A 288358-nucleotide genomic window follows, 5' to 3' on the forward strand; every position below is an offset into this window, starting at 1 on the left:
CCAACCCTGATGGGTCGTGGCCCAAGGCCAGGTGGGTCACAGGTTAAGCCCACCTGCCCTCCCTTACCTCCATCTGGCTCCAATTTGCAGCCAAACTGGAGTCCGTTTCTGAATTGCTACCCACCTCTGGAAGCAGTTTCTGCATTGCAACGGGCCCAGGACAGCCTCCAGAGGCCTCCATGGGCCAAACAAAGAAGTGACTTCTGGGTCACTTCTGGTTTCGTGAACACAACTTTGGGTTGCATCTGAAGGCGTTTCTGAGGCCTGTTTCAGTTTGCGACACCAGCACTGGAGGCCATCATGGCTCTGGTAAGTTTGAGAACTGCTGCACTAGAGAATGTAATAAAAGAATGCAAATAAAGCCAAAAGTCCATCTTTCCCACAGTGGCGCATCAGCTGCCTCTGGGAGGCCCACAAGCAGGAAAGAAAGGCATGCTCTTGCTGTTGCTCCCCTGAAACTAGTAGAAACCAAGCCCCTCTGAGACATGGGGTACAGTAGTGTGTCCCAGAGTGGCATCATCTTATCCCTTGGACTTGACTTGCAGCACATTTTAACCAAACAGGTTGGCAACAACTGGGTTGGGCCCATTCTCAGTCCCAAAATATGGTTCTGCATAAGTTTCATTTTAAATTGGACTCTTGGGGCTTCATTTGCACAGCTACCTGCAGGATATAGTTTCTAAAAATGCAGAACAGCAGTGATTCGACTCCGTTTCTTGTCTGCATTTTCAAACTATTGTCTCTGACATCCCTGAACGTTCACGTAATTTAGTCAGTGTGAGTAGGTGAGCCACAAGTGACATGCTATTTTCAGAGCACATTAATGTATGCAATTAATATGCAATCAGACATGGGTCACCCAACTGGGTCGCGCCTGATTTCTCAGTAACATGGTGGGTGGGAACATCTCTGCTTATAGATGTGTTATCTCTGACCTTTTCTTCTTCCTTTTGTAGTCATCTGAAGAAAATTAATGCTGCCCTTCTGGACCTGGGTGTGTTTTTTGCATTATTTGTCTACCTAAAAGCACAGTGCTCTGGGTCTTTTTTGAGAAGTGGGAAGAAATCTTTTGGGAGTTGTTTCTCTTGTGTGTGGGAGTAGTGCAAAATTCCATTTGTTTGGAGATTTCTTCTCCAGCCCAAGTTTGCACCTAAAAAATAATGGTGTTTCGAAACGGTTCATCCAAAACAAATGTGTCCTTTTGAGAGCCAGTGTGCTGGAACATTCGTTATTTATTTAGCACTTGCACATTATAAAGTGCTTCACTCATGTTTAATTGTGATCCTTAAAATGTCCCTGCAGGGTGGGTGAGTGTTATTCTTTCCATATTGCAGATGGGGGCAAGTGCTGAAATTTCGATACAGTGGTTTGTTTAAGACTCCATAATACTTTTGTGGATGAGGTGGGATTTGAACTAGGAAACCAGGATGGTATAGTGCAATGTTTCTCAAACTATGAGTCAGGACCCAGTCAGGTGGGTTGCAAGCCAATTTCAGGTGGGTCCCCATCATGTCAATATTTTATTTTTAATACATTAGACTTGATGCTACTGTGGTATGTGACTGCACTTGGGAAATGTTACAGACCTGTACTTTTAACAAGCTACTATGTATATTCTTTTAACAATGATAATGGGACTTACTCCTGGGTAAGTGTGGGTAGGATTGCAGCTTAGGATTGTTAAAAATTTTCCTGCTTGATGATGTCACTTCCAGTCATGACATCATTTCCTGACAGATTCTCATTCTAAAAAGTGGGTCTGGGTGCTAAATGTGTGAGAACAACTGGTATAGTGGTTTGGGAGTTGAATTTAGACTGAAAGATCCAGGTTCAAATTCTCACTCAGCCATGAAGCTTCCTGGGTGACCTTGGGCTAATCACTCTCTTTTAGCCTCACCTGGTTCACAGGGTTGTTGTGAGGATGAAACGAGGGAACAACATACACCACCCTTGGTGGAAGGGTGGTATTTAAATGTGACAAAAATGGAAACTCGTCATTTCTGAGTAGGGCAACTGCAGCCACTGGGGAAAGAGCGATTCAGATTGGGGCAACCACACTGTAGCAGGGTCCTCTCTGGGTGATCTGAGTCACTCCCCTTGATCTTCTGTCACTGTTTAGTTTTGCATACAGACGTGAAACACATAGTTCAGGTTCAGATCCTCATGACACTCACTGGCTGAATCTGAGCCTGTCTTTCAGCCTTATCTGCACGACAGGGCTATTGTGAGAATTAAGCAGGTGAACCCCAATCTTAACTGCTCTGGCATCACCAGAGGAATACATAGTCAGATAGAAATACTTTTTTGAAGATGCAATGTTCCAGAAAGGGATTCTGCACAGCACCCATTCCCATTCATTTCAGTGCAAAAAGACTTGCCAGCAGATTGGGTCATTTTCTCCTACCCACAACAAAATAGGCTTTTTATAGAAAAGTCCTTGCACCACTGAGGAATATAAAAGGGTCTGCAAAAAAGCGAGCTGAGAAAGCGGTGGTGCCACACCAGTTTTGTATTTAAATCACAGAGAGAATGATCTCTACATGTCTTTCTCTTGTTAAAATATTCTCTTTGGATGCATAAATTAGAATGTATGTAGCATTTGGAATGTTTTGGACTCTGCTTTATTAATCTTGCTAGCAAAGTAAAGTTCAGGTAATTGCTTGGCACATGAAATGAATTGTGTACAATTATTTAGAATTACCAGTGCTGTGGGAGCCCATGGGGAACCCCCAAAATCCACGTGGACTTGTGCAATTTTCATGTGCAAAAGCAGCCTTTGTAATTATAGCTGCTCATTGTGCAATTATAGATCCTCATTGTGCAAGCTGCATGTCAAGCTGCCAGTGAGCAAAATGGCATCCCTTCTTCAAAAAGTCTGCAGGATTCTCAGCAGCGTTGACTCAGGTCAACCACGTTGACTCCCTGTTATTTTCAAAAGAATACTGGAGCAGTATGCATTTAATTCTGCTCCTAGGTTTGTTAAAGTGAGCAGTTAACTTCTGCTTAAATAGCTCACAGATGGCACCACTGAGTTTGATTACTCTTTACCTTCAGAACCAGACTGTAACCCCCAAAGAGCTGGCTTAAGAGTGCATTCAGATAGTCAGGCTGTAGCCAGAACAACCAAATACATTCCTCTTTTGCGTTTCTGATTTATCTTTTGACAGATCCTAATCTGTGACAACCCAGCTCCAAGCTGCTGCTTTAACCCAGAGGTGCCCAAACCCCAGCCTGGGGACCATTTGCAGCCCTCAGGGACCCCCAATCTGGCCTGCAATGAGCCCCCAATCTCCAATGAGCCTCTGGTCCATTGAACACTTGCTGGAGCCCATGCTGGTCCGACATGACTGCTGTCAGTTCAGTTCAGTTCAGTTCAGTAGACCTTTATTGGCATAAAATACAGAGAAAGAACAAAACAAAACAAAAATATACAAAGACACCACAACATAGACATCAGTCTTATCCTCACATACTGCCCAGAGTTCCAGAGCTCTGCCTGGCAATTACCCCAGATAAAAAGGCAGCGACCCTATCAAGGGTCTCAGAGTCAGATGTGGAAAGGAGAGACTGAAGCATGATTGAGTCCTCCCAGCCCTGCATCCTAGTTAGCAAAGGGCCTAGATATTTCTTGCGTGAGACGTCATGAAGTGGGCAGTAGAAAAGGGTATGTGTTATGGTCTCAATACAATCCCTACCACACTTGCATTTCCTCTCCGAGTAGGGAATACCACTGAACCTGCCCGATAACACGGCTGATGGAAGAGCATTACATCTTGCAAGTGTGAATGCTCTCCGAGCCTGTGGGCACTCCAGGTGATAAAAGAAGGAGGCCAGTTTCCCAAAACTGATTGGAACATGGAGATAGAGTGGAGAGCATGTGGTTCTGGCGGCACTAAACAGCTCTTGTTGTTCGATGTCAAGAATTCTTTCTTTGACGATTCTGTAAGCAGCATCACACCCAATCATGCCTAGCTCTGCAGTGTCCAGCCCTATTGACTTGAGCTTGGTTAGAAGATCAGTGATCTCTAATGGCAGGACTGAATCCGACAATAATTGGAGCATTAGACCAGAGGAGGTAGGGTTAAATAAAGTCCTAAACCAAAATGAGCCCCCAATCTCCAATGAGCCTCTGGTCCATTGAACACTTGCTGGAGCCCATGCTGGTCCGACATGACTGCTGTCAGCATGAGGGTCAACATGAGGGCCAAGGGCTCCCTCCACTGCCTGCTGTTTTATGTCTGTGAAACAGCAGTGGCAGTGAAGGAAAGGCCAGTCTTGCTTTGCGCAAGACCTTCTATAGGCCTTGAGCTATCACGAGACCTTCATTCATTCATATAAGTTTCATCTCTAATATATTCATTTATGTAAATTTATTCAAATTTTAAATATAAATTAATTTTTCCTGGCCCCTGACAGTGTCAGAGAGATGATGTGGCCCCTCCTACCAAAAGGTTTGGACACCCCTGCTTTAACCCAAGATTGCATCACTTGCAACATCCTCCTCACAAGGCTCATATTGTGACCTTCCAGGTGCTTGACAAGCTCTCTGTTTTTGCAGTGCACCAAACTAGCAACACTTGAAAATCATGGGTGGGTTGTGTCTGGCTCAGTGAGTCAGTGAGGCAGGCTTGTAGCTTTTGATTCCCAGCTTATTTCAGCATAGTACGAGGCAAAATGAGCAGATGCTTGGGGTGAAGATCTTGAGGTGAACATCTATACTGGGTAAGATGGTGGAATGCCTCATCAAAGATAGAATCTCAAAACACAGAAGTGATTGTGAGGAGCTCCAGAAGGATCTCTCCAGACTGGCAGAATGGGCAGCAAAATGGCAGATATGCTTCAATGTTAGTAAGAGTAAGGTCATGCACATTGGGGCGAAAAATCAAAACTTTACATATAGGCTGATGGGTTCTGAGCTGTCTGTGACAGATCAGGAGAGAGATCTTGGGGTGGTGGTGGACAGGTTGATGAAAGTGTCGACCCAATGTGCAGCGGCAGTGAAGAAGGTCAATTCTATGTTTGGGATCATTAGAAAATGTATTGAGAACAAAACGGCTAATATTATAATGCCATTGTACAAATCGATGGTAAGGCCACACCTGGAGTATTGTGTCCAGTTCTGGTCGCCGCATCTCAAAAAAGACATAGTGGAAATGGTAAAGGTGCAAAAGAGAGCGACTGAGATGATTACGGGGCTGAGGCACCTTCCTTATGAGGAAAGGCTATGGCGTTTGGGCCTCTTCAGCCTAGAAAAGAAGCGCCTGAGGGGGGACATGATTGAGACATACAAAATTATGCAGGGGATGGACAGAGTGGATAGAGAGATGCTCTTTACACTCTCACATAACACCAGAACCAGGGGACATCCACTAAAATTGAGTGTTGGGAGAGTTAGAACAGACAAAAGAAAATATTTCTTTACTCAGCGTGTGGTTGGTCTGCGAAACTCCTTGCCACAGGATGTGGTGATGGCATCTGGCCTGGACGCCTTTAAAAGGGGATTGGACAAGTTTCTGGAAGAAAAATCCATTACGGGTTACAAGCCATGATGTGTATGTGCAACCTCCTGATTTTAGAAATGGGCTATGTCAGAATGCCAGATGCAAGGGAGGGCACCAGGATGCAGGATTCTTGTTATCAGGTGTGCTCCCTGGGGCATTTGGTGGGCTGCTATGAGATACAGGAAGCTGGACTAGATGGGCATATGGCTTGATCCAGTGGGGCTGTTTTTATGTTCTTAAGATACAGTAGAGAACCATCATAACTTTGCATGACTTAGGCTGCAATCCTATCTGTACTTTCATAGGAGTAAGCTCCATTGACTACAATGGGACTGACTTCTGAGTAGGCAGGCATAGGATTGGGCTCTTATTTCAATGTCTCCAGTCTGCAAAAAATGTCAGCAAAAGAAGCTTTGAAATGGTTTGTATTTCTGTTTTATGTCTTGGAAAAGAACAGTGTATATACCAGTTGGCTGGTTGGGTCTAATGAATATGTGAAATCCCCCCACTCTGTGTATGTGTACACATGCACATGTATACACTAGTGCCGCTACTTGTCTTTGCTGTCCTTTTAAGATTGTCATCATGCAGTGATAGAACAAGCTACTGCTGGTATGATCTCTCTTCTGGTTAGAGCAAATCCTTGGCTGGGCTCAAACCCATCTTGCCCAGCTTCCAGCCTGTATCTTTTTGCAGTGCGCTATGAGCACACTGCTTTGGCCAAGTGCCGATGAGACTCCCCTTATGACTCATCCCAGTCCCTCCCCTGGCAAAAGGGTTACTTACGCCTTAGTAGCAGCATTAGTAGAAGGGCTGCTCTGGTATGGACAGGCTTAGGACATGATAGACACTGCGCTAGTGTCTGTGCGATGCTAGTGTGATGTCCAAATGGGATTGAGCTGTAACAGTGCAGTCCTGCACATTTACTCAGACGTAAATTACACTAAGTTCAATGGGGTTTACTTCCAGGAAAGTGTGCATGGGAGTGCATCATAAAGCACTGAATTTTTCAGCCAATGCCTTTTTAATATATATTTTTTTCAGCACTTGCCTATATTCTAGCACAGATTCAGTCATAGTTACTGCTTCAAAATCTCCATAACTAGTATAGTAATGCACATTGTAATGTGTAAAATCAGCATTGTCTGGCAGACATAGTGGCATTTCCATGTATTCATATGACTGTTGGGGATTTAGCTTCTCCCCAAACGGTGCAATCAGAACTTGAATCCGGGATTCACATTTGATTTGTCAGTTCAATTCTTCCAGCTGTTTGGTTTACATAATCAGCACCCTGTAACTGCTCCCCCTCCAACCTCAAAAGCAGGTGAAATCCGCTCACCTTGCCCCCAGTCAACTTTAACAACAATTCCTACTTCTCATTAAGGAGTCTTTATCATAGAAATAAGGCTGCCTGATCAGAATGCAATTATAATCTCTGATTAAAACATTTAACCAGCTTGACAACCATGATATTTTGCAAAATGTATTTTCTCCAGCTGAGCTCCAAGGATGTCATCATGTCCTTTCAAACAAACAAAAAAAATTGTTCCTGACGTTAGCCTCTAATGGAAATGTTCAGAAAGTGCATGCACTCAGAATGAAAGAAGCACTTGAAGAAAACCTGGCTAGCAAGACTGTTGCCAAAAGAAGGGGGACGTAGGACATGGAAGTAGCTTGGACCTCTCTGCTGTGCTGGCACACACTTCCTCCTCCAAAGCTTTAGTTAAGACCTTGAGGCTGCAATCCTAACCACACTTTCCTGAGAGTAAGCCCCATTGAACCAAATAGGATTACTTCTGAGTTGACCTGGTTAGGCTTGTGCCCTGATTCACACATTAGCTCAATTACGTTAGGTGGTTTCCACTGAAAGCCAATTAGAAATGGTTTGCGCTGGCTTACAGAATATAAATCATTTGCAATGAGCACACACCTGAATGAAGTAAAGAATAGCATAGTGACATGCTTTCCACTTTCCTAAGGGGCAGGGACATGAGGTGGGTGGGGAGCTTGCATGGGCTGTGAGTGCTTGAGCACCTCACACGGTGGTGCTTTTTTAAAGAACTCCGGTGGGGAGGCATTGCCTCACCTGCCTCCCCACCCACTGCACACCCCTGCTTAGGAGTGAGCAGTTCCAGCTGCATGGGCTCAGGTTTCCTCTTGGATGAGAGAGAGTTGAGACAATGGCATTGTTGTTACATCTGTATGCTTGCACACATACACAGTGAACAGGCAGCGACCCAGATGAGCAGTACTAGTCCACCAGGAAATCATTAATTCCCCCAAAGCAAACAGCACCCAATTGGAGCCCCCCCAAGGCTCTTTCTGCCAGTTGCAAGACCCTTGACCTATCTCTCCTTTGCAGGCAATTTTGTAGCTCCTTTAGTAACCACGTATTTATTTTTTACTGCATTACAGTATTTATATACAGGTGGGGTCCCGGTATCTGCGAGGGACCCATTCTCAGGTGGATAAGCAAATCCATGGTTTTTGGCCCCTTAAACCCTTTGAAGGGGACCAGAGCTCTGCTCCAGCCACCTCCAGAGGACTTTCAGAAGCCCACAAAGGTGGCATGCGTCTGCCTGCGGCCTCTGAGAGCTTCAGAATGGCTGAAAAGGCAAAAAAAAAGCTACTTCTGGTTTCAGGAGGGAAACTGGAAGTGACATTTTTAATGCCCCATAATTACAGGAGCGCCCAGCTTGATGCCTCCAGAAAGCAGGGCATGAAGCTGTCCTGCCATAATTTGCTGCCGCACCAGGTATTCAGAGCCACATTGCTCCTAAACTTAGAAGTTCCAATAATCTACCATGGCTAATAGCCATTGATTGTATCAATGTATGTGTTGGATCCCACAACTTTCACAGGCCATTGGAGAAAGATCTTCCAATCATTAGTGCTCACTGAAGAAATATTAGCTGATCATCAACAAGTAATCAAGTAAAAAGATGGTTAGCAACTGTTCCTATTCCCCCCCCCCCCCCAAGCAGCATAGCATCTTTTCTTGTGGCTGTTTGCTGGGGCTTCTTAAAAAATTGTGGGTACAAGAACAATCTCTTGGTTTGTTTGTGGTGCTGGCGTCTAGCCTAGACGCCTTTAAAAGGGGATTGGACAAGTTTCTGGAGGAAAAATCCATTATGGGGTACAAGCCATGATGTGTATGCGCAACCTCCTGATTTTAGAAATGGGCTATGTCAGAATGCCAGATGCAAGGGAGGGCACTAGGATGAGGTCTGTTGTTATCTGGTGTGCTCCCTGGGGCATTTGGTGGGCCACTGTGAGATACAGGAAGCTGGACTAGATGGGCCTATGGCCTGATCCAGTGGGGCTGTTCTTATGTTCTTCCCTTATTTTGCATATATTCATTGGTAAATTCAAGCCCAAATATCTCAATATGTTCATACTATCTACTATTGCAATATATAGTTTTCTTTAACTGTTATTGCCTCTTTTTTCTATTAGGTTTTTCACTAGTAAATGTTGCTGTCACTTAATACTTTTCCTAGCTGTAGAGTAACAAAGCTATAACATTCCTTGCCACAGGCAAGTTGTGAGACATCTACCTATCTAGAGTGATATGGTAATAAAATATGATGCCTCTTCTATGCAAAATAAGGCCCCAAATGGGGTATATAGATCAGTGTTACGCCATTATGGTACTCAAAGCCGTAAAAATTCACATTGCCTATCCACAAGGACTCTGCTTTTCTTGAGAGTTAGTCAAGACTTTTATAGGATGAAGAAATGAAGACCAAAAATGAGCTAACTTTGACAGATAAAAAGTTGTCAACAGCTGGTATGTCAGTGTTGTATTGCTCCTATAGTACTAAATGGAAGATGTAGATGCCACATGATAGTAATGATAGCTTTCATTTGACTGGGGAGTGATAACTATGCTGGAAACAAGTATTTTGAATGGATTTGCCTGCATGGTTCTGGAATATAGGTGCTCACCACTGAGCATGGACCAATGGCTCCTATACCACTGAGGCTGTTTTCCCATTCCAAGCTTTACCTAGAAAACTTATGTCCCCTTTTAGCTAATTAGTTCCCTTTCTTTCCCCAACAATGGCCCTAGTTCTGCACTGCAGCACTGGATAGCTCACCATCCTGCAGAGATCCTTCTTTTTCCCCTCTCCCACCAGCAGCTCCTCCAGCCACCGCAGCACCACTTTGGTTCTCAGCAGCTCTTGGGCATGGCAGCCACATACCAGTCTTCAGCAGTCTCTGTTCCAGCAGTCTTCATTTGGTCAGCCAGCCCACCCTCTTTCCACCAAGCTCCTTCCTTCTGCTCAGTCTCTCCAAGCTCCTTCCTTCTACTAGACCCACACTCTTTTCCTTCCTTCAGGTGCTGCTTTTATCCCCAAGGACCCTGTTGCCTTCAAGTGACTGCAGCTGCGCAGCACACTCACTGCAATCTAACCTCACTGGTGTTAACCCCAGGGCCACTGTTGACACCACATCCTATCCCACCACAAGGAATCTTGTGCATTTCCATTACAAAGGCAATGTGAGAAGAGGACCTTGCATTCATAGTGAAAATGTGTCATTGAAGAGCAATGAAGTGTAGTCACACCAGATGTAACAGATCTTCATTCCCATTTAACCACATGCCAACAGCATCCCATATAGTCACCTGCCTTCCCAGGAAGCAGATCAGCTATACCTCTAGGCTTGCCAACACCATCTGAGGGAGGGAGTGTGTGAGACATTTTGTGTAGCTTTACAGCAAATGTGTCAATGCGCAATCTAAATACAGTCTAGGCTAGGACAAAAGGCAGTTTAGATGAGCTGATTTCTTGCTGTCTCCTCTCTGATAGAAGTTAATGAAAACCTGATTGTCACAGAGTATTCCCAAACTGATTTCCATTGAAACTAATATGTTAACAGGCTTTCAGATTTCCACAGTCCCTGTTCCTAGGTGCTCCCAACTCCATCGTTTGGCTTTGTAATGAATCCCAGTGAGACCATGGATTTGTAGTGGCACATAAGGAGAATTCCCCTGGGGGCTGGGGCTAAGAATAGGCCCTCGGTTTGGCTGTACTTGTCGTAAGAGGCGACTAAACAGCCACCGGGTAGATGGGACTCGTCAGCCTAGGAAGGCAGCTCATCTAAGAGAAGGAAACTCTGACCTCAAACCTCCACTGCCTTGTGGCTACATCCAGTTGTGGAAAAGGCTTCAGGAGTCAACCTCGAGGCAAAATCAGGAGCCGGAGTCCCTTAGGCAGTTCATGGCTGAACACAGTCACGTTCTGGCAACTCCTGCGACGCCGCTGGAACCAACCGTATTGGCTTCTGCCTTTCCATTGGACCATTCCAGCGACGTGGAGAGGGGGGATTTGCTGCATGGGTAACAGCCTATCCTCCATACCTTCTTTACCCAGGCTTCGCGCACTGGAGAGGACACTCCAACTTCGCCATACGGCGTCGGCACAACACGGGAAGCAGCAGTTTACCGGTTATAAGTCTTTGCTCGATTGGCGTAGAGCATGACGCCAGGGGCTGCTTCCGACGGTGGGAGAGATCATTGCATCTCATTGGGCAGCTACCGCCCGCCTTAAGCTGGGCAGTCCCCAGCCAGTAAGGTGTTGCCTCGCCACGGTCCGTTAACCTCATGGGGTGCGTGGGGTTTAGGGTGAAAACCGACAAGCGGATCGACAACTCTGCACCATGCAACAGAAAACAGAAAACTACTGCCCTAAAGCTGGGCACCTGGAACGTTAGGACGATGACACCTGGCTTCTCTGATGACCTGCAAGAAATAGACGACGCACGCAAAACAGCTGTCATCGACATGGAGCTGAGCAGACTGCAGATGGACATCGTCGCCCTTCAAGAGACTAGGCTGCCAGATTCAGGATCTGTCAAGGAGAGAAATTTCTCATTTTTCTGGCAGGGAAAACCACCAAACGAAACCAGGGAACATGGCGTTGGCTTTGCGGTCAGAAATACCCTGCTGAAATCCATCATCCCACCTACTGTGGGAAGTGAAAGAATTTTGTCCCTGCAGCTCCAGTCATCAGCAGGACCTATCACTCTCATCAGTGCTTATGCACCGACTCTGTCGTCTCCAGCAGAAGCCAAAGACAAATTCTATGATGACCTGGCCACCACTGTCAAGAAAATCCCTGTAAAAGAGCCATTGTTCATCCTCGGCGATTTCAATGCTAGAGTTGGTGCTGATAACAGTTCATGGCCCACTTGCTTAGGTCAGTTTGGCACTGGGAGGATGAACGAAAATGGCCAACGCCTGCTAGAGTTTTGCTGTCATCACGGTCTCTGTGTCAGCAACACGTTCTTCAACACAAAGCCCCAACATAGAGTCTCTTGGAGACATCCAAGATCAAAACACTGGCACCAGCTCGACCTGATCCTCACCAGACGCTCCAGCCTTCCCAGCATCAAGATCACACGCAGTTATCATGGTGCTGCCTGCGACACTGACCACTCCCTGGTGTGCAGCAGAGTGAAACTGCAAACAAAGCGACTGTATCACACGAAAAAGGAAGGAAGACCTCGCATTGATACCAGCAAGACCCGGGATCAGAGAAAAGTGGAGGAATTTGCACAAGCGCTTGAGGAATCTCTTCCAGGCCCGGCCGACGCAAACGCATCCAACAGATGGGAACATTTCAAGAATACCGTTTACAACACCGCCTTGTCCATATTCGGCAAGAAGACCAACAAGGCGGCAGACTGGTTTGAAGCCCACTCTGAGGAGTTGACACCAGTCATTGAGGAAAAGAGGAGAGCTCAAGCAGCATACAAGGTCTGTCCCAGTGAGCGCAACCTGCAGGTCCTCCGAACTGCTCGCAGCAAAGTCCAACAGACTGCCAGGAGATGTGCTAACGACTACTGGCTCCAGCTCTGTTCCGAGATACAGATAGCAGCTGACACGGGCAACATCAAGGGGATGTATGATGGTATCAAGCAGGCCCTAGGTCCAACACAGAAGAAAATTGCCCCTCTGAAGTCTGCCACAGGCGAGGTCATCCAGGATCGGGCGCAGCAGATGGAACGCTGGGTGCAGCACTACTCTGAGCTATATTCCAGAGAAAATGTAGTCACAGAAGAAGCACTGAACAACATTGAGTGCCTGCCTGTGCTGGAAGAGCTTGACAGTGAACCAACCCTAGAAGAACTTCACGTGGCCCTGGACTCCCTTGCCTTTGGCAAGGCACCTGGAAAAGACAGCATCCCTGCTGAAGTCCTAAAATGCTGCAAAGAGATCATCATCACTGAGCTGCATGAAATTCTCTGTCTCTGCTGGAGAGAAGGTGGAGTACCTCAAGACATGAGGGATGCAAACATCATCACGCTGTACAAGAACAAAGGTGACAGGGGTGACTGCAACAACTACCGCGGCATCTCTCTCCTTAGCGTTGTAGGAAAGCTGTTTGCCCGAGTTGTACTAAAGAGGCTCCAGGTACTTGCAGAGAGCGTCTATCCAGAATCGCAGTGTGGATTCCGAACCAACAGGTCCACCACTGATATGGTATTCTCCCTTAGACAACTGCAGGAGAAATGCAGGGAACAACGACAGCCACTCTTTATAGCCTTCATAGATCTCACAAAGGCTTTCGACCTGGTCAGCAGAGACGGCCTCTTCAAGATTCTCCCCAAGATTGGATGTCCACCCAGGCTCCTCAGCATCATCAGATCTTTCCACAAGGACATGAAGGGCACTGTTGTCTTCGATGGCTCCACATCAGACCCTTTTGACATCCGAAGCGGAGTGAAGCAGGGCTGTGTTCTTGCACCAACCTTGTTTGGGATTTTCGCTGTCCTGCTGAAGCAGGCCTTTGGAACTGCAACAGAAGGCATCTATCTCCGGACCAGATCAGACGGAAAGCTCTTCAACCTCTCCAGACTGCAAGCAAAATCCAAAGTCCAGCTGAAATGTCTGCGTGACTTCCTCTTTGCCGACGATGCAGCTGTCACTACCCACTCTGCCAAAGATCTCCAGCAGCTCATGGATCGTTTTAGCAAGGCCTGCCAAGATTTTGGACTGACAATCAGCCTGAAGAAAACACAGGTCATGGTTCAGGATGTGGACTCACCTCCCTGCATTACAATCTCTGAGCATGAACTGGAGGTTGTCCATGACTTTGTGTACCTTGGCTCAACGATCTCCGACACTCATTCTCTCGATACCGAGCTAAACAAGCGCATCGGTAAAGCAGCTACCACGTTTTCCAGACTCACAAAGAGAGTCTGGTCCAACAAGAAGCTGACGGAACATACCAAGATCCAGGTCTACAGAGCTTGCGTCCTGAGTACACTTCTGTACTGCAGTGAGTCATGGACTCTTCGCTCACAACAGGAGAGGAAACTGAGCGCTTTCCACATGCGCTGCCTCCGACGCATCCTCGGCATCACCTGGCAGGACAAAGTTCCAAACAACACAGTCCTGGAACGTGCTGGAATCCCTAGCATGTATCCACTGCTGAAACAGAGACGCCTGCGTTGGCTTGGTCATGTCGTGAGAATGGATGATGGCCGGATCCCAAAGGATCTCCTCTATGGAGAACTCGTGCAAGGAAAGCGCCCTACAGGTAGACCACAGCTGCGATACAAGGACATCTGCAAGAGGGATCTGAAGGCCTTAGGGATGGACCTCAACAAGTGGGAAACCCTGGCCTCTGAGCAGCCCGCTTGGAGGCAGGCTGTGCAGCATGGCCTTTCCCAGTTTGAAGAGACACTTTGCCAACAGTCTGAGGCAAAGAGGCAAAGAAGGAAGGCCCATAGCCAGGGAGACAGACCAGGGACAGACTGCACTTGCTCCCGGTGTGGAAGGGATTGTCACTCCCGGATTGGCCTTTTCAGCCACAATAGACGCTGTGCCAGAACCACCTTTCAGAGCGCGATACCATAGTCTTTCGAGACTGAAGGTTGCCAATACAATACTGATAAGGAGAATACCTGGAGGTGACATGGTGATAAAAAAGCTGCTACCTTTGGCAGCGCCAGCTCTTTGCCTATTATGACAAATGGGAAGAAGGGGGAATAAAAAGAGGGACTTCTCTGGCCCACAAGTTGCTACTTCTCACTCAATGTCCTCTCACCCTTTCCCCTCTCCTTGTTTTTTTTAAATGGCAGGACACAGAAACGTGACATCTTCTTGAAGAGGAGGAGGATGAGGAGGGGAGGATGGAGGCAACAGCAGCAGGCGGATAAGTGGATTTCCTGGGACAAGGTGAGGTTGATGGCACTTTGGGGGAAAAATTGCACTTTGTTAGGTGCTGGAAAGATGGCACCTGACCTTATGATCACTGAAGGAATTGGGCAGAGCCTGCCAATTTCTCACATGGTCCAATCCGCATTGGCCCTTGCACCACCTGAACACTCATTCAGGAACGGGAAGGCCCTTCACTGCTATTTCAAACGGCTACAAGCCAGTCAGTAAATTAGTGCAGGTGGGAGGTGGAAAGGGGGAAGAATGGGGAGGAGGGTGGATCAGGGCCAGGAAGGGGGCAGTATTGGAGGGAGTGTCAAATGCCAAGATTCTAACCCCCCCCCCCCCATGTAAGAGATTTTGAAATTCAGACCATTATTTGGTCCACAGTGGCATAATAAAATATCAAGACCCTCTTTCAGCTGATGGCAGCAGATAACTCCCCTTCTTTAACCCAAAAAGCTGCAATAGCCTTCAATGAATCTGCTGAACTAACCTAACTCCTAGTTCCTACACTGCTTGATTGGTTCCTCTGTTTCCTACTGTATTAATAACCAGCTTCTTTTTACCTTTCCCTCAATGAGTTATGAGGCCCTGCCAATGATACTACTATTGTAGTTCACAAACCACAAGTCTATACTGCCCACCTCAGCCTGCCTTAGGGTTTAATGCAGGGGTGCTCAATAGGTGGATCGCGATCTACCGGTAGATTGCGAGGCAAAATGAATAGATCGCAGAGTGCAGAAACCCCCCCCCCTTTCAGGTGCCTCTGGGAGGAAACGCCGGGAGTAAGGCCCATTGTACTCAATGGGGCTTACTCCCAGGTAAGTGTGGCTAGGATTGCAGCCTCACAGCCTAATCCTAGGCATGTCTACTCAGGAGTAAGTCCTGTTATACTCAGTGGGGCTCAAGGTACACCAACATACATTGTACACATAAATGTTATATATTATGATGGCGCGAACATTGTAAAAAAAACTCTGGTAGATCTCCGGGCCTTGCTGGGTTTCAAAGTAGCTCTCGAGCCAAAAAAGTGTGAGCACCCCTGGTTTACTGCATTGCTTTCATAAATAAGATAGCATAAAAGCTGGCCTTCAAGAATGCTCAGTACAATTCAGCCAAAAGGTGGTGCTAAAGAATCTCTAGGAAATCTGTTCAGTGACTATTGCATCGGTCTTGCTGGGACTGCTTATGTGGTGCAGAGACAGAGGTGGAGAGAGAGGAATTTTAAATAACAGATGAGTTTTATATTTACACTAAGGCCATATAAATATAAACAATTCAATTTTAGGAGATAAGTACAGCTTCTGTAAATTGATTAATTAGATATTAGCAGCTCGATGGGATCTCTTGGCGTTAAATGTGATAAACAGAAAGGACATTCTCCCAGATTTGCATTAAACGTTGCAATTACATTAGACTCTAGCACAACTCTTCCTTGTCCACTTAAGATGGATGCCAAACAGCAGGAACAAACAGGAGCAATTATGTAAATTGGAAAAAGCATACTTTCCATTCAGCATGAGAATATCCAGTGCAGTTACACTGGTGCACACTTGTGTAGAATTATTCTGACTTACACAGCTCATTTACAAACTACAGGAAGGGCCCATCTCTGGATGCTTGAGACAGAGAGTGTTTTACAGGCCTAATCAAGTCTCAGGCTCCATTCCTGGCATTTTCTGTTAAACGGCCTTTTGATAGCAGAATCCCGATCACCCAATTAAAGAGGTGTTCAGAGTTTGTTTTGCCTGGCCAGGACACGAGAGTCCAGCCCCTCCCCAAGGGGGAGGTGAAGGGGGCGGGGTCTGGCAGCCACAACAGACCTTTTGAAAGGGGACGAGACCCAGCCCTCTTCCTCCTTGGGCACCGTGGGAATAGAGTGGACCTGACCCCATCCAGCCACCTTAGGACCAGTGCAACTCCAGAGGAGGCCTCCTGTGATGGATCTCATGTGCAGCGTGTTTGATCTGTAAGGTGGGGATGGGGGTTTGGACAGGCTCTGCCCAAGGAAGGATCAGGTGCAGTCCAGGCACACTTTCCTGGGAGTAAGCCCGGGGAGTGCAGGGGGACTTGCTTTCTTGCAAGTAAGCCCTGGGGAGTTTCCCACTTTCCTGGGAGTAAGCCCCGGGAGTGCAGGGGGACTTGCTTTTGAGCAGACATGCTTGGAGTGTGCGCTCAGTCCCTGGCCTGGTGGGTGGAGAGGGCAGGCTGCCATCTTCTAGCTCAGAGCCAGGATCCCCTACTGGCCTTGCCCGGGTCTCCAGTGCACGTGGCGCTCCTGCTGCTGCTTCCTGGGAGGGTGCCCACATGGGTTGCTGGAGAGGGGCGCTGTGATCGCAGGGCTGCTCCAGGGCTCCCACCTGCCCAAGTAGCAGGTTGCAGTGCGCTCCACGTGGGAGCAGGCTCTGCATCGCAGGAGCCCTCCCGAAGAAGGCAGAGCCTTGAACTCTGGCCATAATCCTACACACTCTTTCTTGAGAGTAAGCCCCATAGGCTATAATGGGCCTTGCTTCTGAGGAGGCAGGCAGGGCCTTGGACTCTGGCTGCAATCCTAGACACACTTTGCTGAGAGTAAGCCCCATAGTTGAGCACTTCCTTTACTTTTCAGGTTTAGTGTCAGCTAAATATGTCAGTTTTGTCTAGTCACTAGATGAAACTGACATATTAACAGTTTGGAGAGACAGGGCTCCGCGATCTACTCATTTTGCCTCGCGATCTACCGGTAGCTCGCGATCCACCTATTGAGCACCCCTGGCTTACAGCATACACTCCATCTATGTGGGAGCCACTTTGAAAGCTGCCTGGCCAGGCTTCAGCACCCAAGGAATGGGGCAGAGTGGATGGGGCATTTAATATGTGAGTATAGCATTTAATATTATGATTTCCCTGGGTATCAGCAGGGCATTTAGTAACTCACTTGGTGGGCATGCCGCCCTTGCTCCTTGAGAGAGGAGATATGTATGCCGCCCCCTACGCCTTTAAGGGAAGAGTGGCATTCTATTACCAACCTGCTTAACAGGTATGCTACCCCTTCTCCTTAGGGGAGGATGATGATCTGTTACCAGGCTGCCTAATGGGTGTGCTTACCCGACTTCTGTGGGGGTGGTGGTGTTCTGTCAACAATGTGCTTACCAGGAGTACTGCCCCTACTCCTTTCAGAGAAGGGGGGTGTTCTGGTGCAGACCCACTTAGTGGGCATAATGCCACTAGGCCTTTGGAAGAGGGGAGGTTTCTGTTAACAACTCGCGTAGCCGTTTCTCCTTAGAGAGGGGTGATGTTTCGTTACCAGCCCACTTAATGGGTGCACTGCCCCGGCTCCTGGGGGAGGGGCAATGTTTGGTTACAACCTCCCTTACGGATTTGTGGCCCCTTCTTTGAGAGGGGGCATTCTATTAGCAACCGTTTAATGGGTGCTCTGCCCCCACCCAGGAAAGGGGTGATGTTCTGTCGACCAGTATTGCACGGTTCACTTCAGTGACTCTGGTGTTCCGGGCATTCCCCAATCTCTGGGGGAGCAGCATTGGAGGGGATGCCTTGCTATAACCTCTCTGCTTTCATCTTGCAGGACGCTGTGGTGGCCCAGGGTGCGTGTTAAGCTGCGGCAGCAGCAGCAGGGATACCTTGCATTAACATCTCTGCTTTCATTTTGCAGGACACGGTGGTAGCCCTGTATGTGTATTACTCTGCGGCCACTCCATGGTCTTTTTGGGCCCACAAGAGGGCGGCTGCAACCCCCCTCAGATCGCACTTGGGCCTCATCCCGGCAGTGCAGGTCGCTTGGTTAGCCAAGAAGGGGATGAGATGGGGCCAGCTGCTGCCCGCGTTGATGAAGTTACTGAATGTGAACCGCCCACCGGACGTTTTGGGTGCTCCACCTGGGCGAGAATGACCTTTGCAGGAGGTCTGGTCTGGCTCTGATGAGCAGAGCCCGTGAGGACATCAGCACCCTTATGCGTTGGCTGCCTGGTACTGCCTTGGTCTGGTCGGACCTCTTGCAGCGTTGTGGATGGCAAAGGGCCTTCTGCTGCACTAAGATTGAAAGGATGCGCAGGAAAATCACCAAGGGCATTGGTGGCTTGGTGTCTCGCGCTGGTGGCAGCGTGGTAATGCATCTTGCAATTGTGTTGTCGCTACCTTACCTGTACAGGGGCGATGTGTGTTCATTTGTCAGAGAAAGGTGCAGGCATCTTTCTTAAGGACCTGCAGGACGGCCTTAAGTCGCTTCTGCCCCTGTTTGGGAGCGGGGGGGTCAAGCGCTAGGCTGACCCCTCCTTGTGGCAGGTGGTGCGGGTTAGGAGGCGTGAATGGGACTTGGGCATGCACCTTCAGGTGGCATAGGCAGGGCAGAACCCTATTTCAGTCCTCAGGGGCTTGGCGGCACGAGGACGTAGACGGGGCCCTGGCCGGGACCGCGGGGCACACCTCAGAGGCTCAAGGTGGCGCAGTCTGCGGTCCAGCTGCCTTCCCCTTAAGGGATAGACATGGATGAGACATGCTGTCCCAGCAGCGGGGCGCGACTCGGAGTCGGGTGCATGCCCGCCTGGGGGCAGAGGTTTCTGGTACCGCCCAGAGGTCCCTCCCCGCACCACAGGGACTTTCGCTGCCTCGGATGCTGCAGGTCTCAGCCTCTGCTTCTCTTGGTAACATGAAATAAAGTTGCCCTTTCTCCCATATCTGTTGTCTCGAGTGTTCATTGGGCAGTGCGGAAACAATCAGGAACTGCCTGAGAACCTGCTGCCAGTTAGCAAGCAAGTCCTACACTTTGGTCACAGCCACAAAGTGAATTGAGTGGCTCTCATCAGCAGTGGGTAGTCAGGGGAGCGGCACATTTGGGGTGCCCTTCACCCTGAGTCTACCTCCACGTCCCTTTGGACTCCCACGGATAAGCTGCATCAATCTATTTCTCGTTTGCTAAAAGTAAGCAGGATGCAGATCCTTTCCTCCTCTCCCCTCTCGCAATGCTCTTTCCCCACACCGTCCCTTTAAACCAGGGGTCTCCAAACTCCAGTCCGGGGGACCAGATGTGGCCCGTGGCGAGCCCCTATCTGGCCCGCAGCCAGCCTCTGGTCCAGTTGACCAAACACAACCAGACTTGTGCTTGTGGGATGGGGGTCCATTTAAGTGTGTGCTTTATTTCTTGGGCTGTGTTGGTGCTTGGAGAAGTCCTGGGCATTTGAGCCCATTCATTTATTCATTAATCTAAGTTCCATCTCTAATGTATTTATTTCATATTTTATATTTATAAATATATAAAAAAATATTTTCTATTTAATTTTTTTTCCCGGCCCTCGACACTGCGCCAGATATTTGATGCGGCCCTTCGGTCAAAAAGTTTAGAGAACCCTTGCTTTAAACTCAAGGGGCCATGTGAGGAAGGAGCAAACTGAGGGGGTAGGGAAACCAGTTGCCACTGCCTCCAGGTAGTGATGCTGCTGTTCATTCTCTCTCTGGGGGAATTAGCAATACTTCTCAAGCAAGAGGTCAGATTTAGCAGTGTGTTACAATTTTGGGGAAAATGCACAATTGTGGGCAAACGTTTTGGCAGGAGGGACACATCATCTCTCTGACAATGTGTTGGGCGGGGCTGGGAAAATTAATTTACATTTCAAATTTGAATAAATAAACATAAATTTACATAAATGAATACATTAGAGATGACATTTATATGAATGAATGAATTTTACTGAGCTTATTTATAATACACATGAGAACTATAATACAGGCATGTAGAATCACATGAGAACTATGAACTGTTTGCCATACACCTCTTGAGCAGTGAAAACATACAGACCAAGCCAGAAACACATAGAGACACAAGTTGTGCAGAGACAACGGGGGTCGGTTAAAATGATGCCCAGGGGAAAACAGAATACACATAGAAACTCCGGCCGACAGGTCAGAGGCTCATTGGAGACTGGGAGCTCCCTGCGGGCTGGATTGGAGGTCCTTGAGAGCTGCAAATGGCTTGTGGGAAACAGCTGCTTACCTGACCTTCTCAGTCCTTTGACATCAAGGATGGACAACCTATGGCCCACAGGCTGGATCTGGCCTGCCACTCAAAATCTTTCAGTCCATAGTCCCCAAAAGGCATATCCACCTGGCCCATGTGTGGTCCTAAAAAAGAATTCAAGTATGAGATTCTGTTTCAAGGCTTACAGTGCAAGCAGATCAAGGGCAGAAGCTTCTTTGAGTGTTGTTCTCTGTCTGGGCACGTGTCTCTCCACTCCATGCCTATCTCTTTTTTCTTAGCTCTATGGCCTAATCAGGAGGTTCGCACATGCGTGTCAAATGAGAATGTTTTCTTATATTGATGAGTAATGTCTGGCCCCCTGTGGAAGAAGGTTGCTGACCCCTGCTTTAAATGAAACAGAAAGTGTGGGACATGCTGACACTTTCTGATTTGCCAAGAGGATTGCGAAGGACGGAGCAGGTAAGCAGCTCTCTCTTTGTGGGTATGGGGGGGGGGGAAACAGAGGCAATGACTGCTTCTGTTCAGCTGCCACTGCTTGGGGCATAGTTTTTTTGCATATTGTGCTCTACTGAAAACAAAATATAAATGTAAGTATTTCCCAGAATAGTGCACAAACATCTACCATGCAAGGGCAGGGCATTTCATATTCTTGGCCTCACCTTTGCCCAGGCAGTCAGGGCTCGGGGGGTGCAGGAGCAGTGATTTTTGGGCAATGGGGAAATTTCAGGTATGGGCTTACAGAAGGAAAACAAACGTCTGGACTGAAGGGCTCCATCCACAACCTGCAGCCCTGGCAAATGCCAACCATACCTGGGGAGTGGGCATTTTCAACAGACTCCTTCCACAACCTGCAGGTTCACAGCACCCTATTATTGGGACATTGGGGGTGTGGTTTCTTGTAAGTGAGCTGAGATGAAATGACCTGGACAGTCAGAGAGAAGCACTGGCAATAGTTCTGTGATCGCAGTCCTCCAGTGTTCAGATATCCCTGAGGTTTGCCAGAACTTGACTGCCTGCATTAGAGGTTAATGAAATGCATCAGTGAAGCATTGCAGGGGGAAAATGTTGGGATGTGCCTTGAGATATCTGGCACCTTTGAAGAGATTCGGCCCCCAAGTTGTCCTTTGAAGAATCCTCCCTTTGCTTTTAAATTTGCATGAGTGGAAGGTGATCTCAAAGGTGAGGTGTGATGGAAGTTACCATTCTTGGCTGGCGTCCAAAGAGGCCCATGGCTGTATATAAAATGCTCTCATGTTCACCAGGCACGGCAGTGAAGAGGACACCCTTCCAGGTGCAACGCAACCCCCTGGCCCTCCTGAGTGGTTTTGAGAAGCACCAGGAGCTGAGCTTGAAAGGAGGGGTTGGAACATCCTGCTGTGAGAACAGAGGAACACCCTTTGATCGCAGGGTGTTTGAAACCCTATGTGTGTGTGTTTTTTTTTTTTAAACTGTCACCCAGAAGAGGAAAGGCATTTTGGTTTAGCTTTTTCAACAGTTGATGCCTTTATAGATCAATATATTTGCACAGTAGACAAAACATAAATAACCATCTCTCCACTCGCTCTGCAATGCAGGAATGAAAAACAAGGTGTAAAAGGATTGTTTGCTGAAGCAGAAGCAAAAACATTCCAGTCCTGTGGCTTAAAGCAGAGATTTACATGATGTGCCTGGTATGCATTTCAATTCGGACAAGCAAGTGCAGTGGCCCCACTGTTTTACTTGGGCACAAATCCAGAAGAAACACAGTTTAACACATTTCCTTTGACCAACCAATATAGGATAACTTCAGAGTCTGAAATGGAAAAAGGATGCTACCAGAATGACTCACCTTCCTTACCAGGCGGCTGTTTAAGGACTCGGCTGTCAGGACGTCAATTGTTGGGTATATTAGGCACTGGTTTCCAATGTGTGGGTCCCAATCCACAACTAATGCACAGCCTGACCTGAGGCAGGTCTTACTAAAAGCGTGACCACCTCACATGTTGCACTGTCTACTCCAGTGATTCCCAGACTGTGCTGGAGTGTCGGGGTTGAAGTGCGTCTTGAAAAATTAAACCACCGTGTAGAATGCATCCCATCACTCCATGCCTCTCCGACTGGGAAAGCCCATGCAGCCTTGATCCTCCCATCTGACAACATGACATGACAACATGACAACAGACAAAAGAAAATATTTCTTTACTCAGCATGTGGTTGGTCTGCGGAACTCTTTGCCACAGGATGTGGTGATGGCGACTGGCCTGGACGCCAGTCCAGGGGATTGGAATCCCCTAAAAGGGGATTGGACAAGTTTCTGGAGGAAAAATCCATTACGGGGTACAAGCCATGATGTGCATGTACAACCTCCTGATTTTAGAAATGGGCCATGTCAGAATGCCAGATGTAAGGGAGGGCGCCAGAATGAGGTCTCTTGTTATCTGGTGTGCTCCCTGGGGCATTTGGTGGGCCGCTGTGAGATACAGGAAGCTGGACTAGGTGGGCCTATGGCCTGATCCAGTGGGGCTGTTCTTATGTTCTAACATAAGGGCAATGACATCATCCTGAGAGAGCCAAGACAGGTTGGATCCCCTGCTGTAGCCTGTACTACAGAGACACAGAGGAAGCCTTGATGCATCCACAATGCCCAGAACACACAGCTCCCCTTATTTCTGAGCCTTGCCTGTCTCAGGGCAGGCAAAACAAAAGGGAGGGCAGGGCACCAGGAAACAATATTGAATGGGGTGTCCTGCTCTTGCAAGAGTGATGCTTGCTCATTCTGGGAGCACTGTCTCTTTAAGGGCCACTGTCTACTGCAGTTAGTCAGCTCTTCTGTTGTGCATGATCTTTGAAGCTAAGCAGGGTCAGGCCTGGTTAGTACTTGGATGGGAGACCGCCTGGGAATACCAGGTGCTGTAGGCTTATACCATAGTCTTTTGAGACTGAAGGTTGCCAACCATTAGCTCTCAGTTCAGTTCAGTAAGACCTTTATTGGCATAAAATACAGAGAAAGAACAAAACAAAAATATACAAAGACAACACAACATAGACATCAGTCTTTTCCTCACATACTGCCCAGAGTTCCAGAGCTCTGCCTGGCAATTACCCCAGATAAAAAGGCAGCGACCCTATCAAGGGTCTCAGAGTCAGGTGTGGAAAGGAGTGACTGAAGCATGATTGAGTCTTCCCAGCCCTGCATCCTAGTTAGCAAAGGGCCTAGATATTTCTTGCGTGAGACGTCATGAAGTGGGCAGTAGAAAAGGGTATGTGTTATGGTCTCAATACAATCTCCACCACACTTGCATTTCCTCTCCGAGTAGGGAATACCACTGAACCTGCCCGATAACACGGCTGATGGAAGAGCATTACATCTTGCAAGTGTGAATGCTCTCCGAGCCTGTGGGCACTCCAGGTGATAAAAGAAGGAGGCCGGTTTCCCAAAACTGATTGGAACATGGAGATAGAGTGGAGAGCATGTGGTTCTGGCGGCGCTAAACAGCTCTTGTTGTTCAATGTCAAGAATTCTTTCTTTGACGATTCTGTAAGCAGCATCACAACCAATCATGCCTAGCTCTGCTGTGTCCAGCCCTATTGACTTGAGTTTGGTTAAAAGATCAGTGATCTCTAATGGCAGGACTGAATCCGACAGTAATTGGAGCATTAGGCCAGAGGAGGTAGGATTATATAAAATCCTAAACCAAAATTTCAGTAATCTTAGCCAAGCAGTCGTCTTTAGCCGAATTAACCCCACCTAGAGACACAGAACCGAGTAGGGAACGCACCTGGGTAAACCCAAAATCTTCCGCAGAAAGGAGGCCTGAATGCGTTCTAATGATTGGTTAATAGCCTTATACCAGATGGGAGAGCCATAAAGTACCAGGGAAAGAATCTTTCCCTTAAACGCCTCCAGAGCGGCAGGAACATAACCATTGCCGCAGGTAAAAAAGAAACGGAAAATAGCTGAGGACGCCGGTTTGGATGCGTTCTGCACTGCCTTATGATGAAAAGCCCAAGTGAGCCTGTAATGGAAGTTGATTCCCAGGTACTCTCATAAAGGAGGTTATACCAGCCAGGAGTCTATTCCGGCTTGGGCTGCTTGTTCCTTCTGCTCCCTGGGGGTGTGTCAGTATCCTGATGGGAGTCTCTAGTGGATCTTGTGCTGTGCACTGTCACCTTCATGGGCTACTGGCTCAGGTTCCCACTTCCAGACAGGTGCACCATGAAGTTGCTGCTTTGAGTTCCTGACAGTGCCACAAGGTTCAGTTTCATTCACAGGATCACCCCTCTGGAATCTGCCAAAGCAATTCAGTGGTTCAGGGATCAAGGGGTCAGCTCAGGACCCAGGTGCCCATCGCATTGTTGATGGCCCTGGCAACTGAGCCCTTATCTAAAGAAGTGGAAAAACAAAACAAGAGATGTTTACATGGAAAGAAATATAGAACGCATCTTGGGAGACTTCAAGTTATAAACAAATTATGTTCTTCTAGAAACAGCATATAATAATATTTCTGGAGCTGGAATTTCTAGCAGCAGTAAAACAAGCACACAACTCTGGGTAAAATATTGAGCAAAGTAGAGTGTTGTTACATTTTTCATTAAGATTACTCCTGCATGCTAATATTGCTGTAGTTCCACCTAAAGATTTTAATATACTTGATTGATTAGACATACTTAGGAAATGCTAAAAGCCCTGCTGCTGCTGCTGCATATGCTGATCATTTTTAAATTGCTGTGCATATCTGAGAAATTGCTAATTGATCTCCTTCAGGGCCCCTTCCATTAGGAGCGCAAAGGTTCTGTGAACTGATGCTGTTTTGCCCCCGAGAAGGACTTTCCTTCTGGTCGATTGAATAAAAGGAAACGCTCTTTCATTGTGCTGAAACTTCAGTGACTTGAAATTCATATGGAACGTGCAAACGTGAGTACTTTGACATCCATATTTATGAAAGATGGTGGTGGAATGAGTCTTTTGCCTCCCTTTTCATTGCAATCAGGCAAGAGGGGAGAGCTGAAGACATCTGCTATGTTGATATGGCTGGCCCAAGGACAGGGAAGGAAGTCACTTTATTTGCCACTGGAAATTTTAGTAGGGATTAATTTTACTCATGAGTTGCTATTCTGCTATTGTACAGATTGTGATGCTGAGGCAGGGATTCTGTGACTGGCCTTGTGACTGGCTAAGCTGACAAAGGCTGCAATCCTATGCATACTTTCCTGGGAGTGAGCCCCATTGGAACTTACTTCTGAGTAGACATGCCTAGGATTGTGCAGTATAATGGAAAAGAGATGGCTATCTGTGTGTGAAGAATTATTCTTCCCCATTGTCCCGCAGTTGAGGTCCAGGTATTCTGTCTTTGCATAAAGGATTCAGCCCCATCAAACATAGTGGAACTTACTTCTGAGACAATATGTATAGCAAGGATGTGAGGTGTGGGGGTGATGGGTGAGGCAGAACTGCCCCTTCATGGAAAAGCACCACAGCTACCCCCTCCTGCTTACACCGAAAGAGGCTCTCCTTACACCTGCTTTCTCAGGTATAAGGAGAGCCTCTTTGGATGTAAGAAGGCAGAGCAGCTGTGGTGTTTTTCCATGGACTATGATGGAGTGGTTCTGCCTCACCTGCTACTCCCACACCACATGCCCCTATTGTATAGGTGTGCTCCTTTAGTAATTTAATCAGGATAAGGTGTTACATTTCATCCCAAATCATAGAAAATACATAAACGCTTCTTCATACTTTTACGGCCTTCTACAAACCATGTTTGAATTCTTGATTGCCATGACATATCTTTCCCAGTTGATGGCTCTGGAAGAGCATCATAAGATTGTGAGCGTCATGGTTTTCCTTTTCAGTTACCTTGGACACCCAAAACAGCTTTGGCCCCTGACCAGAGCCAGCCCTTCCAACAGAAGTGGTTGCCTCAGGCAGCAGATTAGTGGGTGGTGCCTATCTCTGCACATTCACTTGACTCCACAGCTTCTTCTCCTCCCAGCCCCAAATTGGCAAAGGAGCATCTCCATATCTCTACACTCTCTCATCTGCTCTGACCAATCTTCCTTTTTCCATTTCCTGGAGCGGGAGGAACAGAGGCTTGGGCATCACCTGCAATTATTGATTTTTTTACAATTAGTCATTAGACATAGTGGCACATAGCAAGAGTTTGTATCTCCCATAAGCCTTGGAGATTATGCTCCATGCTTGATTCCCCTTCTCAGTTCACATAGAAAGAGCCTGGGAATAGGAAGGATCTTCCTTTTGGTAGGCTAACTAATCTTATCTGGGAAGGCCAAAAGGGTACTAGAATTCACACTAACTAGTTTGGCTTTCTTTTAATGTGTTGAGAACATGCAGATTTGTTGTCAAAGATACGTACACAGAAAGAGACAAAGGAATGTTGTCAAAGAAAGAGAGACAGGGATGTTTTTGGAACTGTTTGTCATTATACTGGAATGGTTTATGAAGATAGACACATATGTTTTTGCTTTTGCATCTCTTTGTTCTGTAAAAATATGAGAAGTAGCTGAAACTGGTCTTCTGGGTCAGACTCCTATGGAACTCCAGCAGGGATCTAACCTAGCACGTTGGTTTTATTCTAGTAAAACCTGATAATAATAATAATAATAATAAAACTTTATTTCTATCCCGCCCTTCTCCCCAAAGGGACCCAGGGCGGCTAACAACATATAAAACAGATTAAAACATAATTTCACACAGATAATTCACACTGATCATTTTCCTTTCTCTAGCCTGCATGTTTGTTTGGTTTATTAGGATTTTGTTGTAATGCCACGTAAAGGGGGCAGCATATTATATGCCTTAGGTACCAGGAGGTCTTTGGCGGGTCTTGCCCCCAGTAGTTGATTTCTTGAGCTTATCTTGTTACAAAAGACCCATCATGAGGGCTGTTTCACCCACATTTACTATCATGATTAGGGATTTGCAATCATTCTCCAAGGAGTGTTTCCAAACAGCTCCTTGTCACAGTCTTACTTTACGTTTTTAGACATTCTCCTAAATAACATGAATATGTGAAGAAGCCTGACATTCTCTTTTCTCTCAAAGTGTTTGTTTCCCCTTTTAAGTTCTTCCATTGCTTCTGGTCTCACCGTCTTCTGTAGAGAAACTCATGCTGCCTCGAGCCTGCTAGTTATCTTTAGGAAATATGCAGCTTGGCTGGTTATCTCCTGAATGTGGGCGTTCTGCGGGGCTTCAGAGAAAACAGCGCTGCATTTGTCACAATTAATTGGCAAGCATGTTGCCTGTTGACATGCTTCAGACAGAGCTGGAATAATAAATGTTCCAAAAGGACATGGCAGCCCACCTGTGTGTGCAATCAAGCTGGAAAGTGGAAAACAGCAAGAGAAGTAGAAAAGGAATAACTCTTTTCCCAATAAAACTTGTGGGGAGGAGGGGAAGAGAGGATTCCACAAAAGCTGAAGAAGATGGACATGGTTATTACATTAGAATGGATGGTGTGAGGAGTGAAGTGGGGAGCAAAGGACAGGACCAGCAGTAGTTACTGGCTTTGGTTCAACCTGGTTTCATTTCATTTGGTTTCATTTCAAGCTAATGAAAACACGCTCTCAACCACTTCAAGGAGGGTTGTTTTTAATGACGGAAGCATGCAAACTCCAGCCTGTCGTCTGAAGTGGCATCGCACAGGAAAAGCAATTCCAACTGCTTCTCCAGAATGCATAAGGTGAACTTAGGCCCAGTGTCCTCAGAAGGTTAGCTGGGGCTCTCAGCCCCAATGAAACCAATCAGACAAGTTTGCTGTTACTCATTGTGGTCGCATTAATTGAAACGGAACTTAGAAGCCCAAAGTTTTATAGGATACAATCTGCTGAAAACAGTTGGAGCTGGGTTGTGACCAACCTACTCCCTCGGTTACGCAATGACGCTCAGTCTTGAGTAATTTGAAGTGGATCAGGGCCACAGTTTGTAAGTCACTGCAGTTTAAGCCTGTGGTTCTCAAGAGTGCCCTGGCCTCTGCCCCCTTAAGGGGTGGGGAGGAGGAAGGTAGCGACGTGATCGCCAGTTTCGTGTCACTTTGGAGGGTTGCAGGGGCTTGGCAGGACTCACCACAGCCTTCCAGGGGTGTGGGGAGCCCCAGGCCAGCCTCTGCAGGGATCCCCAACATGCGGAAAATGTAAAACCAATGATTGCAACTAACTTCTGGTTTGTGGTCACAAAACCGGAAGTGGGTCATGATTGTTTTCACAGTCTCCACATGTTGGGGAGCCCTGCAGAGGCTGGCGTGGGGTTCCTTGCACCACAGGAAGGCTGCTGTAGGCTGTGGTAAGTCCGGTCAAGCCTCTGCGCCCCTCCAAAGTGACGTGATCCTGGCGATCAAGTTGCTACCTCCCCCTCCCCCGCAAGCACTTACTGCGGAGCCAAACTCCCTATGAGTTTGAGAACTGCTGGTTTAAGCCTGTGTTGTTTTTCTGGGAGAGGAGGGCATGGAAGATTTTTCCCTAGGACTCCAGTATGACCCTTCCTTGCCCCATTATGCTGCCCCTGCACTAGCTATGGGAGTAGAGAAAGCCTGTAGCTTAGTGACAGAGCATGTGGCCTACATGCAGAAGATCCAAGGTTCAATGCCTGGCATCACCAAGAAAAAGACCCCGTCTGAAACCCTGGAAAGCTGTTGCCAATCAGCATGGGCAAGAATTAAGAACCTACAATCTGACTCAGTATATGGCTGCTTTCTATTTGCAATACAGGTATAACAACATTGACAAAACCACATAAGGATGCATTCCATAGAATGTATCCCCATCATTAACTGACACCAGTTAATTCATATGTACTCAACCACTCGTCGTAAGCTGAGACATCACCTCAGAGCATCCAACAGTCCATTCTTTAGGCCTCCATGCACAGCACCACTCTGGCTGCAAGTAGCCCATGTGTCACAGGTCTGGGGAGGTTGGGACTGCTGGATGTTGCAAGATGTGGTACAGGAAGGTCTCTGCTTGATGTAAATGTCTTAGCGAAATGTTTTTTGAATGTCCCACAAGATGTTCTTCATTGACTTCCCCACCACAGTTCTCCTGCACATTGGTAGAGGACCTTTGGTCTGTTCTTTGGTGTATACAGTTCATAGGGACCTCACCACCACATCTTAATGGTGATCCAACACACCCAACACTTATTTCCTGTAGCTGCACGTTGCAAAAGGAGTTCAGTAGTTATGATCAAGCTGACTTTCATGGAACTTTGCTGTTACTGGTCTTCAGACTGGGAACTACCAAGAAATATCATGGGTCTCCGCAGGCCACAGTTTGAAAACCACAGTGCTTTGGGGCATGCAAAACAGTAAAACCAACTCAGAGATTGCATAGTGGGAGACAGAAAGATTATACCAAAACTCTCTGATGAGCATTAATCTGTAACTTTACCTGTTTTCTGTGCCAGGTTGTGACTCTAAGACAGGGGTGGGTAACCTTTCAACTTTAAGGATCCTGGACCTTTAACAATGGTATAGAATAGGGAATTTCAGCAGATGACAAGCTGCACCTGCTGAAATTCTCTCTCCTACACAATTGTTATAGGTACAGAATTCCTAAAGTTGAAAGTTTGCCCACCCCTGCTCTAAGGCACAAACAGGCCCATTTGTGATAGCCCAAATCCAAGTTTTTGCACCAAAAGAAAGTTCTCATATATCTGTCTTTCCATCCATATTTCTTCTTCCTCTTGCATATGTACTAAATCCAGAATTTCCTCTGACAACGTTAACTTGAACGGTGGGAAGCCCATAAATCTTTTAACAGCAGTGGGGCTTTATATACCTTAAGTACCATATGATTTTAAAATGTGGTTTTATCACAGTGTGATACTGACATTAAATAACAAGGCCTGCATTCAAAGCTTCAGGAATTCTCTAACTGAAAGTTGTCTGGTTCTCAATGGACTAACATCATGTTCTGATATTTAACTTGAGGAAAAGTTTGAGAAGGATAGCAAGTGTCCTTTGCTCTCACATTATTGTCTTCTTTAACCAGGATGCTTTAACATTCTTTCTCTCACTGATCTTCTCAACAATAATGATTTTTCCAGTTTATGTGGGGCAATAAGGAAGGGGCAATGTGCTTATGATAGCTAAGGTCCAATTGAGTTCATCTGGGATGTCACGGTTGCTTCAATGCTAGTAGGGATAACATCTACATTTTCCAATCAAATGATGAGGATGGATTGCTCCATGCTGGTGATACCCATTTCTTTAGGGGATGTGTCACCAGCAGTTATAAAAATACACCCTAAGAACATGAGTAAATACATGAGAGGCAGATGTTTGCTGAGGTGTTGTGGGAACAAACCATACTGCTTCAAGCACCAAGTAGAGTTTAGGTATGTGGTCTTGTGGTTGCGCACCTCCCTGCTGAGCTCCACGCAGTGCTGAGCTTGGCAACCTGGAAGTCTGCCAATGATATGATGATGTCATCACCAAATATCCAGAAGCGGCATTGAGACTTGTCTCAGTCCCACCCAATTGTGGGAGGGGTCTGCGCACAAGCATGGACCCCCTTAAAGGGAACACTGTCTAGGGCTAGAAGTGACCTTTGACTTGGCAAGGTGCAGAGTGGTAAGATGGGAGAATTAATTAATGACTTAACTGGAGGGTAAGGCATACAGGAGCTTTGCAGGAGAGGCATGTGAGATCAGATGGTAAAGTTTGCTGGGTAGTCAGAACAGGAGGTATGTGGGATTACTGCTGAGGGGAAACATATGCAGTAACATTAGCTGTTGGGAAGGTTTAATGCATGGTTACTTACTAGGGGCTTTCTCGGGGTGACACTCTCATTCTGGAACTCTGCCCAAGAAAGCTCTTGTCCAGCTGATTCTCTCATGGGCTTTAGGAGACTGGCTAAGAGATCTCTTTCTTTTTGGTGTATATTTGAAGGAGTTGACAGATATGATCAACGCTGCTGATGTATTTTTGGTTTGTTGTGTTTGATGTTTCAGTTTGACTGGATTTTAAACGTATTTTATATGAGCCACCTTGAGTGTGGAAGGGTGGGATACACATCTGAAAAATAAACAACACATTTATGGGCAAAATACCTACACATAACAAAAGCAGATCTATTCTGGTTAAAAGTCTCAGCAGAAGGGCCAAGGACTAACTTGACAGGAAGACAATCATTCCTACACAAAGAACTTCATTAACTTATATTGAAGGATGCTAAATGGAATACAAAACAAGACATACCATTACACACATCATTAAACAGCAATCAAGCTTTAAAACTATGGGAAACACTAGCTGATGGCACTTAAATAATTCTGACACTAAACTCAACATCTAATTCCCATCCTTTGGAAAATTCCTCACTGACCCTGACCCTGAATTCAACAAAGAAGAAATATTGATAAAACCCAAGCAAATGCCTTCATTTTTCAGATGGGGAAAAGTGAAGTCTTCTCCCTGCACTGCACTGTCCTTACAAAGGTAGCTTTTTTCAAAGTTGTCCTGGATAGAACCTTTTTCACATGGACTTGTCTGCTGAGAAACCCTTGAGCATTATGGGAGCAATCCTAACCTACTTTCCAGCGCTGGCATAGCAGTGCCACTGGGGCATGTGCTTCATCCTGCAGTTGGGGGGCAGTCACGGAGGCCTCCACAAGGTAAGGCAATGTTTGTTCCCTTGCCTCAGAGTTGCATTGCCCTTATGTCAGTGCTGGAAAGTGGGTTAGGATTGCGCCCTATGGGACATATTTTAGGGTGCACACTCAGTGCATATTGTCTGCCCTCACTTGCACCCTTTGTAAACTATAGGTGCAGTCTAGAAGACACCCAACTCGACTGCAACCATATAAAGGTCACAATCAAGTTCTCAATTCTTGCACTGGAATCAACTGTCTTTTAGCACTCCAAACTGCAGTCCGGACTGCAGGCAAAGATATTTTGTTCTGAACATTCATCTATACTCAGATCATTCTCTTGGCAAAGCTAGGCACATCACACGTATAGTTTCATTAGCTGCTCAAGGACCAGAATGTTGCTAACATTGAAGCTGGACTAGATGGGCCTTTGGCCTGATCCAGCAGGGCTATTCTTATGTTCTTCAGTCAGTGAAACTTACTTCTGAGTAGGCAAGCTGAGGATTGCGTTGTAACTGGCTGTGCACATCATGTCTTCTGATTAGTGAGTGGGAAGCCCAGATTAATGGCCTGTGCAAAGACACAGTGGGCAACCTGAGACTAATTCTGTTGTGTCTCTATATCAGGAGTCAATGAATAGCCCAATCAAACCTCATGCAGACATGTTAACAGAATTATTGGCTCCCTGTAGAGGCTGATTGGAAGGATGTGAGGCCAGAGCAATGCATTATCCTCTTCTGTGGGTGGGTTATTTGGGTTTATAGGTGCTTTTACTTATTTGATTTTTCAGTGTACATCAAACAATCTGCACAACGTTATGTCATGATGCACAGTTTAGAACCTCTGCTCTTGTGAACTAGACTGGAGTCACGTGTGGAGGCTATATTAGAGAGATACCAGATTGGGGTGCATTCTTTGCCTTTTGTTGATCTCGGAAGCTAAGCAGGGTCAGGCCTGGCTAGTACTTGGATGGGAGACCGCCTGGGAATACCGGGTGCTGTAGGCTTATACCATAGTCTTTCGAGACTGAAGGTTGCCAACCACCACCACCAGGACAAAACTGCATTTCCACAAACAGCTGCCGGTGCTGCTTTAGGGCATCCTTCACCTTCTTTTCTGAATACTGGAACTTCTGTGGAAAATCTTCCTCAAAAGAATGATCTTGGTTTAAAGTACATGTACAGATTTTTGGCTCAAACTACATTGTGCTGTTTATTCTTTCCTCCACATTGTTTTAACCCAAAAGCGACCTGGGGCACATGGACCTGAGGTGAGTGGGGAGAAGTTTAACTCTTTCTCCACCTGTGATGTTTTGCTCCAAGTTGTTTTTTCACCCTTGGAATAGATATACAGGGAATAGACAATGAAATGCAATTTGGAGAGGATGTTTAGAGCTAAGAAAGGACCAGAGATGAAAGGGTTAAGCTGCCTCTGAGCATGCATTTTTGCTACCCAGATCCACTCAGGTTCTTGAAGGAAAGAACCATAGGCCTCTACTTCACATGAAGTTTCAATCTCTGCTAATAAGATTCCTCAGCAAAGATGCTGATGGACTTCCTTTCTTTTAAAAAAAGACACTCTAATTATAAACAAATGGAATTAATGTGACTCGAAGCTGCTAAATGAGGCACAACTCCCGGTCACATCAATCGAAGCCTAGGCTGACCTTTAAGGGATACTTTAATTTGATAGATACTTTTGGGACTTTCTGAAAAGGAACTACCAATGAAAAGAAGGTGATAATTGGTTCTTGAGTCAAGAAAAACTAAGAAGTTAAAGGCACTTCCTCCACTGTAGCAAAATGAAAATACTTCCCCATCATGAAGAAAAAAAATCTGCAGAAAAACACAATGATTTCTTTCTAGTGCAGTGTCTCGATTGAATAGGGAGTATTTGCATCCATGTATCTCTGATAACACATGGGATCTGCACCTCAAAAGCAGATCATTAGCTTAAACAGTGCTATACCAGATTAGGCAGGAAACTGGTGCTGATGGATTAGAGTAAATTTTACATTTTACGTGGCTATCTGAATAGCTGCAGTTTTGCTTGGCCATATCAAAGGACAAATGGATTTAAGGACACATATATGCTCGCTCTTTGTGCACTTGTTTTGGGAAACACCCAGAGATGGGCAAATCTAGTGTGGCTTGACTGAAGTCAAATCACAAGTCTCTGCCCCATTAACTTGACTAAAAATCGAGTCCTAATGGGTGGACTTTCCAAGTCACCCAGAGCGTTTTGGGGACTCTAAAAGACTTAGTCCCAAGTGTTTTCCATAAAAAAACTCAGCCGAAGCTCTATGGAAAAAAACAGAGCTGTTGCCAGGGTGTGCATGTGGGGTGGGGCTGGGGGTGGGGGGGTGGGTGTTCTCTTTAAATACTCCTCTCATGTCCCCATCCTATCTGTAAACAAGGTGGGAGCGGGTGGGACGGACTGTGTGAGAACAGATATAAAAGCAGCAAGAGAGAGTAGGATCACACACAGCAGCTGGGAGTCTTACCAGTATGACCTAATCCTTTGCAGCTCTACCCAAATGCAGTCCCATTGCTGTCAATCATTCAATGAAGCTGCTAGAGCCATGCCATGAGCTTCTCCAGATGGCTAAGAACCATCTCCCCCTTGCCTTTTCCCCTCACTCGTCCAGGGAAAAAATCTTTGTCCAATGATAATTGGTTCCTCCACAGATGGACAAGACAGTCCACTCCCACCATCCCCCCACCTCCTGCTCAATGCAAAACCAAAACATTAACTTTTCCTGCCTCCTGGTTGGAACTTCCCTGCAGTTCACCCAGTCTGAATGATGGCCCCCCCCAAACATAAAAACATAAGAAGAGCCCCACTGGATCAGGCCAAGGGCCCATCTAGTCCAGCTTCCTGTATCTCACAGTGGCCCACCAAATGCCCCAGGGAGCACACACAACAACAGACGCAACCTGCGTCCCAGTGCCCTCCCCTACATCTGGCAATCAGAGGCAGCCTGCCCCTAAAACCAAGAGCTTGCACGTACCTACTATGACTTGTAACCTGTAATGAACCTGTAATGTTGGAAAGATTTCCAGATTCTAGTCACTGATGCAATGCTAAACAGTCAAAGACCTTTAAAAGGGGTTGGAAGCTTTATTTCTACATTAGTAAGTGAATTACACAAGCCAATTGATCCAGATTGGATACATATGTTCACCCCAGTCTTGTCTCCTGTACAACCACACCCAGAAATCATATTAAATAAAGTGGGATAAACAAGTTACTCATATGACACTATATGTCATTTCCACCTCCTTATTGGACCAATTATGACAGTTTTGGCTCTTGGTCCTAGACTTTCTATATTCTAATTAGAAGGTCACTTTGCCCCAGCAACATTACAAGTTCAGGAAACTTTGTCACATTAGTTAGACCTATGTTTACTCTACTTATGCAAGATTCCGGTTAGCTCCTTTTGGGAAAATTATGTTCTACATGTTCTGCCAATCATTATTTCTTTGGGTCATTGTGACATAATGACCCTCCTATCCTATTTTCGAGGGGAACAACAGTCATTCTCTTGGCTCCAATTTCAGTTATTTTTCTCAAATTAGAGAAGAGAATTTAACCATTTAAGATCTCTCCATCACTTTTCCTCCAGAAATTTGTCCAATCCCCTCTTAAAGGCATCCAGGCAAGATGCCATCACTACTTTCTGTGGTAAAGTATTTCATGCAGCAAAAAAAAGTAGGGCAGCACACCAGACACAGTCAGATTCGAGTCTGCACATGGTGGGGCTCCTTTTTGAGTCATTGGCCTAAGTCTCAAGTCAGTGCTGGAGTCATTGACATGCCTGACTCAAGTGTGCATGGGCCAGCAAAAAACACGTGCTTTTGCGACTTGGACTCAAGTCACCTGATTCGAGTTCCCATCCCTGGAAACACATCAGGGGAGTGCTTAAAGAGAACACCCAAACCCATGTTCAGTAATATGTGGAGGTTCTCGCATTCAGGATACAAGGAAAACATAGTGCTGCAAATTAGGGAATTGGGAAAAAGCTTGTGTAATCCACTGTTGACAAAAAGGCTGTCAGAAATGCAGAAACTATCAGAGATCTTAGATCTGTAATTGGGAAACAGAGTGAAAATTAGAGTAGGTGGAAGTGATCAAGTATTTAATGTGTTAAATTTGTGGGTGGCTGTCTAACTGTGTAATGGAAAAGAGATGGCTATCTGGATGTGAAGGATTATCTTACCCCATCCTCCTGTTGTAGAGGTTCAGGTATTCCGTCTTCTATACATAAAGGATTCAGCTCCTCTTTCACCTGCAGCCTCATTTGCTTGCCTTCTGGTGTGAGAAATGGTGAGAAAAGAAAATGCACTGGGAAAGAATAAGGGTTCTGGACCATTTCTCTGACCTCATACAGACATTACTTGGTATTTCCTTTTCTGACATTCCTGTTTAATAATAGCACTGAGTGTTCAAAATGCTTCACATACATTATTTCAGTTCTCTATACAACAGCTCTGTGAGGTAGGTCAATATTATTCCCATAGTGTTTAATACGGGGTTTAGGCCAGGAGAATAGTGGCTTGCCTAAGTCAAGGGATGCTGGAGAACAGCTCCAAGCTTGGTCACTGAGATAATCTTGAAGGGTTTGTAACAGCCTGACCCAATGGGAAGGTGAGCATATCAATTCCAAATTCCTCTTTGACCTGCATTTAAATCTGAAGCATGGAAAATGACCAATCACTGTCACCAAAAGGTCTTCCTCATCAGCTTCCTTCTGCTGTTTATTTACTGATGGTTGGTGGTGGAAACAGGAATGGCAATGTGTGCAGAAAGGGGAAGAGGAAGTTCTTGTTTTCTTTCCGCTTCCTCTCTGTTGCCCTTATGCCCTACAGCACATCAAGCAGGAGCCCAAATATAACTCCCAAGAGTGACTGTACTTTTCCTCCTGGTGCATTGCTTTACAGTATATCAGAGCAACAGAGAGGGAGTGAACAAAACCTCTCTTCCTTCATCTTGTGTGCTATTGCTGATACTCCCACTGTCACTGGACTATAAGGAAAGGGCAGGTGTGTGTGTATTGGGGGCTAGGAGACTAGCAGGGAGGTGTTTTGGTGACAGATGAGGAGGCAAGGTCACTTATTAAACCTCAGATTTGCTCAGAAACTGTAGCATGGCGGCTAAGAGACAGTTGCCAATCAGGACGTCTCTGGTTTGAAACTCACCTCTGTCATGAACTCACAAGGTTGCCTTAGGCAGGCTGCTCCCTCTCGACTTCAGCAGCAATGTGATAATAATACTTGCCTTACAGGATTGTTGTAAACACACTTCCTGATCATGAAGAGTTTTGTCCTCTCAGAAAGCACTATATAAATGTTTGTTAGTCTTATTTTCCAATTTTTTTTGGGGGGGGGAACTTGGATCATTTCACACTTACCGCTAACGTTTTGTGATGTCATGACAGAGGTGAGACTGAACACGTTTTAGCCCATTTCTGCTCAGTCTACAGGTGTATACGGGCACAATCCTAACCCCTTATGTCAGTGCTTTCCAGCACTGGCATAGCAGTGCCAATGGGACATGTCCTGCATCCTGCAGTTGGGTGTCACTCACGAAGCCCTCCTCAAAGTAAGGGAATGTTTGTTCCCTTACCTCAGAGCTGCATTGCCCTTATGTCAGTGTTGGAAGGCACTGACACAAGGGGTTAGGATTGTGCCCAACATTTGATCCCTGTTGTGTATATGCAATGTTGGGCAGAAATGGCTTAACCTGGCCATCTCGGACTAAAGATACGAGAACATTAAGGTAAGCATTATGATAAATGGTTGAAAGCATGCTTCCTCCTCTTAATGTCCCTCTGTCAATTTGCCTATCATGATGAATATGTTGGATGTGTGTTGTCTGGGTCTCCAAAAATGTTGGCCTTGGTAAGTGGGCTTTGCATTGATGTCCACCATTCTAACCAGGAATAAATAACCAGCAAAAATGTCCCCTGCCAAGCAAGTGAAGCCAGGTATATTCTGAGACAGCCTCATGGTTATAATGGTGGCCATAAAGTCCTGAGCTGCCACAGTTGAGGTGGCCTTGGCATGAACATTAAAGTCCCCCAAGAACATAATTCAATAGGAACCCAACACCACACCAAAAACCACTTCTGCCAGTTCAATCAAGGAGATCCCACCACTAGATGCACATGTCCAAAATTAGGTAGCCCCTGGACATTGCACCTTGACAGGGTCATATTAGCCTGATAGTCAACAGCAAGCTCACCTCCCCATCCTCCAGCCCTTGTTGCACCAAAAATCCAAGTGGAGCTGGGGTGTGTGTGTGTGTGTGAGAATATAATTCTTCCCACTTCATTCAACCAGGTCTCTGTTCCGCATGTCAGAAAACTTATCCAGGAACAAATATCAGGGGAGTTGTCCAGGTGGTTGACAGAAATAGAAGCAGGTTCATATAGTTGTAATGCCTGCATGTTCCAGGCCACAACTTAGGATGTTTGTAGTTCAGCCAGCTGCCCCACACCTCCAGGTAAACAAGGATGTCCTCATTCTGATTATATTTAAGATTATTCATCTTGAATAGAGCTCCAAATGCTAACAGGTATGCCTTGCACTGTCTTGTGTGAGTTTTGGCTCAGATTGTATACTCCTGAGGTTCTGGGGGCAATTTGGAGGGGATCAAAAGTGCAGAGTGTGAATCAAGGTAGGATGCATCAGGTCCTCTTGATTCTGCAGGTTTCTGGGTGGGGTGTTTTGGGGTTTCCTGGTTCTTCTGGTTTGTGCACATGGAGGTGGCAATGCTCATTTGATGAGAAAGTCTCATCCAGTCCTGACCCTGGGTGCAGGTATTCTTGAAAAAAGCATACTGGCAATGTATAGTAGCCCACCAAGACCCTCTAATATTCCTGCATTTTTCTCATTTCCTGGAACACCGAGAGGGTTGTCCAATGTCTGACAACCCACAATTCCTTCTTGATGGGCTGCCTTGAGTTTCACAGACAACTCACAAGTTGAATATAACTGCTGTGGGACCACTCATAAATTCTTAGCAACTTTCTTTTTCCTTGCTATGATTTGAAAATTAGTACCTTTATGTGACATACATTCTTAGTGTCAGGCAAAAAAGAGAGATGAATTAGAACCTTGCAATTCAGTGCCACATTTTAAATGCTAACGTAAAAGGTGTTTATGGCATTTAAATAGTGTTTTTATCATGCTGCTGTTGGAACATTACTACTATCTATAATGAATGCATAGGATGGATTTTCTGGAATTGAAGAGAACACATCTGTTTCCACAGGCAAATTCCCCAATGAAACCGAATCTGGTCTTTAACAGTGGTGTAGCTAGCGGGGGCGGGGGGCAGTACGCCCCGGGTACCGCCCTTGGGGGGGTGTAACACCACAAATACCCCAGCATCGCTAACATCGCGAAGGCTAGGTGTAACCCCATCATGCCATATACTGTTGGATGCAGAACGTCCAGCAGAATGCAATGCAAAAAGCCAGATTGAAATATCTCCTTTCCATCAAAAGTTATGGCTAAAAGACTGGAAACAAAAAAAAGCATGGAACCCTATGAAAAAAGAAACAGCCATATCGCGCGTTTACTCGTGAGTAGGCAAACTTGCCATAGTTCGTCGGAAAGGGCAGGCTGAGAGGAATCCAATGACACTAGAATGGTTCCTATCCAATGAAAGCAGCCTCCCAAAAACACCCAAGAAGGAAGTCTCTCCCTCCAAGCAGAATGTATTGAGCCCTAGGGAAAGCGAAAATAAGCCACACGGTTGCATTTACTCACAAGTAAGCAAATGTGCCTTGGCTCCTGGTCAAGTCAGGCAAAAAGGAATGCAAGGCTAGCTGCATAGTCCCCATCTGATGAAACTGGAGCTCAACAAATGCTCCAGAAGGCAGCCACCCCCCCCCCAAAGAATAAACCAGAGGCTTGAGCTGGTAAGGTGGGCACTGGGGAGGGCTGAAAATCTCACTGATTTTTTGTGGGGGGTGTTTTGTGAAACAGGGCTGTCTTCCCCTTATTTATCTGTTTTACTTTATTTATAATTATTTCATTTTGCTTGATGATGTCACTTCCAGTCATGACATCACTTCTGGTGGGTCCTGGACAGATTGTCATTCTAAAAAGTGGGTCCCAGTGTAGGGGGGGGGGGTGATACCCTAGTGACCAAAATTCTGGAAATTGTGGCTTTTAGGAATAATACATCATGTTATAATAATAACCAATAATAATAACTTGGTATATACCGCCTTTCTGGTCATTGAATTTCTCCTCTGACTTTATTCAAGGTGGTTTACATAGGCAGGCATTTCTAAGTCCCTCAAGGGGATTTTTACAATCATAAATGGTTCTCTCTTTCAAGAACAACACAACATTTCAGATGGATCTTCCGGGTCTGATCTCACTTCTGGCCTCCAGTGCCTCCCCTGCAGGCTGACAGCAGCTCCCACATGGAGGGCAGCCAAGACGCTTCTTCACTCAGAGCAGATGGAATAACTCGGCTCAGCTTGTCAGCTGCTTCAAGGTCTCGCCGTTCAGGGAACTACTGGTGTTCTCGAACTGGCAACCATCTGATGTTATCTTTGGGCTAACGGAGGCTCTACCCTCTAGACCAGGCCTCCTGCCCAAGGTATATATGTTATATACCATTTGATGCAGAATTTCATCCATTGCTTGTTGGGAAATATTCATTGGATATACTTTTCTGGCCATTATTATTATTCATTCCATGTCATGACTATTACTATCTCTGTCTCACCTACCTCACAGGGTTGTTGTGAGGACAAAATAAGGGGAGGAACCATGTACGCCACCCTGAGCTGCTTAGAGGAAGGGTGGTATAAAAAGTGAATTAATTAATTAATATGATTAATTAATGATTATTAATAATTGTTGTTGTTGGCAACCTTCAGTCTCAAAAGACTATGGTATAAGCCTACAGCACCTGGTATTCCCAGGCAGTCTCCCATCCAAGTACTAACCAGGCCTAGCCCTGCTTCGCTTCCGAGATCAGACGAGATCGGGCATGTGCAGGGTAACAGTTGCTGTTAATTAAGTCATATGGAGTAACAAAAATGTATGGGCCCCGGATGTCAAATGACCTAGCTACGCCTCTGGTCTTTAAAGTTGCAATGGAAATGACCTCTGCCACCTTCCACCACCTTCTTCCATATTAAAATATGCCTGAGAACATCTGACAGTGAAATGGCTGAATTCCCAAGCAATGAGTGGATACTATGTTTCAGGCTTTATTTAATATAAAAAATCCAATTCTGGTTCTTGAGAAAAAGTTTTTTAGATTATGATAATTGTGATAGGAATGCAAATAACAAAGTAATCCCAGCCTATTGAAGCAGAAAGGTTAATTAGGGTTTTTTTCCCCAGCAGTTCATGCCCTTCTATTAACAGTCCTTCATGTGCGTTGCTATGATTCATTTAAACCACTCTTAACAAAACGCAGCTTTGGCTTATTTTTTATCATTGTGGCTGTAGTATTTTCTTCATATTTTTAGGCACTGCAGAATAATTCACCAGAATGGTGAAAGTCACTCTCTTTTCAATAGGGATGTCTGCCTAGTAGACCTGAAAAATGTTATTATTACACTTATTCCATTTCCTCTCTTTGTCTTCCTACCTGAAGTAATTGATTTTTAGACTTGGCTGTTTCTCTTCTCAAGGGAGAGTAGTGGTGTCTGTTATGATGAGATGGGGGAGTAGTGGGGTAAGGGGGGGAAGAGAGAATCAACAATAGTATCAAATAAATCAAACTGAATTATTTAGCAAATCTGATCTTCCTTTTTTCCTCCCAGCTGATGTCTGCTCCAGAAAATTATCCCAATTTATTACCATGTCTTTGTTCACCGAGTAGAAGCTCCCTATCCTTTCTGCATGAGAATGATCTCTGCTTTACAAGTCTCTTTTTTTTCTTAATTAAGGAAATCGCTAGACACTTGTGTCAACTAATTTGCTTGGCTCTTTTTTTAGTGCGACTGCACATGGTCACAGGTAAAGACACAGTGGCAATTGGGGTGGCTGCGGGCTGTGAATTTGCATGTGTTGCTGCTGCATTGTGGGCAACTGAGCTTGGATACGGTGCTGGGATAGCTTCGTGGAAGAGGGCCATCTAAGGGCAGAGCTAATTTTAGGCTGGGGTTTGAACTGAGATGTGAGTCCAAAGGAGGGGGACTAGAATGAGGATATAGGCAGGTCACAGTGGATATGGAAGCTGACAGACTGGGAGGGGAAGAAGCAGACTGACAAACAGCATCATAAAGAAGAAACCCACAGCAAGGCCAGAACACAACTGTTGCTAAGGAAAGGAATGACCTACACCTACAGGTATTTATAATCAAGGAACCAATAGGCTGCCTGCTGGTGGGAGGGGGAAAAGCTATGCTCAGACCAAAGGGAACAATATGATCCCCTCTTCATCCACTCTTCTGCCTTGAGTACCTTTTGGGGACGGACATCAGCACACAGATAAGAAATAACCAGTTTGAATCCTGTTGGTTCTGATAATCTGCTTGCTCAACCTCATAACCAGAGTTTTCAGTGATGAGATCCTGCATAGGGAAATCTGCTTCAGGTTTTGCTTCTTCCATTGCATGGGCTGTGCATTTCGCCCCGCCGGCCTCCGTGTGTGAATGAAAAGTGTCTCTTCAGTGTGAGGACTGTCAAAATGTGTGAAGGAGGAAGTCCCATTTATGGTGTCCCATTTTCAGAAATCCTTCTGGTTGCCACTGCAAATGTCCCATCTTCAGGTTGAGCCTGGTTAGGAGCTTTCATAGCCCAACTTTCTGTTGTATCTTTGCAGAGGCAAGTTTTGTTATTTGTCCCATTGCAGCCGGTCATTCAATGAGCCCACTGGAGCCATGCCATGAGTTTCTCTTGGATGACTAGGAAACACCTCCCCCCACCTTCTCCCCTCACTTGTTCAGGGAAAAAACCTTCATCCAATGATAATCCGTTCTTTCAGAGATGGACAAGAGATCCCATTCCCTCCTCCCATCCTCTGACCTGCTTGATGCAAAACCAAAACATTAACCCTTCCCTGCCTCCTGGCTGAAACTTCTCTGCTACTCGCCTGGTCTGAATGATGGCCCCACAAGGTCTTTCACACCACAAAAAAGTAAGCAAGCACACCCAGACACGGACAGAGTCTGCATGTGTGGGGACTGATTTCAGAGTCAGTGGTCTCAGACTCGAGTCATTGACACACCCGACTCTAGTGTATGAGTCAGCAAAAAACATGTTTTTGCTGCTTGGACTCAAGTCACCTGACTCAAGTTCCCTTTCCTGATTCTTTCTTTCTTGTTTCTTTTTGGTTTCCGATGTTGATGAAATTCATTATAATTTTCTTTTCTTTTCCTTTGTAATGGTAAAAGTGACACCCAGGTTGTATAATATGTGTTTTTGTCTTCGAGATAATACCTTGATGGTCTTAATTGTTAGTACGTGCTGCCCATGTGTTCTTTAAAAATAGATGTCCCTTTCTGCCTGCAAAAGCTCTGTCTCTATTTTACATGGTAATGAAGTACAAGCAAAGGTTTTAGAAGGGGAATCAATAGGCTAATGAGATTTTATGCAAACATTCTAAGGTGGCACCCTCATCTCAAAGGATATGTGTGAAGTAGGGACAGTCATTCTATTAGATGCACCCAGGTCTTAGAATAGATGTAAAACTTGAAAAGAGAGTTTTAAAACCACAAGATGTCTTATTTTTTGAAAGAAGAATTTAAACTTCCATACTTGCAGGAGAAAACAGAATAATCAAATTGTAGCAATATGGGGAATATAGCCACTTGTGCTGACCTTTATAAATCTTTCTTTCACCAAAATGGCTTGAGTTAATATTTAGACTCTAAAAGAAATTTGTCCAACCATAACAACACAGGCTGAATAAACATTTTTTGTATCCATATCAAGACTTTGCAGGTGCTTTGCTTGCCCACATCCTTTGAAAGGGGAGGAAGGCAAACAGCTTCAAGTTAGGAAATGTCAGTGGCCTTCAGAAACAGCATGGACTTGAAGTTCCACAGCCAATGAAGTTCCCCAGCCAGTAGATTGGATTGGTGGAGAAAGAAGATGGAGGTGAGAAGGAGCAACAACATAACTTTACTGTGGGAATAACATGACGATTGCGGGAGAAGGGGAATCAAAAATTTTAAAATAGAGGTGCTAAGCGTGTCATCAGTCTGACCACACATGAGACAAGGAAAGAGAGACGGCTTCGTGGATTGATGCTGAGACTTCATCAAAAACCAAGCTTACCTTATAGTGTTCTCTTGACTTGTGTGCAAATTGTTGCAGGAACTTTGGGGTTAAGTTGCCAAGACCAAGCAAATCTGCTCAGTTGAAAATTGTGCAAAAGGGAGGAAGGCCTTAGAAAGCAAACCCAGAGGCTAGGCTATAGCTATAACTGATTTCAAGGAGGAAAGCAGGGCAAGGGAGCCAAAGCTGCTTTCCCAAGAGAAGGACGTGTTGTGAGGCAGCCCACAAAAGATAGCTGCCTAGCCCACACAGGCACAGTGGCTTTGGGTTGTGCTTGGGGAAGGGAAATGGAGAAAACAGAAGGCTGGGAAAAGAAGGGAAAGGTAGTTTACTAGTCCTGGGTGCCAGCTTGGTTGGAATGGGGTACTTCATTTAGCACCAGCAATCAACAAGCTCAGAACAAGAGGAGGGTTATGAAGATTGAAGTTTCAAGATACATGGCATCTTGTAACCCAGCTTTTTATATGTTTTTCTCCCATATAAATGTGTCAGACCTTTTGTGGGGTGAGCTCATCATGGTATCTTCTTTTTGGCTTGATGTTGTTGGTTGGTTGGCAACCTTCAGTCTCGAAAGACTATGGTATAAGCCTACAGCACCCGGTATTCCCAAGTGGTTTCCCATCCAAGTACTAACCAGGCCTGACCCTGCTTAGCTTCTGAGATCAGACGAGATCAGGCATGTGCAGGGTAACAGTTGGTCCTTGGTCATACATCCCAGGCACTAAATGGGTGCTGCAATTGTTTTACAACCTAACATGGGTGCAGCAGCTAAGCTGTAGAGTTCAGTTCCTTCATTATCATGGACTTCTTGATTGAGTTTAACCACGGAGTTGTTGAAGACAACTGGGGTTGGGGACCCTTCTTTTATGTAATTAACAACTTTGTTTACTCCAAGTTAGGATGTTCACAGGCTCAGATGTGCTGCATGAGGTATGACTGCTCATGAGGTATGACTGCTCGTTGAATTTTCCTTGAAATGAAAGTCAGAGATGGCTTCTCTCAAGCCAACCTGCTAGAATGGCAGAGGGAGTGTTTGGTCTGACAAAGTAAAAGTTTGGCCCTCCTCTTGGCTTCTGGGATCTGAGACCTCTTGACATCGGTTCAACTCTAAAGCCATGTTACTGGCCTGGATTGTGCTGTCCTGGCAGACACCAGTGCCACATATATGTTTATTCAAACATGTCAAGCTGCTGGGCCCACCCATAACTTGTAAGCTAAATGCAGTATCCATGATCAGAGTCAGTAGGGCTCTGACCACCAGCTGCGGAGTGGCGGGAAGCTATTGCCATCATGTCCTGCTGGTGGGGTTTCTTGAAAGGATCTAGCTGGCCACTACTGGAAACAAAATGCTGAATGAGACAGATCATCTGAATGAGACAGATCTGAACCAGCAGGGCTCTTCTTCTGGTTTTATGAAGGTGAATGTAGCCTGTGAGCAGCCAGTTATCCTAGCAGTTGCCTCATTTGTCCAACATTGTGTGGCAGAGCATAGGGTGAATCCCTGCCTGAGGTCCCTCATACCACCAGCTGAAGATCCGCTGTGACCTCAAGTCCTGACATGAGAGATAAAATCATCATCACTATAGTGCATGTCCTAGTCCAACTCTATAGAGTTTGTCACTGTCGCTTAATAATGAATGCTGGCTTCCAGAGGCGTATCCAGAGAAAGTGCCATTGTCCTGCCTCTGGTTTCTTGTCTGAAGAATGAACTGTAGTCCAGTCCTACCCTAACACCTGATATGGTAGGGTATGGCATTATAACATTTTGCTTCAGGCTGAACATGTTGTGGGCTGTCATGAGGGAAGAGGGACAAAGGAGAACAACCCCAAGATTTAGAATGAGGTGCAGTGCTCTTCTCATAAGGTAATTGTCATATAGTGGGTCCATGCGAATAAAGGAAGGCATAGAGATAACAGCTCAATATGTTTATTCCATCTTCAGAACAGAACCTGACAATGAAACACAAGGCAAACACCCCTGGCTTTTATAGCCTTTAGCTCTGCCCAAACTCCCCATGATTGGTGCAGTTGAAACCTTAACTAGAGGGGCAATCGGATGGTAGGATTTCGATCCATCACCCGGTTGGCCAGCCATAAGTCTGGGCCAATCAGTTATGCAGGATTTCAATCCTGCATAATTTGCATACATAACAGTAATATTAAGCGAATGTATTTTTAAAGTCCTTGATGAAGGTACTCATTTTATATGGCTTTGGTGTTTCCAGCCGTTGTCCCCCAAGAGCGAGCAGTATATTTTGCCACCATTTATGAGTCAATTTGTCTCTGTGATATAGATCTTTCCCCCACCGTGCTATCAAGGGCTCCTTTAGTTTCTTGTGTTGTGGAACCCGAGGGAACCACAAAATTAAAATCTTAAGACTGCAATCAGAATGAATTAAAGTTTTACTGTTTCCCATATGAAGAATTAATTTCTTCCATTTCTTATGCCTGTTACAACTTCTGTCATGAGAATGAGTTATCATCACATCTACTTGTTCCATATTGTACAGAGGAAGTCCATGAACACTTGACCTTCCTTTAGTACGTTGTTCTGTATAGGGGTCTGCTTACACTTCCATCTTTGTCAAGAGGTGTTCATAAAATCCCCAACAACAAAAGAGCAAAGAAAAAAATAAATGGGCTTTGGTTTATGAGGATTTCAGCAATTTGGAAAGGAAGATATAGAGATTTGGTTTAATGATTCTGTTCCGACAATCTGCTGCTGGCTCATACAAAAACCTGCTCTTGTGAACAGTGTGACATTGGACTCCTGAGAGGTCATGGTCCCTCTTCCATGAGTTTGAAAAATCACACATTGTGATTGTGAAGAGGAACTGTAATCCCACATGAGTGAGAGAGAAGGGATGCTGGTTAAACAAGTGAAAGCTGAGTATAAAACTAGATAAATAAGGACCAAATCCTATCCAATTTTTCAGCACCGGTGCAGCCCTGCCAATGGGACATGCACTGCATCCTGTGGTAGGGGTGCAATCATGGAGACTTCCTCCAAGTTAGGGGATGTCTGTTCCCTTTCCGCAAGGCTGCATTGCAGCTGCACTGGCACTGGAAAGTGGAATAGGATTGGGCCCGTAAGCACTTACATGCATTTAGCCAGTTTCCCCAAATATCTCAAGTAGACATGGACTGCCATAAAAGGAAAAGAAAATTATGATTTTTAAATTTCTTCCACAATGTTACTTTCCTGTGCTTTGGAGATTATGATTGATTCCAAAAGGGTATAAAATATGTACAACTTTTCCTCCTAACTTTTGTAACTTCCTTGGTCTATGGTGTGTTATACTGTAAAGAGATCCATTGTTTGGTCTGTTTCAAAGCCCCTTTCATTATGGATTGTTTTAGTTTCATTAATTATTAAAATTAAAAAAGGAATATTCTCCATTGTCTACAGACTGAAGCATAAAGGCATTCACCAGTGGCGTAGCAAGGTCATTTGACACCTGAGGCCCATAAATTTTTGTCACTCCCATTTGACATAATTAATTAATTTGCATTTTTATACCACCCTTCCTCTAAGGAGCTCAGGGTGGTATGCATGGTTCCTCCCCTTATTTTGTCCTCACAACAACCCTGTGAGGTAGGTGAGAGTGAGAGATAGTAATAGTCACGACATGAAATGAATAATAATAATGGCCAGAAAATTAAATAAGAGGAAGCCAGCCCTATTCCCCCAAGTGACTTTTCACTGTCGCCTGCCTGCAATAACACCCCCTCCCCACAAAAAAATTATATTTAAACCATATCACTATTAGGACCCACCTGGCATTACAAGTCTAAAAGAGAAAAAAAATTGATCTTACCAGCTCAAGCCTCTGTTTTATTCTTTTTATGATGGGGGGGGGAGGGGAGCTGTGTTCTGGAGCATTTGTTTAGCTACACTTTCATCAGATCATGCTGCTAGCTTTGCACTCCCCTTTGCCTGACTTGATCACCAGCCAAGGCACGTTTGCTTGCTCACAAGTTCATGGCAAAGGTAAGATATGAACTCATGAACTGGGACTTATTCTTTTCATGTTGAACTAGGCATGCATGTAAACATGTGCTAAAGAGGAAACGTGCTGTTTCCAACTGGAGGGGCCTTTTTGTTTACCATAATCAGCCACAAGAAGCTTGGCCTTGACCAGTGGCATAGCTAAGAGAAGGGTGGGGGGTACATTCTCCTGAGTACCATGCCTTGAGGGGAAGCCAACCTGCATCCCCAACAGTGGATTCCGAAGTGTTTGGGAGAAATTCTGAGGTTTGGTGGCTGTGCAGAACACCTTAAAAGGCCTCTTTAGAAAGGCACTTCCGGTTTTTGCAAAAACTTGATGAGGGGTGTAAACATGAGCAGGGAGTTGTGGGGAGGCTACACGTGGCACCTCATGTCACATCCCAGATGCCACGGGGGTTGTTCTAGGCTTCTGGCCCCTGGGGGTGTTAACATCGTAGAGGAGTTTTAAAACTTTTTTGTGCCCCCTGGCCCCCTGGCCCAAAAACTTGCACAAAAGAAACTTTTTTGTGCACCACTGCGGAGGTGCCAGATCCCTTAGCCATTGGCCTTGACTCAACTGAGGTGTGCAGGGAGTTCAGCTGTTTTCCCCCTAAGGACAGTTTCCCTCTGAAAATCATCCCCACCAAAGCACTAACTGTGCAATCCTATTCATGTCTTCTCAGAAGCAAATCTTACCAAGTTCAATGGGACTTACTTCTAGGGAAGTAGACTGTATATTAGATTGCAGGTAACAATCCTACGCACACTTCCCTGGAAGTAAGTCCCATAGAATTTAATGGAGACACGTCTAGGATTGCCCTGTAATTATGATATAGTCTATAATTGAGAATATTTTCCATCTTCTGGAGCCCCCTCTTGTTCCCCTTCACCATTTCCCTTTCATTCATAGTTTTGTTTGTTTTCCTGAATTGAGAATTAAAAACGGTCCAAGCCAGTGAGCACCATGTCTCCAAAACACAGCACAGATGTGAGTTGGTGTCTCAGTTTCTTCCCATCGCCATTTTCTTTGGCAGGTCCTTAATACAAGCCAAGTATCTGAGGCCGGAAAATTCCATCTCATCCTCCTTCGGTTGCCTCCGTCTTCGGTAATGCTTTTATAATGAGAGCTGCCACAATTCCGGTCTTTGTTCCACAGGCTAGCTGAGGAGGAGTGTTTAATAGCCACTTGAAAATAAAATATGACCCATAATATAGGGCAGCTATTGAATTTTTAATCATCACCAGGGGACAAGTAAATAATCCTTACCACAGGCATAGCTGTACAGTCTTATTAAAATACAGCACATTTATAGCCGGGTCCTGAGATGCTGAGAGCTGCACAAACTCCCAGCTTCAGCTCAGGCGTGCGGCAAGTGACTGGAGCTTCCCTGAAAATCTCAGTATGTCCATGTTAGTTATCTTCAGTTCACAATTTGTAAGTGAAATTTCTTAGCAGTGGACCAGGCAGAGTGAATTGCTCTAGGCAAAAGCCCCCAGTTTATTATGCCAAGGGATATTTGGGGAGGTATATCCCCCCCCTTGGAAATCTGTAGATTAACACTGGGAAAACACCCTATGTTCAGGTGAGTCAACTGGAATGAGTTCCCCCAACCCACCTGGACACCTGCCACTCTGCAAGCCAGGTTTGCCTGCCCCAAAAACCCTACTCGAGCTCCCCAACCAGGAAGTTACAGGCAGGCACCATGAGGATTTCTTGAATGGATGCTCTATTGCTGGGGCAATTAGCATGCTTCACACAGGATATAGACCCCCTACTTGGCATTAACAGAACAGGAACAACTCACCAACCTAGTCCCAAATGAACAGGTGTAAGCAGTAAGTCTTGTCCCAGCAGAGTATGGGCGAGGGACTCCTTTCCCTTAAAAGGCTCATTCCTGGGCTGTGGTGATGGAAAGGAAGAATGTGAAGCTAAGAGTTTAGGAAGGCTATTCTGTTAGGAGAAATTGCATGCCTGTGGCCCTGCCTGAGGCCTCATAATAGCACACCGGTGGAAATGTGTGCTCACTTTTACGGTAAGGCTATAGGCTCATCCTTTGTGACAGGGTGAGAGATGGAATGGCCCTGAACCCCACACATGCAACATCCAAACCTAGTAAGAATGTAACTTAGACTTGAGGCACAATCCTAACCCACTTTCCAGCACCGACATAAGGGCAATGCAGCTCCTAGGTAAGGAAACAAACATTCCCTTGCTTTGAGGAGGGATCCGTGAGTGACACCGAACTGCAGGATGCAGCACACCTCCCATTGGCACCGCTATGCCAGTGCTGGAAAGTAGGTTAGGATTTGGGCCTTAGATCCATTTGGTGAATTGGGCAGCAGGCATTCTCCGTCGTACTCGATCAATTGCAGCAGCCTCGGCTTCATCCCATGACAGGTTGATGACCATTTGATCTTCAATAAAGGTCTTTTTCCATGTGATCTTTGGATGTCCTGGTTTTAGCTTCCTCTTATCTGGAATTCAGTTCATGGCTGTCCTTGGGAGTCAGGTTAGTGGTCGGTGTAAGATATGACCTGAGAATCGGAAACGTGGTTTAGCCACGGTTTCCAACAGTGGGTGCATGCATGTTTGTTGATGGACTTCTTGGTTTGTGATATGTTCTTGATACAAGATGCCTAGGATTCAACAAAGACATCGTTGTTGAAGGACATTTATCCATTGGATGATGTTCTTTGTCATTTTCCATGTCTCACAGGCGTATATAGCTCTTGGGACAATGATGGCATGGAAAAGTCATATTTTGTTTGTTAACTGATTGTGCTGGTGCACCATATCGGTTTCAGGCATTGGAAGACTGCACTGGACATCATGCATCTCCATCTGTAGTCAGGACGCTCCCTAGGTATGAGAAGTTGTCAACCTCCTCGATTTGGTGTTGGTCCATAGTAACTGATATACTTGCTTGAGCATATCCAATCCGCATAACTTTGGTTTTGTTGCTGCTAATTTGAATTCCAGCCTGGGCTGCTGTTTGTTTTAGTAGTAAGGTTTGTGTCACCAGTTCTTTTTGTGTTGGGGCAAGAAGAGCAAAGTCATCAGCAAAGTCTAAATCAGCAAGTCATGTCTCCTGTCTCCATGGAAGCCCTAATATTTGGGTATCGATGGATCAATTGGGTACAATTACAAGTTAATTGTAATCAGGAATAGTAATTATGTAAGAGGAGCCTTTTCTGGATCAGGCCAAAGGCCCATCTAGTCCAGCTTCCTGTATCTCATAGTGGCCCACTGGGTGCCATGATCTGTTCTGCTCATTCACAGAAGGGGTCTGCTTGCTCTGGCAGCATAAACCATGAATCTGTGGTTCATATGGCTAGAAATATCCTTAAAAAAATATAAAAAGTGGGCTATTTGGGCATAAGAGGTAAAATTCCAAAATTTGGGACAAATCCACTGATCCAGATAACTTGGCAACTCCAGATGTGAGCATGATATAGGCCTACAATAAGAAATGTCTCTAAGGGTCTGATCTTATTTGGCTGCTGTTGCATTTAACTCTGGGAGCAGTAGGACTCAGAAGGTCCAGCTGCTGGATATCGTGCAGGTGCAGAAGCGGAATGATGAGACAAACAGGTTTCCAAGGGAACAAAGCAGGAGGAAGGCTGGAGCTGAAGAAGTCTCCTGCCCCGCCTCTAGCAAGTGTCTTTTTATGAAGTCTTAAACAGAACAGAATAAGCTGAGTTGCATTCAGTTAAAAGATAAACATTAGCCAGCTCTAGCCTGACTAAGGCACATTTCTTGATAAGAGGCGCATCTTCCAAGTACAGTCCCCCATCCTGTTTACATAAGTACAAGGTGGTGAGCCAAGGCTGTCTCAGAATGTGTTCTGATAACAAACTGCAAGTTTGCTCACAGTGTGGCAAAGGCTCACCAGCCTTTTTGTTACTCTACAATTTTTCCCACAGCTGCCACACTGACAGAACTCGTTTTCTGGTGCCACAGTGTGCTTTATGGCTGTTGCAAACTGCAAAACATCATAGAGTGCAGCTGGGCTACACCTGTATCAGTGGCTTGGCAGCCCTGGCAGTGGTAAGCACTGGGTGTAGGTGGGAAGTGGCATGGGGAAGGTAGAATGAGGAGGGGAGGAATGGGGTGGAATGGGGTAGACTGCATTTGCGCAATGCAATCATCTTCAGAGAGTCATTGTAAATATTACAAAGAGACAGCAGGTAAACTCAGATGTTTGGAACACTTGATGTTTGCTATAGAATGCTCTTTAATTTCTGTAGTAAGGGGAAAAAGTACCTTGTTGACACACAGACACCACATTACAACTATAGCTGCTGTTAACTTCACATGTTCCGAGAGCAAAACCAGCATCCTTTTATAAGCAAGTGATCAAGAATTCTGTTGTGTCATTTCATGTGGTAATCAGTGCAACAACATGCTTTGGTGTTTTAAAGTGGGGACGACCTTTTCCAAAGCTTTGCAATGATTTATTTAGTTAGGTTTTTTTTTTTATCACTCCCTGTCAGCAGTGAGCAGTAGCACCTTGGAGAAGCATTTTACATCAAAAACTGCAAGAAAACGTGAAGGGCAGATATTTTCAGGTGGGGAAAAATATGCGGATGCAGCCGATCAAAGTCTCTAATCTGCTGCCAATTCTAAGCAGCATTCTATTAATAATACATTAAATGCAATGATATGATCCTAGCAGTGTGTAGCGAAGCAAAGGTATTGACAAGATGTACTTGGGAGTCTGTAGAACAGTATCAGAGGCAAGCAGAGTAAAACCATTCTTTAACCGATCCAATGGAATCCCCTTAAAAATCTGAACAAAAAAGAGAGCAGTATGTGTAGCACTATTGATTACTGCCCTAGATAACATCTTGGAAGACAAAATCAGGAGTCAAAATGGTCATGACAGGCTTTGGTCTTTGGGACCAGACCAACAAGACAAAGTTCAACAGAGACCAATCTAAAAGTTCTGCAGTGAGGAATCCCCTGTTTCCCCCCTATTTTTTGTGTCTATTTATCTGTATTTTTTGACACTTTTAACCCACTAGAAACCCCATGAAGCTCTACTGAAAAAAATGCCTCTGTACATCCTCTTGCAGGCAGCCTTTGTCTGAAAAAACACCATTTCCAGACAGCCATATACTGCATATAGATCCAGGGTCAGTCTGAGGCAGCTGCTCTGCTTAGCAACAAAACCGCCTTGTTTCAGGAGGTCTAGCAACTGCAGAGCACCTTCTCCTTCGAAAATGGGAGTGAAATCAGGAGTCGACCACCACTCTGCTGTCTCACATTTGGTTTGTGGTCCACTGTGACACCTAGATCCTTTTCACACTTGCTACTACAAAGCCAAGCCTCCCTTATCCTGTATTTCCGCTTCTGCTTTTCTGCAAACCTGAGTGCAGGTGTCAGGGGAAGGAACTCTCAGGGGAAGGCCAGGTGATCAAGGGGAGTAGTATCTAGTGGTTACAGTGTGCACATCCTTTCTTGCTTCTCACTTTTCCTTTATTGGACCAGAAGCTGAAAGGGGAAAAACCTTGGTGGATTGTATCTACTGCCACCATCCTAGACTACAGAGACCAGGCAGAAGAGGATCACCTGGGTATATTACATTGAAAGTTTATAAACAACCATCACCGAGCCTCTTCTAGGAATAAAGTCAATTTTAGCATTTGCTATGAAGGAATTTTATTTCCTGTTTTCAATGCATCAGTAGCTTTTCATAATCAATGTGCAAGAAACAATAAAGCAAAGTAAAAACATGTAAACAAATGAATTGAAAATAATTTTAGGGATCTTCTGCCTTCCGCTAGAAAAGTGATCTTCAACCTTTTTCATCTTGCAGCACACTGGCAAGACGCTAAAATGGTCAAGGCACACCATCAGCTTTTTGACAATTGACAAGGCACACTGTGCTGTCAATGGGGGCTCACATATCCCAATGGTCCTATTGATAAATGACCCTCTCCAAAATTCCTGTGGCACACCTGGGGACCATTCGTGGCATACCAGTGTGCCATGGCACAGTGGTTGAAAATGGCTGTTCTAGAACTTCTGTCTTCTGTTCCTTCCTCTTGAGAGTTAGACCAGCAATAAGTAAATGGACCTCAACAAGTTGGAAACTCTGGCCTCTGAGCGGCCTGCTTGGAGGCAGGCTGTGCAGCATGGCCTTTCCCAGTTTGAAGAGACACTTGGCCAACTGTCTGAGGCTAAGAGGCAAAGAAGGAAGGCCCATAGCCAGGGAGACAGACCAGGGACAGACTGCACTTGCTCCCGGTGTGGAAGGGATTGTCACTCCCAAATTGGCCTTTTCAGCCACACTAGACGCTGTTCCAGAACCACCTTTCAGAGCGCGATACCATGGTCTTTCGAGACTGAAGGATGCCGACGACTCCCATGGATGAAGAATATATGTATTGAAAGGAGGTTTGATCTTCTGAATGGTGAAAGGAAAATGTAGTTTTCAATCTCAAAACACATAGACGAACAGGCCTTGCTGAGGGAGAGTCAGCATGGCTTCTGTAAGGGTAAGTCTTGCCTCACAAACCTTATAGAATTTTTTGAAAAGGTCAACAGGCATGTGGATGCGGGAGAACCCGTGGACATTATATATCTGGACTTTCAGAAGGCGTTTGACACGGTCCCTCACCAAAGGCTACTGAAAAAACTCCACAGTCAGGGAATTAGAGGACAGGTCCTCTCGTGGATTGAGAACTGGTTGGAGGCCAGGAAACAGAGAGTGGGTGTCAATGGGCAATTTTCACAATGGAGAGAGGTGAAAAGCGGTGTGCCCCAAGGATCTGTCCTGGGACCGGTGCTTTTCAACCTCTTCATAAATGACCTGGAGACAGGGTTGAGCAGTGAAGTGGCTAAGTTTGCAGACGACACCAAACTTTTCCGAGTGGTAAAGACCAGAAGTGATTGTGAGGAGCTCCAGAAGGATCTCTCCAGACTGGCAGAATGGGCAGCAAAATGGCAGATGCGCTTCAATGTCAGTAAGTGTAAAGTCATGCACATTGGGGCAAAAAATCAAAACTTTAGATATAGGCTGATGGGTTCTGAGCTGTCTGTGACAGATCAGGAGAGAGATCTTGGGGTGGTGGTGGACAGGTCAATGAAAGTGTCGACCCAATGTGCGGTGGCAGTGAAGAAGGCCAATTCTATGCTTGGGATCATTAGGAAGGGTATTGAGAACAAAACGGTTAGTATTATAATGCCGTTGTACAAATCGATGGTAAGGCCACACCTGGAGTATTGTGTCCAGTTCTGGTTGCCGCATCTCAAAAAAGACATAGTGGAAATGGAAAAGGTGCAAAAGAGAGCGACTAAGATGATTACGGGGCTGGGGCACCTTCCTTATGAGGAAAGGCTACGGCGTTTGGGCCTCTTCAGCCTAGAAAAGAGACGCTTGAGGGGGGACATGATTGAGACATACAAAATTATGCAGGGGATGGACAGAGTGGATAGGGAGATGCTCTTTACACTCTCACATAATACCAGAACCAGGGGACATTCACTAAAATTGAGTGTTGGGCGGGTTAGGACAGACAAAAGAAAATATTTCTTTACTCAGCGCGTGGTCGGTCTGTGGAACTCCTTGCCACAGGATGTGGTGCTGGCGTCTAGCCTAGACGCCTTTAAAAGGGGATTGGACGAGTTTCTGGAGGAAAAATCCATTATGGGGTACAAGCCATGATGTGTATGCGCAACCTCCTGATTTTAGGAATGGGTTAAGTCAGAATGCCAGATGTAGGGGAGAGCACCAGGATGAGGTCTCTTGTTATCTGGTGTGCTCCCTGGGGCATTTGGTGGGCCGCTGTGAGATACAGGAAGCTGGACTAGATGGGCCTATGGCCTGATCCAGTGGGGCTGTTCTTATGTTCTTATGTTCTTATGTAGTTGTTGGAAAAATGATGGTGCTTGTGAAGAAGTCTTTTTTTGTATAATATAAAAAGGCGGCTATTTAGGGACAAGAGAATCCAAAAAGCAACAAAGGAAGGTCAGGCATGATAGATGCATCCCACAGCAATGTCTGAGCAAAATGGACACTGAGCAAAAACTGTCTTCTTGGCAGAGATCCTAGATTCCCAGTGTCAATGGTCTTATTATCACATAACATAATGGACTAATGCTGACAGGAAGAAAAGCCACATTAAAAAGTGCAAAGAAACCTGATACTGAAGGACGCCAGCTGCTATTTTTTTCTTCTAATGTCTTTGCAAAGGCGACATAGGAATGGAAAAAAATATGACAAGTGGACAAGGACCAAGCAGGCAGAATAACCCACAGCCACTGAATGTCTGTGTATTTTGTGGCTGAGGGAAGGAGCCATCAACCAGGAAGCCCTTGTTAAAAATCTCACCTCTGCCATGAACTCATTAAATGTTCTCTGGCCAGAACTAGAAGTTATGCAATGAGGTGGCTCTTGCTGAAGGCAGTGGCCCAGCATCTCCTTCTCCAGTAAGATTTAATAAATCTGTGATGCTGTTGAGTTTTTCCCGCTGCTAATTTCTGATTGATCTACTATACTGGGTTCCCAAGTGGTTTTAGCATTAGGTTTTAGCATTAGGACCCACTTTTTGTAAAGATACTGTTATCTGGACCCACCTAGGTTTACAAGACTTTTTAAAAAATCTAGAAAAAAATATGTTTATGTATTTACTTACAAGTAATAATATTTTATTTGATCCTGTATTTAGAAAAAAACTTGATTCATTTCTCATCATGAAGCAGCCCTAATGAACTTTAATGAATGCTCTCCTTTCTTTCTCACACTTCTCCCCAGAAAAATAATTTAAAAAACATAAAATCTTCTGATTTAAAAAACAAAAAAATAAAAAAGACAAAATCTTCTGATTATTTTTAATTGTTTATCAACTAAGATACATTTATCTCCCTATATTGACACATACTTGCACACCCCAGGAGCTGAGCTCTTTGCAGGGCAATTAACAGCTATCTTGCAAACTCCAGGAACTGAGCTGTTTGCAGGGTAATTAGCAACTATCTGATTTTTTAATAGAATCAGGGCTTGAGGCAATTAGTTATCTGATCTTGCCATTGCCTCTGTTTACATTGGAGGCTCTACCCAGTCCTTTGCAACCCACCAAAAATTAGGTTGTGACCCAATAGTGGGTCCCAACCTACAATTTGAGAACCACTGATCTACTAGAATTTGAGGAATTTTACTTTCTTAAAATTGACTTTTCCTAAGCTGGTTTATGTGGAATCAACTTAGGTCCTACATATGATCTTGGAAGCTAAGCAGGGTCAGGCCTGGTTAGTCCTTGGATGGGAGACTGCCCGGTGCTGTAGGCTTATACCAGGGGTGCCCAAACCCCAGCCCGGGGGCCACTTGCGGCCCTTGAGGCCTCTCAATGCGGCCCTTAGGGAGCCCCCAGTCTCCAATGAGCCTCTGGCCCTCCTGAGATTTGTTGGAGCCCACACTGGCCCGATGCAACTGCTCTCAGCATGACGGCCAACTGTTCGACCCTTCACATGAGCTGTGGTATGAGGGCTCCCTCCATTGCTTGCTGTTTCACATCTGTGATGCGGCAGTGGCAGCAAAGGAAAGGCAAGCCTTGCTTTGTGCAAGGCCTTTTATATGCCTTGAGCTATTGCAAGACCATTCATTCATGTAAGTTCATCTTTAATAAATTCATTTATGTAAACTTATGTAAATTTATTCAAATTTTAAATGTAAATTAATTCTTTTTTCCCCCGGCCCCCGACACAGTGTCAGAGAGACGATGTGGCCCTCCTGCCAAAAACTTTGGACACCCCTGGCTTATACCATAGTCTTTCGAGACTGAAGGTTGCCAACTAAAATGGAAGAAGGAACAAATTTGTCCTCAACTACCTCTGAGAGTAGAACAAGATCCTATGGGGACAAACTGCAAGAGAGGAGATTCCGGTTGAACATCAGGAAGGAATTAATGATGGTCAGGGGCAGTTTGGTAATGGAACAGATTGCCAAGGGCAGGGGTGGATCCTTCCTCCCTAGAGTTCTTCAAGTGGATTCTGGATAGGCACAGAGGCATCTGCTGGAGATGATGATTTCCTGCTACAAGCAGGCATTTGGACTGGATGGCCTTGTGGGTCCCTTACAGTTCTATGATTCACTGTCTCAGGAAAGTATCTTCTTCATCTTATAGATTTTTGGTAAAAGCAGTCACAGGTTGCATAACGTAAGCTCCTTGGTTTATTCCAGTGGTCCCCAAACGATGTGCTGTGGAGCCCAAGGGTGCCAATGTGAAGTCACAGGAGTCTTGGCTTTCCCAGGCACTGTCTTGTGTGTGCTGTCACACAAAATCCCGCAAGATCTCAGGAGTTTTGGCAGCTGTTTTGTCCTCGAGTGGCGTGACATCGCTGTGACAGGGCACTGTGAAAGAATAGGGTGCTGTAAATTTGGAAACAGCTGGTTTAAATGTAGTCATTTTTGTTTTAAACAGTGATTTTCAGAAATGTTACCCTGTTCCTTGCACAGGGCCAGCCAGTTAGGTGGAACTGAGGGGCTTCAATATGTGAATAAGACAAACCAAATGGAACAAGGATGCTGGAGCTTAACATCAAAAGGTTGCTGAGCAGCTTTAAAACTGACTCTTGGGGAAGAGCTGTTTCAGATATTCTTGGTATTTCCTTTTCTTTGCTTCCTATTTAGTCCATAGGAACATATAATAATTGCATAAGTAAGCATTTCTCAAACTGTGGGTCAGGACCCACTAGTTAGGTCGTGAGCTAATTTCAGGTGGATCACGTAGCACCTAGCTTAGCCACCATGGAAAATACAGAGCTGCTGGGCAAGCTGCTGGGAAGATGGGATGCTGGAAAGGGGGGTGTTTTGGTTGGAGAAGGATCCAAGCCTGTGTTCTGCTTTGACTTCCATGCTGGAATGTTTGAATTCCGAGCTATGCAAAATAACAGCACAAGCACACTGTGTAATGGGACCTTTGGCTGATCACAGTTTACTATGAATACTCGGCTATAAGGTGAGAAATTTCTGCCAATAAATCAGGGACATTGCAGCAGCCAGGAGAAGCCCAGAGGAGAGCAAGAGGACAATGCAGAGATAATTACATGGTGATTAATCTCCATGGTGACCGACTCCAGGGCAAGCTGCAGCCAAAACCAACCTTTACACTCCTGGAGTATACCTGAATATAAGTGGATCTCACAAATAAGTCAAGGGCAGCTTTTGAACCAAAATCATGGAATTTTCTATGACTCTTGGATAAGTCAGGGTTACACTTAGGGGAGGGGTGTCTGATGATAATTTTCTGATGATAATTTTGTCTGATTTTACCCAAGGCCAGGTCCTGAAAAATAACCTACTAGTAATTGTTACCTAAGAACTGTTCAGTCTAATTTATTAAAAGTATAGTAAAAAATTGTAAGATGCATTTTTATTCATTAGCTTTTTAAATTTCAGTCTTGTAAGCACTATCAGAGTAAGTGCACTGTAAACAACACACCAGTAAAAACCATTAAAACAATTAAACCAGTAAAACCATTAATCAAATCCTTCTTTGAAGTGCCTGGTGTGTGAAGCCAGGGGCTCTGTGTATGACATACAACATGTAACACATAACTGGGAGTGTGCAATTCAATTCACATCACAGAGACACGCAACAAGGACTGAACGTGAGCAAGCACAGCTACACATAGTTGCAACTCAATTTACTCAGAAGTAGACCCACTGCTCCCCATGGGTGTTATTCTTAAGTAATGGTGCATGGAATTGTGGCCTTGGACTTTGTTTCAAATGAAACGCGGATTACACCCTGGTGTTTAAAAAAACCAGACCTCTGCCAAACATTTGCAAAATGGAAAGAGGCTGCAGAAGGATCTGCTAAAGAGAAGGAGGCTTGCTTGATCTAATGCAGGGGTGCTCACACTTTTTTGGCTCGAGAGCTACTTTGAAACCCAGCAAGGCCCGGAGATCTACCAGGGGGGAAGGAAGCGTCTGACAGACACCCCCTTTAATGTATGGAGCCCCTGCTGGAGTCTAGTCAGTTTCGTCAGTTTTGTTGCTGCATGCCTGAAGAGCAGCTAAAGTGTCGGTTTCAGTGTCAGTTTAGCTAAATATGTCAGTTTCGTCTAGTCACTAGACGAAACTGACATAGTAACAGTTTGGAGAGACAGGGCTCCGCGATCTACTCATTTTGCCTCGCGATCTACCGGTAGATCGCGATCCACCTATTGAGCACCCCTGATCTAATGAAAGCCTCCAGCCCTGGCCAGCTTTTTGCTCAGGAGGAGAATAAAAGGTTGCAGCTTTACCTTGAAGCCTGGTCACCATGGAGATTGATTGCCCTGTCATTATCTCTGCAGGGAGCCATGTGCCTGAAATAGCCCTGACTCCTTCATAATCACAAAGATAAGGTGAGGAGATGGTTTACACTTGATTTATTGGCAGAACTTATAGGCTGAGATTGCTAAGGCATCTTGTGGAACGGAACCAAAATACGGAGCAGAATTTTTTTAATTAAATAAGGCCCAAATCCTAACCAGCTTTCCAGCACTGGCATAGTGGTGCCACTTGTTCCCTTACTTTGGAGCTGCCTTGCCCTGGAAAGTGCATTAGGATTGCGCCCTAAGTTAATTCAAATATGATTTGTTTTAAAAATTAATTCTCCATCTGTGGTGATGACTGCTACACTCACAAGGCATGGACTTTCATGTTTGAATTCATACTAAAAATCCAAAGTGGGATGGAAGAAGGAGGGATGCAGTACAGTGGAGCATCAGGGCCAGCAAGGTTGGGCACTGGTTGAGAGTCCACACAGAGAGACCACTTGACCAGGCTACTATCTCAGATATTAGTACTCAGATATTAGTACTGGTGGCAGTGGTAGTGTCCAGTGCCACTGGACACTACCAGTGTCCAGGGGGTCATCAAGTGTCATCATCAGTGTCATCAAGGGGGTGAATGGGTCATCAAGTGTCATCATCAGTGTCATCAGTGTCATGGGTCATCAAGTGTCATCATCATCAGGGGGTCATCAAGTGTCATCATCAGTGTCATCAAGGGGGTGAATGGGAGTGCGAGGGGCAGCCCAGCAGACAGTGACACCTGGGAGGATGTTGGGCTGACCAGGTCAGGCACAAACAATGAACCCATCTGGCCAGGCCATCCTCCGAACCCTTAGTATGGTGGCAGCAGTACTGCCCAATACACCACAGGGTAGTGGTGGTTGTGGTGGGGAGAGTAGCTGATCACTGGTCATGCACTGAGCTGCAAGTCTGATTACAGAAGCTCTGCATGTCAAGCTTCTATCAGCTGTAGACCAGTTGAAATGTCACATTAGCTTCTCCAGGGAGCTGTAGTTCTTTGGATGGCTCAGATAATTCCCCGTCAGACATCTCTGTCTATCATCAGAGATTTACAGTTCCCCCAGGAGAGGAAATAACCACCATTTTAAGTCTATTGGGCAGATATACTCTTAGTCTGTACACTGTTGTTAGCCAAAAGGGCTTATTATGATATTGGATGCTGTTAAAAGTATGTTGACCATTCAGTTATTCATTATTTTTGATCCTGTGCCAAAAGAGCCTGCAAATAATCAAAGGACTTAGACTGGGTTATCATTTAAAGACCATTTTTATAACCTACTGGATAGAAAATAGCTGAGTTGGTATTAATAATGTCCTTGGTAATTTAGTTCATATTGTAATTATTAATTCTAAAGCATATGACTCCTTGGCAGGCCGTAGCTAAGAATTCCTTACTTTTGATTAATAATCTTCAAATGAAATTGTCTTCCCAAAGTCTTGAAAGACAATGAGCGGTAATTCTTTGGATGCCATTCAGATGATTTGCCACAGAAATGCTAACAGTTCCATTTTATTTAAAGGGACAGATTCTCAGTTTGTATGACTTGGAGCCCAATTCTATCCCCTATCATTTAATGTGTTGCAATCATGCTGCCAGGGCAAAAACTGCATGCTATGATGGGAGGGGTTCGTTCAGATGGCGAGTGAGAGATACATTAAAAAAATGGTAGGCCTCCTAGGGTGCAATCCTAACCCTTTATGTCAGTGCTTTCCAGTGCTTTCCATAAGGGCAATGCAGCTCTGAGGTAAGGGAACAAACAATCCCTTACTTTGAGGAGGCCTCTGTGAGTGACACCCAACTGCAGGATGCAGCACATGTCCCATTGGCACCGCTATGCCAGTGCTGGAAAGCACTGACGTAAGGGGTTAGGATTGCACCCCTAATCACCTGTGGGTCTCCTCAGAGACTCCTGTTTTTCTGACATAAGTCTGAGGAGAGGAAGCAGGCAGAATGCATTGAAAAACTGGGCATAGGATCAGATGTGCACTTTTGCCATCAAGATCTACCTTCTTCAGCCTGCTTCCTGCCCCTCCTATCCCCTCTCCCTGCTCAGACCTCCCTCAAATAGCCCATGAACCATCCCTCAACCACTTTACCTGGGCTGGTGGAGTGTCTGGATGAGTCCGGCACACATGCAAAGCTGCTTGCTGTTTCTGCCAGTAGCTCCATCACATTCAATGGAGGCATGATATTTGTGCTGTTTGTGGCAGAGGATTGATAGAGCCACTGCCTTAAATGTTCCATAGGATTGGGCTGTCAGCTATCATCATTAAACGTTCCTGTAATCTTAAGCTCAGAGGGCAAAGACCTTTTGCCTTGTTCTATTCGTTTTGTCCCTGAAACATAATATAGGAAAGAATGATAGAAGTATCTACTTCTGAAACAAGCATAGAGAAGTTAACAGTGCTAGTGTTGGGGTTCACGGGCCAAGCCTAATTCTTGCATGTGTACCTCCCACCCTGCAAGGTTGTTCTCCACTGTTTTTCCATGAAAATGGAGCTGGGCAATCCCAGAGGAGTACTCTTCTTCTTCAGTACTCTGGCAGTACTGAGCAGAATGTGCCTTCCATCAGTGCTCCTCTTCCTTTTTCAGACTGGTACAGGTTGGGGAAAGTGTGAGGAGTAATGAAAAATGCTCCTTCCATGCCAAGGGAGAGGTCTTATCATAGGGGCCTCTGAGGAAGCCCAATTGTGGATGTGGAAGTTGAGACAAGGCAGTGACTGCGCGAGCGGCTCAGTTAAGTAACAGGCAGCCCAATCCTATCTTGCACTGGAACAGCCAGGCCAGTGGGGCTGCACTGTATCCAGCACAAGTTTTGGGCAGTTTGTGGGTAGGCCCACGGCAAGGGGAAACTTTCCTCTTTAGCCTGGGGAGAGCGACAGCAGCCCCACAAGGTGAGAAGGTGAGAAGGTGGCGCAAATCCAAGCAGCCCAGGACTGCTCCAGGCTGCCTAGAAATTGAGTCAGGATCCAGCATAAGTGCCAGATCCTGGCCCCGCCTCCTTCTCCCCACCCACCCACAGTCCCACCCTCCCCAGTCCTCACCCTGCCACAAAACACCTCCTCCCCGACTCCCCACACCTCCCCAGACCTCTGCGCCAGCTGAGGTTGGCCGGAGCAAACTCAACCTGCCTGGGGCCCATGTTGGAGCAAGGAGGCCAGCACATGTCCGTGTGTCAGACTATCTCCCCTTGTGTCAGTGCAAAAGTGCTTTATGGCACTTTCACAAGGACTATGGGCCAGCGCAGGGGACTTGTACTGACCCATCTGCCACTCAGGATTGTGCCCTCATTCTGCCACTGTCTGAACTGGGAGGAATCATGTTATTTTGTTGGCCTCCCTAGGTCTCTGTGGAATCCACGAGCCCTTATCTGTTGCCTGACTGGGCTGACCTTGGAGGTTTAAATGAAATCTCAGCAACTGAAAAGTTTGAAAGATCTTCTCACATAATACTTTTTTTTTTAAACAAAAGTATACAACTTAAATGTAATGTGTCAATCTGATATACAAATATTTTAAAATATGTGTCATAAGAGACACTCAGAGGGCCAAGATTGACTGCAGCTTCTTACTGAGTCTTTGTTTGGTGGCAAACGATCCCTTAGCTCCCAAAAGCCCAACCACAGCTCCCCCCATGCCTCCTCCTGCCTCAGAAGCTTTTCTGTCTCCATGCCACGTCATTCCAGCTTCTCCTTTGGAGAAGGCGAAGCCAGAACGGTGCAGCAAGGAGACTGAATACTGCACCACTTCTGCCTTTGCTGGTTCCATTCTGAGCCTGCCAAATGACTTCAGCAGGCTCAGAATGCAGAAGTAATTGGCAGTTATGTCATCATGTCACTGCCAATTACTTCTGGGTTGGCCCAGCTGGGGGTCATGCAAGGGTTACGCAGCCCCTCATCCCGGCTGCCAAAAGTTGGACCACCCTGCTTTAGTGGATCCCTTTAGAGCAGGGGTGCCCAAACCCTGGCCCTGGGGCCACATGCGGCCCTCAAGGCTTCTCAATGCGGCCCTCAGGGAGCCCCCAGTCTCCAATGAGCCTCTGGCCCTCTGGAGATTTACTGGAGCCCGCACTGGCCTGACGTGACTGCTCTGAGCGTGAGGGCGACTGTTTTACCTCTCGAGTGAGCTGTGGGATAAGGGCTCCCTCCACTGCTTGCTGTTTCATGTCTGTGATGCAGCAGAGGCAGCAAAGGAAAGGCCAGCCTTGCTTTGTGCAAGGCCTTTTATAGGCCTTGAGCTATTGCAAGACCTTCATTCATTCATACAAGTTCATCTTTAATAAATTCATTTATGTAAACTTATGCAAATTTATTCAAATTTTAAATGTAAATTAATTCTTTTTTCCCCCGGCCCCCGACACAGTGTCAGAGAGATGATGTGGACCTCCAGCCAAAAACTTTGGACACCCCTGCTTTAGAGCATTGGTTCTCAAACTTTTAGCACCAGGACCCACTTTTTAGAATGAGAATCTGTCAGGACCCACTGGAAGTGGTGTCATGACCAGAAGTGACATCATCAAGCAAGAAAATTTTTAACAATCCTATCCATACTTACCCAGGAGTAACTCCCTTTGACTGTCATTGTTAAAAGCATATACATAATAGCCAGTTAGAAAGTACAAGTCTGTAACATTTCCCCAAATGCAATCACATACCATAGTAGCATCGAGTCTAATATATAAAAATAAAATATTGAAATGAAAAGGGACCCACCTGAAATTGGTTTGCGACAAACTTAGTGGGCCCTGGCCCACAGTTTGAGAAACACTGCTTTAGAGGATATTTTTTTCCTAAAATTTTGTGTTCTAAGTTACAACAACATAAAATGGAAGGCTATTTTAATTTGAGGTTGTGAGCTGGCTTGGGCCTGAAGCACAGATTTTTGCAGGACATCCAAGAATGCCATTAGATGCTACCACTCCCCCCCTTCTCACTTTCATGCCAGATGCTGCAAATCTCAGAACCTGAATTCCAATTCAATAGGAAGTGACACAGGGTGGATTGGAGTTTATGACTAATGTCCTTTGAGGAATGTTTGGAAGGTAGTTACGGTTTAAATTTGCCATTCTGGGACACTTTTCTTTTTTTCCCAGTGCTCTACACCTAGCTATTGGGACAGTAATGTATGATGCTAATAATCTGTGAAGCTCAGATACTTTTAGGAGATTGCAAACAAAAAAATAGTTTACCTGGAAACTATACTTTGGGGAAATGATTTATTGCACTGCTTAAATTATGCAAGCTACTTTTCTTATTAGAACAGAAAATGAAGTGAATTTTTTTTTTTAGCATTTCTGGCTTTGAGTAATTACAGACAGAGGACATCATTTCAGATGTGAAAGAATAGCCCAGCCATCATGTTGAATAACTAAGGGCGCAATCCTAACCAAATTTCCTGCACTGGCATAGTGGTGCCAGTGGGGCATGTGCTGCATCCTGCAGTTGGGGGGCAGTCATGGAGACCTCCTTAAGATAGGGTAACACTTGTTCTCTTACCTCGGAGATGGATTGCCCTTATGTCAGCGCTGGAAAATTGGTTAGGATTGTGGCCAGGAGGGTCGCAAATGTGCCATAAACGTGCCATGTTTATGCTTCCTTGGGAGTTGGCTGGGCCAGTGCAGGGACGCGCACTGGCCTGCGGAGGCTGCTTCCAGCCTTTGTGCTGACTTGGTGAGGGAGGGTTGCGTAGCCAAGCTCAGCCGATGCAGGGGTCTGGGAAGGGCAGTGAGGAGACAGGAGGGAGGCATTCTGGTGTGGGGGGAGGGTGGGCAGAGGGCTTTCCAGGGGGTGGGCGGCCTGGGAGCAGGAGGCTGTCCTGGGACGCAGCTCTTATGCTGGATCCCATCGCCGTTCCCTGAGCAGTGCAGAGAGGCTTGAAGCTGCTTCATTCTCCTTGAACATGTGCCACCTCCTGAGGTGGCGCAAGTCCAAGGAAACCCATTGGGGCCATGGTGTCTTACTCAGGGTTAAGTTTCCTCTTGCCTCCGGCTGAGCCCTTCTGGCCCCAATCTTATGCTAGATACAGTGCAGGCCTCCTGGCCTGCCTGTTCCATCGCAAGGTAGAATTGTGTTGCAATATTGGTTCACTTGCTATTGCGCTGTCCAGTTCTCGTCCAGAGCTTCTGTTGGTTCCTTGGAAGTTGTGGTGGGGTGTAATCTCCCTTTTCCTCAAGGGCCAAGGAACCATGGTAGATATTATATAATATGATAGAACTTCTGGGGCGTGTGCTAACATTCATGCATGGAATTTCAACAACCAAAGTAAAGAAAGGTAACTGGGTCATAATTAGAAGGGGAACTTGCAGCATGATGGACAGTGGTGTTGATGTTATAAAGTACTGGTTCCCAGCCTATGGTCTGTGAACCACAGGTGGTCCACAAGACTCTAAGAAGTGGTCTGTGAGGTCTCAGGGAAAAAAGATCACCTTTGATCACTTCCAGCATCTCACCAAGTGAATGCTCCCCCACAGATCACCAGAAAGGTGGACAATGAACCTAAGCAGTAGCTGCTGTCAGTAACAAAAGCAGCAATGCACAAATCTTCTCTGTAACGAATAAATCTAATATATTTGTAATACATCTTATCTAATTATTGCAAATTTAATTGTATTTTTTGTTTGTAGGAGTGGGGGTTGCATGTGGTCCACAATGATTCCAATGTTTGCCTCAGTGTTCTGCAGGCTTCTGAAGGTTAGGAACCACTGTTATAAAAGATAGAGAACAAAGAGATGCAATAGGGAACAGGTAGAAGCAAGGAACAACAGGAAGAGAGAAGGGTAAGGAGTGCTGATAAAAGTTCCCTGTGGAAAGGAATGTGTCATAATAACCATTATGATTTAAGGGGCCCAATCCTAAACAGTGCACACTGGCTTACCACCGGTGCACACTGTCGAAAATGTGCTGTAAAGCATGTTTGCGAGCCCTTAGCGCCGGTGGGACACTGGTGCTCTGTCAGTCTGGGTTGCCTGAACTGCTGGGCAGTGGAGAGGTAGTTGGGGGCATAGGGGGAGGCAGGGAGGAGGTGTTCTGGGGCAGGGAGGAGTTGTGCCAGGGGAGGGAGCAGGGCGGGAGGCAGGCAGGACCAGTGAAGCTCAACTCCATCAGATCCTGAGCTCTGTGTTGGGCTGTGCTGCCCGACATGGAAGCTCTTGCTTCTACGGTAGTCCAAGGGCTACCGCAGAATTGAGTAGCCCCATTGAAGGGGCTTCCCTACAAAAGTCCCCTTAGCCTGACGAGCTGCTGGCAGGAGCCCTGTTGTTTATAGGATGCTATTTCGGTGCTGTGGCAGTTCTGGCAGAATGGGCAGCTCAGGATTGGGCTGCCCAGCAGTGCTTAAGAAGAGCCCCGCCGGATCAGGCCATAGGCCCATCTAGTCCAGCTTCCTGTATCTCACAGTGGCCCACCAAATGCCTCAGGGAGCACACAAGACAACAAGAGACCTGCATCTTGGTGCCTTCTCTTTCGTCTGGCATTCTGAGGTAGTATCTGAGGTAAAATTTGTAAAATCTGAGGTTCTTAACTTGTGACCTGCAGCCCCCTGGGAAGTCATGGAAACCAGCTGGGGGAACAGTGGACTGCTCCCCCAAAACCTACCACCATATACAATTTATAGAATTGTTCTAATGGGGAGCCACGGCCAATGGCCCAGTAAGTCAAGGGGGCAACCAGTCCAAAAACATTTGGAAACCACTTGCCTAAGGAAAAGGCATTGTACAATATAAAAATCTGGAACTAACAAAGAAACTTTCTGCCCCCATGTTTGCAATTTAAATAAGCAGGCACCAGAAGGGAAGGAAGTAAAGGAAAACAATGGAGGGAGGAAGATATTGCATGAATTAATTAGGAATGGCATAGGAAAAGACAAGAGATAGTTTGTAAGGTGCTTCTTGAACAGTGGGAAGTGCTGGATATTACAAATATCTGGAGGCAATACATTAAAAAAAAAGGGCACCACCAATGGTAAAATGGATGCAGGCATGAAACAATGATGTACAGTGTGATCTATCTAAAAACAAAGAAAGTGATATCAGTGAAATGCAGATATGTGAAAGAGTGAAAGAGTATGAAGAGAAATCAAAGAGGAAGATAAGCAGGAGCAGCAGAGAACAAGCATTTGAAAGAAGTAAGATCGTGAATGGATACAAGAAGGGATAATGGTATAAAGAGAAAAGAGGAGGAGCGTGGTCATATTTATAGACAAAGAAGATGAGGCAAGCTGCAGACTGAAGATTAGATAGCTGAGGTATTAGATGGGATACCAAGCAAAGACCAAGGAAAACAGTACTGTATGTTCCAAAACCACCTTTCAGAGCGCGATACCATAGTCTCTTGAGACTGAAGGTTGCCATCAACTGGTGAAAGACTTTGACTGTGGTGACTACTTTATGTGAACTCCCTCCCACTTAAAGTGTTGGGTCCCATTTTGAACTGGGTCTGGGTCCAGCTCCCTGCAAATTGGGTCTGACTCAAAATGGGGTTCACACTCCACTTCAGCCATTACTCTATTCCCTGTCAGTCAGTCTCTCCATCCCATTATGTTATGGGGACAGGGACCGAAAGACCTCTCCATATCTGTGTATGATGAACAGAGCATCATTTCCTGTGGGGCCCATAGTTACGTGCAAGAAATAAATATAGAACCTGTCTGAGTCAGTGATACAGTGACCTCAAAGAGGCAAAGTCAGTTGAAAGTGAGAGTAGGGCTTCTTAGGTTAATGATTTGGGTGATCCCAGCCAATTAAGGATCATTCAGTGAACAGAATGGGTGGCACCTGGCTGCATGGTCAGACAGATTTGACTCTCTGATGACATCTCTGAGAAGGAGTAGAACACAGTGGCAGGACACTAGACTGCATGGACAATGGCAGTGGCATAGCTAGGTCATTTCACACTCGAGGCCCATAAATTTTTGTCACTACCATACAGCTCACTCACTCACTCACTCACTCACTCACTCACTCACTCACTCACTCACTCACTCACTCAATCAATCAGTTAAATTTTTACATTTTTATACCACTCTTCCTCTAAGGAGCTAAGGTTGGTGTGTATGGTTCCTCCCCTTATTTTGTCCTCACAACAACCCTATGAGGTAGGTGAGTGTGAGAGATAGTAATAGTAATAATAATGGCCAGAAAATAAATGCAGTGAATATTACCGCGCAAGCAATGGATGAAATTCTGCATCAAATGGTATATAACAGTGGTTCTCAAACTTTTAGCACCGGGATCCACTTTTTAGAATGAGAATCTGTTGGGACCCTCCAAAAGTGATATCATGACTGGACATGACATCATCAAGCAGGAAAATTTTTTAACACTCCTAGGCAGCAATCCTACCCACAATTACTGCGGAGTAAGTCCCATTTACTATCATTGTTCAAAGCATATACACAGTAGCCTGTTAAAAGTACAAGTCTGTAGCATTTCCCCAAATGTAGTCACATACCAGGGTAGCATCAGTCTAAGGCATTAAAAATAAAATGTTGAAATGAATGGGGACCCATCTGAAATTGGCTCATGACCCACCTAGTGGGTCCCAACCCACAGTTTGTTTCTCAATTGATTTCCACAATTTATATCACTAGAGTGTCATCCCCCTTGGATGTCTCTCAGCGTGTGGTTGGTCTGTGGAACTCCTTACAACAGGATGTGGTGATGGCATCTGGCCTGGATGCCTTTAAAAGGGGATTGGACGAGTTTCTGGAGGAAAAATGCATTATGGGTTACAAGCCATGATGTGTATGTGCAGCCTCCTGATTTTAGAAATGGGCTATGTCAGAATGCCAATGCCAGGGAGGTCACCAGGATGCAGTTCTCTTGTTATCTGGTGTGCTCCCTGGGGCATTTGGTGGGCCGCTGTGAGATACAGGAAGCTGGACTAGATGGGCCTATGGCCTGATCCAGTGGGGCTGTTCTTATGTTCTTATGTCTCATTGGTCCATTTTGAGTTAAGGCAGTGGTTCTCAAACTTTTAGCACCAGGATTCACTTTTTAGAATGACAATCTGTCTAGGACCCACCAGAAGTTATTGGAAGTGACATCATCAAACAAATTAAATTAAATAATTATAAATAATTAAATTAAAGGCAAGCAAAAAAATTAAATAAGGGGAAGCCAGCCCTGTTCCACTAAGTGAATTTTTTTCTGTAGCCTGCCTGCAATAACACCCCTCCAACAAAAAAATCGGTAAGATCAGCCCTACTCAGTGTTCAGTTAAATTTAAGTTCTTGTATTTAAATTATATCACTTTCAGGACCCACCTAGCATATCAAATCTAAAAATGAAAAAAAGTTCACCTTACCAGCTCAAGCTTCTGTTTTATTCTTTCTATTGGGGGGGGGCTGCCTTCTGGAGCATTTGTTGAGCTCCACTTTCTTCAGATGACCCCATTCAGGTGACCCTCTTTGCCTCACCTGACCATGAGCCAAGGCATATTTCCTTACTCATGAATAAACGTGAACGTGTGACTTTGTGTATCTTTCCATAGGGCTCAATACATTTGTCAGGAGGGAATTTATTTATTTATTGGATTTGTAGTCCGCCTTTCTCCCTGAAGGGCACCCAAGGCGGCTAACAATCAAGTTAAAAAATACAAGGCAGATAAACATTAAAAGTACAACACACTTAAAAACAATTAAAAACAGATAAAATACATGGCAGCAGAATGAAAGCATGCAGTAAAAGACATAAGTTATAAATTTATTAAAACAGTCCTTATGGTGCCTCAAAAGCTTTCCTGAATAAAAAAGTCTTCAGGCCCCGCCGGAACGCTAATAATGAGGGAGCTGCTCTCAATTCAAAGGGGAGGAAATTCCATAGTGTAGGTACCACCACCGAAAAGGCCCTGTTTCTGGCCACCATTCCCTTCACCACTCTCAATGAGCACAACCAGCAGGGCCCCTTCTGATGACCTTAGAGAATGGACTGGATTATACGGAAGAAGGCTGTCTCTCAAATAAGCTGGTCCCAAGCCATTTAGGGCTTTAAAGGTCATAACCAGCACCTTGAATTCCACCCGGAAGTGAATGGGTAGCCAGTGCAGCCGCCGGAGTAGTGGTGTGATGGAGTCAAACCGCCGACCCCCAGCAACTACCTGAGCTGCCGCATTCTGCACTAGTTGTAGCTTCCGGACCGTCTTCAGGGTTGGTCCCACGTAGAGCGTGTTACAATAATCTAATCTTGATGTCACTATGGCATGGACCACCATGGCCAGATCTGCCCGAGACAGGTACGGCCGCAGCTGGCACACCAGCCGAAGCTGGGCAAAGGCACCCCTGGCCACAGCTGACACCTGGGCATCCAAGCGGAGCTGTGAGTCCAGGAGAACCCCCAAGCTGTGAGCCTGCTCTTTCAGGGGGAGTGCAACCCCATTCAGAGCAGGGCGATAGTCTAGCAATCGCATCGTGGATTTCTGCACCAGGAGGACCTCTGTCTTGTCCGGATTTAATTTCAGTTTGTTCGCCCTCATCCAGATCCCAGCTTCCTCCAGGCAATGCTCCAGGACAGAGACAGCCACCCTGGAGTCAGGTGGAAAGGAGAGATAGAGCTGAGTGTCATCAGCATACTGATGGCACCCAACTCCAAATCCCCGGATGACCTCTCCCAGCGGTTTCATGTAGATGTTAAACATGGGGGACAATATGTGGCACCCCACACCTCAAGGGCCAGGGTGCCGAACAGGAGTCCCCCAATACCACCATCTGGGACCTGTCGGCCAAGAAGGACCGGAACCACTGCAAAACAGTGCCCCCGATTCCCATCTCGGCCAACTGTCCCAGAAGGACACCATGGTCAATGGTGTTGAAAGCCGCTGAGAGGTCCAAAAGGACTAGCAAGGATGCACTCCCTCTGTCCAGCCCTCGGCGTAGGTCATCCACCAAGGCGACCAAGGCCGTCTCCGTTTCGAAGCCAGGCCTGAAGCCAGATTGAAAGGGATCCAGGTAATCAGCTTCATCCAGGATCCTCTGGAGCTGAGATGCCACCACCCGCTTGATCACTTTGCCCAGAAACAGGAGGTTCGAGACTGGCCGATAATTATCCAAAATAGAGGGGTCCAGACAGGGCTTTTTCAGGAGGGGGCATACCACTGCTTGCTTTAATGCCAGAGGCACCACCCCCTCCCTCAAAGATGAATTTACTACCCTCTCTGTCCACTTGGCCAGTCCCTTCCGGGCAGATCTGACCAGATCTTTTGTGACAGGCCCATGGTTGCCATGGTGGCCATGAAATCCTGAGCTGCGCCTGCCTCGGCATGCACATTGAAGTCCCCCAACACCAACAGGCGGGGGGCCTCCAATGCATCGTCTGGGATCAACCCAGTCAGCTCAGGCAGGGAGACTGTTGGGCAGCAAGGCGGACGGTACACCAACAGAATCCCAATCCTGTCCCGCCCTTCCAACGAGACATATAGACACTCAAACCCAGTGAATTGCTGGACAGGGCTCCTGGCAAGGGAGATGGACTCCCAATAGACTATCGCGACCCCCCCTCCCTGTCCCTGCAGTTGTGGCTGCTGCACTACCCGGAAACCTGGAGGACAAAGCTGGGAAAGGTTCACTCCTCCCGCTTCATCCAACCAGGTCTCCGTAATACAAGCCAGATCAGCACCCTCACCTAGGGTTCCTTTTTGGTTTCTTTCTTTCTTTCTTTCTTTTTTTTAATGGGCTGCGTTTAATTGGATCCAGACCATTCTGGGGCTGTTGGATTCCTCTCAACCTTTCCTTTCTGATGGACTAAGGCAAGTTCACCTACTCAAGAGTAAATGCATGATATGACTCAGTTACACTTTCCATAGGGCTCCATGCATTTTTGTTTTCTGGTTTTTTGGCCATAACTATTGATAGAACTGGGATATTTTACTCCAGTTTTTTTTATTGCATTCTGCTGTAAATTATGTATCAAATGGTATATAACATGATGGTATTATTCCTACAACCACAATTTTGGTCATTTGTGGTATCACACCTGGCACCTAGAGTGGACCACTCCCCTTCCCCTTGCTAGCTATGCCACTGGACAATGGTGCTGTTGGTGGTAGAGCACCTGTGCAGCATGTAGGAGGCTATAGCAGATTGCCAGGAACTCTGAGAAATGAGAGTAGGTAGGCAGAATGGACCTATCAGATGCGGAGTTTGTTGCTGCAGTTCTTGCCCTGCAGATGACCATGAACAGATTGCTGTCACTCCTTGTTGAATCCTCCCTGCCCCATGCACCATGTAAGTCCTGGAATTGACTACTAGTCTGTGACTAACTTATGGTGCTCCAAATACTGACCTGGACCATGGAATGGCTCAATCTTAAACACAACAGGGGGCTGAGCTTCAATTCCTGTTATGTGATTTGAAGGCAAAGCAGCTTCCTCCCCCCTACTTCTTCCTCTAGCAGCCCTGGAGGGAGAAGGAGGAGGATGCTGCTGCAACCTTCTTCTAACTTGCTTCTAGCAAATCATCAGAGGATTGGAGTGCCCAGTGGAGCAGCAGGCTGGAGAGGGTAGTGGACAGATGGACTGGAGACTGTTTGCTGCCCCTCCCAGGATACCTAAAGGTACCACTTGACAAGAACACTTCAGGTGACCTCATGGCTGCCCCTGCTGAAGGGCCATTGCCAGCAAATATAAACCATACAGAGCTCAGTGGAGAAGCAGGTATCATATATTCAAAAGAGGTCCAGTGAGGAAAGATAGAGCAACATAAATCTGGACATTTTTCTCAGGCAGTACTAAAAATAAAAGAAAAAGGCAGGCGTTTGTCCAGAGGCATATCTAGCTCATAGCAAGTAAGGCACATGCACTGGGCACAACCTGAAAGGGGCGCTACTGAGCAGCAGCTTCCTGTCTGACTCTTGGCTTCTTTGGAACCACTGCAAACCTCCAAGCACAGTGCTTGGTTCAGGGGTCTGCACTGGCTCATCAGAAGCCAAAAGTCAGTCAGGAAGCTGCTGGAGAAGGAAAGGGGGTAGTGGCCACAATGCAAAGCCGCCACCGCCCTCCTCCCAACCCAAAGTGACATCATGACATCATGTGACATCATGATATCTCATGACTCGGATGTCACTGCCCCTGGATATGTTGCTGCATTTGTCAATCTTGCTGAAGAATACCTCAAAATGGTGAGCAGTTTTGGCCCAACACTAGGTAATACCCCTTGACATACGTTTTGACATTATTTCCCCAAACTGATCACTCCCTCCACCGACACACGCACAGTGAATATGAAAAGGATTGTTCAATGTCAGTAGCCCTGCCTCATAGAAGCATAACAATAGCTCAATCTCTGCTTTTGCAGAAATGAACCAATAACTATATCATAAACATTTTATAGAACCAAGATGTAAAGAGATCTTCCTTTCTTTATTGGTTGTTAACATGATTGCAGTGCTTAATATTACACCGGGGAGCACAGTCTCAGTCACAGTTCAGTTCTACGTATATACCTTTCAACCTTGATGCAAGAATAATGGTTTCTTATTAAGCTCACTCGTAAAAAGTTTTGAAAAGTCATAAGGGACCTTTTTATCTTGCTGAAATCTACTTGAAGATGGATATATATGTAAGTGAAAGCGCAATACTTTGAGGCTATAGTACTTGATGGTCTGAAGCATTCTTTAAAATATTAAAAAGTGCAGTGGAATTTTCTGTCTTTAGAAACAATACCGATTCTGCCCCTGGTTCAATTTATAAACTTGACTGTGTATCCCTGAGGGTATGTTTGCTCTTGGAAGTAGTTTGCAAAATATCTGTTTTTCACACACACTCTTTCCTCTTAAATAGTTCACTTTGCTTCATGGTATCAACAATATAATTCGACCTCTAAATTTAAGAGGCATTTTCTTATTACATTTTAAAATCACATTGCCACATGTTTTCATTTATTGCCACTGGAACACCATTCATGGGGGCAAGGGGAAAGGAAACATAACAGCTGAAATTCATTGGCTTTATAAATGTGCTGTTATGTCGCTAAGCTTGACTGTAATGCAAGGAATTTATTTTTGTATGGGCTACGTGTAAAATGTTCAGAAAGCCTCTAAAAGCCTGATTTAACTCCCATTTAAAAATCAAGAGTGTGACTGTTACAAATCCCTTTTGGGGCCCGATCAGGTAATGGAAGATAAAATCCTATCTTGTATATGTAAAATCTGAGCATGACAATCGAGGCAATGAGCAGAGAGTCAAACCAAATGTGGACTAACAATTGAAATGTGGACTTCCTTGTTTTCTGAACTGGTACAGTACCCTCAAATTCAGGTTACTGGTTCTATAACATATGAAGGCTATGGCAACTGTATGGAGTCAACCAAGATTTGAAACTAAATATATAAGTAAACATTCCAGGTTCAGTTTTATTTTAGTAAACAGCACACAGAAAGGATGAAATGACTAGAACCATGGCTTGGCATGCTTTAGTATTTTGCCTCCACCGCTGTTCTGATATTTTTAAAGGGAAAAAGCTTCCATTGAAAGCCACATTAAACAGAAACCAGAAGCTTAATTTACATGGTTAGGGTCACATCTAATTTGTCTCAGCTGAGGCCTCAACCTGATGCCCATCATTGGACAATCTACCCAGCTGTGGTGCAAACAAAGGAATCTTTTTTTTTTGCCAGTAGGTGGAAACAACATGGGCAAGTCTTTCAGGTTTAAAGTAAGAGTTCAATGAAAGCAAGTAAGCAAGCAAGCAAGAAAAGGATGTGAGGTAGAGTCAATGGCCCCTAACCAGAATTAATCATGAGTGTGTAAAATTAATGTTTATGAAGATTTTTATATCTTACACGTATAGCAACAGCAATTTGATGAAGGTCTCCTGCTTTGAGGGGGTAAATAATTTGAATTACGAGCAGAAATTTGAAACATGGTACTAATTTAATGCACAAACTGAGGCTCCTCTGGCCAAAATTGTCATCCAGAAAGAAATGCATTTTTGGGTTTCCAGGCCACAATACAAAAAAATCTGAATAAATCCTGACATTTCACCCCAACTATGTGTGGCCTTCTCAAGGGAATGATCTAACTACCCTATGCCAAAATTCAAAACATAGTATCGTCCTCTGCTGCCTCATAAACCAAAAACTGAAGCAAGGATCTGAGCCAATATGAGAAGATCTTGACATCTTTTTCTTTCCTGTATTTAAACCCTATCTAAACTGAAAATCTGTATCTTTTTATTTCACTTGAATGAATCAGGGATGGGAACTTGACTCATAAAGACTTGACTTGAATCACAAAAACACAGATTTTCTGTGACTCATATGAACTCGAGTCACATGTGTCACTGACTTGAGCCCTGACTCGTGAGTTGGGGCTCTGACTCAGAAAAGAGTCACAATTCATATAAATATGAGTCATGAAGAATCACAATTTTTATGCCCACAACTTGGTTGAGTGCTTTCTTACTATTTTTTTCACCGCTTCACGTCACCCTGAAAGACCTCAAACTGGGCAAACTGGATTTAAATGAGTGTGAGAAGCAGACTTGGTGGGAGGAGACAAGGTCGGCTGCAGGAGGTGGGAGCTGGGGGGTAGATGGAGGCGTAACAAGGCTAGGGAAAGGAACCAGAAGAAGGTGGGGCAGTGGGCATGGGGGGTGGGCTCTCTTATCCATCTTGTAAGGCATGAACCATTGATTGGCCAAATGAATGACCAGATTTATTTCTCTGAACAAGGGAGGGGAGAAGAAGGAGCCCAATGGATGCTAGGCCTCAGCACTGGGAGACATACCATGGGGGTACTGGCCAGTAAGTTGCCCTACTGGGTGGCAGGGAGGTGTTTTGTGACACAGCAGGGCAGGGGAAGGAGGGTGGAGGACAGAACTGGGTGGAGGGAGAGTGGACTGAGGGGGGGATTGGGCCCAGAAGGGTGGTAGGGATGGCAGCAGAGTCTGCCACCAAATCCTATGCACTTTCAAGCACTAGGAAGCCCAACACAGGCCTCCTCAGTTCTGTCCCTGCTAAATAGCAGGGACAGATCTGAGGAGACCTATTCCTGTCTGTGGAGCTCAACACAGGGTAAGGGAACATTGGTTTCTTGACCCCGAGGGGACTCTGACGGCTGCCCCGCCCTCATGGCATACAGCAGCAGCCATTTTGGTGCCACTGTAGTACGGGGCCCCAACAGGGCATAGAATTGGGCTGCCTGTGTTGTTCCTAACACTGCTTTAGATCAAGTTTCAGCTCAGTCTGGAAATAGAAGAAATTTCACAGTTAATTATGTAAACTTTCTTGTAGGGCATGGTTTCCATTTTAAGATGATGCTGTATTTTTGTTAGTGAATGCTTTTCATTTTAAAAAATGTGTATTTTGTGCGGACTGGCATCCCTGTCGTCAAGTGGGGCTTGATGCATGTGAAGTCTCCAAAGGCGAGGGGAAGCATCCATGCACTGCTTCTGCAAGGCTCAGAATGCCCGAATCATGCAAGAGACATGACTTCCAGTTTCCTATGAGCTCCCCTCAGCTTCGGAGGCTTGGGGAGTGCAACCTCCTGACCAGCGGTAGCCATCGCATATATGATCTGTTGCTGTCCAGAAGGTCATTAAGGGGCACACACCTATATAGCTTTTCTTAAAACAAAGTTTTGTTTAAATAGAAGATGTGAAGCAATTATGTACATAGCCCATACAGATGACCCAGAGCCCAATTCTATGCCTGTCTACTCAGAAGTAAGTCCCATTAGAGTCAATAAGACTTACTCCCAGGAAAGTGTAGATAGGATTGGGCTGCCTGTTATCCTGGGTTGAGCCCCCTCATCCTGAGATAGCTTGATTATCAAGAACAGATGTCTGATCAATTACTAATTTGTAACTGTGCAGAGAATTGACCTTCCTTGGCTGGTTGAAGCTCACAGGCCAAGGCAAATTCTTGGGGACTGTGTAAAGCCACACAGAGGAAAGCAATAAGCAATGCTAAGGAGTCGAAGGCTTAGAAAAGAGCTATTTGAGGTCTAACATGTGAGGTAGATAAGGAAGGCAGCTGAATAAAAAAGTGAAAAGCTGGGGAAGGACAATGGAGTCCTATAATGTATCTCAAGGATTGTCTTAGGTCTGTCATCTCCATGAGGATGAGAGCTTTGCTCTCTATCTTGGAGTCTCACATTCTAGTGTTCAGTCTTCCCTTGGATGGTATCTTAGGCTAGGGGTCTAGGTTAATAAAGGGTCTTGCCTTCTTCTTAGGGCAGCTTCTTAGAGAACTTGGTTTGTCATATGATCATATGAGGCTGGCCTTGTACTGGGGATAAAACTTGGTCTATCTAACTCACTGTTGTCTACACTGCCTGGTTGGTGGTGATTAGACGGGATTTCAGACAGGTGTCAGGGAGACAGAAAACAAAGACAGCAATGCCAACAATGTAAAAACAGGACAAGGGGGAAGGTTCAGATGCAGGGGCCATTCTGAGCATCAGAGAAGCCTCATGAGGTGGTGTGTGGCCTCTCCGAGGTGCAGAATGGCTCTGGAATGGCTCAGGGAGTCCAGGAATGGAACCACTGCAGATAAAGAGGCTCCATCTGTATTCACTTTTACTTCTTCATTGCAAACTATAGTTTGTTTCTTGTTGTTTTTAAAAAACAGGCATACATGATTGAATTTGTCTTAGGGTCATTTTGAACAATTCTTCAACATGCCCTCCTTTAATCCTATGGGGGAGGAATGTGGACACACATCCCCCCCCCACATAGTGTATTGTGCATAAACTCAATATGCTGTTTAACTGCTTTAAAGTAATATTTAAATCATTCATAGAGGGCAGTTTGAATTAACCATCCTCCATGCGATTATGTACTGATGTGCCAGCATGCTGGGGGGGGGCGCACCCTCCCCCCTCCATTTAAATGCACTGAATGGGGTTCCAATTGTGTCTGGGAGGTCTGTGGAGGGGGCAATCTGGGGGTTTGGCATTTGCTGTGGGGCAAATCTGCAGATGCCAAATCTGCAGATAAAGAGGTCCCACCTGTATGCTGGTACCAATGGCAGAAACTGCTCAGTTTTGCGGTTTTGTGCACTTGCTGCATATTTAAAATAATCCTGGTCCTGTACAACAGATGTGTTTGTTGAACCAAATACTCTAGATGCCTTATATACACATGATGATCTCCAAAGGCTGATAACGCAGGCTTGTGCAGAGATGTTTGAACAGGTAGCCCTCTGCTTTCTAACCTTGAGCAAATAATAAAAAAATGACAGTTCCCTTTATCAGCAAAGTGGATCAATCATCTATCACTACTTGGTTTATGATGCTTATAAAGGGATTGGTGGCAATGAGAGAGTGCAGGCCTTTGTGTCATAAATTGTGTCCTCTCTTTCAGATGGGGACCCTGTAAAACACAATGTGGTGTCTCATGACAGTCTGTTGCAGGGACTCCCAAAAAGAGAGCCCCTGCACTGCTGTTTCAATAACTATTATCAGACTTCATCTTGGACTGGAGTGCCTGCCCCCTTGAACCTATCTCCTTGGACCCCAGCATTTCTGCTCATCATCATTTTGAATCTAAGAACTGAATCCTTAATACTGCTTACCTGACATGGCATAGGCATACATTTCATGTAGCTCAGGATAACCAGTGGCTTGTGGGCTGGATCTTGTTCCTGCAGTAATTTTATCTGATTGTGCTGAATCTACCAAATCTACTCATATCCTCATGAAAAAGACCGAGAAGTGTTTTCAATATGAGATATCCTGCGCTTGAAACATGTCTCTTTGGGTTTTGTTATGGAATGCCCTGATTATGCCTGAGTGCATGTGTGTCGCATAAACCAAGACACCATCAGCTATGCTGGAAGGGAGAGGGGGAAAAGCATAGTGATCGGCAAAAGCCCCTCTTGGTATGGTAAAGATATTTCCCACAGCCCAGGCTAGTGGTGGGAAACACACACCAGAGCAGAGGCTTGGTTAAGGTTTCATAAGAAATACTTTATTTGCAGGTTCATAGTTGGTTAAATACATCTTCTGATTGTTCAGAGGCCCTAGTACATTAAGAACAGAGAACCCTAGAGCTGTTCTTTTTGTACGCAAGTGTGGTGAGAATGGGCCTATGTGCACAGAGCCTTGGCAGAGCACATCCTTCTCCTTGGTGTCTGGAGAGAAAGAGAGAAATGTGAGAAGGATGGGAAGAAGGAAATAGTGTTAAGGGTCACATCTCCTGCAAGAACCACAGAAAGGACAGGTAGATGGTCTCAGGTGACTGGGCAGTACACTGCCCTCCAGGGTCCTGCAGGTGGTGATGAATCCACATTCCAACAAGCTAGTGGGGGCAAAACACAGTTCTGGCAGGGGATTATTGTCATATCTGTTATCTCAAGATAATACATATGTATTCCATTACACATAAGCACATAGAATGCAAGCTATCCTCCTGCTAGTGCAGTTGTACTTGAGGGAGGGATCACTATAGGGTTTAATAAAGTCCTCCTGCTCCCTCAGCAAACATTTTGGCTTGTATGCAATGCAGCAGTTTGCCATTATTAACAGTGGGAGGCCAGCGCCTCCTCCTTGTATACTGATCCATGCTTCCTTTTCATCCACAGGCCTACAGCTACGTACCTGCCCTACCTCCATGCCTTCCTACAGACATAGGCTGCATCTGCAGGAGGAGAGGTTGTACCCTTCATTTTCTCCCATGTTTAAAAGGTATGTTAAATTTAGCACACAACAGCATTTCTCTGAAGCGTATCATGACGTTTACAAGCTGTGGTACATAATTAGATGCGCATAGCCTTAAAGCTGTTAAATTCAGTCAGGTCATGTTATTTGGAGATAGGTTTTTCTATCATTGTACAAAATGAGGGTTTTAAAATTAGATTCTCTTTCTCTACATTCTTTGCCTTTCAGAAACTGTCATTTTTAGACATAGTACTTGATTGAACAGGGAAAAAAAATCAGAAAGATATCGGTGAAGTGCCTGTTTTGATTTGGATTTTTTTCCCTGTAATTTTAGCTCATTTGCTGTTGATGAAGTAATTTATAGGAGCTGTCACAACAACTGTTTAATTCTGATTTAATTGTGGAAAAATGGATTAGGCAGATCTGTCTGAAAATGGGGTCTTTTAAAATGCAGAAACATTCAACAATGTCTGAGTCCCATTCAGTTGAATATCAGCCTTCTATGACTTCAGTCTTGTATGAATGTACTTGGGACTAAATCCCATTGAAGTCATGAAGATGCATCAGATAAGGCTGTAAATTGTCAGATAATACTGAGCAAAATGCTACACAAAGTTCTGGATCTACACTTTTATGGCAGTGAAAGCAAAATTTTCATCAGAACTAAAGTTTTAGCAATAAATATGGTACAGAGATCTGAAACTCAACTTTCTCCAAACCTTGCATGGTCTTGCCTATGTAGCAGAGAGTGTTTCCCAGACTTCTGAGAAACATTGAATTAAATTGAATTAAATTGCAAGGATGTGCAGAAAAAAATCTGAGAAATTTCACAGAGTTACAGAAACTCATTTGTCTTTCACTGAAAATTTCGAGAAAATTCTCAGACATTTTGGTTTGGGAGGAATCCTGTAATTTTCTTTCTGTCTCATTTTGTGTGAAAATGTTGGTGTAAACCCTTTTGAACAAGGCACATTTCACATGTTCACTTCCATTTCAGTTAAAATGTTAGTTCATAAGAGTTACCAGCTATCAGAGAATTCCTCCCTCATACTTCTGCATATACCACTGTTCTGGGAGAATGTGCTGATTTACGGGAGATATGCCTTAGAGCATTACTCGTGCAAGTATTCAGTGGACTGTTTCCTCTTGAGAGCTGTGAATTCTGCTGCAATTCTGTATTGAGAGGCCATTGAATGACCTGATCACACCCAGTGCACAGACATGAGAACAATTTCCCACTCCTAGCAGAGGCTAATTAGAAGGAGGCATTCTAAGCAATCTAGGTAAATAGTACTGGCTTAGGGCTCGATCCTCACCGCCAGCATGCACTGTCACAAATGTGCCATATGGGCAGGTGAAGGAGTGGGGTGGGAGGAGGGTGGAAACGGTGGAGCTTGGCTCCATGGGATCCTGAGCCTTCTGTCAGGCCGTGCAGTCTGACACACGACTCTCTGACTCTGCACCAGCTCAAGAGCTGCTGCTGAATTGAGTAGCCCCATTGCGGGGCTACTTCCCTTACTTGATTGTGTGTTGGATGCCATGTTAGCTGTTCTGGCTCCACAGCAACCCCGTGCTCCGGGCAGCTCAGGATTGTGCTATGTGATAGACCAATAGTCTGATTCGCCATTAAACAATTTCCTCTGTTTATAAGAACCATCACAGTGGCCTCCAGTACACAACTTGAAGTTTACTACTATCCGATAGCATCACATTATGATGATGCATACCCTGGAGACCAAGTGTATGGCGACTCAAGAAGCTCAATCCCAAATATGTTCCCTATTATTAACAGTATTTATATACCGCTTTTCAACTAAAAGTTCACAGAGTTTACAGAGAAAATTTACATTATAAAAGTTTACAGAGAAAAATCAAATAACTAATGGCTAGGAATTAGGAATTCCTATGGGAGGAATGTGTGTTTCACTGATAGAGCTGGCAGAATCCAGGCAGGAGTGTCTAGATTCTGTTGGACATTGCTCACCGTTATCTCATGCTTCGGTGCCACCAGCCAGTGCAGTGAGGCTGCCAGTGTGATCAGGCTGCAATCTACCAGCACAAAATAAGGTGGGGGTTGGTGGTGGGAGAAATGGGGTAGATCCTGGGCAGAGTTGGAGCTGGGAGGGAAGTGGAAGGTGCGAGGGAATCCTCTCCATCTCCCTTTCCATTGTTATTACATGCCTCACCCCTGTGCCAACAATATCTCTGGCATAGGACTGTCCTATAGGGACAGTGGAAATTTTCCCCAGGGCAAGTGAACAAAAGTTCACTAGTCTTGGGGAAAGCTCTTCAGTGTCCCTCTCCCCACCATCAGATACACTGCATGCCTCCTTGGTACACTGCCTCAGTGGGGAGATGAATTTAGTTTGGATTGGGTTGCTGATGCGATGTGGCAATTCTTATGGTAAGCAATTCTACATCCTAGGGTTAAGACAGAAATCATTTGTCACAGGGATGCTGTTTTTATTCCCATGGCTGATATAATAGCATGCGCTCTACTCCTGAGCGATGTATGATTGAGTAAATATACTTGATAACATAATTTGTCTTTATTTTACTGTATGTGTATAGTATGTCCTTGTCTACTACTGTGCCATTTAGTCTGGCAGGGATAATACCATCTAGATTAAGCTGCTATTACTTCTGCTGATACTAAAAGTAGCATATCTATGTATAACTCTCAATTAAACCGGATTAGTTTTTTACGATGATTGAGCAAATTTGCACCATATATTCTGGCCACAGTGAAGTTGCTGAATTTAGTGTGGAATGTTGGTTTTTCAGTTGTGGCAAAATGAGGTCTAGTTCTTGGCAAAGTGGAAAGCATTGTGTCTTGCTTCCAGCACCACAGTCTGCAGGCAAGGATGCATGTGACAGATTGTTCCTCCAGACAGCATGTCAAGGAGAAAGCAGGGTCAGAATTCTTTTCATTGACATCTAGTTTGCTGCATCTAGTGGGGACACAGGTATGGAGCATTCCGTCTTGTGATGCCTCACCGGCGGCCTGGAAGTAGTACAGGGCAGACTCAGGAATGCCTCTTTGCTAACAACAAGGCCTAAAACCTTGGTCTATAATGGGGGAAATAAGACTGAAAAGGTTGGAGAGATATTTGGCAAAGTACATCGTGAAACAGCATATTGCAGTGGCATTATATAATCTTAATGGGACACAGAGGGAAAATGCTGAACATGTAATTTCTCAGTCAAATTACACATGTTGTCAGCAGCAGAACTGGAAATTATAATACCTTGCAGACCACCTGCTACCTAGCAGATGTGTAAGTATCCCCAAGTGATGGGAATATGAAGTGCATCTGTACATTCTAACTGTCCACTAAAGTAAGTCACCAGTTCTTAAAAGAACACCTCTTATGGCTCAGCCTGGGTGCTGCACTGAGTTTGCACAGATACCACAACCTCAGTGCAGTATCTGTCACATCCTTAAGCCCATCCAGTCAATGCCTGGCCAGAACAGACCTCCCAATAATGCTGGTGCTGCCCTCCCAGCAACACCAGTGCAGCCCTTTCCAACAGTATCCATGGAAACCCTGACACGACAACCTTCATGTGACAGCTCATCACGTGAAAAGCAGTGTCTTGACATCAGCATGCCATCAGCATGATGGTGCAACGTCTACATGTCATTGGTATGATGTCCAAGGAGCCAACATTTCATCCATCTAGTCCCAAAGCTGGTGACCAGAGAAGCACTGCCAGGGTTAGGAGTAGGTGCAAAGACAGGTGAATGTGTGAGATCTCAGGGATAGGGAACCATGTTTAAAGGGCTGTAAGTGTAGGGGTGGGGCTTTCTGGCACCCTCATGCTGCCACTGACCATGCATTCCATGGCCTCTAGACAGTGCGAAGGAGGAGAAAGAAACTATACACACAGCCGTTGTCTTCAGTGGCAACTGAATTTCTTGTATGACAACTATGTGTGCAAAGCATTTGAAATGTATTCTATAAATCCCAGAATGGGTCCTTGAGGGTCTTTTCCAGGACTTGTTCACATGCAGATATATTACTGCTTTAGATTTGCCCTAATTTAGTAATCACTATTAACGTACCACTGTGTCTTGGGGTCAGCTATAATGGTGTTTTGAGGAAAGGTAAGATTCTGGCATTTAAAGTTGGATGTTTAGAACAATAATAAAATACGTGTCCAAGCTGGGATGATGGATTAATTCTAGGGGATCTGAATTACTTGTTACTGAATTCCTAGAGCGAAATACAATCATTGGGCTTTAAAAATAAAAATCACTGATGCCTTTTCCTCGGATGAAATAAAAAATGGGACATAACTCAGAAAAGGATGATAATGTAAACATTTTGCGCATTGGAGATAAGCAGCTCTTGAAGCAGCAGCATGGATTTGGCAGTATTAACAAATTTACCGTGCTGGATTTGTCCGTATTAGCTCTGCTGAATGGCAGAAAGTTTTGATAATGTCGTTTTATGGACATGCAAGTGGTGAATACTTTCAAATTACAGTGTTAGCAAAGTGTTTAACAGATCTGTCTACCATTTCACATCTGTAAATGCCTACATAATTTGAACATTTAGCGGCTGGTACCTGTTTGCTACCAGACTCTTAAGCTAGATGCCTATAAATGAGCAGAAAGTAGTATTTTTTTACAAGGCATAAATGTCTGGCAGGGAAAGCAAATGTGAATGGAATGATTTAGATAACCTTTCTTGCCAAAAGGCCACAGTTCTGGCAAGGATAAAATAGAAGCAGGTAATTGTCAGGACAGAAGCCAGGAACCTTCCTGCCTGAGACTTGGATTTAGCATATAGTACAAGCCTGTGCATGTCTACTCAGAGGAAAGTCCCATTATGGGCAATGTGGCTGATTCCCAGGTAAGGTGTGGTAGGATTTTAGCCCTATTAAACCGTGTGGAATTGTCTGTGCTCAGGCCTCTGAATCCTCTTCAGGAACTGAAGGGAAACGGGGTTTCCAACAATCATGCCCAAGTGTAAGTCCCTTGGGCCCAGTAAAAATTTGTCACACAGGTTCCCTTCCTTTTCCTCTTTCCATAAAATACCTTGTCTGTTTTGAAGAAAACAAAAATTAGAGAATCATTTGGTTTCTTTTCCTTTTTAGTTCCCTGGGTTTAAGCATCTTGGTTTTCTGCCTTTCTCCTTTGTACTTATAGCCCCACATAGTGCCAATGACAAATTGCAGGAGACTCTGGGGCCAGTGGCGTAGCTAATGATTGTGTAGCCTGGTGCCAAGCTCAAAATGATGTCCTGGAAGTGATGTCACGCCTGGGCTTTTTAAAAAGTGAAAACTGGAGAAAACCCACCTTCCCCCAGCAGCTCACCATCCACTTGTTCTGCTACCTCCCCCCAACCAGTGGCATAGCTAAGGCACCTATCTCTTCCTGGGGTCAAGAAGATTTTGTAGGCCCCTCACCCCACTACAAAATGGACTCAGCACTCCTGGCCATATATGGTAGTATGGTGTGTATATGTCTTAAGTATACAGAAGTGACAAATGCTCTTTAAACATGGTTCCCAATCCCTGAGATTGAATGCACTCTGGTGGCTAGACACCTAATTCATATCTTCACATCTCTTCGGTAGCCTGAAAATCCAGTATTCCACTGACACACGCTGTATCTTGGAAACTCAACAGTTCTATTCAGACATTGTGTTCAACACAGGCAAAATCTGTTTACAGGGTACATATGATTGTTGATTATCTCTATGGGTATATAGATGGGTGAGGGCCCAATCCTATCCAAATTTTCCAGTGCCGGTGCAGCCGTGCCATTGGGGTGTGCACCGCATCCTGTGATGGGGAGGCACTCCCAGAGACCTCCTTAAATTATGAGAACATCTGTTCCCTTACCTTGGGGCTGCAGTGCAGCTACACTGGAGCTGGAAAATTGGATAGGATTGGGTCCTGAATCAAGGAGGCACCACACTTATCTCCCGTTCCATTGCAGCACCTTGGGTAGCCCACATCAGCAATGCCTAGTGATGGTGACCCATCCCTCTGGGTTAGTGGGCATGACTCTTACTCTGCCTAGTTGCCAGAAGCCACACTGCTGTGTGCAGCTCCAGCAGGAGTGGAGCCTACAGGCTGCTACTGCACTTATAACTCTCATTGCCAGATCTCTCTGCCCTCCAGTGAAGGGCCCTCGCCCTAGCTGAAATAAAAGGGACAGGGGAGGGGGGGAGAGAAAGGAAAGAAAAGAATGATTTCTAAAAACTAGCACCCTTTTTCCTGGCCCTAAGGCAGGGATGGCCTTCCCCCCACAGAGAAGGAAACAATACAGCTAGCTGGCTGTGCCTCCAACTGCATAGGAGGGGCTATGCCAAGGATCATTAATTCCCTCTTCTTCTACCAGAGAATATGCAATGTATCAACAAATGCAGAGTAATCCTACCTCCATACATCCAGGCTTCTAAATGGAATGTTCATGTCATGTGACCTGTTATGAACATCGTGGAAGAGAGCAAACCCAATGGCTGCTTCCCCATAGGAAGGGAATCACTGGACAGGTAAGGATGTGAAGAATCACCCCCAAGTATGACAAATCAATTAGTGTATTTGTATTTGCATTCTAAACCGCACATGAATTCTAACAAGGTGATGTGAAGAAGTGGGATATTATTATTATTATTTGTTTTTCAGCAGGAATTGCCTCTTTGTAAATGCACTGTGTAACACCAGGGTTGAGTATAACTTAGAAGTACAAACTTCTAAAACTCAGGGTTGCTTGAAAATCTCCCTATTCAGGTCCAAAAATGTACTTGCTAGTCCTACAGTTGTTGCTGCTTTCCCCCAGTTTTACAACATCATAGAAATTAATCGCTGAAATAAATAAAAAAAAAGCTATTAAATGTGTTACATTTAATTTAATGGGGAATCATGTTTGGTTACAGAAGTTATTACCAGAAACATTCTGCTGAGTGTGATGTGCAGGTAATGTGAGGGCTTTTTAGTGTAGGCCATTAATGACATGCGCTATTAGAATGAATGTATAGTGTATCTTTGTTTTTAAAAGTTTTATAGAACTGCAGAATAGGATCCTAATCCTGCAGTGTCTCAGAGCTATATAGACAGTTAAACTACTGATTTGGCAAAAGTATCTCGACCTTAATGTGCACTTTTCCCTGCATTCAGCATATTCATAAAACCAGTGGACCCCAATCTGTGAGGCATGGTTTTCAGGAGCAGTGTGGTAGACATGCAGGGATGTCATGGGATGTTCACCACCAGGCAGTGAGCACGCAGTGCAACACTAAAAATGGCAGTCAGAAGCTTGGCATGGCATGCAGAGCTCTATGTACAAGGTTTTCACTGCTGGAAGGGTGCACCTGCCCATCCTGAGCCTCTTACCAATGTTTTTATGGTTACTACATGGTCTCCATCACAGAAATAACGATTATGTCATTGCATTATGCATCATTGTCACATATTTCCGGTTCTGAGTGCTACAGATTCTAAGTGCTGCAGTGTGGAGAGTGTCATAATGGAGGTAGGTTTGGGAAGTGCTGATGTGGCCTGTAAGAAAATACAAGGCCTTTACAACAGATAGCCACATTTGGATTTTGGTGAACCCCTTCGCCATTGAAAAAGGAGACTGGATCATCACTTAAAGGATACGGGGCCTTCAGAAACGGCACTTCAGGAAGTGCAATGAGAAAGGAAATTGTACTTTCAATTTATAGTCTTATACAAAGCTAGTAAAGTGCAATGTTAAAAAGATTTTTCTTAAAATGTTAGGTTACAATCTAGTTTGCGTCCTCCCCTAACAAAACTGCTATGGGGATGGGAGGCCTAAAGCTACTCTTCAAACTTGAAATGCAGAGTATAATCCTGTATATGTATATCAGCTTTTATTGTGATGTCTGCTTCAAATGAGGGATTGCATTGTGGTTTATAGCTTTCTTGGTCCTCTTGAAAATGGCATGTGGTGCTGGGAGGGAATCAAGTGGGGGTTTGCTCTTCAAATGTAGAATAATGTCCTGAACATATACACAGAGTTTCATTTGGAAGTCTCAGTCATCAAGGGACGTATCACATTGTGTCATTTTTTCAATCTTTCTTGAGGGTTAATCTGGGTTTCATCCCTAAATGTAAACTGCTATGCATACAGAATGTGCACACTCTTCAAGGGAGGTATCTCATTGCCTTGTATGTTGCATTTTCCTTCTCCATTTGCAGTCAGGGGCAGGGCAGCATTGGTATATGAACACAAAACATAGAATCATGCTCTGGACATGTGTTGGAATTTTTCCTATGTGGAGTTACTGTGCTACAAGCAAGCCGAATGCCAAATCCGCTAGATTTGGATTCCTTTCCTTGGCCAATTTCTCCAGCCCCTTCCAAGTTACATTATCATATGAAACTTGATTCACGTGTTAAATTGGGATGCTCTTCCATTCATCTACTCATGCAAGCAACCAGCTAACCATGGAGCTGGTAGTTCAACTATACCAAACTATGCCTCTCCACTCAGGAGGAATTTGCAGTAAGAAATTCCCATTCTTCATAGTACGCTGTTCATCAGGATGCTATGCAGCAGGGATGAGAGAGATTTGCGGTGCAATACTCTGCAGGTCTATTCAGAAGTAAACCCTATTGAGTTCATTGGGACTTACAGTGTGTATGGTATGCAACCTTGAGAACAGTCACTACCGGGCTAGATGGACAAATGATCTGTTTCAGTATAAAGCAACTTCATACGATTCAACTGTTTTCGTGATCACACTGATTTGCTTTCCTGCAAGATTATCCCCATTCAGTTTATTGAATGGGAAAATGGTATGTAGAGCATTATAATTCATGTGTGCATTATAATATGCGTGGACTGGTGAGAATAGTAGTGAAGTTTCCTGTTGGCATACAATCCTGTCTGGTTTGCTAGATCAAGTGTTAGTTTGGAGACCTGGCACAAGGACACTGTAATAGTTCATTTTAAAAATGTGAATGAGGTGATTTTCTTGCTGATAACTATTATTAAGAATTCATATTTTCCATGTTATTAGGTTGCTTATTTATAAAGGCTCTAGCGTTTTTAATCCCCATTTTTAGTATTAGAGGTCTTTTTAATTTTTTTTATGCCTGGCAAATGAATGGCGTTCAAGCCATTTTGGCTTTAATTTGATCAATATTTAATGAATTATAATTAGCAATCGCTCTTAGAGCTTTGCAGTGCAATATATTGGTGCATAATTTTAATCAAGGGAAAAGAGAGACTAAAATATTATGGCTGGAGAATCACTATAAAATCTATGCTAAAGAAATGTAGTAAGATTATTAACTGAATTAGCAATGTCTAATTTAATCATTTTTCTAGCTGTTCACTCCTTTTAAAAGATTACAACGCTTCTCTTGTTCTTTTTCTGTTTTTGTAAAAACCTAATAATTTTGTTTAAATAATTTATTAAAACCTAATGAATTCTTTAACACTGATGTCCAGAATGAATATGCTCCAGACAAAAAATGCTAAGCCTTGGTCTTGAGATCAGGAGGAAAACATTTTGTAATTGAAATGAGTCTTATTTGAATATACAAAAACACACATTAATATATGAGGGTTTCTTTCTTGTTTGCATGTATCACATCTCTTTAGAGTCATCTAAATGAAAAATGATATAAGCCTAATTGGAATTGCATAATCCATCTGATGGCAATCCAATCTTTAAAAAGTGCTTTCTTTTTAAAGGTGCTTTCATGTTGCAAAAAGATTTTCACTCTATTTTATTTGGTAAGAAGTGTCCTTCTTATTTCTAAGTTTCATTTAAAGCAACAACACCATGCCAAAGGCCTCCTTGTCCTTTAACATCAAATGATCTAAGCATTGCTTCCAGTTTTGTTTGTGCCAGTGGGGAGGGGGAATGATTAAAGGAGTTGGCAACCTTCAGTCTCGAAAGACTATGGTATCACGCTCTGAATGGTGGTTCTGGAACAGCGTCCAGTATGGCTGAAAAGGCCGATTTGGGAGTGACAATCCCTTCCACACTGGGAGCAAGTGCAGTCTGTCCCTGGTCTGTCTCCCTGGCTGTGGGCCTTCCTTCTTTGCCTCTTTGCCTCAGTCTGTTGGCCAAGTGTCTCTTCAAACTGGAAGAGGCCATGCTGCACAGCCTGCCTCCAAGCGGGCCGCTCAGAGGCCAGGGTTTCCCACCTGTTGAGCTCCACTCCCAAGGCCTTCAGATCCCTCTTGCAGATGTCCTTGTATTGCAGCTGTGGTCTACCTGTAGGATGCTTTCCCTGCACGAGTTCTTCATAGAGGAGATCCTTTGGGATCAGGCCATCATCCATTCTCACAACATGACCGAGCTAACGCAGGCGTCTCTGTTTCAGCAGTGTACACACGCTGGGGATTCCAACTCGTTCCAGGACTGTGTTGTTTGGAACTTTGTCCTGCCAGATGATGCCGAGGATGAGTCAGAGGCAGCGCATGTGGAAAGCGTTCAGTTTCCTCTCCTGTTGTGAGTGAAGAGTCCATTACTCGCTGCAGTACAGAAGTGTACTCAGGACGCAAGCTCTGTAGACCTGGATCTTGATATGTTCCGTCAGCTTCTTGTTGGACCAGACTCTCTTTGTGAGTCTGGAAAACGTGGTAGCTGCTTTACCGATGCGTTTGTTTAGCTCGGTATAGAGAGAAGGAGTGTCGGAGATCTTTGAGCCAAGGTACACAAAGTCATGGACAACCTCCAGTTCATGCACAGAGATTGTAATGCAGGGAGGTGAGTCTACATCCTGAACCGTGACCTGTGTTTCCTTCAGGCTGATTGTCAGTTCAAAATCTTGGCAGGCCTTGCTAAAATGATTCATGAGCTGCTGGAGATCTTTGGCAGAGTGGGTAGTGACAGCTGCATCATCAGCAAAGAGGAAGTCACGCAGACATTTCAGTTGGACTTTGGACTTTGCTCTCAGTCTGGAGAGGTTGAAGAGCTTTCTGTCTGATCTGGTCCGGAGATAGATACCATCTGTTGCAGTTCCAAAGGCATGCTTCAGCAGGACAGCAAAGAAAATCCCAAACAAGGTTGGTGCAAGAACACAGCCCTGTTTCACTCCACTTCGGATGTCAAAGTGCTCTGATGTGGAGCCATCAAAGAAAACAGTGCCCTTCATGTCCTTGTGGAAAGACCTGATGATGCTGAGGAGCCTGGGTGGACATCTGATCTTGGGGAGAATCTTGAAGAGGCCGTCCCTGCTGACCAGGTCGAAAGCCTTCGTGAGATCTATGATCAACAACTCTGCACCATGCAACAGAAAACAGAAAACTCCTGCCCTAAAGCTGGGCACCTGGAATGTAAGGACAGTGACACCTGGCTTCCCTGATGACCTGCAAGGAATAGACGATGCACGCAAAGCAGCTGTCATCGACATGGAGCTGAGCAAACTGCAGATGGACATCGTTGCCCTCCTAGAGACGAGGCTGCCAGATTCCGGATCTGTCAAGGAGAGAAATTTCTCATTTTTCTGGCAGGGAAAACCACCAAACGAAACCAGGATTAAAGGAACAATATTGTTTAACTACTCAAGTATATTCATGAGGCATGGAGGGAGGGCTCATGAAACTGGCTTGCAAATTCATGTGACAAACATGTAACTGAATGCTCTAACATTGCATGATTCATTTGCTATTTCCCCATTTTCCTATCAGGTTAAAAAAAAATTAGAAGAGTCACAAAATCCTTATTCTCATGATCTGCCCCAGTCAAATTCTGGGTCATTAGCTGTGACTTGTCATTGTTTTCCATAGATCATAGAATCTTGAAGTTGGAAGGGACCCATATGGTCATCTAAAGGCACAATCCTGAGTTGCCTTTGGATCGACGCAAATGTGCTCTAAAGCATGTTTGTGCCTCCTTGAGAGCTGGGGAGACTGGTGCAAGGAGGTGTGCCAGCCTCCCTGCATTGGAGCAAGCTCTGGGAGAAATGAGTTAGTGCCAGCACAGGCAGGGCACCGGCACAGGGGTCTGGGGAGGGCCAGGGAGGTGGGGTGTTCTGGGGTGGGGGAGGGTGGGCAGGCTGGGCCCAGGAGGGAGGTGGAGCCAGGATCTGGCACTTAGGCTAGATCCTAATCCCCCTTCCTGGAGGCCCGGCCTAACACTGGGCTACTCAGATCTGCGCCATCTCTTTAGGTGGCACAGATCAAAGTAGCCCTATTACTGGGGGGGGGGGGATACCCAATTTCCCTTACTTGTGTTACATGGGGTAAGTGGACTTGATTCCACTTGCCCTGGGTTGTGCCACATCCAGCCCAAACCTTGTACTAGATACAGCGCAGGACAGGCGACCTGCTTTTTCCAGCGCAGGATAGGATTGGGCTGTAAAGTGCCTTATACTAAGTTGGGCCATAAGTTGATTCAGCCCAATGCTGTCTACTGTAGGTGAAAAATTGATGATCTCAAGCAGAAGTCTTTCCTAGACCACCTGGAGATACCAGGGATTGTACCCAGCACTTTCTGCGTGGGAAGCATGTAATCTAGCACTGAGCTACAGTCTCATTGTCCAGTGCTCTTCATGTTTAACTGAATGTAAGTTCACAGCATAATGACTGCAGTTTCCAGTTATGGCTTGTCTGTATGAATCAGGGCAAAAAAACACAACAACCCCACCACTGACAGAAGTTTCACATCACCTCAAACACAGTGCTCCTTGACTGAAGAGGTTTACAGCAAAAGGAGTGCAGAAATTTTGTGAGATTTCTCTAGTCTCATCAAAACTCTGAAGTGAATATGTTGGCCTGTGATTGGACTGCATGCTGAATCCACAAATGCGCAGCTGATCCAAAATCTTTAACATAAGGAATACAAGGCATAGATTTTGCTTTCCAATATTGTCAAACTTTGGAACTAGAGGGCCACAAGTGTAAAAGGCTGGAACAGGTCGTGTGGTAAGGGCTTTTGCAGTCAATCTTGCTCTGTTGGAACAAGGGAACTCTGCTTGAACTTTGCTGGTATATTTGACCTGCATCTGCCTCACTGCATCCAGGAACATGCCCCCTGGGAGATCAATTTTACAGGGTCATATTGTGCTATGACAAAAATACTTGCCTGAAGGCAATTTTAAATCAGGCAATGCTCTTGAAAAGTTGTGAATGGTAGCAGAGCGCCCATGCATGCGTAATGTTGAAAAAGTCCTTGTCATTTGCATTGCCATAGCCTACATGCACTGCCAATCCTGGTGGTATTTGAAATTGGCCCTACCCTGAGTGGGAGAGAAGCAGCTGCTTCATGCATGGTTAATCCGGCAGAAACCCCAACAGTCTCTAAACATTTGGTGACATTCTTGAAATGTATCATTGTTTTGAGAGACACGCAAGTACGCACACTGGGGTAGAAACAGCAACAGACAGTAGCTTAGGTGCTCACTGAGGAAAAAAATGACTGAGAGAGGGTGAACCCTCCCTTGCTCACTTGTGTGGGGTGCCTTTTCCTTGCAGGTGGTCAACTTTCTGATGGGTCTTTGTATCTGGAGTCTTTCTTTGATGAATGTTATTCATCAGTGTGTCCTACACTTATTGATAGCCTTGGCTGTTTGCTATTCCTGAAGTGCGCTGTCTTTGTGCTAAATCAGCATTTCCCAGACAGTGTGCCGTGACGCTCCAGGGATGTCCCCAGCGAGCTCTTCTCACTGACTCTTCTGGGTGCCGCTATTTTGAATCACACAGAATCTTGCAAGACTGCATGTGATTCAGGATGGCGGCATCCAGGAGAGCCGGGGCAGTGGAGCCACCGTGACAGAGTGCCCAGGCCAACAGCAAGTTTGTAAACCGCTGTGCTAAGTGTGCTTTTGCCAAGTTCTTCATCACTCCAGTTCCCACTTGCGGACTTACATTTCTATAGTCATAAGGGTAGAATGGTGCTGCCCCAGGCCCCACTCACAGCATTGGGGAAACAGCATTGGAACCATGCCCCTGTTTCTGCCCTTGCTGCCATTGCCCTTGTGCAGGGGACGCACCCCCACCTTCTTCCCACCTTCTTTTCCACAGGTAGAGCGAGTGGCACTGTGTTTCATCAGCAGAGGAGAGGCAATGGCAACCCTGATGATGCAGTTGCCTCAGCCCAGCCGTCGTTGCCTCCTTCATGCATGAGGGGGGGGCGGAGAGAGAGAGAGATGGCAGTGGTGGCAGTGGCAGAGGTTCTCTTACCTCATCTGCTGCCGCATTCACCTCCTTGCTTGTGGGTGAAGAGACAGTGGTGGTGGACTCAGAGGGCAGCAGCCAAGGGCACCTGTCTCCTCTTCCACCTCACTTGTCAAAAAATTACAGCAGCAGTTGTGGTAGCAATGGCAGAGGCGGCAGCAGCATGAACACTCATTGTGACTCACTGCCACTGCTGCCGATCCATCCCCAACTCCCCTCTTCTCTGCTCCTTCCTCCTGTCTGCATCCCACTCTTTTGAAACAAAGAAGCTGGGCAAAGTGGATGTGCTTCTGTCAGCTTCTTATTTCAAACCATAGAGCAGCAGAGCCAGGAGAAATGGCAAGGGGGCAAATGGGGTCAGGGGAGGGAGTGGTGGCTGATGGGCACAGGCTGCTCCTTGTTGGACTGCCCTGCATGAGTCTTGAAAGCTGAGGCTTGTGTTTCCTTACTGGTGTTCATATACTTGTGCTGCTGGGCCACGATGCTTAAAAAGCGAATTGGACTCCTGTCCAGCAGTGTGGCAGAAGAGGAGATGAGGCTCACGGCCCAATCCTATTCAACTTTCCAGCACTGATGCAGCCATACCAATGGAGCATGTGCTGTATCGTGCAGTGGGGGGACAGTCACAGAACCCTCAAGGTTTGGGAATGTTTGTTCCCTTATCTTGGGCCTGCACTGTGGCTGCATCAGCCCTGCCCAGTTGGATAGGATTGAGCCCTCATTTGTCTAGGACTCTCCAGTGATAGCAATGGAACTGGTCATTATAAAACCTGCTTTGTTGGAATAATGCTTTGGCAGCATGAGGTATGAGACTAAGGGCGCAGTCCTAACCAACTTTCCAGCATTGGCATAGCTGTGCCAATGGGGCATGTGCTGCATCTTTCAGTTGGGGGGGCAGTCATGCAGGCCTCCTCAAGGTAGGGCAATGTTTGTTCCCTTACCACAAAGTTGCATTGCCTTTATGTCAGCACTGGAAAATTGGTTAGGATTGTGGCCTAAGTTACAAGAAGCATGGAATTCTGGGTAAGTTCCTCCTTCTCCACACCTCTGCTCTGTCCACTTTTGCCCTTGTGCTCACAGAACAGTGGTGGCACAGGGCTGTGCTGCTATGAATCTATGGTATTCGGATAGAGCAATATTTCATGCTGCTAGCATAAGGAAATTTCAGAATAATCCACTAATACCACCTTCATCCAGTCAGCACCATTGGAGAACAGGACTGGATAGTTTTTGTTGCAAATTTGTTTTGTATTATGCAGACTTGGGTTTTCTTCTGTTTCCCAGATTTCGCTATTCCTTTTCAGCAGAACAAATGACTATGTTGTAATATTATTAATGTATGCCAAGTACAACTTCCTTATCTGACACTATTCATCACATACCAATTAATCATGTACCAAAGAACCCAATATCCTATTCGAAGCACAGACCAATAACTCCTGGTGAAATTAAATCATCTTTCAGAAATATTTCATTCCTCCAAGCTAATAATTCAATGCAAATGGATTTCTAGAAGGATGACCGGGGTAGGTTATGTGATCTTTCCGTAAGGTTCTCCATCTTGTTAAAACAGTCTCCCACATTCTAAATTGACATCTGTTTATAAATTGCTTTTACTGTTGAATAAATAGTAAAACAACAACAACAAAATACTTGTAGATCTGATAGCCACTATTGTGTAAAGGGTAGTGAGCTGAACAGTAAAGTGGAAAGATGTAAATTCACATCCCTGCTTAGCTGTGAGGCTCACTGGGTGGCCTTGGCTTGACCTACCTCACGTGGTTGTTGTACAGATAATGAGATAAAATGGGATGTCCTGACTTTCTTGGAAGAAAAGTGGGATAAAAATTTCACAAATAAGATTTGCTCTTCGGCTTGGAAGAAATGTGAATCCATATTCGTTATAATATTCATGGGCAAAAGCTAAGGTTACTTCCTGTCAGAAATGTTGTGTGGTATATGTACACTTTATATACTTGTGGGAATACCTCCAAATATAAGAGAATGGATTAGGCATAATGAGAGAGTCACAAAGTTCCCAATTTCAGGCATGTGGGACTCAATTCTGGGGCTTGAGTGCAAAGGGGTTGGGCATTTGGAAGGGAAGATCAGAAGGCACAGAACAGGCAAAATACCCCTTTCTCCATCCCATTCATTTATCCTCTCTTGAAGGTGACCCCTTTCCCCCTTTCTGTTATCCCTTCAAATGTGAGAATTGCTGAGTAAGCATCTCCTCAAACATGTCTGTCATACAAGTATACTCTTCAGGCATGCCAGGGGGAGGGAGCAGGGTGGGAGGGAGGCGTGTCCCAAGGAGCTCTGCTCCTCAGCATCCAGAACCTCCATGTTGGGCTGCTGGCCCAACATGAAGGCTCTTGATTCTACGGCGACGACCCAAGGGTTGCTGTAGCATCTACTAGCCCCATTGTGGGGCTACTTGCCTTACCTGGGAGGACTTTGTCCCCTTCCCCCAAGGATCCACCGGTGGCTGTCCTGTTGTGTGCAGGATGCCGCGGCTACTGTTTTGGTGCCACAGCAGTCCTGGCACAACAGGCAGCTCAGGTTTGGGCTGCCCCAACCTAAAGGCAGATTTTGAAAAAATTGCAAAGAAGCACGAAGGTCCATTTCAGTGCTTATCCTAAAATGCGGATTTAAAGTGAATTCCCCTTTCCTGATTTTAGAAATGGGTTATGTCAGAATACCAGTGCGGGGGGGGGGGGCACCAGGATGAGGTCTCTTGTTATCTGGTGTGCTCCCTGGGGCATTTGGTGGGCCGCTGTGAGATACAGGAAGCTGGACTAGATGGGCCTATGGCCTGATCCAGTAGGGCTGTTCTTATGTTCCTCTACTACACATCTCTCCTGGGGTCCCTCATCCAGTGAAATGAAGTTCACCAGCTCCTGTCCCTGAGGGGCATGATCCTATGTTTCAATCCTAACAAGTAAATTCTGCCAGGTTTGATTTCTGCTGTCACTGTAGTATTGTGATGTGGGGACCTGGAGCTGGGAGGAATGCCAAATTGCAGTGACAGGAATGATTTTCACATACCGATTTGTACAAACCACCCATTTCTTGGGCTGCAGGCTTCTCGTGTTACTTAATTCTACTATAGACAGCTATGCCTTTCAATTACCCGAAGCCTGAAAAGCTGTCCCCTTCAAATCAGACTTAATTACCACTGATCCCCAAAGCTCATAAGATAAATTAATATTTTCTTCTACAATCTTTGAAACTTACTTCTCCAAGGAAAGAACACCACACTTTCACAGTGACTGTAAAAGGTGTGGTTAATGTGCCATATGCGATTGCACTTTTTGCTGTCTGCGAACTCTCGATTTGCGTGCACAGGTGCGAGACATTCAGTTCAATTACCACTGCCACTTCTGTTCTGAAGTCAGGTTTACATAATAAATAATGAAGCCGAATATGTATTATTCCTTTCTGAATCAGGATTGTCAGAGGTGTAATTTAACCCCTGTGTTTTCATGCAAGTGGCAAATTAATAATTGATTGTGCCCAATTAATATGCTAATTTGCTGACATCCAGAAGCTCGGGTGCCCTGCTGCATTGCTATCCAGGCTGTTGTAAATTTCTGAGGTAGAGTCTAGAGGAGACAGCAACTGGGTGTGTATCCAAAGGCCACGTTCTAATCCACACGCAGAACTGAGGGACACATTTGTGACAGCATTGTACCCCTGGGGAGCAAAGGAATCATACCCCACAGCTCACTTGTGCACCCTCAGAGGAAGTCTGTTGTCCACCTGCCCAAAAGCACATGCTCTGCTTTTACAGTAGAGCCTCCTCATCACCGCCACCTCTGGCCAAGCCTCAGAGGAGTGAAAGGGAGGAGAAGGAAAAACTTCCTCTCTGACCCCATGTAACTTCCATGAGCAGTCACCCTTTCCCCAACACAGAACCCAATCCTATCCAATTTTCCAGTGCCAGTGCAACCAAGCCACTGAGGCATGCTCTGCATCCTGTGGTCGGGAGGCAGTCACAGAGGCCTCCTCAATGCATGGGAACATTTGTTTCCCTACTTTGGGGCTGCATTGCAGTGCTGGAAAATTGGATAGGATTGGGCCTTCAGTCAGCACACACAACTCTGCTTAGGAGTAAAAGATATTTTATCACAATTAAGCAAGAGTTAGCAGGTACATCAGGAGCTTTACCACTCATCCTGCTTCAAACCCCAAGGGGAGGAGAGCTTTTCAAGGACAAAAAAAAGTATCCACAGCAGCCAAAGAACAGAACGAAGCTAACTAGTACTAGCTAGTACTACTTTATTTGTAAAGTCTAATCTACATTACCCAAGCACAATATTCAGGTCCATTTCAGAGTTCTGGGAGGCAGCGTTTCCTATGGATGATACCAAACAAAAGGTGCACCTCAGTGATAGCCCTTGTTTTTATTATTATACTTTATTTTTATTTACTTTTTTAATAGCCATTTTCATGGAACTGCACAAGGGGATCAGGGCCGATTCCTTCCCATTGAATCTGCTGAGTCATGCCACCCAAACAGAACCTTTCCATGTACTGTCCGTAGCCCAATTGGCATAATATCAAATTAGATGCATCTGGGTCCTTCTTGGCCAAGTTGTTGCCTCAAGACTATTCAGCACCTAGTTATAGAGACTTCTGCTCTCCCTCCATTCACTTCAAAGTCAATGGTGGTCCTGGGCTTTTTCCCACCTGGGGCTGCCACTCTGTTTGCTGCCCCACCCCTGCCCCACCCCTGACCTGGAAGTAACCACTGACCTTGCGGTGATGTCATCATGGAATTGTGCTGGGAGTTCAAGCCTCTCCCTGTGCTATTCCATGCTGCTCTGGGCTGCCCTCCTTCTCTCCTCCAAGGAGAGGAAAGGCATGGTCCAGTGTTGCAAGGAATTGTGCCTGGAGTGGCTGCCACTCCAGGCATGCTGCTGCTCTGGGCTGCATCTTTCGTCTCCTCCAAGGACACAAAAGATGCAACTCAGAATTGTGCCCTGAGTTTTGGCTGCTCTGGCCATGATTCAGCGCCTTTCTGGGCCTTCCTCCCTCCTCCTGGGGAGGATTTGATAGAATAGAATATGATATATTTGATAGAATATGATATGTCTGAGCTGTCCCTACTCACTCATGTTGAGGGATGTGTGTAAAAACCAAAGCAAGTGCTCGATTTCTGAGGGCCCTGGAGCAAAGCTCTGTACTAGGAAAGTACAAAGCACTTGGCTGGATCAGACCAATCTAGCTAAGCATCCTTTATAGGAGGAGAGGTGGCCTAGAGGAACACTTGTTCCCTTACCTTGGGGCTGCTTTGCAGCTGCATTTTGGCAATGAACTGGGAGTCCAGGGGAAGGAAGTATTTCACCATTTTCCTATAAGATGCAATTTAAAAAATGATGTCTTAATGAGGGAAACGCGCACACATTCCAAACAAGTGTAGCTCTAACCAATTCATTCGCCAGAAATCATCTCAGTGAATTTTGTTATCAAGCCTACGCCAAACCATTTCTAGGTAGTCAACTATATGCTGAGCACTTCTTGTACAGTTGAGGTGTGTCTTTGGTGTTCAGTGATAGGTGACGCTGATGTTTGCTGACATTGAAATTTGATTAAACTTTGGACGCTTGACGGTTGCTACACCAGGAGTATTTTTGAAACTTCAGCACCAACCTAATCAAATTCCAACTTTCTAGGTAAGCATACTCTCTGTATCTTCCAGGATGATGCTGACATTAGACAGGAGAGGGCAATGATGTCATCTGCCCCTTCAATGTGGTTCTTCCTGTTTCAGATATTATCAGAGTGGTGTGGAACTCTACCAAGTCTTTGGATCCCTTCTCTGTCTCCTTCCTTGACTCCCCACTCTCATTTTTCTGTCCAACTACATTTCCATGTTTTCCCTTCACTTTGTTTCATCCTTCTACTCTTTCCATGCCTTCAGTCATACCAGAGGAGTAATCTCACCCCTTTGAGACTTCCAATTGCCACCTTGAGGCTCAAGTCTCACAACATCCAATCCACTCATTGCATTCAGAAGAGGAACTCCTTGAAGACCTAACTGGCGGTATATTAAAGTTGTGGCAAGAATAAAATCTGCCCTCTACCCTGACAATGGGTGATCTAGCCTATAGTGAACCGTGGTGATTTCATCATAATGTATAAGGCCCTCCCTGTACACATAGCCATTGTAATGAGTGTGGTTGAGTCATCAGTGATAGGTCTATTCTCATGTTATTTTCAGTGCTCATAGTCATACAGTCTGTGTACTGTATTGTTGGTCTATACACAAGCCCAGATATATGCGTGGTTATTCCACATGTGTAAAGCAGTATCCATGATCTGTACTCAACCTCTTTTTAGGGTTCCAGTTCTTGTGTGGACTTTGACAATGAATGCAAGTGCAGTCATTCACATGAAATGTACACACATGTCAATGCATACCCTAGTATGCATTTAAAGCATAATGAGTTTATAAATCTTAGAATGCGATCCGTACCTGTGAGTGTGTGTAGAGTCCCAGTGTTTGCCCCAGAGACTCAAGAACTTATCTTTTCCCTCACCCCAAGTAATTCACAATTCCCCAAATAACCTTTTCTCCTCTTTTTGCAACTATAATAGTAGCCTCTCATGAGCATATCTTAAAGAGCCAGAAACAGACTAGCCATTAACTGAATTTAACAGAACCATGCCCACTTACTACTTTTGACTATTTTTTCAACCAGGTTCTTTTTTTCTATGTAAAATGAAGAAAAAGGGGGAAAAAACCTGAGCAAGAGATTTAAAAGACTTTTTTGTAAAGTGGGCTTGTCAAATGGTCTTTAGGCTGCCGTATGGAATAGAAAAGATACCGCAAAAGTGAGCGACTTTGCCTTCAAAGTTACGTGTAAAAGAATGAACTGTTGAGAATTGAGTTTGCCCCCTGAGGTCAAGCCAATAAAAGTCCACACTTTGCCACGCTGGAAATTCTGGTTTTCTTTATCAAAATGGACTCTCAAGGAAAAAAAAAGAGAGAGCCCAATTTCAGATACTTGGAAAAACAAATTTCATTGCAAAGCCATCAATAATCGTGGGGGAGGGGGGAAGAATAGCAGTCTAATTTACACCTAACCTTTCCTTTTAATGATGAATGGATACTATTTATGTAAACTGTTTCTTCTTCGTTCTGGCAGGAAATGAAATTTGAATTGCAAATTTTACAGTGGTATGTTTTAGCGGGTGACCCTTTCCCCAATCACAAATAAAAGAAAACCAATTACATTTGTAATAAAGATGCTAATGCATTTCTTGTTTCTAAGTTGTTTTTCCTGGAAATGGCTGTCCTCTCCCACTCCCACATCCCTCCTCAGCATTTTGAAATCAGGAATTACGGAAATGGTGTTTTCTGAAATGTTGGAAGACATGTAGGTACGTTTGTGATTTAATCACAAGGGCCACCTCCACTCTCATAATGAGAAACAGCATTGATAGGGAAGTGATTTCGTGCTGCAAATGTGCTGTGATTTTTCTGCCATTTTTCTTGGTATGAGGATAGATTTCCTTACTGCCCAATCCTGTCCCCTACTACTCTGAATCACACAGCTGTGTCATGGAGGTGTGTGCTGCATGCAGTGGTGGTGGGGGGGGAAGGGGAGGAATCAGGTGGTCTGCTAAAGGTAAGGGAAAATGGTTTTCCGTTAGCTTTGTGCAGGCCCCCTAATGGCCTATGTGGATCTATATAGCTGGGACAAATGCAAGGAGACCTGGGGGTGGAATGGGCTGAAAAATGGGAGCTGATTCAACATGCAGCCAGATCCACTCCCTTTCCCCCAACACACTCTTATTTCCTCCCCTGAACTTAGTTTCCTCCCATTACTCACCCTCCCCACCCATTGCCCACTCCTGCTGCCCACTCTCTTCCTTTCATAGCAGCTAAGTACCCTGGTGGCATGCTTACGCTGGTGGCTGCACTGCTTGCATCAGTGAGACATCTGAAGACATCAACAGACAGGGCCTTAAAGGTATAGTCTCATGGTGACTGAAGCATCACTAATGACTAATCTTGTCAGTCACCAGCTCTCTAAGGGTCTATTAATCCATTACCCATAAGGGTTCCATTAATCCAGCATGGAAGCTGCTACATTGTGGTTCTTTCCATGCTGCTCCAATAATGTATGGAAGAGAAAACCATGTGGGTCACTGATGTGGTTCCTTCCCATAGATAAATTGCCCATGCTCCAGACAGGACAAACTGACTTGGAAGAAATCTGACCATGGGGATTTTGCCCATGGTGTTTTCATGGTGTTTTCTTTACAAATATTACCAGAGCTTCATGAAAAGAATTGACCCTATGAATTGGTTGACTTGAGAGGGGCAATGATAGTCAGAGAAGCTGCTGAGGTACAGAGTTCTGTTAGCTAGTAGGCAGTTTAATATCACAATGGTTGAAGAGGGAACAGGATGGGATGGAATAGAATGGGGTGGGGGAGAACAAAGGTTAAGGCATTTAGAGGTATGTGGCTGTGTAGAAGGAAAAGGTCAGAAGCAATAGAGGGACTATCCCTTCTACATTTTCAATCATAGTTTAGCCTTCAGACCTAGAAAATGAATTGCACAAAGCATAAGAGGTTTAGAGGTAAAAAATAAAATAAAAATGGAAAGTACTGAAACTGACAACTTAAAGAAATCAGCTGAGAAATGGAATGGTACAATAGTGATACAATACACTCCCTTAATTGTGCAGGGAGCAAAATAAATCAAGAAGTAATTACAAGTTGAGATTATGAGAAGGGAAGTTGGTGTGTAAGAAAGGGGAGACATGCAATGCCAAAAAAAGTGTTAGGGTTTCTGCAAAGTGTTGCTGTACCTGTTGTCCTTTGGATCTTGTATCATGTACCTAAAGAGAATACAGGGGAGAATCCAGCTAAAGGCACGCATGTCAAAGCTCTGTTGCTCTCTATGGGAAAGATTTCAACTTGTGTGTTGTTTTCCTGCTGCCATCACTGGCACTCAAAATACCATAAGTTTGGCAGGCTTGTGTCCGTCATTTCCATTTGGAATGGGTGTCTTCGTATTTGGAAAACATGCCACAGTGCCTCTGAGGGCACTGACTGAGTGACAATAGGATTTGTGGAGTCTGGCAGTTCAGGAGAGCTGGGACCCTGGGGCACACTTGATCACTTAGAGTGATGACAAGTTCCATCATTGTCTTTTCCTACTTGCACGCCTTCCTTTATCTTATCCGGCTCTATTCCACTTCTGGAATTGCTTGGCTAGATGTTGACAATCCAGTGCTCTCCTTCTTATTCAAAGGAAAACTGGCAACTTTGGTTGAGGGTCAGTTAACATATTCATATAAGATTATTGGTAATTGCAAACTTCATTTATTTAAAACACAGCTTTGTCTCATCCCCATGAATCACATGTATGGAAGCAATCTAACCAGAAATCCAGAGTTGGTTGCCAATTCCTTTTAAGTGTACATGCTGTTGCTCTGTGTAATTAGTGTGCGGAAAGGCCCTAAGTTTGCTGACTCATGCTCAATAGCATACTAACAAGGTGACCAACGGTGCAGCCTACCCTCTGCAGCGATCTGGGTATTTCCTGGGCTTGCTGCAGCGGGTGGAGGTTGCTCACTGCTCACCAGTTGAGGCAGCGAGCGGTGCAACATTTCGCCCACCCATCCTCCCTTGGGTCCGATTGTCTCCTAAATGGAGCCACCTAAATGGTATGCATTGCATCGTAGTGGGGCTGACACTATGACACAGGTGAATGACATTGCAATGTCACCATGTCACCCCGCTCCAGGCATTAGGCCCTGGGGCACTTCTGCTCATGCTGCAATACTATACACATTTTCTGGGGAGTAAGTTCCACTGAACACAATGAGACCATTCTGACATGCACAGGATTGCACAGCCACTCAATAACTGCACATATAAGTCGATATTCATTTTAAATTAGTTTTGCATATTGAAGTCGCTTTATTTTCATAGCATATTTTATAACATATTCACCTTGTGTATATTATTCATCGTCGTTGTTCGGTCATTCCGTCATGTCCAACTCTTTGTGACCTCATGGACCACAGCATGCCAGGCCCTTCTGCCTTGTACATATTATTAGTACCTTTCTAAATGATACATTGACCATAAGACAGTTTAGTGTGCAAAAGCTTATGCAACATTGCAGTGCTTGGAATACTACGGGACTCTTTGTGGTTTGTGGTTCAGCGTGTGGTTGGTCTGTGGAACTCCTTGCCACAGGATGTGGTGACGGCATCTGGCCTGGACGCCTTTAAAAGGGGATTGGACAAGTTTCTGGAGGAAAAATCCATTATGGGGTACAAGCCATGATGTGTATGCACAATCTCCTGATTTTAGAAATGGGCTATGTCAGAAGGCCAGATGCAAGGGAGGGCACCAGGATGAGGTCTCTTGTTATCTGGTGTGCTCCCTGGGGCATTTGGTGGCCTGCTGTGAGATACAGGAAGCTGGACTAGAAGGGCCTATGGCCTGATCCAGTGGGGCTGTTCTTATGTTCTTATGTGTGACAACAGATAGACTCAGCTGTGCTTCTGCTGTTAATTCCATGTGTGTTCCTTTTCTTCAACAGAGGGAATAACCCTGCTAACTGGGAAAAGAGGTTGTGGTGAATCTATTATATTTAGCAACATGGGGAGAGCAATTGTCCCAATTCTCCTCAGTGTAACATATTTTCCAGTGGCTGTTTGCTGTGTTGCCCTTGTACCTTCTGGTTTTTTGATTGTGAGCTGGTTTGGGATCTGGATTCATTTTTTCAACTGTTCTGCTACGGAGGCCAAATTGTGAACTTTTTTTTTTTTTTTTGCTGAAAAAAAATATTCCAAATTAAAAAAAGCATGTAGGAAATAAAACTTATTCCTTGTTTTGCACTGAAATTTGGTAATTGTTTCACTGCAGGGTCTGGGAGGACTGTTGTAACATTTACTAGCATTGAACAGGTTCTGCAGACCTCTGCTGAGGGAATTATTGACTGGCTGCTTGAATCCCCTCCCCACCGTTCTTTGCTAACTGCGAGTCCACCCATGCTAACTGAGCTGAGGTGAATGGGCAGGCACATCAAGAGGGCAATTCAACAGTCCCAAGTTCTCCGGCAGCTTTGTTTATTTCGTCCTTCAGGGTTGAAGCGAGATGGAGAAGAAAGTCATCGTTTTCCTCTTCTACACTTCACACCTCTTGTGTTTCAATTGCGTGTAGTGCTGACAGGAGAAGTAAGAGCTGGAGTGCTGGAAAGAAATGCAATGTGGCAGGTTGAGTATATCAGCCCTGTCCTCATAATACTCTGCCTGCTAACCAGAACTGGGCCAGATATAGCAAATCTACACATGTTGAAATTTAGCTGATTGAAATGGCTTTGGCTTAACACGAGTGTTGGGTTGCTTACTGTTTTTATAAGGATTCACATCTGGAAGCGGAATGAGTGCCTAGATGTCTGATGATTTTGTTAGGAATCATGCCAGCTCTGGCACTTCTTACAGATTGAAGCATCACAGAACTCAGAATTGGGTAAGGAAGTGATCTACAGCACAATCCTATGCATGCCTGCTCCCAAGTAAGTTCAATGGTGCTTACTTCCAGGCAAGTGTGCATAGGATTGCAGCCCTAGTCAAATCAGGAGTCCAGACCCAGATTATAAGGCAGCCCAAAGCATCTAGTCGGGGGGGGGGGGGAAAGATGGTTAGAAACCAAAACAAGTATTTTAAAGCAGAGAGGAAAAATAGGATTCCTGCTGTTGTTGGCCAGCTTGCTAGCAGCTTCCTCTTCCTTCTTGAAGCAGGGCTGCTGGGACACAAGGACTGAGCCAAAGGGTGTGCATCTGAGCCTGGCTGTTTATCAATCCAGGAAGCAGCAAGGCTGCTGGACACTTGGTGACTGGCAAAGGATTGCTGGCAAGGGCACAAGCTCAGAAGATTCATGTATTAATCAGAAAAGAGGGACTTGGAGAGGAATGATGAGCGCAGATATTAAGTTTGCATTTTTTAAAAACGTGTCTTTTCATATGAGTTGCTAGACTGCAACCTGGCAGTGCGCTCGCAATCTTTGCCTCCATGGATGAGATGGGAATCAAAGCAGCCAGGGATCCTCCTGCTCAGTGCTTTTCCAGGACTTTCATCTACCCCACGCCCATTACTGGCATAGCTGGAATCCTCTCTGCAGCTGGTAGAGGAGGCAGATGAAGGGACTGAGAGAATACAGTGTGGGAAAAGCAAATCTTTGAGTTCTAACTCAGTCACTGTTTTTCAGACATGATAGCAAGGAAGACCAAGTGATCTGTGGCATGGTCAGGATCAATTTATATGTGGTGTCAATCCTACCGTTCCCTCCATAATTGGAGCACTGACTTGTGCAAGAGTGATGATCTTTAGATCTGACAATACTCTCACTGGAATGAGTGCCAAAGCCACTTCTGGAAGCACTTATGACCTGGGCTGTAAGCACAGAAGTCGTTTAAGAGAGCCCTAAATCTATGTGGCCTCTGGGACCAGGAGAGGCAAATTCCAATCAATGGGGGAAATCCTTGTCAAACCACTGGCAAATCCATAAGACCTGCCAATTATGTCAATTCAGTATTCTCTGGATTTGGCTTTAGGATTTAGGACCAGAGAATGGGCTGGTTCTGAAACTGCAGGCTGAAGATAAAGGAAGTTTAAAATATGAAAGTGCCTTGTATTGTGTCATTTCTGAGCCCACCACTAATGCTGATCATGAGCACAATGTCTTTCTGCAGTGATAAATGCTGTTTTCTCTCTCTAAATACATCTGTCTCAGGGAGAATCTCAGATTATAGCATTTTTTCCGTCCAACACTGAACTAATGGTTGACATGGTGGTAGGGCTTTGAAGCAGTTCAGCGTGAAGTCAGGGGTTTTCAACACAATCTTGTGGCCCTGTTATATAATGTCTCCACAGGGCTTAATAAAGTCTCAGATGAGGCAACTGTTACCCTGCACATGCCCAATCTTGTCTGATCTTGGAAGCTAAGCAGGGTCAGGCCTGGTTAGTACTTAGATGGGAGACCTCCTGGGAATACCAGGTGCTGTAGGCTTATACCATAGTCTTTTGAGACTGAAAGTTGCCAACCAGATGCAACTAACACCATAAGCACAGTCCTTTGGTAGTTTGACCAAGGTGTCGCCCTTAATGTATGCCTGGACTCATAAGCGCTCTGCTAAAAATGGTGTTGGTGAGGCGCTGCAGTGAAACTTTGACTGATTTCTTTTTGTTTGCAGAGAGACCTGGAGCTGCTTAAATAGTTTATTAGAACATCTATTTGGGAAGCTAATCTTGTTAGTTCACTAATTGAATGGTTAGTGTTGGCACTAATCATGACTGACATACAATTTAGATAGTGCTTCTCAATCTTTTTCAAGAGACACTCAAATGACTGTGACTAAAACATCCACCTGAAAACAGAACTTGTATGCTTGTGTGTGCCTGCATGTGTGTGTTCGAACAAACATACATGTGCACATGTTTACATATTTGGTAAGGGCCAATCTCTCAAAACAGGTCATTTTCACATAATCTGCCAAGGTACACAAGTTTGACTGGAAAGAACTGTCAATGTGCTTGTGAAAAATAATAATTCAGACTTACAGGAGGGCCAGGAATCTCACTAGCCACAGTGACAGGTCCACTGTGAACCAGCCCTGAGCCATGGCAGAGCCAACCTTGAGAAGAATCTTGTGTTTTCCCGCTCCCAGCCCATGCCCAGCAGGTTGCATGAACCTAGCATTTGTTGACAGACTCACACAACGGGATGGGAGCTCGCTTTTACAAGATTGTGAAAGCCTTTCCCCTTTTTTGACAACTAGTTGCTACAAGAGTGGTGTGGAATCCTGGCACAATTCCTCTCCTTGGAGGAGAGGAGAGATGCAGCCCGGAATGGCACAGAAACGTCCTAATAGTGGCTAAAACTTGCTGCCACTCGGGTGCGATTCCATGCCTCACTGGGCTACCCAGCCCTTCCTCCTTTCCAGAGGAAAGACACAGCCTAGAGTGGCACGGAACCATGCTGGGAGTGGCTACAGCTTCTGCTGCGATGCTGCTGTGGGAGGAAAGGAAGTGGCTGCAACTCACAGCCACTCTCAGCTTCATTCTGAGCTGCCCCCTCCTTCAGGAGATTTTTCTCTTAAGATAAAACACGAATGGCTGGGTGTGTGTGTGTGAGGCTGGTGTTCCCATCCTCCACATGCATGGCTCCCAGGGCTTTTGCCCTCTTGCCCCTCCCGGTAGGTCACTGCTCATAATAGTACCTGCAGAGTGAGGAGACATGACAATCCACTGATTTTTTCCAAGACTAGGCAGGCTCAGAGTAAAAAAATATAAGAGATTTTATTTAAAATTTAATTACAAAATCAAATGCCCAAGAGAAAGAGTGAGAACAATTGACTTTGGCAAAAATAGGATTGAATTAATCTGCACTAGTTACTGAAGTGCAATCATACACATGTCCAGCAGATGGCACTGGTGCTGCAGAATCTCATGCATTCATGGTTTAACTCTGCTTTACTGGGAACTTTGAAAGAGCTTGTAAAGCAATAGCGTGGTGTAAAGAAGATAACCCTAAAATCAACATAAAAGTTAACATTGTGATTAATAACTGTCCTATTTTTGTGTATGGATGATGGAAGCACCAGTCCCCCTTGCATTCCCGGGTGCTGCTGGATCTCCCTGGCTGGAGTTCCCTGCCAATCATGGAGGAGGAATGGAGAAGGAACTTCCCCCTGCTTTGGAATTTATCATTCAGCTGGAATTATATCAACCTGCTTTCTAATTGGAAGAGTGCCAGCTGCTGACCAATTGCCTTGAAACCAAACAGCTTCAGCAGTAAAACACTTCACATTTCAGACTGTAATCCCCCAATCAAGCCTGAATTTTTCTAGTGCCAGATTTGCATGCAACAAGCCTTTGGCAACACTGCTACGATAAGCATTTGTTAGACTGAAAAAAATGTTGGTGAGGATTCAGTAAGGAAATATAGTGGTCAAATGTGGTAGATGGTTGGCGTGTGTTCTATTAGATGCTGATAATTATTAATTTACTTCAAGCGTTTTGCTTGATATGACTAGCTCCATGTAAGTGAGAAACAACTTCCACTTTAGAAGGAAATGTTCAGGATTAGAGCATCCAATTCTTTGATTTTATTTGCCACAATTGCTTATCCACAGCCATTGGTTTACCCTTGAAATCAGGTTTTTTAAAACTGGATTTTTTTTTTTTTTTTGCAAAACTGTCAGTTACTGTTGAGACAAAGGACTTATTTTTGAAATGTTGGTATGCAACTGACTAGTTTCATTGCCATTTTGTTGACTTTTATTGCATAGCCAACAGAGTGGTATGTAGCTATCTGGGGTGAGTTTAGGTTTTTAGGAAACTCACCAAGATCTGAAAAATGTCATTTTTAGATCAGCTTGTACTCTTACCACAGCATGCAGCATCAGCACATGTCAGATGAAAATTAAATTTGCAAGAGAACCTGTTTTTTCCCCTCCTGTTTAAGAAAGCATAAAATTGTACACTTTGCTGACATTCTTGACAGCTGAGGAACAAAATCTGTACATGCCCTGTCTCTGATTTTTGAAGTGCCAGAAAAAAAGTCTTGATGTTTTCTTTGCTTCTCTTGTACAATGCAGGTTTGGGGAAAAATTATTCCATTGTAAAGATCAATCCTAAACCAGGTGTGAGGCCTTTAAGGTGAGGCCTTAGTGCATCAGGGTGGGTTTGAGAAACTATATCAGATGAAGCCCAGTTTGTAGCTGATTCACACTATGAAGTTTCACATGCTAATTCTCCAACTGTACTACTGAAGGTGAATTAAACAACAACAAAACCCTATTAGCGTCTGATCTAATGTAGATAAAATGTTCACCCTTTCATTGATTCTGCTGCTGTTTATGTATTGTAGGCATATACAGATTTCTTAATTAGGCTTCATTAAGGGGAAAAGTAGCCCTTTATACTCCAAACATACAGTATAGTGATTCCCAAACCTTTTAGCACTGGGATTCGCTTTTTATAATGGTACTCAATCAGGAGTACTTTACTTTACCAGTTGCTCAAGCCTTTGTTTTTATCCTTATGGGGGGAGGACTTTCTGGAGCGCTGGTTGAGTTCCAGGTTTGTTGAATCGGGACCATTTTGGTGGCCTTGTGTTCCCCTTCGCCTGGTCTTCAATAGGAGCTGAGACACATTGGTCTACTGATGAGTATACACACATGCACATCGGCCTCCCCATGCCAGAACAGGCCTGCAATGGATGAGTATATGCCAGCCTGGGGAGGTTGGTGGGGGGGGGGCAGGATGGTGCAACGGGGGTGTTTTGCAGTGGGGAGAGGTCAGGGGAGGGCAGATCAGTGGGCAGACCAGGTCCTGGTCAGGGATAGGGGTGGGACCGGCACTTAGGCTGGATCCTAACACCCCTCCTAAGCAGCCCAGCATTACATCAGACTTCTCCAATCTGTGCCAGTGATTTAGTTGGCACAGATTCAAGTAGCTCCATTAAGGTGGCTGGGATATTACTTGGAGTAAGGGGATAAATATCCTCTTACTCCAAGTTGCACTCCAACTACCTCCAACCTCCAACTACCTCGCACTGGATGCGGCGCGGGGCAGATCGCTTGCCAGTTCCAGCGCAGGATAGGATTGGGTCACCCATTTCACTTTCATAAAGCTTAATACATTTTCCTTTTCAGCTATCAACTTGTCTGTTTCATGACCCACCAACAATCAGGTTGCAACCTGCTGGGGATTCCTGACCAACAGTCTGGAAAACACTGCAATAGGGTATCTCCCAAATATAGTGAAGGTTTTCGTTATTCCAGACAGATTGTGGACTATTTCCCAAAATCTTTTAACATCATTGCCTGAAAGATATTACAGGCTTCTGTAATGCTTGCCATTTGTTTTCTTAGACAAATGTTGAATTGGAAAAATGCACACTCTCAGTTAGCCCAGAAGAGCTATTTCACACATACTTGTACATGACTCACAATACAATCCCATACATGGTTTCTCAGAAATCAGTGATGCTGTAATTCATTCATTCATAGATTTATATACCTAGTGCTCAAAGAGGTATACAAATAAAAGTAAAACATACAGAAGATAAAAACATCAAAATAAAAACATTAGAATAAAACAATTTAAAATAACTTATATTAAGTGGGATTTAAACACAGGAGAGTGTGTTTAGGATTGCTTAGGGTGCAATCCTAACCCGCGCTGGAGCAGGCAAGCCAGGAGGCTTGTGCTGCATCCAATGTGGGATTTCAGCGAGCAGCAGCTCAGCCACGGGCAAGGGGAAGCTCTTCTCCTTACCCATGGATAAGGGCTGCGCGCCCCTATTGGTCTCCTCGGACCTGCACCATCTCCAGAGGAGGCGCAAGTCTGAGGAGAGCGGAGGGGCTTGAAGCCGCTCCACTCACCCTGGGGATGGGGGTTGGGATCCGGAATAACCGCTGGGTCCCAGCCCCACCTGAGGCTCCCCGTGTGCCTGTCCCCAGGCGTGCCCGCCCCAGGTCTGCCCTCTCCTGCCCTCCCCCTGTCCAGTAATGCCCCTCTTGCCCCCTCCCCACACCCCCTACGCCTACCTTCGTCGCTTATGACACAAGTGGTGCTGCGGGAGCCATGATGGAGGCTTCTGAATGCGCTGACACAGCTCCCGCCTAAGGAGGTGCAAATGTGCTTTATGACACGTTTGAGACCCTCCAGGGTCACCTATACTGGCATAACTGCCAGTTAGGATTGCACCCTTAGTTTGCACTCTTACTACTTGAATATACCCTTACTACATGAATATAAGGGATTGCACCCTTACTACTTGAATATACGCAGCTTACAGCAGGGGAAGATCCAGTATGTTTGGGAGGGCATGATCGCTACCCACTGCAGAGCCCAGGTCAACCTGCCTTCCACTTTAACTTATGGCCAAGATTCACTGGGCGTGTAGACCTGGGTTCCAGCATGGATCTGGAGCTCACATCTACCAGCTAGATAGGCCTGGGCTCCTGCTTGAATGGCTCAGAAGTCCAGGCAAGAGCCCAGGTTTACTCAGCTGGTAGACCTTGGTTCCCACTTGGATTTGGAGCCCAGATTTATCAGCTGGCTCAATCTGGACTCCCATTCCAGCCAATCTCGCTGGTGCCTTGTCCAGTGGGTGTTCTCTCCTGGTGCCCGATTTTGCTCTCCAGCCCAGCAGGCGCACTTCCCTGCTGGGCTGGTAAATAGTTTGGGGGGCATGTACCCATGGTCCCCCCTTGAATTTACCCCTGGCTTAAAGTATGATCTGAAATTCTACCCCTACTTGGCTTAGAAGCTGTTGCGCTTGAGGTGAAATGATATAAAAACTCTGCTGATCGTTTGATCTGTGATTGCTGCTTGAATGGCTGCATTATACATGCAGGCCATCACATCAAGTGATTGATATGCACACAAACTGGCATGTGGTCTCTAATAATTAAGAATGCCACAATTGCTGAACATTGGGGCTATCTAATGGCATGACTCCTTACCAGGGATAATTTAGAGCAGGGGTTTCCAAACCCCGGCCTGGGGGCCATCTGCAGCCCGCGGCCAACCTCTTGTCCCCTGAAAGCCTCTGGCCCACTCAGCTGAACAGGACCAGAACTGTGCTCTGATTGTGTCTGGAGGGTGTTCTGAGGGCCAGAAAGGTTGCATGAATTAGCCATTTCATTCATTTATTCGCTCATCTAGGTTCTATCTCTAATTTATTATTTAAATTTTATATTTAAATTTTTTTCTGGCCCCCAACACTACACCAGACATTTGATGCGGCCCTCTGGCCAAAAAATTTGGAGACCCCTGATCTAGAGCAGTGTTACTCAAACTGTGGATCAGGACCCACTAGGTGGGTCATGAGTCAATTTCAGGTGGTTCCCCATTCATTTCAATATTTTATTTTTAATATATTAGACTGGTATGTGACTGCATTTGGGGAAATGTTACAGACCTGTACTTTTAACAAGTTACTATGTATATTCTTTTAACAATGGGATTTACTGCTAGGTAAATGTGGGTAGGATTGCAGCCTAGGATTGTTAAAAATTTTCTGGTGGGTCCTGACATAATCTCATTCTAAAAAGTGGGTTCTGGTACTAAATGTATGAAAACCACTGATTTAGAGCAATCTAGATAACTCCCACCCAGTTTGTTGTGAATGGTGAGCTGTCCGCCCAGGCTTGATGATTCCCTGTGCCCCATCTGGCACATCACAAACTGGGCGGGAGGCTTTTCCTACCAAACTGAGTTTTGCGCAATCATTTCCAAGTGCTCAGCAACCCGGAGGTTCAGAGGTGATTATGTCACCACTGAACATCTGGACCATTTAAATAAAAAGGTTGCCTACCCCTAATCTAGAGCTTGGTAGAGTGAGGAAGGCATGGTGTACAATTAAGGAAATGACCATTGCTACACAGATGGTACAGTCAGGACATGTTTTTTTCTGGAGTGAGGTGTATTTAGCAGGCCAGATCCCATGAGACTTTTCTTCCAAACAGCAAATGCGATGGACTTGGTCGTAGTCTTGATTCCTGATTACTTGTTGTACATGACACTGATGTTTGGTTATGTTTGTTCTTTCTGAATGTGCGCTCGTGTCACTCATCTGGTTCAGAGGTGCCTGCAACTTAGAACAAGGAGAATCAAGGTCATGTGACATAACTGGGAATGATTAACGAGTGACCTGAAAATAGCAGCAGGGTAGTAGGTGTCTACTCTTAGATGAGAGCTCTTACCCTAATTCCCGCAAGGACCTCTCACTCCTGATGGCACGTGATGCAATGGAGAGGGTAGGTTGCGACTTCCACAAGCATCCTTGACCTCATTGGATATTTGGCCATATGACTGCTGGTTCAACCATCCTTGTTTGAGAGAGTGTGTATGAAGAAGGATTCATGGAAAAATGTGGGAAACTTTACTTTGGGGGAAGATCAATTTTCCTACAAAAACATGCTCTTCCTTTCTCTTCTTACATTTCTTGTATTATTTCTCAGGAGAAGCCACCAAACCTAGGCCTACGTCTCAGTGTTTGATCTTATCCCCCCCCCCCCCAGAACTGACATCCAATTAGTGCTTCCATTAAAATACTAAATGGCAACCTAATGGCAGAAATCTCCTGGTGTTATTGAACTTCTTACATAAAAAATTAATGTCATCAGCTTTTAATGAATGTTTCATTTGGACACCTTTAGATGAGTTCCATAGATCTCAAGGGGAAAATGTTCCCCTGTGGCCATTGTTGCAAACTGTTTTTGATGACTTTTTAAAATAAAACCTGAATTTTATATAATTTTAATATATTTTATATACCTTAAATTTTTATATACCTTATATTTCCAAGAAAAGTAGCAGGGTGCCATTAAGGCTGAATGCTACTCCTAGACATGCGCAAACGTGAATCCAGTTTCTTCTCCCTGTGAAATAAATTAATGCAAACTGAATCCCTCTCTTTCCAAGCCTTTGTTTTCAAAAGCTAACATTAAATAAGTCATCTTTTCTATTTCAATATTTTATTGTTCTGCGTGCTTTGCTTGTCTTCAAGCTTCAAACATATCCATCAGTTCTTATCTACTCTTTTAATTGCTCTGTAGATTATCAGAGAAGCAATATGTTCTACTTTTAAAAATCATAATTTCAAATAGGATTTAGGAATATTCAGATAACTCAGCACTGCAGAATCTGAAAACTAGACCGAGGGCCAATCCTGTCCAACGCGAGCCGGCTCAGTGCTGGAGTGCAATGTTGCAAGCATTCTGTACGGCACAACCATGACACCTACTGCCAGGCCAGCGTGGGCAGTGTCTCAACATGAGCCCATGCTGAGCCAGCACCCAGTGGAGGACAGAAGGCTGCCACCCAGAGCTTCAGGCAAGTGCCAGGCAGCGGAGAGGTGAGTGGGAACATGGGGGGAGGGAGGCATTCCCAGCAGGGGGAAGATGGAGGGAAGGTGAGTGGTGGAGGGAGCGGAAGGGGGGGCACCGGCAGAGCTGAGCTATACCAGATCTGAAGCTCCGCATTGGGACTTCCGGTCCGACACGGGACGACTTTACTCTGTGCTGGCTAAATAGCTGGCGCAGAATCGAATAGTCCCACTGTGGGGCCACTTCATAAGAAGAAGTGGCCTTCCCTTCACTTCACTTCCCTTACTTGGGGGAAGGGGATGAATGTACCCTGCCCCCGAGGAAGTGTGGGGAGCCACCTACGGCTGCCCGATGTCCATAGGATGTAGTGGCAGCCATTTTGGTACCATTGCAACCTTGGGTATCAGACAGCTCAGGACTGGGCTGTAAGAAGCCTAGGTCAGTAAAGCGTTTTCCCATTGGGGGCATCTGCACTGGTCTACTATTGAGCAGATAGCTTTGTGGCTAGCAGCCCAATGCTATCCTTCACCAGCCCACAGCATGCAGTGCTACTGATGGAGCATGTTCTGCATACTATTGGGGGCGGGTGACTAGATGACTCAGGAGAGGTAAGTGAAAGTCTTTTGGACTTGCCTCCAGTGAGTTGAGGAGACTCTCCTGAGGAGGATCCAGGGCCGTGTTAGGCAGTGGCATAGCTAAGGGGGTGCAGGAGGTAACAGGTGCACTGGGCTACAGCTGCTAGAGGGGTAACATCAGGGGCTAGGGGGGCAACAACTTCCATGCATGACTTGGGGGCTCAACAGTTGTCCGCTGTGATCGCCATGCGACAAGTATAAGTCGCTCACGCGACAACAGACTACACTGTTGCCCCCCCAGCAGCCTCTAGCAGCTGGGAGGGAGGAGGGAAGCCCCTCAGAGGGGGGTCAGGGAAGCCCCGCCTGGGCTGCCCTCACTTGGGCAGGAAGGGAAAGCAAAGGGGATGTGGTGCAGGCCGCCTGCCCTTAGCAGAGCTGTGGGCAGAAGCTGAGCGGGAAAGTTCCCGGCAAGGAGAGCCAGCTCTGCTTCACCCCAGACCTTGGCAGGGCTGGGGGAGATTTTCGTGGGCCACCTCAGTGCTGGGGCCACAGCCTCCCCACTCAAGAACCAACAGCCGCCCAACACAAAAACCAACATGATGGTTTTTGTGTTGTTTGTTATGTATTGTGTGTTTTGGTTTGTATTTTTTGTTTGTAGTTTTTGGAAAATAAATTTTTTTTTATAAAAAGAACCAACAGCTGCCTCACTGAGGTGCGCTGAGGCAAGGGAGCATCATCTGCAGGGCTGCAACTGCCTCCACCTCACTCCTGGCAGCAGTGGGAGGGGAGGAGGAGGAGGTGCGTCCCTGCCACCTCCTCCTGCATGAACTCACTCAAAACCAATACCAGGCATGTCTACCCAGAAGTAAGTTTCTTAGTGTCAGTGGGGCTTACTCCCAGGGAAGTGAGGATAAGATTGGTGCCTCAGTAGGTCAGGCACAGCTTCCTCCTGCCTGCCTGCCCTCTTTCCCTCCAGCCCTGCAAGCCAGTGAGCAGGTGGCGGCATCACCACAGCCTCCTCTCCCCCCCCCCCCCTGGAGGCAGCTGCAGGACTCCAGCTCTGCCCACCACACAAAACGGCTGCCTGGTGCGGGGGGGGGGCATGCCCCAACCTCCCCTCACACGTGCACCCCTCAGACAGACAGTCTGAGAGACCCATCCTAGGCATGCCTACTCATAAGTAAGACCCATTAGAGGCAATGGGGCATACTCCCAGGTAAATGCGGATAAGATTGGGGCCTCAGTCAGTCAGGCGCGGCTTCCTCCCACCTGCCTGCCCCCAGTCCTTGTCCCCTCCCAGCCACTGTGAGCCAGCGAGTGTTCTGGCTGCTTCTCCACAGCCTCCTCTCCTCCCCACCGCGAGGCAGCTGCAGGACTCGGGCTCTGCCTGCCAAACAAAACGTGGCACATTTTTTATTTCTCACTTTTTGAAAAGTGAGTATGAATTCAAAACCCGGAAGTGACATCATTTCCAGGGCATCATTTTGTGCTCTGTACCGGGCAACAGGATCATTAGCTACACCACTGGTGTTAGACCAGGAAAAGGGGGATAGGATCCTGACATATGTGACTGCCACAAAGATCTTCCTACCCTCGAACCACCCCTGCATGGCCTGCTTCCTGAACCCCCCTCCTGATTCCACCCCCAAACCACCCACCACCGCCTTAACTGTTCTGACAGTGTCCTGGATGTGGATTTGTGCCAGCTGCTCTGAAGTGCATGACAGCAGCACAGCTTCTGCACCACCAGACCAGGACTTAAGGTGGGGGATTGCACTACCATAAGTCCTGGACAGGATTGGGGCCCAAGCCATGAATTCCAAGGCAGGTTATTCTGTGCCATTTCTATAAGCATCAGCAAACCAGTTCTCCCTCACCGTTCACACTACTCCTAGGAGAAGGAAGCAGGGAATAGCAGAGCAGCAGCCTGGAAGAAATAAGTTTGTGAATATTTGGAGGGAGGTATAGAAGGTTTTGCTTTGAAATTTATATCAGAGAAGCAGCCTGGCAGGAAGAGAGAGGGGAGCACTCTAATGACTGGTCTTGGGTACATTCACATGCTAGTCTGTGCATGAATGCCATGTAGATTGTATGTATGTGACTCACAAGCTTTTGACTTACCTTATATCCGTTGGCTGCCTTTTCCACTGGTTACTTCACTTTTAAAAAAGTTAAAGGTTCCCCCTGCACAGTTGTGTCCAACTCTAGGGGGTAGTGCTCATCTCTGTATCCAGCATTGTCTAAAGACATCTTCGTGGTCAGGGAACATTGTTACCTTCCCACTGAAGTGGTACCTATTTATCTACTTGCATTTACATGCTTTCGAACTACTAGGTTGGCAGGAGTTGAGGCAAGTAACAGGAGCTCACCCTGTTCCGCAGCACCGGGGTCTTGAGCTCCTGGGCTACCGACCTTCCAGCTGACAGTCCAGTATCTTTAACCACTCAGACCCCACGCCTGTTACTCCACATTTATATGGCCTCAAGAAATGTGTGTACCACTCATGTGCTTTGTAGATTACTAGAACCTTTCCATCCAATATGCTGCACATTTACTTTGAAGTAAGACTCAATCTGTTTCTTCTCAAGTAAATATGGAAAGTGTGTCAGATGGTAGCATTCAGCAATGCTGAGAATGGGGCAAAATGAACGAACACACACACACACACACACACACACACACACACACACACACACACACACAGAGAGAGAGAGAGAGAGAGAGAGAGAGAGAGAGAAATCCTGTCTACCCATCAGACTATCTTATTTACGATAATGTATGACATAGGGCGCAATCCTTATGTCGGTGGTTTCCAGCACTGACATAAGGGCAATGCAGCTCTGAGGTAAGGGAACAAATATTCCCTTACTTTGAGGAGGCCTCCATGAGTGCCCCCCAACTGCAGGATGCAGCACACGTCCCATTGGCACCGCTATGCCAATGCTGGAAAGCACAGACATAAGGGGTTAGGATTGTGCCCTGATAGTTATGAGTGCTAATGAGATGTTATTATGATACAGCATGGAACCAATAACATTTTATTTATTTACTTAATTAAATTTGATTTTGTCATGTGTGGGGGGGCTACAAAATCTTCTTTGACTACAGGCAGCAGATATATGCCTTAGTTATGCCACTGACTGGGGGAGGCAGCAAAGCAAGTGGGTGGTGAGCTGCTGGAGGGGAGAAGATGGGTTCCTCCCAATTTTCACTTTTTAAAAAGTCCAGGTGTGATGTCACTTCTGGTTGTGACATCACTTCCGGGGCAACATTTTGAACTCGGCACTGGGCTACACAATCATTAGCTATGCCACTGGCAGTAAGTACTCAGAGCCCAATCCTGTGCTCGGCGACACAGCTTCATGCCACCGAGCACTGTTGCAAACGTGCCATAAGGCACGTTTGTGAGCCTCCCTGCCAGGCTCCCACCTGTGCTGGCCAGTGCTGGGCTAGTGCGGGGTGGTTGCCCAGCTTTTGCGGCTCGGCGGTCTCCCAGACCGCTGAGCCACGGCACGGTAAGCGAGGGCGGGGGCAGGGAGGAGGTACTCTGTGGAGGGAGGAGGCCTGCGGGGGGCAGAGAGAGGGCAGGAGAGGCGTGATGCGGAGACGTGACGTGGGGAGGGGGGCGGGCTGGAGGCGTGCCGTGGGGAGGGAGCAAGGTGGGTCCATGGAGCTCCACTCCGCATGATCCAAGGCGCCCGGGGAGGGCTCCGTGCCTATGGAACCACTATGGAATCATGTGGAATCTTCCCAGTTCAGCAAAGCGTCAGGGCTTCTGTTGAAGGAAAAAGTAATAAACTCTGTAGCTGTCCACTAATGTTGTAAACTGGGATCTTGTCAGTACTGTACACAGTTTGCTTTTATCTCTACAGCTTTATTATACAGCCACTGAAGTGCCTGTATTATTAAGGTGAAGTGGAAAAACATACAGTCATTCTGGCATTATAACTCCTGAATGTTCGATAGGGCATAAAATCCAAACCATCCTTCCACTCTGCCTCAAATTTGACATGGCACACATAATCACAGTGCCCAGCACCCCATCAAACTTGGTACAAATAAGGGAAATAAAACCATTTCAAAATGTAGAAAGGTGTATATAGAGGGTTTGAGCCTTTTAAAATTCAATTTTTTTTTTTGCTGTTTTTCAGTTATTTCAATGACCCTTAATGTGCACTTTAAAAAAGCAGGTTACTTTAGGGATATATACCTGTTTTTGAACAAAATAGATCAAGTACATTTTGAGTAATTAGCCTTCAAAGTCTTTGGAGACATGGAGGGTTTGGAGAAGGACTTTATGCCCTCTACAATGATGGCTGCCGCCTGCTGAACTGAGAGCAGCCTGAGTCAAAACTCCTTTTGTTTATAAAATTCACACTGTCTTATCTTCCTGAAATTGCATATGAATTAAGTAGAGGTCACAACTCCTCATCTTTCCTAAATTTGATCTGATCTGGATTGTGCGTTTTAGAGATGCATCAGGCACACATTCATTCCTTGCAAATGAATAGGGAATGATCACATGTTGAGTTTCTGTGGAGTGCATCCTTCCGCAGCCCATGTTGATCTGAAAGTCCAAGGCTAAGTGCAAGGAGTGTAATTTGTAAAGCAAGTATAACACCAACAAGGACTATACATAGTCCTTAACTACTTATTGTTACTGGGTATGCATTTAAACATGTCTAACACACTGGGAAACATTAATTCTTGTGTTCAGATCCTTTGTAGTTGCCAATGGCAAAGATCAATGGTTGAGTGGGGAAGTAAGGGGGAAAGGTGCACATGGCAAACTCTATTGTGGGGATAATTAATAATAATAGAAAACAGGAATCCAATACAGCAATGTAATATTGTCTATATGTCTTAGGATGTAATCCTAACCTACTTTCCAGCTCCGACATAAGGACAATGTAGTTCTGAGGTAAGGGAATAAACATTCCCATACTTTGAGGAGGTTTCTGTGAGTGCTACCCAACTGCAGGATGCAGCACATGCCCCAATGGCACCGTGATGGCAGTGCTGGAAAGTTGGTTAGGAGTTGGGTCTTAGTCATTCTTTCATGCATGACTAGATCCTAATCATAAACAGTTGCTATAGAGCAGTGCTTCTCAAACTCTTTAGCACTGGGACCCATTTTGTTGGATGACAATCTGTTGGGACCCATCAGAGGTAATGTCATGTTTCGCTTCAGGGAAACCTCATTTCCTTGATTGAAGAACAGAACTGCAGAACGCGGGAGAAGAAGAAAAAACAACTCTTAGGTGAAAGTTGGAGTGGGTAATCTTGTGAAATGCACAAACCAGGAAGGAGAAAAATCCAACCCTTTTAGGCAGGCAAGTGCTGCTGGTATTCCTGCAAAAATGGCAATTCTGCTGAAGGAAGATGGGAGCACCAGAGGATGGGTGAGCCTGGCTCATGCTATGTATTAAGCCCCCAGATTGCAGTGAATGTGTGGTCACAAATCCCATATGAGTGGAAAGCCATGGATGTGACCCATGGATGTGTTTTCCTGTGGAATAGCTGGTCTTGGCCTATAATTTGCTTATGTGTTCATGTTCAAAAATGTGACCACAGGGCAAGAAATTTGTCCCCAAATAACAAGTTATTCAAATGCTGAAATATCTCTTGGGTCTTAAACAACATTCATTCCCAGGCAGTATATTTATGTAATGTTCTTCTTGCTGATGGGGGAAATGGGAAAATGACATAAATTCTTGAGATCTATTACCATCTAGTCATTTTCTTGCTCATGTATCCACAGGTTTGAGGCCCTTTTAGTTTTTATTCATCCTTCTCATTTCCTGTGTTGCAACGGAGCTTCTTAAAGGAATACATTCTGAAGAAGGAAATTAAAACCAGTTGGCCATAATTTAATACAGAATAACAGCGCAATCCTATGGATGTCTACTCAGAAGTAAGTCCCACTGAATTCAGTGAGCTTTGCTTTCATATATGTGTGCGTAGAATTGCAGGCTAATGTTCCTTAAAATCTGTTATCATTTATGGGTGTAAGCACAAGTAATTCTGTGTGGAATTGAGGCCTCTGTATGTTGCCTTCTGCTCTCTTTCTCAAGAACTTACAAGCAAATTATGTGAACTTGTTGAAACAACTTTTTATTCATGTTTGCTGTTTGTGCCAATTTGCCGGCCATATTCCCAATTAATTGCTCCTTTAGGCACCCATTTAGTTTCTGCTAATTGCCAGTGTCTGCTTTCAAGAACTGCACCCCGTAGAGATGTGTTTGTGGGTCGTTTTGTGCTTTGGAAAAGGGGAGGTAGCCTTATGAATTTAATTCCCCAAATGCTTTGAAATCAATTCCCAAGTGTTCCACTCACTCGTCTGTGCTAAGGGCCAGGGGCAAAGAATTTTCATCTCACAATCAATCCAAGGGGGGGACAGGACTCCCTGTGTCCCGACTGCCAATAAATGAATATTTTAGAAACAATTTATTATCAACGTGATGAGCTAAATGGAAATTGCCCTTTTCAAATCACACCATGATGGAGAAATGATGGCAAAAAACCCCTGAAGCATATTGAAAGCAGCGAAACCATTGCCTTGCCTTGCAAAAAAGATATCAGCTACAGATTGCTGGCGGGTTGTGCCTGTCCTTACATCCCTTGCCACTGGACCTCTTGAAAGATAACTACAAAAGATGGAGGTGCAGATGTATCATTTGCAGACTGGAAACCAAACTCTCTACCTCTGTGTTTGGCTCCTAAAAGGAGATCATGAATTCAACAGCACTCCACATGCCATGATATCATTGCATTGATTTATCTCTGCTTCTGGAGCATTTGGTGAGGCAAAAAAAGTACACAGAGCAGTGCTGGTGACAGACTGTTGGAGATCCAAAGGCAAAGCCCCCACGATGGGCAGTGGCAGCATAAAGCTCATGGGAGGAATGCTGCATAACCCCCATCCATGTTCCCCATTGTCAAAGAGGGAAAACATTTAGTGGCCCCTGTAGCACTTCCACCTTCCAATACTGGAAGGTAGATGCTGTTGCATCTGGCACCCTTTCTCCAGCTGAGAATGGCAGTGGGAATAAGATTTGCCACTCCAGTCAAGTCCCTTATGAGTAGCAGTTCCTCCTTATCTCCCCATGGTTGGGAGATACCCCTGAGCATTCCTCAGGGGTATTGCAATAATGCAGAAGAAGCTTGCTAACACTCATATTTGTAGACTCACATCACTGCTGACACCAGTAGTGGGATGAACCATCTGATAGCTGTGGGCCTTGACTGATGTCGGCATAATCCTTCAACAGCATTGGACCATTACGGAACATCGGGGAGAATATCCTACATTAGTCTTCTGCCTGCTGTGCTAATTTTCTAGATGTAGGCATAGATTTTTTTTAAGTGTGTGTGGGGTTATTCAAGCAGTCTCCACTTGCAGCCTAACGGCACAATTTCGAATGTGTAGGTAAGCTCTTACAAGAGGCACTGACTGAATTCAGATATGCATTCAGTGGAGGAAATGGACTAAATAACGTATCAGATTAAATAACATCTATGACTTTCCCTCTTTAAAAATTTCCCTCTTTAAAGATGTATTCAGTTTATTTTTCCCAAATACGCAGCAGATAAGGATGTTTCTTCTCTGATGCTGAAAAAAAATCTGTGCCCTAATTTTCACTTTCATTTTTGTTGTCGTTCAGAACTAGTAGTGTTGGTGGGGTGGAAATTTCTTCCCCCCCCCCAATACTGTGTGAACATTTGTATTGTGTATGATACCATTGTGTTCTCTGGCTGCTACTGCTTTGATATAATTCCCCCCTGGCTAATTCTTCCTTCTTCCTGGAGGATTTTTATGGGTGATCCCACCCAATCAGGGATCACGTTAAGAATGGGATAATGTTATAATGACACTGCTAGCCAATCAGACTTTGCTTTGTAATGACATTATGGAGAGCAATTTAAATGAACAAATGACATTATGGAGAGCAATTTAAATGAACAAATGACATTTGAAAATGGTTAAAATGGAAGGTCTTTTGTGGCACTGCTGAAATGTTTGCCAAAAAAAAAAAAGTGGGGAGTTTTTGGGCAGACCTTTCTATAATATCCTTACTCTTTTTTAAAAAAACAAGGTGAGAGCAGTTTTTAATCAGTGCTCATGACAACTCTTATCACAATGAATTAAACTGAGATCGGAGCAGGACAAGAGCTGGCTTTCTGAGAAGTTCTTTCCTCAAAGGTGTTATTGAAAATGCAGTCTGATATTGATTTGTGAGGAACTTGTGAAGACAGAAATTCTTTGCAAATACTCTCACTTAATGTAGCCATCAATTACAATGGCCTTCTTGCTTGCCTTCTCCTGATCGCTGTATAAGTCATGAGAGCTGGGAGCAAAAGCTTCACGACCAAAAGAGGATGCACAACTCTTTTCTATTGCAAAAGCAATCAAATTTTTATCTAGGTTTTTACTAACTATGACCTTCTTTTGTCCATTTATGATTGCTTCCAGTATACAGTATGACTCAGTCTTTGGCTTTCTGCCTGTCTGTTTCTCACTAAATGCTTCTTATTGCAAAATGCATAGATGAGGACCAATGACAGAAATCAGTGTGCTTTCCTTTCTGGACTAATGTGTTTTGTTTTTCTTTATGTGCACCATGAATATACTTGAGACAGTTTATTCTATATATTGTCACAAGTCTCTAGTTCTCTAAACACCAAAGGGCTTCACAGAAGGAGGCATGGACAGGTCCTGTGATGGTTGTTGTGGAAAGTTGTTATGAAAAAGGTTGTTGTGAAAAGTTCATTGAAAACATCAATGTGCATCCACAATGAAAAATGAAAAAAGGAAAGTAAAACAGTAGGAGTGCAAAGTATAGAAGATAAAAACATGTGTATATAAGGATATATACCTCAAATACACATGAATGCAAACCAGAATATAGTGTTCTTCTAATGAAAGCTAGAATCCTATACATGCTTACCTGGGTGTAAGTCCCATTGAACTCAGTGGGAAGTGTGTAATTCAAGCTTGTCTATAGTGAAAGGCATCTAGAACCATACCAACATGTAGGATTGTACAACACTGTCCCAGACTTGTAGAGTACTGCTGTGCTTAAAAATTGATACTGTGTACACTGTGCCTTTTTGTTTTTGATGCAATGCCTTATTAGGACCTGAGTTAAGCACTAACCTTTTCAATATTCTGTACTGTCAACATAAGGGTGATTACATTGCTCATTTGGCAGTATCCTGTTCCTAGATACTTATGAAAGTGCCTTCATAGTAGTCAGACTATTGTGCCTCTAGCTAAATACTGTCTATGCTGTTTGGCAACGGATATTGCAGAATTTCAGACAAGGGTCTTGCACCTGGAGGTGCCAGGGTTTCGACATGGGACCTTCTGCAGGCAAAACCTGAGCTCCAAAACTGTGGTAGCGATCAATCATTCATGATATTAGAGAAACCATGGACCAAACAAACAGCTGTTAAACAAACTATCTGTATTCAGTACATCAAAGTAACTGCAGCTTTATAATCATTACTACACGACACCGTTTGCACAAGAGCAGTGTAGCACATAAGCTCTGTTTTTTAGCTTTGACTTTCTTTAAGCATACTGAATATAGGGAGAAGAGAGTCTTTACATAGCTAATGGCCCTTTAGGTGCATTATGCTGGTGGAATGCACATTCTGCCAGCATAACACTCTTTGCAGCTGTCGCAAATGTAATACCACTGGAGTATGTGGTCTGGCCACTGCTGTAAGTGATAAATGGTTGGGTCCATGAGAAGGTAGACCACTGACACACGCTGGTTCAGGTAAGGCCATACAGAGATCAGGAGGATGGCTGGGAGGGGTCAAACATGGCAGGGGATGGGCGGGATGGGGAGGAGGTGGGATACGGTGGGATGGGAGTGGATTGGGCCTGGGAAAGGGATGAATTCAGTGGCAGCAGCACCCACTAAATCCGAACGTGCTTCCCAGGTCTGATTCAGCTTCAGACATCAACAGATCTATATTGCAAGTGCAGTTCTGAGTTGACCCATTGTGGCAGCTGGGGCTTACCTCACGGTAAGGGAAAAAATGTCCCCTTCCCCAGAGGAGGCCTCAACATTTCAAAACTCCCCCGCAGCAGATGCCATGTTGACTCTGCTGGATCACCACAAGGGGAATTACAGAGAACTGTGAATTCATCTCAGGAATTGAATTCATCTTCTGTACTGAATATTTATTCATTAATACATATATAGGGATTTCAACCCCACCTTTTTGCACTGTCAATGGGAGCTTATAAAAACTCAAACCAAATACTATAAGAATCAAAATTAAAAACAATTAAAACAAAATCCAATGATCATAAAGCAAAAAGAGCTGTACGAACTAGATAGGAAGAAATTCAACTCATATGTGAGAACAGCCATTCTGCTAGCCTTTATCTAATAACTCGCAGCCCAATCCTAGCTGTCTGGCGCCCAGGGCTGTAGCGGTGCCAAAAATGGTTGCCGCTGCATCCTGAATGCAATGTGGGCAGCACTGGCAGCTGTTCCGGAAAAGGGGACTTTCGTCTCCTTCCCCCGTATAAGGTGAGTAGCCCCGCAATGAGGCTACTCAATTTTACAGCAATCTAAGGGTCGGTGTAGAATCAAGAGCTTCTGTGTTGGGCCAGTGACCTGAAACGGAGGCTCAGGATCCGGTGGAGCAAATCTCCACCAATTCCACCTACCCTGCTCCCTCCCCCTGGCATGCCCGCTCCTTGCCCTCTCCCTGCCTTCCCTCTGCCTCTCCCACTCTGGAGTGCCTCCTCCCCACCTCCCCCCACACCTCCCACCTACCTCTCCACTATCTGACAGTCCGCGTGACTATGCAGCAGTGGAGCAGTGGTGGTCCACCTGCGCTAGCCCAGCACTGTCCGGTGCTGAGCTAGCACTGGCGCTGAGCCAGCACCGAGGGCCACAAATGTGCCTTATGGCATGTTTGCAACAGTGCATGAGGTGGTAAACCAGCATGCACTGTATAGTATTGGGCCCTTAGCTATTTACAATTCAGTGGAAAAACCGAGGGTTGTCAAACTGATGAAATAAGCTATGTTTGTTATCTGAGGACTGTCTCTAGTTACTGGTTTAATTTGGCCAAGACTCTTCAAGCCTCCTGCCTGACAGTGCTAACTCCTGATGCAGAAATGTCTGAAATTCTGGTCATGAAATGGTGTTACTGGTGGACCATTTGAAGAGGTTGGAGAAAGCCAGCCAGGTTCTCACTGTTACTCCAGAAAGTTGGGAATCCTGAGGAACCAACCAGTTATCTCTCTGTATTACCCATCTTACCTTTAGATTGTCTGTTGGCGGTCCTTAAATACAAAATATTAGGTTCATTAGAGGTCTCGGTATTTTCAAACAATTACTGTCTTCATTAGAGGAAACTACTAAAATGACAAAAAGATTGGCTTGTGAACTAAAGTCTCTGGTTCCTATCTTACTTCAGCTATCAACTCAATAGGTGGCCTTAGGCAGGTTATTGTCTCTCAGCAGGTGGCCTTAGGCAAGCTATTAGTTCCTTATCTGAAATATTGGTATAATAATATTGGCATACCTGATGGGCCTGAAGTGATAGTCATGAAGGGGTTTGAGCAAACACTATTATTAATTGTTATCATTACCTAAAGTCATGGCCTTCGAACGTAATTGTGAATTAAAGGAAAATTTAAGTACAGGCGGTGCATGCTTTCTTTTTCTTTTCTTTTTTAACCTTCCCCATCATTTGATCAGTATCAAAAAATTTGTACGTATGTTGTGTGATTTTTTTTTCCCCAGAGAAGAAAATGTGTGTCAAAATTCAGACACTGCCAGCAAAAGGTGCAGTACTTTTATGACCTTGGGTGATTAGTGATCTTGCAATCTAATCTTAAGGTTCTTTAATAGACTATAATTATCTACAGTGTATAGTTACTGCCCTTTCCTGAGACTGGTTTAAAATTGCCTCCGGAGGCACACACTCTTTAATTATCTGATAAGAGCTAAATTTGATACTCTGGGGGGAGGGGGCAAACACTTTTGGAGATACAAAAATAAATACAGGGCAGGACAAAACCTTTGCCCAGGAACTTTCTCATGGGTCAGCTCTGTAGCTCTAGATTAAGGTGGGAGGAAGCATATGCATTATGTGTGTGAGGGGGGAGATATTTATCAAAAGTGTTTTCAAGACACCAAAATGTGTCAACAAAATACTTAGATGGTATGTAGTTTTTGGTAGAGGACATCCCCTTAAAAACAACCTCCTCTCCCCTGAGTAATGTCATGTGACTTCTCATTTGGCTTTTCTTGAACATGCGTAGATTTTTTTTGCCTCGGAAAGAATCTTGACATTTGCTTCCAGTTTCGCTTTATCTGAAATTTTGGTGCCAGCTCTAGAAATATGTAGACTGCTGAAGGAATTTCACATGTGTATAGAAACTCTTTGGCTGCCATTAAAAATTCTCAGGTGTTTCTCCTAAGGAGAAATTGGCTTTGAATGGCACTCCCCCCCTTTTTTTAGTTTCAGTGCCCACTGGTGTGAGAAGGAACACCAGTTTAGGGCTGAGGTGTACCCAGGGTGTACCCAAGGCAATGCCATGAAGTCATGATACCACGCAGCATCATGACATCATTAGTATACATATGCTCTAACTACTTCATCCAACTGCTTACTGGGAGGGCACATGTGCCCCGTTTCCCAGCTGGGGAAGCAATTGGAGCACAAGCTCTGGTGCCCCCCTCCTGTTGGTGCTCAGGGCACATGTCCTGTTTTGCCACAGGGGTGATATACCACTGGTTTAGGGAGAGAACAGAGGGCTCTTCACATGAATGCTTACATCTCTAGATTGTCATGATGTGATTATTCAAGACTTGGTGACTCACAGCTGAACATGAATTTCAGGTTCTCTGTCTGGTGTTTCATATGCTGCACTGGCCACCATGACCCCTTCCCCTGTCACCCATTTTTTCCCTAAACAGGCCTCAGAAGGATGTTTTTAGGACTTCTGAGTGCCAGAGAGGCCACACATTGCCTCCTCAGCTCCCAGAAAAATTTCTGAGCCCTCTAGAAGCCCTAAAAAGTCACTTCTGGTTTTCGCCCAAAACTGGAAGTATAGGCCTCTGGGCAGCCTGGAAATAGTGGCATTTTGTGACCCTGAACCCAGGTGGCACAAAGGCCAGGATCACATTTGATGTGCTGTGCAGCTTTACTCCACATCAACCTACCTGATCCAATAGAAGACTCTGAGATACCAGTAACTTTTCTTATTTCTCTCACAGTGTCCCTCTATTATTTATTTATTTAAAATATTTTAAATTTGTTTTTCTAAGTGGGCAGCTTACAGAAGCTTGTAAAAACAGTATACAAAAGAAAAAATAAAACAATATATCATCCTGACATATGGATAGAAACCTCTTGGGAAATTTTCTCAGGTGCGCAAACGAACAGGGAATCCCAAATTTGGCCACGGTAAGTGGGTCAGGAAAGAGACAGCAATTTGAACAAAGGGAGTTATGACCAGCAGAATTTGGGGGAGGGGGAAGGATAGGATGGGGCTGTAAGTGACCTTGAAGAAGATTGCATTCCAAAGGAAGGCTGTGCTGAGAGCAATTCCTGAAAAATTCTATGGAAGACTTCTCAAGGACCAAGCTCATAGCCAATTTTTAATTGGTGTAGAATTTCAGTCTGCTGCCCAATGAAGTAATTTAGTTAGAAGATTTTGTCACAGCCCAGAAAATCTGGACATTGACCTTAACAGGCAGGTGTACCTAATCCACAGATGATCTACCGCTCCTGCATCTTTCAAAAGATTGTGCTTTGAAAGGGCAAATAAATTCCTTTATCACTAGCCGAGTCAACACAACCTGTTGGTTTGTACCTCATTTCTGGTGTTATTTGTTTACTGTCTGTATACATGACTTCAGTGCTTTAGATTGTCTATGACATTTGTGGCAGGCTGGTTGTCAATCATTTGCCTGAGCTAAGAGGAAGAGGATACCTGGAGCACAGGTGACTGGATGAGATCTAAGAACTGTGATCAGCTAGACTCAGGATAGCATTTTATTTTGCTTGGTACATGCCATTTCATCTGAAGAAAATGCTTTATTCAATGACTAATACCTATAGAAGGACTACACTGTAAGGCAGATTTGAAGCCAGGGAAGGTGATCTCTGCTTATGTCACAAGCAAATCACAACTAACCTTAGGAGTCTTTGACAGTGGTCCAAATGGGGAAGAGCAGTGTAGTGGTAGCCCTTTAATTAAGTACAAGTTGGGGTCCAGAGATCTGCACTTAAGCCATTTCTGCAACATACAAATGCTGACCCCACATCTCCAAAACCAGTGCTTTTGTGCCTGTGTGAACAAGTCAGAACACATGGACTGCACCTGTGTGAATGTGCACCATGGGTGTCCTTAAGTGGGGAGTCCTTAAGGAGTTGGACATCCTTAAATCAGGGACTACCTGTAGTAATTTTGAATCAGCAATTGTTTGTGTGTGTGTGTGGGATGGATTAAGTTGCTTGATAAAAACATTTTATTGTTCCTGAGTTTTCTCTTCCCTCGGGTGGGCCTGAGAATGACCATTGTAACAACAGAGATTATTTGGTAAGCCAAGCTCCTTAGCCAGCAGAACTGAGTTGAAAGTTCCACTGCAAGGGTTTCCTTGTGTTAGAATTTCTAGCAAGTGAAACTTTTTGCTTTTCAATTTCTCTTTGGTTGCTTTGGCTATTAACTTCTGGCCATTAGCAAGCATTCCTCTGGATAACTATTTTCTAGGAGGAGCAAGGAGTTGCAATTTGACTGTCTTGGGAAAAGTTCCTTATTTAACCTCCACATATGAAATGTTAGAATTTTACAAATGATCAAAAAGCCTTTCACTGCTCTTAACCTTTATAAAGGATGGTACTAATCCTTGTCTAAAGAATCAAATAATGGGAATAATTGCGCAAATCATTGGTAAGTGACCAATATAATTATTATATGACACAAGCTGAGACTTGGACTGAGAAGGGAATGGAATTGGAGAGCTCCCGCATACAGACAAGTGCCTAGAACAGGATGGGCCAACATCTGGTATCTGGGAAGCCACATGGCCCTGACGTGAACCCCCCAACTGGGCAGACACAGAAGCAATTAGAAGTAATTGGTGGTGATGTGATGACTTCTGTCAATTCCACGTTCTGAGCCACCAAAGTCATTCTGCAGGCTCAGTCAAAGGCGGTAGAGCTGGTGGTGGAGGCAGCTGGAGTTTTCTAAGTCCCTGTCATGCTGTTCCTGCTAAGCTGGAACAGGGAGACCGAAAAGCTGCTGAAGGAGGAAGAGACATTAGGGGGCTGTGGCCAGGCTTTCAGGAACCACCAAAAAGGACCTCATGGGCCACATGCAGCCTGTGGGCCGTGTGAGACCACTGTGGCCTAGAATAACAGCCTGGTTAGAATGTGCAGTAAGGGTGTGGGAGCAGATGATGTGTATCCAAGACTCACTCTCATGGTTACTTTCCTGTGATACCAGTTAATGGGGAAACAGCTGACCATGCCTTTAACCTGGACTACGTGAGTTTGTGACAACGGAACATAACGGAAACCTGGTGGAATGCGGAGAATCAGTGGGATACCGCAATCCCGGGCTATAAACTCTACAGGAGGCACAGGCAGGGGCGTGTTGGAGGTGGGGTGGCCCTTTATGTTAAGGAAGGGATAGAATCCAGCAAAGTAGAGATTGAAGGTGGGTCCGACTCCACCGTAGAATCTCTGTGGGTTAAATTACCAGGCTTGTGCAGCAATGTAATACTGGGGGCGTGCTATCGTCCTCCAGACCAGAAATCTGATGGGGACCTTGAAATGAGGAAACAGATCAGGGAGGTGACAAGGAAGGACAGGATTGTAATCATGGGGGACTTCAATTATCCTCATATTGACTGGGTCAATTTGTGTTCTGGTCACGATAAGGAAACTGGATTTCTTGATGTGCTAAATGACTGTGGCTTAGAGCATCTAGTCACGGAGCCCACCAGAGGACAGGTGACTCTGGATTTAATATTGTGCGGTACACAGGACCTGGTTAGAGATGTAAATGTTACTGAGCCTTTGGGGAACAGTGATCATGCTGCGATCCGTTTTGACATGCACGTTGGGGGAAGAATACCAGGCAAATCTCTAACAAAAACCCTTGACTTCCGACTGGCGGACTTCCCTCAAATGAGGAGGCTGGTTAGAAGGAGGTTGAAAGGGAGGGTAAAAAGAGTCCAGTCTCTCCAGAGTGCATGGAGGCTGCTTAAAACAACAGTAATAGAGGCCCAGCAGAGGTGTATACTGCAAAGAAAGAAGGGTTCCACTAAATCCAGGAGGGTGCCCGCATGGCTAACCAGCCAAGTTAGAGAGGCTGTGAAGGGCAAGGAAGCTTCCTTCCGTAAATGGAAGTCTTGCCCTAATGAGGAGAATAAAAAGGAACATAAACTTTGGCAAAAGAAATGTAAGAAGGTGATATGGGAGGCCAAGCGAGACTATGAAGAACGCATGGCCAGCAACATTAAGGGGAATAATAAAAGCTTCTTCAAATATGTTAGAAGCAGGAAACCCGCCAGAGAAGCGGTTGGCCCTCTGGATGGTGAGGGAGGGAAAGGGGAGATAAAAGGAGACTTAGAGATGGCAGAGAAATTAAATGAGTTATTTGCATCTGTCATCATGGCAGAAGACCTCGGGCAGATACCGCTGCCCGAACGGCCCCTCCTAACCGAGGAGTTAAGTCAGATAGAGGTTAAAAGAGAAGATGTTTCAGACCTCATTGATAAATTAAAGATCAATAAGTCACCGGGCCCTGATGGCATCCACCCAAGAGTTATTAAGGAATTGAAGCATGAAGTTGCAGATCTCTTGACTAAGGTATGCAACTTGTCCCTCAAAACGGCCATGGTGCCAGAAGATTGGAGGATAGCAAATGTCACGCCTATCTTTAAAAAGGGAAAGAGGGGGGACCCGGGAAACTATAGGCCGGTCAGCCTAACATCCATACAGGGTAAGATAGTGGAATGCCTCATCAAAGATAGGATCTCAAAACACATAGACAAACAGGCCTTGCTGAGGGAGAGTCAGCATGGCTTCTGTAAAGGTAAGTCTTGCCTCACAAACCTTATAGAATTCTTTGAAAAGGTCAACAGGCATGTGGATGTGGGAGAACCCATGGACATTATATATCTGGACTTTCAGAAGGCGTTTGACACGGTCCCTCACCAAAGGCTACTGAAAAAACTCCACAGTCAGGGAATTAGAGGACAGGTCCTCTCATGGATTGAGGTTGGAGGCCAGGAAGCAGAGAGTGGGTGTCAATGGGCAATTTTCACAATGGAGAGAGGTGAAAAGTGGTGTGCCCCAAGGATCTGCCCTGGGACCGGTGCTTTTCAACCTCTTCATAAATGACCTGGAGACAGGGTTGAGCAGTGAGGTGGCTAAGTTTGCAGACGACACCAAACTTTTCCGAGTGGTGAAGACCAGAAGTGATTGCGAGGAGCTCCAGAAAGATCTCTCCAGACTGGCACAATGGGCAGCAAAATGGCAGATGCACTTCAATGTCAGTAAGTGTAAAGTCATGCACATTGGGGCAAAAAATCAAAACTTTAGATATAGGCTGATGCGTTCTGAGCTGTCTGTGACAGATCAGGAGAGAGATCTTGGGGTGGTGGTGGACAGGTCGATGAAAGTGTCAACCCAATGTGCGGCAGCAGTGAAGAAGGCCAATTCTATGCTTGGGATCATTAGGAAGGGTACTGAGAACAAAACGGCTAGTATTATAATGCCGTTGTACAAATCTATGGTAAGGCCACACCTGGAGTATTGTGTCCAGTTCTGGTTGCCGCATCTCAAAAAAGACATAGTGGAAATGGAAAAGGTGCAAAAGAGAGCGACTAAGATGATTATGGGGCTGGGGCACTTTCCTTATGAGGAAAGGCTACGGCGTTTGGGCCTCTTCAGCCTAGAAAAAAGATGCCTGAGGGGGGACATGATTGAGACATACAAAATTATGCAGGGGATGGACAGAGTGGATAGGGAGATGCTCTTTACACTCTCACATAATACCAGAACCAAGGGACATCCACTAAAATTGAGTGTTGGACGGGTTAGGACAGACAAAAGAAAATATTTCTTTACTCAGTGTGTGGTTGGTCTGTGGAACTCCTTGCCACAGGATGTGGTGCTGGCGTCTAGCCTAGATGCTTTTAAAGGGGATTGGACAAGTTTCTGGAGGAAAAATCCATTACGGGGTACAAGCCATGATGTGTATGCACGACCTCCTGATTTTAGAAATGGGTTATGTCAGAATGCCAGATGCAAGGGAGGGCACCAGGATGAGGTCTCTTGTTATCTGGTGTGCTCCCTGGGGCATTTGGTGGGTCGCTGTGAGATACAGGAAGCTGGACTAGATGGGCCTATGGCCTGATCCAGTGGGGCTGTTCTTATGTTCTTGTCATAAGAACATGACAAGGTTTTGGCTTTAAAGCATATGCTGTATGTATTTCAGACAAGGCATCTGCTAATTTATTAAAAAACAAAATCTAGAGCGGCATTTCTAAATATTTTACAGCATTTCCACATACATGAACATGCAATGCAAGTGCACAGAGTTCTGAACTAGAGCATCAAATAGAATGTCTGTTGTCTCTGCCTTATTTTATAGATACATTCTTCTTCCTCTTTTTCTTTTCATGCTACTTTTTTTCTCCTGCCTAACCAACAAAACAAAAAGTCAGTCCCCTGATTTGTGCAACACCTGTCACTACCTGTCAGTAGTTTGTAGCAGAGAAAGAGAGAATTTTAATAAATCTTTTTTTTTTCCCCATTGCAAAGAGTAAAGAAAAGTCTATTTCATGCAGTCCCTGGGGAGAGGAGATGGATGTTTTTTCTGGTTCCCTGGTGCATTCCGACTGTCACCACTTAGCATGTGGTACCCCTGAATCAATAATTGCGCTTTCTCACTAGTGACAAGTTGTGTTTCCCAGCTGCTAGGGATTTTGGCAACGAGCTTATAGAATGGGACAGGATGTCTTGTTCTTTCCTCTTTATTAGCAGAATTGTATGCATCTCACTTCAAACTCAGCATATTGCCTTTTAGAATTTTGCCTTTGAAATATTTGGATGTGTTTCTAGCTGTTATCTGGTACCAATCACAACAACAGTTGATTTCTCTCACACTTATTGAACTTTTTTAAAAAAATGGAATAATATTTTCTTTTTCCATAGTATAGAAGTATGGAAACTCTGCTTAAATCCATGAACCAGCTCATTTGCATTTCAGTCAGCTGACCCCACTGATTTCACTGGGATGAGATGAATATGATGACAATGAAATAGTAGCGTAGTTCAGACAAACCCTGGCTGCCATGCAAGAGCCCTGGGAGTGCACAGTGTCCACCACAGGGCTTGTCATCCAGCTGGGTAATATGTAGAGTAGCTGTTAATGAGAACTGGCATCTCCCCTGGCATGGCTGTTGTTCATGCCATGGCTGCAAACATATGTGGTTATAAGGTTCAGAAAAGAAGCACTCACAAAGCATGTGCAGCTTGCTTGTGGAGGCACTTAGAGATGGCACCTCTGTGTGAGCATTCCTGGAATGCAAGCACCGTTGTAGCAGCTATGCGCTGCCAAGGTGTCTACATAGAGACTGGGAGTTGTCTGAACTGGGCTGAATTTGCCTTTAATGATATCTTTGTCAAGTTGACAGCAAATTCAGGAAAAAATGTCAATTGGATTTTGGATGGAACTCATTGCATAGTTTGGGTAGGATTTACTGGCAGGTTCTAGGCATTTCTGGAAAGTCTTCCAGCAGCTAGATGTTCTGAAAAATCTGATCACAACCTTCCTACAAGCAAGTGTGCATTGAGGACTCAACACATTCTGGGACTTTGAAAACTGACAGGCTTTGTCTTCATGTCCTGAGTTATTCTCTGGGAAGGTTCTCCCCTGTATGGGAGGCCAGGAGCCAATGCCTTGATCAGGCAATGGATAGTACCTAGATTTTGATGCAGCTTCAGCGAGTGCTTCCAGAAGCATGGAAGGAAGTAACTGCCAGTTTTCATGGGTTCTTCTATCCTTTCCCCATCTAGACTAGCAGCCCAATCTTATGGTACTGCACATGCTGTCGCAAAGCTGTTTACGATAGCAGGTTTCTGCTCACTGTCATAAATGGCTTTGTGAGAGTGTGGGCAGGGTGCCATTGGCAGACCATTCCAAGTTGCCACCCAGGACCCATGAGAGGGAGATGCAAGGGATAATTTGTACCCAGGCTCAGGATCAAAAAGGGACCCCAAGAGCCAAAGGAGGGGCCCCTGAAATTCCCTGGAATTTAACATTTTCCAATCTCAATTGGACTCGCTGCCCCTGTGGGATGCTAGGGGCATTACCAAGGGTGCGCAGCTGCTGCTGCTGCAGCCGCAAGCCATATATGCTAGGCTGAGGACTGCATACATGACACCCTTTAACACAAAGTCAGATATGGGAGGAAACCAGTGATGTGCAGTCTGGTAGGCAAGGGAGGCAGAGCCTCACCCAACCCAGCAAGAAAAATAAAGGACCCTATCAAGTTTAAAAAACATACCTTTTCCCTTTCTGAAGCAGCTTGTCTCTGCTCAGTTCAGTCCATTTAAAGCAACACACATGCATACAAACATGGAGGGAATACGGAGAGCTGCCAGTCATCCCAGTTGCTATGTTGGCTTGAAAGGGAACACTAATGTACTTAAACACAAGAGAAAAGGGGCACCCCAGTCTCTGGGGAGGCATTAGAAAGACTTGTGAGGACCACAGGTATAATTATCCACAGATTTTTCATTTGCGGTTTTATCTCAACACAATGAGAAGGACCCTTGAAATTAAAGGAAAAAAGACGTTTAACAATAGCTTCGTTAATGTGGAAGAGTGCAGCCAGCAGACAATCCATCAATCATTCTTTCTCCAGGTGCTTAGAACAGCTTCACTCTGAGGCAAGCGATCCCTCCCTTCCCCCCGAGCATGTAAGAGCATGCTAAGTGGAAGTGATTATCACCTCCTCCATTCTTCCCATTCTGTCGTGCATTATAAAGGTCAGCAAGGCTGTTTTTAATTCACTGAGCAAAGGGACATTATTTTTTTAATGGATTTGCTTTAATGCAATTTTTGCCATCCATGTGAGTTCTGGGAGCAGAACCCTCGTGGATACCGTGACTCAATCTTTACATTCAAAGCGAGCTTGAAGGGGGGGGGGGAAGCATGATGGCTGGCTAACCAATTTTAAAAAAGTAGGACATTGCATAATTAAGCTTTGGGGAGGCAGCAGGAAGAGTTCCTTCTCTTCTGTTTAAAAAAAACAAAACATGAAAAAAGCAGGGAGCCTGCACAGTTGGCTGGCTCTCCAAAACACCAGGAGCGGCTATTTTCTAGTTGCTTCAGGAGACCTATGCTGAGATCTGCCTTGCTCCGAGTGGGGGAAGAAGAGGTGAGTTAAAAAAAAAAATATTGGGGGGAGGGGGGAAGAGTGTGCTCCAGAGACTGAGTTTTATTTATTTCCAGGGGAAGGAGTGTGTTTCAGAGAGTGAGCTTAAAGGGGAGAGTGAGTGTGTGTTGCCTCCCCTGGCCTGGACTTCACTGAATGTCTCTGGAGGAAACTGGCCAGCTATAGTAGCTCTTTGGCTTGTGGATCCACGCACCATGAAAGAGTGTATAGGAAGAACTCAGGGACACGCCTGTGGAAAGACTGCTGGTGCAGAAGTAGGTTTTGGTACACATGGGACACTTTCCATTCTGGTGTATGCCTAAATACAACAATGCTAATTTTCTGCAATGATTTTTTAATATTTAAGTGATTTTAGAGACTTGGGAGTCTGTCTGTTTTTCTGTATTACTGTATCTAGCTGCTGTTGCTGCATGGGTAGGTAGACCTGGGCTCCAAGATTTTTCTGGTTGTTGTGATCCTCCCCGCAGTGTGTTTTGCCTCTTTCCCACCCCCATTCTGCCCATCCCCTGTCACCACCCTCTCCCCACTCTGGTTTACCCCTCACCTCCCCATTTGGGAAGGAACCTAAAATAAATTTTGTACCCCCTAATAAAATTCCTTGTGGAGGCTGTCCTTCTGCCACAAAGCATCAGTCATACCTGAAGAGCATAGATGCTTCTTTCGGTCTTCCTTCTCCCTGAGTGCTGGTCACGAACACTCCAAGCACCTTCAGTCTTTTGCTTGCCTACTCACAAGCTCTGGCTCTGGAGACTGGAAACCTGTTGCTGCACTTGAGGCATGCTCCCCCCTCCCTTGCCTATACCACCCAGCTATAGCATTTGTGTTACCATGGTAATGCGGCCTTTTGTTTGTGAGATCTCAGATGAGGTGAGATCTTGGCTGAGCATCATTCCCCAACATGGCAGTTAGCTTGTGGGTCTCTCTCAGATCCTGTGAGGCTTCCTGGCTTCTGGTGGTTTCTTGTGCCACTACATAATCTGCGACATCTGAGTAATCCAGGTATAGGGCTAGTGGAGATGGTAAGATATTTTCAAAGAGTATGCTTTCTTTAAAAAAAAGAAGTTAAATGCACCCTGAACAAATCAACACATAAACAAACTTTATAATGTGCTACAAGCAAAAGAGTGAACAGGATGCCTGATACATGGGATTGTAGCTAGTTATACTATCCCCATCATTTAAAAATGTAGGTGCCATAAAAAGTCCGGAGCTTTCATTATTTCCAACACTACAAATGGCTCTGTAATCCATTAACAATGCCTTTAGGAGACTATAAACATAAATGCAAAGGCTACCCAATATGCACACCCCTAATTTACAGCAATCACTGTCGCCTGGGTGACACAATATGAAAATGATAGGCATACTGATGTGATATTTCTCCTTCGCACTGATTACCTGGTGAGACAGACTCGGAAGTTATTCTTGTCAGAGGAATGATTGCTGTTATTGGATCCTAAATCAAAGCTCTAACTAATAATGACTAACCTTGCAGCCTTGCCACTGGGCGCTCTCCCATCTCGTTGCTGAGTGAGTTAGTAAATGTATTCCATTTACAAATAACTAACACTGCTACATATTTCAGACAATACACTCGACAAGCTAGTGTGCCCAGTAATGAAAAAGAAAAAAAACAAACAAACAAGGGCTGCATTACCATTTAACTTTTAAAAAATGACCTTTTATCTTGTCAGCAGCTTCCTTTCGGGGCAAACAGAAAGTCTGTTCAACATGGAATGATGTTGCGTAGCCACAAATTGGACACACTGTGGCTCAGCATAGAAAAGCAAGAGAAACAACAGCTCCCAAATTCCACAGATCTAATTGGGGCAAGTCACCTGTTCCATAAGGCAAGGCACAGATTCATTACTCTTTGTGTTTTCCACTTTCTGTGTCTTTCTTAATGACTCCCATAGTTAATGGGTGTCGGGCTTGTCTCAGTTCGGTCACTGGCTGGTCTTCATAGAGAAATACTAGCCACATTATAATTGGATTCTGAGGCTTGTTCTAGATCAGGGGTGCCCAAACCCCGACACTGGGGCCACATGTGGCCCTCGAGGCCTCTCAATGCGGCCCTCAGGGAGCCCCCAGTCTCCAATGAGCCTCTGGCTCTCCGGAGATTTGTTGGAGCCCGCACTGGCCCGACACAACTGCTCTCAGCATGAAGGAAACTGTTTGACCTCTCGCGTGAGCTGTGGGATGAGGGCTTCCTCCGCTGCTTGCTGTTTCACATCTGTGATGCAGTAGCAGCAGCAAAGGAAAGGCCAGCCTTGCTTTGTGCAAGACCTTTTATAGGTCTTGAGCTATTGCAAGACCTTCATTCATTCGTATAAGTTGATCTTTAATATATTATTTATGTAAACTTATGTAAAATTATTCAAATTTCAAATGTAAATTAATTCTTTTTTCCCCCGACCCCCGACACAGTGTCAGAGAGATGATGTGGCCCTCCTGCCAAAAACTTTGGACACCCCTGTTCTAGATAAAGGGCTCATATAACATGGGAACATTTTTCCAGGATTGCTTCATTTCAGATTTCAGGTGGGGATATCAGATGTATCTTCACATGTATTTTCTTTATATATATAAAAAAAAGCCGAACCTCTCTGGACATACTAAATGAGATATTGGGGAGCAAGTTTCTAGGTTAAACTTTTCTCAGACATGTTTTTTGTTAGTCCAATCTGATCACTCACAATCTCACTGATGAAGCTGCCCCACTGGACCATGTGCTGCATCTGGGTGGGCAGCATCTGTTCCCTTGCCAGCGGTAAGCCTCCACTGTTCGAATGGGCCCACTTGGACCTGTGCCAGTGATTTAGGGCCTAATCCTAAAGAATGCGGGCCAACTCACCGCCAATGCACACTGTTGCAAATGTGCTGTAAGGATTGTTTGCGGGCCCTAGTGCTGGTGGGGCGCTGGTGCTAGCCCAGCGCTGGCCAGTGTTGGGCTAGTGCCAGTGGAGCACGGGAGCTCCGCTGCTCGGTGGTCCCATGGACTGCCCAGCAGTGAAGTGGTAGGTGGGGACGTAGGGGCAGGTGTTCCGGGATGGGGGCAGGGGGAGGGTGGGAAAGAGACCTGACGGTGGAGGGAGTGACCGCTGGGCAGTGGAGAAGTAGGTGGGGGCATGGGGGGAGGTGGGAAGGAGGCATTCCAGGGCCAGGGGAGGCGGAGGGAGGGCAGGGAGAGGGTGGGGAAGAGGTGTGCCAGGGGAGGGAGCGGGGTGGGAGGGAGGTAAGACCGGTGGAGCTTTGCTCCACTGAATCTTGAGTCTCTGTGTCAGGTTGGCCCCCTGACACAGAGGCTCTTCATTCTTTGTCAACCTTCAGGTTGTCACAGAATCGACTAGCCCCATTGAGGGGCTACTTGCTTTACCTGGGGGAAGGGGACGAGAGTCCCCATCTCCTGAGGAGGCGGTGACAGCTGCCCGGGGTGCTCTGGTTGCAGCAGCAGCCATTTTTGGTGCCGCTGCAGCCCTGCGTGCTGGGCAGCTCAGGATTAGGCTGTTAGCTGGTATAAATCTGAGTGGACTTGGGAAGGCAAATCACGGCTAGAAAGGGGATATTGGAGGCAGTGCTGCTGCCAGTACCCCTCCTTCCTGGCCTCAATCTTCCCCCCTCCCTGCCCCAGCCTTGAACCTTGCAGCTATTTTCAAGCATGAAAGGAAGATGTAAAAAATACCACTGTATGTCATTCAGTTAATTAAGAGCAAGCCCCATTGAACTCAGTGGAATTTACCTCTAAATAAACATGATTGGGATCCGGTTGCCTGTAACTTGTTTTCCACATATATATTTATTAAGAAATACAATTATAATCTGATCAGACTTGCCATTTATGAAGGGTGGGTATGCATGTCTGTCTGTGGAAGCTTCAGCAGAGTGAGATGGAGATGAGGTTGAAATGAAGGCAGCGTAGGATCTGTTGGGTGGGCGACACAGGAGGCAGTGCAGCAGGACTGGGGAAAAGGAGGGCCATGGATCTGGAAAGGACTGATAAGAGAAATGACAAAAGCCTTGTTCAGTCGTTTGGAATCCATGAATAGCACAGCAGCACAGAGGCATGTCTGCCATTTCTGTCTCCATCTGCCATCTGTTAAAACAGCTAGAAGGCACATAGCCAGTGGTGTTGCTAGGGGGTGCAAACTGCACCGGGTGACGTGCCGGGGGGTGACGCGTCCCGGGGGTGACACGCTAAAACTGCGGCATTGGGAGCTACCATGTCATGCCATACACCGTTAGATGTGGAATTCCCAGCGGAGTGCAATGCAAAAAACAGAATTGAAATTGCTCCTTTTGTTCAAAAGGTATGGCCAAGAAACCAGAAGGAAAAAATGTATGGAGCCCTATGGAAAGTGAAAGTGAACTGTATAGTGTGTTTACTCATGTGTAGATGTACTTGCCATAGTCCGTCGGAAAGGGCAGGCTGAGAGGACTCCAAAGACATCAGAATGGTCCTCATCCAATGAATGCAGCTCCCAAAAACACCCGAGGAGGTTCCTCCCTCCCAGCTGCGAGTTTATGGAGCCCCATGGAAAGCAAACTCAGCCACATGGTCGTGTTTACTCATGAGTAGGCAGATGTGCCTTGGTTGGTGGTCAGGCCAGGCAAAGGGGAATGTGAGGACACCAGAAGGGTCCTGATCCAATGGAGCTGGAGTGCAACAAATGCTCCAGAAGGCAGCCTTCCCCCCCCCCCACTAAGAAGTACAAAAAAGTGAACTGGTAAGGGGAATGTTTTGTATTCTGCACTTGCAAAACCAGGAGGGTCTTTGTATTGATATGCCTGAAATAGAAGAACTTTAAACTGGGCACTGGGGCGGGCTGAAGGTCTCACTGATTCTTTTTGGGGGGTGTTATTGCAGGCATGCTACAGAGTAAGCTCCATTGACCACTATGGGACTTACTTCAGAGTGGACATGCTTAGGATTGGGCTCACAGGCTGCAATCCTACCCACACTTTCCTGAGAGTAACCCCATTGACCACAATAGGACTTACTTCAGAGTAGATTCACTAAGTGGAACAGGACTGGTTCCCCCTTATTTAATTATTTCTTTTATTTAAATTTAATTATTTATAATTATTTATTTTAATTTGCTTGATGATGTCACTTCTGGCCATGACATCACTTCCAATGGGTCCTGGATAGATTGTCATTCTAAAAAGTGGGTCCCAGTGCTAAAAGTTTGAGAACTGCTGCAATAAGGTGTTAGTAAGTTGACACGGGGTGTGTGTGTGAAAGACTCTACAAGTTTTCAAAATCACTAAAATCAGAGTTTGGAGGACTAATACCATCATGTTATATATCAATCAATGTGTAATTTCATGCAGAATGCAATGAAACAAACCGCATTGAAATATCTGTGTTCTATCAAAAGTTACAGCCAAAAAACCAGTGGGGGCGGGGCAATAGTACATCACCATGCCCACCACCTGGGGCGTTGCCCCGCCTACTGCATGGGGTGCCATGCACCGGGTGACACGAATCCTAGTGACGCCACTGCACATAGCTCTGTTGACATGTTGGCTGAACAACATGTGGACCTGGGGGACAGGGAGAGTGGTCATGATTCTTTTCCCCCTTTACATGTTGGCTGAACACACAGTTAGAATGAGAGAGCTAAGTTTATCCAGGGAAGGAGCACAGACCTGGAAGTTGGTCCAAGAGCTAGATTCATCATTGGAGATGAATTTTCCTCTGCTGAACCAGACTAGCCTTGATGCCTTCTGCAATATTTGTTGCTGCAAACCTCATAAATGATGCATTCAGAACACTGGAGATTTTTTAAAAAGAGGAATTTAAACACTGTGCAATTCTTTCTGTGATAAAACAAATAGCTGTTGCTCTAACATCTCTTTTCCTTATTGAGCAGTCTCCCAGATGGCCTCCCTAAACACAACCATGTGGAAAACGTGCACCCTCCCATGTGCAGTCAGTTTATACATTCCACTAAAGTCAGACATGTATTTACTACAATGTACCACAAAAGGTGGCTCAGGCATTTATAAAACAGCATACTTCTTGTTCAAGTTTTCTCTTTGTAAGTACCAGCAATACCAACAAAGATGGCAACTGTGCATGGGTTTGGAAGGCTTGCCCCACAGTTGTGGCTTTGTTCTGCACCCTCCTTCCCCAAACCATGCCTCTCCTGAAGGGCTAGGGAGCTGCACAGCCACATCTTGCCCACTGATGCACCACTGCCTCAGTCATCTCTACTGATGGCAGGATCAGGCAGGGCAGTGATCACAGTGCCATGTGACCACCATGGAAGTTGGGACCAAATTCGACTTTAAATAAAGTAGCCCCTTGTACCTGCTAGTGATGCATTCCAAGACCTACCCACTGATGCCCAAAACTTCAGATAAAAGCAAACCCTATATATAAGTTGCTTTCGTTTACATACGTGCCTTGATAAAGTTATTTTGATAGCAACACTGCGGTTAACACAGCTACAAATACAGACAGCCAGAATGCTAGAGGCTAACTGGATGTGAGTAAAGCAGGCCAGCGTGGATACAGAGGACAAAGAGATAAGTCATGAGTGCGACAGGGTGGGAAGGTTTCACCATGTCACTCAGAATGGCACACAATTTGAAACGTATGAATTGTTTTATTTCTGAAATTTTCCATTTAATATTTTCAGGCTGCAGTAAACCATGGAAACGAAATCCGTGGATACCGAGTTCTACTGTACTGTGAAGTGGCATTAGTGGTACTAATACTGCTAGTTGAAAACCATTGCTCTGGTGGTTGAAACAACATTTTGGAAGTGTGGAGGCAATGTCTTCCACAGAAGTTGTGAAAACCCAAGGAAGTTTGTTCAAAGCCTCAAATGATCAGAGTGCAACTTCTGTGCCTTGAAAATCTTCCAGTCCATGCCTTTTGGTCTACACCCTCTTCTTTTTAGCCTCTGTAGCAGCGCCAAAAATAGGTTGGAAGGGGTACAAACTGAGGCAATGTTCATTTCTGAGGTGAGGCAAGCTTTGTCCCACATGACACAGTTTTGAAAGAGAAACAATAGTACCTTGCTGCATTTCACATTAACACTCCCACCTGAAACATAAATGCAAGTGAACCTATGGAAATATTAATGTTTATACATATTTGATTGATGGTGAGAAAAAAGAACACACTGACTCCAGGAAAGTACCTTTCCATCAAGGAACGATAGTGGTCCAGCACTGTGAGGCAGATGGAGAGTGAGCTATTTGTCTGGCACTCCCCCTCCCCAGCATAACTGATACCAAGAGGGCTGGCCCAAGACCTTCTGGTACTGGAGGTGGTGTGCCAAATGCTGCCCCACATTATCATTCTCTTCCTCCCATTGGAAAGAGGAAGAGCAACAGAGCAGAGCAGCAGAGTTGAGGCAGGCCTCCCCTGCCAACCTGTCACCTGAAGCATGTGTCTCCACAGTAAGTGAGGAAATGGCACGTACACAGAATTGGTAATGAAGTGAATTTAAAAAGAAAAGGAGCCGGTCCTGTCCACAGAAAGGTCTTCTAAGTTAGTAACTTTGGAAAATTCCTTCCTGGAGTAGTGGTGGCCTCAGCTTTTGATTGGTTCTGAGGCAAAAGCCATGTGAGGTCCCAGTAATGAAGATCTCTCCCTATGCTTTGGAAAGCATATGCACATGCTTGCCTATGCCCAAGAATGGTGCCCCATGGGAATTAGGCAGTGGACAGACAACACCACTATAGTTCGGGGTCACAGGAGGACTTGTGTCTGCTTCTGCCACCTGCTCCTCTCCACCTCTTAGTAAGTCCCCGTATTGGGCTGTAAGCTTCTGGCAGGCTCACCAGGCAATGGTGAAGAGCAGCAACAGCAGCAAGAGTTGGAAAATTGTCCCAGTGGAAGAAGAGAGTCCATTGCTGTTGCTGCTCCCCCCGCTTACTGGAAAGCCAGCCAGGGGCCCAGTGAGGGTCTAGTGGCAGCAGTGAATCATGCTCTTTTTGCTTCCTGAGAACTATGTAACCATTTCCAAAAGCCTTATTCAACTCTGGGGGGCCAGATATCTGGGAATTGTAATATGGCCCTAGGAGAAGGAGGCAGCAATCCACTGTGGCTGCTGCTCTTCCTCAATCACCCAAAAAGCACTTCCATAGATGCTGGCTTAGTGAGCAGTGTTAACAGCACTCCTTGCTGATGGCTGGGCACAAGTGTGGACCCTCATCTGGGTGTGAGCTCCTGGCTCATATCCCAGAAGACTCCACCTGTGAAGCCACCTGCTTGAAGGAATCTTTTCCACTTCAGTTTTTCTGCTGTGCAACCCCTGAGCACAGCAGACAGTTGTGGGGAGTTCTGGTGCACATTCTCATGTCACATGCTATGCCCATCAAGTCTCACGGTAGCCCTATGAGAACTGACAGTACCCCCTTAGAACCCAACCAGTGCTCCCTGCAGATGAACTCTGCAGGGTAGATCAGCAATGATGAGTAAAATGTGTTTTAGGATAGATTGTCTGCTGTTACTGAGCTTTGCTTTAAGGAGCCCTGAGATCAAAAAATGCAAAATCCCAGGAAATTTTGGGGTCCCCTCCTTTGGCTCCTGGGCTACCTTTTTGACCCTGGACTTGGGTACAATTTACCATCTTCACTCCCCTCTCATGGGCCATGCCCCAGGGTTCCTCAGATCAATGTTTGAAAGCCCCTCTTCTATCTATTACGTGCTGCACACTTATTCTGCAATACTACACTTTCAGAGAAAGAGGGCGCTGTTCACAAAGGAATTAAAATTTCTAACTTCATTGTTTGAGGAGACAGAAGCCTAGGGAGATTTACAGTAAAAAATGATGAGCCACTACATTCTCTTGAGATCAGCAGCTATTGTTCTGTGAAAGTAGATCAGAGGGTTTCTCCCCCCCCCCCCCGCAACCATCTAAAGGCAGCACTGTGCCAACTAGGAATAGGAACACTTCTGATTTTGCCTCTGCTTCTCCTAAGGATTACTAAAGATCTCATGAGAGCAGTCTTTCTCCCAACGTATTGCTATAGGCATGCTTGCTTTTTTTGGCAGACAGCTGCACACAGCTGGGTTTTTACAGCTATGAGTCTGCAGTCCTAAGCAGGCTTTGTTGGAAGTAAGCCCATTTAATACAATGGGACCTACTTCAGTGTAAATATGGTGCAGAGTGGGCTGTCAAAACTGGAGGCTCTTTGCGTTATTGCAGGGAGTACTTAGGAGGACTCCAGTAGGCTTTAAATTTAAGCCAATACAAGGGTTTAGCTTCTAAGAGAGGCTGCAGCTCAGTGATGGAGCACCTGCTTAGTATGCCTGAGGTTGCAGGTTCAATCCCTGGCATCTCCAGTTAGAGGATCATCAGAAGCAAGGTTAAAACAAGTCTTGTGCCTGAAATCTTGTAGAATAATAACTAGATATTGGTAGCTAGATTCATCAATGGTCTGTATCAAATGGTTTCATATGTCCAGAAGAACTTATTTAAAGTCCAATGCTGAGATTTGTCAAGTGTAGAAGAATATTTCAAGGCATGGGCACTTTCCTCATAACTGCTTAATCACAACCAGCCATCACAAATTGGCTAGGGTTTGCAGTTAAGTGCTTCTGAGAAGCAAGCATAGATTTTAGGAAGGGCTAAGCCAAGCCAGCTTACTTATGCTCCTCTTTTTTTTTGTACGTGTTGAAAAGTTGCCCTTGTGTCTGAACTACACACACATTTGCATTGCTTCAATGCTGTTAGTCTCTGGCCCATTTTCAGTTCTATTGGCCTACATGACCATTGAATCCTATTGGCTGAGCTGATCCACAGGCATTTGCGGGTGATGTCATGGCCCTGCCTCTGGTGTGATGATGTCATACATGATTGTCAATAAAATAATATGAATTGTCACAGCCAATAGGATTAAGCCTCAGTGTGGGCAGGTAAGGGTGAAGACAAAAATTAGCTGCTGCCACAGCAAGGGGAACAAACTGCAACAAAATAATGTATGGATTTAGTGGAGTGAATATCAGGATTTTTTCCCTGTAGTATGTTGAGTTGTGTTGACTGTGTGCATCTGAAGGCAGGTTATGCTGCTAGATTACTATAGGATCCCAACAGAGGATTGGGTTGTAAGATCCTTTGGGTGTTCCTCTTAGGTGTTGGTGCAGGGAAGGATTAAGGTTGGAGGGGGCTTGATCACCCTATGCTTCCTGAAGCCATCCAATGAATTCATTCCCCAAATAAATAAGATGGGCACCAGTGGTAAATGGCTCTTCCTCATGAACATTCTTCTCTCATGAACATTCTTCTCTCCTGAACATTCATGTGTATCTCACTGATAGCAATGGACAATTTCTGCACATGGATGCACGTTTTGATACACCTGGAATTTATACTTATGTTTCTTAAAAGCAAGGATATCGAAAACACTCCATGGAGTTTTCATTGAAGCACTGAGCCCCAAGCAAACACATGGAAAACTCCATAGAAATAAAGAGGCAGGCTTCACATATCCCCAAACAAAACCTGGCACACTTTTATTTCCTGACCTTGCATCTGATTCATTATGGCCTCTGGTGGCCTATTCTCCTCATCATGGTGCTGCCTTTTGAGTGGCTCTAAATCAATAAATTAATCAACCAATACTTCATTAATTAATAATTTCGTAACTGGCGCATCCTGAAAAGGGCTCAAGGGGCTGTGTCAAGGATCAAGAGTAAGTGCTTTGCTGCAACTGATAATGTTTCATACTGGTGCACCATTTTTTTTCCTCTCCTTAATTGTTGTAGAGTGCATTTGTATGAAACTGAATTGAATGTTGTGGTCTGGAAACTTTATTGGACTTCAGCAAAGCATCTTCCTGTGATTGAAGATAAAAACGCCAAAACCACTTAATAGAAGTCCCAGCAGATAGCTGGGTCTGTGTAATTAATAACTCTGGTATAGACCCATCCCGGACTGTGTGCATGCATGAAAAAAAACAATTCTGACCTTCTTAACTGATCAAGACAAAGGAGGAAAGAAGAGCCCTGAATTTCCACAGTGGATTTTATCCTTGATATGTTTAAACAAAAAAGATGGATGGAGTTTTTAATTGGTAGACCTTGATAGACAAAAAACTAAAATGCATGAACATCCTTTTGTTGGAAATGTATCCTGTTCTGGAAATTGTATTTCTATCAGAACGTGACAAAAGGTTGTTCATCACTACTGTAACCCAGGTTGTAAAGCATCCTCACTTTAAAGGGCCTGTTCTATTAATATGACCTTATGGATAAATACTATAAATTCTGATGAGACAGTAATGGCATTGTGAGTACTATGTGTTGCTCTTGGTGCAAGCATTTATATGTGGGGAAGAAAAGACTGAATGCTTGTAGTGGAGTAGTTAAAGCTTACTTGAAATGGCGAGTCTGGATGTTCTCAAGACTAGTACGTTTTTGGGTTCATTGCTTTCCTTTGCAGGTTGTGGTGCCTGAGGATGGGCCAGTTACCTACAGGATAATGGGAGGCAGAGAAAGAAGAAAAAGAAAGAGCCCTGTGGGGAGAAGTAATTTCTTCTAGTGATAGGAGACCCACTGTCTCTTGTTTGCTTCTGAGCTTCTGGTTTGTGCCCTTCACCAGCCCTCTAGACCCCTCAAAACACACCTTTTATCCTCTACTGCAGAAATTTTCAACCTTTTTGATCTCACTGACAAGGCACTAAATTTGTCAAAGCACACCATCAGTTTTTTTTTACAATTGACAGGGCACACCATGCTGCCGGTGGGAGACTCACATCTCTCAATGGACCTACTAATAAATTACCCTCCCCCCAAACTCCAATGGCACACCTTCAGCCCAGCCATGGCACACTGGTTGAAAATTGCTGCTCTAATGCCAGTAAGTAGCAAATAAGGTCCACCTTTGCTTCCTCCCTCTATTTCTTGGGGCAGAGAATGCTGGAGGCATGAGGAGGTTTTTGTTCCCGCCTCTTATCTTTCCAATGGATTTTAGGAGTTGTAGTCTTTGCAAAGTCTAGCAAAGCCTCAGTATGTCAAATCACAAGAAAGAAAGGGAGTGATGAGGATTATAAGCAAAACCGCCTCCTCATACCCCATGTTTTCTCTATGGCACTTTGGGAGGAAGGATGAAAAAAAGGAACCCATCTGCACTCACTGCTTGCCAATAGCCACCTGCAGCTGCTGCTATTGGTCCAGCAGCTCTGCCAGCAGGACAGCCCAATGGGACTAGGCTGTTAGTTTGGAATAGTGGAGCCAAATGGTATTGAAATATTGCATGTCGTGTATTACAATTCTATGTTAACAAGGCATCTGACCACAGTAGTTGTGCTGCACAAGCAGTACCTCACATTGCCTAGAGATCAGACTGGTTATTTCCCATTTTAAGATGGAAGTGATTATGTACTGCTCAGGTCATTAACTTCTCCGCATGTTTAGAAGGAACACTGCTTGGCAGAAGAGGTGTCACAAACCTTAATTTGTGTAGCAATACATAACTACCTTACTGAGGAGGGGCAGCTTGATCCTATTGTTCCTGGGGCCCATGGCTCCAGTGGGGCCAAAATAGCGACAACCAGATGCCGTGGGCACCAGGACACTGCTGGAAGACTTCTTGGGGGAAGAGTGCGTTTGAGTGGGTGCAGAGCCTAGGAGACCTGTGTTGGGCTGCCTGGGCCGGAAGGGAGGATAGGATAGGGTGGCAGAGCCTGCCACAATCTCCACCCCCTCCCAGGCTGTTCCTCCCCTCTCCCTGCCCCAAAATGCCTTCCCTTACAGCACATTCATGACACCCAGCGTCAATTAGGATTGGATCCTAAGCCCCACTGGACATAGCGGGACTTCCTTCTGGATAAATATGCTGTCTTACATGACTAAGTTAGGGTCACAGGTGATGAATGAATACAGTACCAGTGGGCAAAGTTCCACAATATAGAAAATTTTATGAAAGGGACAGCCGAATCCTTCCTAACTCCCTGCGCAGTGATGCAGCAGTGCCAACATGGTATTTGCTGAATCCCGTGGAGGAGCTTTGGCATGGTGAGGCCTCCTCAGGGTAAGGGAACATTTGTTCCCTTGCCCCAGAGTAAGCCCCTGCTGGCCTGTTGTGTCAAATCAGACCTGCACCAGCAATATCAATGGTGGAAGTTCGTGTTGACCTGTGAAGGCAGATCAGGCCTGGGAAGGGGTTAAGATTTGGCAGGCACTGCTGCCCCCAAACCCACCCTCTTCACTGGCCTGATCCATCCTCCTCCTCACCTCGTCTCCTCCCTGTCCCACCTTCCCCTGCCCCTGTTCTACCACCTCTCCTCCTCCCTCTCAGCCCCTGCGCTGTTTTACCTGTGATGGTGAGCATCCATGGCCTGTCCCTGGACAAACTTGTTTGCTGCTTCCACTGATAGCCAGGCTGCACTCTTTGGTGTTGTTGCATTTGAAACAGTTGGATAGTGGGTTGTGCTAGTGGAACATGCATAATGCGCACTTAGAATTGGGCCATAAGTCCCTGAATAGTTTTGCAGATGGTTAATTAATAAATTTCTCTTAGCAACATGAATATAAGTTGTCTCTAAATGGAAATCTATAAAAAGCTTTTCCATTTCAGAATGGTTGCATCGAAAACAAGAGAAGCTACCAATACATATAAGCTGTGAGGAAATAGAATAGACAAAGATAACGTGTATTTGACCTGGGATCCTTTTATATAATATTGGATGACATTTTATAATTTAAGTAATTTGGAAATGTTTTAAGTGATACAAACTTAGGCTAAACGTATTTACATTTGTGTTTTATTTTATTTGGGGAGATGTGTATATGAAATACATATTGGACAGTTTTATAAGATGCAGAAAGCCTGTATTCTTCATATAATTCATGTTGTTTTCTGAAAAAAATAAACATAATTGGAAAAATGCAGTCAATTTCTGTCACCACATATAGCTATAATATTTTGAGAGATAGAAAAAAATATGAAATTGATGTTCTAAAGAAAATCAACATACAAATAGGTATAATATTTTATTAATATGTACACCATCAGTTATTAAAATTCTTGTTTCCTTAATTGTGCCTGGACCACTTCATACAGTCCATTTATCATCAGTTCTTGAGCGCAACATCGGAGCTGTCATGCCTTAGTAATAAAATGCACAATGGATTGCAGTTCTAGGAATGGGGTTGACCCCAGCAAACTGCAAAAGTACCTTGTATACAACAAGTAAGCAACAGGAATGACAGGCAGATCTGAATTATGCTTTTAACTCTAGCCTTCGCATGTATGCAGCAGCAATTTTTTTTAAGCCCTCTCTTAGTTAGCTAAGGTTGTCCTTTGGGAATTTTGAGTGATGTTAGGGATTCCTTTGCACAAAGAGTGTTCCATTAGCTAGAATTAATTGGATCTGAAGGTCAGTTCAAAGTGGCTTAGGGGAGGACAGGCAATAGACTAGTATAAGGCTCTTGTTTTGTACACAAATGAACCCCTTATGGAATTGCCACCATACTAATAAAAAAACAATCAAAATTCACCTTTCACACATACTGTGTGTTGTTAACATTAAAATCATAGCCATTGTATTTGAATGTATATAGAGAAAAGAAAAAACACTGCGGCTGCAAATTAGGTTGCACTGGCCCACCACTTTCAGGGTGTGGAAAAAGCACAGATTGGTTCAGAAATAAACCTATCTGCCTTGCATATCAGCTGACATTGAGCTGCTTCAGGCAATCTCATTCCTCCCCAAACCTGACCTATGTGATTACAGATGTGCACTCTCATGGTGCATGCATGTCCTGGCCCATCTCCTCACTTGCTGGTTAATTTAGGTAATTGCTTAAGAAGCTGTTTGTCTGAACCACCCTCTATACACTGTTAGCTAGGTTTAACAGCACACATAAAAGGGCAGTTAGGACAATGTCACATACAGCCTTGATGACTTCCAACGTCCTTTCCAACTCCATCATTCTATGACGGAAACTTGCCCAGAAGAAAGGGGAGGGGATAGAATGTGCCAGCACCATAATCACTTGGAGCTGGTTCAAAATAAAAGATAGCATCAGAACCAGCCCTCTAATGTACTTAAATAGGCAGGGTCCACTCTGCTTGGTGCAAATCACTGAAGAAAGCATGAAAACTATTGGCTGATTCAAAGTCGAGCACGTATACATGGAAGCAGGAACATGTACTTTAAGGAGACTATTTCCCCCTCTAAAATGGATATTGCGGCATGGTGCATTTATAATGGTGGCACCAACCAAAGTTCTTGGGGTCCAGCCACCCTCTTGTGGGAATACAGGTTGAATACCATTTATCTGGACTGCTTGGTAAAGGAAAGTATCTGGATTTCGGATTTGTCAGGATTTTGAAAAAATTACATAAATATAATGGAAAATGCTTCCTCTTGCTCTTCTCACTGTTGCTCATGTGGGTGTCTGCTGGCCTTTTTGACATTTTTCAAAAATGTCTGTACGGAATAGAACTTACAGCTTGTACCTGCACTGTATGTGGGAATGAGCGCAAGACCTTCCAGTGTTCACACTACAAAAAGTTCTTTTTTAAAAATCTTGGACAAAAATGCCTGAGTTTTGGAATAGTTCAGATTTCGGATATCCCGATAAGATGTATTCTACCCATACTGTAAAAACCAGCACTTCTATGTGGTGTGTTCAGACACTGGGGCCAAACACTGCCATTGCATAAATCGGGCATGTCCAAAGTTTTTGGCAGGAGGGCCACATCATCTCTCTGACACTGTGTCGGGGGCCGGGGGAAAAAATTGCTTTACATTTAAAATTTGAATAAATTTACATAAGTTTACATAAATGAATATATTAAAAATGAACTTATATGAATGAATGAAGATCTTGCAATAGCTTAAGGCTTATAAAAGGCCTTTCGCAAAGCAAGGCTGACCTTTCCTGCTGCATCACAGAGGTGAAACAACAAGCAGTGGAGGGAGCCCTCATCCCACAGCTCACGTGAGAGGTCAAACAGTTGCCCTCATGCTGAGAGCAGTTGCGTGGGCCAGTGTGGGCTCCAACAAATCTCCGGAGGGCCAGAGGCCCATTGGAGACTGGGGGCTCCCTGAGGGCCACATTGAGAGGCCTTGAGGGCCGCAAGTGGCCCAGGGCCGGGGTTTGGGCCCCTCTGGCATAAATAATGGCAATCACCGAGGCAGCCAAATCATGGAGAACATCAAAGAGCATTTCAGCATGAGTGCTGCTGGGTCACAAACCCAATCGCGAGTCTTCATGAGCCTAAACACTTGCATATGGGTTGCTGTTAGTCTGTGAAAAGCAAGGATCAAAATTGCACTAAGCAGCTGTTGCATTTAGGTGCCTTGAAGTCAACAGTACAGTTCTTGTCCTTATATACAGTTGCTTTTCTCAATTACACTAATTAAACAGGCTTGTGTTTAATTAAATAGCCTTTTAAAACCAGCAAGAGTGAGATTGTTTAGTTAAAATTGTTCCTACTGGCATTTTTGTTCCATATTCAGTGTTTTAAAAATGTGAATAAATATTAACACCTTTAAGGGGTGTGAAAGACAAACATATGGCAACATTTAACACCACCTCATGGTGACTATTAGGGTAACACCACTCAGGATATTTGGTGGTTGTTATTTTTAAGATGCAGAGCGTGGACTGATTTGGACATAGCCTTGAAGAAGGAAATTGTGTTCGAGGCCTGTGTGATATCTGTTGATCAGCTGCTAAACATATATATGGAATGTTTGTGGGCATCTCTGAATTCTATGAGTTCTGTCCATTGCAGTCCTTGGATCTGTCAACCAGAGTTTTTTCCCTTTCTATGCTAAATGTGCTTCTTCAACCTCACGTGTTCCAAGTCCTTAGCCCAGGGCTTTGATCTTCCTGAGGTGATTGTGAAATGTGTGAGTCACGCCACTTCAGCCTGCCTCTAAAAGCTCCTCAAATTCCCTCTAAAGTCAGAATACCAAGAAGAAAGGCTTCTGGTTTAGCCTTGTTCCTGGCAGAAATGTTTTTTGACTGGAGGAGCACAGTATTATTTCACTATGAAATAATGAAAAGAGGGGGGAAATGGAAAGGAAACTGTAATTTAATAGATACACCATGAGGAATGGAAGCTGACTAAATACTGAGGAATTAAAGGGCAATTCAGCATGAATTAAGCAGCCACATCAATCTGGGAAGCAATATAATGGGCAGAACCTGCAAATAGGAGGCTTACAGCTCGCACTAGAAAATATCTTTGCTGACTAGAACTTATTTGTGGCCTTGGCCAAGGGGAAGGGCATTGCTAGATAACAAAGCATTATATTAAGAGATATGCTGAAGCAATGTGCTAAGTCCACTTTCACTTCACTGCAAAAATCAACACCCCAGTCATGCTAAAGGACCCTAGTGTGGATGCAACTGTTGTATTAAATCTCCAGGAGCAGAGATCTTTCTATAGTGCTAAAGTGAGACTTTGCAAAAAGAAAAAGGAAAGCAAAACTCTGTACACACAGAAAGAACAGTCATTTCTTATCCCAGTGTCTTCACTCTGCAGGTAGTTCCCAAATATGTGACCATTTCCATGATAAGACACTTTTTTCAGGGTTGCTCCATTCGATTATTGTGACAAGGGCTGTAACGTATTTTCCATTCTAGGCACAATGAATGATAACAAGTGTTACATTAGCAACCACATCTCAAAATCAACTAGCATTTCTTTAAAAGTCACTAAAATCGAAGAAATGTTATAGAGCAGATGAGGTCAGTGCACTTGCAACACCAAGAGGGAAAACTAAGGGAATGTGGGCCCAATTCTATCCAATTATCCAGTGCTGGTGCAGTCATGCCAATGGGGCATGCACTGCATCCTGTGGTGGGGAGGCAGTCACAGAGGCCTCCTCAAGATATGGGAACATTTGTTCCCTTATCTCAGGGTGGCATTGCGGCTGCACCAGTGCTGGAAAGTTGGATAGTATTGGACCCTGTGCCATCAAATGAATTCTGGATTTGGGATCTTAATAAAATTAAGACAGCATTGGATTAAAGTGAGACTCATAACATGTCGATATGTATGTCCATATGACATCCCTACCAGTTCTCATATTACAATAAGCTTCCATGCCTTGCACCCCAGCTATCTGCAGGTGATCCATTCATATAGCGAATGTTAGCATGTGATCTCAGCCTTCTGTTATTATGGTACAGTTTCCAAGCAGTTATTCCAAGCAACTGTTCTGTTGTTACAGTACAATTTCCAAGCACTTAATCCTGTGATTGAGATGACTGAAAAACCGTGCCACTGCAATTGCAGGAACTGATGTCAGAATGCCACAGTGATACCTGTAGAAGACTCGGTTCATACACCCCCACTCTCCACATGAGTTAACCTTTCAGATCTGTCAGATGAATACTGTGGAACCACTTGAAGGAGGCTTGCTCTAAATTGCTTTTGTTCCTGCAAGATCATACCCAAAATAACACCCTCATTGTGGGACTTCCTCCCCTGAGAGGCTCATAGGGCCAAAACTGTTCTTTCTTTAGGAAAATAGTAACTCATGGTTGGACTTATTTATTTATTTATACAGTTATTTATATACCACCTTTCTTTGGTCATCAGATTTCTCTTTAGACTTTAATCCAAGGTGGTTTACATAGGCAGGCTGTTCTAAACCCCCGTAGGGATTTTTACAATTGAATAGTTCTAGTCTTTCATAGAACTCCTAGTTCCAGCTGGATTCCTTCCCGGTCTGGCCTCTCTCTGGCCCTTCACCTCCCACGCTCCACTTGACGGCAACTCCTCTCTGTCACCGAGGGACAGCTCATCAGTATATCAACGGGTCGTCAGTTCTCGGGTACTTCCGGTTGTTTCGAACTGGCAGCCTCAGATCTTCAGGCGTACAAGGTGGCAGCTCTACCAACTGAGCCAGACCTCCTGCCCTTTGATGGGACTTTGATGGGAAACAGGAATTAGTTGCTGAGAAAAGAGGTTATTTTATTGCTATTCTCTGTGCTGTCTTACATAGAAATCTTGGGTTTTATCTAATTTTAGCTGTTTTGATCATTATGAGTTTTACTGTTGCACTTATCTCTGATCTGTTATACCCTTCCTTCTCCGTGTTCCCTTCAAATTAAATGAACTTGAAATAGCTACTTGTCACCTGGATTCTAAATGTTTTAAAACATCTGCCTAAAACTTTGTTCCAATGTCACTGCAGTAACATGCAACATGTTGTGTTACATTTCACTGCTATGCTAGCAGCTGGTGCCACCCTATCAAGGACCTTTCTTGTGGGTGTGGAAAAATTAATATAGGCAATAGATTCAGCAATAGTTTGGTTTAAATATGCTTGTAGTAGTCTCTGTGTTCCACAGGAACATGGGAAATGTAGTTTCCATGGCTCCCAGCAGCCATCTCCAGCATGTGGGGTGTATGGGAACCCTAGCCATGAGCTGGTGTACATCAGGAAAAAGAAAGGGGGCAGGTAGTATGCTTGTGGATATTGGGAAGGCCTCAAGACTTTTTCTTGCTCTAAGGGACATCTGAAAGTGATGGGGTCTGAACTCCAGCAGGGCTAGATTTTATTTATTTATTTATTTATTTATTTATTTATTTATTTATTTATAATTGTGAGTGAATGGCCAAAGGCTGAAACCTATCCACTTATTTGGGAATATCTCGCTGGCCTTAGTAGGTTTTAATTCTGAGCAGACCTAATTATGATTGCGTGATCAAGTCTAATTATGATCAAGCCTATTCTGAATCAGCTCAGCAGGAGCCACTAGCACATTGCTATGCAGGCACCTAGATCCATTTTAGCAATTTGAATTATCAGAGCTGTCCTATTCAGTGGGAGAGCCCCATATGTGCACTGCAGATCTTGCACCAGAAAGACATTACTGGAGTTTGTTGGTTGGTTTTAAAAGTAGAATGTGTTTTTTTTTAATTATATAGAGAACCTGCTAAAACCATGAAAAGCTAGCTTCCAGAAAGCAAACACAACTTTTCTTCAAGAAGATAAGGTTTTTTTGTGTTCTCATTTGTTCTTCTCAATTTTCTCAGCAGACAACATATTTATTTACATTCAGGTCCAAATTATTCAAAAGAGGCATGCAGCTGTATGGTGTGTTGCATGTTGCAATTATAAAGATGTATTTGTTTCATTTTCCCTGAGAACAGATTCTTCTGATTTGTTCTTATATCTGCACTCCTACACAAAAGCCAATGGTTAACAAGAAAAAAGAACAAGAAGAAAAGCAAGCATCCCACCCCAACCTAGTTTTCTTCCAAATTACTTTAATTACCTTATCTGTGCCAGAGAAATACAGTTGTTCAAAACTGCAATTATAATTTTGTTACCACTTTCCTAAACAGATCTTCACTAAAACAAAAAGCACTTTGCTTTTTAATTAACATGATGCTTTTAAATAGCTTGTTGAGAGACTGAAATAGCTTCTTCAGAAATAAATGCAAAAAAAAAAAATAGTGAATGGCTTGTCGTCTGGAAATCAAAGAGACGTATCCTGGAAAAACAGGTATGAAGGTGATATGTAGAGCATCACGCCAAAAATATGAAACCTCATTAAGCCATTCCTGCTCAACATTGTATATATACAACAGGGACCAAATGTGTACACCTGTGAGCCGGGCAAAAATGGGTTAAGCCTTGGTTCACACACACTTGTACATCACTAGATTTTTTTAGTTAATATTTGGCATTGGTGACACACAAACATGTACATCATTGTATAAATGCAACTTGATGTGATGGCTGTTTTTACAAATGCATTATCATAGATTAGTTGTCACAGAGAGAACTGTACAAACTGAGGCTTCTGTGGCCAGAATTGTCATTAAGAAAGAAATGCATTTTTGGTTTCCCATTTCACAATAAAAAAAAAAAAATCTGAATTCCCAACATTTCACCTCAACTGTGTGTGGCTTTCTCAAGGGAAGCTCTGACTACCCTATCCCAAAAGTCAGAATATAATGTCACCCTGCTACTTCATAAACCAAAACCTGTAAGAGCTGTAAACAACCAGCTCTGCTGTTGTTTTTCAAAAGAGAGAAGCAGAGCTAGGACAAACAAGGAAAAAGTTAAGAAGGGATAGTGGGCAGGTAGCTGGGGGGGGCGTTGTCTGTCTCTAGTACTTCTGCTAAAGACTGTGGCTGTGGAACCTCATGTCTTTTTCTCCCCCTCTGCCAGTTTCTTTAAACTTCCTAGACAGAATTCAAGCATGGCTTTAGATACCTGTTTGACTTGGTCTAGATCTATATGTACTTGGCTCAGCTGGTAACCCAATCCTAACTAAATTTCTGTGCAGCATTGCAATGGTGTGGCATAGTCTATGCTGTATCCTGCAGTGGAATTTTGGCTGCTAGAGGTCTCCTCAAGGTAAGGGAACATTTGTCTCCTGGCCCAGGTAAGCCCCAGCAGCAGCAGTGGGGCAACCTGGATCTGCACCTGACAAAGCCCATTCTGAGAGCCTTTGGACTTAAATGAATAAGGCACATGGGTGGGGCAATCACATGCCTTTCCCCTCATTCAGCTGACACCTTGCTAAGAGGGAGCTCAGTGAAGTTTGGTTGCTATATGAGCACTGTAGATGGACCAAATCTTTAATTGTTGTTTTCCTTTTTGGTCTGTTGGTGACATTTTGCTGATTATCACAATAGTCCACAGAATGTGCAGGAAGGTCTTTTAAAAGGTTGGCATAGTGTTGCAGCAGGACCACTTTATCTCATCCTCCTTTCTTCAGCCAATTATCATAGTCTGGGTGGCCCAGATGTTTTGTCTTGCACAAAAATTAGATTTTAATTGATTCCTCTGGAAAAAAAAAAGTTTGCCTCATGTGAATGATGTCACGGTCCTGCTATCTAACTCTTAATTACTGATCACTGCCTAATTGAATGTACTAGTGGAGAAAAAAAATCACAAAACAGGATGTCAGGCTATAAAGTTCATTAAGGCAAATCGATTTGCAACCTTTTCCAATCACATTAAAGGTTATTCTTTGAATTGGTGAATGCACTCCTGCCTTTTGGAGGAAGGTAAATATCTTTACTGTGGAATACATAATCATGGACACTGTAAATGGGCAAAATGAACAAGGAAATCACATTGCAAATGACTTTGGATCAGGCTTGCAAATTGCCACTCACCTCTGGCAAGTCAGCATTGCCAGCAGGCAACTAGATGGAGAAGCTTTCCAAAATAAGTGATGCACAAGCATTCCAGGGTTGAACCTGACATCAGCTTGAACATCTGTGTACATTCCAAATGAATGCCTGCAAAAGCTTGAGCTTTGCACGCCAGCCTGAAATGTGCTCATGAGAGATCCCAACTCAGTGTACATTGGTCACATGGAAGTGTTCAAATGGAAAGAAGCCTTACGGAGTGGTTGGTTGATTCACTCACAAAGGTTCGGATACTGGCAGATGCATTTGTTCCTGTCTTGTTGCCATTCATAATCATTTGAATTGGTACGTCAAGCTCCCCTAGTAGAATGCTTGTGCCATCTCTATCCAAAAGTTGGTTCTTTTCAGCCATATATGATGACATATAGGTATATCCGGTAGACTAGTAAATTTGCCTTTGGGTTAGTACATAAGAACATGAGCCTTAATGCTTCAGACCAAAGTTCCATCTAATCCATCATCCTGTCTCTCGTAGTGGCCAACCAGTGACTCCAGGAAGCATACAAACAATAGCCCTCCCTTGCTCTTGCTCTTCAGCCGCTGGTATTCAGTGGCATTTTCGCTCTGAGTTGGCCATTTCATCTAGCCATCATGAATATAGTCATCTTCTATCAACTGTAGTAGTAGAAATTTAGGGGTTTTACTGTATTCATAAGACTGCTGAGGGAACAGGATGCACAAAGCCTCCCACAGGTTCTCCTCTCTAACTAGGGTGGAGCCTTGGGGCAGTCATGTGCCCCACTTGGTGGAGTGCCTGAAGCAGGTGCCCCTCAGGCTCTGCCCTAGTTACGGCTCTAGTGTTTTGCAAACACCTCTCATCATGTGCCAATATGCCTAACTCCCTTTTGCCTTCAAATTGTTCTTTCCTGAAAAGTGGAATAAAGAGACTTCCCCCACTCATTAAATCAGTCAGATTCGGGGTTAATATATTTCCAGTCTGTGTCCTGATTCTCCATGCAAATCAGAGAACTTTCTTCCCATGCTTTCTTCCAAGCTGATATTATGCCCTTTCTGTCCACGTTCCAAGGCAGCAGGTGCTTGGTATCTTCTCCTTGGATCCACAAATCACCTGAGACAGCTATACTGTACATAATATTTGTTGAGAACATCTCTGGGGAAAAATAGCATTTCATAAGTGCCAATCAAGGATTACAAGAGCTCTAGAAACTGGCACGCATTATGGTAGATGCAGGAAGACATTGCCATGCTATTGACGTTTCCTGTGCATAATGTTCGATGTAGGAGCTTTATCAACTCTAGATAAGAGCTTTAAAACTCTAATTTTAAATCTAATAAAGCTTTATCATTATTGCTAGATTAGGCCAAGGTTTCTCTAGCCCAGTGTTCAGTTTCCACTGCTCCAGTTGGAGCGAACCATCAGGGCTTGAAAGTGATTGCCTTGTCTTACTCTTGGGTACTGCCTTTGAACACAGCAGCTCTATTAAGCTATTTTGCTCAATGGCCAGTGAGAAACTTTTCCTTTCTGATTGCTTCGAATCCTGCTTTAAAGCTGTTTTAGGGCCCAATCCAGAGCTTACTGCTGGTGCGCTCTGTTGCAAATGTGCCATGAAGCACCCCTGCAACCATCACCACAGGCCCAGCGCTGGAGCTGGCACTGGTCTAGCTCCAGCGCTGGGCCTGTGGTGATGGTTGCAGAGGCCAAAACACAGGGTGGCGGAGAGGCGAATAGGGGCAGTGGGTGGAGGCACTCCAGGGCAGGGGGAGGTGGGGAGGGCAGCGTGGGAGGAGGAAGGACCGGCGGAGCTCAGCTCCACCAGATGCTGCGCGACCTGACACGGGACTCCTTAATTCTGCACCGGCTCCAGAGCTGCCGCTGAATCGAGTAGCCCCATTGCGGGGCTATTTCCCTTCCCCTGAGGAGCCGCCTTGGGCTGCCTGGTTGCCCATTGGATGCTGCGGTAGTCATTTTGGCACTGTGGCACCCTCACTTGCTGGGCAGCTCAGAATTGGGCTGTTAGCCACCTGGTAGTCAATCACCTGACTTATCATTGCTTCTTGTGGTAGTGAGTTGTATATATTGCACTGTGTGAAAAATACTTCCTTTTACTAGGGCCTTAAGTGTTTATACACACCTGGATCAAGAGTTGGCATCACCTGGCAGCTGCTAGAGGCCCCACCACAGAATGTCCCCCTGATAATCCCTGAGACCAAGTCTGGGTCCTTAGCCTTTGAGTGTCAGTGGTGGAGTGACTCTCTTGAGACCCAGACAGGTAGAAGGAAAGGGAAGTTTGCTGCAGACCCCTTGAAGTCTGGACTCAGCCTTGGCCTGGGAAACACAGTTCAACAGTACAGATTCAGTGAAAATGCTGCTCTTTCTATCTAGCTCACATATTCTGGTTTTACTCGAGAAAATTAGAACAGCTAGCCCAAAATTTGGGCTTTAATACAAAACATTCTGGCAACTGGCCCAGAAATAAAACAACACAAAAACAATTTTGGATATAATCAGGGTTGGCCAACGGCTTCCTGGTGCCAGAAGTGGCGTGCCAAATACTTCCTCCCTTTTTGTCTGATGATACACCATCCTTTCCTCCTCCTTCTGCTGGTTCTTCCTCTTCATTTTCACAGGCCAGGGAGTGGGAGGAGGAGGAGGAGGGGGAGCCATGGGTGGATAGCGATGGTCACCCCCAGCCAATCTGCTTCCTGAGGCAACAGTTTCAGTTGGTTTCATAGATGGGCTGGTCCGAGATATATGCGTTTATATGATATTTAAACTCTTTTGCTTGAATATAGAACTCAATTAAAAAAAAATGTGAAAATGAAAAAAGAAATTTAAAAAAAAGCTATGCCACACACTTTCTGATCATCCAGCAACACACTTTTCTGATCATCCTTGCTCCACACACTTGGTAGCATTTAGGGTACCACCGGTGTAGCATGTGCACTACTGCAAAGCACCTTCCCTATCCTTTCCTCCCTATTGAAGCTACCAGTGTGGTGATGGTGGAGTTACATAGGGAGGGGGATACCTAGAAACTGTGAGCACAGCAGTGCTTTTGCTTCTCCACCTGTTCTCCTCATATCTTCCCTCTCTATTTGTTCCTCCCCCACCATCACAACCCAAGTCATTGCCAAAGGTTCATAGACCTTTAGCAATGGCTTTTTGACAAGCTCGGGAGTTTCAGTAGGGAGGAAGAGGTGGTGAAGATTCCTTGCACTGGCACTTTGTACCCACTGGATAGTATTCCTTGTCTAGGCCTGTAGCAGCAAATGCAAGCTAAGAGAATGGCATGAAGGTGTCCCTTCAAGTTTTCTTGACTTATTCCAAAGTTGTTCATAAAGGTGAAAGAAGAGTCAGTGGTTTTGTATCTATAAAGGGGTTTAATTATGGCATTCTTTAAAATGTAGGCCTGTGTGACAGCTCCTGTTATAAAGTGGGGTGCTTTGCTTGATTATCAGTGCAGTGAAGGCTGACAGCCATCTTCAAACAAACAGGGTAACATCAGCAGAAAAACAAATACCAAATTTACATAACTGAGTTTGCCTTCTGCTTAGAGTCATTACCATATTAAACAAGAGGGAATGCACTCCAAGAATCGAATTTCTGACTTGAGACACTGTAGGAAAAGGGCACTGCCTTTGCAAATTACACTGGATTAAACTTGATGGACAGCCTGAGGATATTAATGTGCCCTAAGAACTATTTTAAATAAGGGGAAAAATACAAGGAGATGTGTGCACTTTGATCAAAGAAGCAACAATGCAGCCAAAATTCAGTCTGACGAAGGAATACAAGCCAATGGATCTTGGGATCAACTTCCCAAATAACGTCATAGAAGGTAAGTGTAAGTGGGATTGTAGAAGTGGTAAATGTAGATAATTCTTATAAGTTTAGATTTCTTAGATGCTATGTCATCTACTGGGAAAGGTCTGCCCCCCCCCGTATCCATGGGGGTTCTGTTCTGGAACCCCCTGTAGTTATATGAAACCATGGATATGGGCAAATGCCTCCCTCCCCACCCTCCAGAGGCGAGGTGAGTAGAACTCCCCTCACCTCTGGAGGGAATATGCATGGAGGGCAAATGCAGATGTCCCCACAGACCTGATCTGCGGATAAGTGAATCCATGGATAAGGGATATGCAGATATGGCCATCCCCCTCCTGTAATAATTCTCTATTGTTGACAACCCTGATTGGTAATTGAACTACTTAAAATCAAGAATATGGAATAGATCAGAAAAGCAACTAACACACTATGCAGGATATACTGTTCAATTATACTGGTTTGCCAAATTCAAAAAGGGAATTGTAGACCCACTGTATCTGTGTGTGTGCGGTGGATGCCTGTCCCATTGAAGGAAATGAGCCTAGGATTGCAGCATTAGACTTCTGATGCCTTGACCAGAAACATCCGTGAGAGAATTGCTGCAGGCACAACTTCTCCTAAAATTGCAGGGGTTTGGAGAGTCTGTTTCTGCCAGAAAGTCCTTTTCTGTATGGTTGCACTGGGGAGCCATGTTTTGTCATGCCACAAACATTTCCGTTTCAAACTTTGCTTTTAAAGTGGCATGCCTTGCAAAGACTTGAATCAAAGTCTTGAAAGGGAACAGGAAAGAGAGCATTGGCTCCCCCATAGTACATCAAGGTGGTACGGGCCTGTGAAGGCTGTATAAAATGCCCTCCCAGCATAGCTGAGTTAGCCTTAATTGCTTTATTGCTAGGGATTTTCACAGGCAGTCATCTGTTCAATCAGTTGTGTAGAGGGAACTGATGAGGCTGAAGGGTGGACACATACTGGGGATGAAAAGAGCATACATCAAAGTAACGAGTTGAAGGTTATTAACATACAAATATAGAAACCATATTTTTGTGGAAACATCAAAGCGTGAACATCAAGCAATGGCAGGAGCAGTAAACATGAGTGCTATGGACAGCATGTGGGATAACATTCCACAGTGGGACACCCAGTTATAACCCCAAATAGGATTAACACATTTTCACACTTATGATGAAATTCCATTTTCAATTTTTCCCCCTCCCACTGCCCTCTGATTTTGTTGTTGCATATAGTGATGTGGTTTTTCCCTACAAATGCAGATAGATTTAGAGCACAATCCAAACCCACTCTGGAGCAGGCTAGCCAGGAAGCTTGCGCTGCATCCAACGCAGGTTCGTTGGCTGCAGTGGCTCAGCCAGAGGAAGCTCTTCCTCTTACCCCTGGGTAAGGGTTGCTCACCCCAATGGGTCTCCTTGGACCTGCACCACCTCTGGGGTGGCGCAAGTCCGAGGAGAGCAGAGTGGCTTGAAGCTGCTCCGTTCTCCACGGGGACAGGGGTTGGGATCCAGCATAACTGCCGGGTTCCAGTTCCGCCCCCGGCTCCCCACACATCTGCCCCCAGGGCCACCCATCGCCTGCCCTCCCCCCACCCAGAAACGCCCCCCTCCCGCCTCTTCCCCGCCCTCCACGCCTACCGTTGCCGCATCTACATGCGCTGATGTGGTTTCTTCCCATGGAGGTGCAAACATGCTTTATGGCACGTTTGCGACCCTTCTATGCCGGCCCAAGGAACTTTGTGCGTTTAGGATTGCACCTTAATTAGCCATAAAGTTTTCTTCGCCATCTCTTTTGACTTCAATATCTGGAAAAATGTAATCTGGTATATTCTTTGCAAAAGGCTAAGGAAATAATATAATGGAAAGCCTTGCTGTATTTTTCAGGATTTTTTCCCCCTCTCAAATATCTTCCTATTCAATTATATCAAATCTCACATAATCGCTAAGTATGATTTAGGAAAGTCATTGACATTAACAATTGTGATTGTCATGGTAGCTTAGAGCCATTCAAGGTGTCCTCTGGTAACCCGTATTTATTTTTGGATGTCGGCAAACAGCAGCTCTCAATGTTATTGATCAGCCAAATTAAAATATTAGCTCTTGCTTATGTTGAAATTGGATATAGAAGCACACAGACTTGGCTATTCTTGACAAAGTCACCTCCACATTAGGTCTGCTAGCGACGGGATCATCTCCAATAACTTTGTCATATTAAGCTGGCTAGCACATCTAAATGTAATAATTTGTAGATGTGGTCTTACTGCTAAACATTCAATTATAGTTCACAAAGATTTACTGCATCCAATAATAAGGACCACCTGAAGATTTTGAAAAACTTGGCCATAATTTTTCCCCCTGTTCTTGAGCTATCAGCTGCACACAGCCAGGCAGTCTCAGATGTTAGCATAACCAGATTTAGAAAAAGAAAAAGAAAATCTTTGTTGGAATAAAAGCTTCCCATTCATTTATTATGCGGCTTATTTATGATACAAAATGTAGTGTAATTGATGCAATTGCAACGTTTTCAAAATAATGTCACAATTAATTCATGTGTAAACAAATTTGGCATATTTTCATCAATATGACACAGCAAAATTGAAGCCGCTAAATACATGCGCATAATTTATACTCCCCAGTGTCCTATAATTGAAAATATGGATATCCCACAGGACATTTTTTTGTCTTTCATCACTAAATGATGGGTTGGAAGTGGGCAAGATTGTAAAGCCCTGGTGTAAGATGCATTAGTGCAGAATCAAACAAGGCAACTTTGATATTCTGTGTACGCAAGTGCACTCATGGTAAACATCTCCTTCCTCCTGCACTCCAAAGCAGTGGTGTCACTAAGGAGATGCAACGGGGGTGCAGACCACATTGGGTGACACCATACATCTACTGAAAAATGAACACATGTACAGTCATTCACAGGAAAAATATACACAGATACTAGTATATACAGGTGGTGCCTCAGTATCCATGAGGGATCCTTCTTGGACCCCTTGCAGATATCAAAAATCGTGGCTAATCAAATCTGCGATTTTCTGCCTCTTTGTCCCTCCAAAGGGGACTGGAGCTGTGCTCTGGTCCCCTCTGGAGAGCTTTCTGAAGCCCACAGAGGCGGTATGCATCCACCAGCTGTGTCTGCAGGCTTCAGAACGGCCTGCAGAGGTGAAAAAACACCACCTCCGGTTTCCCTCGGGAAATCTGAAGTGATGTTTTCTGCCATATAAGGCCTTCTGAGGCCTGAGGAAGCACCAGGAAACCAGAAGTGGCTTTTTTTGCCTCTCCAGGCCATTCTGAAGCCCGCAAAGGCAGTGGGTGGTCACGCGGTGCTTCCAGGGGCTTCAGAAAGCCTCTGGGGTCTTCGGGGGGGCTTTGGAGGGCTTAAGTGGAACCAAGTTTAGCTCAGTGCTGGTACGGGGGACCCGCATTGGGCCAGATCCATGGATGAAAAATCTATGAATAAACAGGCTCCACCTGTACATACAATGGCACACGTGGACAGCCCATCACATGCCAAGGTGTATGTAAAAAGCTTCTGTTAATGTTGCAGCTACCAAGTCTGGTTGAAAAGTTGACAATTCTAGAAAGCAATTAAATGCTTTATGTCACTTTTCTTTTAAGTCAGCATATGCCTGAATTGCAAACATTCAAACAATAAAGTACGTTATGATAATCTTCTTGTCTTATTGTTATGATATGAGTATGTTCAGGCAATTTAAGAGCTTTGCAAATATCTGTAGTAACTGAGAACCATTTATCTGTTTTTGAAGTAATAAGCACAATCTGATACACACTTTCCTGGGATTCAGCCCCATTGAACTCAGTGGAGCTTAAATCTGAGCAAGCACACACTGGATTGCACTATCATCGCATAAACTCACCTATAAGTTGATTTCACAGATAAGTTGAAGATAGGTTTTGAGCCAGAAATCATGGAATTTTCTATGATCCTCAGATAAATTGGGGGAAACTTCGGGGGGTGTCTGACTATAATTTTGTCTGATTTTACCCAAAGCCAGATCCTGAAAAATCACCTACCAGTATTTGATAAGTAAGAACTATACAGTCTTTAATTAATTAAAAAGCATGTAAAATATCATAAGATACATTTTTATTCTTTAACTTTTAAAATTCTGGTCTTCACAACATTTTTGTAAACACGATCAGAGTAAATGCACTATAAGCAACATACCACTAGGACCTTTAATCAAATCCTTCTTTAAGGTGCCTGGTGTGTTAAGCCAGAGGCTCTACATATAACATACAACTTAGAACATATAACTGGGAGTGTGCAATTCAATTTGCAGCGGAGAGACAAGCAACAAGGAATGACTGTGAGCAAGTGCAGCTGCACATAGTTGCAACCCGATTTACTCAGAAGTACACCCATTGCTTTCCATGAGTGTTATTCTTAAGTCATAGGGCGCTGAATTGTTTCAAATGGAAATGAGGATGACATCCTGGTGCTTCAAAAAACAGACCTCTGCCAATTGAAAGCATTTGCAAAATGGAATGAGGCTGCAGCAGGCTTTGCAAAACGGAATTAGGCTTGCTTGATTTCAGTGGAAGCCTTGAAGCCTGGCAGGCTTTTTACCAGAGTGGGGGTTAAACTTAGGGGTGTGTTTAGCAAGGGACTTGCTAAAATGCCTGCCTCTGAATACCGTAATTACTAGTAAAAAATATCCTTTTTCCTATACCCCTGTGTCCTGCTTCTCAGCCCAGTCCCACCCCCTACTTCACCAGACAGCTGCTCAGCTGCCCACAAGCTTCCCAGATGCCCCAGCTTTATCCACTGTATTGACCTGTGTGTAAGTCGACCCCTTGTTTTCACGCTCAATTTTTATACATACATTTTTTTGAGTTACACATGAGTATATACGGTAGTTTACGCAAAGTAATGTTAAGGAGCAAATATTTGATTATTGTCTTGGTTATTTTGACTGATTATTGTTCATTGTAAAGAGTGCTTCCTGCTGTTGCAATCTGTCTTTTCTACTTTTTCTATATGAAGCTAAAATCTTTTTTTTTTTTAGAAAAACCCAATTAAAATATATTATGTGTGTGTTTTTGTATTAAAATGCCTCATTGCATGTAATCATCAGTAGCTTTGGACATTCCAGCATGACATCCTTTCCAGTGGCTGTTGCTAGTGTCTATTCTGCGTTTCTTTTTAGACTGTGAGCCTTTGGGGGAATGAAGCCATTTATTGATTTATTTTGAGCACAGTCCTATGCTTGTCTACTCAGAAATATGTCCCTTCAGTGGGGCTTATTATCAGGAAAGTGTGCATAGAGTTGCAGCCTTTGCTATGCAAAGTGCTTTGTGAACTACTTTTTGTGGAAAATGGGTATGTAAATACTCTCAATAATAATAGTTGAGGATTGCCAGGTGGCCAGGCTTGTACTCCTGTTAAGATGATAGAAAAGGTAGCTGCATCATTCCTCCTGGGCCCTGGCCTTGACCTTTTCCCAGATATGCTGTTGATAAACCCTGTGGCAACCCACTGTGGAGACATTGTGGGCTGGGTGGGTAATTCCGATGACAAAAATTCAACTAGAGCAGGGGTGCCCAAACATTTCGGCAGAAGGACCACATTAAATCTCTGACACTGTGTTGGGGCCAAGGAAAAAAAGAATTAATTTACATTTAAAATTTGAATAAATTTGCGTAAGTGGATATATTAGAGAAGGAAATTATATGAATGAATGAAGGTCTTGCAATAGCTCAAGGCCTATAAATGGCCTTGCACAAAGCAAGGCTGCCACTGCTGCTTCACAGACGTGAAACAGCAAGCAGTGGAGGGGAGCTCTTGGTCACAGCTCACGCAAGAGATCGAACAGTTACCCTCATGCTGAGAGTAGTCACGTCAGGCTAGCACATGTTCCAGCAAGTCTCCAGAGGGCTCATTGGAGACTGGGGCTCCCCATGGTCCGGATTGGGTGTCCTCGAGGGCCACAAATGGCAGGGGGAGAGAAAATGGCAGGGGAACTAGAGGCAGAGGAAGAGACATGGAGCACTGTGCAAGTGCAGGGTGGCTGCCTGGCCCAGGGTGAATGTGATGCCACTAACCTTTGCTTACCATGGCCATGCTATACTTCAGTGGTACTCTATAATGCCTTCCTTTATGCTTCTCTGCAGTGGTTGTCTCTGAGTACACCACCCCAGCATTTATTAATAGTATGATGGAGAAAAAGGTTGGCACCAGGGGCTGGCTGCACCAGTATGTTTGCTCATCTTAATAAGGGTTTTGAAGGAGTCTAATTTGAGTACTTTGAATGCTGAGGCACGAAGGCCTTTGAAAAGGCCAAAGAAAAACTCTTTACATTTGCTGCTTTGTTTTACAGTAAATTACTAAGTGCCATCAAAAAAAACCACAAATCTGCTTTCAGAGAATTCAGTATTAAATACTTAATGTTTGTATGGTGCTTTGTGAGCATGCAAAGCACTTTGGATATGTTATCTTAGGGCACTCCTTACAATACCTCAATTTTGTACCCTGATACAATACGATAAGTATCTTTAGCCCCAGATTGCAGTTAAGGAGCTGGTGGGGGGGGGGGGTGCTTGCCTAAGCTCCTCCTCTTGTGTCCATGGCAGAGGCCATGATTTAAACCAAGGAAGTATAGATGACAGCAGAGGGGACAGCACATCTATCTCCCTGCTGCATTAGAGAATACAAAGTTTCTTCAAGTAGCAAGCAGGCAACTTAATTTTCTTTTTCTAGTTAACAAGAGGATGTGTTATGACTGACTCCAACAGCTTAGTACAGAGAGAAGACTCTATAAGACAATCTTAGTTAAATATTCCAATGGCCTGGAAATCTGCAGCCTTAATGTATTCTATCATCCCATCATTAAGGGCTATATATTACTCAGACTGACAGGAAATTAGATAAGAATAACATAAAGTGGTGGCAAACAAGTTCTTGGAAACATGATGAATTGAATTGCAAGCCCTTTCATTGCAAGATTTGGTTTGGGATTCTGTTCTTTGTCATACCAAAAGCTATTGTGTATTTTCTATCAAATGGAAGATCTATTGTAATTCAGGCAGCTAGAAGCCTTATGTGGTATTTTCACACTACTTATTAATATAATTTTCCTGTTCCTGGCTGCTGGAGTAAGAGAAATAATCTGATAAAGGGAATGCTACAAGCTGATGTATAATTCAATTCCGCAAGGACTGTACGGGAAAAACACACCTCCTATCTGGATAAATTAATCCATGTGAGGTTTTTGACCATCTTAATGCCTTCTCTTCTCTTCTCCCAGTTGCTCACAGATACAAATACAATGATTATTTCAAATTGGAAAGATGTTTTTGATATTGTTGTGTTTTGTTTTCTCAGAAGAAGCTACCACACATCAAAGTCACTTTGGAGAAATGCACGTTCATTTGAAGGACAGCAGGAAATGCCTTATTAGAATGATCAGTTATTTCAATGAGGTTGATGAAACAGAAGGTAGCAGGGCTGGGTTTGAGTAACTGCCTGATGCCAGGTTGCCACCTGAAGATCCAAACTCGTTTGCATCAGCAAAAGGATGCAGCCATTGCTTGTGGCTCCCCTGATCCTCTCAGTCGCTCTGCCACCACCCCTTCGAAACAAAACACCAGGGCTAACCTCTGCTGGCCTTCAGCATCAGCTTGGAGTGCAGGAATTGGCAGGTGATAAACATTATAATCATCAGCAAATGCCATGCTTGCTGGAATGAGCAGGAGTCTCATGCAGCACAGTTGTAGTGTGTGTGTGTGTGTGTGTGTGTGTGTGTGTGTGTGTGTGTGTGTGTGAGAGAGAGAGAGAGAGAGAGAGAGAGAGAGAGAGAGAGAGAGACTCCAATTTGGAACTGGCAACCCTAATTCCCAGAGTTATTTTATGCACCATGTTCTAATTTCTTTCTCTTATTGCACACATACCGTCCCGTCCCCCCTAATTTCTTGGAGTAGCTTAAGAAACTCTCTAGATGCCTTCCTCTGTTGGCTTTTTTACATTTTCCTGTTTTATCAGTTTCTTTCTTCTGCTTTTAAAACACATCCGCACATCTCATTTCCAAATATTATTGGGACATTTGAGGAACTTTATGGATGACATCTGGGTAGAAGTTCATATCAGCCTGTTCTGTCTATCTAGAGTCAAAGATCTGATCTAAATAAGATAGGTGTTAAATCTCTGTTTATAACTCTGGTCTCAGTTGGAACACCAATAAAAGATGCTTGACAATAAGAAGGCAGGAACAGCTCTTTTATCTCTTGGAGATGTAAAAGGGTGATTTTTGTTAATGACTGCAACTTCATTAGGAAACACAGGCAATGTGTACATATTGCTATGAAGGAGACATTCAGTTGACATATAAGTTGGTGATCATTCCATTAGAGATAATAACAAACAAGATTTTAAAGTTCCTAAATGGGATAATTCATAAACAAAACAGCTTGCTAAATTATATATTATGAAGTAACGTATTCCCATCTTGGTATATTGATCTTTTAAGAACTACTAGACCCTTCTGAGATGGGTTTATATGTCTGACTAAAGCCCCACCCTGTGATTTAGAACTAGCTGACTTGCTTTATGAAAGTCACTAAAGTCATTTACTCTAGTAAAAGGTAACCCCAGTGCTATACAGGTGAATGGAAGTATATAATATGATCTCCGAACCCAAAAGGCCACAGGCTGTCCTCACACATGCGAGAGATGAAGGAACAGGTGACTGTAATTCTATAGCTAAGGGATAGAAACAAGATTTCTTGGGTATTCAGTTGGTAAGATATCACCTAACCTGGGCTGGGAGCCATACCTCTGTGGTGCCACTGACAGGCTGCTGTCTGCAGTGGATAAAGTGCATATTATTTTCCAACTATCACCTACCCCTTTATACTGGGCAGGCAAGATATCTGTAAAATCAACCAGAAAACTGGATTCACTGAGAGAAGAGTCTTCTGGGGGGGGGGGGAGTGGAGAGGGAGTGCTTCCAGACATGGGTGTTTTTGCAGTACCCAGTTGAATTAGTTGTTTTTCCATTTCAAACTGCTATGGAACAACTCCTCTGCTAGGGGTGATTCAAAAATTCTCTTAGATCCAATTTCAGCAAATTTTGAAGGCGCTGAAGGCTTTCAAGAAGAGTGAATGAAACAGAATGCCAGGGCAAGGGGCAGCAGTGTCAAACACTTCTGGAGTTTCAAGGAGGGTGGCTTTCTGCTGGTTGTCGGTGCTGATGGGTCCGTCCATCCATTTTAAAAATTGGTATCCTGCTTTTCCTTTGCCAAGGCAATTGCCCAAGGCGGTTTGCAAGTTTCCATAAAAAATACCAATCAAGCTTGCACTAAATAAACCAATAAATAAAACAATTAATAAAATGGTTGGGGGGCGGGTGTCGACAGTTCAGACCAACAACTATGAAAGTGAAAAAACAGCATCAATAGGGGAAAAGCAGCAAGCAATGCATCGTATTTAGAGGCATGGGAGGAAAACACCAGCACATTACCAGCTGATGAAATGAAATGTTTTGAGTGCTCACTGAAAAGCCATGAGGGAAGGGGTAGTAGAACACCCTGGAAAGGAATTCCAGAATTGTGACGCCACTACAGATACCATGTGGAGCCCTGCGGAACCCTGCACGCACACTTACAATGTGCCTCTTGCACACTGGTAGCACTGTATCAATTCAACTTCCTGATTGTCTTTTTTGTTTTTGTCTGAAATACTACTACTAATAATGATGCTACTTCATGACATAGTGTCCTTCTCAGGGGGTTTCTGGCAGGAGAAAAAGGTAACTGGTACTTCCAGTGGTGTGAAGCTGCCCTCTGAAATCTTAATAATGTCATTCCCCACTCCTCCAGAATGCTGAATAGGTTCTCTGTTTTCACACTGTGTGACAACAGGGCTCATTTGGATCAGTACTGTTGTGACATTCAGCCCAATCCTATCTAAATCCCCATGCAGCAATTCAGTAGTGCCGGCACAGCTACCAATGTATCATGGGGGGAGATTTTTGGCTGCTGGAAATCCTAGGGTAAGCCCCAGCAGTTCACTGTGGGTCAATGCGGACCTCTATCAGCTCAATCGCTGGAACAAGTCCACGTGGAGCCAGAAAGGCTTATTAAACCCAGGAAAGGGATCAGGATTTGGTGTGCACCCCGGCCACTGATCCTGCCCTCCTCTCAAGCCTGATCTTCCCTTTTCCCTGCCCCATCACTGCCCCATTCCACCCACCCCCAACCTGTTCAACCTGCCCCTTGCCTCCCTCCAACTCTCTGTGCAGGCTTACCTGTCTGATGGGTCTTTGTGGGTCTGATGGTGTGTGGGCCTGCAGTCAACATCAGCAAAGGCTGCTTTGTGACTGCCATAAAGCAGCTTCCACTGGTGCAATGCTTGTTATGTCAGCAGGGAAGGGGGATAGGATTGGGCCAATAATAGTGTCTTTGTAAAGGTTTCTAGGGCACTGATTGTAAAGCCTAAGTGCATCTCTTTGTCATGGCAGCACAAGGGCTGTACATATACACAACTCTCATCTACCTACCGCCACTTTGGGGGCATCTTCCAACTCCTTGTGCCCATGTGTGAACAATCCAATTTCACAACATGGGAAATGATTTTACCACGGTGAGCATTAGCATTCCGCTTCCATCTTATACATAAGATAGATATTTAAATCACCACCATCTCTCCCTTTCCAATCCTTCATTGAAGCTTGACACGACAAAACTCTGTTAAATCTAAATGCTAGGAATTACAATTACCCAGTTTGATCTTGGCTTTCAAAAGTGTAACAGCTCTATTTCATGCACAATTCATCAGGCTGATGGAGATACTATAATTAAAAAAAGTACTTAATGCATTATAGGAAGTTTTTTGTTCGTACTTTATCTATATGCTATATTCTGACATTTCATAATTTGAAATTTGTAGAGCTTTCACCCTCACTGACAATTCCTTTGCTAATGTCATCACAGTATTTTATACTGTGGGTACAAGGCATCAAGTGAATTAAGCTGGTGTCTCTTGTCTTGTTGCTTAAGTCTGGCCTAATTTGCCCAATGCCCTCTTTCATTGTTGGCCCTCAAACTGTGAATGTATAATATATTAAAAATAAACACCCCATAGCCTGTCTACTACCACCATGGCATCAAACATTATTAATTCCAAATATATGCCCAAGATGTCCAAGCGAAATTGCCATTGAAATTAAGATTGCAAGACTGCAATCCAGAGAATATAAAGAGACACTGTATCTTTAAATGCACCATTGACCTGAGAGATGAGGTAGGACCAAGGTTACTCTTATCTGCTACTCTGGTTTGTCCACCATTTTCTCCAACCATCAGTAGTAAGCAGAGTGCCCTATGTGTTCTATTTGGGTCAGGGAAGTAAAGTAGATGAAAGGACCAGGGTGAAACAACTGTGTCTACCTTGTCACATCCTTGAAACAAATGGTTGCTGGGTTATGAGCAAGCAACCCTAGCCATGAGCTAGAAATGCTTACATCACTCCATCTTGCACTCAGAAAATACCTTGCCTACTTTACATTACCTTCTTCCAGCAGTAGTAGTTGACATGAGAGGGGGATTTGTGAGAGGAACTTGCACAATTGTGCCCTTGAACTGCAAGATGAAACTGAGCGGGGGAGGGGGGCACTTTGTTCTGGTCTTATCCCAAAAGCCAACGCTTAGACTGGAAGGGAATTTACATGAAGGTAGAAAAGAGGTATGCTAGATAATTGTACCCATCAAGTGACAATATATTCAAGATGGTTGCACCCATGACTATCACAGCTCTTCATTTCTAGTATCAACAACCTAGCAATCCCTATATTTTATGGTCCACAGTTATGGTGGACAGTTATGTTGTTAGAGAGGGGGGCATGTTGAAGCTGGGAATGGGGTGGTATTGGAGGCAGTGATACCATTGTTATCCTATCCTGATCCTATTTCTGATCTTATCCTATTTCTGATCTTTATCTGCCGGTCTCGATCTGCCTTCCCAGGTTCACTTGGACTTGCCCAAAAGCCCCAAAGCAAAATTTGAAACACATTGAAAGATTCTTGCTTGAGCAAAATAGCCAAAGAATTCTGAAAGAAATCTGCATGTGTCTTGACAAGACTAGTAAAATTTTTCATGGGAGGTGTGTTGAAGATTTGCATACCCTTGAGTTTCCAGCATGCTTCGCTTTGGGCAAAATGTAAGGCAACACTGGAGGCTGGGAAAACCATCGCAGAAATTAAAGAGACTGTGAAATGATCATTGACAATTCTAAGGGGACACCTCCCCAACAAAAACAAGAAGGCACAAATAATGATCTAATCATCTTGTCTTTGGCTATTTGATATTTTATTTTGAGAGCGTATCATTTTTCATGCTTGAACACAGCCAACTATTTGTTCAGTCTGAATCTCTTTTGAAACCTCATTCCAATTGTCCACTGCCCTACCAGATTCCTGTCCAAGCTATCAACATGGAGGCAGTTTGTATTAAGGGTTTTTCTGAATGATTTATCATTTTATTTACTACACATTGTGGACCAATTCAGTTCTGCAAACATAAGGCTTTAACATTTGCTGCTGGCCAATTTCGTCAGTGTAAACATTGGGGATGGAGGGTTGGGGGGGAAGTATCCTGGTAATACCCTAAAGCCTGAAAACATCACAAATCATGAGCACTTATTGTTTTTCTCGAACTTTGTGTTCAGAGTTTTCTGTGGATAAAGTACACGCTTGATATTGATTGATGAAACCTCATACAAACCTGCCGTCTTTATGTTCACATGTTTTATTGAGTTTCCATTGTAAAAAGAATGAGAGAGATAAAGAAACATTTCTTGGTACAGAATTGTAGTTTTAGCTACAGAAAACATCGGAACAAACAAGGGCAGGAAAGACTAAAAGGAAACAAGCACAGATTTCAAGGAGGCCCTTGATTCCTCAAGAACATTCCGCTAATAGTGGTGAGAAACCTTGCAGTATACAACCAGAACTTTTGCCTAACAGTGTGGAAATAAAGTCACACGGTCCAATGCTATTGACACTGCATGCCCTGGGAACAATTATTCTGTGGCATATGGCACCTTCTAGCTGTCTCAAAAGGCAATGTGCCAGAGCGCACAGGCTGGCCACTGCCACCGCAAGCAGCAAGTGACCAACTCTGTGCACTGGTGGACTCCGGACGCCCGCCAGCCCCAGTAAGTGCATGCAGGGAGTGGGAGAGTGGAGGCAGTTGGTGCACACAGCAGGGGGTGAATGGAACAGGATAGTGACGAGGGCAGTTTGATCAGAACCCAGCAGCAGTATCTGCTGAATCCAAACCACCTTGCTGGCCTTGATCCATCTTCATGGGTCCACGTGTACAGGGGGGTCCCCTGTACCCATGGATCCCATATCCGCAGATTCACTTATCCGTGGGTTCATGAGGTCCCCTACACACACCTCCCCATGCACACCCCCTCTGGAGGCGAGGGGAGCTCTACTTCCCTCGCCTCCGGAGGGTTCTCTGAGCATGGCAGTTAAAAACATGCAACCACTGCTTTCACGGAGAAATGAGAAGTTATGTTTTTAATGCCTTTTAAGGCATTAGGAGGCCTGGGAAGCCCAGGGGAGTTACTGGGGATGGGTGGGTGGGGAGTGGGAGACCAGGCCAGGTCCTAGCCCCGTTCCTGGACGGCCTGGAGCAGTCCTCGTTAGGTGGTGCAGATCCAAGTAGATCCATTGGAGCTGCTGTGGTTCTCCCCAAGGTAAGGGGAAAAGTAAGGGGAAAAGTTTCTCCTTGCCTTGGGCTGAGCCTCAGACAGCCCCAAACATGTGCTGGATACAGGGCATGCCTGCTGGCCTGCCTGTTCCTGCACAAGTTAGGATTGCGCCCATAATTTATTGATTACAAAAAGGCTATGCACTGTCTGCAGGGACCCGCTCATAGGAAAAGGGGGACATTTAAGTTTTTTCCAGGACATGAGGCTGAAGAAGAGGACATGACCTGGAAAAAAATGATGTCTTTTCACCCTGACTATGATGTAAGTTATGTGATGGCTCATTCACACATACAAGTCATCACTTGGTTTTTTTCTTCACGTGAAGAGCTTGCATTTGTGAACCAGCATTGCTGCCTTTGACATTCTTCCTTGAGTTATTTCCTATTGTAGCTGTACTGCATGCCCATTAATGTGGGACACACCACTTACTTTGGGCTTTGACGTGTACTGTAGACAGAATGCTGTATAAAGAGCCTTTCTGTAAAACAACTCAGGACTGCTAAATATACGCGGTGGCTCCCATGTTATCAACTCCAGAAGGTGAATGCTGTGCTTGAATCTGAGAAGTGCTAGTGGGGGGGGGGGTGCCATTTGTATGAACTGGTGCCATCCCATGGAGGGCTGTCCATGTGTCTGTCATGAGTTTCAAGATGGGTCTTTTTCAAGCAACTACAGTTCTTGGAACGTATTCTTCACAAATATATCATTTGGGTCACCTCTCTGTCCAGTCGTACATTGTGGTGCACAGAAATCTCCTCAGAAGTATCCACTTGGATTCTCATCTCTCAAGCCTGTTTTTATCGTTGCCTTAGCTGGCTTATTAGTCAATTGGGAGGAACAACTCTGAGTTACGTTACAGCCTCTCGTAAACCAAGCTGTAATGGATGTTGTGTACTAATAAAAACTAATGATACCAGTAGAACTCTAGACGGTGGGGCAATGTGGATATTACAGCTTTTGCACAAATATAATTAAAGTGTCTTCATACTTCCTTGTCTCCTTTTTGTTTGGTTAAGAATTTTTTTTACCTTCGGCATTATTCTTTATAATGCTCAAATATTATTTGTTGTTGGATTGTTCATTAGGAAGATGCTGCTGTCAAGTGTACAGTGATCAAGTGCAGAGGAATACATGCATGCATGGGAAGAGAACCAATCCAAAATCTGTCCGGAAGCATACCATTTCCCCTACATATTGGTCTCATATTGGTCTCATATTGGTTTATGTGGAGAATAGTCTCCATCTTGATAACTATGAAACCTCCAGCTTCAAAGAGAGCATGCCACTGAATACTAGTGGCTATGCTCAGAGCTCAGTGACAGGGTGGCATGAAGTTTCAAAGCTGAAAGTGTTAGAACGTATATCTCAACTTTCTTCCATGATGGAGCTTAAGATAACATATGTTCGGTTTCCAGACCATCACCCACCCAGGCACTGAAAAGACCTAGAGCAGCTTAGCTTCCACAAGGTGGCTGTGTCATGTACCTTCAGCCCATATCCTGGGAACTTGGCACCTTGAGTTAAAAGGATTAAAGTTAAAAGTGGGTGATCGGAGAGTCCTCTGCCTGAGATTGTAGAGAGCTGCTACTAGTCAATGCAGGCAAGACTGGTCTAAATGAACCAATGGTCTCACTCTGTACAAGGCAGCACCATGTATGTAAAGATTGGGGCAGGGAACAGATGAATAAGATGGGGAGCCGCTGAGAGGGAAAACATGCACCAAAACAAAACAAAATCAGAGTGGCTGTCTTCCTTTGGATTTGAGGCTGTTTGTGAGGAGGCAAGTTCCAGCTAGGAATGACAGATAGGGATGCAAACAAGGTAAAGGATACCCAGACTGGCTCCTGACTGAGGAGATGGGACTCCAGAGATGAGATCCCAGACCACTTCCATAAAGCGAATATCGCCATAAAGTGAATCACAGGCTTTTTAAAACTTGCTAGTAGAAAAGCCTATTCTGGTTAAGCACATGATGTACAGCATGTGGTGACTTTGTCTTCAGATGGTTTTAGGTTGCCATACTCAGTGCAGTCATAGCAGCAGCAGTAGTAATAGCAGAGGTGGCAGTGGTTCTTCCTGGCAGCACGTCCTAGTTGACTGGGCAATAAAGGGGAAGTCACTGAGGAATGTGGTGTCTGTACAGCTTGTGGGAGTTTCATATAATTTAAAAGTACCACGTTAGCAAAATCCTGCAAAGTGTAGTGCCCTAAAACATGGAACTACTGTACTATGGGCAAGTTCTCTTATCTGTTCAAAATGTAGTACCCTCATTATAACTGTTTCAGGACATGGTGTTTGAAAAACAGACTTGAAGCCAACTGGAATGGAAGCCAAATTAACTGTGTAGTTTTCTGTAGTAGATGGAAATGTGGGAGAAGGAAGAGAAAGCGTATTCTGGATAAAAAAATAGCTGTTTCAGGGGAAAAATGGTGGATGACTCTGAACATTCCCTACAGAAGAGGAAAGATGAAGAAATTGACAAAAAACTCATGTTGTGTTTGCTAACAGCCCAAGCCTATCTGGAGTTTATAGTAGAAGATCTTGAAATCTGCCACTATAATTTCTGGGCTGGTGGCAGGAAACCTGCTCTGCTGTTTGGTGGGTCACAGTGTGGACATCACAGGTGACAGTGACCCACAGAACCTTCACCACCACCAGCAGCAGCTACCACCACTGGAAAGTCAGTAGTGAGTGCAGTAGGGGGATGATTTAAGGCTGATCAGGGCAGGGAATGGGTGGTTTGGGGTAGAAGGAGGGAGATCTTGATGGCAGCCTCACATGCCAAGATCCTGCCCTCCTTCCTGGCCCAGACCTGCACTCAGAGACTTCTCAGACTTACACCAGCTAAAGAACTGGTTGTCTACAGGGAGGAAAGTAAATAACAGCCCAATTCTAAGTGGAGCTATTCAAAACTAAGTTCCATTGTGTTCAATGGGGCATGCTCCCAGGAATGCGCATAGGATTGTAGCGTAACAGTACAATCCTAACTTGCTCTGGGACTGGGAGGCTGGCTGGCCTATCCTGTATCCAATGCAAGATTGGGGCCCAAAGCAGCTCCGCCTAGGGCAAGGGTAAGTCACAGCAGCCCCAGTGCAGCTACTCAGATCTATACCACCTAGAGGTGGTGCATTCTGAGCAGCCCACAGCTGCCCTGGGCTGCCCAGGAACGGAGTTGGGATCTGGCATAAGTGCCGAATCCTTGCCCTTCCCCTTGCACACACCACCCGTCCTCCCCCCACCCCAAAATGTCTACCTCTTGCCCTCCACCGACACCCCACATTCCCACATCGGCCTTTCCAGGTTGGCACAAACTTACCAGTCCCAGAACTTGCTCTGGCAAGGGGAGGCCAGCACATGTCCTCGTACTGGCCTCTCTGACTCACAAGTCCAGAATCATTACAATAATTTTTAGCAAGAACCAGTTACAGATCTCTTTTGTGCCTCCTTATGGTTGTCTGTGACCAATGCAATGACTACATGGTTTAAATGCTTACGAATCTTCACAGTGCACAGTTGCCTTCCTACCTTCCTTCTCTCTCTCTCTCTCTCTCTCTCTCTCTCTCTCTCTCTCTCTCTGTGTGTGTGTGTGTGTGTGTGTGTGTGTGTATGATTTATGAATTTACATTCAGATTAGATTTTTTTCTCTCTCTCTCACTGGTTCAATCATAGCTGTTAGATGAGTGAATTCAGCACGTTTGCCATTACAGAACTGTGGAGAATATTCAAATATGTACTTAGTCTCAGACTTGATGATACTTGAAGGTTCTTGTAAAGATGCTCTTCAGAGAGAAAATTTGAAGCAATTAATCAGCCCCTGATTTGCCATGTCAGCAATTACATATTTATGCAATGCAGACAAATGCTGCCTAAAAGGATATTCACAGACTTTAGTGTAGCTAAATGAAGGATGTTTTAAGGATAGATTCAAGGCTGTTTCTAGTGTGTTCTCTCTAGGATAAATCAGCCGGAAAGACAACTTTCAGCATCCTTAATACATCCTTAATGTTCCTTGACAGCCTTTTTATTTCTTTTATTTAGACACATTATCTAAACCAGGGGTCTCTAAACTTTCAGGCCAGAAGTCCTCATCAAATATGGTGTTGAGGGCTGGAAAAATAAATACATTTTAAATAAATACATTAAAAGGTTTCAGAAAGCCTAAGGCCTTCAGACAGCCCAAAAACGTCTCTTTTGGTTTTTCAGGAAAACCAGGAAGTGATGTTTTTAGGCCTTTAGAAGGCATTCTAAGGGGAGGCACATGACCACCCCAGCCCTCAGAACATCCTCCAAACACAACTGGAATACAGCTGTGGTCACATTCGGTTGAGCGGGCCGGAGGCTTGCAGGGGTCCAGAGGCTTGCCGTGGGCCGGATAGAGGCTTGTCACATCTGGCCCCCGGCCAGGGTTTGGAGACCCCTGATCTAAACGTTTGTAGGCACATCTATGTGGCACTGGATGTTTGCAGGACAGCATGACCCAGGTCAGTAATGAGACTTTAGAATTGGAGTGATGGCAAGAGGCTTCAGATCCCTCTGGCCTTGAGGAAGGCCCCTTTTTAATTTGTCAGAGTAATCAAGTAAGGGTTTCCAACCCTAGCTACCTTCTCCAACTCTACGGCTAAATTTAGTCAAGGACTCCATGCAAATTGAGCCAGAGGAAGGGATGACAGGAGGGTGGAGACAGCAGCAGCAAATGCACTAAGGCGGAGAGATGCACATGCTCTCTGTCCTTGTGCCTTCCCCAACCCGGAGCAAACTGAGCAGCTAATCAGCTGCACAAAGCCTCTGTCCTGCCCCCTAGAAAGGGCATGGGCAATAGCAGTGGTGTGAGGCACGCCACCTGCTGTTAGAACAGAGCAACAAAAAATGTACTCTGAAATTAAGTAAGTCTCCATGGCCTTCCAAAAAAAGTCTATAAAGGCAAAATGGCCTCTGACAGAAGATCACCTTGGTGAAGCCCTGAAGGTCATGGCATTCAGACGTTGTCATCAGATGTTCAGCGTCTCCAGGGGAATGGCAGATGGACAATGGCATTTCCTATTGAAAGATCCCACATGATGATTCTTATTGCATGGAAATTTGGCTCTCTGTAGTCTTTGTTCACATGGTGAGTGAAATGTGCCATATATTGGGATGGTCATAATCCTGGTGACATTTAGGGTCTGAGCCCTAGAAGGGTGCAGGCCTGGGGCAGTGTGCCTCCCCCCGTATATTGGTCATGAAACTGCAGGGCCCAGGGTGGCAGCTTCAGTTGCCCTATTCAAGGGATGGCTCTATTAGGGTCATGAGATAGCTAGCAGTCTGGGAGGTTAGAGCCATCACATGGGACACATCTAACCCTGCAGACAGCAGTAGCTCCTTTCAATCCCACTGACTTCCTGCCTCTCTCATACACGCACAGCCTCCCTTGCAAGAGGATTGCTCCCTTTCATGCATCCAATTCCTAACGTGCACCTTATTCATAGAACAATTTCACACCTGCTTTACATCAGCTCCACTGATCTCCTGGTTATTTACAATCTCAGTGTAAACTGTTTGAGGTGGTAGTCGTTACCTGCCATAATTGTTTTGGCAATAAAACCGCATGCCTGTTAAAATGCTATTGTCGTTTGGATCTCCCTCCCTCCTCCCCCCCCCCCCGCACCAACTGGCAGCAATTCATGTAGAAAGAACATAAAGCTCATAAAGCTTTGTCAAGGTAGCCTTTATTGTCATTGATGCTGAAATTACAGCAGTGCTCAAATTGCTTGGAAGATTTGGTTTGGGTTGCCTTTTTTGATAGTGCAAATAGAAGTAGTCAATCTATCCCATTTTAAGGTTGAAATAACATGGCCTACAGAGCGGTTCGATTGCAGGGAAGGAAAAGTACTGCCTACTATGCAAGATTCAGAAGTGTTGATGCCTGGCTTCTGTGAGACTCTGAGCAAAACTTCTCTTTTCCATCTCATTTTGCTGATCGCCGGCAGCCCAGTCCTTTGGAAAATTCACAGAACTGGGGCCGGTTCTCTCTGTGCTGACATCCTCTCTCTCACCATTTTATGAGAGTTGCAACTGAGTTCTATAGAACCTACTCCCAGGTAAGCGTATCTAACATTGTGGCCTTGTATACTGATGTGGCTCGGTTCCCATGCTGTCACCTTTCCAACGGTCCTTCAGTCTGTCCTACCTAATGAACATTCTTGCTCAGTGTTCCATTTCCTGTGTTAGGCTGCAGACACATATCAGCAAAGCTTTATTTATTTATTTTTTTTATTATTATTTTTTTCAAGGCAGAGGATACCAGATAGAAGAAGGGGGAAAGAAAAAGGCAGCCTTTGGCAGCCGCATGCATGGCTTACGTTGTAGGCCGACCCTGATGGGAACTATCCGTTTCAGTTCTATTTAGTCACTGATTGAGCCTAATTTGAACAATACTTTGCTGTTCTCTGCAAGGTAGACCCAGTCCAATCATCTCAATTAAGATCTAATGCAAACTGACAGGAAGTGGGCGAGACGGAGGGCCCTGGTTTATTGTGCCATTTCGCTTAGCTCTATATTTTAGATAAGATGATGCAATTTTATAACGACGTAGCTTATGCCATAATGCATATAAACGATTTCTTGCCCATCCACTGCCATGTAACTAATTTTTACATCTTCTTACTCAATATGGTTTGCACCTCAAGTTAATTTCAAGCTCCCATTACTCTGGGAAGAGTAAGACAAGAAAAAGCGACGATAGAGCAGGCAGACTAAATTACTGGCATAAAATACAGAATATGAAAACTTGATCATGCAGAGACATTCACCTCTGCTAATTCATTCTGGCAAGCTGCAACCATGAAAATATGTCGTTTTATTTTGCCACTGAGTGTGCAGACAGACCTTCAGAAAGTAAAAATAAATTATGCTTTTTCATTTCCTCTGCTCCACCCTGGTAAGGTTAGCAGTAAACCAATCGCTAAACAAAAGGACACTTTAAAATGAATATATTTCAGCACAGTCTTCGGAGCAGCCTATAAAAATGTTTTGCTGACTGCAAAATGAAAAAAGTTAATCGTTAAAATTACATGCAAACTATGTCAAGCAAATATTTGTGTTTCAGCTTTGCAGAAGGAAAATGTACTTGCTCAAGGACCCTGGAAGAAAGTCAGAACATGTGCTTGAGTAAGCTATTCAGGGCAGAAACTTACTTTGTGATGCAAAATGTTGTGTACCTTAATTGTGGTCTGAATTAACATGGGACTTAGGGCCCTCCTGGGGGCCACACCATAATTTACTGGACCACTTGAAAAAAATTACAGGTGGGGCTTCTATATCCGTGGATTCTGTATCTGCTGATCTGACTCAACAAGGATCCCCTGAACCCACATTAACTAAGACTTGGTCCAACTTGAGCCCTCCGGAGGCGACTGGAGTTGTGCTCTGGTCACCTCCAGAAGACTTTCTGAAGCCCACAGAAGCCATGTATGTCTCCCTGTGTCCTCTGCAGGCTTCAGAATGGTCATTTTGGCAAAAAGTAACTTCCGGTTCCCCAGGAGGGGAAGCCCCTCAGAATGCCTTATAAGGCATAAAAATGTCACTTGCATGTTTTCCCCCCTTTTTTTACTGCAGTGGCCATTCTGAAACCTGCAGAGGCGGCAGGCAGACATGTGCAGCCTCTGCGGGCTTCAGAAAGCCCTCCAGAAGCAACCGGAGCTGTGCTTAAAGGGGCTGAAACCATGGATTTCATTATCCTCGGTTTTTGGAATCTGCAGGGGGAAGGTCTGAGAAAGGACCCCCGTGGATATTGGGGCCCCACCTATAGAACATTAGGGAGCTCCAGTAAGGTTCTGAGGAGGCCACTCAAACTTAACTGCCAGGCGTATTATGAAATGAGGCTCAGAATGGGGCCATGAGAAGAAAAAGGGTTGAGAAACTCAGCTATAAACAAGAACCGTAATCAGTAATTCACACCTGTGATCTACCCAGGCAAAAACATCTCATCAGCCATGTATGTCCAAGAGGGAATAAATCTTTTGCGTTTATCATTTTCTAGAGACAGCAAAAATAGCATTATTTTCCCATTCTGCCACACATTCCACAGTGGCTGTCTTCTACAAATTCTTGATCAAGCACACACGCACATCTCTCATACATGCAGTCTATCTCTGGCAGACATGTTCACACACCCAACTCCTCAGATGCTTACAAATGCACATGAATACACATACATGGAGTAGCACAACAGTTACTATGTGTTCTTTTGATAGTGTTACATGGTCAAAGTTTTCTTTTCTTTATTTCAAAGCATGTGGGAGACACACATCTATGCACATATATGTGGTGCTGCATGCCTGTCCAAACACTGCATTTTCCAATAGATTGATCCATTCTGACAAAAGCAAAAAAGTACCATCAAGGTGTTGCCCTTGAACCCCCAAAGGCAACGTCTGGTTTGTTGCCCAGTGTGCCCAATCTCAATTAACCATGCTGTGGGATAATGCTCAGGAAACAGCTGGTTTATTGCTGGTACCAAAGCAAGGCAGCAAGGAGGCAGTGCCTCAGATCATGTGCAAAGTTCAACTGGATGCAGTCAGCCTTTTATACTCAGTTCAAAGCAGTACAATTCAACAAGCAAAGGTTCAGTAAATTTCCATCTCTGCTTCATTCAAGCTCCTTCTTACCCCTCCTTTTGTTGTTGCTGTTGCAAGATAATGCAGACCGGCTCTGTCTGATCTTTAAGGACCAAGGGACTGGGGAACTGGGACTAAAAGCACTGAATGAAGGCAAAAGGTTTGTAAGCATTTAGTTTTTCTCTTATCTCCAAGCATGGAGTCACTTTTGTTAAAGCATATAGCTCCCTGCTCTTAGGACGTTCCATGTCCTGACCTGGACTGAAAGGGGAGCCTGTGGCATCAAAGATCTAATACAGTGAGTCCAACCTTTTTCATCTCACAGCACACTGTCAAGGTACTAAAATTGTCAAGGCACACCATTAGGTTTTTAACAATTAACAAGGCACACCATGCTGCCAGTGGTATGCTAACATCTTTCATTGACACTACTAAAAAATGACCTTCCCCCAACTTCCTGTGGCACACCTGTGGACCACTCACGGCACAACAATGCGCCATGGCAAAATGGTTGAAAATGGCTGGTCTAATAGCTACAGAACACTCTGCTAGGGAAATGCATCTCTGGGCATGCAAAACTTTTCCTCCAGGAAGGAGGAACTGAAACAGGAGCATGAGTCATTCTTCAAAGACCAGAAGAAGGCAATGCATCTGCAGCAGACATAAATGTACAAAATATTTCCCACCCCTTTCTCTGTTAATTATTAAATGGTAACCTTCTGCATGTCTTTTCTCTTCTTAATTTATTCGGTATTGTAAACACCTTCAGGCCAAGATGGCTAATTTATTCTCTGAAGCTTGGCATATTCTGCAGAACTGGGATCCGGGAGGGTGAACACTGCAACATGGATTAGTTATTTATATTAAAGATTTGCCTGCCATAAAATCTACAGTTTTGCATGCTGTAGAAGTTGGCTTGAGGCTGTAGAAGGAGACAGGATTCTTCTCCATGAATTATATTTTCTTTTACAAGGTTGGCTTTAGGGATTTCAACTTTTTTTTTTTTTTTTACTATTTAAAATAACTTGAAATCATTAGCAAAGAAAACAAGGGGACTAGATGCTGTGAGGTAACATGGGGAGCTTGCTCAAAGGCAAAGAAGAACATGGAAAAATTAACAAAAACTCAATAAATCTTAGCTCAGATGTGTTGATCACAAGAGAGGAGACGAGGATTTGATCACATACGGAGCCCATGTGAGCAGGAGGAATGGGATCACAAAGAACGTGTGCGGCTGGAGTGGGATCACACCTGCAGATGACGGGCCTGTTGCTGTGCCTGCTGGCTATGTTGCCTAGCAAATAGTGGATTTTCTATATGTGTGGAAGTGGCTGCACATACATAGAGTATTCCACAACCCAGCTGGGGATGTACATGGTCCCTCTCCAGCCAAGGCTGCACCCTGCAGCTGCTCAGAGGCATGACAAGTGGTTATACAAGTAATAGATGGGCCTTTGGCCTGATCCAGTGGGGCTTTTCTTATATTCGTATGTTCAAGTGAACGTGTGACCATGAAGTGGGATCCTACCCACTGGCCACACTCCCCACCAACAGACATCTCAAACTGAAATGGACATCTTTTCAATAGGATCTTCTGAGATAATGAACACCTGTGTCACAATAGGCACCATCTTGGAATTGCACCTCTGAATTGCGCCCTAAGTTGTAGTCAGTTTTTGCATAGTTGGGATCCACTCAGTTCTTTAGTCACCGATCTGGAAGCTTGAGGTGTAGTTTCTTATTGAGTATTGAGTATTTATTAATTAATTAATAAAATTAATTAATTAATAAATCTCTTATTGAGTATTTATTAATCAATGTTCGCCTAAGTGATTGGGCCCCACAAGATGTTGCATTAATCTTGCAGTACATTTATAGAACGTATACTGTATGGTCAAGTAATTTTACAAGTGCATTACAGTAATTCCTCCCATAACTCTGCTTCCTTTAGTGCTGATTCATTACAGTGCTTTGTCCCAGAGAGATTAACAGTTGTTCTAACCAATGGGAGCAGTGAATTCTGGTCCAATCAGCTCCCATTTTCTGCGTATTAGATGAATCATGCATTTTATATCACCGTTTCATGCTGCATTTGGTTTTCTTGAACAGCCCCCCTGCATTATATGTATATTTACCAATGACATAAATTGTTACATACAAAATGTGAAAGAGAGATAAAAGAGCAGAATGTGGAATATTTCTGTCTTTACAATTTCAAGTTTATTTTCCTTTTGACTTTGACCAGGGGCATCCTTTATTGCCATAATTTGATTAAAAATTGGCAAGGCTGCCAGGGCCAGATAAGTCTGCCTTGGGGGACTGGACCAAGCCACTGGCCTTCAGTTGGCAATCCCAGAGCTACTGGATTAACTGAGAAAAACTGACAGTCCAGTGGATGCTTTGTGAATATCTCCATGGTGACTGATACAACATAGGTTCTGTATTTAATAAGCATATCTACTAATTAAAATGTAACACTGAGACTTTATTTCTTACAGCACAAACAACCGGATTTGACATATGGTGCTTTGGGGAACACTCAACAGCCAAGGTAAAGGCAATGTCTAGAAACTGTAAACTGTACATTTAGTTCAACTGCCAGCAGGAAAGAAGTGGTTGAAGAAATTAAGAAGATGCACCTCACACACGCACACACAAAATCAAATGTAAAATTGGTCCCTAATGAATTGCCACTAGTGTAAACTAGTCATTCCCTTTCCAGATTGTACATTTTCGCTAATCTGAGGCAAAGCACTTAATGCTCCCATGAAGTCTGTCAAAACTTCAAGGAGATCCATTGTGGGCAAGAGGCTTACAGAAAGGAAAGTGGATTTAAATGCCCTTTCCCTGCTGCCATTCCCCTCTCCCCCACTGGATATACGAGTATGCACTCGTAGTATGCACTTTTCCAGCATGCCTGCACTGACGGGGTGGGGAAGGATAGAATTGGGCCAAAAACAAAACAAATTAATTCCCTGATCACTTCCAGCTAGAAATGGTCTTAGGACAAATGTCCAAGGAATCCTGGTCACCTCAACTTACTGGTGAGTAAGTGGGTGCATGTGCATGTACCAGCATTTAGTATCCATAGCAGAATCAGGAGGATCATGACGAGCATCAGCTGTGCTTGGGCTTAAAGAGTCTCGGTTGGATGTCATCAAATGATCTTATTGGAAGAGTGGAACCCGTTTGGCTTCTGCATCCCGCTCCTTTAGCCTGGACAGATGGAATAGCTGCTTAAATGGCAGCTGCAGGCTATCTCTAGGCAGAATAGCGACAGCAGACAGGGCAAATCCTAATCTACATGTGGCTGGGGGGGGATAATGGCTTTTCAAACAAAGAACAAAGAATAATTCAGTTTATTATGCTACTGAATCTGCACATCTGTCTCTGGGAGTTAGAAGTGTCCAAAACTAAGGGGAAATAGGCAAAGAATAGGTGAAAAAAACAAACATGACATTCATCACATTAAGCCCATTGAACTATTTGTGTTCGATTATAGTGTTTCATTTTGGTACCTGTCTTAGTTCTTGTATTTGTAAATCCTCAGTATCTGTATACTCAATTCCCATGGATTCACTTGTCTGCAGGAACAAAAGTATGACTTAGGTTGCACCATTTGCAATCTGTGGCCATTTTGAAGTTATCTGCAGCTTCCATGGCCACCCTGAAGTTATTTGCAGCCATTCTGAAGCTATCTGTGGAGCCATTCTGAATCCTCACTGGCCATTTTGAAGCTATCTGTGGCCATTCTGAAGATATTCTGATCATTTCCTGGAGCTGACAAAAAGGGGTGCCAAATTGATTTCCCCCCAAATCCATCGATCCCATAGGATCAATGATTTGGTATCCACTGATTTGGTATCTGTTGGGTTTTCCATGCAGATTTCCAGCAGATAATGAGAATTAATTGAATTTGTAAAATTCTAACTCTTGATGGATTCATATTTTGACAAAACGTTCATGCATATAATGACTTACTCCTGACTTATTTCCATTCTATTTATTTTATTTATTTGAAAAATGCATATCCTGCTCCATAGCCAAAAAGGGTCTTTTGACAGCTTTAGTACTACCATGTTTTGTTGTCGCCATGGATGAAACAGTTATGCTCAGCACATCAGCGTCTCTCATGAACAGATGCACCATGGGAAGTGGACAGAATGTGCTATTAAGTTGGATTTTCTCCAACAGCTTGCTATACAGAAAGATTATGAAACAAATTATAAAATAAATCCATTAGCAGTTTTTGCACCAAGTTCCCAAGCCCCTGCTCTTTGTCCATGTGACTAGTTCCATCTCTAATATATTCATTTATGTAAATTTATTCAAATTTTAAGTGTAAATTAATTTTTTTTTTTTCATGGCAGCTGTGAAGGAAGAGACTACACTGCCCCAATACAGCCATTGGGTTTTTGACCATGTGACCTACCATTGCTGTTTATCTACCCTTGGAAGGTGAATAACCATGCAAATTGGTGAATTTACATTGCTTATGCTTCATACAAATTTGAATTCCTTGACACAGAATTTAAATTTCCTTTTTTTGTGTAAGATTTGCAGAGTCCTGAAACGTTTTTAAACTGCTGTTATGCAAGTAGATGAACCATCAAAAGACAATACTGAAGTGTCAATAGTTGTACCTTCTACTCCGTAAAATGAAACTGAACAAAGAGTTCAGACAGAAGATGAAGATGGAATGGAAAACCTATTGAAATAGCGTTGCAGCCCACCTGGAAGAGGCAGCATCCAGTGACAAGTGAATTCTGCCTCTGTATCTGACCCTCAGCACTGAATGGTAAAACCAAGTTGACCAATGACAATATCAAGAAAGCAGATGGCACCTTAACAGACCAAGCAAGAAGAGCAAGCAAAATTCAGGCGACATCAGGGCAGCACCAATCTCGTATGAATATTAAATATTCATAAAAAGTGGAAGAAAGGCTATTTGGACATTTTGTGCATTTGAGGGAAGAGATCTTCCCGTGTACACAAGAACTTCCAAAAAGTTACCGGGACAAAGCCATCAAAATGTCTACTGGTTGCTACCAGAAGAATCTTTTATTACGGTCACTGACCAGTACAGTGGTTGCTACCAGTAATCCCACTGGTTGCTACCAGTAATCTACTGTAATCCTACCCAAGGGCCAATTCATATTTTGCATGACACTCGTGTTGGCATCATACTAATGATGCCTCTGAAGTTTGAAAATAAAGTGTTTGAAATATGAATGTACCCAGCTTGCAGTATGTGGCTGTATTTTGACAGGAGTTCCTGAACATGGTCTTCTGCCCATAATTGAAAGCAGGAACTTTATGAGCTTACATGCCAATTCCGCACCTGTGTGGTCTGTATTCCTCAGACAAGGCACTTGAAAGAGGCAGCTGCTGCCCAGATTTGTCAACAGCTGAAATTACTTGAACTTTTCAAAATGGACATGCCATTTACAGAATTACAGACCAAACATCTTAGAAATGAGACATGCCTAGACACTGCTTTGCTTTCCCCTGCATCAGAATTTCAGTGTGGTATTGTGAGAACATGCCTGCATTCCGAGAAGCAACAACATGTGCTGGGCAGTAATTACAAGCCAATGTAGAACACTTTTAAAAAGCAAATGGCTCACCCATCTCTATTGTCTGCCTACACACCAGTGTTTGCCACAGTGAATGACATAAACCAATGCAAGACAAATATATTTAAGAGGGAACGAGACACTGAATCATAGAATACCAGAGTTGGATGAGATCATGGAGCTTATCCATTCCAACCACAAAGTAAAGGTAACTGCAGCATCTCTGACAGGTGGCCACCCCACCTCTGCTTGTAAACTTGTGAGAGAGGTCCCACAGTTGTATGAGACTGTTCCAGTGCCACCCAGGTACTCAAGTTAGAACATTCTTCCTCAGTGGTCAGGTGACTGTAGACACATGCCAATCGGGGAGGTGTGTGTGGTTGTGGCAGGTGAAGCAGAACCATTCCTTTCATAGTTCATGGAAAAGCACCGCAGCTGCCCCACCTGCTTACACCTGAGGAGGCTCTCCTTACACCCGAGGAGGCTCTCCTTATACCAGCTTTCTCAGGTGTAAGGAGAGCCTCCTTGGGTGTAAGTAGGCAGAGCAACTGGGTGCTTTTCCATGGACTATGATGGGGTGGTTCTGCCTCACCTGTGACCTCCAAACCCCCACAGGAGCAGGTATGTCGGTAGAAGGGGCATTCCAGGGGGAGGATCAGGACCAGCTAGGGACATTTCAAGAGTGGGCATGGGTGGATATTGGGGGCAGTGGTGGTACCAGTATCCTATGCCCTGGCTTGGGTTAAACATGCCCCCTTGGATTGGCAGCTAAAGAGCTGGTACAGAACTGAGTGGGCCATTGGGACAAAGCAGTGGAGCAGTAAGTAGTTTTTTTATTTACTTCTCAGTTGCTGCCTGGTCCCTGCCAACCCAAGGCATGCAGTGAAAGCTGAGCCAGCATCAATACATGCTCTGGGCCAGCCCAGGATATGATTGGGCTGTAAGACACCTCAGTCGTTTTTACACATGCTGCTGCCAAGTCAGGTTTCTCCCATTCTGTACTTGTGCCTCTAATGTTTTGAATGCACATCCAGGACTTTTGTCATTTGGAATCCTCATCTGGTTTGTGGGAGGCATTAGCTATCCCCTCCACACCCCAGCATTGTGTCATCAGCAAATTTGTTTGTTTGTTTGTTTAGACAATTTCTACCCTGCCTTTTCCAAAGGGGCCTAACACATATGCATAAGTTATCAGTGCTTTGTTTGAGATACTGAAGGAGAACTTAACACTGTAAGAAACAAACAGCCCAATCCTTGTCAGGCCTTATGCCTCCACAACACTCATTCCAGCAGCTTAAGGCTCTTTATGGCTATCTCAAAAAGTGACGATTGGCACAGCCTAGTTGCCACCACAAGCAGCAAGCGGTCAGCTCCCCATGTCAGTGGACTTCATGAAGTCCAATCTTCCAGTACAATTCCCCATGTGAGGAAGGAGCAAGGTAAGGGTGTAGATAGCTAGATTGCTGCTTTCTGTGTAGGCTTTTTGTGGATGTGTGTGTATGTAGGTGCTAGCATGATTGCATGGGCTCGGATTGGACTTGAATGTAATGTGAGGTAGGGGAAACAGTTGATTTGTTTATATTTTGGTAGTACCTGTTTACTCAGAAGTGAGCTCCTCTATGTACAGTGGGTCTTACTCCCATGTAGGTAAGTGTGCATGGAACTGCAGTCTAAGCAACTCACAGCTTGTGGTCCTGCTAATCAGTGATGGTCATAGCTGTACTGTGCACTTCTATGGCTCCATTTTTATCTATAAATCTCATCCAAATTCTGGGAAGTGGGGAACCCTCCTGCTGTGCCCCACTTCCTTTAAGGCTTCCGTTTCTCCTTGCTATGGGTTACCATTGTCTTTGACCTTGAAATTATCTTCTACCTTTGCCTTGTTTTTGAGTGTGTCTTCAGCTATCTGTATCACTATCTTTTTCAACTTGTACCCATTGAATTATCTTGGTATCGAGGAAAAAAATTGAGTCTTCCTAATGTGGCTTAATCTCCAAGAGCGAAGGCTGGGCTCTAATTCTTATAGGAGCTTTGAAGGTGTAAATTGGTAGTGGCCATGGTGAATTTAAGAGAGATAAACCTGTATGAAAGCAGTGTCTGTGAGGAGGAAAATGTGCTGCCTTTAATCTAACCCATTTTGTGCATTCCAGAGATCACTCTGCGTTATGAGCAATCCTAAATACAACAGTGCAAGCCATCAGACTTGGACCATGGTGGCTTAGGAAACTGTTTCAGCCATTTAATTATTTTGCGGGGTTTAGTGTGAGTCAGTCTCCGATGTCAATTACACATGTTCAAATCCCTCGATACTGCTGCGATGGACTGGTCGGGCAAAAATAAAGTACTCCTTAAAGTTAGTGCTAAACACCGATTCTCCCCTATCCCTCCCTTTGAAAAGTTTTGAAAACTTCATGAAGGTTTTCTGAGGCTGATAAAGCATCAATTTCTGTAGTAGTTTTGTTCACCGAAGATTCTCTGCTCCTGCTTCTAGCCTGGCTGCATGCATTTTTACAGACTCTGGAAAGTTCGTACAAGGAAGAAGGAAAACTGGAATGCATTGCAACTTAATCCTGTGCCTATCCAAACTTTGAGATTAGCCGGTTGCTCTTCAGGGGCCAGATAGGATTTCATTGCTTCACAAGTGATTGGCCACATCTCACTCCACACCTAAGTGGAGGAGTTGGTTTTTATTGTTGTTTGTTTTTCAGATTGTTCTGCAGTGGGTTTTAGCCAGGGAAGCATGATTAGCAGGTACAGTATAGAACAAGGTGTAGGATTAGGGATTTGGTGTCTACACTGAGGTGAGAGAGGGAGAACCAGAACTGGCCTCAAAAGTTTGGTCTGGCTTGGAGATGCAGGGTAGAGTCACCCAGGGGTCTTGACAGTTTATGGATCTCCTTCAAGGTAGGTGCCTGCTCTAAAGGGCAGAGGAGTTTGTGTAGATAGAACTCACAGCAGCTGTGAATCAATTGTATAATTCTATAAATATGACCTGTTTTTACTCCATGCCATCTGTCTCATGTGATTTGTGTTGGGGTACCTGGACAATGGGTCATCACTGATCAAACAGACAGTGTTTTAATATCACACCAGCCCCTAAAGCACAATGGCCTGAGTCCAGCTGATGGACCAGCCAGAGACCATACAACCCAGGAGAGGTAAATAAAGTCATTTTTTTACTTACCTTCCTGTAGGTTTCCTGATCCACAATGGGGACCTTTTGCTGACATTAGTATCAGGAGACTCTGGGAGTGGATCTGGGCTGGGAAGGTGCATACAACTTCATGACTGCTGCTGATATCCACCTCTCCTGCTCCCTCGCATCCCTGGTCTGGCCTTTCCTTGCGCCAATCCACCCCGATCCTCCCCATCACCAACATACCAACCATGGTGGAGGTTCTGAAAGTTACTGTCACCTGTGTGTGACCCCCAAGGCAGTGGCCCATAGAATGGAAGAGCGGCTGCTTCACCAGTAACCTGGGCCGTACACTAGCAGATTGCCAGATCCACCAGATAACCCCATGGAAACCAATGGAATAAGTAAGTAAGTAAGGGTGCAATCCAAAGCTGCACTGGAGCAGGCAAGCCAGGAGGCTTGCGCTGCATCCAACATAGGTTCGTTGGCTACAGCGGCTCAGCCAGGGGCAAGGGGAAGCTCTTCCCCTTACCTCTAGGTAAGTGCTGCTCACCCCAATGGGTCTCCTCGGACCTGCACCACCTCTGGAGGTGGCGCAAGTTCAAGGAGAGCAGAGTGGCTTGAAGCCACTCCGTTCTCCCTGGGGATGGGGGTTGGGATTCAGCATAACTGCCAGGTCCCAGCCCCGCCCCCAGCTCCCTGTGCACACGCCCCCAGGGCCGCCCATTGCCCACCCTCCTCCCACCCAGAAACGTTTCCCTCCGGCCTCCTCCCCATTCCCCCCTACCATCGCCGCTTGTGTTGGTGCGGGTGCGCTGACGCAAGCAGTGGCGAGGAAGCCGCTGTGGAGGCTTCTGCTGGCTTCTGCACGTCGGCGCATCTACATACGCCAACGTGGCTTCCTCCTATGGAGGCGCAAACATGCTTTACAGCATGTTTGCAACCCTCCCGGAGCACTTATGCTGGCCTATGTGCCGGTTAGGATTGCGCCCTAAATTGATTTGTTGTGACTAATGGCAGCTTGATTGGGCCAGCATTTTCAAAGGAATCAATTCCCACATTCAGCTGTGAATTGTCAGACATTGCATAATCAAGTGAGGAGCACTCTGGTGACGTATATGAACCAACCTTATGTGAATGGACATATTAAAATTCCTCTTAACATAATGGTTGGTTTTTAATTACTGACCATGCTTTCTCCCTGGGACAGTTTGTTTCTTTTAAAAGGATATTTATGATAGCTTGTATGTGCTGGTTGGCCTACCTTCACATTTCCTTTTTGAACTGTACTGACCTTTGGTACGTCGCCAAGGGTTTCGTTTTCTGCATCTGATGTTGAACTTTTGGTTTCTCCCTGCAGTGAGTCCTAATTATTCTGTGCTAATTAAGCAATGGAGTCCTGCTGTGAGAAATTCTCCCCTTGGAACCAAGTGAGCAAAGGTGGATGCATAAATTGTATAACATATGCATAAAAGCGTCCATTTTTTATTTCTTGTACTAATTTCATGTCCTAACATTCAGTAAAAAGAATTAATGTAATTCTTAATGCCATCTATATTATGCCGGATGTCTCGCTCAGTTCTTATCGCTAGCTTCCCACAAAATGCCACGTAACATATGCAGCCTGCATGGGGTTGCCCTTAAAAATGGTGCAGGAGTTACAACTAGTGCAAAATGTGTCCACTCGCCTTCTGAGAAATGTCAGGAAGAAAAAGCACTTTTGGCTGATTTTCCAGTTGCACCAATGGCCAGTTTGCTTTCAAGCTGAGTTGCAGTTTGCATGGCTTACCTTTAAAGCCCTTTATGACCAAAGGTGCATATACCATGTGACCTTCTCGCTCTCAGTGAGTCTCAGCTGCAGTGATTATGGACATTGAGTCAGACCTTCCTCCAAGCACCTTCCTCATGGGAGGTGAGAATATTACCCGCATGGTATAGCACCACCAGCTTGTTGGCCTTAAAATCAGTGGTTCCCAAACTGGGCAATGCATGGCCTCTTCTTCCTGGCTTGCTGGGCAGAGATAACATGAAATCTTGTGAGATCTTGCAAGAATTGCATGAGATCTCACAAAAATCATGAAAGATTTTGGCAAGATCTTGGTGAGGCGAGCCAGGAAGAAAAGGCCATGCGGTGCCCCTGTGAGTGTGAAGGGTGTTGTGACCACAATGAGTTTAAGAACCACTGCTTTAAAGTTCTGGAATCCCCTCCCACAGAATTCTCATCTCTCAAATTTTTCCTCTCTCATTTCTATTCTAAATGGATGCAAAACATTTTCATTTTGGAGAGTGTTACGATGTTGAGGTTTATTGTGAAGCTCTCCCTGTTAGATGAAGACCATTGCTCTTACAAATTTGCCATCTCAATGTATGGTTGGCAACTTTCAGTCTCGAAAGACTGATATAAGCCTACAGCACCCGGTATTCCCAGGCAGTCTCCCATCCAAGTACTAACCAGACCTGACCCTGCTTAGCTTCCAAGATCAGACAAGATCAGGCATCTGCAGGGTAACAGTTGTGATGGTTGGATTTTACGTATGCATGTTAGTGACTTCCTCTTACTGGGGGCCACCTGGTGCTGAGGAAAGGTGGGCTAAAAACATTGTTCAAATCCATGCATAACTTGAGGTGTGGTGATAAATGATTCACCGAGATGTCAAGTGATTCAGCCGAAGCTCAGCAGTGTGCTCCACAGAGTCCAACCTAGGTTAAAAGACTTTCAGGCAGGCTACAAACCAGAGTGCTTGAGAGAATGAAAATTTTGGAGCACTTCTCTCCCTCTCTCCACGATAACTGCTATCATTTACTAGAAAGGTCAGAGCTGGTCAAACGGCTGCTCTGTCCCTGCAGCGTATGGTTTGCAAATTACTCATCATTTTGGCAGGTAATCTTGACACGCCTCACAGTGGAAAATATGGGGTTAATTAAATGCTCTCTCCTCTGGTTTGCTTCTCTTACTAAAAAGCATACCTTTGTCACAGGTTGGAAATGCACCAGTATTGTCTCCTGAGCTGAACTCTGAATCAAGTGGACACTGGTCAACAGTGAAGGAAATTCTGTTGCCCGCTGAACGCTATTTTCCTTTGGGTTTCGCTCGTGCTTGCCTCATGAAGGGCTTGGCTGCCTGCCCTCATGAGTTGATTTAGGATGTTGATCTTCTAAGAAGACTGAAAAGATCCAAAAGGACCATTCCAAGTTGGCTGAATGGATGACAAAATGGCAGGTGGGATTTAGTGTATGTACTACAAAGTAGTAGTTTCAAAGTAGGTACAGAGGGCTGGTGCAGGGGAGCATCCTAACTTCACATACAGTATATGCTGATGAGTGACAGGACTATTGCACCCTGGACAATTGTGTCCTTGCCAAATGCGTCCCAGTCACTGGTATCCCTGGACATTTGCATCTGGTTTTTTGTGTCCCAGACATTTGTGTCTCAATATATGTATATTTGTATTAGATGTACCTTTTTATTTTTTAAATGCAAAGGTAGGGTTAGGACTGGGATAAGAGACTTCGTATATATAACATGGGGTTTGTTGTCCAGTTATAGTTTGCTTGTTGACCAGTTATAGCGGGACACGAATAACTGGGACGCAAAAAAAAAAAGACCAGACACGAATGTTCAGGGATGACAATGACTGGTACGCATTTGATTGGGGCACAATAGTCCAGGATGCAAATACCGTAGTGCAATTTTGTAGTGCAATTTTGCACTGGCCTGAGAAGTGAGATCAGTTTCCAAAGCATGCCTGGATCAAATCAATGCAACATGGCCTTAAATGGATGCCAAAGCCCAGGTAGGCTACAGGTATCAAGAACTGAAAGTAGTCAGAATTTTTTCCCCATTTTGCTTACCTGTCTTGCAATGTGATACTAGCACAATTCTTTCTTCTCAGGTGGGTTACAAACATAATGCTTGGAATCAATAGAAAACTACTGGGAATTCCTATAGGTGTATGCTAGGTTTACCTTTTATTGTTCAGTGGAATCTATAACTTCACAAAGGAAATCTATTTGCATTGACTTGTAATCAGTGGTGGGATTCAGCCGGTTCGCGCCTATTCTGTAGAACCGTTTCTTATTGTACTTCTTGGTTCTGCGAACCGTTTGTTAAAGAGCGCCGGCTGCGCTGCTCACAGGGGCTGGAGCGGCCAGTGGCAGCTGCGCACCATGTGGCCTTGTGCAGGTGCCCGATTGCCGCAGCTGAGCGCCTGGCACCGGGGAGCGCGTGCCTTGACAGGTCCCTGTGAGAGCCTCGCTGCACCTGCCCACGGCGCAGGCTCCAGAGCACCTCTCAAGCCCAGCCCCGCCCCGCCTGCCAGCCTGTAGGGCTGTTGGCGGGCGCCAGCTCTGCAGCGCGCGCGAGCTGTTGACGGGCTTGAGCTGGATGGGGCACACACACACACACACACACACAACATACAGCGTGGCTGCTCCTGCGCCCCCTCCGAAGCGCCACGCTCTCCAGCCTGCTGCTCCGGCAGCTGCTCACCCCTGGCAGAGGTGGGTCTCTCGGCTCCCCCTGGGCTGGGGCAGCCCCGCGGGATGCTGCGCCCCCCGGCCGGCTCCGCCCCGCGCCACCCAAGGCTGCTGCCGCGCGCCCCTGCGCCTCCCACGCTGCACTCCTCACAGAGGTGCCTGCAGCCTGCGCGGGGTCCGGCTGGAGGCAGCCACGGTTCCCCCCACCACAGAGGGACCCCCGCGAGCAGCGCTGGGACCCACTGGGGGGTCCCAGTGCTGGGAGGGAGGCAGGCAGGCAGAGCGCGCGGGCTGGCTGGCTGGCCGGCCGGCCGGCGGAGGTGGGCAAAGGAAGTGGCTCTGGGGGCGCCTGGGGGGGCTGCTGAGGGGGGAAGGGGAGGGCTGGGAGCGGGAGAGGCAAACTTCCCACCAGTGCATCTTCTCAGGCTTCTTCCCAGGGAGAAGTGAGAGCCCCAGCTTAGGCATACCTACTCAGAAATAAGCCCCCTTATAGTCAGTGGGGCTTACTCCCAGGTAAGTGTAGACAGGATTGCAGCCTGAGATGCACACCATCGGGGTCAGCACGCACACAGCTGCCCAGGGGAGGATGCTATGGGGTGAAAAGCCCCATTGGCTAGAATGGGACTGACTTCTGAGGAGACTGGCATAGGCTGGGGCTGTGAGGCTACCAATCCTGTCCACACTTCCCTGGGAGTAAGCCCCATTGAGTAGAATGGGACTGACTTCTGAGGAGACTGGCATAGGCTGCGGCTGTGAAGCTACCAATCCTGTCCACACTTCCCTGGGAGTAAGCCCCATTGAGTAGAATGGGACTGACTTCTGAAACCCTCTGGCGAAGGGGAGCCCTGCCTGCTCCCTCAGGGGACTGCGGCTTCCCCCACTCTGCTCTGCTTTGCGTTGCCCGCCTGGCCGGCTCCTCTCCTAGGAGAAGGAGGAGGGGAAGCCACGGCAGTTGGGAAGGGCGGGCGCCTCACAGGGGCAGCTGCCTTCCTCCTCCTCACTAGGGCAACTGGCTGAGGAGAGGAGCAGAGTCCCTACTTGTTGCTACTTCTTCTGCAGTAAGCAGGTAGCAGCACCCCGCAGGCTCTTCTTGGGCTTCCTCCCCCACCCCTGCTCCTGTCAGCTCTTGGGGTGGGCTCCATTAGCCCCATTTAACCCCCCCCCTATTGATTTGCAAAAGGGCTGAGCAGTGGGAGGGAGACTGCTTCTTGTGCCTCACTCTAGGTGACTGACCCACACACACACCACCCAGTCCTGTTACTATTGCAGGCATCTTCCTTCTCCAGCAATAGCTGTGGGGGAGAGTTTTGTTAATGAAATGCAGAAGGGGATTGGCTCCTTTGAGCATCCTTGAATTATACTCAGAGTTGCCTCAGGGTGTTAATTATATTTTTATGCATCTGGTGGTAGGCACAGTATTTTTCCTCATTTTTTTAAATCTGGGGTGTCCCTTAATCTATGGTTAAAGGGGCATTTGTATTCTGATTTTAACTATATAGACAACATGTGAAGCAAACTCAGATTAACCATGTGAGTAGCGTCATGCCTCTTTACAGCATAATAACTTATACAGATGAAGTTGGTTTCATCTCACGGAGTCCTCAGGAGTTGGGTTCATGCTAATTGGAGGAGAATGTTTTGAGTAGTTACACCATTTCTGCCCAATGTTGCATATTTGCAGCAGGGAACAAATGTGTACACCTGTAGGCTGGGCAAAAATGAGTTAATTAATATTGTATCTGCAGTGAAATGTATGAGGGTGAAACTATCATATTTACACTCGTACATTGTTTGTCAACCAGTGGTACGGGTACCACCAGTGGTATTTGAGTGGTACTTTCTGGTGGTACTTGTTGGACCTCCTGATATCGACTGCCTGGCAGCAAGACCAGTGACTAGGACACTGTTTCTCAACCAATTGTGCAGGTACCTGGAGTGGTACTTTCTGGTGGTACTTGTGACTCCCCTTCCCACAAGCAGCCCTGACCCCATGAAGCCCTGACCCTCTCTCCCATGCAACCCTGACCCCATGAAGCCCTGACCCCCAAGCAGCCCTGACCCCCCTCCCCACAAGTAGCCCTGACCCCCTCTCCCATGCAACCCTGACCCCCCTTCCCACAAGCAGCCCTGACCCCCATGCAGCCCTGACCCTCCTTCCCACAAGCAGCCTTGACCCCCTCTGCCATGCAACCCTGACCTCCCCTCCCCTAAACAGCCCTGACCCAAGCAGGCCTGACCCTGTCCCATGTGCACCCATGGGTGTCTGGATAATTGATGAGAATACTGGGGGGGGGGCTACTGGACACCTGATGGGGGATACTGGGGGGACTGGACATTGTCATTAGGACATAGAACCTGTTGTTAATTTATTTGAATCCCACTACTGCTTGTAATGTTTTATATGTGGAGCTGCCTTTGTAGCCTTCTCAAGAAGCATCAGTGGGTTCAGAACACAGCAGCCAGGTGACATGAATCATTTCTGGCTAAGTTTAAAAAGTACTTTGCTGGCTTTCTGTGCATTTCTGAGTGTAATTCGAAGGCGGTATACTGATCTTGACAGTACCTTTACCTTTACAGTATACAGGGATACAATCTCTACAGGGATTGTAAAATCCTGTACAATACAACAGGTATGAACTGCTTGGGTTTTAAGATCATTGGAGGAGGTTTTTCTCTGAGCTCCACATATGCTGGTAGCTGAAGCTTGGGCCTTCCGCATGCTGGCTCTCTATCTTTGGAAAGTCCCCTTGGTCAGTGTGCCTGGTGTCTTTGGAGCTTTAAGTGCCAGGTGAACACATCTTTACAGCCCAATTCTATCTCCTTGGCTGTCAGCATAACTAGCACTGCACTAGCAGAAACGGATTTATTGCTGTTTTACGGCAGTCATAAAGCAGATTCCACAAATATCCCCTTACCCCAAGGAGACCTCAAAGCAACCAGAAATCTCCCGCAGGATACAGCAGTAGTCACAGCAGTGCCACTGGGCTGTTATTCACCCAGACCTAATAGTCAGGCCTTGTGGTCTTCTGTCCTTTGCATAGTTTTAAGTTGTGAGGATTTTAATGGCTGCTGCTTTATGGTTTTTAGATTTTTTTTCCAGCTCTGTGCTTTTGCTATATTAAGAGAATATTTTAATTGCTCTGCATTTTTTAACAGCTGTTTTATAATAATAACTGAGAATAATAATCAAGTTGGTTTGGCAAAGCATTAAGAGCTATAAAGACATTTTTAGAGAAATTGCTGCATTTTTTTCTGACTCATTGGCAATGACAGCAGCAGGTGGAAATCATGACCTGAGTCTGTAGAAGGCAAAACCTCAAATTTGTAAGGTGATGACCAGAATGATCTAACAGACTTTTCTGTCTTGGCTCTGCAGTATATTAACAGTTTCCACTGACAGTCTTAAAATCATTGCAAAAGCTCAGAAATTGTTCCTGCATTCTGGTTGGCCAGTTTTATTAGTGAAGGACCATTATGTGAAGTGCAGTGCAATCCTAACCCCCAGGTTAGGCAGGCACAAAGAGTTGCACTGGCCTCCCCGCATCGGATTTGGACCCAGCAGGGTGAGTTTGTGTTGGCCGAGCTCAGCCAACACCGGGGTCTGGGAGGCGTGGAGGATGTGTTTCAGGAAAGCGGGCGGTCATGGGGACGGGTAGATGCGGGGGAGGAAGGCACGGTTATGCCAGATCCTGACCCCATTCCCTAGTGGTGCAGAGCAGCCTCTGGCTGCTCTGGTCTATTCGGATTTGCGCTGCCACCTGAGATGGCTCAGATCTGAGTAGACCCACTGGGGCCAGTGTTGCGTGTCACAGGGTAAGAGAAGAGTTTTCCCCATGCCTTGGGTTGCACTGATTCTGGCCCAAAACTTGCGCTGGATGCAGTGCAGGCCACTGGCCTGCCTGCTTCAGTGCAAGTTAGGATTGCGCCCTTAGATGCTCAACTCCCTCTAGTATTTATTGCATGTTAGACAACCAGTTGATATAGGGTTTTGGCAAGCTGGCATTAAGATGCACTTAAGTTCATTTTGGCATTTTGAAAGGCTATGAGCACAGTCCTATGCACTCAGAAATAAGCCCAATTTTGTCCAATAGTGTTTACTCCCAGCTATGTATGCGTAGGATTGCACTGTAAGCTACTTATCCTACAAAATCTTAAACGTTTTCAGGGAGATTGGTGAATGAATTAAATAATTTACAGGACGCAGTAACCAACAGCAACAGCAACAATAATCATGTATTATGTCCAAAATCATATTGCTCAGGATCTGGTCCAGGACCCCACTCGACTGAGGAGCCTGATGTGGCTGAGCTCCTGGTCAGTGGGCTTTAGTAGCAGCAACGCGGCCTCCTCGTCTTGCCAGTGGGGCTTGCCACTGGGGCTGGCCCCAAGGAAGCAAGAGGCTCTGGAGCCCCACACCTTCCTCCTTGATCACAATTGGGCTAGCCCTCTGCAGTCGAGAGAGCGGCCTGGCCAGGCTACTGGCATCTGAGGTGAAAGGAGCAAAGCCACTGTCAGCAGACTCCAGAGAAGCAAAGGTGGTGAATGCTCACAGCCTGGGAGGCTGTCAGGTTGAGCTTATGCAGCCCAGCCAGCAGGAGAGGGTGGAGCAAAGATGGAGGTGCTCCATTTAACCCCAAGCTAGCTGGCGATGAGAGTAATCTGGAGGAAGCTGGCTAGCAGGTAGGATGCTGGCCAGCTAGTGATCCTGAACAAGGCTGCTGATAGGGAGGAGGACTAGTGGGTGACAGAACCTCCTCCTGCCTGTCTTTGAGGCTCTGGGTTCCTTTCCAGCCTGGGAGACTGGCAGGAGCCCAGTCACAACTTTTTCTGGCTCCAGTGGTGGCCTCTTGCAATACCCCAATATCGGTCACCCCAGGGGCAGCCGTCCCTCCCCCAGCAGCGTGACACATATATAGGAGAGCAATATTTGTAGTAATGCAACACAGCAGGGGATATCATGGCATCAGAGGAATTGATTAATGGCAATTCAGGGTGCAATCCTAACCTCTTGTGTCAATGCTTTCCAGTGGGGCATGCGCTGCATCCTGCAGTTGGGTGTCATTCATGGACGCCTCCTCAAAGTCAGGGAATGTTTGTTCCCTTACCTCAGAGCTGCATTGCCCTTATGTCAGTGCTGGAAAGCAGTGACATAAGGGGTTAGGATTGCGCCCACAGTTATCCAAATGCTCAGTGGATCAGCTAGCTTGTTTCCCAGGTTAATCATAAGCATGCAACTCCCCCCCCATTAACATACTACATGGATTCTGTTAGAGCAGCTGACTATAGGAAAGAGAGGTGGATATTATCCATGAATGCTAAGAGAACCTCTGTTTTATGAGGCAGTGTACCTCTGCGTACAAGAAGCAGGGATCACAAGAGCTCACAAGAGGCAAGAGAGAATGTTACATCTTGCTGCATTTGAGGTTCTTGAAGGTTTCTGGCTGGCTAGCTCTGGAGACTGGCATTCCAGTCCTATCCTTCCTGGCGCCTGGAGGAACAGCAACACCAAAATGACAACTGTTGTCCATTTCCCCCTGAGGAAAGCCCCAGGCCTTGGAACAGGGCGTCTCACATCTGCAGCAGCTATGTTCTTACACCAGACTATGTAGGAGGAGGGTGAATGGACCACAGAAGCAATGTGGCGGTGATGCGTGATTCTAATGAATCATCTACTGAAAAAAAGATTCCATCTGTCACCATGCTGAATTCAATTGCAGAGATGATCAGGCTCCTAAACAATTTGTATGGGGTGCATATTTATATAAGCACACAGACAACAGTTTCTTAACTGGGCACCTTAAGGTAGACAGATGGGTGATTCCACTTGGCCACCGCCAACCACCTGTGGCCGACAGGGAACTTCAGGCAGTGCATGCAAGCAAACCTTGAAATTTTGTGTCCTCTTTTAGAACTTTCAGGCCAGGCATTACTCAATGGTCTGAGGAACTGGAAGACATGCTCCTGGTGATTGCAGACCTTCTTCCTCCTACGCTGAACTGTGCAGGATCTGAGTCTGTCACTGGTGAACATTTTAACTTTTCACTAAAAGGAGTTCTGCTCTTGAAGTGTCTATATTTCAAGGCCCACACAATACCTGAGATTTGCTGCAAGTGTTTTCCAGAACACTGGTCTTTCTGTCATAATTAAATGAGTGAAGTGTAAATTTGGGATGAACTTTGAAACCTTGGCATACTGAGAATTGTGTTTTCTTTTTTTTCCACCCAAAGCTTCCCCCTAAGCTAGCTCTAATTAGCAAATGCTTGCTTTGAATCTCAGAGCTTGGATAAAAAGATGCAAGCAACGGCATTAACAAACTCCCTTAGCAAAGTCCCCCAGCATAACTAAGTTTGTATCATCAGCTACATAGCCCCACATTTCTCTTGGACAGTGTGATAACTAACATTATAGACTAAGCCTTTTTCCTAGCCACTTTTCTGACCAGCATTCAATATGGATCCAAAGCCAAAACATTAATTAGGGCTGTGTGTTTTTCTACACAAATCTTCTGATGCCAAGAAATAGAGTACAACTAATCCATATATTGGCCACTGCAATTCTGTCTTGAGACTGAAGATTTGGAGAAAAAAACAGTCAACACTACAACTCAGCAACATTGCTGAAAGTCTTTGACTTGGATGTGATGGTTTGAGATGGGCAGTCTAGCCTTAAAGTCATTCTCTTCATGCAAGTGAAGTCAGGAAAAATGGGCCAATGTCATTGCAGTGTGCTGATTCAAAATGAATCCAAACAAAACAAAATCTGATTCTTACGCTGTTTTGCACACAACTTTTTGCAGAGCATGTTGGAATTGTAGTGTGGGAGGAAGCAATTGCAGACCTGGGCCCGGCATCATGCCAATCGCCTTCCACAATTGAAAGTGCTTGAACTGCACAGAGTTTTGGACTGAACTGGACTAGACTCATTGGAAGATGCTTGCAGTGTCTCTTGTTTGTAGAATGGCTGAGCTGAGTGAGATTAAGAGGTAAGATGGGCTAAAATTGTGTTTGCTTGCTAAAGAACAGAAGGATGGATTGCCCAGGTATCCCCCCACAAACATGCATGACACAAAAGACTTGGTTGAAACAGGGCCATGATTTATTCCATTACAAGGCTGCGCAGCGATTGGTGCAATGCAACAGGTCCTGACTATACTCCACCCCCCTTTAGTGCGGGCACCTAACTAGGAGCAGACAGTTCCTGTCTGAGCCCTCCTTTTGGGCGAACCACATTGACTCAGAACCTGAGCTTGCCCAAGGCTCCCCCAGGTTCTTCATCACCAACCCCTGGAAACGGGGTCCAGCCAGCTGAATTGTTATGCCCACCCTGAGCCAGGGAACCATGAAGGTGAGCATCCCAATTCAATTCCAGGGTCAAGCCAGGCTGCCCCCGATCCGGGTAGCCTCGGGGCTCAGCACTGGTCTTAACCCGGCCTGTTGCTTGCCTGAAGGTAGACACCAGTTCCCTATTTCTCCTCCCGTTCCCGCACTACCCTGCCAGACACGGCCAACCTGGCTGAAAGACCCACAAGAACCCCAAGGGACAGTCAGGGGTAGACGAAAAAAGCTTCACCCCATGGCCAATCGGGGAAAGTAAAAGAAATTCCTACCCAGCCCCAAAAGGCAACCAGCTAGGCTTCTGACTGTGTTTAATGGGCAGGTGGGTGGGTTCCACTGCTGCCGAGGAACAAAGAGGCTGGGAAAGCATGGGCGCCAGCCTTTAAACTATGCCCCAGCTTGCCCCCTCCCCCAACCAATTGCTGCTCACCACGTCATGCAGGCGGGGAATCGGACACGTTTCCCTCCACCTGCATTAACAGCTGGAGGGCTTTTGTGCAGCTGCAGTGCAGTTCCACATGTTTCAGCCAGGCACCCTCTTCATCATAAACTTTGTATGTAGCTTTCGTACGAACATAAGAAGACTCCTGCTGAACCAGGTCAAGGGCCAATCTAGACCAGCTTCCTATATTTCACAATGTCCTACCAGATGCCTCGGGGATGCTTCTCTTCCCCCACAATTCAGTTTGCAATAATACCTATTACTTCTCTTAGGGTCCAATCCTAAGAACCATTTTACTTCTCTTCAGCCCAAGTACCACAAAGCGCATTGCAAGAGCATCAGAATTAGCAGCCTGGAAAGGTGAGGCAGTTCCTTCCCCCTGAACAGGTAAAACATAATGGTCTACTCAACCAGAGGGAGGCACCATCCTGATGATCTCTGAACGTCCCTTTCGTATCTTGGAGAATAGGAATTCAAAGCAAGGAATTTATGTTCTCTCGCTCACATACTCTGACCAAATGTGCATCTAATATATGGCTGTTCTTATGTTCTTATATTATATTTTTTTCAGCAACAGTATTTCTATAGTATGTGTCATCCTTCTGCCTGTGGCAGACTAGTAGGGAGCTGAGATTATTAATATAATTAAAACGTTATTAAAATAATACACATAGTTGTTTTCCAACATTACACGTACTCACCATGCCCACTATAATAATTAGCATTTATACAGAAATGCAAATTACATCACAATAATCCCATTAATCTTCACATTTTCCCTCCTGAAGTACAGCATCAGGTGTGCATCTATATTTAAATGCGCAAAGAAGCAAACTCTGCTTGTCAAAGCAGACCCAATTAACACTATATGCCACAATAGCAGCTCAAGAAAAACAGTTGTTGTGAATGGGAATACAGATCCCAGTTTTTCAGATTCAGATTTTCAGATTCGGTGAAAATATCATTATTGGAGGACAGGCATTCCTGAAAAAGAAATAGCTTTGACAGTGCTAGTGACATTCCCCTGGAACACATGCCAAAGGAGAGTGTGGGACCGCAATGAGTCTCAATGGGCCCAGTCATTGCCTTGTCTGGAGTGCCTTTGTGCATTTCCCAGAATCCTCTGCAACATACAGGGATTTTATGGCAGATAATCCACAGGAGACACATAGATATTAAAACGGAGTCTCCAGAAAGAAAGAAGCTTGAAAACCACTGCCCTAGGTAATTACATTCTTACAAATGCAGACACATTAATGGGAATAAAACAGAAATCTGTATTCACTGAAGACAGAGGGAGATTACTGAAGGGCTTGGCTGTTCACAGGGTTTCACCCAGGTTGATTAACTTAACAATCAGATAGTCAAATCCTATTGGACACATTAGGAACCTTGAGTAAAAGGAGCATTGAAACAAACCTCCATTACTTCCCCCGTAATACTTAATCCTGTTTAAATAACACCATGTTGAACTTGTCTGCTCATCAACTAGCAGGTGTCCCTGTGAGGCATCTGCAGCTTTAAGCATCATGCATCGGTGTGCTAAGGATTTTCCCCAAATATTGACTCTTGGGTTTTCAAGGTTACTGATGGCATGCTCGTTCTCATTAATCATTCTAACCATTTCAACAAAGCTCATTAAGAAGATAAATACATTTATCAGTCCAGTCATCTCGCTGATTATATACTTTCTGTTTCACTCATGATAGATGTTCAGCTGAATAAATTCTTCACTTGCTATGTAATTAAATGGAGAGAGCCACTCAGAGCCTTGCTGTTCGGTTTGCCTTTGTGATGCAAAAATGCAGTAAGTTCTTCCCCCCCCCCAATTGTGATGGGCAAGAGCTGACATGAGCCCAATACACCACTGTCCCCAAGTATACCTCCAGATTCCCTGTAATCAGCATGACCTTGTGTAATTCACAGGAAGTAAGAAAAACTCAGGGTTACCACTGAAGCCCCTAGACAACTGCAGCACTGTAAAGGGAAAAGCAGAACAACATCTACTCAGAGCCGATCCACCCATAAGAGCGGTTGAAGCAGCTGCTTATTGGGGTGGTCTGGGGAAGGTCACAGATTGTGGGAAGCAGAGACTTCCACTCCATTCCCCTCTGTTTGGCCAGTTTTGAAGAAGGGGAGAACAGGAGAAAATGTAGGAAGGTGGAGACAGAGAAAGGCAGGGCAATGCAGGTGGAAGAGATAAGTCGCAAAAAAAGGGGGGGGGGCTGGATTTTCAGCCTCACTTCAGACACCACTCCAGTTTCAGCCAAGCATGCATCTTTTAGCCAGGGTTTTTTGGCACAAAGCCAGCTTAACTCCAGCAAGGCAAGGGGGCAAACATTTTCTTATAATGCTTGAATCTGCCCCTGCTCAATTTCTGGATTCAGGTAAGAGGAAGTAACAGTAACTCTTGCAGGAAATGAGGAGAAAGGAAAAAGGAAGAATCATAATTCTGGCAGCACAGCGAATGAAATAGCAATAAGAGGAAATTCCCCAAATGTCTGGCTAAATTGTGGTTTAACTGTAGATGAAGTCAGGGAAGGCATTTTGGAGGAACCATGAGCAATGTATCTTGCGGAGAGGCTCTGTGCTGGACAATGGTTCACAGATCCCAGTCTAGGGAGAGAGTGAAGAAACATGTCCGGAATCTTCTTTTTCAATGCTGGTGCCAGGTTGCTGGGTGTCACAGGGTAAACCTTGTACTAGGCTCCTGTGATGCCTCCTACCCACTGGTATTCCTGGAAGGGGGGGCAAAACACTAAGTCTCTTCAGGTGCCTGGCCTCTGGTGTAAAGCGGTCCCTCCTCCTCGCTTTCAGAGCCAATCATGACTGCAAAAGCTTCTGCAGTCACGACTGGCTCTGTAGACAAGGAGGAGGAGCCATTTTACACCAGCAGCCAGGCGCCGGAAGAGATTTAGTGTTTTGCCCTCCCTCCCAGAACACCAGTGCTCCTACCTACCTGTTGGTGGCACATGGAGCTGTACCACTGGTCCTGACAATCTGTGGGTTAGCCTGCCCTCTGATAAGTAATGACCCTCAGCCAGTTCAGTACCTGAACGGGCCAACCTCTGACACTATCCCTGCTTCTCTTCTACTAACACCGCCATGGTAGCGCAAGGAACTAATCTCACATAGGTTGCCTGTACAATACTTTTGCAGATTATTCTGGAGAGTGCTTTGTATTGTACAAAATGTTCTACAGCAGTGGTTCCCAAACTCCCCACCTAAGTTGGTGTGGGGGTGGGATTACGGCAGCAACATGATCCTCAGGATTGCTACACTGCAGGGAACAGAAGGGGGATTATCCTATCTTTTACAAGCAGCGCCAGCCTCCTGAGAGGGTAAGGGAGCCCGCGGAGTCCTCCGCAGGACTCCCCAAGCCTCATGAACTGTAAAAAAAAAAAAAAGAAGTAATCTTAAATCACTTCCAGTTTTCGTTTGTGAACCTGGAAGTGGGTTCTGATCCCTTATTTTAATTAGTTTTGGAATCTTGAGGCACCCTGTGGAGGCATATGTGGGGCTTCCCTCACCTCCCAGAGGCCGGCACTGCTGGTAAAATGTAGCAAACCCCCCTTCTGTTCCCCACAGCGATGCAGTGCTGAGGATCGTGTCACTTCCTTCCGTCCACCACTTAAAGGAGCCTAGGCCAGTGCTTCCTAGGTTGGTGGGTTGCAACCTACCAGTTTGGGAACCACTGTTCTACTTGTGTGTGCGTGTGTGTTACACCTTTCATAATGCTGCTTTCTTTAGTTCTAATTTGTTACAGTGCTCTTTGTCCCAGCATGATTGACAACCATTCTAACCAATGGGAGCAGTGCATTCTGGATCAATCAGCACCTATTTCCTGCCGATTAGCTCAACAGTGTCCTCAATAGCACTGTTTAATGCAGTGCTTGACTTTCGGGGTACATATCAACCCAGAGATGTTCAAGGGCAGTTGAAAGATAGTGACTGGTACAGGGCTACTCTGGGGCTAAACAGAGATGCAGCCTGGCTCCTTTCACATTCCAGTCCAAGCCAGGATTTTCTGTCACATAATGGGCAATGCTAATTTATTTGAGCAAACTGGGATTGCGATCTGATGTGTGCTCCACCTCCACTTTAGGTGATTGAAATCACACATATAAGGCAGAATCTGGTGATTTCAGACTTCCCTCTGATACCAGTTTACAAGTTTCTGTGTTTCCCCCAGTAAACGCACATCTCCTCTGTTTTAAAACATATTCGTGTTTTACACGGCCATTTGGTTTTCATTTCTTCAGTGTATTTCAACAGGTTAAGAATTCTTCCATAAAACATAAATCTGATTTACAGTGTGTTTTCCTGGCAAGAAAATAAGACATATATTAACTAAAATGTTAATAAAAATGCTGAAGTACTTCTGAGATGAAAACAAAAACTATAAATAAAAGTTAATTCCAGGTTTTATTATCAGGCCAGTTACTTAAGTAATAAACAGTGCTTAACAGAAGAAGAGAGAATCATGTCTGAGTTTATCCTCTGTGAATGAAATCATTTCTAGAGAAATGTAATGAGGTATGTGAAAAATGTAGACATGAGAAATTCTGTAAACCCAGTCAGCCAAACTATTGCTTAAAAAAAAAAAGTATATAAGAAATGCTGGCAACTGACTCGGAGATTAGTCTTTGCACTTTCCTTGAAAAAAGTACAAATCCTAATTGTTGAGCCAAGTAATTGGTCACGCATTACTTTTTATGGGTGCTCCTGAGGTTTGGGAATGTGACAAATAGGTGTTTGAATGTGTTTATATCATACAAGTATCTGGTTTGGGAGCAACTCCCTGTTGCAAATCTATTTGGTGCAGCTCAGGTTTATTGCCATGCAGTGCTTGAACCTACCGATGAGGCCCACCCTGGCCTCATGTTGGATTGCCTTGGAAATAAGTTATGTAATCATCAGCCAGAGACAAAAATGCTTCCAAGCCATTTGCCTCATGGGGACAAATGATGAGTAGAGAGCCTTGGGATGGCCAGGAGCATTGTCGTTTTTAAAATATTTTCGATCAGCTGATAACTAAAACCACAGAAACTGGGTTTATGGAATGGGGGGCTACTTTACCCAAATTTCATTCTCAGTGGCTGTGGTGACTGGGAGCAGGTTTAGCAACCCCTGTCATCCCAGTGGTGTCTTCAAGTGCACATTCTTTTTTTCTCATATAAAAGTTGCCGTGAATTCCTGTCGGGAAAAGTAAGCACTCTACTTATTTCTGCGATTGTGATATCAGCAAAACCTGGCTTCTACCTCAAAAGTGGGTGGCCTAGTCCAGCCATTCTCAATGGGAACCATAAGCCCCCCTGGAGAACCCTGGCACATTTGAAGGGGCCCACAGACTGAAAACTGTGACAAGGGGATTCCATGTTTATCTTGTGTTGTTTGTCAGGGCGGCTCTGGAACCTGAGAAGAGTAAGGGGCTGTAGCCAAAAAAAGGTTGAGAATGGCTGGCCTAGACTCCACTGACATGAATCTTACAGGGGCAGGTGTCTGCATCTGCAAATGCATGACTTCATGCCACATGCATCTCACCTTGAAAGGTTCTTTCAGCAGACAAGCCCTACCTACAGACACATACACACACACCTCACCAATCATCATGGCAGGCATGTTGCTAGTTAATAATAATAACCCTCTGCTGAACGTCTAGTGATAAACTAACTGCAAGATACTGCGAGAGGGGAGTGGTGTCATTACAGCCAGGAGAATGCCAAAGCAAAAAACAGCATGTAATTAACCTAATTTAGCATCTCCTCTTTACTGAGACTGCATGCTGTGCATTTACAGAACTCCGTTGGAAATACGGCTCAGTGCTTTGGTGTAATACACCTGTCTAAAGTGCATTATGTTTTTGCCTTCTCGCTTCCATTTGCTCACAACCCATAATAACTTTTGAGGCCATGATGCATTATTAAATATGATTGGATCAATAGCAAAACTGCCACAGAGCAGTCCGAATATGATATATCATTCCAATAAAGCATTAGTACATGAGGTCCTTTTAGTCCTTCAGGTGGATTAAAAATGCTGCATTTATATGTAGAACATAATTTTCCTTTATGTATTCCAAAGCATGAGTCTGAAATGGTCTTCGACACTGTATAATGAGGAACATAAAAGATGATCACTTGGATCTGCTGAAACCGAGATTTAATTGAACTTTTGTGATGGCAGTACAGAGCAGCATGAAAGAAAAGCAGGTGCCTACTCTCTCTCTCTCTCTCTCTCTCTCTCTCTCTCTCTCATATCTGAAGCCAAACTAGACATGACTTTAATCATGACATTGACCCCAGTATACTGGCTTAGGACATGTGGGGGCCCATTTCACATAAGAACAAATGTGTGTACCCAATTCAGATTGGAACCATGGTGACTTTAACTGGGGGGGGGGCTTTAACTGAGGAATGGCAGGACATAAATATGATTAAAAATAATAATTGGGAAACATGCTTTGTGGGTAGAAGGCATATGATTCAATCCCTGGCATCTCCAGTTGAAAAGATTAGGTAGCTAGTAATGGGAAGGGCTTCTGACCTAATTAAAATGACACTCACCTCATGGTGAGTTGATAATTCACATGATAATTTGGATCATTGATAAACATTGTCACTTGCTTTTTCCATGGCTGTCCCCTCCTCAGGAATCCACTTGTAATTACCTGTGATTTATTTGGTTCATTTACCACAAGTAGTAAACCATGGGCCATGTGATTATGGGACAGATGCCGAATACATGAAACTGCTTTATGCTGAATCAGATCATCTAGTATAGTATTGTTGACTGGCAGAGGTTCTCCAGGGTATCAGGTAGGAGGGACTTTCTCAGCCCCACCTGGAGATGCCAGGGATCAAAAGAGGGACAATTTGCATGCAAAGCATGTATTCTTTTATGGCCCTTCACTTTTTCTGTATCTGTGTGTACATCAGAGATGGTGTAGAAGGTGTTACATGCACTTGCTCTCTCCCTTGTGATGGGCCAGACTGGGGAAGATATATCCAATCTGGCCTCATGAGGACTGCTGTTCTCCTGCCCCATTCATGTCAATATGAGTTATGCATGGGAACTTCTTGGAGATTCACGCTAATACTTTCAAATTAAGAGAAGCTTCGTGGTTTCCCCTTGCTTTCTAATTTGTATGTAAACTCCTGATGCATTGTTATTGGGCAGATGTGTCAGGGGGCCAGATGTGTTTTTCAGCAATATCCCATTGCATTCACACAAACCTGCAGGCGTTTGTGAACGTAGCTCTGAAGTCTTTGAGCATCTCTTCTCTCACCTTCTCTTCTCTCTCTCTGCCAATGGCATAGTACAGTGCTTCCCAAACTCCTGCAAGGGAGTTAGGAGAACTGTATGTTGTTGCAGGGGAGAGGAGGAAGGTAGCAACACGATCCCCAGGATTGCCCTGCTACCGGGGATGGGAGGGAGGTTTTTCATTGACCCGCAGCCAGTTCTGAAGTCCTGGGGGGTCCAGGGGGTCTAGGAAGACCTCTGCAGGGCTCCTCAAGCCTCTGTAAATCTAAAAAGAGGGGAAAAAACAGGCCCTTCCAGTTTCATTGTGAAAACTAGAAATACCCATTTTTTTTCTTTTTTCAGACTTACAGAGGCTTGCGGAGCCCTGCAGAGGGCTCCCCAGACACCTCAGGACTGAAGCGGTGGCTGCAGGTAAGTGAAAACTCCCCTCCCATCCCCAGCAGTAGTGCAATCTTGGGGATAGGGTTGCTACCTTCCCGTCTTCCCACCCCTTAAAGGGGAAGGGACAAGTGCTTCTCTGTCTGGTGAGTCACAACCCACCAGTTTGGGAACCACTGGCATAGTAGATTACACGTATTATCTTCGTGTGTTGAAGCAGTGCTGGATTTTGCACAACATGCAGAAGTGTCAATCTTTGGGGTGTCATAAAACTAAAATTAAGCTACATTAAAAATAATGTAATTGCTTTTCTTTTCTGCAAAAGGCACATTCTTCTCTTGCCCTTCTCCAGAAAGTCATTTCCCCTGAAGCTAAATGAACTTGTTCAGAGTTTTCTGATTGAGGATTTTAAAAAGGTGCTGCTGCAATACATATCCATTACTAATAGCAAAGCGCTTATGTATCTGCCATCGTATTTGATGGAGGAATGCACAGAACCCTTCCTTTAACCCATTTCTGCCCAGCTCACAGGTGTATACATTTGATCTCTGTTGCATATATGCAACTTTGGGCAGAAATGGCTTAAAGCAAAGATGCTGTGAAAATCACGATAGGGAAAATCCCCCCTTTGTGCAGTATGACATAATTCACATGCACTCTCCTGTTAAGGCTTCATCCTGACCTCTAAAGATCAAATAGATGGGTAGCCCAATTCTAAAGTCAGTGGTTCTGTAGTACCATAACGACTACCACTGCATCCAGCAGCACTACCGAAGCTGTCAAAGGTCTCCACAGGGGGAAGTCCCAAGTCCCGCAGTGGGACTTCTCAAGTCCATGCTGGCTCAGGCTTGAGAGACTTCGTGTTCGATCTTCTGGAGTCCCTATGTCAAGCCCCAGCCTGTTCAGTGGCCCCTCCTGGGCCTGAACCATCCCCTTCCCCACCATCCTCCACCCTGAAACACCCCCTCCCTTCCACCATTCCGCCCTCCCCTTGTGCCACTCAGCACTGAACCTACTAGTGCTGGCAGCTGTTGGTGTGAATTTGATGCCAGCAGGATAGCGCAGGCCCAGAATGGTGCAGGCCCAGAATGGTGCAGGCCATTCGCCTCCATTTCCCCCACCTCGCCTACATGGCTCCAAAGGGGAGAGGAGGAGCCGCTTGCACACTGCAGGGAGGCTCTCTGCAAAACTTAGTGCACCGCCCCCCTGTTGCAGCGCCTCTGCACAGGCCTTCCTGCCAGGGCTGCCTACCCACCTCCAATATACACAGGGGAATAACCATGGCATTGCCTCACCCTATGTGATCAGCATCCTTCAAACACTGCTAAGATCATTGTGGATGCAACCACATCTCAATGGCCTCCATATTGCTTCCTGTAATGTTTAAACCAGCCCACCATTGCTGTGGCTTAGCATGCATGCTAGTTGGGAGATTGGAAGATGAATATAAAGATGTGAATTAACCAGACTAGCTGATACCCAAACTTTGTCCCAAGTAGAAATGAGGAGAGAAACGTGGATATGAAGAACTGCACATTTTGAAGGCACTTATAAACAAAGGGGCAGCTTAATTTGACATAGGCATATGTGACAGATCTGGCTGTGTGATGACTGTCCACTACCCTACATTCCACCCCTCCTCAATAAAATGCTAAATCAGATGGCTGGAGAACAGTATAATTTGAGTATTCTGCTCAAAAGCAAAATTACGGTAATCAGCATCACCTTTCAATTTTGTGTTGTTAAAAATCATGCCACACTAGTGTTCAGTGAAGGTTAGGCACTCTTAAAGTCCCGCTGAAATCAGTGAGACAAGTCAGACACAATCAGCTTCAACCCACTTATCTGAAAGGGGCTTGAGCACCACTACCTTAGCACTGGGCCTGAGATTACTATACAATTTCTTGGGTCATGGTTACAATAATTTAATTTAATTTAATTCCATGTTTAAAAGTCTGTTATTGGATCTTTTCATTTTAATAGCTTTCACGTTAATCAGTAATTTGATGCTTGGTCGCTCCAGTTGGAACCTAAAAGTGGTGAATCCAAATCCAAATGAGTGCCATCTATAATGATTTACTTTTATCTTGCTTTTCAGTGGATAGTCCCAAGGTGGCTAACAAGTGTATAGAAGCATAAGAACAATGAGCATGGCAGAGCAGGTATATAAAGAGTGTCTTTTGAAAAGCAAAGACAGAGGAGACTGTGTGAATTTCCACATCTGGGGGGCTACTGCCCAGAAGTCTCTCATAAATGCCAATCAAGCCTCAGACAATAAACAGCATGTGGAGCAAAGCCTCCCCTAAAGGTCTTATCAAAGGGGTAGATCATATGACAGAAGTTGGTCTTTACTGTACCAAGGGCTGAAACCATATAGGGCTTGATAGGTAATGCTCAGCATTAGACCTGGATATGACACTGGGAAGCCAGTGTCATTCCTACAGGATGGGCATGATATGCTCCCCCAACATCAGCAAACAGACTGCAGAATTCTGAACCAGCTGCATTTTCCACATGTTGTTTGAAGGCAGACCCACAGACAGCACAATGCCATCATTCAATTGAGATGTGGCCAAAGCATGAGTGACTGTGACCCAGATCTGCTTACTCGAGGAAAGGCTGCAACTGGTACACTTGCTAAACTGGTGCAGAGGCATTCCTGATTGCAGCTGCCCCCTGCCCCTCTAGGTACAGGGACAAAAGCATAAGCCCTGCTGGATCAGGCCAAAGGTCCATCTAGTCCAGCTTCCTGTATCTCGCAGTGACCCACCAGATGCCTCAGGGAGTACACAAGACAACAAGAGACCTACATCCTAGTGCTCTTCCTTGCACACAGAACGTGGCATTCTGAAGTCGCCTACTTCTCAAATCAGGAGGTTGCACATACCCACCATGGCTTGTAACCTGTGATGGACTTTTCCTTCAGAAATTTGTACAATCCTCTTTTAAAGGCATCCAGGTCAAAATGGATGGCTCATCATATCAAAGAGTTCCCCAGATTAATTACACACTGGGTAAAGATGAATTTTCTTGTGTCTGTCCTCCCAACACTCAATTTAAGTGGATGTCCCCTGCTTCTGGTGTTGTATGAGAGGGAAAAGAAGATCTCTCCTTTTCACTCTATCCACCCACTGCTTAATACTGTATGTCTCAATCATATCCCCCCCCCCTCAGGTGCCTTTTTTCTAGCCTGAAGAACCCCAAATTCTATAGCATTTCCTTGTAAGGGAGGTGCCCCAGCCCAGTAATCATTTAGTCACTCTCCTCTGTACCTTTTCCATTTCCACTGTATCCTCCAAGCACCTCCAAGCTGTGCACGTGCTCTTTTAGATGAAGTGCTACTCCATCAACAGGCAGAACTTCCATTCCTTGATTGGTTCTCCTACAGACCATTAAAACCCCCTTTTTGTCTGGGATTCTCTCTGCCATACATAGAATGCAATCCTGACCAATTTTCCAGCACTGACATAGCTGTGCTAATATGGTGTGCATTGCATCTTGCAGTGAGGAGGCTGTCAAGGGAGCCTCCTCAAGGTAAGGGCATGTTTGTTACCTTACCTTGGGGCTGCATTGTGGCTAGGTCAGTGCTGGAAAGTTGGTTAGGCTTGTGTCCATACTCTTCTACTCCATCCTCCATTCCCATCCAGGGAATGGTAGGATCAGAGTCTGACACATCACATCAGGTAAGAGGAGGCAGCACCTGGCATATCACTTCCAGGAGGTCTTGGTACAGCCCTGGACATAACTCCCCTGTTTAGTTTCCAATGTAGATCATCAACCAGGATGATTCATATGATAAAGAGAGCCAATGTGGTGGAGCAGATGGGCCCAATCCTATCCAATTTTCCAGTGCTGGTGCAGCTGTCCCAATGGGGCATGCACTGCATCCTGTGATGAGGGTGCAGTCGCAGAGGCCTCCTCAAGGTAAAGGAACATCTGTTCCCTTACCTTGGGGCTGCACTGCGGCTGCACCAGTGCTGGAAAATTGGATAGGATTGGGCCCAACATTGTTTGGGTCTTTGACCAGGGAAAACTGGAATTAACTCCTTGTTTATCCTTGAAGCATTTTGGGCAATCTCTTGGGCTAGTCATTATCTCTCAGCCTATCCTACCTCACAGTGTTGCTGTGAAGATAAAAAAGGGGCATCCATGCACACTGCTCTGAGGAAGCAGTGGGATAATGCAATAAATAAACATATCAAATGCAAAGGCAGTTGTGTTTCCCATTTGTCCTTGACAGAAATAAGATTATTTCTTACTATCTTGTTCAGCACAGTGTTTGCTATGTCACAAATAAAAATGCACTCAGCCACTGAAGATAAACCATTAGTGCTAGGCAAGGGTTTCTTCACTTTGCTTGAAACTCTCAAACCTATAATGCACCACGAATTATCTCATGGAAGCCTTAAAGCTATAGCTACTTTGGGACATATAGCAATGAGCTGCACGCACCGAGACACTTTTCACTTTTCTTGCCTGCTAAAATATGTTTCCCTCAGATAGTGGAGTTTGTTTCCCTCTCTGTTTAGCCCATAACGATGTCAAGCTAGAAAAGGGAGGTGAGTGAAGCCACTTCTTTTGGCCCATAGATGTGAGACCAGCTGGCCTGATTTATCTTCCACCCCAGTGGCCATGTAACATCAGCAGACTTATGTGAGAGGGCTGCAGACAAAGGCTCTGTCACGCACCTTCTCTGGGGGCAGCTGGGCCTGCCTCCACTTTTCCTTTGAGATCCTTTGATATTTTTTTTGTTTTTGTTTTACTGTGAATCTTTTAAAGAACATAGACCCATATAGCCTGTTAAACTTGTGTTAGCCATTCTAAATTGTCTGGATCGTGATACAAATACATAAATAAATGCTACCTAAAAATGGCCCATTGCCCTCTTGCTTTGAAAATATGGCTTTTATTATCAAGACCTGTAATGTTTCCAGGTTAGTAGGTAGGAAGTCATTCTGCTTATTGAGAGGATCTGGTTAGACATGCAGGGATTTTAAAATGCAGTACAAAAAAATAATAATTTCAGTTTTGTATTCATTTCCTTTGTGTCTGCATTAAATGAGCAAGCATACCCAAAGCATGAATGACATCAGCTGTGACTGTGGGGAGGAAAGTGTCAGTATTAGGCATATATAGGAGAAGCCATGCACAGCCTTCCTGTTAAAAGTAATGCCTGATCTTGTCTAATCTTGGAAGCTAAGCAGGGTCAGGCCTGGTTAGTACTTGGATGGGAGACTGCCTGGGAATACTGGGTGCTGTAGGCTTATACCAATAGTCTTTCAAGACTGAAGGTTGCCAACCAATGAGTGCAAATCGTGAAAAGAGAATGAGAAAGAGAGACCAGGGCTCCATTGGGCCTTATGTTAATTAAATCACCTCCCACACATGCCAGTGTCCCTGCAAAAAGTGTTCTGAATTCTTTGAGAGACCATCAAATGCAAATTCCAGAAGTAAATTTTAAATTGAAATTTAGAATTTAATTTTGATACATTTTAAATGTGGACATTAACACACAATGAACTTTTTATTACCTGGCCTAACTACATCATTGGGCTAGAAATGTGAGTGAATGAAGGAATACATTGCAGTTTTCTCAAAGGTTTTCTTTACAAAAGTGTGCAGATGAATTCCTTTTAAAACATTCTATCTCCCTTCCCCTTTCTGTGCTAGCAGATGAGTCATTCAAATGCCCATGAAGCATAAGGTTATTTAAAGTTATTCCTGGCTGTTTTGTCAATTCAGTCTTTGAAAGTCATTTAATGTAATTACTAAGTTACATAACTTTTAGAAATGAGACATTAACTCTACGTTTATGATATTTAATGGCTTTGGTGTATGGACAGCATGCATGTAAATGGGAAATTTTATAGCACTGAAGACTACAATACTTCACGTCCTTTCCTGCATGACTTTGGGGAATCAGCAGCAAATCAATTTTAAAGTACGTTATGGATTCCAACAATCCAGAGAGTTTGCCCAATCAATAGCAGTGCTAAGAATCTACTATATAGTTAATATTTGTAATTTGAAGAATAATCTCAAAAAGGTTGATTTACAGTGATCTCTGGTTGTGTTTGAGTGACCATTTTCTTTTCAAATTTGTATGAAAAGCAACATGCACATTTTATTAATCTATCATATTAAGAATTGCAGAGAAAATCCAGAGATATTAGAAATTATAACGAAAGGTTGACAATAACCCAAATGACAATTAAAGCAAGACAGTATTGACCAATAAAAGCCTTTGAAAACAATTCTGTATTTAGCTGCTGCCAAAATTTAGCTGCTGCCACACACAGATACATAAATCAACTATAGTTCCCTTCATGAAGAGTTCCAAGGGGAGATGCTACAAATGGAAAACCCTAAGCTCTCAGTTGCCCTTTCACATTGTCTGCCACAAATGACAGCATAGAACACAAAGCTGCATTTGCAGATATGCAGGTATGGCATACATGCAGGGCCAACTCAAGATCACTTGAAGCCTGAGGCATGTTGCCAAATGCTGCCCCTCTTAGCTAATGATTACCATCCTCTGTTCCTACAACTCTTCAGTGGTTTGTCTTAGCACTCCCCTCCCCTCTACATTTCCTCTTCCTCTTTGTCCCCCCTCTTTGTTTTCCAACCCTGGGAGTAGGAGAAAGAGAAGCAGTGAAGTAGGTGGTCAGAGATGGGCATCCCTGACCAATCTGATTGCCTGAGGCAATTGCTTCAATTGACCTCATGGATGGGCTGGCCCTGAGCACATGCCTTACTGACTTACAGCCCACTCCTGAGCTTCCCAGTGCCTGCTGGAGCACTGGTGCCAAAGCAGCTACCACTGTATCCAGTTGGCACCAGGCAGCAGCAGGTGGATTTTTGTTCCCTTCTCCTGGGGAAAGCCTGTGCAATGGTGCTTCTTAAGTCTGTGCTGGAAGTCCCAACCTGGAGTTCAGAATCCAGTGGAACAGAGCTCCACTGGTCCAGCTCCCTTCCGCCCTGGTTCCTCCCCCTCCCATCCCTCCCCCACCCTCGTTCTGCCCACCCCAAGAGGCTGCACTGCTGCTCAGCAGTTGAACTTACCCCCAGTGGCAGCATGTCTTTTTCCTGCTGTTGCTGGGCCCGATACATGACTGGTGAGGGTGAGTAATCACTCACTCACATGGTTTATGGCACGTTTACGACACTAGTGCTGGTGCTAGGCTTCAGTGCCAGCACTGGCCAAGTTCAGAATTGGGCCCTTAGGACCCAATCCTAACCTCTCTTAGTGCAGGCACTCAGCTCCAGCACTGGCTCTGGATGCCATGAGGCACATTTGCAGTACCCTCACAGGAGGGGCTGCCAGCGCTTAGCCAGTGCCAATTGGTGCTGGGCCTCAGCACCACATAGATGGCTGGTGCTCCTCCAGTACCAGCTGGTGGTACTCTCAGGGGGGGGGGAAGCAGGAGTGGGTGGAACGGTGTGGAGGGAGGGGAGGATTGGGCCTGGGAGGGGAGCAGAGATGGTGGCAGGCCCTGACACTGTATCCTAAACGCCCTCCTGCTCCGGGCAGACAGACACAGGTCTCCTCAGGTCTGCGCCTGCCCAAAAGTGGGTGCATATCTGAGAAGACCCATTGGTACCACAGTTGCATTATCTGGGGTTAGGTAGCAAACACTCCCTTACCCCAAGGAAACTCCTGGCACTAGCCCAGCACGCATAGGATCCAGTGCCAGCCATTTCAGTGCCGCTGGAGTCCTGGGTGCTGCCAGGCTTAGGATTGGGCTGCCCAACTGTTGGTTTATCTAGCTCTGGATTGTTGACAGTGGCTGCTCTTCAGGTAGGAATATGTCTCTGCCCTACCTGGAGATGCCAGCAATTGGACCTGGAACTTTCTATGTGCAAAATATATGCACTAATCACTGAGCTCCCTCTCCTCTCTGAAAGGTAAGGAGCAGAAGCTCTCAAGTGTATACTGGTTGACAAGGGCTTTAAATGGCAAAAGCAGTGCAATGAATTGTGCCTGGAAATAAATCTGAAGCCAGTGCAGTCAGATTAGCGCTGGTAAAATTTCTTACCCAGACTTGTTCCTCAAGCATCTCTTGCTTCCATCTAAACCCTTATGCAAATCTGTTTAGATGCAACTGATTAGTGTATTGATCAACTGCTTAAAGCATCAGGCGATAAATAAATTAAAAGCATCTACACAGCCCTTCTATTTAAATTATTGTTCCAGCTTTCTTTGAATTAATCCCTCCTGTTGTCCTGTCTCCTGCCGCTATAATTAATTTTGCATTAATGCCAATTCAAAATAAATACTATTTAAAAATCAGTTTTATTAAGTCAATGCAAATATATTAGGGAGAAGAAGGCATGCAACAAACCCATTTTGAGCAATTTGGGTACTCTTATCCAAAGTCAGAGGAATTTATAAGACATTTCTCCATGGTGGAAACCCCCCCTTCCCCCCCCAGATTATTTCCCCTCAAATGAAACTTAAGGGTGTGCTGTGGCACCGCTGATTTGTATACAGAAGGTTCCCAGGTCAATCTCTGGCATTGCCAGGTAGGGCTGGGCAAAGACGCCCATCTGAAACCCTGGAGAACTGTTGCCAGTTACTGGCAAGATGAATATTTTGGCTGACAGGCAATCCTAAACTTCCTGGTACCAGGAGGAACAGTAGTGCCAAAATGGCAAACGCTGTATCCCTCAGGTATGGGGAAGTCACTGGAGGTCTCCTGGGAGAAGGAGAGTCTCATCCTATTCCCTCAAGGAAAGATGTAGGCCCCACAGTGGGTCATCTCACATCTGTGCTGGCTCATTGCTGGTGCAAACTTGGAACCTCAGGCTTTTCAGCCTGACATGAAGGATAGGATCCAGTGGAGGAGGTGCCACTGGCCCAGTGCCAGCATTCCCTCCTCCCATGGCACCATAAATGTGCTCTATGGCACGTTTACGACACCTAGCACTGGTGCTGGATCTCAGCACTGGCGCTAATGACCCATAGGATTGGGCCCTAAGTGGACTAGTTCGAATAATATGTGGGGGAGGAAGTGTGTATGTGTGTCTGCATTTCTCCCCTATACTGGTGTAGTGCAATTTCAACACTACTTTAGAGTAGTATTTCAAGTGCATATGGAGGGATCTTTTTGATGTTCTCCTCTCATCCCCCCCCCCTTAGGGGATGAGAAAACAGTATATCATGTGGGTGAGGAAGACATGCATACACATGCTCTCTCCTCCCCACCATGTGATTAGCAGATGCATTGCCAGATTGGTCCAGTGTATGGAGGCGTCGCATATTTAATCTGAGGACAACTCTTGTCCCACTTGCTACACATTTTCCCACTGCAAGGACAAATTCTTCTGGTGCCCAACAGAATGGTCAGTGCTGGTCGGGAGAGGTGGAAGAGACTTTGGACCCAATCCTATTCAACATTCCAGTGCTTATTCAGCCACAATGCAGCCCTGAGGGAAGGAGCAAACTTTTTTTTTTTAAATCTTGAGGAGGCCTCCATGACTGCCTCTCCATCACAGGATGCAGTACACACCCATTGGCACAGCTGAAACAGTGTCAGGAAGTTGGATAGGATCGGGTCCTTACAGGGCAGTTTGACAAGTGTTAATGTTTTGAGGAGTTTCAGCAGAAGTGACAGCCTCCCCTGATCTGATAGTCTGGAAAATTCTGACCAAGGTCTATAAAAGAAGGTTAAGTAGCAGGGAGAAGGCTGTTAGGTACCAGCAACAGAGGAGAAAGAGTAGGAAATATTTCACTGTACTGAAGTACCTTTGTGAAGGAGGAGCAGTCACATATCTAGCTGCTGGGTCCATCGGCTGGCTACTGCTGTCACCAGCTTCTTCTCCATTCAACCTCCTGGGCTCAGCTGCTTGAATCCCTGGGCTACTGAAGACCTAGATTAAAGAGTTTGGAGGCTATATACTGAGACCAATTGCTGATCTAGGGAAGAGTATTAATCTCCTTGCTTTTGAATGCTTTTGCTGTTTCTGTTATAATTTTATCTCTTTTCAATAAATAGCTGTTTGTTTTGTTAACCTTGCTTTGTATGATCAGTCCATGTCTTGCAGCCTGCAGACTTCCTTTCTTACCATCCCCACTCTCTGGCTTGGTGAAAAATGGGTTTTCGTTATAGTGTGTAGTTCTCAGGTGGGAGGAACCGGAACCCACCAGCAGGCTGTTGCTACTCTGTTCAAAACTTTCTGTGCTTTTCTTGGAGTTCTGTAGATGTTTCTTCCAGGCATTTTGGGACCTCTAAATTTGCTGACAACTCTTAATTGGTGATAGGTGGTGCAAGCTAATAACTCAGAGTCTGCAGAGTTCCAGAGGGCTGCTATTTTAAGTCCTTCACAATCGGTGGTGATTCTGGGTGAATGGCTGCAAGAGTAAAAAGTTTATTTACTCTAAGCCATCTTTAAATGCTAATGTGTGTCCTACATATTTGTACTCCTGGATGACATTACCTTTCCTCCACCTTCCCGAGTTAATGCAATTTAATTATACACAGACCTTGAATGTCATTTTCTAATCCTTTGTGGTTCATTTGAAAGACTTGTAAAATAAAACTAATTGGTGTGTTCATTAAAATGTCAGAAATATTTTTGAGTTCAATTAGATAGTGCAGCAGTTTCATTCTAAGTGTGCTTCTCATACAATAACTATGTCAGGAGAGTGTAATTAGCAGCCATTTAAATGTACAATTGTCTTACGTTTTCCCACTTCTTCATGCATAACTTAATCAAGCAGCAAAGTTCTTGTAAGCTTATCCTTCTGAAGAAAGTGAGGTGAGACACCATAACATTCTATTTTTGAAAAGTCAAATTGCCACAGTAGAACAGTGGAACTGAAGAACATCAAACAAATAACACAGAAATATGAAAAATGGTTTCACTATTAAAATTGCCCAGTTAAAATGGTGGTTGGCAACCTTCAGTCTCGAAAGACTATGGTATAAGCCTACAGCACCCGGTATTCCCAGGCGGTCTCCCATCCAAGTACTAACCAGGCCAGACCCTGCTTCCAAGATCAGACGAGATTGGGCATGTGCAGGGTAACAGTTAAAATAGCAACAGATAAATTCAGATACAAAAGGATGATCAATTCAAGGAGCTGGTTATTGCTGTTTAAGCCCTAAATACCTTGGGGGACAGAATACCTGAAAGACTGCCTTTCCCAACATAAATCAATATGTGCCCTGAGGCCTTCTTGGAAGGTCCTTTTGCATGTCCTTGAACGGTTGGAAAGGTGTCAAGGGGGACACGTTCTCTGTGTTGAACCCTTTCCTATACATTTCTTCCCCTCTGCTCTTTTAAGGTGCAGTTTAAGACCCCGTTTATGTCATCAATTCTTCCTTGATTTTGTGACATAATTGGCTCAATCATATCCTGGGCTGGCCTGCACAATGCAGGGCAGCTTACGCAGACCCATGGCAGGCCAGCTGGGGACCAGGCTGAAGAAAGGTAGAAGAAAAACTTTACCTAACCCTCAGCTGCCCAGTACCGTGTATGTGTACGGTCAGCATTTTGGGGGGCCTGTCTGGACAAGGCCAGGGGGTTTGGGTATGGAAGGCACCATTGCCTCTGAGATCTGCCCCATCCTGCCCCCAATCTGCCCTGATCTGCTCCCACTGCCAGTGAGGCAGTGAGCTAGTAGAGGAGGAGGGAGGGAGGTGTTCCTGGGTGGGGGGAGGGAGGGCGATGGGCGGCCCTGGGGGTGGGTGGGCAGAGAGGGGGAGGCGGGGCTGGGATCCGGCATAACCCAACCCCCATCCCCGGGGAGAACGGAGCGGCCTCAAGCCGCCCCGCTCTCCTCGGACTTGTGCCACCTCAGGAGACCCATTGTGGCCAGCAGCCCTTACCCAGGGGAAAGGGGAAATGTTTCCCCTTGCCTCTGGCTAAGAAGCTTCTGACCACAGTCCTGTGCTGAATACAGTGCAAGTCTCCTGGCTTGCCTGTTCCAGAGCAAGTTAGGATTTGCTAACTTCAAGACAAAGCATGCAATAATAGAATGGTGTTACAGCAAGCAGTGCTATAGGAGGTATTTCTGCACTCTTCTACCTGAAGAATCATTAGGTTCTATTGGTTTAGCTTTGTAGGAATTTAGCGTCCTACCAGGCTTTTTACAGATTTCCCACTTGAAAAGGAAGCACAACTGTATTTCCATATATAAATGTAGTATAATTTGCTTCCAGATGTTAGTTGGAGATATACAACCACCTAGACAGAATGAACCAGATGTGCAGTAAGAAGTAAAGAGTTGCGCTGGGAGTAAGGGCAGGAGTAACACATTCATGATCCATGTTTTCCTAGACAGGCAATAGGAAGAAAGCAGAAGCAAATCAATGAATACAGTATATCTGCCCAGCAAGCTGCCAGGCCTTTTCAAAATGTGTATAATTTCCTTTGCTTATTTAAACTTGCAGAACAAGCATGTACATAAAAAGCCATCTCTGTAAGACACTCTTCCAGAGAAGAGTATGGTAGGAGGGATAAATTTCAATGGGTCTTTTTAAAGAGTTGTCTGAATGCTGGGCTCCTCTTCTGCTACCACTACTAATAGCTGTTGTGCAAGCCATGCAGGGATTTTCAGCTGCTTTGTCTTAGTTTTTTGGGCGGAGGGGAAGGGTTAAGGACCTAAGTGAGCCAGTGATGTTGGCATTAGAGAGAAACAATGAGAAATCATGTCATCACATCCACTGAGGTGTAAGGGGTCACAGGCTGATTCTGGGATTCTCATACTCACTGATTCCTGCTGGTGTTGGGGCTGTTTTGACTGGAGGGTGGTGCAAATCACTTCAAAGTGCCTCCAACTTGGCTAACAGTAACCATGAGACAGAGTTTTCCAAGAAAAATATAGATTTTATTGAAAGATATAGGAAAAGAAAGACCAGTTGCTTAGAGTTTAGTGGCTGTGGATGGAAGGTAATAGAACTTGGAAATTTGACAGGCACAGGTTAAGTGAGAGGGGAGGGGAAGGAGAGACGATGTCAAGCCATCAGCAGAGTTGAAATTACCCAATGGGAGGAGGGAAGAAGATCAGTGGAAGGTTTAAAGCAGAAACTGGGAAACAGAAGGGAGGAAGATTTCTTGAGGATGGAAGGAAGTTGAGAGAAGATGTGCTTCACCCTCTCCAGGAAGAGGCCCTGGTTGATCTTCTAGAATGTCTGCCAAGATGGAGACAAGACAGACTGTGTACATTTAGAAAGGGAACTCACTGGCAATTGTCTACAGCAGCCTTCTGCTTCTGACTTCAGCCCCACCATGATTGCTTGCTTGCAGCAATGATGAAAGACGAAGAGGTGAATTGCCACTCCTGCTTTGATTCTTCTCTCACTCACTCTCAGGGAGTAAGGTGAGGATTTGAGAGCACAGTGAAGCTGTTGGGTGGGCAGCAACATGGGCATGGGTGGGCAGGCTTGGAGTGAGGGGCAACCTCACCAATTTGCTGCCCTTCCCCAGCCTACTGCTTCAAGTAGCCACTTCACCAGACTTCATGGCTGGGCTGACCATGAACGTTGTCAAAGGCACTTAATGGAAGAAAGAAATGCCATTCACTTCCGCTTTCTCCAGTTACATTTTCCAACAACTGGAGAAAAATGACATGTGAATTAATAGTCACGTTAAATTAAGATGAGAATATTGTAGAAATGACTCACATTTCTCAGAATCTCAGTGTTGAAAATGTTCTTGTTTTTCTTGCCATTTGGCCTCTTATGAGTAAGCATATATTTCCAAGGGGAGAGAAATTAAGAAATTGATATTACATTGCCCTCTTTAATTGCTAAAATTAAGACTAGAGCACACATTAGAGTTGTCATGGAAATATCACTGCTTAAAAATACAATCACTTTCTTGTGTTGATTCCTGTCCTGCGTGGAACATTCAAAAGCATTTACCTTATGGAGCTTCACCACCACAGTGTGAATCTTCACATGCCCACATCCCTTTCCTGGTAACCACTGGCCACTGAAATGAATGGGGAACCTCCCAGCATGTTAGTTGAATTTCATACAAATTGTACTTCTACAGGCCAACTGGGATCAGTCCCTATAGAGAACTAAGTAGATATGGTGGAATGTCATTCACAACATTCACCATGTCATTCACAACAAAGGCTTGCTTCAGAAATTATCAAAGCTGCACCGCTGCCACTAAACCCATCAAATGCCTGACCAGTGTGGTGAAACCTCCTAGAAGAGGCCGGTTTGCACAAATTGTCCATCACACAGATGGATTCATCTAGTTTCTCTTCCTGCTATAAGGAAGATCAACCACACATCTGTTCCATCAACCATCCCCAGGAGTAAGCTAAGCAATCAAAATGAAGCAAACACAGGCTGCAGTCCTAACCACACTTTCCTGAGAGTAAGCCCCATTGAACAAAATAGGACTTACTTCTGAGTAGACCTGGTGAGGATTTTACCCACAAAGAGAGTTCTGCAGAAAGTTCATCTGAAGACTTTCTCCAGATAGAACATAAAACAATTTTGCATGGGTCACCAAATGGCAGGAGCAGATTTGTGTGTGTCAATCTAGGCCTCACACAAACACAGAGTCAGCAAGAAGGGTGATGTAAATGGTATGCCATGGGGGGGGGAGAGCAGACAGAATCTCCCTTCCCCATTTATCATTCCCTCTCTCTCAGTTAGGGCTCCAATATTAGAATAGCCTTCCAGCTGTTAATGCAGGTGGAGGGAAACTTGTCCGGTTCCCGCCTGCATGAAGTGGTGAGCAGCTATAGGTCAGGGGAGGGGGCAACCTGGGGTGTCTAGTTTAAAGGCTGGCGCCCATGCTTTCCCAGCCTCTTTGTTCCTCGGCAGCAGTGGATCCAGCCACCTTGGACTCAGGACCAGTGCAACTACTGAGAAGGCCTCTCCTGCGCTGGATCCCACGTGCAGCGTGTTTGATCTGTAAGGTGGGGATGGGGGTTTGGACAGGCTCTGCCCAAAGAAAGGATCAGGTGCAGTCCAGGCACACTTTCCTGGGAGTAAGCCCCGTGGAGTGCAGGGGGACTTGCTTTTGAGCAGACATGCTTGGAGTGTGCGCTCAGTCCCTGGCCTGGTGAGCGGAGGGGGCAGGCTGCTGCCTTCCAGCTTGGAGCCAGGTCTCCCTGCTGGCCTCACTGGGGTCTCCAGCGCATGTGGCGCTTGCAGCTCCTGCTGCTGCTTCCCAGGAGGGTGCAACCTGCCTGCTGCGGAACCCACAGGGGTTGCTGGAGAGGGGCTCCGTGATCGGGCACAGCTCCAGGGCTCTCCCTGCCGGTCCAGGTGGCAGGTTGCAGTGCGCTCCACATGAGAATAGGCGCATGGCTTGGAGCGAGCTGCAGGACTGCTGCAGCTCCCTGTGCTTGGCTGGCAGGTAAGCCCGGGGCTCCAGGAGCGGACGACTTCAGGATCCCTCTGGTGTCATGCACATGGGGAGCCACCTGACCCCCACCATGGGAGGAGGGCACCAGCTCAGCGCCTCTGCCATCATCCACTTTCATGGGACTAAGCCCCAGGGACTGGAATGGGGCTTACATCTGAGGAGCCAGGCAGAGCTCTAGGGCTGTGGCCCCAACCATGCTTTCCTGGGAGTAGGCCCCATGGACCATAATGGGACTTAATTCTGAGTAGGCATGCAGAGCCTTGCTTTCAGATGGGCATGCAGAGCCTGGGGCTTTAGGGCTGCAGTCCAGGTCACGCTTTCCTGGGAGTAAGCCCCATGACCTATAATGGGACTTGCTTCCAGGTAGGTACACAGAGACTTGGACCATAGGGCTGCAGTCCTTGCCCCACTTTCCGGGGAGTAAGCCTTTTGGACTTTAATGGGGTTTGTTTCTGAGGCTTGGATCATAGGGCTGCTGTCCTTGCCCCACTTTCCAGGGGATAGGTCCCACAGACTATAATGGGTCTTGCTTCTGAGTAGACATAGCTGAACTTAAGGCTACAATCTTGTCCACAATTTCTTGGGAGTGTGCCCCATTGATTCTAATGGGACTTACTGCTTAGTATACAGGCATGAGATGGGGCTGTGAGCACCTGTGAGTTGCCCTGTGCAAATCTTTCTGGGAGTGGTTCCTACTGGGTGCAGAGGAACTTGCTTTTCAGTGGACCTGCATGGGGATGGTGTTGTCCGATAAAGAGACCCAAGAGAGCACTAGTGGTGGTGGTGGGGGCCCTCAGACTGGTACCTTAGTTTAGGTGGGATTCGTTAGCATTAAGGGTAAGAAGTCATGAGAGATAGGCAGTAACACTGCCAGGTGATCATCCCCTCCACCTGCTCTTTCATTTTCTCAGCTGATTAAGGGCACAGGAGTAGGGATTAAGGGTGCCTGTGGCCTGTTTTGAGACCCTGGAGAAGGAGAGGGAGTTTGAACATTTGGGGTGATTACATGGGCAATTCTGTGCAAGCCAGCACAGATCCAGTGGCTCCTAAATGGGCACCTGGGGGTTCAAGGAACTGGGGCTTCCCATCTTGCCCTGGCCTGTAGAAGGGCACTAGCCCCAGCCCAATTCAGCTTCCCCCCCCCAGGGTGGCATAAAAAGGAGCACCTTATTGGCTGGCACTGGTGGCTGTGGCTCCAGCCTCTCCCCTCCCCCCACACACGGGCAACTTATACAGTACTCTGGACAAGGGGGGTCTGATAGTCGTGATGGTGGAGAAACTCAAAATATCTTACGGGGATGTTGTCCCCCCTTGTGTGTGGGGGAGGGAGCTTACAAGTATTGGACAATTGCGCCCTCTAGGGCCATCCCCTGTTTTGAATAGGGGGACATAATACACCGTGCCTGTCAGGACTATGGGCTCGTTGCTTGGCTTGTGATCAGCATTTTAGACTTAGGGCTTTACGCTACCTAGTACAGACCCACTGGGGGGGGGAGCTGGAGGATCCCACAGTGGGACTCCAGATATGGCTGGTCATGTCACCCAAAGGGGCTTGGGGGAGCTGGAGAGATAGCAGTCACCTGATAGCTAGGGATAAGGCTTAGTAGTCCAAGGTACTGGGGATGTGCCATGGGTGCAAATGTATTTTGTTAATTGTAAGCGCCAAGTTGCGACCAGCATTGTGACTCTGCAAGAATCTGGGGAGAGCTTCACTTCTTTATGCATTTTGAAATGAGCATGCAGACACTTTTGCCTGGCATGTCTCTTGACTAAATAATAACGGAGCTGAGGTCCTTCCCCCTTTTAGGAAGAGCATCCTGGCAGCTGGCTCAGGAGGCATGCATGGACTCCAAGCACAGTCCTCTGAGACCTTGGCTCAGCATTGACCAGTATGCCACCTGGGCATGGGTGGCATAATCTTGCAGATCCAGGTGCCTGATTAAGACACGCAGGTTCAGCAGATTTTGCAGGTCAGATCCCTTCCCAAGGAAGGTCCCCACCTTTCTCTCATGCCCTCACTACTGGTGCTAGGGAAAGAGGCCTTCCAGTTAGGCCCAGGAACGTTTGCATAGCTGTCATTTCTGTTTAAGTCAGGAGCATTAAGACAGTTGGATTACACTAGAGACTTGCAAAATATAAAAATGCTGGTGGGTTTTAGCAGAGCCGCCTTTGTAGTTGTGGATTGGCACAAGCCAACTACCCCCAGCATCATGCATGGCGATTAACATGGACTTTGATTACGTTGCCTTTGGCTTGTGAGGCTTTGCTGTGCAGGCCAGTATCTTGGTATCTCTACGGGGACACATTTCCCCAGTGTGGTGCTTGCCAAATTCAGGTTTGCTTCCCCCCTCCCTACAAAACATTGTGGCATGATGGTTGCAGGTTGAGTTCTAACACACCATACTTACACCTGCAGATGTATAAGACTGACCAGAAGGGGCATGGACGATGGTGCGGTGGTGGCTCCCCTAACTCACATCTGCCCAGCTTGCACCACGTCCAACCACCTGCAACTATCTCCTCCCAGGGAGGGCCACCCCCTTTTATATGCAGGCACCTTAACTCCTCCCTGTTAATACTTCATCAGTTTCGGATGATATTTAGGGGCATATTGGGAGCGCCAGGCCATCTCTGATTGCTTACAGCCTGTGCTCCATCTATATGGGAACTGCTTCGAAAGCTGCCAGGCCAGGCTTCAGCACCCATGGAATTGAGAAGAGTGGATGGGGCGCTCTGGCACATTTAATACTATGCTCTCCCTGTGCATCAGCACGTGCAATTAACAACTCCGACCACCCCACTTAACGAGTGTGCTGCCCCTCCTCCTTTGAGAGACGAGTGGTGTTCCATTACCAACCTGCTTAACAGGCATGCTACCCTTCTCCTTAGGAGAGGGTGTTGATCTGTTACCAGCCTGCCTACCAGGTGCGCTTTACCGACTCCTGTGGGAGAGGTGGTGTTCTGTCAACAACACGCTTATCAGGAGTACTGCCCATACTACTTTCAGAGAAGGGGGGTGTTTCTTTGCCAACCCACTTAGTGGACATAATGCTCCTATGCCTTTGGAAGAGGGGAGGAGGTTCTGTTAACAACCCGCTTAGCGGGATTGTGGCCCCTTCTTAGAGAAGGGTTCTGTTACCAGCCTACTTAATGGGTGCACTGTCCCTGTTCCTTGGGGAGGGACGATGTTTGGTTGCAAACCCACTATACAGATTTGTGGCCTCTTCTTTGAGAGGGGGATGTTCGGTTAGCAACCATTTTATAGGTGCTCTGCCCCTACTCCTTGGAGAGGGGTGATGTTCAGTCATCAACCTGCTTAATGGGTGAATGCTCACCTGGGGAGGGAAGTGTTGGCAGCTGGCGGCCTGGTGCTTCGCCACCCAGCTATAGTGAGCTCTCTGCTGCACCTTTACAGGGGAGATGGCATGCATCTCTCAGAGGTCGGGAACCATATCTTTCTGTCAGACTTGCAACGGGTCCTGCGAGGACTCTTAGATGGGGCGGGGGGATGCTAAGTGCTAGGCTAGCCCCTACCCCCATGTGGTAGGGTAGTGCGGGAACGGGAGGAGAAATAGGGAACTGGTGTCTACCTTCAGGCAAGCAACAGGCCGGGTTAAGGCCAGTGCTGAGCCCCGAGGCTACCCGGATCGGGGGCAGCCTGGCTTGACCCCAGAATGGAATTGGGATGCTCACCTTCATGGTTCCCTGGCTCAGGGTGGGCAGAACAAATCAGCTGGCTGGATCCCGTTTCCAGAGGTTGGTGATGAAGAACCTGGCAGAGCCTTGGGCAAGCTCAGGTTCTGAGTCAAGGTGGTTCGCCCAAAAGGAGGGCTCAGACAGGAACTGTCTCCTCCTAGTTAGGTGCCCGCACTAAAGGGGGGTGGAGTATAGTCAGGACCCGTTGCATTGCACCAATCGCTGCGCAGCCTTGTAATGGAATAAATCATGGCCCTGTTTCAATCAAGTCTTTTGTGTCACGCATGTTTGTGTGGGGATACCTGGGAAAGTGAGCCTGGCTGAGAGAAAATCACCTGGAGAGAATGACTGTGGGGAGGCAAAGTGAGAGATGAAAAAGCACAGCTCCTCCCATCCATATCCTTGTTTTGCTCTTACATTAGAATCCCACCTCCCATTTTCTATGTGATGTAGGAAGTTCTGGATTTATTTAAACTGTGCCATGTCCTTTGGCCCTAGTAAGCACAGTTACTTCTACACTTCTGAGATCAGGAAGCAGAGCTCCTTGGACGGAGCGTGCAAGGTCCAAGCAAGTTTAAGCCACAGGACCTCTCAGATTCAAAGTTATGTTCTAAAGCAGTTTAACGCAGTGATTCCCGAACTGTGGGTTGGGACCCACTAGTGGGTCACAGGCTGATTTTTGAGGGGTCGCCAAAGGATGATGAAAAGATCAAATAATAATTGCCTCAAGCCTGGAGGCTATTCAAAAATCTATACTGTAGCTGCTAATTACCCAGTGCTCAGCTCTTGCAGTTTGTAAGTATGTGTAAATATAGGGAGATAAATGCTTGAGGGTCTTTTTCTGGTTATTATTATTTATAAATAAAAAAAAAATATTGTTTCTTTCTAGATATCCTTTTTAAAGTCTGGTAAACCTAGGTGGGTCCTGATAAGAGTGTCATTTTAAAAAGAGGGTCCTAATGCTCAGTAGTTTGGGAACCACTGGTATAATGTGAAATGTAAATTAATGCATAGAAGAATGTATCTTAGCTGGGGGGGGGCAGGACACCCCTAATTCAGAGAGGCTACCAACAGGCATCTTCTGGAGCTTTGACAAAAGGGACTGCACTCAGTCCTGGCCTCCCATCTCCAGGAACCCACAGCCTCATGTCCTCAATTACACTGGGATTGACATGGGAAAGCAAGTACATGTGGCAAAGCAGGGATGTGACTCACACACATGAATCAGACAGTGGTTTTTCCCCCCAGTTCACCAGTTAGGTGGAGTCAACTGCTTGGGTGAAGAATAACCGAAATGTAGCACACCCTTAATTGGACTGCTTTTTCCTTTCACTTTCCAGTCATTTTTTTAAAAAAAAATGTTTTTCTTGAATTCTAATACATTTTCTTTTAAGTGTGGTGTGTGGACTAGGTGCTCTCCTTAAATTTCTCCTGGGTGAGCAGCTACTGTTTCTCATCATGACCCCTGCCTGGTGCAATCAAAATCCAAAATGACTCCGTCCCACACTTTGATTGAATCCAATCATTCCTGTCAGTGCCTGGGCGTGAACTCTGCATTGCAATCTAAAGGGTCACCTTGCTAATTCAGCAAGCCCTTGTCCTGGGTTGGGTAAATAGAGTTTAATACGATTGGCTTTAACTGCAAGCGTCAACGCTGGAAACTAACTTCCCATGGGAGGCTGCCAGTTGGTGGACCCAATGGAAAGTCTTGCACGAAAAAAGCAATGCCCACTTACAGGTCACATATTGCCTAAACTGTTATCAAGAAGTCATGATGATAGCTAAATCCAAGACATGACAGGCACCACTTTGGGCTTCTACATCTGTCCTCTCCAATGCTTTGTAAAAAAACATATATATCTTGCCATTTCTATGGCTGAAATAAATCGGAGTCTTATTATTTATATGGTTACATGATAAAAGCATCAAGCTTTTAATTGTACAGCAGAGCACTGGCGTAGCTAAGGGGGAAAGAAGGTACAGGGCCCCAGGTTCCAGGGCTCTGAGTCACAGGGGATGCCACTTCTTCAGTGTTTTCACACACACACACACACACACACACACACACACACACACCTGGGAGGTGGTCTGAGGTATAAAAGTAATCAGCGAAAACCAAAAGTGCCTTTCTAAGGCCTCCAGGAGTCCTTCTGAGGCACAGGGAGGCCGTGCACGGCCTCCCTGCACCTCAGACCACCTCCCGGAAGCCAGGGTGGCTTCCTGAGGGTGTGAAGTTTGATTTTGTGCCAGATGGCTTAGCTACACCACTGCAGTAGAGCAGGTGTAAAGCTACTGTGACAAAGACTCCTTTAGACCCCTGGATTCTGATGTAACCTTGATGAAAACACATGAATTGCCATTACTAAGCCACAGTGAACATACGTGATCATGAGGCAAACTACTCACTGTGTCACTATTTGTTTTTACCAGTGGTGAGGAAATGTTTAAACTTCATTGGATTGAACTGGAATTGGGTTGCCAACTCTGACTTGAAGCTGTTCCTGCAGATATTTTTCCAGCCTGATGTACTTCCTAGTGGCCCTGCTTTCAGTAGACATCTGGAGAGCAGCGTTGATTCTTGGAGAACATTTGTTATTTGTGAACGTTAAAACAAGAAAGCTTAGCATGTGGAAAGGGTGCCACTGAGGTTGGAACTGTGGTGGAGGCAACATTTTCAACATCTCCTATGTCACCAGGTAACTTTGGGCTAGTCAGCATCTCTCAGTCTAACCTATCTCATTTGGTTGTTCTGACAGTAAAATGGGGGGAAGGAACACTACAGGCCCTCTGAAAGGGAGGTAAAGGGGGTATGTCCTACCTGGGCTTGGGGTCAAAAAGTGGGCCTCAGAGGGGGAGATGGGTGAATCGGGGGATGGGTGGATCAGGCCCAGGAGGAATGACTAATGGAGAAGGGAGGGAAACTGTGTACCTCTGATAAAATTCCTCTCAGAAGCCCTAGAACCTTACATAGGTTTCTTTGAGCAGGGCTAACTGAAAGGGCAGGGCACATATGGGGGATGTGTAGGTCAAATGAGATGGTCCAAGGCCTGTGGTAGTAGCAGAGGCAGGAGAGAATATGTAGGGAAAGCACAAACTGGCATAATATCACAAGGAAAATGATTTTTCTGTTTTTCCCTGGCAATGTAACGACTGACTGGACCCCCAAGCTCTGCAGTACAAGAGTTGCCACTAAATGACTACTGCATTGCACATTGCACCACAGAGGCCTTTCCTCTAAAGAACTGAAGCAATGCTGACCTTGCTTGGTTTGTAAGATCTGGATCACAGCAGACAGAGGTATAGCTGCAGGCCTTTAAAAAGAGAGAAAAAGGGACAAAAAGCAAAGAAAAGTTTAAAAAAAGGAAAGTCTATATGAAATTTGCCAATTCTTTACAGAAAGACTATAAAACAACTTTCTTCCCACACATGGTAGGTGTTCATATTTCACTTCACATCTTTTTATAGCCTAGAGTTGTCCTCATTCTCTTTCATTTTAACTCAAATATGCAGTTGCTATGGTGATACCTATATCATGTAAATCTAATGGCTCTACTAAGGAAGAATGCACTTAATTTACTGAAGGTTGTTGGTTTACAGTGTGTTATGCAGATAGGTTGTGTAGCTTAGCACATTGTGGAGCACCAAGCCATTGAATCATAAGGGACCCTGTCAATTCCTTAGTTCTAGTAGTATGTTCTGCCTCTTAAGACACTGGGTGAAATCCTAAGGATGTAGATATTAACACTTAAGGCAAAAGATCCATTATTTTGGAAAAAAAAACAGGTATTCATTCATTGTGTGTGTGTGTGTGTGTGTGTTAGGGAGACGGGAGTATTATAGAGTATCTGTATACATTCTCTTTGGCTAGCTTATACAGTAGAACCTCTTTAAGTTGACCACCCAAGGGACTGGAGGAAATTGGTCAACATAGGGAAGTGGTCAACATATGGAAAAAAGGTATTTAAATATTATCATGTTTAGCTCCCAGGACAACAAGTGCAAGGCCGAGTTATGATTTAGATTGGAGTTTTAAAAAGTTTTATTGCAAATATCAATGAGAATTGATCCTCTTTTGATGCTTACTATTTGTATTGTCTATATCTGTATCAACAGCCCACAATCAGTGATTAAAAAATCGCCTGAAAATTCATAAGCTTAAAAGAATTGTAAGTTAAAAAAAAATACTTGGTTTCATAGCAGACAGGGAGACCAATGCTATCCCTTGCAAGCCCATAGCATGTAGCATGTTACATAGCCCCAGCAGCTGAAAAAACAAAACAAAACATTTTTTTACTTAGGCTGCCTGGCCTCCACTGGGTCTCCTCAGATTCACTAAATGCCAGAAGGTGTTTGCTACGGTCCCTCACTAAAAGCTGTTGAGAAAACTCCACAGTCAGGGAATAAGAAGACAGGTCCTCTCATGGATTGGGAACAGGTTGGGGACCAGGAAACAGAGAGTGGGTGTCAATGGGCAATTGACAAAAAAAGTGGAGAGAGGTGGAAAGTGGAGCGCCTCAAGGATCTGTCCTGGGACTGGTGCTTTTCAACATCTTCATAAATGACCTGGAAACAGGGATAAGCAGGGAGGTGGACAAATTTGTGGGTGACACTAAACTTTTCTGAGTGGTGAAGACCAGAAGGGATTGTGAAGTGCTCCAGAATGATCTCTCCAAACCGGGAGAATAGGCAGCAAAATAGCAGTTGTGTTTCAATATAAGTGTAAAGTAATGCACTGGTGATGGGAACCAAAGTGAAAGGACAGTGGCTTCACTATGCACAAGCAACCTCATGTCCCTCACAACTTGGTACATGTCCAGGTACAATCAGCAGGTCTGTCGGCTATGTGCAGTGTGCCTACCTATAAAAACCCTTTCGCACACGTGCTAGCAGGCGTAGGGGAGGGATTGTCGCGTGGCTTCTTGCTTTTCCAAGATGGGACAAACCAGACAAAACACAGGCCCACAGTATCACATTCAGTGGGCAACTTATGGAGGGTAAATTAATACTCTGTGCAATGGTCGAAGTGGTCAAGATACAACTTATGGAGGTGGTCAAAATAGAGAGGTTGGTCTCCCATAGTGTATATGCAGTGTCTGTCCATACTGTGAAAATTAGGTCAACTTATGGAGGTGGTCAATATAGAGAGGTGGTCAACTTTGGAGGTTCTACTGTATATGCTAACTGTTCATCCTCCGTTTGAGAAGATCATTTGAGCATATCTCAGGCTTAGAAGATCCCCTCCTCCAGTTTCATTTTGACCTAGAAATCATCTTGCTGTACAGACAAGCCTGATAAATAGCATGGGGAGACTGCCCAACTGAAAACAATCAAGGCCTTTCAGGCCTTCGCCTCATGTTCACTGAGCACAGAAAAGGGTGGAATGAAGCACATTGGAAGCCATACAACCTAATGTACATTGGACATTTCAGCAATACCAAATGTAGGGAGGATCCACACTACACGAAGGAAACCCCACAAAAGCACAGCGCTTGAGCCATTCCACTGGTCAGAGTGTTGCAACTTGGTGTAGAGTGGAAGGATTTACTCCTTTGTGATTAGATGGATTTTTTGTTCATCTTCAATTCTTTTCCTCTCAAACAACTCAAATGGAAATAAGTCTGGTCCAACAAGAAGCTGACGGAACATACCAAGATCCAGGTCTACAGAGCTTGCATCCTGAGTACACTTCTGTACTGCAGCGAGTCATGGACTCTTCACTCACAACAGGAGAGGAAACTGAATGCTTTCCATATGCGCTGCCTCCGACGTATTCTCGGCATCACCTGGCAGGACAAAGTTCCAAACAACACAGTCCTGGAACGTGCTGGAATCCCTAGCATGTATGCACTGCTGAAACAGAGACGCCTGCGTTGGCTCGGTCATGTCGTGAGAATGAATGATGGCCGGATCCCAAAGGATCTCCTCTATGGAGAACTCATGCAAGGAAAGCGCCCTACAGGTAGACCACAGCTGCGATACAAGGACATCTGCAAGAGGGATCTGAAGGCCTTAGGAGTGGACCTCAACAAGTGGGAAACCCTGGCCTCTGAGCAGCCCGCTTGGAGGCAGGCTGTGCAACATGGCCTTTCCCAGTTTGAAGAGACACTTGGCCAACAGTCTGAAGCTAAGAGGCAAAGAAGGAAGGCCCATAGCCAGGGAGACAGACCAGGGACAGACTGCACTTGCTCCCGGTGTGGAAGGGATTGTCACTCCCGAATTGGCCTTTTCAGCCACACTAGACGCTGTTCCAGAACCACCATTCAGAGCGCGATACCATAGTCTTTCGAGACTGAAGGTTGCCAACTACTATAAGGAAAGCATGCTGGAAGTTCTGATTTCTTTCTTTGTGAGCTGGTTTGTAAAGAGACGGTGTTCTAAAAATGGCATAACATGAATCATTGAGCAGAAGTCATATGTGACCTGCAGCAAGCAGAAGGGCATTGTGTGTCTGTCAGCGATGATATGTGAACCCCTGGCCTATCAATGAATCACACATCTGCATTTTGAACAGAGTCATTTTTCAGGTATTCTCGATGCAGAATGCAAAAATACGTGGCACCTCAGTCAGAATAAATAGCTGCCTTTTTTCCCCTTCATGTTATTTCTACATGTCTCACAAAGAGGCACAATGTTTTTAAACCATTTGTCCTTTAGGCTTTGAAGCAAAGGCCATGAAATCCAAATCCAGCATTGGATCAGTGCATTTAAGACAGAAATTAACAAAGAAATGGTAGCAGGGAGCTGATAACTGTTGATGAATGTTTGTGGGTCATGGAAAGTCCTAAGTGGTAAAAGGAGGTGGAGCACCTTAAGGTTAAGGATGAAGAATTGGACAGTAGTGAGGGAAATTGACAACAATATGATGCTAAGAATTGGCTTGCTGTGTAGTTCGTAGCATTGGTGTATGGGGTATAGAGGAGTTCATTCAAAATTGGATATAATAATTATATAAACATAGTCTTGAAAAACATGTATCAAAGCTGCATTGCTGGATAGCTAGTTTGTTTCATGGTTCCTGTGATTGGAGGTTTCTTAAAGTGGAGTGTGTTGCTTAATTAGGTAAGCATATTTTGCTGTCTCCACTGGCGTAGCTAGATGGGGGGGCGGGATACTAAGTTTTGCAGGGAACCTCCCCACAGTGTGCAAGTGGTCCCTCCCCTTGGAAGTCATTCACCTCCATTTCCCCCCTCCGGCCCAAATGGCTCCAAAGGGGAGGGGAGGAGCCGCTTGCATGCTGCGGGGAGGCCCCCTACAAGTGCCCCGCCCCCCTCTAGCTACGCCAGTGGCCGTCTCCACCTTTGTACACCTTCCTCAAACTCTGTTCTGTCACCAGAACTTTTATATATATGAAATACATATATATATACATAAATGTACAACATTTCCTAAATCCAACATAAAGCTGTGGAGGTAGTGGAGAACCTTTCATTTACTGAATTGCCCTAGCTGGATAGCCCATCTCTAATTTTGGCTGTGATAGAAGAGATTAATTGTGCATTTTCAGCATTAATCAGCTTAGTTCTGCCAAAGACCAAGGATATTCCAAATGAGCGGAGGCCGAAGAACCACTACTTTTAATATCAGCTGTAGCAGAAGGATTCAATTCACTCTACTTATTATATGCTTGAGATACAGCTTGGCTGAGTAAGTACAAGGCCTAGAAAGCTGATGTTGTGGCATTAATTAAAATGCCTTGAGCTTGAAGAACTGTTTTGGTTCCCTTTCTCTCTGCCTATTTTAGACGACAAAACCGATACCCACCTTCTATGATCCTTCAAGATACAATGCGCTGTCATGCAAAAATGATTGCCTCTACATTGAACCTTGAATCTGATTCTCCATTGTTGCGTACATTGATCTTTAAGGGTTCATATCAACAGCTGATGGCACTCTTGTCCCAGTTGGAGCCAAACTACTCACTGAGATCACTGGGAAGGCCCTTATTTGAGTGCTGCATTCTGGTGAAGTAACTTCCATAGAAGCACACTCTTTGGAAGGGGGCTTTCACAAGCCTAGAGTGGTTCCTGAATTTGGACCTTGTGTGTTAATGCCCTACTTGAGCCAAAGGTTTAATTGCAGGGAGATCTGACATACCTGTATTGAAGCCTCTTGATAGAAACAAGAAAAAAAAAAGACTTGTGTGATACTCCTTGTAGTATCTTCCAGGTCACCTAATAGAATCTTTTAGGTCACATTTGCTCACTGATCTGGATGGTCCAAGACCTCCTGATATCTAAGGCCAAATGCTGCCCCCTTAATTGAGGATGTGCCAACCTCACTTCCTCCCACTCTCCAATGTTCAGGCTGACCTTCTCTCCACACTTCCTCTCTGACCCCCTCATCCTTTTCCAATCCAAGGATGGAAGGAGAAGGAGGGGCAGTGGAGGCAAGTAGCCAGACAGAGATGAATGACCCCCACCAATCTGCTGTATGGGGTGATTGCTTCAGTCTGTCTCATGAATGGGCTAGCCCTGGATCTGAGAAACTGAATTTGACTGAGGCTAAAGACCTGCCCTATCCCTGAATCTGATAGGGCCTTTGGAGAGAAGTGGAAAAAAGAAGAATTTTCTTTAGATTAAAAAAATTACTCTACTATAGAAGCTGAGTGTGATCTGGTCTTCTTGTTACATTACTGGGAAAGAGTGTGCATAATAAGGACTGTAGAAGAATGGCTATTCAATGGTGTTAGGGGAAAAAAGGACACTCCGAGCAGATCCCCAGACATGAATGCAGTTCTGCACTTTGCATCTGCCCTGGGCTTGCTACTGCTGCTCATCCTGGTGAGTAGGTGGCCCCACGGGGCGATGGGGCTCCCGGTAAAATGTTTTCTGTTGGGCCCTGTAGCTTGTAAGGTCAGGCCTGGCTGGGATCCCAGGTGCAAAGCTCTTCACTGGGCCTTCCATGGTGCCCCTTGCTTTCCCTCTGATGACACATCAGGTGGTAAACATTGGGTGCCACCACAGCCAGTGGTACTGAAGGTCCAGAAGTCAGCCTGGTCGGATAGAATCTCTGCATGTTAACTTGGCCAGTGCTCAACCTGGCTAACCCCTGACACCACACCATGAGTAGCTTGCACCTTATATTAAGATTATATTAAGGAGGCGAGTAAAACACCAGCACAGCAAGGAATGGATGCAAGCAAATGCCTTTTACATAGCAGGGCTTTGGTACAGATGGGACTCTAAACCAGAGCTAGAAGATAATATTTTCATTTCATTTTTTAAAAGAACATATTATGTGTTGTTTTCTCGTACCGTGCCATCTCAAGGGACAGCCACAGATGATGAATAGCTGGTGCCTCCAAGAAAGAAATCTGTTGGTTTTGCTATTTGGACTTTTGCTATTGTAGTCATGTTGCTGAAGCAAAAGCAGAGGGCAGCTACTCATCCTGCATTTGGTCCTTTGAAGATACCTGAGCACAAAATCCATGAAAGGTGCATGTAGGTGTAAATCACAGCTTTCTGTTTAGTGCACACATGTGCCTTTTCTAAGGGGTACACATGTCTTCTATACTTCAGGATTGACTTTATTGTAGAGATGGGTAACATTCCCGTTTCCCCCCACCCCTACCCCCTGATACCAGCTTGGGTTGGACAATCTGCAGTTTTTAACACCCCACAATATCTGCTGGCCTTCTCACTCTGTCTAATGATAGGGTCAGATCTGTTCAGTGCTTCAATGTACTGTGTCAGAATTTCTATGATTATAAATTGCGCACACTTCTAGGTTGTACCTCCATGGGTATAATGTGTCTAAACCAAGTGCCATTGTTTTTTAGCAGCATCAGCCTGCCAGAGTAAAGTCAAGCGTTGAATGCAGGCATGTTTCTGCACAAAATTACCATTGGTGCAGCGCCAAGTGTTATTATTCTGTAATTTTACAGCCAGTGTTTACCACAGCATTTGATGTGTGGGAGCTCCAGCTTTTATGTACACTAGTGATTGCAATATTTCATGCAGACACAGCTAATGTAAGGTCTTTTAGAAATGGTTTCCCTGAACAATCCCTTTGTTTTCATTAAATTCATACACTCTTCCCCCCCCCCCCGACTTGTAACAGAAATTGCTGCATCTGATGCCCATTAATTGTAGATGCAAAATGATTGGGGGAATGGAAAGAGATGGTTCTGATCATTTTGTTCACACATCAACTATGTACAAGGAAAACTGTTCATTTATTCTCTGTGTTTTCCCATTACACATCAGGTGCAGCACCTGGAACCAAACCGAAGAAGCCATTTATCACGGCGTGTAATTGCTTTTGCAGCGCATTTGACTCAAACAGTTCATTAGTCTGGTGCTTGGAAAACAAAAGCAAAAAAAAAAAAATCCTGCTTTTAATATGCCTAAATGTTATAGATTTACTCTCTTGATTATGAAAGATAACACAAACATGGTATTGGGCTGTTATCTGGACAGTAAACAACACAATGCTCAACTTAAACAAATGGATGCATACATTTCCATGGGGCCAACCACTACCCAAACAGGCAATCAATTAACCTGAGAGTACCTGTAAGAATTCATATACAAGCCAGAGAGCACTGGTCTGTTACAGGAGAGTACCTTTAAGAATTCATATATAAGCCAGAACTGCCAAAATGGGTTGATGGGAGTTGGTCTTTTCCACCACCATAGTGCCAACTAAAAATATCATGCTTTCGAAAATGCAAATGACCATCATCTAACAGTGGAATCAGATACTGCACCAGGAAGAGATGACAACCCACAATGCTTTGTTGGAAAGTAGTCCTGTTTACACATTGAACAGAGCTACATTAGGTATTTAAATGTGCAAGTCTATAATGTATTAAACTGCAAAATGGTGTTTTTGAGGTACTTGTGACTATTCCTTCAGCTACCTTATTCAGGTGCTAGGTTTGGGCCACTGTGCCCTGAAAAGGCCTCTCCTGTTAAGGGGTCCAAGTCCAACGGCAAATAAGAAGCTAGGATTCCCCCCACTGCTATTAGTTGAAGAAGTTGTTGTTATGCATTTTGTCAGAGCTGAAGTATTTGTAGGAGTGACTCTCTGAGTCAGGTTTTTCAAATGTAGTAGCTAGAATTCTGCTCCAAAGTTCTGATTGGCTATAATCACGTATTGCAAGACTATTCCTTCCTTGGTCATGTTGTTGTTGAAAAAGGAAGACCCTCATCTACCTTAGGAAATAGGATTCCCATTGGCTGGTATTCCAAGTGAGTAGGCTACCTGTTTAGGTTGAAGCTATGAAGAGTAGAACAGTTAACAAATCTTCATTGTTACGTCCTGATGGACTCATGTGGTATTGCGAGCATCTCAATTTTTATGTTACAAATGAGTACACATAGGATTGCTGACCAGTATGCTGCATCTGTGGATTACTTGTGACTGTAAGTAAGACCAAAACAACACAAATTGGTTTAGTGCACCTTGACTTCAGGATGGAAGCGAGGACTTCTGAGTTTAAGAGAGATCTTTGGGAGTTTTTGTTTATGCCTCTGCTTTTTTAAAATTTAACTAAATATTATTGTTTCCCCCTGTTTGGTAGGGTGAAGACTCCCATGTAGATTGTGTCCTGGTTTTCTTGGGAAGTTGGGTCAGGGGCTTGAGTCAGAATTCAGTTATAGAAAATAACCCCAAGACAGAGAACTTAACTCTAGGGCTATGGAACCTTTTCTCACCTCCATCTTCTTCAGGATGCGCAGATATCCCATGAAAGACACCTTGGGCCAATCACTATCTCTCAGCCTAACTTACCTCGCAGAGTTATTGTGAGAATAAAATCATATGACAAAACAAGATCTGTATCCCTGAGATCCTTGCAGGAAAGAAAAGATATAAATGAGAAACAGTAATGGTAATAATTTGGAAGCAAGGTAATAAACATGGCTTCAAGAAACTCCAGGCGAAACAAATGGTACACCCCAAAGGATTTTTGAGGATCAAGAGTGAGGAAATGCACGTTTGTTTCTTTACATCATTAATATGAAAAGTGTTCCTATAAAGCCCTCAAGTGAAAAGTGACCAATTTGAATTTTAGGTCCAAATCCCTGTTTCTAAACCAGTTCTGGAGATTTGGATGCCCTCAATATTTACCATACATTTTGGAAGTGGAAGCTTCCTAGTGGCAGTGGCTCAGGTGATGACCAGAAATGGAGGAAATGAGGAGAAGGTTATGGACAGTGAGTGGGGATAGGGAGAATTGGTGAGGGGCCAAACCAGCCTAGATCCTCTCATATTCTCACCTGCAGCACTGCAAAACTGCTAGAGCGACTGAATGGTGGGGCATGGTGTTGGCTGATCAAATGTAGGGAGACATTGCCCAGTACAGTTTCTCCCTCTTTCCTTGGGGGAGACAAAGAAGCACTATTGAGCACTATTTCTGTACAGGCATTGCTTAGACCTGAGATGGTCAGTCTTAGGTGGCCCAGAGGCTACTTCTGGCCTTTGAAGGCACTTGATCTGGCCTGTAGCAGTCCTATCCATTTTCAGGCCAAAGTGTGTTGAACTATTTTGCTCTCAGTTTTGTTGGCAAGGGAAAGAAGCAGTGTGCGTGAACAGGTGTGTTACTTTCACAGAGAGTTCATTGTTGCACTAGCACCATGTTGTTGTGGTGTTGTTTAACAAAGCAATGTGCATGATTGTGTTACGGTTACGCAGCGATAGGATGAGCACATTGCACTGTTGTTTTAGAAAAACAACAACATGTTGATAACCAGTGAGGCAGTTGCAAAGCTCTCCAGACGGCTACCATCATCCAGGCTCTCCACTGTGCTGGGCGCAGGGCTGGACCTCTGATAGTCTTGGCCCTTGACCAGTGCCTGACTTGGGCCACCTTCCTGCTGCCCCCTGAATAGAACTTTCCTCCATGAATTTGTCTCATCCCTGTGAAAGCAGGCACCCAAGACTTCCATGGTACTTGAAATGCATTATCCATTAGGGCAGCGGTTTTCAAACACTCAGGGAGAGTTTGAGCCGCTCTAAGTTCTTGCGGGGGCTCAGGGGAGCTGCAGGGGCTTGGCTGCATGTGCCTGAACCTCCTGCAGCCTCCTGGGGGTGCGGAGCGCCCTGCACAAACTTCTGCAGGGCTCTCCGCAGCTTCAGAAGTGAAAGTGGAGTGATCGCGCTCCACTTCCGCTTTAGCAGAGGCGGGGCGCAATCGCTCCACTTTCGCTTTCAAAGCTGGGGAGAGTCCTGCAGGTCGTGCAGGGCTCCCAGCGCACCTGGGAGGCTGCAGGAGGCTCAGGTACTTGCAGCCAAGCCCCTGCAGCCCTCTGAGCGGTGCAATCCTAGGGATCCTTCCTGCCTCCAGGCTGCCCCTGCCCCTTAAGGTGAAAGTGGCCCACAGGCTGGGGCATCACAACGCCCCAGTTTGCAAAGCCCTGCATTAGGACATCACAACTTCTGCAGGACTTTCTTTGGCATTTAGTAGCTACCAAAAGTATTGAACTGGAAAGACTTGAAGACTCACCTTGATCATTTTTTTTAAAATACTAGCTGCAAGAAAGTGGGAAAGGAGAAAAGCATCCATGATACTCTTTAAAAAAAAAAAATTACTTTCCCAGTTCATTATGAGCTGAGCAATTGGCATGTTCTGCAAACTAGTTGTTGGCAGCCCCTTTGCTGCTGTGCATATTTGATAGTCAAGGATGTCTGGCACTTTTGTGGCAAACGGAGCATCTGTCCTGGCAGATCTTTGCAGGAAAAATGTGATAAAGCAGACGTCTGCAACAGTGCAAAGACATTGGACTGAACGTCTCTTGGCACCCAGGGCTGCGAGAGCACTTGAAAAACTTTAGATCTTCATTTCCCCAACCCCCTTCAATAGTTTTGAATGAAGCTGTTTCATGCACTTTCTTCCAGTTGGGCAATGGCTTTGCTAAGAGCTCTGAGAGGGGCAAAAGAACCAGAACGGTTGGTTCCTGTGTTTGGACACAAGGTAAAGTTGCATTGAGACTATGATGTGATGTCCTCCTCCACCTGAGAATTATAGACTATTAAATCTAGATCTTGGAAGCTAAGCAGGGTCAGGCCTGGTTAGTACTTAGACGGGAGACCACCTGGGAATACTGGGTGCTGTAGGATTATACCATAGCCTTTCGAGACTGAAGGTTGCCAACCCAATGATGTGATGGCCTGAAAACATAAGGGAGATGTGCTCAGTGAAGCCAAAACTGAACATGGCTGATAGCCTGGAAGATTCATGTTCTGTTGAAGATGATGTTAAATTTCCCAACAGTTTGTGGGAAATTGTTCCAATTGTGGGTTGATCTGTGTGCAATGAATGGCAGAGCAAATGTGATGATGGGACCCTTGTATATAACCAGCCAGATGATGGCCGGATCCCAAAGGATCTCCTCTATGGAGAACTCGTGCAAGGAAAGCGCCCTACAGGTAGATCACAGCTGTGATACAAGGACATCTGCAAGAGGGGTCTGAAGGCCTTAGGAGTGGACCTCAACAAGTGGGAAACCCTGGCCTCTGAGCAGCCCGCTTGGAGGCAGGCTGTGCAGCATGGCCTTTCCCAGTTTGAAGAGACACTTGGCCAACAGTCTGAGGCAAAGAGGCAAAGAAGGAAGGCCCATAGCCAGGGAGACAGACCAAGGACAGACTGCACTTGCTCCCAGTGTGGAAGGGATGGTCACTCCCGAATTGGCCTTTTCAGCCACACTAGACGCTGTTCCAGAACCACCATTCAGAGCGCGATACCATAGTCTTTCGAGACTGAAGGTTGCCAACAACAATATAACCAGCTGTCTAAACTTTGGATCCACCATACACAGTTGGCTGGCCACGTGTGGCCATCTGCCATGATCTTGATAATCCTTCTCTTTTACGTATTTTTCTCTGCAGGCTGGGTCCTGTAAAAGTGAAGCAGGTGACAATAAATGACAATATATGTGGAATTGGTCTGAGAAGTCATAAGTCATATGAGAGCTCTTATGACTGAGTAGTCAATAACCATAATTACTGATTCTTTTTTACCCCATTCTTTCTCCAAGGAGCTCAGGATATCATTATCATGTATAGTTTTCCTTCCTCATTTTATATCCACCACATCCTCTTGAAGTATATTAGTTGAGAGAGAGCTGCTGGCTCAAAAATCACCAGGTGAATGTCATGATTGAGTGGAAATTTGAACCTAAGTCTTTCTCATCCTACTCTGACATTCTAACTAACCACTCAGTAACTCAGGTAACTATTGACTCAGTAACTAAGGTAGTAATTATATGCACACTTACCTGAGAGTAAGCCCCATTGAACACAATGGGACAATTCTAAGTAAATGTATAGGATTGCACTGTAAGAGCCCAATCCTATCTAGCACAGGAGTGGCAGCTTTGAACACCTACCACTGGATCCTGTGCTGGATTCAAGCAGACTGGAGGTCTCACTGGGAAAGGGAACAGCCATCCCCTTACCCTGAGTAAAGTCCCTGCCTTCTCAATGGGGTTTCTTGAGTCTGTGTCAGCTGGTGGCACAGACTAAAGCAGGGGTGTCAAACTTGTTTCATATCAAGGGCCGAATAGGATTCATGATGCCTGCTGAGGGTTGAAAGTGATGTCATTAGTAAGGAAGTGATGTCATTAAACAGGTCATAACCAAAAATAAGCACTTTTTCTCACTTAGGAACTCATTAGCTGCAAATGACAGAAGAGAAAACACACAGATCTTGATCATATTTCAAGTCATGGGAGAGCCTAATTTTTATGTGAGCTGCCCTTTCAGCAGTGCCACCTCAGCATTGCTAAGCAGCTGAGAGCCCAAGGGTCTAATAAAAAGCTTCTGTGGGCCACATCTGGCCCCCGGGCCTTATGTTTGACACCCCTGGACTAAAGAATCTCCTTGTCAGGCTTCCAAGCCCAACACGGGGGATAGGATTTGGCAGAGGAGGCTGGTCCCACCCCTCCAGGGCATGTCCTTTCTCTGTTCCACCCTTCCCCTTGCCTAGAAACACCTCTTCCTGCCCTCCTGCCACCCTCCCCATACCCCTGCACCACTTGGCACTTACGTACTCTCTGCTGGCGGCCAGGGCTCTGACTGTGGAACAGACAGGGTGGTGCAGGCCTCCCTGCTGGCATTGATTACTCTTTGGGTGGTGCAAACATGCCTTGTGGCATGTTTGTGACACATAGTGCCAGCACAGCACTGGCAGTAGGGCAGCCCAGGCTAGGGCTGCCCATATAATAATGCCCTCTGAACTGTGCCAAGGAGTCCTGGCTGAAATTATGCTTGAATGAATTGACTGGGGGAAATGAATAAAGGAATTGCATTACCAGCTCTTCTGAATGAGACCTAGCTTTTTTGTTTGTATTACTCTGTAATGTACAATGTACACTAATAAATAACCATACTCATATGGTTGTGGATTGTGGCCATAATCATGTCATGTCAATAAAGATACTGTGGAATTTTACACGCAAGCATCTGGAGGGAGGGAGGGACGTGGATGGAGACTAAGCAAATGTGTGAGAAAAATTCCTGTCTATTTCTTATCCTGAAGATCAATGGCACCCTCCTCCCTCTCTGTGCCTTTCTCAAGCTACAATTTAACTCTGCCCCTGCAGGTTCTCTCTGTCGCAGCATCTGTGACAGCTTTTTTAAAAGACTAGTTCCAAAATATTTGTGGTATAAAATTTGTTTCATTGTAATTTGATTGTAAATTCATTAATTTGAAATAGAATATATTGTGTCATTGATTGGAAAGAGAAAGTTAAAGAAGGAAAATGATGTAAATGGTAAAGAAAGAGAAGGAAAAAAAGGAGGAAGAAAGAAATTGGCCTAGTTGCATTTTCAAATACACAAATGTTGCATATCTTGGTGTCCTGCCAAAAAACTGCTCCACTGGGATGTCACTACAGCATATGCTGGCTTGTTGAGTAATACTTCACCCATGTGCTATCGTTTTGTTAGGTAATTGTTCTCCCCATTTCAAGCCCATGAAATGTTATTTTTTTTAAGAAGGTTTCTTTTCAGTCCACTTGTGTAACTCCCTGATGTAGAGACTAGATGGCAGTAGAGCTGTGATAAATCTACAAGCTTTAGTGAACCGGCCTAATAAAATAGATAGCTATGCCTGCCAGAGGTTTGTAATAATAACGGGAAAAATACCAGAAGCGGAACCTTGGAAAAGTGCAAAAATTACTGACGTTTGATGGCATGGGTGGAAAATTATAGGAGGCTCATGCTTAATAGCATATGTGCTGGATATCCCTGGTCTCCATATGGGATGTCTTCAAAGGTGTTTACAGTAGTCAGAACAATATGGCATATTTAGCCATGCCTAAATAATCAGAGCAATTAAAAGTCTTATAATGATAAGATTGAATTTGTTTGCTAACCCTATGCTAGTTCCTATCATCATCCACCTATAAATTAGCACACAGTGATGATAGGGCCAGGATACTGACTGAAATACACAGTAGCCCAGTAATTATTACTGCTGGATCCGCTTCACAAAAGTACAAATTATTTGTTTTGCTTTTTTCCTCATTAATGGTGAAAAGGGATATACAACACTGTTGCCATTAAACAGAACCCCTCGCAAGCTCTCTCAAGCACAGCCACTAGAGAAATGAAATGCAGCTGAATTTCTGGCTCAATTTAGTGGTTCCTGTTACTTTGCCCTGATTGTGGAGTGGCACTGTTCTGGGACATTTTTCTGACTTGTAATTCTAGAATTTGTAAAGTTGTTGCCATACTCACTCCTTTAAAAGTGTCTCACTCATGACGTTTGGGGGGTGGTAATAAATACTTACCATCCCTAAAACCTCATGAGGACCCTGGATAAAGAGTGTCTTCCCCACTTGAAATCTGGCTGCAGACATTACTTTAAAAAAAAAATAAAATAAGAACATAAGAACAGCCCCACTGGATCAGGCCATAGGCCCATCTAGTCCAGCTTCCTGTATGTCACAAAGTATTACTGTCAACACTGGCACTGGTTTTTAAACTGCAACAACAAAATGCCACTTTGCCCAAATTGGAGAAGGAAAGATTCACCTAATGTCTGGCTATCTTGGATCAACTCTGTTGGGTGAACCTGTTGCAAACTCATGGGAGAAAACCTGATTGTTATTACCTTCAGTTTGTTTTACAGATTTATTACTATTTTAACCAGCACTGATTCATGTACAAGCCCTTGTGAAAAATAAAATCCTTAAACTGATTAGCATTTTGTCTGAAATTAAGTGCTTATGGGCCCAATCCTATCCAACTTTCCAGCACAGGTACAACCACAATGCAGCCCCAAGGCATGGAAACAAATGTTCCCATACCTTGGGGATGCCTCTGTGATTGCCTCCCCACCACAGGATGCAGTGCGGCTGCTGCGGCACTGGAAAATCGGGTAGGATTGGTCCTATGTTAGTTGAAGGATGCACTCTATTCTGCCTTTAGATAGAAAAGAATCAAACTAACAGTAAATATCTTACAGCCTAATCCTATGCAGTCGAGCAGTGGTGTAGCTAAGAGGGTGCAGGGGGTAGCAGTTGCACCGGTCATCAAGCTTTAGGGGGGCAACAAACTGAGCTTGACACTAGTGACCAAAATTGTGAAAATCTTGGTATGTATGAATAATATCATCATGTTATATATCACTGGAAAGATAATTTAATGCAGAACACAAAGAAACAAACTGCACTGGAATATCTGTATCCTATCAAAAGTTATGACCAATTAACCAGAAAATGAAAACACAACTGCCTTATGGAACAAAAAGTGGATTTCTCTAACTCAAAACTGACCTATGAGACTGATTGTTCTGAGAGCCAATGACATGTTATTATGTTGACATGTTGCAATGACATGTTATGATACAGTATGAAACTAATAAGGTGTCAATATGAGTCATCTCTCATTTCCATGTATCAAAATATAGTTACCCCTGCTAACTGGGTAAAAAGACACTTTTTCAAGTGGTGTCCCTCTTATATTTAGCAGGGGGAGAATAACCATCCCTCTTCATCCCAGCACAGTGTTTCAAACAAATCAGGGGCACACTTTTTTATTTATTTATTTAATTAAATTGGATTTTTGTCTGGGGGGGGGGTACAAATCTTCTTTGACCCCAGGTAGCAGATAGATGCCTTAGCTCCCCCCAGTCACTTACTGGCGGGAAGAAGCAGAACAAGTGGGTGGCAAGCTGCTGGGGGGAGGAGGCAGGTTTTCCCCCAATTTTCACTTTTAAAAAAAGCTCAGGCATGACGTCACTTCTGGTGACGGGTCAACATTTTAAGCTTGGCACCGGGCTACACGATCATTAGCTACGCTACTGGTCAAGAGTGTGCTCTGAGAATGCAGGGGCACCAGCTCGATATCTGTCAGATCCTATATACCATTGTCGTGGAGAGGCTGATGCAGGGGGGGTGTTAGGCTTACTTTCTTGTTCTGGCTGCTGCATTACTCAATTTGGGGCTTCACTGATCTAGCCAGCTCTATTGCTGGTGTAGTGCTTTGCAGCAGGTGGGGCATGTCTGTCTCAGGATGAGAGTTTGGGATCTATCATCTGCCGACTCTGCTTTGTCCAGCCTTCTTCCCCTTCTCTTCTCTCTTGCAGCCTCTCCACTAGTGGGGTTGAGGTGACAGTTGGGCTGCATCCCATTAACCGGCACATGGCTTTCTGTATACAGTGCAGGTATCCGTGAAATGCCTGCTGGTGGAGGGGCTACTGCGCTGGTGTATGTGGTGCTAAGTTGATTCTTTCCATTGTTAGGTTTGAATCTGAATTTAGTTTTAGACCAGTCAGTTGCAAGACATCTGGGATCTCAGCAAATTGTTCCCAAGCCTATGCAAAGACTTGCAAGCACCCTAGTCAGTTTCAAAACGGTGGTCTGCTTATGTAGACTTGTTCTAAAGCAGTGGTTCCCAAACACCTACAGGGGAGTTGGGAATCAGGTGAGTGTTTGTGTGGATGGGGAGGGAGATGGAGGCAGCAATGGTGCTGCAGCGATCTGTTACCCTGCACATGCCCAATCTTGTCTGATCTTGGAAGCTAAGCAGGGTCAGGCTTGGTTAGTACTTGGATGGGAGACCGCCTGGGAATACCAGGTGCTGTAGGCTTATACCATAGTCTTTTGAGACTGAAGGTTGCCAACTGATCACAGCTCCGTCGCTACCAATTGGCTTGTTTTTACACAGCCATGGAGGACATGAGAGGGGACTGTGAGCCTCTAGAAGCCTGCAAGAGGCCAGCTCTGCCACTCAGATTAAAAAAAAACAACAAGTCCCTTGGTAGTGATGGAGCTATGATCCATCGCTGCCAGCAGAGCAGGGTCACTCCCCATAAGGTGACCCACCACTTTGGAAACTGCTGTTCTAAAGTATATGTAGACTTGTCATTGATGAGCATACAATGAAGAAAAATGGATAAAAATCCTGGAATTTCAATGTAATTCTTTTCATTTTAAAAAAAATTCTCTCTTTGTATAAGTGGATATCAAGATCACATTTGTTTAAATTGAGCTCAGCTGAGTACTACAATGCAGATGTGGGTATGTTTCTCACTTGAATTGATGGTGGGGAATCATGCAAGTGAACTGAATGGACAGAAAATGGTGGCAAAAGCACACTCTACAGGTGCAACCTCAAAATTAGTCATAGAAATTCAGAAGTTGGGGAGAGTGAAATGCGGGGCACAGTCAATTCAAGAAGACTTACAGAACAGAATGGGGGAAATACGTGCATGCCAGATAACAGGACTGTGGAATTAAAACCAAACGAGAGGAATGTTGCAAAACTCAGCCACCAAACTGTAACATCTTTCGCCAATCAAGAAGAATTCTGTTCAATCAAACATGAAGACAATTCTGTTCACACTTTACCCATGTTGAAAATGACAAAAAAGAATAAAAAACTCTCATGTGTTCCAGCTTAATATTATCTCAATAATTTGTAGAAGGTCGCATTACATTGTATGATACTAATCTGGTTCTTTTTAAATCTGGAAGCATGTTCCCTCCTATAAGTTAACTGTGCTGAATTAGTTCCTATTGTTCTCCATACCCCTGTGCATGCAAGCACTGCTGGCAGTATCAAGGCCTTCTGCAGCATTCTTGTAGAGAGTGGGGTCATTCTCTGCCCCCTTCCAGACTGGTAACTAGCACAAAGGAAAGGGAGAGATGTCCCATTCACTACTGGAATGTTATATCAGGGGCATTAGGACCTTATCTCCACTCAATCTGCTGTCTGGATTAATTTTTCAGACATCCTGAGGCCATCTGAGCAAAGACATCCAGTTCCTCTGGATCAGATGTGGATGGTTCTGTTCTTTACTAAAGATAGCATAGTTGTATGGAGCATCTGCTACTGATGAGCTACAACAGAAAGCATACTCTCCAATATTGCACAGAATAAAACGGTGATGTTGTTGAGTTTAACACTCCTATAATGTGCGATTGCACTTGATAGTACAAAAGGAACTTTTTGAGCTGTGCACATGAAATAGCAGACTGTGCGCTGGGTAGTGCCGTGCCTGATCTTGTGCATCCTTAGAGGGAAGCCCAGCTGGGTATTCTCGCTAATGATACAGCACAGGATTACAACTCTGGGGTTCGTGTGTGTGCGCTTATGTATCCAGGAAGGCATGCAGCCGTGCCCCACTCAGAGATGTAACTTCCGCAGCTCCATGAAAGGAGGCTGAAAACTCGATGCTGAAGAACAGCAATCCTTGTTCCCACTATCACCATTTTTAAAAGCCCAAAAGACAACACCATAAGGGACAGTGATTTCCTAGGGAAAAGTACCAGAAAATAGGACAGCTGGAATGGACAGAAAGAGCATTCACATCACTCGAATTCACATTGGCTACTTCTCTCCTTTTAAAAAGCATCTCAAATCCTTTGAACTGTTTTACTTCATGACCTACTCTGTTTTATAGGGCACCTCAGTTTCTTCTTACTTTGATCCCATCTACTTTGTCTGATTTCTCTCTTAACTTCTCTTTGACCTTCTGTTCCCCCCTTTTCCTTCTGGACTCTCCCTGTTCTTTTATGGTTTTTATTCAGTTATAAGCCTGTGATCAGGGCCCTTGTCTTTTAATCAGGTGTACAGCGTCTAGCTGCTGAGCTGGCCACCTAAATTCATCCTCATTTTTCAGACCTTTTTCTGTGCACTACATTACTTCTCTTCACTTTGGGATTATGGAAAAAGAAGAATACTATCTGCAAAATTGGAGCTCAGTTTTCAAAGTGACTGGACTGACTTGCATCAGCTTTAACTGCACTGATCAATAGGGGTGTGATTTTTATATTTTGTTTTTTTGCAGAATTCACCTTTTTCTTTTTTTACAAAAATGAGAAGTACAGAAAGCAGTGTTATGTGTTTTTACTTTGTAATCACCAGAAAATCACACCTGTACTGATGGATTGTATGAGTAGGAGGGCATGGGAAGCAAGGGCAAACATGGATGGTCCCACTACTCATCAAATAACCGATTGGCACTGCCGAAACTGACCATGCCATCCATTTGTTAGGATAATAATTCTTAACTTGTGTAGAGGGACACCAGTGTGCTACAAGTGGGAGTGAAGCAATGTCTGGACACCTTTAAAAGGGGATTGGACAAGTTTCTGGAGGAAAAATCCATTACGGGTTACAAGCCATGATGTGTATGTGCAACCTCCTGATTTTAGAAATGGGCTATGTCAGATGCAAGGGAGGGCACCAGGATGCAGGTCTCTTGTTATCTGGTGTGCTCCCTGGGGCATTTGGTGGGCTGCTGTGAGATACAGGAAGCTGGACTAGATGGGCCTATGGCCTGACCCAGTGGGGCTGTTCTCATGTTCTTATGCCTGCTTGAAAATCAAACCACCATGTTGGGTACTGCCATCTCTTGCCTGTAAGAGATTTAAAACCAGAAAGGACAACAGTCGTTAAGTATCAAAGGTTGGAAAACCCTGTTAGGTGATGCCCATGGTCCCAATATGGAAAGGATCACAATATGTACAATTCCAGGTGCTGGATGCACATGGCGAGAGGAGGAGGAAGATTACTGCATAGACTTTTTTATGCCACTGGTACTGCATCCAAAAAGATGGTGATGTGTATGTAGAAATAGGCCTCAACATGATGCTGGTTAATGCAAATTTGAAGCAAAATCACGTGTCATCTTCCTGTTCTGATGCTTGAATTAGCTGTAGTCACAAGATACTTTAAGAAAAGCTTGATTTCAGAGTTTTTCTTTTACTCTTTACAGAATGACATAATATACGCAATGTGTCAGAATTCTTTTTACCCTGCAAACTTCAAAACAACACGAGGTATAATATCACAGGGAGAGGTTTTCTATTCTTGTGGTTTGCTTTGTTGTAGCAGTTTCTTTTCTTTAAAAAGTATATGAATGACTAGGCCTCTCTTTTCTGGTGATCTTGAGATAATTCTTTTCTAAGTGACTTTGACATGTGGTATTATGGATGCTCACATAATAAATTCTTAATCTGATTAAGGAAGTATCAAAGAGTTCTAGAATACTATACACGACTAATTAATACACTGCTGGGAAATTAATTAAAAAGTGGTGAGCTCCAATGAGGGATAACACTCATCCTTCACACATTAGCTGTTATATAAATTAATAGGGGGGGGGAAGTGTATGCTGAAAAAAATATATAGAAGTGACTTGTTTCTGTGTGATCCTTGAAGGAAAACAAAACGAGCAAAAGAGCGTATTTCAGTCTGGTAGAAAGACCACAACTCTATCTGTTAGTTAGGCCAAACTATATATTATATGAAAAGCGTCATTAAAGGTGATGTGTCTGGGTTTTGGTTCTAAATATGATTTGTGGGGGAGGCTGATCCAGATTGGGACCCAAGTGTGGGGAATGGGAGCTTTTATCTTTTGCTACTGCCATTGTCTTGATCTGAATTAATGCTTCCTCACAACATGGATGCTATTTGACCTGGAGGGAACATTTCCTATTGACACAAGTAGGAACTTTCCTCACAGGGCAAATAGTAAACATGGTTGTCCTCCCCATGCCCATCAGACTGAGACTATGACAAGGCAAATGGCTTAAAAAAAATCACTTCCCCATCCTGTAGTTCCAAACCGGATCATCTCCTTTTGTGACATCTATTTTGAAACAAAACAAGTGCATCAGCAATAATGATGTGCTGACTAATTCATATGGAATTATTCCATGTGCCAGATGCAAGGGAGGGCACCAGGATGAGGTCTCTTGTTATCTGGTGTGCTCTCTGGGGCATTTGGTGGGCCGCTGTGAGATACAGGAAGCTGGACTAGATGGGCCTATGGCCTGATCCAGTGGGGCTGTTCTTATGTTCTTATGCTCTTATGATTTTGAGGGTGTACTAAAGAGGTATTCACACTTACCTTTTCCAGGACTCGTGGTTTACTTCAGCAGCAAGTTCAGCAACAAACTGTTTCTGTGCTGTTTGTTTTGGGGAATATGTCATCAATGGGAAATATATCATCACCATTGTTATCGTGGTACATTTTAAAGTTCAGGCGCTCATCATGACACACACACCTCTGATAGCCAGCCCCATTAAGACTCAAACAAAAAACAAATTTCTTCAGAGTGTTTTCTACTCCTCCGACTTATTTCTCCTTTATTCTTCATTTAAAATCTAGTTCATTTTATCCCAAATTCTTGGAATGAATTACAGTAGTGTTAAAAGAAATATATTAAAAAATAATCCCAAAGAAATATGAAAAAAGTTTATTACAGTGCCAAACTAAATGTGCTTAAGTTGCACTGTGTTTAGTAGAACTTCCAGGTAAAGTTGCATAAGATTGTACCCTTAATATAACATGAGCTGCATACTTCGCTTGGGCATCCTTTAGAAAAGATGATGGCCCAGGCATTCTCTAGGCAAAGTTCTCAGTTTTGCCTCTTGCTGAACCTGATGCTACTCATTTCAATTTCAAAAAGTTTCAGCAGCAGCACCTGAGTGGTCCTGCTGGCCATGTCATGACTCCTGTTATAGGAGAATTCCAGAGGTCTGACCTTGGCTACATCCGATAATCATGGCTCCTCTCTGCTTTCTCCCCAGATTGAAAAGAAAACTGATGTCTATCTCGTATTTCTTTTCACTGAGTAAGAGAGCATTGATGCTGGTGCACTTCAAAACGACACTCTGTACAACGATTTTGTGCTCACAGAGACAGAAATAGTTAGGTACAATTATACACTGCTTCTTTCTTTTCATTGAAATAGATCCTCTTGCATAAAACACGGCATGACACCTGCTATAGAAGCTACTTATTATATCACTTATTGAACTCCTGTGCAGGCATTTGCTACCTATTGCTTCAATGAGTCTAGTCTGGAATTTTCTTCCATTTATGTATGATTCGTTTAGATGAGATTCCTGCTTGAAAGTATGGGAAGTTTGTGTTTCACCAGGCCTAGGTGATTTAGATCAGGGGTGTCCAAAGTTTTTGGCAGGAGGGCCACATCATCTCTCTGACAGTGTGTTGGGGGCCAAGGAAAAAAAGAATTAATTCACATTTAAAATTTGAATAAATTTACATAAGTTTACATAAATGAATATATTAAAGATGAACTTATATGAATGAATGAAGGTCTTGCAATAGCTCAAGGCCTTGCACAAAGCAAGGCTGGCCTTTCCTTTGCTGCTGCTACTGCCTCACAGATGTGAAACAAGAATCAGTGGAAGCAGCCCTCATCCCACAGCTCACGTGAGAGATCAAAGAGTCACACTCACGCTGAGAGCAGTTGTGTCGGGCCAGTGAGGGCTCCAACAAATCTCCAGAGGGCCAGAGTCTCATTGGAGACTGTGGGCTCCCTGAGGGCCGCATTGAGAGGCCTCGAGGGCCGCAAGTGGCCCCAGGGCAGGGGTTTGGGCACCCCTGATTTAGACCCAGTCAATGCATACAGCAGAATGAGGTGGCAGAATCCTGGTAGTGGCTTAATGGATGAAACCACTGCAGATAGAGGTCGCCATTTAACTTTGTAATGCTGCCAATGTGAAAAGTTCCCTGCAAGAAAACACACACGCACGCACACACACACACACACACACACACACACACACACACACACACCCCTTAAGGTTCCAGCCCAACTCAACCCCTCTTGTGCTACCTGAAGTGAAAAATAAGACATGTATCATGCCAGACTTCAATCTCGTCCTGCTGCTTTTTGTTTAGATCTGGCCCTGCGATATATAGGTGCTGATACAACCCCAGGGAAAAAATAAATAATCAGAACAAAATTCCCTGGCCAATCACTTCTGGTTTCTTCCTCTGTCTCCCAGAGGCCTTTATTCTAAAGTGAAGGTTGGCAAAACAATAGCTTGGTGTAGCTGCTAACTGTTAACAAACAGCTGTGCCTAAACTTCATGTTGGGGCTAGAGACAATTTTTTTCCTTCCCTTTAGTGGAAAGGATCTGCTCTGTTGTTGCTGCTGCTGCTGCTGTCTCAACACTGATGGAATTTTTTTGTAGATTTCTTTTTTCTCCAGCAAAAAGCTACTAATGAAAGAAAACCCTTTTAAAAAACTCATGGGCTCACAGAGGTTCACAGCAATTAAGCCACAATAATTAAAAACACAATAAAAAGAGAAGCGCAGGGAAAGGATTTTAGACCCCCACATTGAACTGCTACATCAAACAGTGTATAAGAGTACATTTTAAAGCACAGTGTATGGCTTGCAGGCAAAAGATAAAGCCAATTGTTCAGGGGGAGAAGAACTATACATGTGTGTTTCCATAATTGTTGTTCATTGGACAGGGCAACATTGCAGGATACGCAGTAAAAAGATGCTCTCGCTAATTGCTATCCACAGGTACTTCACCATTGGGGCTGCAAGCTAGCATAGCAATGGGGACAGAGATCAACGAACTGCACAGTGAAATGATCCATGCTGAAAGCAAAGGGAGCTGTTTGTCTAAGGCAGTGGTTCCCAAACTTTAGGAGCCCGCAGACCACTGAGGCAAACATTGGAATTGTCGTGGACCACATGCAACTCCCTCCATCCCCACCACACAAAAAAATACAATTCAATTTGATAGCCCATCAGGGAACGCTTGGTGAAACAATGGAAATGCTAGCTGCGGGGGGAGGGGGGAGTCCATTCTCCACCTTCTCTGGTGGTCAAAGAGGAAGCATCTCGCTGAGTGAGCACTACTCCACAGACTACCAGAAAGCATGGAGAATGGACCCTCCCACAGCAGGCACTTCAGCAAGCACTGGCCAACCAGAGAGGGTGGATAATGAACTACCTACAGCCACAGCCGACATTTCAGTGGTCCGTAGGGGAATGCTCACTTGGAGACACACTGGAAGTGATCAAAGGTGATCACTTTTTTTCCTGAGACCTCGTGGACCACTTCTCAGGGTCTCACGGACCACTTGTGGTCCCCAGACCACAGCCCACTGGTCTAAGGCCACCAAGTGAGTTCCAACCAGAGAAGAATCCAACTCATGGAAAAGCTCTGATTCATAGTTCAGGCTTTTAATCACTACTATGGTACCCCCCACTTATCTCTATCACAGGTTGTTATGAGGTATTCAAGGTAACCACACCAAATACTTATAAAATACACTGAGGTTTAATTTTTTTTTCCTCACCAGAGATCTTTGACTCTTGCATTGGAGCTTTCCCCCCACAAACCCAATGGGACCAGTGGTGACCCATAATAGCTGGAAACATTGCCTAGAACTTCAAATGCATAGAGGTTCAAACTAAGGTGAGAAATACTTTGTCCCTTGCCCTGTTCCTCCACTGATTCTCTTGTCCACATACCCCTTTGCCTGAAACAACCACAATGGCAGTAGATTCATTCTGTGTCTTTTTGTGTTTAAAAGTGCAGGCATCATTTATGGATAAGGGTCTGGCAACCTTAATTCATAATGAAGATAATGGCAGCAATGTCTTCTTTGTGAAGTATGGAGCCACTGCTTATTCTGCTGTTAAGTACATGCTTAGAAAGTCTTGTAATCTCCGTGCCAAAGGATGTGTTATTACATAGCCATATGTGTTGTTTTTTTCTTTTTTAATTTTTAAATTATTTTTTTTTCTTTTTTGGCTAAATATAAAGCAGAAAGGCCATGAAATGAAGTAAAACCACAGAAGAGATAGGGTGCTTATTTGATTCGGATTTTGCTCTTGCAGTGGTTCCAATCCCTATTGTGACTTCCCAACATTGAGAAAAGAGCCAGGATGGTGTAGTGGTTTGGAAATTGGACTTAGATAAAGAAGATCCTGGTTTAAATCCCCATGAAGCTTCCTGGGTGACTTCGGGTCAATTACTTTCAGCCTCATCTACCTCACAAGATTGTTGTGAAGACAAAAGGGGAGGAACTAGGGGGTTCCTCCTCCTGAGCCCCTAGGAGAAAAGGAGGTATAAAAATGTGAAAAATAAATAAAATATTTCAATTGGAAAGGAAGGTTCCTGTGGTTTGAGCAACAGCTGTGTCTGAATTGTGGTTCTGTGTAGCCTGAAGCAAGGCCTCCAGGCAGGGAGTGAGTCCCTTGGCAAGCTGCAGCAATTTCCCTTGTTCACCTGCAGTTACAGAGCTAGTCTCTTCCAGACCAATCCATTATAATCCTTCTTCACCACCACAGCATCTCTTCAAAGGGGTTTGCAGTACTCTTCTTAACAGCCTGGATTCCAGCAACTGTTGTGACAGTCAAGAAAGTCCCCACTGGAGATTTGGGGCTGATCTTGATCCTCTCTTAAAACTATTTAAAAGAAACTAAAAATAAACCCATACACACTTGAACAAAGGGGGGGAAAAAGATAGAGGCACTAAGTGTGTCATCAGTTTGACTGCATAGGAGATGAAGAAACATAAAGGGGGTTTTGTGGGTCAAGGGTGAGACTCACCACGGACTAAGGTTACCAATCTATAGTTTGCAGACTCCATGAGTGTGAAGGGAACCATGCCGGATAACACTTTATCTAGGCAGAGAAATATTCCCTTAAGCAGTAGCATTTGGCTGGAGGAATTATTTCTTTGATACATGTCCCACAAAAGGAAGACTTATTTTATAAGGATATTGTCTGGTGACTGGCATTAGAACTGAACAGAGCAAGGAGTTTACCAAAAGTGGATGCCGAAAGGCCTTAGTTGCTGATTTCATTGGGAAACTTTCTTCTATAGTCCAAAGGTGTGTGATTGACTTTGGCTCCAAGAGCAAGGCCCTTTCTTTGGCACAGTTCACAAAGCCCTTCAGTGCAAAGGGAGAAAGAGAATTTATGTGCCAAGGGGTAAGTTCAGCGTTGACAAAGCGACAACATGCTGGCAGTAATTTGGGAGTTTATAATTTCTTGTAACCTAATGTTATTCAATTGATTTGTGACCAGCATGTTTGATTATTGTGGCTTCCAAAGCCTCCTTTGGAAAGCAAATGAAGCCTTGCTGGTTTCCTGTGTTGTTAATTAATAATCAGGTAAACTTTCATCCATATGGCATAATAGAGTTTGACAAGGAAAAGAATAGACTTCAGAAGGAAATATTGATTTAATGAAGTGGACGTTGGCTCAGATTAATAGACAAGCTGTAATAGTCACTAGGGTAAAGTAGGTAAAACATAACATACAAGGATCTGGAAATTGTCAAGGTAATTGCTGAAAAGAAAGGTGAAGTGTTTTTGACAAAAGAGTTATGAAATGATGTGTTGCCTTGCCTTTCAAATCTAGGGATGTGATCTAGGGATTCCTCACCCAAGAAGTTTATCCATGTTCTTTTGAGGTCCCTCAAAATTCCTTGGGGGTATCCTTAAATAGGTAAAGGTAAAGGTTTCCTCTGTGCAGTCATATCCAACTCAAGGGGGTGGTGCTCATCTCCATCTCCCAGTGGAGGGAGCTAGCGTTGTCTGAAGACATCTTCTGTGGTCATGTGGCCAGCATGACTAAACACTAAAGTGCAAGGAATGCTGTTACCTTCCTACCGAAGTGATACCTATTTATCTGCTTGCATTTACATGCTTTCAAACTGCTAGGTTGGCAGAGCTGAGGCAAGTAACAGGAGCTCACCCTGTTCTGCAGCACTGTGATCTCAAACTCCTAATATGAACCTCCAAATCAGGGGTGGCTCATCAGGTGGGCCATGCGTTAGGGTCCATGCCCACATTAAAGGACCAAATCTGTTCCTGGCCAACCCCTGAGGCAGCAAGGGGATGTTGCTGTCAGTGCTTACTCAGTACTACTCGGTTAGCCAAGGTCCATGGGAATCATGCTTATTGAGTGATTCTGGGGGAGCAGCAGAGCAATGGATTGTCTTCTTCCCCTATTGCCATTTTACATCACCTGGATGTTCTGTCCCTCAAATGAAAGAGTGTACAGTGTACAGGAGGAGAGATTATTTTGCTACGAAATTCTCAGCAAATATTGCCATATTGTGTACTTGCATACAACACTGCTGAAGAACACATGGAATACAAAACAAGAATTTTGTGCTGACCTGGTGTCACCATTTATTATTATTAACAGTATTTATATACCGCTTTTCAACTAAACGTTCACAAAGCGGTTTACAGAGAAAAATCAAATAACTAAATGGCTCCCTGTCCCAAAAGGGCTCACAATCTAAAAAGATGCAAATGAATACCAGCAGACAGCCACTAGAACAGACAGTGCTGGGGTGAGGTGGGCCAGTTACTCTCCCCCTGCTAAAAAAAGGAGCACCCACTTGAAAAAGTGCCTCTTACCCAATTAGCAGGGGTAACCTGGTGTCACCAGGGACTGGCCCCAGCAATGTTGGAGCACTTGGGAGTAAGGAGTTCCTTGGGAGTAAGGGACTCCTCGGGAGTAGGGGATAAGTAATGCCTGGATCCAGCTCCCAGGCAAAGGGTCACCCTGAGAGGAGGGCCTGGGAGCTGTGGAGATTTGAAGTGGATCACATGGCCGGAAGGGGTGGAGCCAGGGGGACTAGCTGCTGGGTTCGTAAGGAGCCCAGCAGCCAGAGAGGGAGGACGCTCCTCCCGGGGCTCAAGCTCCTGGAGGACAGACTGGGACTGCCTGGACAGGCCCCTTGCCTGACTCTTGGGGCAGGAGCGTACTCCAGCAGGCACCATACTCACTGGAGGAACCACAAGGGAACAGGGCCCAGGAACTAGTGGGGCAACCCCCTGCCTATGCAGGGCATCAAAGCCCCAGCAACCACCCCAGGGGTGCCCACTGTGACAGCGCCACAGTTCCTGTTGACCAGACACCTGAGGAACTTGGCAGCTTGGCTTTGAGACCCTGGGGGATGCTGTATGGGCTCTATATGTACCAGGGAGACTGCCCTGATGACCCGGCTCCCAGTGCTGTAACTGGGAGTCCTGATGAGTTTTAAAAATTTCACCTGAATAAATTGGCTTTGCCAAGCCAGTCAATGCTCCTGGTCATCCTTCGCGAGTCAGAGTAATTCCTCAGTCTTGCAGATGTCCCGTTGACCCCATTTGGGACCCCGGGGGAGGGGCTGGACGTGGCCACAGATGCCCACCTGGCTTCAGGATTAGAGGCCCTTGCCAAACTGCCTTGGCAGTTGGGTGGGCCAGAGAAACCCACTCTGCAACCACCATATGAAGGCTGTAGGCCCAGAAGTGGTCTCAGATCAATGATGGGAGGTCTTGGGGGCTTTGGGGCCCTCAGCACCTGAATGAAGACAACCCCTGACATTGGCTCTTATTTCATACAGTACAGTATACCATTTAAACACAAGTTTATAGGTTGACATGTGCAGGCTGGGGAATGTGTGGTGGGGCATTTTCCTAGAAAAAACAGCAAATGCACACATATTAAAATCTTTGCATAATCCAGAACTTGCATCCCGTGCTGTCTTTCTACTAGCGAAAAGCCTTTTCCATTCACAGAAGGGCTGTTTCAGGTAGGAGCTGTGGCTCCGTGGAAGACCATCTGTTTTGCACGCAGAAAGTCCAAGACTCAATTGCCAGCATCTTCAGATTTGGCAGAGAAAAAAAGACTCCTGCTTGGAACTTTGAAGAGCCATGGCCAGTCAGTGTTGACAATATGGAACCACAAGGACCCAGTGGGCACACTTGGTAGAGCCAGCTTCCTATGTTCCTGACTTAGAAGAAAAGTGTGTGACAAAAGTGCTCCCAAGTCCACAGAAGTTCTTCCTTAAGACTTTGCTGAAGATCTTTTTTTGGCACTAGGCAATCCATTGAATTCCAAAGTAGACATGCATAAAATATGACTCTTAAAAGACCTTTTCATGGTCCACTAGAGCGGATGTGCTACAGCCTGTATCTGTCTCATTCACCCTATTTATCACACAGTAATGCAAACGCCAGTATATTGTGGTGCTGATCTGGTCGAAGTTTTCCATGAGCCACTTGTTCATGGAACAGCACAAACACACTTTCTCTTGCTAATGGTTCTTTGCATCTCAGCCTTTATTCCCAGATATTTTCTTATGAATAAAGGGAGTTTGACTATAAACAAGGCATTATGTGTCTACAAAATATTTATTAAATGTGTGTGGGTGGGTGGGTGGTTGAGGGGGGAGGAATTTTGGCAGCAAAAGTTTGTTTCTTTAAAGAAAGCTTCTTGGATCACATGTCATTTCAAGGCAACTTGTCACATTACATTTTTATGACTCATGAGTTTTCCGGCAAGGGTTCCCAGTTGATATATGAGGCATATAAGGACCTCGTGAAAGAAGGTTAATACACTTTACTACCAGAGCTGAGTATAACCAAGCCATTTTCAAATCCTCAGCATGCTTCTGTCTTTATCTGAGCTAGTAATGCTCACTTACCCTTCCCAAGGGTAATGTTCCTGTGTTCTTCATGACAAAAGCTCTGTGCCTTTAATAGCTGCATGAACAGCAGAAATGGATGGTGATGAAAAAGGAAGTCACACCTGTAGAATATCTACCTATCAGCGCTATTAGGTGTAGAATTTCTGTCAAGGAAAAGTGGCAACCTCACTTCCCTCCTTGGGCAGTTATTTATTTAAGTTTCAGCAGGTGACAAGTGCTCTGCTTTTAAGGAACACTGTTTAAAGGAACAATCACAGAAGTAGACACTCTCTCTGAACAGAGGTCTTGCTTCAGCATTGTGTATCAGGAAGGAACATTCTGGGCTTCTGTGGGTCAAACTGCATGTTGCATCAAGTGCATAATGGGTGTGTGTGTGTGTGTTTTAAATTCTTAAATTGCAACTGAAAGGTCTCTGATCTGAATTGGAAGCAAGCAGAGAAAGAGTATTAAAGGCCTTTCCCCCATTACAGTCCTGATCCAGTCCTGATTGAATGATTGTCATAACACTTTTTTTGACCTTGTGTGCAGTAGCAACCTGAGCAGATCTACTACCTCAATTGGGGCAAATCTGCCGCCCCTGCTAGGATGCACTCCACCCCCAAAGTCCCCAAAACCTACTGCTCTAGATTGCTGTTTCAGTCAGTCTCATGGCTAGGCTGGCCCTGCCTGTGCGTATTCAGAAGCGCCTAACCAGTCATTGTCAGAACTGGGCTGTAGGCAAGTGTTGAGTGAGAGCCAGGACCTGGAAGCCTTCATTGTATTGCTGAACTGAAGTCTTGCCTTGGTGATACTTTGGCATGCATTTGGAGGGTATGAGGCCCTCAAACCCTCCCCAAAAAGTCCTTTCCATGTTCACTTCTATGTAATCTATATGCATGAAAGAAGTAAGATGCTGTCTTCCCAGCAGCACACAGAACAGCACAAGAAACTAAAGCAGCATTGCCAATTGCCAAGGCAAGTGAGTGGCTCTCCTGATCTCCCTGTGTTGTGCTGAAAGCCACTGGGAGGTCAAAGCCATGATCCTTGAGTTGTCTAGGCAACTGTGAGGGCCTGTTTCAAATGCTGGCAGTTCAGACACTTTTGTTCTTTTGGATTTCCACCTGTGTTTTCTTACTGTAGGAATGAATCTAGGTGCCAAACATGTGACATTTAAAGCATGATTAACCCTAATGAGTATTGTTCTTCTGTAGTCAACAGCAGCCTGGATTAGGACCCCCATGGTTCAGTATCATGGTAGTGGGATAGGGGAAGTCTATTTCTATCCTCACTTCAGTCTCAACCTGTGGGATCCTGATCCAGCTGTCATTAACTAAAGGAAAACAAAGCCTGTTATGCTAATAGCACTATATTATTCATTTATAGCCTGTAAACTAATTTATAGCCTATGCATCTGTCATGAAAGAGGGGTGCTGCCAGTGATCACCCATTGATCCAGGGCAGTGATGCCTAGTGCCAAGTGTTCACTCCCTTCCCGTCTCCTGAGACAAGGCCATGAAAGCCACTTATGCTAACAGACCAAATGTTTAATGAAGCAAATGTTATGCCATGCTATGAGTGTTTATAGCCATTTATGCTAAAACTAATCATTTATGTTTACTTATGTTAATAATGTTTATGCTATGTTTATGGGTGTTTATGGCTAAATTAGTTTAAAACAAATTATGTTTAAGAAATAGGAAAAATGTTCATATGTTTAGCATTTCACAAACAAAAATCCATTTTGCTGTGTTTCTTTGAAACTGCTAAGACTAGCAGCCTTCGCTAAATCAGTCTCAAGGAATGTCAAGGACTAGATAAGGGTTCAGGCTTCAAAGCATCAGATAAGGTGAAAAGGGAGTAAGAAGCTGGAATTTCCATCTGTCAAGTTAATTGGTAGTATGACAAATTATTTAAGCTTCTCTTGGAATCAAATTTACAGCTTGTATATTCCAGCATCAGAACAGAGAGGCAAATTCCACCTTCAAGTTGCGTTAAGCAGAGAATTGAAAGGGGGAAAAGCATTATTGCATTTTAAAATATTCAGGCTTTCCTTTTTAAACCAAATACAGTTTGATAAACACTGGGAAGGGCTGTTTAGACCAAAGTTTCATAGAAGTTCTAAAGAGGTAACAATGTAACAATGGTTGCTTGTTTGCAAATATTTTTCAATACCTTAAGTGTAATCAACATATAAATTAGCTATTAGAGTAAAGTTTGATTGCCTGATGTTATTGAAAGTTAAATAATAGTTTGATCAAAGTATGAAATACACAGAAAGGGGGAAACTATTAAAGAGGTTTAGAGCCACAGGTTTGAAAATGTAATTCCAATGCAACCTTGAAAAGGCAAATGTCTGGCAGAAGTTAATTAACAAGGAGACTCTGAAATGTAGTACTCCTTACAGATAAGAACTCTGTATATCTCTGTAGACTCAGAGACAGATTTAGATATTTTAACTGGACCAAAAGAGGTACAATTCAAAGAGAGATTAGATTACAACTCAGAGACAGATTTACAACATACAGAGGAACTAGGGAGTAGCCAGGAAACCCTCTTGACACCAAGAAAGGTTATACACAGGTTAGAAGCAGTTTTAATGAGAAGACAGTTTATCTTGTTTGACAGACAGAGATAAAGTCACCAGCTGGACAGGAACAAGATAATATGAGAAAGCCCCTAATTAGCAAAACATTCCTGAGAACCTCTGTCAGAGCTAAACGCTGGCAAAAGGGGCTAGATTTAATTGAAATAGAGAGAGGTTTCTTAAAATCCTTATTTACAATAAGAAGTTAGTTTGTCTTGTATTAAATATAATTATACCACTATGCATCACAATAACAAAGTCACATAAAGAGAATTAATAGAGGGAAGACAAAAGGCTTAGTTTAACCAGTGATTAATGAGACCAGACAGAAAGAATGTTGAATAGATAAACAGATGGCTGTTTGAAACATGTCAGGGTCAGGACAGTAAGGAATGGCCAGAGATAAGCAAAGACATACCAAAGGCCAGTAATAAATAAGTAAAGAGTAGCAAAAGATAAGAGCAAAAGACATAAAGTTATCTGTGGCCAATCCTGAGAAGGCCTCCATTTCTGATGTCACACATCAGCCAATGAAATGTAAGACTCCTCAAACAAAGGAGCCAGAATGGAATATAAGTGAGAGACTCACACTAGAAAATTGCTCTCTCTGAGGGCTTTGAGAGTTCCCACATGGCTCTCATTGCTCTCTTCATTTTGGACAGGAGTCCCTGAGAAGCCCGTTGCTGGCAACGAAATAAACTGTTGCAGACGATCACCACTCTTGCCTACTGAGTTTACTGTTGAGTTTGCTTTTGACTTTGCAATACCCCACTCTTCCACTCGATTTGAACATGCAACTTAATAGGGAAAAGCGTTGTTAGTTCTAATCCGCTGCCACCAGCCCAGGGTATAAGGTTGCCAGAGGGATTATCTGAGCAAAACCCCTCTTAGAATAGGTTGTGACCTCAGTGTGTCTCTATTGAGCTCTTACAGTAGCACCTGCAGAGTGAAGAGGTTGACAATTCACTATTATCCCAAAACAAGGCAGTTTGATTTATATACATAAAGGTTAAAAGATTTATATGCATTAAAAGATTGATCAAAGGGAATAACAGAATTCAACTAAACAGAGGTAAACAATCTTAAAAGGTTTGGTTAATACAAAATGATTTACTAGAGTTACACACATCAGTAGATGGTGCTGATGCTATGCAGGTCATACTGGCCTCACACATGTGACTTATAGCCGGGAAGATTAGAAATCCCTTCTAACATAGGATACGTGAATCAGAGGCTTGTAAGGGGAATAACCAGACAAAAGAAAAGATAATCTGACTGTTTTGGGCTAATAAACTTATTCCTGTCTATGCACCTGAGCTGCTCGGCTCCTCCTTACAGTCTTCCACTCTTCCAGTCTTCCACTCCCGAAAGCACACAGGAAAGAGGAAGAGATTCCTTGCTCCTCCTGTGATTCCCTTAGCTGGGAGCTCTCTGATTGGCTAATGGTATGGTTGCTTATCAATGAGAGCCTGGTTAGCCCCCTTTTGAAACATGATCTGTGCCTTCCCCTTCTTCCTGGCTGGGACATTTTTGAGAGTGATTGATACAGTTGCATGCCTGCCATAGACCTCCCTGGGGCAAATGCTCCAGACATCGGCCGCTAGGACCCCACAGAAGCCTCTCTGAGGCTCCTGACGGGGGTGGAAACTGTGCTTCCGGTTTGCATGGGAGGAGGTTGTGCAAGCCTTCGTGAGTGGGGCGGGGCAGATTTCTGTGTGGGGGCGGTGATAGCCCGTGAGGGAGGCGCCATTGGAGAGCTTTGCCTCGGGTGCGGGGCTGCGGAGGTCCACGGCTGGATTGATAGCTGAGTTTTGGCAGAGCAGACCTTCTGAAATGCTATCTAGCCAGAGGCAAGGGGGGAAGGAAAATCCCTCCATTGAAGCACATTCTATAGAAAGTAGGTAAAGCTTACTAAAAGAGGAAATAGTGTATCTGTTTCATCACAGCATCAAACATAATTCAAAATCCAAAGAGCAAGATTTGGATTTCAGTGCTTTTTATTCATTGTTTTATCTGAATCAGTGACAGAAAAAATATATTCCCTTCTGTTAAGGATTATTTCAGCTATTTAAAAAGTAGCGTGAGAAAAATCGTTTATTCTGAAATTAATCTTCTTAATCCAGCATTTATGTCAATAAATTGAACTCATCCGCAGAGATTTGAGGGTAACACCTGCATTTCTGATCATATCTTTTGGCATGATCTTTCCCCTCTTTCTTTTAAAATTGGAGAGATGACAAATGAAGCACAAAATACCCAGCATATTTAGAAGCTCTGAGGTTTTGGTCTTTTTTTTTTTTTTTTTAATGCTACAGTCAGAAGAGGATAAACAAATTTTGATTTGTACACTGATGACCTGACCAGTCTAGGGACTACTGTACACAGTTGTGTAGCTAAGAGGGTTGGGGGTATGCTGTGCTCCTGGGTGGCACTCCATGGCATTCTGTGGGGGGGGGTGGCAATGTGATCCACAGTGCCACACAACCTGCCTGTATGTTCATTGTTGTCATCCATTTTCTCTGTGGTTCTAACGCATTATACTTCCACTGCTGGGGAGGATTATAGAAAGGGGGGAGAAACCCTGAGGATCCTACAGCTTCCACCACATTTCCCATCCTGCTCATCAGCCTGATTTGTGTCTTCCTTACACCCCAAGTGAAGAAGTACAGCTTCACATTACTACAGCAACAGAGGGAGAGCGGCAAGAGTCAAGAAAAGAAGTAGAAAATGCTTATTTGTTAAAATTAGTTAAAATGTACTCATTGTGTACATGGGAGGTTCATCATACTGGGATGGAAAAAAAGGAGAAAGGAAAGCCGGGAAAGGGGGAACACCTGGAAGGGTAAAATGAGGTTGCCTCCTTGCTCCAATTCCCATCCTTCCCACACAAGTGTCTCTCCAACTGAAATCTGCCTTTACTCCTTCCCTGGGCTCACTCCTGCCCTGGAGATGGGCTACAATTCCTGTGATGCCAATGAATAGTACAAGGTGATGGGTGAGACTGGGTGATGGTTATCCTGGATTGCAGCAATCCATGGATTATTTTCTTTCCCCCTCCCCAAACCACCAGAATCTAGAGTCATTGCTAATGGGGCAGGAGATACTTCTAGGCCAGGAAGGCTTGGATCCCCCCATCCTCCTTCTTCAAGGGGTTGCCTGGGAGTGCAGAGCATGCATGGCAGTCAGTGGCATAGCTAAGGGGGTGCAGGGGGGTAGCAGTTGCACCGGCATCAAGCTTTAGGGGGCAACAAACTGAGCTAGACACTAGTGACCAAAATTGTGAAAATCTTGGTATGTATGAATAATGCCATCATCTTATATATCATTGGAAAGGTAATTGCATTGCAGAATGCAATGAAACAAACTGCATTGGAGCAGTGGCATCACTAGGATTCACGTCACCCATGCAGTGAGCGGGGCAACGTCCCAGGTGGTGGGCATGGTGATGTGCCATCGCCCACCCCCACTGGTTTTTTGGCTGTACCTTTTGTTAGAACACAGATATTTCAATGTGGTTTGTTTCATTGTGTTCTGCATGAAATTTCACATTGATTGATATATAACATGATGGTTTTATTCCTCCAAATTCTGATTTTAGTGATTTTGAAAACTTGTAGAGTTACGCACACACACACACACCCCTGTGTCATTGCAGCAGTTCTCAAACTTTTAGCACTGGGACCCACTTTTTAGAATGACAAACTGTCCAGGACCCATTGGAAGTGATGTCATGGTCAGAAGTGACATCATCAAGCAAATTAAAATAAATAATTATAAATAATTAAATTAAAATAAAAGAAATAATTAAATAAGGGGGAGCCAGTCCTGTTCCACCAAGTGAATCTACTCTGAAGTAAGTCCTATTGTGGTCAATGGGGCTTACTCTCAGGAAAGTGTGGGTAGGATTGCAGCCTGTGAGCCCAAGCCTATGCATGTCTACTCTGAAGTAAGTCCCATAGTGGTCAATGGAGCTTACTTTGTATTCTGCCTGTAATAACAACCCCCCAAAAAGAATCAGTGAGATTTCCAGCCCTCCCCAGTGCCCAATTTAAAGTTCCATTTCAGGCATATCAAGATAAAGACCCACCTGGTTTTCAAGTGCAAAATAGAAAACTTCCCCATACCAGTTCAAGCCTCTTTTTTGTCCTTTTTAGTAGGGGGGAGGCTGCCTTCTGGAGCATTTGTGCTCCAGTGTCATCTGATTGGGACCCTTCTGGTGGCCTCACATTCCCCTTTGCCTGGCCTGGTCACAAGACAAGGCACATCTGCCTACTCAAGAGTAAACATGACTGTGAGGCTGCTTTGCTTTCCATAGGGCTCAGTAGACTGCAGCTGAGAGGGATCACCTTCTCAGGTGTTTTGGAGGCTGCATTCATTGGATGAGGACCATTCTGATGTCCTTGGAGTCCTCTCTGCCTGCCCATTCTGATGGACTATGGCAAGTACGCCTACCCGCAACTAAACGTGCGATACGGCTCACTTTCACTTTCCATAGGGATCCATTCATTTTTTCTTTCTGGTTTTTTGGCCATAACTTTTGAAGGAAAGGAGCTATTTCGATTCTGTTTTTTGCATTGCTTTTGGCTGGACATTCCACATCCAACGGTTTGTGGCATGATGGGGTAGCTCCTAATGCCGCGATTTTAGCGCATCACCCCCAGGGCACATCACCCCCCAACACGTCACCTGGTGCGGCCCACACCCCCCGCACTTCCCTAGCGACGCCACTGCATCGGCATATCGGTAATCTGTCAAAAGTTATGGCCAATTAACCAGAAAATGAAAACACAACTGCCTTATGGGACAAAAAGTGGATTTTCTTAACTCTAAACAGATCAATCAGACTGACTGTTCTGAGAGCCAATGTCATGTTATTATGTTATTGACATGTTATTGACATGTTATCATGATAAAGCATGAAACCAATAAGATGTTAATATGTCAGCTCTCATTTCCATGTATCATAATACAGTTACCCCTGCTAACTAGGTAAAAAGGCACTTTTTCAAGTGGTGCCCCTCTTATATTTAGCAGCGGGAGAATAACCATCCTTCTTCAGCCCAGCACAGTGTGTTGAACCAGTCCATGACAGTGGGACTTGTCCTGGAGGAGGGGGCAGTGGCAGCACTTGCTGGCATGTTGACCTTCTGAATTAATTGGGCCCTGGAAGGGGGGGCCTTGAGAAACCCTCAGAGCAGAGGTGGTGGGGTGGGGAGAAGAGCAAGAGGTTTCCCTCTCCCCTGATGTCATCCCAAGGGGAGGTGGTCTGTGTGGCAGACCCTGTTTTGCTTGCTTGCTTATTTATTTTCCTAGCCCAAATCTCTCCAGCCTGTGAAGCCAAATATATGAATGCACAAGGGTTCCCTCTCTACTGCCATTAGCAATATATTTGAATTAATTATATATTATTTGTTTATATATTAATTAATTATAGTTTTGTCATATGGTGGTGCCCAAATTTCCTGTGACCCCTGTGATGCCTTAGCTATGCTGGACCTGTGATTTGAGGCAATCTTCTGTAGGAATTTCCCTAGCCAGATGGGGAATGGCACACAGGGTTTCCCAGTGGAATTCGCAACTGACCAGAAAGAGTGACCTGACCAGCTCATGTGTCTGTAAAAGCCGCTTGTTCTGTCAAAAATCAACAGGTGTGGCTTTTCACAGCATGGGGATATGCATTCTCAGTGGCTGTTGCCTGCAGGTCAAATTTCTGCAACAGGCATGGCTGTAGAGGCCAGTTGAAATGTTAGCAGCCCTGTTTCCCATCCCCATCTGGAAGTAACCATAAGTGGGGAGACCTGCATAGTATCTGAATTAGCCATCTCACATGCATTGGCTTGGACCTGGGCTAGCTCTGCTGAAAGCAGTTTATTCAGATTTTGCCTTCCTGTACTACAGGTATGATTTTATAGTCTGCAATTAGTTGCGTAACGAGTACAGTGCCTAGTTTTTTCTCACCTTTACCTGGTCCGGGTCATAAGGAACCTTCTATCCCTTTAAGAATGCCATGGAAACTCTGCTGGAAATGAGACAAGCCCCACCTGCTTGCATTTCCCCATTTTTGTCTTCTTAAAGGTACAGGAACTCTCTATGCCCTTTTTCGGGGTTGCCACCTGTTTCTATTAACACTCTTCTGTAAGGTATAGTAGCAGGACAGGAAGACATTAAGCAGGTCAAGCTTTACCTGGCTAGGAGAAAAGCGACTGGAAAAACCTGCCCGTGTCATTTTGTCCTATTAAACACAATCTTTCTGCAGCTCCACTTAATGTTTTGTACCATCGTCAGCAGGTGGTAACATTTTTGCTCCCTGCTGAGAAAAAACTTTGGCTGTGCATCAAGTTGTCATGAAAGGCACAACAACAGACATTGGCAATCCAGTTGCCTTGCTTTTCACCACACTTTTTTCCCTCCCTGTCTCTCCATAAGCATCAAGGGAATTACTGAATCCTGCTTTAGCGTGTGATTGTAATGGGCATGAAGGGAACTCGCGCTCTGCTTTATTGTACCTGAACTCTGAACTGCCTTTAATGACAAGCCGTTTCTGCAGCTGTTTGCAAACAGCTCGTTCCTATTTGCTTTCCAAAGTTTTCATCGGCAGAACGTACAGCATGTTAATTTTAACTACCCTTCTGAGCTGAAACATTAATACGATGCAAAATAAATGTGTTAGAATTTATTTTACTGTAGTGTCCAATTACTTTTTATTGCTTTGATTCGAGGCCTCTTTCATGTCATTTGAGGCCTCTTTCATGTTTTATACATAACAATGAAGTCATATAAGGGTGCAAAATGGTTTATTTGATGACAACATTTTCTTGTTTGTTTGCTCTCTTCCAGTTAAATAAATTCAGTGATATGTAAATATGACCTTGATTTGCATTATATCATATAGCTACCTGAGCAGGGGTGGATCCTTTCTGTTCTTGCATGATTAGAATTGGTTCTGTGCTCTCTATGGGGTAGAAAGTTTCCCCATAGAAACTTTTTCTATGGGAGTACTTGAGACTTCTAACGATAAACAAACAAATCTCATTAAAACAAAATACATGCTCACGAGGGTGGAAGCAGGTAAGCAGCCAGAGAGATGTTGCTGGTCTTTCAAGAGCATCAAATGGTCCATCAGGTCCAATATCCACTTTCCAGTGGTGGTGGTGAACTAGGTGGTAAACTGGGGGAAGTCAAGAACATCAGTTCTCCAGATACAGCTATTGAGGCTATTCCAGGCTGTTTCTTGTCAGACTCATTTCATTCTCACTGGCTGTGGTCAGTCTCTCACTCTCACACAAATAGGTACATTATTAACAGTGCAAGGAGAGTGCATCTAGGAGCTCATAACCACCAGCCTTCAAAACTAAGTGTTTTCACATGGCAAACTATACATTCATCTCATTGGCCTGTCATGTCTCTGTCTTGGACTCTTTCTTCTTCTCTACTCCTCGTATTCAGTCTTTCACAAAATGATGTCCCTTATCTTTGTACAGCACTGTGAACCAGGGCCATAGCCAGCCTTCCTTGGGGTGGGGCAGCCTCATTATAAGTGGGGCATGGCTGACATGCTAATGAGGTATGGTGGCTCCTCAGGCCATGGATTGGTGGGAGAAAACAGATGGGTTGGGCCTTTCCTGCCATTTGTACCCTGCCTTACCCAACTTGGTCCTGCTCCTCCTCCTAATCTTCCTACTCTTGTAGTTTTAGGGGAGCAAAACCAGAAGTGGAGTGCAACCGCTCCACTTTCACTTCTAACGAGCTGGAGAGCCCTGCAGACACTCACGCGGGGCTCCCTGCACCCCAAGGAGGCTGCTGCAGGGACTGGCGAGTGCATCCCAGTCCCTGCAGCCCCTTAGCAATGGGATCCTGGGGATTGTGTGGCTACCTCCTCCCTGCCCCCGCCCCTTAAGGGGAAAGAGGCAAGGGCCTTCAGGCTGGGGCTTTGTGATGCTCCAGTTTGAAAGCCACTGCCTTAAGCACACAGGTGGTTGTGATCATGAAATATCCACTCTAAACCAAAGAGCAGGACTGTACAGATCAGGTAGGTGGCATTTGGAACATAACCGTGCCTTTGGGAAGGCAATGGAGAACGCTAGCTGCCACTAGACTTTTGTTTTCTTTTTAAAATTATCATTGTTCCTCTTCTGAAAATAAGCTCCCTTTCTTTAAATGGGGGCTATCGTGGCACAACTGCAAATTAAAAAGCCAGTTATCTTCTCCACATCTTAGGTGGGATGTGCACCCATTGGCTCCACTGTGACTAAGACCCTGATGTGAATATACAAGCCTTCCCCACAAATTCCTGCAGAAGAGTGTTGTTCTACTCTAGAATAGTCATTTCTTGAATGGACTATTGCAGTGTAGACTTCATTGGTTTCTGATTGACTCATCTCAGCCGCTTCACTTTTCTCTCTAAATCTGCTTCCAAAATCAATCATTCACCTCTCTTAGCGCTGGGATTGCATAACATACCTTTTTAAATTCGTATACTGTGGACTGCCACTTTACCATGGTAACCCATTCTGGAGACACCACTGTATTGTGAAAATATTATAATGTGAACCCAATAACATTTTTTTTTGGGGGGGGGGGGGAATTTATTCCAAGACCTTGGGAGTTGAAGTTTATACCACAGAACTAAGCTACTTCCCTCTGAAAGGTGATCGAAAAGGTACCTACTGTGCTCTTTAGGGGTTCATGGTTATTGGTTTATATGATGTAATTATAAAACACAAATTACGAAGCTGTATCCTTCTGCCAGTACATACAGCCACAATGTTTAAAATGTTGCTGCCAGCGGAGACACTACTTGGAAGGCTTTCATCCATTGGCGTTTGCATTGACTGATTATAAAGAGAACACATCATAAAGTGGGGGGTCCACTGTACTTCTAGACCCAGCACGGACTCCTTAGTCTCCCTCCATGACTTGCTGCTCTTATCCTGAGAGATCCACCTTTTCTCCAGCTCCACCCCCTCAGTTGTCTGAAAGTATCCTGTTTGCTCTAACAGTTCTGACCTTGACTTGGAAACACCTCCCAGAATATGTGATGTTGACTCTTTCTCTTTTAATTCCTCATAAAAATCTACTTTTGTATAGGAGCCTGTGTTTCAGAAGATATAACTCAAGGTTTATTGCAATCAAACAAGTTTGTATTTTTTATTGTAGGGCAGAACTCACCTAAGCTAAAACCTAAAGGAGCAAGAAAGAAAAGCCTAAGGCTGGACTCTAGCTTCAAGTTCTAAAGTTTAGAATATTCTAAAATGGTGGTTCCTAAACTGTAAGCTATGGCTCCCCAAGGAGTCATAGAAACCAGCTAGGGAAGCGACAGAATCCTTGCAAAAAGCCCATCTCCCTATACAATATATGGGATTGCAGTCCTAATGGGGAGTCACGGTCCATGACTCAGTAGGTCAGGTGAGCTGCCAGTTGAAAAAAATTGGGAACCACTATTCTGAAGGTTCATAGAAGGTTTGTAGAAAGATCTAAGGTTTAACTCTTTAATGGCCAAGTTACTACACCTACCTTTTCCATGAAGCCTTTGGCACACCCTTTCAGGCCAAACTGTACATTTCTTTATGCATAGTTTGAACCTGTGTGGTGGTGGTGGTGGTGTTGAAAATTAAATCATAGCCACAGGGCGGGGTTCAATATTGGCATCATGGAACGCTGGCAAGTGGGTATTGAACGCTTTATCTCCATGCTGTGATCCCAATGAAAATTGTATTCCTGAAGGTATTAGTCCTGGGAAGTAAGATTCCATTGGTGCCAGTAACAAATTCCCAACCAGGACTGCTAATATGTGTTTGTTTTTCATTAGGGGTGCAGTGGGAAATGGTGAAATACTCCACCTTGTGTGCTGCAGTCCTGATCCTCATTGCCTCCCCTCCCCCCAACAAGTAGATGCCATTTATCTTACAAAAAACAAACATGGAGGTCCAAATTACACATTTAATATGATGTGTAATTTGGTCCTTAGAGCCCAATCCTGAGCACCCAGGCTGTACAGCTGTGGCGGCACCGAAAACAGCTGCCACCGCATTCTGTGTACCTCAGGCAGCCACAGGCGGCACCTCAGGAGAAGGGGACTTTTGTCCCTTTCCCCCAGGTAAGGTGCAGCAGAGCTCCACCAGTCCTGCCTCCCTCCCTCCCCGCTCCCTCCCCTGGCATGCCTCCCCCAACCCTCTCCCCACCCCCCTCTCCCCATCCGCCTGCCTCACCCTCCCCGGAACGCCTCCCCCACACCTCCTCTTACCTTGCCGCGGCTCAGCGGTCCATGCGACTGCCAAGCGGCGGAGCTCGGGTGCCTGCCCGGCATTAAACCTCAATGAGCTGGTGCACCAAGCCCAGGATTTGGCTCTGAGTCCCCTATTTGAAATAAGCATAATGCTAATGCATGTAATGGAACCGAATGCTTCCTTTGTGTCAAATTTAGCTACCAAGCTTCTCAGGGCTGAGACTTGTCTTTCTGTTGTGTCACGGTAAAGTGCTGTGCACATTTATGGAACATTGGAAATACAATTATTATGACATTAATAGTAATAAGAATACCGAAGTCTATAGAGATGTGAACCTCTTTGCTTGACACAGTACAATATCATTCACTTAACGATACAACCCCTTCTTTTACTGTACTAGAAAATGCTGCTGTTGGTGGATGTGGCACACCTTTATATTGGTTTGTTAGGAGAGGGAGAAATGAGAAATTCTATTTTAAGCTCTGTTTTTCTGTTGACTTCCAGTAAAGCCGTTTAGCATCATAAGGGCCTCTGTTGTATGTTCAGCTCACCCAGCTCCCTTTCCATTAGCCTGAGCTATTATGATAAGTTCTTGCAGATCTACATTTGCTCAGCTTGAACAGCAGTGATGAGAAATCTTCGAGAATTATTATTAAATAAGCTGAAGGCAGCTAGTAAATGTGTCTTCTCAAGCACTGAGTTTTCCATTTAGTGCATTGGCACTTTTTTCGACCCTGCGTTTCCCTCTGGAAACAATCCCGCCTGTATCAGTTTGTGCACAGGTGCGGGTACTGACTTCCTTCTTCACATGACCTCAAATCCCCCTTTTCCCATTACCATCACAGCACTCTTTTAGATGCTTGCCAAGTTTTCAATCAACAACTGTAGTTCGCCTTTAAGAGCAGCCTGATGGGCAGACAGGATCAAGTGACAACATTTATCTCCATGCTGTGAAAAGTTCAGAATGTTGATTTCGGCATTTCAAGCTGCTGCTAAAAGGGTAGACCAGTTCCTTTCTAGTCTGTTGGTAACCGTATTCTCTTAGGCTGGGCATTCCAAAGCCTTTTTTTCCCGCTTTTCTCACTGGCTGAACACATGTAACCACATGAAAATGCATGATCCCTTGGTAACTTCACCATTTGCGCAGTCCAACCACATGGTGATAAAGATAATTTTACCACACTATTGAGCCCTCTCAATATTCCAGGGAAATGGCGAGATTCTCTTAACTGGACCACACTGAGGATGGTTCCGCACAACAATTTTACCAGATGCCAAGGGGTAAATTTGATGTGCGGGGTGATATTTTACTGACCTTGATGGAATGATACAGGAAACATCATCAGGATCAGATGGACTCAGACGGGGTTATTACATGGTGACTGCTCTAATTTACCACTTGGCAAATGGCCTGCTGTATTGCTGTACCCAACATTGATTTCTCTCTACACCTTTCTGTTTGGTTGAGATAACATTGGCATTCACAAGGACTGGCTCATGGGCATATAGACTGAGGGAATACAATTATGTGGCTTGATCTATCGGAGGTAAATATTTCTGATGAGTGAGTTGCCAAGAGGAAGGATGGCTCCTATTACAGTCGTCCCCCCCAAATTATGAATGTTGAAATACCCTCAAGATTACTAGTATCCTTAATGACATTCAAAAAAGACAGCAGATGAGTTGGTAAATGTTCTTAGACTGTACCATTTCAGACTGCAGGTGGCAATTGCATGGTGGGATGCTATCCCATGGATTTTCCCTGCATATATAAAATTAGCACTACAAGAAGAAGATGCTAGAACTCTAGGGGTTTTTTTATGAGGAGATAAATAATATATCATATAATTTAAGCACATGACCCTTTGTGTGTGTGAAAAGGGTCACGTGCTTTTATAGAATTTAATCACATGGGCCTTTGTGTGTAGTCTAAAGTGGTGCAGTCCGGGAACAGCTTTACCACCTCATCTGTTGCTTGGGTGAATAAGGCCGTAGTTTGGGGGCCATTGATTTATTATACGTTAGTGAAACAGTCAGCACTAAATGATGTGCAACACAAACATTTCATTTCCCATTAGGGATCTTTCTGAGAAAATGGGGCAGCCTAAGGATAATCTTGCCAAGAATACTCAGCTCTTCCATGAAAGAAGGAAGATGAATGGATCTTAATAGTTGTGACTTTAATGCACATTTGTCAACATGAAAGGGTGTACGTGGTTATCCATTGTAAATCATGTCCTTGATGAAAAAGGTTATGTTTTTTTTATGATAGCGCATCTAAAAATGTCAAGTAAGGAGTTCTTCAAGCACAGTGTACTTTGTCTACAGTTGTCTGGAAGGAATGCTCTCTGTTTTATGGATCTGGCCTCATTGTTAGATGGAAGTCTAACTTGTATGTTACCCAAGCAGTGTGGTTGCTGCCTTTACAGTTGCATGGATAGTTGCCATTGGGTGAAATGAATATGGGGTGGTAAAATGAACAGTCACTAAAGCAAATCAAACTTTCATGCTTCATTCATGCATTGAAAGGATGAGGAAAAAATCACCTTAACTTTGGAGTACAATAGGAATTATGGAAGGGTTCTTAAACATGTCATCTCCTAGAAATGTCTAGAAGATTGCAATGACACCCTAAAACCTCCTTAGGTAAACAGTCTCAGATGGGGAAGTGAGGAGTATTGAGGGCTCAATAATGGGCTGTGTCTTTTTTCTCTGTTCAGTACAAGTGCACCCAGACCTGTGCTGATGCCTAGGCATGACTTATCATATGCAGATAAACCCTTCCTAGTCAGCCCATGGGTAGCATGTACTATACCAACAGTCTGATTTGGGCTGATTGAGGGGTGTGTGTGGGATGACTTTTGGTTTGTTTTTGGTTTGAAGAGGGCATGGGTATGCTGGCAGTTCACTTCCATAGAGTGTTTTTAGCTGCCTTGTGGAATTTGGGTTACTGGGTTGTCAAACATGGAGTAGTGGGTGAGAAGTTGTATGCCTTGAGTTCATGCATCATATATGTCCTACTTCCTAACTTTGATAGATGGCTGGATAGTAAGAACTGCTGAACCAAGGGCTGCAATTTCGCTTTTCTTTTTTGAAGAGTTTGAAATAAAGTAAAGACTCCAGGACTAAAGAACAAACCATGAGATCCATCTGAGTGTTCCCTCCCTGGGCCAATTGTATCTTTTTAAAGATCTTGAGAATACAGAAAGGGAAACCAATTCTGTGCCAGAAATGACTATAGGAAATGACAATCCCACGTGTGGTGATTGAGAAGGGGAACCTTGATGCTGTGGTTTGCTTCCTTTCTTCTGATCTGCACCTATGCCAAGGCCAAAATCAGTCAACACTGGTGCCACCATGAGGACAGGCATGCAGGCAGACAGGCAGGCAGGCAGGCAGACAGGGAATCTTCTCAGGGAATCTTCTGTCTAGCTGAGGCTTACATGGAGGCTTACCTTAAGGAAAACATATGGGAAAAAGAAAGGAACAAGGAGAGTTCAGTCATCACACTGTGTCTTCAGAATGTTACAATCAATAACATTTTGGTAGCCTGGTGTGAACGGCAATGAGAATAGTTGATTTTATTTTCAGAAAACAAGGAAGAGTAAGAACAAATTAGCAAGACGGAAGGCTTTCTTTTCCTTGTTTTTGATATTCCTTCTCAGTGGTGGTGTAAAGTAACCCCTGATAACTGGGGAAGGGGCATTTTTTTCCAAATGGGTGCTCCTCTGAGAGTAACTGGGTTACTCTCCTCCACACCCCAGCAGTGTCTTTTCTAGTGGCTGTCTGCTGGTGTTCTTTTGCATCTTTTTAGACTGTGAGCCCTTTTGAGATAGGAAGCTGTTTAATTATTTGGTTTTTGTCTGCAAAGTGCTTTGAGCGCAATCCTAACCAACTTTCCAGGACCAAGCGCAATGCAACTCCAAAGTAGGGGAACAAACATTGCCTTACCTTAAGGAGGCCTCCGTGACTGACCCCCAACTGCAGGATGCACCACACACCCCACTGGCGCAGCTATGCCAGTGCTGGAAAGTTCGTTAGGATTGTGCCCTTTGTGAATTTTTTGTTGAGAAGTGGTATATTAATAATAAAGCTCTGGGTTTCAATTCATGGGTTAAGACCCACAAGTCAGTAGCATTTTCTGTCTTAACACATTTTTGCCCAGGCCGCAGGTTTATACATTTGATCCCTGTTGTGTATAAGCAACATTGGGCAGAAATGGCTTAAGGGCCCAATCCTATGGGCCTGCTGCACCACTGGAACTTCCATTCTGTCAGCAAAGTGGACGTTATGGTGGTTGCGAAAGGCAACATGCCATTCTGCGCAGCCTAGGCCACCACAATAAGATGCCCTAGTGCTGGTAAGTCAGCAGAGGGGGAGGGGAGGAAGTGGAATGGGGCAGAGCTCAGGAGAGGGGGGTGTTGAGGCCAGGAAGGGGGTGGAATCAGTGACAGCAGCACTGCTGATATCCTAGCCCCCTTCCCAACCTTGATCTGCCTTCCTGGGTCCACTCAGTGGGCAGTGAAAGCTCTTGTTGCACAGCTGCACTGGCAGGGGTGGAGTTAGCATTGGGCTGCCCAATATATTACACCAGGGGCGTCCAAACATTTTGGCAGGAGGGCCACATCAACTCTCTGACACTTTGTCGGGGGCCGGGAAAAAATTAATTAATTAGCATTTAAAATGTGAATAAATTTACATAAATGAATGTATTAGAGGTGGAACTTATATGAATGAATGAAGGTCTTGCAGTAGCTCACGGCCTATAAAAGGCCTTGCACAAAGCAAGGCCAGCCTTTCCTTCACTGCCACTGCTGCATCACAGACATGAAACATAAAGTAGAGGAGGGAACCCTAGTCCCACAGCTCAGGTGAGAGGTCCAAGAGTCGTCCTCATGCTGAGAGCAGTTGCATTGGGCCGACATGGGCTCCAGCAAGTCTCTGGAGGGCCCGAGGCTCATTGGAGACTGGGAGTTCCCTGAGGGCAGGATTGGATGCCCCTGAGGGCTGCAAGTGGCCCCCAGGCCAGGATTTGGGCACCCCTGTATTACACCACCATTTTTAATAAAGAAGGACTGAAATGGAGAAGAGGGAGGAAAACCCTGGCAAGAAAAATAAGAGCAAGATAATGTCTCATTTCAAAGGAGGGCATAGCTCCTTTGCTTTCAATGCTTTAGTAGCAGAGGGAATTTCCCACTACTGCATGAGAAGTTTCTCCTGGCAGTTTGGCCTCAGCCTTGAACACTGGGAGCTAATGTCCTATTCCTGTTTTTAGTGACTGAACTCATGTCTGGAACATCCAAACAATACGAAGCAATTGCCTTGGGCAAAAGCTGAATGAATTTCCACACTCCATCCTAGCACTTGCAGGACAGGGTGTCTTCACACATTAAATTTTTAAGATGTATACAGTTGTACATTTAAAAATAGAAGGTGGCCAGCAGCGGCTTACCTCTGACCTTTATGCTGATGTCTTTACTTCTTTCACTAATTCATGAAATTAAAGAATGGAACAGAAAATTTCAGGTGAAAGTCATTTATCTATACAGGAGTGAATAACCATTGATAAAAAGGTTCACGTTTCCCTAAACAAAGAGAATGTGCAGCCACTTTGTCGGAATCGACTTGCATAATGCCATTACAGCAATTAAAAGTACTGAAACATTAATTCTACAGAAAAAAAAAAACAACTTGCATTACTTTGAACAGTGGTATAGAGAGTAATTAAATTGCACTTGCAAAAGGTTAATGCTGCCATTTACCTTGCCTTGAAATTTTAATTTAGATAATTGTGTGGAATTTTGTGATACAACAAATACATTCATCTCTCTAACCTCTCCAGGTCTTTATTATTCAAGTTAGTCACAGTGTATTATGAAAGCCTGAATACTCAAATGTATCCAGTTTTCCAAAGTGACACTTAGAAAACATTGGTTATATACAATATATGGCTGGTGTTGATAAAAAGAGTAAGCCCTAGATATGTTTGGGAAGGGATGTCGTTTTATGGTAGACTCCATGCTTTGCATATATGTGGTTCCAGGTTCAATTCTTGACATCTCCAGGTAAGGTTGAGAAAGACCCACCACCTGAAGCCCTGGAGAGCAGTTGCCAGTCTGGGTAGATAGCACTGATCTAGATAGACCAGTGTTTCTCAAACTGTGGGTCGGGACCCATCAGATGGGTCACAAGCCAATTTCAGGCAGGACCCCATTCATGTCAGTATTTTATTTTTAATGTATACAGTATTTTATTTTTAATGTATACAGTCAAATGATATGTGACTGCATTTGGGAAATGTTACACATCTGTACTTTGAATAGGCTACTATGTATATGCTTTAAACAATGACAGTAAATGGGACTTACTCCTGGGAAAATGAGGGTAGGATTGTTAAAATTTTTCCTGCTTGATGACATCATTTCTGGTCATTATATCACTTCTGGTCATTATATCACTTCATTCTAAAAAGTGAGTCCTGGAGCTAAAAGTTTGAGAAATACTGAGATGGACTAATGAGCATTGTTTGTCAAAAGCAATTTCATGACAGCCTCTGACCATGAAAAAATGACAGCCTCTGACCTGGTGCGCTACCTGGCTTCACTGTGACTGTACCAGTGGCTGGCCTCCAGAACTTGTCATGAATTCTTTGTTGCACTCTTGTAAGGTGCAGAACAAGAGTGATACCCATTTGGGGCCAGGGATGAGCAATCAAGGGCCACCCAGTTACAAAAGAAAGGTCCTTGATGAATTTACCTCTCAAAAGGTCCCATATGATTCTATGGGAGAAAAAGTATAAAAATTTGGCTCACCAGACCCACATGTCTTTATGTTTTGAATGTCTGTTTACCTTGCTGCTGCTGCTGTATTTGTTAATTTGACCCACTGGGGCTGTGTGAAGCAGCTTGATTCCAGCCCTACTCACTGTGCCAAGCTGGCATCCAGGACCATTTTCTTTCTTTCCCCTTCCCTTCCCCAAGCACATCTGGAAGCCACTATACCGTGTAGCAACTGGAAAGCGTATGTGAATGAGCACTGTAGGCAATACCTGCATGTGTACATGTGTGTTTGGGAACCAGATGCTTTTATTTTGAGTCTCCTTCCCCGTATTTGTAGATTTGACCCCATGATTTAGGTTTAGGTTTATCCCCACTGTTTAGGTTTATCTGTTGCCTCTTCAGCCTTCCTTCCCTCTTCCTTCCCTGCCAATCCATTGAGCTGTGCTGTCGGCCACTGCACAGTGTCCCAGCACGCAAAACAGATTTCTCCTGTGTGTGCATATGAATGTGCATTTAAAAAGCCCACCCACTATCAATGGGCTACATAAAGCAGGATAACTCTCATTATTTGTCCAGGACAATGTTGGAATCATTTGATGCTTCACTGGTGTGGTGAAGCTTGCTGCACATATGGGTGCAAGCCTGGTATAGTGTAAATATAGTAAGGAATTATGTCCAGTTAGTCATGTCAGGTTTTTACTGATTTTCCTCATCTTTTAGCAATCTTGCCTTCCTCTCTTGTTTGTTTTGCTACTTTTTTTTAAACTACTTTCCCTTGCCTAATTCCAGATTGCTCAGTAAAAAGAGTGAAGCAAAGGGAGGGGGTGCTGTTGCTAACCACTAAGCAATGCAACCATTTTGCCCTCGCCTTACAGCTTGTCAATTGTATTGATCGAAGTTATTCATGTCTTTGTTCTCCCTACTGCTTTCAGGAGAGAACACTGTCATCTTGGAAACAGCAGCCTGAAAGCTCTCCTAATCACAAAATTTGTGGGAGGATATTTTTTATCTAGTTCTTTTTTCCTGTCTTTTGGGTGAACTTGCTGCACTTACAAAGTGCAGTTCTAAGAAACACTGTAGTTGTGTTTACTTTCCAGACAAAACTACTTTTACTGCAGAGTGGCATGGGGATGTTACAATTACTGTCCTGTGTTAGTCTTTCAGAATAGACTTTTTACTCCTAATATCACTGAAGAGCATAATATCTCCTTATTCTTGTCTCTTAAAATGTCTCTGAGGCTCCCGACGGGGTCGGAAACTGAGCTTCCAGTTTTCAGAATGCATAGTTTAAAGTGTTGGGAAACCTTTAGGAGGCTTCCTGAAGTCACTAAAGGCACCAGACACTCCAGGTAAGTGTGTGTGTGTGTGCGTGTGTGTGTGTGTGCACGCGCGTGGATTTGCACCCATTGGAGGTACCATTGTGGTCCTTTGCCCTGGGAAGCAAGGCTGGGGCAGTCTGCCACTGAGGAAAGCCCTCTGGTGGATTAAGCCAAGGTCTATCTAGTCCAGCTTCCTGTATCTCACAGTGGCTCAGTAGATATCTCATTCATGATATCTGGGCGTGCATGTTGGATGGGCAATGGACCATCCAACATGCACACCTGGAGCACACTCCAGATAGTTAATTCATTTTGGTTCCCTCCCCTCCAGCCACTACATAAGCAAACAATTTTCTGATGTTCCCCCACAATTAGCAATAAACTAGAAATGGAGTATTGAGATGACAAAGTGGGACTATGCAGATATGAGCTGCTGATTTGCCCATAGCTGCTGTTGTAGCCTATGGGACAAAGTGAATAGGCTGCATCTGGGGCTCGGTAGAGAAGGAG

General features: G+C 44.9%; 2 long non-coding RNA genes and 4 pseudogenes across 3 annotated transcripts; 4 read left to right on the plus strand and 2 right to left on the minus strand.

The window, feature by feature from the left end:
* Nucleotides 1-41153: 41153 nt before the first annotated feature.
* Nucleotides 41154-41273, minus strand: LOC136650392 (5S ribosomal RNA; annotated as a pseudogene).
* Nucleotides 41274-42405: 1132 nt separating this feature from the next.
* Nucleotides 42406-192422, plus strand: LOC136648904 (uncharacterized). Of its 2 annotated transcripts, XR_010794354.1 has the most exons (7): nt 42406-42559; nt 44147-44311; nt 81299-81401; nt 122708-122860; nt 189143-189195; nt 191015-191102; nt 191200-192422. It is a non-coding gene; the product is annotated as an uncharacterized lncRNA (long non-coding RNA). The 2 variants fall into 2 exon arrangements; XR_010794355.1 differs by lacking the exon at nt 44147-44311.
* Nucleotides 45077-45197, minus strand: LOC136650515 (5S ribosomal RNA; annotated as a pseudogene).
* On the plus strand, nt 108424-108537 carry LOC136650047 (5S ribosomal RNA; annotated as a pseudogene).
* Nucleotides 192423-206650: 14228 nt separating the features above from the next.
* On the plus strand, nt 206651-215282 carry LOC136648905 (uncharacterized). Its single transcript, XR_010794356.1, has 3 exons — nt 206651-206814; nt 213693-213820; nt 215214-215282. It is a non-coding gene; the product is annotated as an uncharacterized lncRNA (long non-coding RNA).
* Nucleotides 215283-254200: 38918 nt separating this feature from the next.
* LOC136650709 (5S ribosomal RNA) lies at nt 254201-254321 on the plus strand (annotated as a pseudogene).
* Nucleotides 254322-288358: the final 34037 nt, after the last annotated feature.

The sequence above is a fragment of the Tiliqua scincoides genome, chromosome 4 (assembly GCF_035046505.1).
Source record: "Tiliqua scincoides isolate rTilSci1 chromosome 4, rTilSci1.hap2, whole genome shotgun sequence".
NCBI classification, from domain to species: Eukaryota; Metazoa; Chordata; class Lepidosauria; order Squamata; family Scincidae; genus Tiliqua; species Tiliqua scincoides.